The sequence below is a fragment of the Erinaceus europaeus genome, chromosome 2 (assembly GCF_950295315.1).
Source record: "Erinaceus europaeus chromosome 2, mEriEur2.1, whole genome shotgun sequence".
NCBI lineage: Eukaryota > Metazoa > Chordata > Mammalia > Eulipotyphla > Erinaceidae > Erinaceus > Erinaceus europaeus.
The window spans coordinates 159,596,369-159,884,726 of record NC_080163.1 but is presented as its reverse complement, the minus strand read 5'-3'; the positions used below and the strand labels follow the sequence as shown (position 1 = coordinate 159,884,726).

The window sequence follows — 288,358 nt, the reverse complement described above, 5'->3', positions numbered from 1 at the left end:
GAGTTGCGCAGCTGGGAGAAGAAGCAGCGAGCCCCCCTCAGGTATCATGATGGGCCTGGGTGGGAGGGAGCAGCCCATGATGCCTGAGCTTGGATACCTGCATCAGAGGAATTCTGAGCAGGAAGCTCCAGTCTATGCTATCTACAGGGGACAGTGATGGCAGAGGGCAAGGTCAAAGATCCTAATCTCCAAAAACTTACAATAAAAAAAAAAAGTGCAAAGCTCAAGGAGTTAGAGCACCTGCCCACAGTGGACACACAGGATTTGAAGTCTGACTTTAGGCCCATCTTCCCCCCCACCTTTTGTTGCCCTTGTTTTTTTTTTTAATATATATTGTTGTTATAGTTATTACTGTGTTGTTATTTGATGTCATCATTGTTGGATGGGACAGAGAGAAATGAGAGATGGGGAAAACAGAGAGGGGGAGAGAAAGATAAATACCTATAGATCTGCTTCTCTGCTTGTGAAGGGAACCCCCCACCCCCCCACCCACCCCGCAGGTGAGGAGCTGGGGGCTTAAACTGAAAGCCTTATGCTGGTCCTTGCACTTCGCACCATGTGCTTAACCCACTGAGCTACTGCCCGACCCCTGAGGCCCATCTTTAAGTTTTAACATGTCCTATGGGTGTGTTCAAAGAACCATCACCATCTGGTCCTCCCATGTCGGTCCAGGCTGAGCTAGCTTCGTGGTTGGGAGACAGAGATGACCAGCGACTCATGGCTGAGTGGATAGCAGTATTTCTTTATTGATGAGTGGAGATGCAGTACAACAAACTAATCTCTTCTTATCACAACGCAATTCTGTCCTGCCTCTCTCTCCTCCTGTGGAACAGTCAGGAACCAAGGAAAAATACGTAGGATGGGGGCGGGGAGAAGAAAGATACTTGAACCAGAGATGACTAAACCAAATGTGGGGGGGGGACCAAACCAATATCCCAGAGGCAGAGGGTGCCCAGCCAACAGTGGATGTGCAAATAGAACACATAGCAAGCAACACAAGCAAATCCAATGTGATGATAAAAAACAGAAGGCTTCACAAGCAGAATCCAGAAGCATACCAACACTCTCAGAAGGACTTACAGAGGCTGACAGGGGACAAGACTGAGACACCACTCCCTGCCATGACTCAGAAGATTCACCAGTGGTCCAGGGCTTCCTTACTCACCTGCTTCTCCATTGTAGGTTCCAGGGTGACAGCCGCCTGGAGCAGTCAGGCTGCTACCACCACTGTGTGGATGAGAACATCGAGAGGAGAAACCACTACTTAGACCTCGCTGGGATAGAGAACTACACATCCCAGTTTGGGCCTGGTAAGGAAGCTCCTGCCTCTGGAACAGGGGAGTGTGTGTGTGTTTGTGTGTGTGTATGTGTGTGTGTGTGTGTGTATGTGGACACACACACACTAGGAGGCAAGGCAGGCTGGAAATACAGGCCAGGCAGGAGATAATCTCTGTACCCCCCAGGCTGGAGAAGGTAGAGCTCTTACTGGTCAGACTAAAAACATTTTTAGTAGGCCTTCAAAATAGCTCACCTGGATAATGCACCTGCTTTGCCACGTACAGGACCCAGGCTTTAGACTGGCCTCCACTACATTGGAGAAAACTTTGATACTGCTGTGTCTTCTCTCTCTTCTACTAAATCCGTCTCTCTCTGTCTTTATCTCTCTTTCTATCTATCCAAAGAAGTCATCTTGTAGTGCTGAAGTCCCAGCAATGACAATAGTATTAATGAAAATAAATCTAAAGTAATATGTGTACAAAGTTGAACAAAACCAAATTGTACCCACGGGACTGAAATACAATGAAAACCCAAGCCCCAGATGCTCTTTTTCTGTCGTCTCTCCATCTAGCAAAATGCTGCTGTCTGTATCGGCTCTTGACATTTTGACTGAGATAAATGAAGACGCAGCTCATGTGATTTCATTCCCTCCAGCATCCTGCTCCCTTACTCCCTCCTACACCTCATTCCTCGGTGGGTTGCCTCTTTAACTTAGGGGATAACAGAGGCCCCTCTATTGCCCCTTTGACCTCAGTTATAAGTGTCTTTGTCTCTTTGTGCTCTCCCTCTTTCTCGACATTATTAGAGACCTAGCAGAGACATAGTTCTTTCCAGTTGGCAGGTGGCAGAGTTGCATTCCAGAGAGGGTTCCTCCAAGACAGTGTTTGTGTATGTGTGTGTTCCTCCAAGACAGTGTGTGTGTGTTGTTAAAATTTCGTAGGCTCTTGCCAGCCGGGCTAGCTTCACGGGCGGGTAACAGAGACGACCAGACACACGGCTGGGCAGGGAAGCTGTATTTCTTTATTCAGGAACAACGATTCATAAACTAAGACAAACTAATCACCAAACAGAACTCTGCTGTCTCTTTGCGGCGGCACAAGCACTCTCTCTTACTCTCAAACTCAGGAACCCTCCAACTCTGGGACTCTCTAACTCTGTCACTCTCCAACTCTCGAACTCAGGAACTCTCTCTCTCTTACTCTGTAACTCTGGAACTCTGGCGGGGTTCCTTCTGGGCGGGGCCAAGCAGGCCCGCGAAACTAACTGGACTGATCTAATTCTCTTGGCGGGGGAGAACTAGAACCCAATGTAAAGCATACAACATGTGTGTGTGTGTTCCTCCAAGACAGTGTGTGTGTGTGTGTGTGTGTGTGTGTGTGTGTGTGTGTGTGTGTGTGTTCCTCTAAGACAGTGTGTGTGTGTGTGTGTGTTGGGAGGTGGGATAGATTTCTGGGCCCCCTGGCAACACCAGCTCGCTGCCAGTACTCAATTCAGCATGTTATTCCTAGGCTCCCCGTCGTTGGTGGCCCAGAAGTCGGAACTGCCCCCTCGCCCCTGCAACCCGACTCGGTCCCGCTCCCACGAGCCGGAAGCCATGCATGCCCCACACCGAAAGTCGCAAGGCGCAGAGCCCGGCTCCTTCCACCCCGACCCCGCGTTCGCCAAGGTCTCCTCGGAGGTCCAGCAGCACCTCCGGGGCACTCAGGAGGGGAGCAAGCACTTTGTGAGGTCTCCCAAGGCCCATGGCAAGGGCGTGCCCCACATGTCCAGGGGGGCGAGAGGCAAAGCCCCCGGGGGTGCCGCCGTGTCCCCCTCGGGCCACATGGCAGCCAGCCCAGCCCTGCTCCCCACACTGGCGCCCCTCGGCCACAAGAAGCACAAGCACCGCGCCAAGGAGAGCTCACAGGGCTGCCGGGGGCTGCAGGCGCGCCTGGCCGTGGGCGCCGCCTTGCTGGGGCGGGACCACGTGAGGGAGCTTCCCGCCGTGGTGGTGTACGAGAGCCAGGCCGGCCAGGCGGTCCAGAGACACGAGCACCACCACCACCATGAACACCACCACCATTACCACCACTTCTACCAAACCTAGAGTCCCACCCTACCCAGAGAACCCCCCCCCCACTCCCAGGCCCAGCCATATGAAGGACACCCCCCCACTGCCTCACACCTCCCCTCTCTACCCAAGGCATTATTATTCTATTAATTATTGTTATTATGATGATTATTGTTATTAATAATTATTGTTACTCCACTAATATTCAGCTAGCCTCCATGTAGAAGATATATGGAAACACAGAACTAAACTTTTATTTATATGTTGTGGGAACTGCGTAACTTCACCCAAGAAATGACTCTGGGTTGGGAAGTGGCCTGGAGCCAGCAGAGACTCCCTTCCTTGGGTTCCCTGCCCCGCCCCTCACCCCTCCGGGCTGTGATCTTGTGATCTTGGCTTCTCTGGGGAGCCCCTGCCCAGAACTCTGCCCATTCCCACCCCCCTTCCTGGAGAATCCCCTTTACCTGGCTCAGCTTCCAAAAACCCTCGAAAATCTCCGAGAAGATAAACAGCTGCTACCTCTTAGTATTATTCTGATTTTATTTCACCCTCCACTGATGGTCATAACGTGCTCCAAGGGATTTCTGCAGACTGCAGATGTTCAATCTTCCTGGCTGTTGTGTTTTTTCTGTCCCAACTTAGAAACCTGACTCAGCTCTCCTTTCTAGAGTTATCTTTCTACACCTTTTCCAGTGCAATCACGTCCCTGCCCCAAACCAAGCCCATCTTTTCTTCTGTGCCCAACAAGCAAATGCACTTCTCCTCTCCCCTCCCCTCTCTTCTTTAGAAAGACACATATACACACATATTTAAAGGCAGCCCCTGAAACCAGCCTTCTGATCTGGGAAACCTCTGGAGAGGGAACTAACCATATAAACAAGCATGGTTTCCCAGCTCAGGCAATTGTGTGGTGTTGGTTGCAACCGAAGATGTGGAAACCTCATGTTCTCCCATCAGCAAATAGACTCATACCTATGTGCTTCTTTAACAAAGCTTTCTGTATCTATAGCTAGATGCCATCTGTCTCTTTCTATATATCTTTCTATAAATATACGCTCTCAGGTACCTTTTCTGGTGTGCAGAAATTAATGGATTGCTTCTTTAGATGTTTCTGAACCCACATGTGACCCGTTGTGCCACCCATTGGGAACACAGGTGCCAGTAGCCACTGGCCTCTTGTCAGGGTCCTTTCTTTGGGGGAGAGGGGTCTGAAAGAAGCAGGAGAAAGACCACTGTTAACTGCTGGGGGAACCCTGGTAAAAAACACGACATGTTCAGATCAGAGACTTGGAGGGGAGCTTGATAAAGAGGGTGCTGGGGAGTAGGGCGGTAACACAGCGGGTTAAGCAAGGGTCCCCGTTCGAGCCCCCAGCTCTCCACCTGCAGGAGACTCGCTTCACAAGCGGTAAAGCAGGTCTGCAGGTGTCTTTCTCTCCCCCTCTCTGTCTTCCCCTCCTCTCTCCATTTCTCTCTGTCCTATCCAACAACAACGACATCAATAATAGCTACAACAATAAAACAACAAGGGCAACAATAAATTTTTTTTTAAAAAAAAAGGGTGCTAAAGAGGTGGCTTGGCAGGAAGAGCCCTTGCTTTGTGTGTGTGAGGTCAGGGCTCCGTCCCTGTCACCATGTATAACTGAGCAGTGCTCCGGCCTCTCACAAGCTAAATTATTTTTCCCCTTTGTCACTGGGATTATTGCCAGAGCTCAGTGCTTACATGTGAACTACTGCTCCTAACCACACTTTTTTGGGGGGGTCGGAGGGAGGGGGAAAGACAGACCTGCAGCACTGCTTCACTACTCAAGAAACTTCCCTGCAGGTGGGAACTGGGGGCTTGAGCCTGGATCCTGCAAACTGTGCACTCCACAGGATATACTAGTCCCCTAGATCTATTTTATTAATTTCATATGAGACCAAAAGAGAATTTCCCATGAGAAAGTGAGGGAAGCTGGAGCACCACTGTCGAACATGCAGCACTGGGAATCAGCCCCAAAACCTCAGCTATGCAAGTCTTTTTTCCTATTGAACTGGTTTCCTTTTTTTAAAAAAATATTTTATTTTTTTATTAATGAGAAAGATAGGAGGAGAGAGAGAAAGAACCAGACATCACTCTGGTACATGTGCTGCTGGGGATAGAACTCAGAACCTCATGCTTGAGAATCCAGTGCTTTATCCACTGAGCCACCTCCCGGACCACTGAACTGTTTTCCTTGCTGCTTAAAAAAAGTCACTTTTTTAAAAGAGTGGGTGCGTGGGGGGGGGGGAGAGGAGCATAGTAATGGTTCACTCTTGCTGTGCATGAGATCCTGAGCTTGAAGCCTGCATGACATGGTGACACCTGGGGAAAACTCCATGGATGGTGAAGTGCTCTGCTGGCTTTCTCCCCAATCCCTCAACCAGCCCTGTCTATTTCACTCTCCCCTCTCAATTTCCTCAATTTCTCTCCGTCCTAACAGCCCTTTTTTTGGTTTTGTTTTCTTTAAAAAGGGAAAAAATGGCTCTCAGGAGTGGTAGATTCATCATGCAGACACCGAACTCCAGAAATAACCCTGGTGGCAATAAAAGTTGTTGGGGCTAGGGAAGCCACTTAGCAGGATTATGCATGTGCAGGGCTCTGGGTTCTCACAGGAGCACCACACAGCAACAGAAAGGGAGGGGGACCGATACCTAAAAGTGTGGGCAATGTCTCTAGGAGTGGGGACTCCAAGGTTAACTCTGGTGTGAATAGGAGAGTTGTCGCCCTCAGCACAAGGGACGGGGCAGCACACCAGAAAAAGCCTTGACCCTGACTGGAAACATACAGCCAGCTTATGAGGAATGGCCAGCCCAGGAATATTCAGATCCTGCCCTTGCTGGATCTTATTGAGCCCCCACTGGCTGAAGCCACTAGGAGTTATGTGGCCTGAAGAGTCTCACAGGCTTTCTTCCAGGGCAGAGAAAACAGAGTGCGAATCTGAAGGGACACGAGAAGACTGTGACCAGCTGGCTGCCTCCACTGCTGCTTGCTCTCTCAGCTGGCATCTTCTTTTCTAGGGCCTCTCGTTTGGGTTTTATGTGGTTTGGGGTTGTTGTCACCATATTATTAATTTTATTAGTTACCGGTGTGTTGGGGCTGGGTTCATACAGTTCATCTTCACCGCAATCCAATGAGTAGAAATCCAAGGAGCACATCAAACTCAGAGAGGTTAAGTAACTCACTTGAGACCACACAGCAGGTGGCAGAGTTGGGGTGAGCCTGTCCCACGATCCCTTACCCACTGGGTTTGGACTTCCCTTGTTTTGGTTTGTGGGCTGCTTCTGCCAGTCAGGATCCAACCTAAACTGACAGGAACATAACCAAACCAGGGAAGGCAGGAGTTGGCTTTACAATGACAGGATCGGGCATGTGAATGAAGCTGAGATTCACTGGTTCTCAACTTGCACTCTCTGGATTTTTTAAAAATATTTATTTATTTATTTTCCCTTTTGTTGCCCTTGTTGTTTAACATTGTTGTGGTTATTGATGTCGTTGTTGTTGGATAGGCCAGAGAGACATGGAGAGAGGAGGGGAAGACAGAGAGGGGGAGAGAAAGATAGACACCTGCAGACCTGCTTCACCACCTGTAAAGTGATTCCCCTGCAGGTGGGGATTTTTTTTTTTTTTTATTTTTAAGGAGAGGCAGAGAGAAAGAAAGAATCCACAGCACTGAAGCTTGCATCAATGCAATGGAGGCTGGGCTTGAACCTGGATTGTGCACATGGCAGACCCTTTGTGGATTCTATCCTTACATCCAGATATGCTGTCATGACCTGAGAACTCCAGGCTGCCACAATCTGGGCTCCATGACCAGATGCCAAAGAACCTTCTGAGAAGGAGCAACTCAGGAAAGAATTCTGATTGGCTGAGCTTGGATCTGCTGCCCAGATTTGAATGAATCATCATGACCCACCTGAGATCCAACCAGTGGCCAGGTGCAGAGCAGACAGGAAGTATGGGGGCCCAGCACAGGAGTGTGGCAACCTTGGAAACCAGGGAGTTGGCCCACACAAGAGTTATTCTGTGGCCTTGTTTTTCAGCATTTCTCAGCCTTTGAGAAGGGGTCCTATGCCAACTCTCCAGCCCACACTGTCAGTATTCTGTTACTTTTTGGTAACTGAGTTAACTTTTAAAAATAGTAACCTGGGGGAGGGGGTTGCGTGGTAGTACAGCGGGTTAAGCACATGTGGTGCCAAGCACAAGTACCAGCAGAAGGATCCCAGTTCAAGCCCCTGGCTCTCCACCTGCAGGGGAGTCGCTTCACAAGTGGTGAAGCAGGTCTGCAGGTGTCTGTCTTTCTCTCCCCTCTCTGTCTTCCCCATCTCTCTCCATTTCTCTTTGTCCTATCCAGCAACGACTATATCAATAACAACTACAATGATAAAACAACAAGGGCAACAAAAGGGAATAAATAAAAGTTTAAAAAAAAAAATTAACCTGGGCAGAGGCAGAAAAAAAAATTCAAACAATACACCTGGGCAGAGGTAGAAAAAAACTCAAACAATACATGAACTATAAAATACACTTCACTCCAGTATTCCTGACACCAGCTCTCTAGGAGCCATCTTGGGTTCGTGTGTACTTCCTATGTGGTGTGATGGGAGTGAAAAAAGATGCTCCAATGACCTCAATTATGGTATCTCTTCTTTGGTGCCAGGCTGCCTGGCTTCAATTTACTTATTATTTTCTTCTTATTTGATAGGACAGAGAGATTGAGAGTGAAGGGGGAGACAGGGAAAGACAGACACCTATAACACTGCTTCATAGCTCATGAAGCTCCTCACTGAAGGTGAGGACCAGGGGCTTGAACCTGAGTCCTTGTGCATGTAGTAATGTATATACTCTACTGGGTATGCCGCCACTCAGCCCCAGGTTGTCTGGCTTCAGATCCCTACTACCTTCATTGCTCTGTGACTGCAAGTGAACTACCACACCTCTCAGTTCCTCCTTCAATTTTTATTTATTTCTTTACTTATTTATTTATTATTTTTAACCAGAGCACTGCTCAGCTCTGGCTTATGGTGGTGCATATTGAACCTGGGACTTTGAAGCCTGAGGCATGAGAGTCACTTTGTGTAACCGTTATGATATCTACCCCCACCCCAGTTTCCCCTTCATAAAGAGGGGCCAGTGAGAGATCTGCCTCTGAGGATGTCTGTGAGACTTCAGCAAGTTAAAATGTTGTCTGATGTTAGTTATCTTTTTTTTTAAAGAATAAATACGTTAATGTGTGTTCTTTTTCCTAATTTCTTTCTTTCTTTTTTTCTTTTTTCCCTCCAGGGTTATTGCTGGGCCTCGGTGCCTGAACTATGAATCCACTGCTCCTGGAGGCCATTTTTTCCATTTTGTTGCCCATGTTATTATTGTTATTGTTGTCATTGCTGCTGCTATTGTTGTTAGGTAGAACAGAGAGAAATTGAGAGAGGAGGGGAAGACAGAGAGGGGGAAAGATAGACATTTGCAGACCTACTTCACCGCCTGTGAAGCGACACCCTTTCAGGAGGGGAGCCAGGGCTCGAACCAGGATGCTTACACTGATCCTTGCGCTTTGAGTCAAATGTGCTTAACCCGCTGCGCAACCACCCAGCCCCACAATTTTTTTTCTTCCAAGATTATCACTGGGTTCAGTGGCAACACTATGAATCCATCACTTCTAGGAGTCATTTTTCCTTTTTTTTTTTCTGTTTTATTTGATAGGACAATGAGAAGTTGAGAGAAAAGGGAAGGGAGAGAGGAAGAGAAACACCTACAGACCTACTTCACTGCTCATGAAGCATCCCTACTGCAGGTGGGGAGCAGGGGACTTGAACTCGGGTCCTTGTGTGGGTCCTTGTACATAGTACTATGTGCACTTATCCAAGTGTGTCACTGCCAGACCCTAAAATTGCTTAATTTCTTTTAATTTTATTTTACTTTTCACAGCAGTTTTCAGTTTATAACAAAATTAAGAAGCAACTACAGAGATCTTCTATTGGCTCCTTATCCCCACACATACATTGCCTAACCTAACCGTGTGTGTGTGTGTGTGTGTGTGTGTGTGTGTGTGTGTGTTTACCAGGAATGAACCTATACTGAAACTAAGTCCACTGTTCACCTTAGAGTTCACTCTTGGTCAGCTGTATAGTGTGACACATCTGACGGTATCATGGTATCACGTGGAACATTTTTCACTGCTTCAAATTCCTCAGTGGTCTGCCTACTCACATCCTCCACCCAATCCTGTTCATTTAAAACATGTTTCAAAGAGCTCTGGTAACAATAACTGCAGATTCAACCACCCACGTTTCACAAACACGGGCCTTTGGCAAGATTTATTTCAGCTCTGTTTTTTAATGGAAGAAAACAGTGCAGTCGCTGCTTTAATCCCCTGCCCTCCCCACCCTTTTATTTTTACCCAAGGAGCAGCATAGTATTCATACTCAGGCCCTTGTTCTCTGTGACCTAATGTGTTGGAAGATCTTTCACCCAGGCTCATAGACTCTGCCCCTTCTCTCTAACAGCTGCTCAAGCTACTATTGCAAAGAGACCATGTAGCATGACTTTGCCCTGTCCCCAACGGCATGCCGGTCTGAGACAGAGCATTCATCCCTGGCCTTGGCAGGGCCCCTCTATTCAGCATCCTTGTATGAGGTGCTGCCCACCAACAGAGATGCTGGAGCCAACGTGGAGCTTTTGCATTCAAGAGTATATGTGACTTCCACCTTGATGTGATGCTAGATAACCTCTTGCATTGTACTGAGTAATTAGCAGTTGGAGGCAGGGAGCTGCAAAACAGTTCACTTGTGTAGTGCGTTGCTCTTCCATGTGCATGACCAAGTTCTAGCCAGGCCCCCACTGCATTGAAGGAAGTTTTTGTGCTATGGTCTCTCTGTGGTTTTATTAAGAAAGAGAAAGAGGGGGGCAAAAGAAAGGAATAAAGAGAAAGAAAGGGAGAAAGAGGGAAAAGCAAAAGGAAGGAGAAAGTGGGAAAAGCAAAAGAAAGGAAGGAAGGATATGGGGAGAGAAATACAAAGAAGACTAAGGGAGAGTAGGCAGGGAGGAACCAACCACATTCTTCTTGGCAAGACTTTGAACACATTTTCTGGTAGGCTCCTGAGCTGACTTTTGTCTCCTTTGCAAATCTGGCACTCCCTGCATAGAAACTGGTACTGCTTCCCGGGCCCCCGAGCTTTGAAGGCTGGGGCTCCTCTGGGCCTAGAGAAGTAAGGGAGATGGGACTCACGCACACATCTGTGCTGCTGCTGGACACTGGGGCCATCTGGTGTGCTTATGCTGATTACACAGGGGCCAGACCCAGCCTCATCTTCCACAGAGTTGGGAGAGAGGGAACCCCGGGCCTGTGTTCTTTATACTCAGCCGAGCCAGTTATGCTTTTTGGCAAAGGAGGCAGCCAGGAGCAGTCAAGTCTTTACAAATAAGAGGGAAGGCAGTCTCCTCAGAGGCTGCAGGGAGGGGAGGCTGCCACACTGGAGTGCATGTCTGTCACAGCCCAGCCTAATAATCTGATTCCTGGAAGGCCCTTCAGCGCTCTTTCGGGAGTGAAAGGAGGACCCCAAGATGTGCTTCGTGCCAGTGGATTCTGATATCCTCTGGCACCCTTGCCTCCTCATTAGAGGGGAGATGGCCTGCCTTTATCCTAGAGATGCCTGGAACAACAGGCCCCCAGCAGTCTTACTGTCATCCAGCATCACCCCCACCCCCAGAATCATGCTGTGTTCTACAAAGCGACTTTCCTGGCTGCTAACAGCTGGACCCAGAGCACCCCCTTCCCAGGTAGTAAAGCTTTACCATTTCCAGTAGCCATGCTCCTGGTCCAAGACTCTGATCTGCTTTGTGGCCTTGTCACCTTTTTCCAAACCAGCAGGTGTTTGAACCCAACTCTGTTCTCAGGGGCTCAGGTTCTTGAAGGGTTTTACAGATAATTTTGTTTCTCCCATGCCCCCCACCCCTCCTCCTCCTTCACCTCTTTCATTTCCTCCTCTTCTTTCTTCCCCTTCTTCTCCTTCTTCTTCTTCAGCCACCAGGGGTTAACACTGGAATTTAATGCCTACAAATCTCCCCCTTTCCCAGCAGCCCTCCCCCCCTTATTGTATGAAATAATTTTTAATTATTTATTATTGGATAGAGACAGAAATCGAGAAGGGAGGGAGAGATAGAGAAGGAAAGAGACAAACACATGCAGTCCTATTTCACTACTCATGAAGCTTTTCCCCTGCAGATGGGGATCAGGGGCTTGAACCCAAGTCCTTGTGTGCAATTAATCAGGTGCCCCTGTGTTCCCTCCCACTTTTTTGCATTTTAAAGCATATATATATATATATATATATATATATATCTTTATTTTCTTTTTTTATTTAAGATTTATTAATGAGAAAGTTAGGAGAAGAGAGAAAGAACCAGACATCACTCTGGTACTTGTGCTGCTGGGGATTGAACTCAGGATCTCACGCTTGAGAGTCCAGGGCTTACTGTACCACCTCCTAGACCACTGCTGTTTGATTTTCATATGCAAGCTCAGCCTTCCTTTTCCATTTTGCTCCAGCTGGGACAGCTGACTCATTGTTCTAAATATGCCAGACCCTTTGGTCAAAGGTCATCTCATAACCACATCAACTTAATTCTTTCTCCTTCGGAATTCAAATCTCACTCCCTACAGAAGACATTTCCTAGAAATGTCAGTTTCAGAAGTGAACTTGGTGGTTTCCAAACCTGGCTTAACATCAGAAGTAAGAGAACAGAGCTAGGCAGTGGTCAGCCTGATAGAACACACACTACAGTGTCATTACAGTGTGTGAGGACTGGAGTTCAAGCCCCTGGTCCGCATATGCGGGGCAGGACCTTCACTAACAGTGAAGCAGTGCTACAGGTGTCTTTCATTCTCTTTCCTCCCCCGCCTATTTCTCTGTCCCTATCAAAAAGGAAGGGGGAAAAGAAAAGAAAAGTAAAGTAAAGGGGGAAATGAGGTCACTGAGAGAGGTGCATTTGTTGTGCAGATACCCAGCCTTGGCTCACCCCCACAGAATATTCTCTGCATGTCTAGAGGTGGGAACAGGCAGCTGCGCTCCTAAGGAAATGGTGTGAGACCACAGTCTGCAAAGCTCAAGGACCTGGAGTTGGGCCAGAGAAGGATGGAACCCTAGATACTCTGTCTTCTGAAATATTAGCATTAAAGAGCGGGGGAGCAGTAATGCATGGAACTTGCATGTATGAGGTTCCAGGTTTGATCCTCAGAATTAGTATACCAGAGTTGTACCCTGGTCTGTCTGTCTGTCTGTCTCTCTCTCTGTCACACACACACACACACATAAATGAACAAATCCTTTTTAAAATGTTCTTTCCTCCTCTATATTTCCCCTTCCCCTCTCAATTTATCTGTCCAATAAAATAAATATAAAACCTTTACAAATAAAATGTATAAAAATTAAAAAAAAAAAGAGTGGGGGAGTAGACCTGAGAGGTGGCACAGCAGAAAAGGTGTTGGACTTTCAAATATGAGGGCCTGGGTTTGATCCCCGGCATAGCATGTGCCAGAGTGGTGCTCTGGTTCTTTCTCTCTTTTATGTTAATAAATACATAAATCTTTTATTTCCTTTTTTATATTTATTTATTCCCTTTTGTTACCTTTGTTGTATTATTTTCTTTTCTTTTGTGTCCCCACTCTTCCACCTCCCAATGATAACCACGATGGTTCTCACAAAGTCTTAGAAATAGTTTGGGGGGTCGGATGGTGGCGCAGCAGGTTAAGTACACGTGGTGCGAAGCGCAAGGACCAGTGTAAGGCTCCCGGTTCAAGCCCCCGGCTCCCCACCTGTAGAGGAGTCGCTTCATAAGCGGTGAAGCAGGTCTGCAGGTGTCTGTCTTTCTCTCCCCTCTCTGTCTTCCCCTCCTCTCTCCATTTCTCTCTATCCTATCCAACATCAAACAACAATAACAATAATAACCACAACAAGGCCACAGCAACAAGGGCAACAAAAGAGGGGGGAAAAAAGAAATAGTTTGCTTCTGTTTTTTTTTTTCCTTATGAGTTCATGTGTATGAGCTCTCTAGATTTCACATATGAGTGAAACCATCTGGTAGTTGTCGTTCATCTCTTTACTTGTTTCCCTATGCATAATCACTTCTAATTCCATACATATTGTCCCAAAGGACACAAAGTTGTCTTTTTGATTGAAGAATAGTATTCCATGAGGTATTCCATGCCACAACTTCTTTACTGCTCATTCAATGGGCACTCATGTTGCTTCTACTCTTTGGCTGTAAGGAAAAGTACAATTATGAGCATAGGGCTTCATATGCCCCTTCAAGTTAGTATTTTAGTATCTTTGGGAATTAGATAAATCTTTGGGGGAAAAGGAGGGTCGTGGCACAACTGGTAAAGCACACAGGTTACCACGTTGGAGAGCCTGGCTTCAAGGACGTCCTCACCTGCAGGGGGGATAATTCATGAGTGGTGGAGCAGTACTGCAGCTATCTCTCATTCACTCTCTCTTTCTCCCCCCCCCATACTACTTCTCTCTATCTCTATATTAAGAACAATAAAAATAAATGTTAAAAATGAGAGGTTGGGCAGTAGCGCAGCGGGTTAAATGCACATGATGCAAAGCACAAGGACTGGCATAAAGATCCATGGAGACCCTGGCTCCCCACCTGCAGGGGAGCCGCTTCACAAGCAGTGAAGCAGATCTGCAGGTGTCTATCTTTCTCTCCCCCTCTTTGTCTCCCCTCCTTTCTCAATTTATCTCTTACCTATCCAACAACAACAACATCAATGACAACAACAAGGGCAACAAAATGGGGGGAAAATGGCCTCCAGGAGTGGTAGATTCATAGTGCAAGCACCAGCACGGAGCCCCAGCAATAACCCTGGAGGTTAAAAAAAAAAAAAAAAGGAAAAAATGGTTACCAGGAGCAGTGAGTTCATCATACAGGCACTGAGCCCCAGTAACAACACAACAACCCTAGTGGCAATAAAAATTGAAATAAAAAAAAAAAAGCCAGGGGAAGCAAAGAGAGCTTCCCTCACCCTTGCTCCCCAGGGGACCTCCTGAGGGCAGACTGGGGAAGTCAGTCACAGCCCTCTGTACTGAGGCTGAATTCTTTCCTAACTACCCTGCCATCTGGACCCCAGTGCTTCCCCTCCCACCTTTCATCTGAAAACTCCAGGCACCCAAAGAGAGCCAGATGGAGTGAGACTGGAGGCCTGCTCTGTGCTGGGGACAGAACAACAGTGACCCCTGCTGTGTGGACCACACACCCTCATTCCTCCCAGTCTCCTTAGGACCCTGGAGTAACTGCCTCCTCCTCTTCCCACTTGGCTTTGTAGCCCAAACTCCGTAGGGTTGATGTTTGTGCCCTCAGACAAGGCCAGGCCTGAGGAACAGAGGCATAGGGTCGTCACAGCTGTAGGGCGTGGCTGCCCCCACCGAGATTCAGGCTTTGTTCCCAAGCTTACAGGGTCCCTTCTCAACCCCTGACAGGGCATGCTTTTGAGGTCGCAGCTGGGTGACCTCTCTGAGGCCCTTCCCTAGCCCCTAGTTCTGGAGGGGAGAGGCTTCACAAGTGGTGAGGTTGCACTGCGATGTCTCTCAACCTTCTCTTTCTGTATGTCTCTCCCTCTCTGTCTTTCTCTGAAAGAAACAAGTTCACCAGGAGTAAGGGAAAGGTGCAGGTGTGCTGTCCCAGCAAAGTTCCGGCAGCCAACAATAAAAAGAAAATTAATTAGGTAACATAATGAATTTTAAAAACTGGACCAGGGAGGTGGTAGTGCAGTATTAAAACATACATGAGACTCCAAGCCTGATCTCTGGTACTGAATAAAAATTTGGGGAGAAGGCCAGTGAAATAGCTCACTGCTTTGCCATGTGAGCAACCCAGGTTCTAGCCCAGTCCTTATTGCATTGTGGAAGCTTTGATGCTCTTTTTTTCAATTCTCTCTGCTTCTGGCTAAAAAAACAATAAATAAATAAAAATTAAAAAAAAGTTTTTTGGGGGGAGGGCTAAGTGAAGAATTCAGCACAATAGCTCACTGGGATAGTATGCTGCTTTGCCATGTGTATGATCCAGGTTCAAGCTCCATTCACACCACCCCACCCCCCACCATCCCCACCTTCACTGCACTGAAGAAACTCCCGTGCTGTGGTCTCTCTTTCTCTCTCTGACTTTCTATTTGTTTGTCTCCATCTGAAAGAGTCAACTTGGAGCAGTGAAGCCTTGGAGATGACCAAAAGAGTAATTCTTGTTGTTTTTGTTGCTGTTCTGTTCTCTTTGTTAGGGGGAGGGAAGAATGACTTACAAGATAACTGCTCTCAGATGTGGACAGTTTCTTATCCTTCCTTGGTAGTTGTCTGCACACCACTCCCACCACCATTTGCTGTCTTTTCCCACCATCCTGCTAGGAGACCCCAGGGCTCTCTTAACTCCATTTAGAGTCCTTGGCTCTGCAGCAACAGATCACAACTAATCTGTGCTTCATTCTGCTTTTCTTTTCTTTTGTTGGTTTCTTTTTTATGTTAATGATATTTTATTTATTTACTAATGAGAGAGCTAGGAGGAATGAGAAATAAAGAGAACCAGAGCATCTCTCTGGCATATGTGCTTCCAGGGATTGAATTTGGGACCTCATGCTTGAAAATCCAATCCTTTACTCACTGCATCACCTCCTGGACCACTTGTCTTGGTTTCTTAAGTCTCACATATGAGTGAGGTCATCAACTGTTCCTCCTTCTCCTACTTAATTTTAAAAATTAAATTAAGAAAACCCCACCACCATAGGGGGCCAGGCGGTAGCGCAGCGGGTTAAGTGCACATGGTGCAAGGACCAGTGGAAGGATCCCGGTTCGAGCCCTCGGCTCTCCACCTGCAGGTGAGTCGCTTCACAGGCAGTGAAACAGGTCTGAAGGTGTCTATCTTTCTCTCCCCCTCTCTGTCTTCCCCTCCTCTCTCTATTTCTCTCTGTCCTATCCAAAAACAATGACAACAATCATAGTAACAACACCGGTAAACAACAAGGGCAACAAAAGGGGGAAAAAAAGAAAGAAAACCCCACCACTACACCACACACACGCCCTTGGAATCAGTTACATACTCACTGCAGTCATTTTTTTTTTCTTTGAGCTAGAGTACTGTTCAACACTGGATTAAGTTGGTGCTGGGGATTGAACCTGGGACCTCTGGGGCCTCAGGTATCACTGTGTTTATGACTATCTAAGGGCAGCAGGGCAGGAATTACTCTTCCCATTTCAAAGACAGGAGTATTGAGACTGACGGGTATAGCTCACACTGACACTTGCTAAGCGGAGCCCAGATGAGCCCTCAGTCCCTTGCTCCTGCCTGTGATCTTAGTGGGCCCTTCAAAGGGGCCTGCTGGAAGGTCCTCCTGGGAGGACATAGAGCACAGGCTGGCATTTATGGCACCTGGGAAGGGGGATGGTGTGCCCAGACCTAACCTCCCTGAGATGCTTCACTAAAGGTAGGCAGATAATTTTGAGCTGAGGTCAGTGAGGCCCCCAGAAGCTGAGCAGAAGCTGCAGCCCCTCCCTTAATTGGTGAAGCTGTCCATTCCCTTAATTACCTGGAAGAATGAAGATTGGGGGGTATTATCCAGATGGAAGATTAGCTGCAGAAATGACCTGCTATCTGGGAACACTGTCTGCACTGCAGAGTAAACATGAGTCACCCTCCTTCATCAGTGAGGCCTTTTTCCTCCCTCCTCAATGCCCCAGGCGCTTTCCTCAACCCTTAACTTAGGGGAGAAGTCTTCTCCAAGAAGAACCCAGAGAGTCAGCAGCCATGGTTGAGTGCACACATTACCTTGTGTAAGCCCCCATCCCTACCTGCAGGAAGGAAGTTTATTTATTTTTTTTAAGACTTCTTTTTAAAAATACTTTATTTATTTATTTAATATTTATTTATTTCCTTTTGTCACCCTTGTTTTATTGTTATAGTTATTATTGTTGTTGTTATTGATGTCATTGTTGTTGGATAGGATAGAGAGAAATGGAGAGAGGAAGGGAAGACAGAGACGGGGAGAGAAAGACAGACACCTGCAGATCTGCTTCACCACCTGTGAAGCGACTCCCCTGCAGGTGGGGAGCCGGGGCCTAGAACCGGGATCCTTATGTCGGTCCTTGTGCTTTGCACCAAAAATACTTTATTTATTTATTAATGAGGAATATAGGAGGAGAGAGAAAGAACCAGTCATCACTCTGGTACATGTGCTGCCTGGGATTGAACTCAAGACCTCATGCTTGAGAGTCTGATGCTTTATCCACTGTGCCACCTCCTGGACCACTAGGAGGGAAGTTTCATGAGAGGTGAAGCCATGCTGCAGATGTCTCTCTCTCTCTCCTGGTCTCTTCCTTCCCTCTTTATTTCTTCTCTTTGTCCTATCAACTAAAAGGGGAAAATGGCCACCAGAAGCAGTGGAATTGTCATGCCGACACCAACCATGCTCTGACTCCTGGAGCCAAACCCTGCATGGCCACCAACAAATCATGTTAGATTCATTTGGGATTGCAAACTTTTTAATGGATTTTCTCAATTTGAAGATTTCACTCAACAAATCTGACAAGGGGTAGGGGTGGGGACTTCTCTCATACAGATAAAATAAATGGGGTGGGGGGGTTCATCAGTGGTGCACCGGGTTAAGCGCACACAGTACAAAGCTTAAGAACCCTCTGGCTCCTCACCTGCAGGAGGGTCACTTCACAAGCAGTGAAGCAAGCCTGCAGGTGTCTGTCTTTCTCTCTCCCTCTCTATCTCCCCCCTCCTTTCTCAATTTCTCTCTATCCTGTCCAATAAAACAACAACAACAAAAAAAAATAAAACGAAAAAGGCCACCAGGAGCAGTGGATTCGTAGTGCAGGTACTGAGTCCCAGTAACAACCCTGGAGGGGGAATTAAAAAAAAAAAGAGTTCTAATGGCTTGCATTCCCACATGGCATCAATCCGTGGGAGCTGATGGTGGGGTCTCTCCAGCGACCCAGAGCATGCTGAATTCAGTCTTATGTACATGTGCCCTCCCCCACTGGGCCCCTCTGCTTCCCCAGATGTTCCAGCACCTGGCCTATGGTACCAGCCTGGATAATCACAGCCTGGGTGGAGTGTGAAAGAGAAAGACAAGGGGGTGGCATGTTTGGGGTATGGCAGGACGATCATTCCTTCCTTTTTGATAGAGGCAGAGAGGCAGACAAGAAGGAGGAGAAGGAGGAAAAGAAGGAGAATGAGGAGGAGAGAGAAGAGAGAGAGAGAATAAAGCAACAGCACCAAAGCTTCCTTTAATGTAGTGGGGGCTGGGCTTGAACTGGGTCACTCACATGGCAAAGCAGCTTACTATCCAAGTGAGCTATTTCACCACCTTTCCTGGGGAGATCTTTGGAGCCAGGTCTAGAGACCCTTTACCACATGTCCTCATTACCCCAACACCTGTCAGTGAGACAGGGCCATCTGTACACCACTGAACCTATAGGAATAGGCCCTGCCTAACACCCTAAGGAGGCAACATGGACAGAAAGGGCCCCAAGTCCAAGGACTCAGGCTAGGTTCCATCCAACCCTGCTTGTTGTGCTCTGCTGACCATAAGCCAGTGATGTCACCTCTCAGAGGCTCAGCTTACCTGTCTGTAAAGTAGGCCTAATTAGACCTATTTTGCTTGTGCTCCTGGGTCTTCTAGAGACCCTTCTACTATAAACCTCTGAGCTATGCCCACCCCTCCCCCCACCCCATTCTTTCAAGAGTGGAGCAGAGAGAAGAGGCTAGAGGGGATGTGTGATGGGGTTGGTGAGGGGACGGCATCTTCCTCTCTGGACCTGGCATAGCTATGACTCTCACCTCTTTGGACTGCCTTTCAGGTTAGAGTTTGATCCCCCTCCCACCTAGATCTGGGGGTGTGTGTCTCAGTTCTCTGGCCCTGAAGTCCTGAATTCTGCACATCTACCTTGACTGGTAGAGTTTGAGGAGGCAACAGGACCAAGAGGATGAACTCAGGGCTCAGTTAGGCAGAAAAGCATGTGGCTGAGAGCCTGGACTTTGGAGTCAGGCTAACTGAGCCCTGGCTGTCCAATCTCCAAGCTGTGTAACCTTGAGCAGGTAAGCTAGCCTCTCTGTGCCTCAGCTTCCTTCTCTGTAGGATAGGGCTATTCAGAGGAACCACCTGACTGGACTGTTGTGTAGGTCAAATGGAATGACCCAGCAGATGTGAAGTGTTGAGCTCAGAGCCTGGCACAAAGAAACCCTTCACAAAGAGAGGGGCTGTTATGAGGCATTGACCCCATGAGGCTCACAGAAGAGGAAGTGCAGGTCCCCAGATGCCTAGCTCTCAACCCAGCTGCAGGACCCTGAAAGCCAGAGGCAAGTCAGAGACCACTCCACCTGTCCCACTGTTTTCCCCTCCCACCTTCCATGTAGGGGCCTCACACCATTCTTTTCCAACCTTCCTTGCAGTGTGGACTTGGGCAAGACCTGCCCTTTAAGGGCAGCCTTAGATCCCAGGTTAGCATAATGAGGCAATTCTTGGTCCTGAAAAGCTGGGCCTTGGGTTGGCAGTTCTGTTCCCTAAAAGAAAGTAGCAGTTATCCCACTTCTGGCTATGTGTCCAAAGAATATGAAAACACTAATTCTATGAGACACATGCATTGCCAATTTGGGTGGTGTACTTGATGGAGTGTGAATAGATGTTGATTTGTAACGGGACAAGCTTGAAACCTATATAATATTATAGACAAATATTACTCTGATGAAACAATGAAGCTGACTTTATAAACTGGTCTTGTCTTCTGAAAAACAAAACAAAATAAAAACAAACAAACAAACAAAAATCCAGCCTAAAAGGTGTAGAACTAGCAGCCTAAAAATTGCATCTGGTTACCATTTTTCCTCTTCAGACCAGAAACAGTTCTTGGTTACCTTGGACTCTCCTTGTCTTCAAAGAAAGTAGCAGGAAGTATCAGGCAGAACCCAGTATATCCCTAGTGCCAGGAAGCAGAACCTGAGCCCCAGGGTTTCTGAGGCCCCTACCATTTACGGGGAAGCTACTATCTAATTGGTTTCCATTTGTTGGCCTCCTTAGAGCTGTAAGCAAACTGCATTACCGCCTACTCAGACAACTTAACCTAAGTCATAGCTAATACACAATGGGCTTATTTTTAAAATTGATTTATTATTTTTTTCATCACCAGGGCTTTACTGTTCCAAGTTGGCATTTTCAAATAGAAAGAGACAGAGAAAGAGTGTTAAAGTCATCATAGCACCAAAGATTCTTCCAAAGCTGGAGAGGCCAGGCTCAGACTTGGGCCTCACACATGGCAAAGCAGATGTACTACCCAGATGAAGATGTTTTGCTGGTCCTTATTTTGTTTATTTTATTTATTTATTTTGCAGAATCAGGGCTTCACTCATGTTCATGCATGCCTACTGTGTGAGGTTGCTTTTTTCATTCAGAGAGATAAGGACATAAAGATAAGGAGAGTCAAGGGAGTTAGGTGGTGGGACATATCTTCTTGAGCAAACATGTTATCATGTGCAAGTATCCAGGTTCAAAGCCCTGGTCCCCACCTGCATGGGACAAGTTCCAAGAGCACTGAAACAATTCTGCAGGTGTATCTCTTTCTCTACTTGTCTATCTCTTCCTTCTATCTTAATTTCTCTCTGTCCTATCAAAATAAACAACTAAATTAAAAGAGAGAGAGAAGGGGTGAAATCATAGCTATGGAGCTTCCATCAGTGTTGTAGCACCTCCCAGATGGTGCTGGTCCTGGAACCTGGGCCATGCATGTGGCAAGGCAGGCACCCTACCGAGTGAGGGATCTCCAGTCCATGTGATAGGTTGCACTTAAACATAACACCGTCTGTGGGAACAAGGTGTTGACTGCTTGACCCTCCTGCCCCAGGTCTGCAGGCAGTGATAAGATAAAGTCCTGTCCTCCCCACTCCTCGACACCAGTCCAGGCTGGGGAAGCATGAGAGAAGGGAGCTCTGGGTGGGGCACACTGGCCCAGCCTGAGTCCCCAGCTGCAGTGAGCAGCTGTCTAGGCTCCCAGGATGTCCTGCTCTTCCCCTTCATGCTTTAAAGTTGAGTCTCCTTACTTAGCCACAGGTGGATTTTTTTTTCCTTTTGATTAATTTTATTTTCTAGGACAGAGAGACATTGATAAAGCGGAAAGGAAGAGAGACAGAAAGACACCTATAGCCCTGCTTCACCACTCACAAAGCCTCTTCCCTGCTGGTGGGGAGCAGAAGCTTGAACCCAGGTCCTTGAACATGGTAACATGCACACTTAACCAGGTGCCTGGCCTCCACAGGTAAGTTCTACAAAGTCACTGCCAACATGTAATTAGCTGAGACGGAACCCCTGCTTGTTGAGTTCTGAGGACCTCTGCTCCCAACATTGTCCTCAGCCATCAGTACATGAGCTTGCTTTGTGTTTCTGTTACAAAACACACGATTCCCTCATATATACTAATATTTATTAGTGAGAGAGCAAGAGAGAGAGAGAGCCAGAGCATCACTTTGCATTGGTACATGCAATGCTGGGAAATCAAACTTAGGACATCAAACTTGAGAGTCTGATGCTTTCTTTATCCACTGCACCACCTCCTGGGCCACCACATATAACTTTCATTTATCAACATGCCTGAATGATGGGATTCATCTTGCATTTTATCCCTAAATGTACATCAGAGATTTCTGGCACTAAGGCATGCTCCAGCATTCACTTGGACCTTTTTATTTATCTATTTCTGATAAATAAATACAGATATATCTATCTGTATTTATAAATAAATATATACAGATATTTTGCTGGTCCTTATTTTGTTTATTTTATTTTATTTATTTATTTTGCAGAATCAGGGCTTCATTCATGTTCATGCAGATAAATAAATACAGATATATCTATCTGTATTTATTTTAGAAAAGAGAGAGACATCAAGTCCAGAGCAGCACTCCACCATCAGCAGCACCAGAGGTTGAAGTTGGGTGTCTCAAGCATGCAAGGAATGCTCTCAACCCTCTGAGCCACCTCCTCTGCTGCTGCTCGGGGACCATTCCCAACAACCAGTTCACCAACAGAAAGCACATGTGCATGTGCGTGTGTCCGTGCGTGCGCGCGCACACACACACACACACACACACACACACACACACACACACACGCAATTCAAAAAAGAAAGAAAGAGGAGAAAGTTAGTTAGTTTGGTGTACTGCACCAAAGTAAAAGACCCTGGGCTGGAGGGGGAATTCAGGTCCTAGAACATGATGGCAGAGGAGGACCTAGTAGGGTTTGAATTGGGTTTTTTTGTTTTTATTTTTTTGTTTATTTATTCCCTTTTGTTGCCCTTGTTGTTTTATTGTTGTAGTTACTATTGTTGTGGTTATTGATGTCATCATTGTTGGACAGGACAGAGAGAAATGGAGAGAGGAGGGGAAGACAGAGAGGGGGAGAGAAAGATAGACACCTGCAGACCTGTTTGACTGCCAATGAAGCGACTCCCCTGAGGGTGGGGAGCCAGGGGCTTGAACCAGGATCCTTACACCAGTCCTTGTGCTTTGTGCCACGTGCACTTAACCTGCTGCGCTACTGCCCGACTCCCGGAGTTTGAATTGTTATGTGGAAAATTGGGAAATGTTACACATATACAAACGATTGTATTTTACTGTCAACTGTAAACCATTAATCCCTCCAATAAAGAAATTTTAAAAAAAAGAAAGAAAAGAATGAATGAATGAGAGAGAGGGAGAGAGAGATAAAGAAAAGGCATGTCACTAGACCAGGGGAAAATATAAAAGGACACGTGTATGAGACAGGAGCTGAGGCAGAAAGGCAGCATTGACTCGTTTGACCTCAGTCAAATGGCCCATTTCCCCCTCTCTGTTCTGCGCAAGAGTCAACATAACAGTGAAAGAGCAGTGAGGATTGATAGGGTTTGGTGGTAGAAGGGCAGTGACAGGCCAAGTTTAGTGAGGATGCGAAATGGTGAATTCATAAAAATCCATGAACAATCCAGAGCATTGGTGGATGCTGGTTATACCTCTGGTTGCTTGGTTAGCATGTTTCCACCAAAGCACCATAAGCTTGTCCACCAAAGACTGCTTTGTTGTCATTACTGTTGATTTTTACTATCAGAGCACTGCTTAGCTCTGATTTATGGTGCTGTGGATTGAATCTGGGACCTCAGAGCTTCAGGCATGAACGTTTCTTGCATAATCATTATGATGTCTCCCCAGCCCCAAAGACTGCTTTGTAATCCCAGAGGTCCAGCTAAGAGAGGTGCTGAGCCAGTAAAGAATAGTGTGCCCCACCCCCCAAACACACACACACATACACACACACACACACACAAACACACACACATATATACACAAACACAAACACACACACACATATACACACACACACAAACACACACACACATATACACACAAACACACACACACACACACGGCCCCAAGCCAGGCTCAGCATCTGGTTGGCTCTGGGTACTTCTCAGGGTTCTGATGACGGGGGTTTATAAACACAAACAAGCAGAGAGAGTCCTCTTCCCCCTGTTAATTCTGCCACCAGGGAGGGGTGGCAACATTTGGCCAGACTGAATGCCAGAATTCAGGGGGATAGCTGGGTGGGAGTGGTGGTGTGGTGCTCTGGTGTTGTGGAGAAGAGACAGAAGCAGCATGGCTGGGTCGGGTCTATCTAGGACCCCCACAGATTAGAACCATAGGGCCTGGGTGACTCTGCTTGGCTTAGGTCCCCTGACCAGACCCACTCCAGATGGAGAGGGCTCCTTTAGCTGAGGTCACCTGATTCCATTTCCTCTGACTCGGCTCCTCAAAAAAGCAGCATCTGATTGTGATTTAGCTCTGAAATTCCTAGCCAGAAAACTAGTGTAGTTCAAGCAACTCTCCCCACCTCCACCCTTCCTTCTTTCCCTTCCTCCCACCCCCATACTGGAGAGAGGATTTGGCAGTCAAGTGCTGCCCTGCACCTAGCTGTGCAGTTCATTCATTCCCAGCCATTCTCTCTCAGCTGAATCCTGGTGATGAAGCTGCCGGGACTGAGCTTGGTCAAGGCTTGAACGGAGGCCAATGTGTTTCAAACCCGGTCCTTCCTGCTCAGAGAGACCTTCCTCCCCAACGTCAAACTCAGCCCCTGCTTGAGCTTATATCCAGTTTCCTTCACCTTTTCAGGTACTCACTGATCAACTACTAGGTATCATTCAATAACAATACATCAGATTCCCTGCCTCCCTTCCTTACAGAGTACCCAGTCCAGGGGAGGTGGGTTAGGAGTGGAGGAACAGCTACCTCACAAAAATTGAGTTGTTGGGGGCTGGGCTGTGGCTGACCTGGTTAAGTGCACCTGTTACTATGCACAAGGACCCAGGTTCAAGCCCCCAGTCCCACTGGTAGATGGAAAGCTTCACAAGTGGTGAAACAATGCTGCAGGTGTCCCTCTGTCTTTCTCTCCATCTCTCTCCCTTCTCCTCAATTCTATAAAATTAAATGAAGTTTAAAAAATCTTTAAAAAACAAAAATTAAGACCCCACTAATGTGCCCTGGAACTCCGCTTCCCCAGAGACCCACCCTACTAGGGAAAGAGAGAGGCAGACTGGGAGTATGGACTGACCAGTCAACATCCATGTTCATGGGGAAGCAATTACAGAAGCCAGGCTTTCCACCTTCTGCAACCCACAATGACCCTGGGTCCATGCTCCCAGAGGGATAGAGAATGGGAAAGCTATCAGGGGAGGGGGATGGGACATGGAGATTTGGTGGTGGGAATTGTGTGGAGTTGTATCCCTCCTACCCTATGGATTTGTTAATTTATCCTTTCTTAAATAAAAAATAAATTTAAAAAATTACATTGTTGTCAACCTTTGATACGTCTTTGGTGCCATGAGAGGGAATAAGAGAGACTAAGATTGGGGATCAGAAATATACTATCTTGAGAAAGCTACATCTAAATCCAGAGATGAAGAGGACTCAGTCAGGTGGATAGTTAAAGGAGGTGGCTCATACAAAGGTCTTGAGGTAGGTGAGAGGGTGTGCTGTTGGGTGATCTGACAGAGGCCAGTGAGCTTAAGCATAGACAACAAGGGGGAGACCTGGGGTGGGCAGAGACCTAGTGGGGACTCTACCCTGAGAACACATTAAGTAGAAGGGTCAGTAGAGTAAGAGCTGGTGGGATAGGAAATGAGCCTCTGACCACATCATGGAAAAGGTCTCAGGGGACTGGGTAGTGGTGCATCTGGTTAAGCACACAGGTTACAATGCACAAGGACCCAGGTTCAAGCCCCTGGTCCCCATCTGTAGGGGGAAGTTTTGTGAATGATGAAAAAAGGTTTCAGATCTCTTTCTCTCTCTCTGTCTCTCTCTCTCTCTGTCTGTCTCTCTCTCTCTCTCCTTCCTCTCAATTTCTGGTTGTCTCTATCCAATAAACAAAGAGAAATTATCTTATTCTTCTTCTAGCGTTTGCCCTTCTTCCGTAGCCAGTCAACAGCGTCAGGTTGAGCCTGATGTAAAGTTTCGAGACCTCCTTTGAATCTGGAGAGGTGGCAGTCGTTGACTATGTGGGTCATAGTCTGCCTGTAGCCGCAGGGGCAGTTCGGGTCATCTCTGGCTCCCCAGCGATGGAACATAGCGGCGCACCGGCCATGGCCTGTTCGATAGCGATTGAGGAGGGCCCAATCATAACGTGCTAGGTCAAAGCCGGGTTGATGCTTGCAGGGGTCTGTGATGAGGTGTTTGTTCTTGACCTCAGCTGACTGCCAACTCTGTTTCCAAGAGACTGGAACAGAGAAGTTCAGTGTAGGCATAGGGGACCAGATTGGGTGACGAGACGTCAAGCGTTGGACAGGGTGGGCGAAGATATCCGCGTATATTGGCAGGTCCGGTCGAGCGTAGACGTGGGAAATGAACTTAGATGATGCCGCATCCCGACGAATATCTGGCGGGGCGATGTTGCTAAGAACTGGCAACCGGGGTGGAATGGATGGTTCCAGAAATTATCCTCATGGAGGAATATAATTTGGAATTGACCAAGTGGACATGGGGGCTACGGAACCATACTGGGGCACAGTATTCTGCAGTGGAATAGCATAATGCCAGAGATGATGATCGTAGTGTGGAAGCGCTCGCGCCCCATGAGGAGCTGGCTAGTCTTGCAATGATGTTATTCCTCGTGCCCTCCTTTGCTGCAGTTTTTATGAGATGTTCGTGAAATGACAGAGTGCGATCGAGAGTAACGCCAAGATAGACTGGCTGGGCTTCATGCCGGATTCTCGTATCGCCAAGCTGCACATTAAGCTCACTCGAGGCCGAGGCATGGTGTAGATGGAAAACAGATGATACCGTTTTTGCAGTGCTAGGGATTAGTCGCCATTTTTTACAGTAATCAGATATCAGAGACATGTCTTTCGTGAGTGTTTCCTCGAGGATGTCGAACTTGGATGCCTGAGTTGCACAGCAGATGTCATCGGCGTAGATGAACTTCCTTGAAGAAGTTTCTGGGAGGTCACTGATGTAAATATTAAATAGCGTAGGAGCCAGAACAGAGCCCTGGGGGAGGCCACTTGAAACAAGTCTCCATCTGCTAGACTTGTCACCCAGATGCACCCGGAATCTTCTGTTTTGGAGAAGAAACGATATAGTGTTGGCCACCCATGGGGAGATCTTGACTAGGAGACCACAGTGCCAGACCATGTCATAGGCTGCTGTGAGATCAACAAAGACAGCACCCGTCTTTAAATTCTTCTGGAATCCATTTTCAATGTAAGTTGAGAGGGCCAGGGCTTGTTCGCAGGTAGATCTTCCTGGGCGGAAACCAGCTTGGGCGGGTGATAGGAATTTCTCTGTAAGATGAGAAATACGTGACAGAAGCAGCCTTTCAAGGAGTTTGTAACACACGGAGAGGAGAGAAATTGGTCTATAGCTGGTGGCCAGTGTTGGGTCTTTCTTTGGTTTCAAAACTGCTATAATCTTCCCATGACACCAAACTTTGGACATAGACTCAGATTCCAAGATGTGGGACAGGAATGAAGCGAGCCACTTCTTTGCCACGGGGCCCAGGTTAAGAATGAGTTCTGGGGTGATGTTATCATAGCCAGCAGCTGTTCCCGGTTTAACCCTCTTCAAAGCGTCTTCCAGTTCAGACAGTGTAAAGGGAGAGATTTTTGGAGATGGACAAGATAACCGGAAGTGGGATGACCACTCATGAGAAATTTCTCTTTTCCAGACTGGAAATTCTCTTTTCCAGAAATTATCTTTAAAAAAGTATTAGAGACAGGAACCTGGAGAGGGGGCTCTTTCCATAAGACACAGAGGTAGCCTGATGAACTAAAGCTCCTTATGACTTGTGAAAGTCTTTTTTTTTTCCTTTCCCCAAATGACTTTATAGGGAAAATAATGACTTACAGAACAGTTGTTGACGCATGAGTGCAGTGTCTTATTTCCCCATGATAGGTGTCTGCATACCACCTCCTCTACACACCCAGATCCCTCTTTACTGTCATGTCCTGGGTACCCAACTCCCTCTCCTCCCGCCCATCTCCTCCAGTCCAGAGTCCTTTACTTTGCTGTAACACACCTCATCCATTCCAAGTTTTGCCTTGTGTTTCCCTTTCCTTGCCTTGCTTCTTAAGTGCCACCTATATGTGAGATCATCTAGCATTTGTTCTTCTCCTTCTGGCTTATGTTACCTAACACAATTCCTTCACATTTCATAAAAAAAAAAAAAAAAAAAAAAAAACAGGCCAAGGGAAGGACCCCATCATTTTTTACAGCTGAGTAGTATTCCACTGTGTAGAAATGCCACAACTGTCTTAGCCACTCACCTGTCATTGGTCATCTGAGTTGTATCCAGATTTGGGTTACCCCCCCAACTGTATTGCTATGAACATGGGTGCACATAGGTCTACTTGGGTAGGTGTCTTTGTGTTATTTGGACAGATCCCCCAAAGATAAAGTGCTGGATCATAGGGCAAGACCATTTCCAATGTTCTGAGAGAACTCCTGACTGGTTTCCACAGAGACTGAACCAATTTGCATTCCCATCAATGGTGTATTAATGTTTCTCTTTCCAGAATTTGCCAGAATTTGTTGTTTCTCTCTTTTCTTCTTTTCTTTTTCTTTTTGCCTCCAGGGTTATTGCTGGGGCTCGGTGCCTGCACTACGAATCCACTGCTCCTGGGAGTTGTTTTTTCCCCTTTTGTTTCCCTTGTTGTTGTCATTATTGTTATACTTACCATTGATGTTGTTGTTCATGGATAGGACAGAGAGAAACCGAGAGAGGAGGGGAGACAGAGAGGGGAAGAAAAAGATAGACACCTGCAGACATGCTTCACTGCTCGTGAAACAACCTCACCTGTAGATGGGTAGCTGGGGACTTGAACCAGGATCTTTATGCTAGTCCTTGCGCTTTGCACCATGTGCACTTAACCCGCTGTGCTACTGCCTGCTTGGCCCCCATGTAAATTGGGATCTCATTATTGTCTGATTTGCATTTCTCTGATGATCAGTAACCTTAAACATTTTTTCATATGTATGTGTCTGTTGATCTTGTGGATCTCTTCTTTAGTAAAAATTCTAGTCATGTTTTCTCCCCATTTTTTGGCTGAGTTTTGTATGTTCTTAATATATCTTGATTATTAGTCTGGTGTCAGATACATGGCATGTAAAGAGTACCAAGGAATAACTTATTTCTTTGCCTGAAGTGAGCAGTCTCTTGGCATCTACTGAGTATCATCATCTAATGTGAAGGAGGAAGAAGTAGCAAAGTTGGAGAGATTGAAAGAGGCAAAGATAGACAGTGAGAGAGAGAGAGAGAGAGAAAGAGAGAGAGAAAGAGCACAGTCTCCATTTCCCCCCCTCTGGTAATTGCTGAATTGGCACTCTCGTGAAGGCAGAAAAGGAATGGCTGACTTCTGTCCCTCTGCCGGGCGAGGGGGAAGAAGGAAGGCATGATATTGACTTAAACGTAGGGGATTTAAAAGGCCCCTATGTTCCCACTTTGTGCTTCGCTTCTAACAGACAGCCTGAGACCTTTGAAGTCGGTCTGGCCCAGTGGGGAGCGGGCTTCTGTGGAGACAAGATGCTAACAGGGGCGGGGGGAAGGGGGCCAGGGGGCGGCCGAAACTCTATTAGGCATGCTCTAGCAAAAAGAAAGGCAAATCCAATGATAATGTACATCTGTTTCAGGGAATTTATAAGCTTTGAACATTTTTTATGGGCAGATAAGTGGGTCCTTTTCTTACCATAACTTAGAACTTCAAAGCTGAGTGTGTGGATAATGCAAATTGCTGAAATATGAGATTTTCCCTACAAAGAGGTTTCCAGAAAAAGATGAGGAAGAAAAAGAGAGGGGAGGGGGGAGGCGAGAGAGAACGAAGGCTAATTGATGCCACAGTCTTTTATGTACACAGCAAAAACGGGACAGAAATTGATTTTGATGAAATAAGAAATTGATGGGGGTGATGGGGGTGGGGGTGAGGGTACTAAGAGGCAGGTGTGGGGGGGCTGGGACTGGAGCTCTCCAGGCCAGCCCAGCCTGTGTGTCAGCTCTGGGGATATGACCCCCCCCCTTCCCACTAGAAGCCCTCATTCATTTTTTTAACATTTAAAAAAAATATTTATTTATTCCCTTTTGTTGGCCCTTGTTGTCTTTTTTTTTATTGTTGTTATTGATGTCGTCATTGTTAGATAGGACAGAGAGAAATGGAGAGAGGAGGGCAAGGCAGAGGGGGAGAGAAAGACAGGCACCTGCAGACCTGCTTCACTGCTTGTGAAGCGACTCCCCTACAGGTGGGGGAGCCGGGGCTCGAAATGGGATCCTTTCGCCAGTCCTTGGTGCTTTGCACCACCTGCACTTAACCCGCTGTGCTAACCCCCCCCCCCCCCCCCCCCGAAGCCCTCATACTTAACAGGAAAGACAAACAAAAGGACAGAAGGACACTTCAGAGCCAGGCAGGGTCAGCTCGTGATCACCATCCAAGGTCCAAAGGGGGTTTGTGACAAGTCTCCCCAAGCTTCCTGGGAAAACCAGGATCTCTTTTGGAGTAACACTATGGGGCAGGCATGACCCTGAGAGGCAGGGGAGCATTGCAGACAGCAAAGGAACTCAATCAGGGGGTCCCATGCCTCTTCCACCAACCCCAGCACACTCAGTTCTGTGTGCTTTTCTTTTCTTTTTTTTTTTTTGATTTGTGGTTTTCTAATTTATCTTACTTATTTATTTTGGACAGAACAGAGAGAAACTGAGAGGCGAGGAGGAGATAGAGTGGGTGTGGGGGTGGGGACACTTGCAGCACTGCTTCACTACTCATGAAGTTTCTCTCCCTGAAGGTAGGGATGGAAGAATTGAACCTAGATCCTTATGCATGGTCAGGTGTATACTCAATTGGGTGCATGACCACCCTGCCCCCTTCTCTGTGTTTTTCTTTTTTATTATTTCTTTTTAATTAAAAAATTTATATTTATTTATTCCCTTTTGTTGCCCTTGTTGTTTTTTATTGTTGTAGTTATTATTGTTGTCATCATTGTTGGATAGGACAGAGAGAAATGGAGAGAGGAGGGTAAGACAGAGAGGGGGGAGAGAAAGATAGACACCTGCAGACCTGCTTCACCACTTGTGAAGCGACTCCCCTACAGGTGGGGAGCCAGGGGCTCAAACCGGTATCCTTATGCCGGTCCTTGCACTTGCTTTTTAATTTTTTTATTGTTGTTATAGTTGTTATTGATGCTGTCATTGTTGGATAGGACAGAGAGAAATGGAGAGAGGAGGAGAAGACAGAGAGGGGGAGAGAAAGACATCTGCAGACTTGCTTCACCACCTGTGAAGCAACTCCCCTGCAGATGGGGAGCCAGGGGTTCAAATCAGGATCCTTATGCTGGTCCTTCCGCTTTGCTCCACGTGTGCTTAACCCACTGCGCTACCACCTGACTCCCGCTTTTTAATTTTTTATTGATGGAGTTAATGCTCTACAGTGCAATAATTGACACATGCACATTATTTCATTATATAATAGGGCCCCAGAGTTTCCTTTCTATCCTCCCTCTACCTTTCTCCCTAAAGTCCTTTGCTTTGGTGTATTACACCATCTGTATGTTTTTCTTTTCTCCCGCACCGCTGTCCCCAGCAAATAGCCTGTGAGCTCCTTGAATGCAAGGACATTATAAATCTTCAACATATGCTTGTTGAGTGAATGAATGAGTGGATGGTAAGACACAGCTGCATGTTCTCACTATTTCACTTTCTACACAGAAGATTCATTCTGAAAAGGAAGATGGTCACTGTTCGGAGTTTGTGGTTGACCTCGACATCCTTTCTGCTCTTACGAGATTAATCTAAGCCAGTCCCTCACATTTGTTTTGTTTCTTGTTTTACTTACCAGTTTCAGTCTTGATAGTCACAACAGAGCAAACTGGAAACTGGGACTTATAAAGTTGTTCCCCTGGCACTATATGTTTGATTTTTCTTCTTCTCCTACTCCTCTTCCTCCCTCTCCTACTCCTCTTACTCCTTCTCTTCTCCTTCAACTAATTTACAGAAGTAGAAGGGGCCTAGGTGGTGGCGCACTCAATTAAGCGCTCATAGTACTATGTGCAAGGACCTGATCAAGGACCCAGGTTGAAGCCCCCATTCCCCACCTGCACCAGGGGTGCTTCACGAGCTGTGAAGCAAGTCTGCAGGTGTCTATTTTTCTCTCTCCCTATCTCCCCCTCTCTTCTCAATTTCTCTTTTGTCCCATTGAGTAAAGTGGAAAAGAAAACAAACAAACAAAACACAAGGGATAAAATGGCCACCAGTAGTGGTGGATTCATAGTGCCTGCACTGGAGCACCTGCAATAACCCTGGAGGCAAAAAAAAAAAAAAAAAAAAAAAAAAGAGGAGGAGACTCATGGAAGTTCCTCTTAGAGAAGGCATCTACTTTTCCTGTGATTGGCCAGGAAGTGACATGTGACCCTGCTCTGGAACATAGGTTGAGGTCCTTGTTAGAGTCTTGGTGGAGGCAGCCCATAGAGCCCATTGTGCAGCCCACGGAGCACAATCTTGGAGAGAACCTGGGTCCCAAGGAATGTGACTGAGCTCCCACAGTATCTCAGCAGTTGCTCAATATTTCGGCTCCAGCCATTTGATTTCTCTCAGGAGGAGATCTTGAGATGAGAGTGGGAATGCAAGTTATTTATTTCAAAACCCTCCCAGGAAATCTTGGTAGGGCAGTGAAGAAATTAGGAGATGCAAGTCCAAGAGATGAGTAGAGCTTAGTACTGCACAGAAGGCCAGGAGCACTCCCCCCAACCCCTGTTCAAAGTCACCTGTTGCAGAAGGAGGGAACTAAAGTATTTATCCTCCCTCTTCCTCTTTGAAGGATCTCAGGTGCTCAGGTGTATTCCTTGGTGTTGCTGTTGCAGGTGATCTGGGGAAAAGACAAGAGGCATGTATGTTTTCCTGAAACCCATGGTTTAGGGCAGGTGTCATAGTGAACACAAGAACATTTGAGAATTGGAATGGTGTTGTAGGTGCCTGGGTTACTCTCTGAAAACTCAACAGCTGCTTCCGCCTGGCATCCTGCCAGCATCCCCCGGGAGGCAGGGGCGGGGGGCATTTCTGCACCCATTCTCATTCTCCATTTTTTGTTACCTGACCCTCCTCCCAAAAATCTCCTTTATGTTCTCTGTTTCTGTCAATCCCTCTTACATGTCTTTTTTCCTTCTCACTTCGTTGGGTGGGTTATTGGTTTACTGTACAACTGCTGACACATGGGTACAATTTCTCATCTTGTGATAGTGTTTTCAAAGCACTCTTACCCCCAACCTAAATCCTCTTCCACCATCAAGCACCGGGACCCCAAGCACAGGGCCTGCCCCCTATGCAGTCTTTCCTTCTAAGGCCTTTGTTTTGGTGCAATACACCAAATCCAGTCCAAGTTTCATTGTGTTTTCAATCCCATTGCAAACCCTGAAATGGTCCAACTCAGAGACCACAAAAACTGTCACCTCCCTCTGTCTTGCTTCTTCCCAGCACATCAGTTCTTTGACACCCTCACTGCCACTTCCAGTTTGCTCTACAGAGACCCATGGTCTGGATTCCCACCACTCTCTGGATGACATCTGTTCTTCTGCCCCACACCACCTGACAAAAAACCAGTTCTGGGAAAAGCAGAGCTCAGGATCCAGAGCCCTGGAGTCAGGTGGGCAACTATTTAGATAATGATCAACTTGCCAATGACTTGGTTGTGCCTAAATCAAATGGGAGTTTCAGTGGCTAATTTCTGAACTTCCTGACTATATTTCATGACAGTAATAACACTTTTCCTTTCAGAATACCCTCTGCCCTTGGATCCTTCACAAGTTGCTTGTCAGTCTCCTATGCTCATCCTCCATTTCTTCCTCACAGAATCTCAGGTTTCAAGTTCATGAATAAAGACCATAGTTGTTGGTTTTCTTTTCCCTTCTTCTCTCTCTCTCTCTCTCTCTCTCTCTCTCTCTCTCTTCTTTTTCTCTTCTTTTTACCAGAGCACTGCTCAGCTCTGTTTTATGGTGAACCTGGGGCCTTGGAGCCTCAGGCATGACAGACAGTCTCTTTGCATAACTATTATGCTTTCTACCTGCTCCCAGACCACAGTTCTTAGAATCTTCTGCAACTAAAATGTATAACTGAGTTCTTGTCAATGGAAAGTGTCATGGGGCAGCTGCTGGGAATTTTCTCTTTTTGGAGGATAGCTTTTGTTCTTATGGTCCCTTTCCTTCTCCATCACTTTTTCTATTCTACTGCTTGGAAAAAAAATGTGATGGCTGGAATTCTTTTTTTTTGGGGGGGGGGGGGGTTTAAAATGTCAACCTTTTATTTAACTAAGCGTGGCCCTTCATTTTGAAGGAGATGATACAAATTCAAATCAGAACTTCCTTCTCAAGAAGCGGTACAAGAACGTAACATGGATCTAACTAACATACAATCTTCAGTGAAAATAAGGCTTATGTAATCCATTGGTAAGTGAAAGTGTGGAATTTGTCATGTTAGTGAATGTCATTCTCCTGGTGTCTTAAGTATTAAGCTTGAAATAAAATGTAGTGGCAAGTTAAATAAGCCAGTCAGTCCTATAGTCACCCTGATTCAAAAATTATTTTTCACAAGTAAAATGCAACTGCAAATAAATCCATTCAATGTCCATGATCACACCAGATTTCACTCTGATTTATAAAAATGGTTAAACAATCACATTATATCAAGAGTCTTCAACACAGTGAATCCCATTTTGTTAAGAAAAAAATGGAAAAGTAGTAGTCCTTAATTTTTCTTCAGTCTTCATAGCATTTGCTGTATAAAATTAAAGTTCTGCTTCCAAATATATGTTTCCATGTAGTTGGGATGTTGTCTAGATGTTTTTAGGGCCAGAAGCACCAAAGACAGGAGTTCAACCACTGAAAGATTCTTCATAAAAACTAAACATTTCCTTAAATGTCTGGAATAGTCTTCTGCTAGGCATTTTAGTGCTACAAAGTCATTTTAAATTAAAATATGGAGCCAAAGGTACAAAAAGTATGAGTACTTTCAATACAATAAGTTGTGTAGCTGAAGTTGTGAGGGCCTTTACCATAAACAGGCTGTTTTGATAAAGTATCTGCTCAAGTAAGAAAATAGAATTTGCCTGACTCCGCGTAGTATACGTGCCGGCCAGGTGCCCTGCTTTCCTCTGCTAGAGCTTCAGGAACTTTGGAATCGATATTTCTCTCCTTCAAAAAGCATGTGTGATTCACAGTACAAAACAGTTGTAAAGTCTTAGTCCTAAGGAGAAGAAAGCAATTCAATATACTTTTTTTTTTGAAGCGCCAGATGTAATTTACCCACAACATTGCCATCCTGAGGAAGACGATGGCTGAAATTCTAGGTATCATTTTGGACTATGAGGATCAGATACACTTTAAAGATGGTGGGGTTTCTGAAAGAAAAACATCTATGTCCTTGAGGGCTGAAAAGGCTTTGGGGCTGATATACTGGTGGTATACTGGTGGTATACTGGGTTGAGTGTACATATCACTAAGTACAAAGACCCAGGCTCAAGTCCCTGGACTCCACTTTCAGGGAGGAAGTTTCATGAATAACGAAACCATGCTGCAGGTGTCTCTTTATCTTTCCTTCTTTCCCCTCTCGATTTGTCTCTATCTTATCAAATAAAAGATAAATAATAAACTCTTTAAAAATTGTTTTTAAAAATATATTTATTGGGGCCAGGTGGTGGTGCACTTGGTTAAGTGTACACATTACAGTGTAAAAGGACCTGGGTTCAAGCCCCTGGTCCCCATCTGCAGGGCAGAAACTTCATGAGTGGTGATCACACAGGGCTGCAGGTATCTCTCTGTCTCTCTCCGTCTCTATACCCCACTCTCCTCTCAATTTCTCTCTATCTCTATCCACTAGTATATATATTCAAGTCACTCTTTCAAAGGCTAATCTGATATATATATATATGATAGAGACAGAGAGAAATTGAGAGGGGAAGGAGAGTTAGAAAGAGGGAGAGAGACAGAGACACAACTGCAGCCCTGCTTCACCAATCGTGAATCTTTCCCTTTGCAGGTAGGGACTAGGGGCTTGAACCCAGGTCTTTGTACACTTTAATGTGTGCACTTAACCAGTTGTGCCACCACCTGGTCCCAAAGGAAAGGCATTCCAAAAGAAAAGAAGAGGGCTTTTATTCCAAACCTGGAAACCTACATTGAAACTGTTAAACAAGGAAGAAATCAACTTCTCACTTGCTTAAATCTCTCTCACTTACAGCCAAATTAAATCTTAAGTGAAACTACTTTCTTACCATATCCTGCACAACCACAATCACAATCATGGTGCTAGCCTCAGATTTGCTCCAAGCTCAGTCAATGGCAAGATAATCCACCAAGTAGTTCAAACCAGAACTCCAGGTGCCCTTAATCCCCTCCTCCCCAATCCAGTTACTGAGAACTTTGGGCTCTGCTTCCTACAGAGATCTCCCCTCTACCACCAGTCTCTCTGTGATTCTGGTGGAGAGCCTATCAGCTGTCCTCTGGAAGGCTCCGCTCCCCCCTCCTTTTGCCACCAGGATTATCACTGGGGCTTAGTGCATGCACAATGCCATCACTCTCAGTGTCTATTTTATTATTTTAAAGATAGAGGTTAAGAGACAGATAGAGAGGGAGAGAGAGGCACCAAGAAGGAGAGACATTGCAGCACTGCTCCACTGCTTGTGAGACTTCCTCCTGGCTAGTGCTCCTGTGTGGTGGCTTGGGGCCTAAACCCAAGTCCTCATGTATGGTAATGTATGCACTCTACCAGGTGAGCTGCCTCCTGGCCCCTCTTCTCCTTTTCTAGCATTGCTACCTTGTATCAGTCATCACACTACAGGCAGAAGTTACCCTTTCTTCTTTTCTTTCTTTATATATTTTTTAAATGCTACCAGGGTTATTCCTGGGGTTCAGTGCCAGCATGATGGATCTACCACTTCCAGTGGCCAATTATTCCTTTATACATTTATTTATTTATTTATTTATTTATTCATTCATTCATTCATTCATTCATTCATTCATTTATTCTTTTTATTTGATAGGACAGAGAGAAATTGTGAGGGGCCGGGGAGAGAGAGAAAGACACCTGCAGCCCTACTTCATCACTAGCAAAGCTTCCCCCAGCAGGTGGGAACTGGGGGCTTGAACCCAGGTCGTTGAACATGGTAATGTGTGTACTCAGCTGGGCACCCACCTCCCAGAAGTCACTTTTTCAAAGGCTAATCTGATGGTGCCTCTTTCCTGCCACAAACCCTATCCCTTCCCCTCAGGATGAGGGCTAACCTCCCAACTAAGCAGACCTGGCTCTCAGTGAGCTGCCCCTGTCACTTCCTGCTTCCCCTCCTGGCCCTCCTGACCTCTCTCTGCTTTCTCTTCCTGGTGACCTTGAACAACACATACCTTTCTTTTCCCTTCTGTCCCAGACCACACTGCTCCTGCCCTCTGCAGTGCTGATTCTTGTACCTGATCTTTTTTTTTTAAATATTTATTTACTTTTCCCTTTTGTTGCCCTTGTTGTTTTTCATTGTTATTGTAGTTGTTGTTATTGATGTCATTGTTAGATACGACAGAGAGAAATGGAGAGAGGAGGGGAAGACAGAGAGGGGGAGAGAAAGATAGACACCTACAGACCTGCTTCTCCACCTGTGAAGTGACTCCCCTGCAGGTGGGGAGCTGGGGGCTAGAACCAGGATCCTTATGCCGGTCCTTGTGCTTTGTGCCATGTGCGCTTAACCTACGCTGACATCCGACTCCCTCCTATGCCTGATCTTAACTTGGTTTGTCCAAGGTGGAGCCTGAGGCCAGAATGGCATGTTCTTGGAGTGATGGCTGGATGAAGAGTGAGGGAGTGGAGCACAGAGGTGACCAATTGGCACAAGGCATGCTGCCAAGGTAGCCATTGGAAGCAGTGAACCTCTGGGGTGTGACAAGGTGCTCTGACAAGATCTACCTGCAGGCAGCCAGTGTTACAAGAGTGCTCTTCCAGGGATGCTGAGGTTCCATCATGTCGTCTGAGCTGTGGGTAAGCAAGCAACCCAAGGAGCTAGAGAGGACACCGGGAATTCAAAAAAGAATAAGACATGAGGGAGGCCAGTCTGTGGGGCAAGGTGCATCTATGCCTACAGGGTGACCCTGACAGCCACAGCCGAAACTATAGGCAGCTGCAGGCCTGTGGTGCATTTGCCCCATTCCACTTTTGAGAGCCACCTCCCCGGAAAGCTCTCCCTGACCTCAAACTCAGGTCAGATGCCTCTGTTTGAGCTGTCTGTATACTCCAACCCTTACCCTCTACCCATATCCCAACTGCTGGTCTGTCTCCCCAGTTCATCTGTAAGCAACTTTAAGGCATAAATGAGATGAGGTGGTGGGGCTTCTAATAAGATTGTGGGTGACAGCTAAGCTGGAGCACAGGAACAAGAGCTGTAGAGATACTTTAAGTTTATGGTAGTTAAGCTCCAATGTGGAAAGTTTTCCCAGAGTCTGAACTGACTCATACAGTCGTGAACTCAGAGGCTGTGAGCCCTCTGAGATGCAATAATGCCAACATCCCAAAAAGACAAAGTCCCCGTTAAGCAAAATATGTTTATTGAGTGCTCATTCAGCTTCCTGTCACATCCATTTTGCAGATGGAGAAAGTCATGCTGAGAGAGCATATTATTTCTCTAAGATATTTGACCAAATCAGGTTCCAAAACTCAGGCCCAGTGGGCTTTATTCCTTCCTTCCTCCCCAAGTATCAGATCACCCTTGAAACATGTTGTGTGGTGGGCATCATGTCTGTTCCACAGGGCCAAGTTCAAGGCAGGGCAACAGAGAGTCATACACATTGATGGGGGAAGAAATCCACTGGAGGGGCTGGGAGATAGTTCACTTGGTAAAGAGCACACTTTATCATGCTCAAGGACCTGAGTTTAAGGCACCACCCACTACAGGGGAGCACCTTACAAAGGGGAAACTTCATGATTATTGGAGCAGTGCTATGGTGTCTGCCTCTTCCTCTCTATCACTATCTGTCTTAGAAAAAAAAAAAAACAGTCAGGGGCCAGTGATGGTGCACCTGGTTGAGTGCACATGTTACAGTGCACAAGAACCCAGGTTTGGGGCTGGGTGGTGGCACACCTGGTTGAGCGCACATGCACATGTTACAATGCACAAGGACCCAGGTTTGAGTACCCGCTCTCCACCTGCAGGGGAAAGCTTCACAAGTGGTAAAGCAGTGCTGCAGGTGTCTCTCTGTCTCTCTTCCTCTCTATCCCCCCTTCCCCTCTTGATTTCTGGCTGTCTCTATCTAATAAATAAATAAAGATAATAAAAAAAAATTTTAAAAAGGACCCAGGTTCAAGCCCCCAGTCCCTACCTGCTGAGGGAAAGCTTTGTGAGTGGTGAAGCAGGGCTGCAGGTGTCTCTTTGTCTCTCTCCTTCCCTGTCACCCCCTTCCCTCTTGATTTCTGGTTGTCTCTATCCAATAAATAAATAAAGTTTTTTTTTAAAAAAAAAAAGAGTTCGCCAAGAGTGGTGGAATCTTGTAAGCATGAAGTGCTAGTGATAACCCTGGTCACAAAGGAAAGAAGGAGGAAAGAAAGGAGGAAAGAAAAGGAGGGAGGGAGGAAGGAAGTATAAGTTCTACCAGACACCAATATTCTGTCACACAGGCAGACTCAGGCAGACCCACTCCTGGGGAGTTAACACTGTGTTCTGCAGCTTCAAGGAACCTCAACTGCTCCTTTGCAGGTCTCAGTTTCCCCATCTATGCAATGGGGTTAGCAACACTGGAAGTTTTGTTTTAAATAGAAAGCCAGAGAGACGGACAGCAGAGGACCAAAGCTTCCTTCAGTGTGGTAAAAGCTGGACTCAAGCCTGGGTCATGCACATGCCAAAGCAGCATACTCTCCAAGTGAACTATTTCTTTGGCCAAACGCTGGAAGTGGGGTGGCTGCCAATGGCAGGAGAGTGCCATGCACAGTTGAGAGTGACATGGAAGGAAGTGGAGGGTGTGGAAGCTTCCTCACTACCCTACCACCAACCCTGACTTAGACCCTGTTCCACTGGACCTAGGGTCTGGCTTGATCAGGTGTCTGGGGGCGGGGACAGCCTGCCCAGCTTTCCTCCCACCCCCAGCTGCTAGACCTCATATCTGCTCAGAGGGCTCTGCAGATTCTAGGGTCACTCCTCCCTGAATGTGACAGTGGAAGGTAGGCAGGCCAAGCCTGGTTAGTCTACCTGGAGGCAGCCCCACAGAACATTCTGGAAAACCTCGGTGGTGACTTCCCATCTTACAGTGGAGAATGGGGTAGGAGTGAGGAAGGGGAGTGGGGTGTCATGTGACACCCCCCCCCAACCAACGGGTGGTTTTAGATGCTGGGATTACAAACAGAAAGAATACAATTTCCTGATAAAATCGAAGCGGCGATTAAGTTAATGAAGGCTCATTTTGAGGGCCTGAAGACTATCATTAATAAGCATTAATTGTACATTTTCAAGTGGAGCGTGGCGTGGACCCTGGGGCCCCAGCGTCCAGCACAATGACACGGGCAAGGGCTGCCTAATAAAGACGGGGCCCAGATGGGCCTCTGAGCCCCTAACAAGAGCCTGGCGAGGGGCAGCCGGGAGGATGAAAGATGCCACTTGCTGTTCTGCTCTTCCTTTACCGACATCCTTTTCTGAGATGATGCTTATCATTTGGACTTTCATCTCCAGTTAAATAGCATATGGCCCCGGCTGATTAAAACCCCCTCCTGGTTTTAATCAGCAGCTCCGGATCAGGTTTCTAATGGCAGCAGCAGTGGCCTTGCCAGGCCTGGGGTAAGCTTTTTCAACCACATCTGAATCTGCAGAAAGGCCAGTGGGGGGTGAGGGGCTGTGAGCTGGTCTTGTCTGTGGCCCCAGGGCGGGGCGGGGAGGGGGTGCTGCACAGTCCCTCCCAGAGCAGCCTGGATCCCATGCAGGAGCCCCATTTGGCTCCAAGCCAAGCTTACCCAAGGTTAGCTGGACTCTCAGGTCTCCTGCTTCTCACAGGAAGTTTGAAAGGTTGAGGACAGTTCTGCTGCAGCCATAAACCCAGGGCAAGTGAGGAAGAGACACCCAGAGACTGGAGCCAGGGAATCAGCCTGTGGCTGTGAGACCGCACCCTGTCAGTGAGTCATTATATCCTCATTGGATAGACCAGAAAACAGACTCATTCAAGAGAAGATTAAAAAAAAAAAAAAAGTGGAGAGTTGACTGAACTTATCTGGTGAAAGAAGGTGGCTGGTGATCCTGTAGTAAAAGGGGATACACAGAAGTAGGGGTCTGGGGAACTTCTGAGGAGAGGGCATCTTGACTTTTTATCTCTTCTCAATCTTCTCCCAGATCCTTTAAGGTCTGGGACCATGACCTTCCCGTTCACAGAGGCAGACTTAACACTCAGTGCTAAATCAGTCCTCAGTGGTGTTTGGGAAGGCAAAGCGTGATCCCATGAAAGGTGGTGGATCAGATTGCAATTGGGAGGTATTTAATAAGTAGACAGCAGAGACTTATTTATTAAATGGAAATATTGACAAGAACATACAATAAGAGGGGTACAATTCTACACAGTTCCCACCACCAGAACTCTATATCCCACCCCACCCCCCATAGTTTTCCTATTATTTATCCCTTTGGGAGTATGGACCCAGGGTTATTATGGGGTGCAGAAGGTGGAAGGTCTGGCTTCTGTAATTGCTTCCCTGCTGACCATGGATATTGGCAGGTTGATTTACACTCCCAGCTTATCTCTCTCTTTCCCTAGTGGGGAAGAGCTCTGGGGAAGCAGGCTCCAGGACACACTGGTGGGGTCATCAGCCCAGGGAAGTCAGGTTGGCATCATGGTAGCATCTGAAACCTAGTGGCTGAAGAAGAGTTAAGATATAAAGCAGAACAAATTGTTGACTAATTATGAACTTAAAGACAAGAATCTTGCAGATGAAGATTTGGGGTCTTCATTTTGGAAAAAGCTAGTAGGTCTATTTTAGGTATATTCTAAGGGGCCCATGAATTCACTAGTTTTTCCCTGAATCAGACATCTAGTATGCAGGTGGACCCAAGGTATTGTCTGGGGAGATGGTGTCATAGTTGGAAAAAGGTCTAGAAAGCTGAATCAGGGAAGAGAGTAGCTCCCAAATTTTAAATTCAATTTTATTTATTATTGGATAGAAATAGAGAAGTTGAGAGGGGAAGGGAAGATAGAGAGGGAGAGAGACAGAGAGACACCTGCAGCTCTACTTCACCACTCATGAAGCTTTCTCCTTGCAGGTGGGAACCAGGGGCTTAAACCAGGGTCCTTGTGCACTGTAGTGTGTGTGCTTAGCTAGGTGCACCACTGCCTGCACCTCCCCCAACACCCCAGCAGAGATTTCAGCTAGCCGCTCACTTCTCCATATGCCTTCCTCATGGCCCAGCCCCCTCACAGCTCGAGGCCAGTTCTGGTCAGTGAACTGCAGGTGGAGGTGACTGCGTGGAAGTGGTTAAGAGCCAGGCCTATCCTTCCAGTTCTCTCTGCCTCTGAAGTTTCAGATGGAGATGGCAGAGCTACAGGAACAAAGCAGCTTGGTCTGCTGAGATGCTACATGAAAGAAAAATGTCCAGGAAGGTTTGTCAAATTACTCTGCACTTGGTGAGAGCCAGAAAGTAACATGAGATGTGCAGGGAGGTTGTGGGGATGTGGTGGAATCTGGCAGGGCTTGACCTGAGAGGTGAGTTCACCTGGTAAGTCTCTCTCTCTATGGAGGGATTGAGCAAAAAGGGGGACACATAAACCTCATAAGGTTGGCGGCCATGTAAGTCTTCCCTCCCCGACAAAAACATCCTGCATCTTCCCCCACTGGAGCCTGGCATTCCTTAAAGACATTAAGCCTGCTCCACCCTACATTCCCTGATACTATGGCCCATTCCTTTGGTGTCTACATATCAGTCTTCTGCTTTGTCTTACAAATGACTAAAGGTTTCCTTCCTAATGCCCAGCAGGGTATTGCTAATTCTGCCAGTTGAACCCCAGTTGCTAAGGAAGTCCCTACCTTTCCAGCCCCTTCCATTTTTCTCCTCCCCTTTCCTAACCACGTATGGTATTGTCAAGCCACTTCCATTTCTGTTTTGTTTTTTTTCCATGTCCCAACCTGGGGGAGGGCGGACATGCAGACAGAGAGGCTGAAGCCAGCCATTGTGGTTGGCGCCATGTGGCTTAACCAGGTGTGCTAGCGCCCGACTCTGGGGCACACGAATGAATAAAGATTTGTATTGCTTTGCTGCCACGAGCTTAGTTCCTGGGTCATCTCTCCCTCTCACGACGCTAGCCTGACAGAGATGCACAAAACCCACAAATATGCTGGATTCGTTTGTTACTGCCCTGTGATTCTGGTTTATCCTGACCACTCCAAATAGGGTAACTGAACTGAAATAGTAACAGATGGAAGATGGTGATCAGAGATCTGGCTAACGTGGTCTTGGCGTGCCAAACTACAGGCCATCTGGTCAACCCCTGCTCAGAGTGTGAACATCAGAGCCCAAGGTAGATGAACTTGGGGTGTCTCTGTGGTGGTGGCCACACTCTTTCCAACCATCTAGTTGGGTCATTTAGAAGAGAGATTGGGGTATGTGTCACTGTAACAGACTTTTATTATTATTATTTTTTAAAAAATTACAAAATTACATATCAACAGGGGTCTAACTCCACACCATTCCCACCATCAGTATTTTGAATCTTCAGTCTTCCCACTGCAATCCACCTCAGTTCCCCTAAGGTTGTGGACATGGGCCAGTCATCATCTCTGCAAATATCTGTCTATGTTTATACATGATTGCCCCCCCTTTTTTCTGATTCAACCCTCTCTTCCCCTCCAAGCCACTCATGACAACATTACTACCTCCATACGTCCCTATCTTTTTCCTTCTGTCTCTCTGGGTGCTGATGGAGCTGGAGTTCAGAGCCGTCTTATTTCCCCCAGTGGGAGTATGACTCTAGGTTATTTGGGGGGGGGGGGTGCAGAAGGTAGGAGTTCTGGCTTCTGTAATTGCTTCTCCCCTGAACATATGGGTGTTGGCAGGTTGATCCATACTCCCAGCCTACTGTACCAGCCTTTACAGCTACTGAGGGTTCCCAGGACTGAGCAGGAAATCTCAATCTCTGGGCTCTGGCCTCTGGGTTCCACACCTTTCTTCTCATTAGTGAGTACCTTGCCCTCTTCACTAGGGTATGTTGAATTTACTTAGATGTCTAAACCAACAGTGCTTGAGTTTTATTAACATCAGATTGACTTGGAAAGCTTGTCAAAACATGGATTTTTGAGCCCCACATTTTGTGTCTGATTCAGCAGAGTAAAAGTAGGGCCTGAGAACTTGGATTTCTAACAAGTTACAGCTTGACTTGCTGATCCAGGGGCCACACTTTGAGAAACACTGGCTTGAAGTTTCAGTGGCTCCCAGCTTTGGAAGGTCTGTTTGTCCCCCAAAGGCACCTAACCCTGGCATTTGTGCCCATTCTATACCTCCTTGTGTTATCCATGTCCCCAAGCCATAAGTCTTTCCTCCACCTAGAGAACTGGGAAGATTCATGAGCTACCCAAGCTTCCTGGGACAGGACTTCTTCCCAACCTCGATTGGATATAGCTGGCTGTTCCTTGGTCCCATGGCACACAGTCCCTCAAAGACTGGAAGATCACTGTACAAACAGGACTCTTTGGGGACCAGGTGGTGGTGCTTTGGGTTAAGTGCACATGGTACAAAGAGCTAAGACCAGCATAAGGATCCCAGTTTGAGCCCATGGCTCCCCACCTGCATTGAGAGTCACTTTACAATGGTGAAGCAGGTCTGCAGATGTCTATCCATCTTTCTCCCTATCTCCTCCTCCTTCTCTCTCAATTTCTCTCTGTCCTATCTAATAAAATGGGGAAAAAATGGCCTTCAGGAGCAGTGGATTCATATTGCTGGGCACTGAGCCCCAGTGATAACCCTAGAGGGAAAAAACAAAACAAGCAAACAAACCAACAAAAAACATAAGGGGAAACATAAAGAAGTTGGACTGGACTTCGTTTATTGCACCAATGTGATAGATTCGGGTGGCAGGCAGGCTTCAGGTCCTGGAACATGATGGTGGCAGAGGAGAACCTAGAGGGGGTTGAACTGTTATGTGGAAACTGAGAAATGTTACATATACACAAACTACTATATTTTACTGTTAACTATAAACTATTAATCCCCCCAATAAAGAAGAAAATTAAAGGGGGCCAGGTGGTTGAGCGCACATGTTAAAGTGCGAGAGGATCCAGGTTCAAGCCCCTGGTCCCCACCTGCAGGGGGAAAGCTTCACAAGTGGTGAAGGAAGTCTTCAGGTGTCTCTGTCTTTCTTGCTCTCTATCACCCCCTTTTCTCTTGATTTCTGAATGTCTCTATCCAATAAATAAAGATAATAAAAAAATTTAAAAAAAGAAAAAATGTCCATGATTGTTTAACAATTTGTTTGGTTTTGTATGTGAACTCTCTTTTAAGCCACCAGGTTCCAGATGCTACCATGATGCCAACCAGACTTCCCTGGACAGACAACCCCATCAATGTGTCCTGGAGCTCTGCTTCCCCAGAGCCCCACCCTACTAGGAAAAGAGAGAGGCAGGTTGGGAGTATGGATGGACCAGCCAACGCCCATGTTCAGCGGGGAAGCAATTACAGAAACCAGACCTTCCACCTTCTGCATTCCACAATGACCTTGGGTCCATACTCCCAGAGGGATCTTCTTCTTCTTCTAGCGTTTGCCCTTCTTCCGTAGCCAGTCAACAGCAAAGCTGTCAGGAGCTGCTTGTTGCTGGCTTTGAAAGTGACTGGGATCCATGTGGATTCAGTTGGCTAGGAAGGATCGTCAGTTTCCCCAATGAATGGGTACTCACGGGATGCACCACGAGAAGGTCGATGAGGGATAAAGAATAGGAAAGCTATCAGGGAGGAGGGGGAGGGGATGGGATATGGAGATCTGGTGGTGGGAACTGTGTGGAGTTGTACCCTTCTTATCTTACGGTTTTGTTAATGTCTCCTTTTTATAAATAAAGAAAAAAAATTTAAAAAATTCTTGAAAGATCTCAACAATGGATATAGGGCCTTCAGGCATGACTGGATCTAGGAGCACAATCAGTGGTGTCAGTGGTCAGTCTTCCCCTCTTCCAGAAGCAAGGTGGGGTGTTAAGTGCTGAGTGTGTGTCAAGATAAATGGATCAAAATGGGTGTATCAGAGGTTCCTTGTCGCTGTTGCCTCAGTCCTGGAACTTGCCAAAAGGGGCTGTCAAGTTCGAGAAGCCTGATGTGAGTTGCTAGAGTTAGAAGACTATGAGGACTTCTACTCCATCCCTCTGGACTGTCTCTTAGGTGGGGAGATAGTCACATAGAGACAATATGAGAGATTTGGCTCATTGCAGGAGTTCTTGATATGATGTCCCACTTGAGCCAGCTTCAGTTTCCCCATCTGGATCTATATCCTGTGACAGAGATTTTTCCAATGTTGATGTGTGGAAGGGGTTGAAACTATATCTCCTAAAGCAAATGGAGGCAAATGTTCACTGTAGGGAGAGAGGTATCTGAAAACACACACTGAAGTGATTTAAAAATAAAAAAGTGACCATGAAATGTCTTTTGTCATAATAAAGGGGTAAGAACCCTCCAACTTCACAGGCTAAGCCTCTATCTGGCTTCAGGTACAGTTTGATCTAAATGTTTAAGATCACCAGGGCTTAGTACCTGTCTAGTTCTCTCTCTCTCTCTCTCTCTGTCTCTCTCTCTCTCTCTCTCTCTGTCTCCCCATGTTGAGCTCTGTTTCCTTATTCCCTCTTGGACAAGCTCCCCAGCTGCTCCAAGACAGGCATCCCTTTAGGGGAGCTATCCTCTCAGCTAGCCATCAGTCCAACTGGAACTATGGGATTGCTTCTCTGTGATTCCAGTAAGTTCACAGGACCAGAAGAGAACAGGGTCCCGCCTGACGGGGCCTACATCACACACACACACACACACACACACACACACACCTACTTGTAATGGGGGCTGAAGTCAGCCTCCTGAAACAAAGGTAGAGGAAGGGTGGTCACCACAAAGCAAAACTGGATCCCCTAGCCCTGAAGTAGGTGAATGCATGCTGGGAGGCCCAACCAATCCATGTCAGCCCCTGGCATCAGGGTATCAACCTGCCTCTTCTACCTGGACCTGTAGCTCCTACTCTTTTCTCTGTACTTGTCCCTCCCTCCCAAGTCTAACTCCCCCCCCCCCCCCCCGCCCCATCTCCACCCCATCCTAAGGGCCACCCAACCTAAGAAAACTCACAAGGATTAGAGTTCCTCCAGGAGAAAGGAAGGGGGAGGTGACCACATTCTCTCCTTAGTCTCTGGCATCTTTTGTCACCTATCAGGGGAACAAGCACTTGCTTTGATCACAGCAAAAGGAGGGTGAGTATTTAAAACACAGCCTGTGAAGATGTGTAGAGCTGAAGGTGGGACAGGCAGCCAGTGGCAGTTTTCAGAGAGGAAGCAGGATTCCCAGGCTCCACACTCCCCTGATTTAGAGTCTTATTAAAGATGAGCTGTCTGCAGCTCGGGGTGAGTTAAACAGGACAAGAGATCCTGAGGTCTGGTAGGGGGGACTCCCAAAGGGTCTAGAGGAAGGGGTTTTCTGGAAAGGACTATGGCAGCCCAGCTGTGGATCAGCCTAAATGAAGTGCAGGCTGTGAAACTGGGCTGTCAGCCTCAGGAGAGCACTGGGTGGTGAGTCCAGCAAACAGGTATTGCCACGGGGCTTGTGGGCACTGTGTCAGGGCCTGAGCTGGAGTTCAAAAGTTCCTTCGCTCCTCTCCTTGTGATGGTCTGCCATACCATCTAGCCTTGTTGCTGGCTTTGAAAGTGACTGGGATCCATGTGGATTCAGTCGGCTAGGAAGGATCGTCAGTTTCCCCAATGAATGGGTACTCACGAGATGCACCACGGGAAGGTCGATCCAATGCATCCCTGGAAGCTTCTTCACAGACTGGGTGCCGGTAGCCAACCTCCTCCCGTCTCCCATCCTCCCGTATCTCCAAACTCAGTGGCCAGTCACCTAACTCAAGTTGGACGTGCTAAGATCGACCCAGTCTGGAAAAGAGAAATTTCCCATGAGTGGTCATCCCACTTCCGGTAATCTTGTCCATCTCCAAAACTCTCTCCCTTTACACTGTCTGAACTGGAAGACGCTTTGAAGAGGGTTAAACCGGGAACAGCTGCTGGCTATGATAACATCACCCCAGAACTCATTCTTAACCTGGGCCCCGTGGCAAAGAAGTGGCTCGCTTCATTCCTGTCCCACATCTTGGAATCTGAGTCTATGCCCAAAGTTTGGCGTCGTGCGAAGATTATAGCGGTTTTGAAACCAAAGAAAGACCCAACACTGGCCGCCAGCTATAGACCAATTTCTCTCCCCTCCGTGTGTTACAAACTCCTTGAGAGGCTGCTTCTGTCACGTATTTCTCATCTTACAGAGAAATTCCTATCACCCGCCCAGGCTGGTTTCCGCCCAGGAAGATCTACCTGCGAACAAGCCCTGGCCCTCTCAACTTACATTGAAAATGGATTCCAGAAGAATTTAAAGACGGGTGCTGTCTTTGTTGATCTCACAGCAGCCTATGACACGGTCTGGCACCATGGTCTCCTAGTCAAGATCTCAAGATGCCTGCCTCCATGGGTGGCCAACACTATATCGTTTCTTCTCCAAAACAGAAGATTCCGGGTACATCTGGGTGACAAGTCTAGCAGATGGAGACTTGTCTCAAGTGGCCTCCCCCAGGGCTCTGTTCTGGCTCCTACGCTATTTAATATTTACATCAATGACCTCCCAGAAACTTCTTCAAGGAAGTTCATCTACGCCGATGACATCTGCTGTGCAACTCAGGCATCCAAGTTCAACATCCTCGAGGAAACACTCACGAAAGACATGTCTCTGATATCTGATTACTGTAAAAAATGGCGACTAATCCCTAGCACTGCAAAAACGGTATCATCTGTTTTCCATCTACACCATGCCTCGGCCTCGAGTGAGCTTAATGTGCAGCTTGGCGATATGAGAATCCGGCATGAAGCCCAGCCAGTCTATCTTGGCGTTACTCTCGATCGCACTCTGTCATTTCACGAACATCTCATAAAAACTGCAGCAAAGGTGGGCGCGAGGAATAACATCATTGCAAGACTGGCCAGCTCCTCATGGGGCGCGAGTGCTTCCACACTACAATCATCATCTCTGGCATTATGCTATTCCACTGCAGAATACTGTACGGTATGGTTCCGTAGCCCCCATGCCCACTTGGTCGATTCCAAATTATATTCCTCCATGAGGATAATTTCTGGAACCATCCGTTCCACCCCGGTTCCATGGCTGCCAGTTCTTAGCAACATCGCCCCGCCAGATATTCGTCGGGATGCGGCATCATCTAAGTTCATTTCCCACGTCTACGCTCTACCGGACCTGCCAATATACGCGGATATCTTCGCCCACCCTGTTCAACGCTTGACGTCTCGTCACCCAGTCTGGTCCCCTATGCCTACACTGAACTTCTCTGTTCCAGTCTCTTGGAAACAGAGCTGGCAGTCAGCTGAGGTCAAGTACAAACACCTCATCATAGACCCCTGCAAGCGTCAACCCGGCTTTGACCTAGCACGTTATGATTGGGTCCTCCTCAATCGCTATCGAACAGGCCATGGCCGGTGCGCCGCTATGTTCCATCGCTGGGGAGCCAGAGACGACCCAAACTGCCCCTGCGGCTCCAGACAGACTATGACCCACATAGTCAACGACTGCCACCTCTCCAGATTCAAAGGAGGTCTCGAAACTTTACATCAGGCTCAACCTGACGCTGTTGACTGGCTACGGAAGAAGGGCAAACGCTAGAAGAACCATCTAGCCATTTTTCACAAAGACTTCCTTTCCTTTTTTACATGCATTTGATCTAGTCTAGTGATGGGAGGTGTGTTGTTCAAGTCTTGGCATTTCCACTCAAGCATCAGTGACCTTTAGATTTCTTTCATATCAGCAAAAAGGAAATGGAGTTACCAGAGTGGTTCTCATATGACACTCTCCAGAACCCTAGGGGTGCTACTATTAGGCCCAAGGCTGTGATCCCTGGCTTCCCAAACTAAAAAGCTAGGCTTTAATCTCACTCATGTCTTAGGATTCTATATTCAGTTTCATCTGAAGAACACTCTGTGGTTAAAGCAGAAAAGGGCCAAGGGGAGGGGGAGATAGCATTATGACTATACAAAGACCCTCTTGCTTGAGACTTTAAGATCCTAGGTTCAGTCCCCCACACCACCATAAGCCAGAGCTAAGCAATGTTCTGGTAAAATGAAAAAAAAAAAAATCCAAAGATTTTTGTGTTGGATTAGCGCCATTAAACCCCACACCCCTGCCAATAACCAGAATAGCCCAAGAGTTTCTTTTAGAATGACAAACTGTTACAATATAGTTCTACCTGTTTAGAAGTCACTGCTGGGGCTGGGTGGTGGTGCATCCTGCAGAGCGCACATTACAAATGTACAAGGGCCTAGGTTTAAGCCCCTGGTCCACATCTGCAGAGAAAAAGCTTCATGTATTGTGTAGTAGAGCTGCAGGTGTCTTTTCTTCTCTCTCCACTATCCCTCTCTATTTCTCTCTGTCAGAAAAGAAAGAAGAAGAAGGAAGAGGAGGAGAGGGAGAAGAAGAAGCAGAAAAAGAAGCATGAGGAGGAAGAGGGGAGGAGAAAAAGTCACTAGGAACAATGGAGTGTAGGCACCAAGCCCCAGTGATAACCCTGGTGACAAATTTAAGGAAAGGAAGTTGCTACAAAGCATTCTTTATATGCAGACTCTTTCCTATATAGTGACTTCTTATTTATCCACAGAAACAACTATTTTTTCTGGACTGTGATTGTGAAGGCTCCATCTTTGTGCTAAGAAGCAGGTGGCTCTAAGGGGAAATAGGAGTCAATGGGTGGGAAAGGAGGGCTTCTTTTGAGAGCTCCTAAATTTAGGAAAGATGTCCCTGGGAACTGGCTGGGATGGCACTAGTGAGCAAAGCCTACGCTCTCAAGTCAGATTCTAGCTCCAGCTCTTACAGTCCTGGGGATTTGTTTCCTCAGAGCCTCTTGCCCTTAGTCTCCATGTCTCCGAATGGGTGTGGTGGTGGTGCCTGCCCACCATGTGGGCTGTTGAAAGGTTAAGTGGCGCAAGTGTCAGCCAGGCACCAGCCCCAAGGCCTGGTATTTTTGATGATTCAGAAAGCTGTCCTGGAGTCGGTGGTAGTACAGCAGTTAAGCACACATGGCACAAAGGGCAAGGACCAGCATAAGGATCCCAGTTCGAGCCCCCGGCTCCCCACTTGCAGAGGAGTCGCTTCACAAGTGGTGAAGTAGGTCCGCAGGTGTCAAAAAAAAAAAAAAAAAAGAAAAGAAAGAAAGTAAGAAAGAAAGCTGTCCTGTCAGCACGAATGTTGACGTAGGCGCTCTTGGAGCTTTTAAAGGGTGAGTGGAGGGCATGCAGGGAAGGGACGCTGGACAGGTGCTCTGACCACTTCTGGCCTGGCATCTCATTTCAGGAACTTCTTCCAATAGCTTCCCCAGACGCCACAGATGTGTGAAATTAGCAGTTTCTCTATAACAAACATCCCTTCCAAGTCAAGTGACTTAAAACAACAGTAATGGTTTGGGGAGACAGTCCCAGGGGTAGCTGCTCACCTGATTCCATGCCTGAGGCCCTGGAGGTTTCAGGTTTAATCCCTGAACTGCACAGTGTTCTGATCTGTCTCATGAAAATAAGTAAGTGGGAGTTGGGCGGTAGCACAGCAGGTTAAGTGCACCTGGCGCGAGTTGCAAGGACCGGCATAAGGATCCTGGTTTGAGCCCCCAGCTCACCACCTGCAGGGGAGTCACTTCATAGGCGGTGAAGCAAGTCTGCAGGTGTCTATCTTTCTCTCCCCTTCTCTGTCTTCCCCTCCTCTCTCCATTTCTTTCCTATCCAACAACAACAACTTCAATAACAACAACAATAATAACTAAAACAACAGCAAAAAACAACAAGGGCAACAAAAGGGAAAATAAAAAAATTAAATAAATAAATAAAGAAAATAAGTTAGTAAGGGCTTGCAAAATAGTTCACCTGCCCCTAATTTGTCATGTAAGTGGCCCAAGTTTGAGCACGGCCCCTTAGGGAAGTTTCAGTACTGTAATCTATTTGTCTATCTATCTAATCTATCATTATCTATTCATCTATCGGGGGCAAATAAAACTAGATTAGAGTGTTGATGTTTCAGTGAAGAAAGAAAAAGAAAGAAAGAGAGGACAATTTCACTCAACAGTATTAGACACACTCCATAACACATGTAGTCTTGCTCTGAAATTCCAGATTGTGTCTTTGGGCAAAGGAGCTCACATAGTCATCTCTACAGCATGATTCCCCAAGACACGACTTACTAGTACTCAGTGTAGTGTGTTTTGAAGCTTCCTTAAAGGTGATAGATGGATTTCTGTAGTGCTTTCGCCGATTTGTGCTCTAGTAGGAAGACTTTTCCCCTCCTTTCTCTCTCTAACCTCTTTCTTCTTTCTGATTACTTATTCACCTTGGAGTTTACCAAAGATTTCTGGCCTGGACCCTGGCTATCTAAAGGGGGGAAAAGCAGTCAAGTGTGGGCCAGTGAAATAGCTCACTTGGGTAGTGTACTATTTTGCCATGTGCATGACCCAGATTTGAGCCCATCCAGTCCCCACTGCACTGAAGGAAGAGAGGTATTTATTGCATATCTCTCTCTCCCTCTTCCTCTCTAATTCTGTCTTAAAGAAGAAGAAGGGGAGTCAGGCGGTAGCGCAGCAGGATAAGCGCACATGGCACAAAGCGCAAGGACCGGTGGAAGGATCCCGGTTTGAACCCCCAGCTCCTCACCTGCAGGGGAGTCACTTCACAGGCAGTGAAGCACGTCTGCAGGTGTCTGTCTTTCACTCCCCCACTCTGTCTTCCCCTCCTCTCTCCATTTCTATCCTATCCAGCAACAATGACATCAATAACAGCAAACATAAAAAAGGGCAACAAAAGGGAATAAATAAATAAGTAGAAGAAGGAAGAGGAGAAGAAGATGGTGATGATGATGATGAAGATGCCAGGTGTGTACCTTCCCTCTCTCCCAATTCAATAGCACCATCTAGATCCTTAAAAGGTTGGTGGTGGGGTCATTGGACACTGAAAGGGTCTGGTGGGTCTCAGGAGGTGTGTGCTTGCCCTCCCATAAGGATAAAGGGGTGCTCCACTAGCCCCCATATTCAGGGAGACAATCTAGCACCAGTTTCTGTTGCTTCTGCATGCTGCTGTCTCCTTCCTTCCTTCCTTTCTCTTTCTATTTATTGGATAGAGACAGTAATCCAGAGAAGGGGAAGAAGAGAAAGAGAGACACCTGCAGTACTGCTTCACTGTTCATGAAGCTTATCTTCTGTAGGTGGGGGCCAGGGGCTTGAACTGGGCCCTTGTGCCTGGTAATATTTTTTTAAATTTATATTTATTTTCCTTTTGTTGCTTTGTTTTTTATTGTTGTTGTTATTGATGTCATCGTTGTTAGACAGAACAGAGAGAATTGGAGAGAGGAGAGGAAGACAGAGAGCGACTCCCCTGCAGGTGGGGAGGTGGAGGCTCGAACTGGGTGTTATTTTTATTTCTTTATTGGTGGATTAGTGTTTTACAGTCGATAGCAAATACAATAGTTTGTACATGCATAGCATTTCCCAGTTTTCCACATGACAATACAACCCCACTGGGGTTGTATTGCCATCATGTTCCAGGATCTGAACACCTCCCCACCTCCACCCCCACCCCAGAGTCTTTTACTTTGGTGCAATACACCAACTCTAGTCCAAGAGTTTTTTTTTTTCCTGTCCCCAAAGCCTTCTCTCTCTCTTTTTCAGAGAAAAGCTCACCTGCTTTAGAGAAAAGCTCACAATTCCTGCTCACCAGCCAGACATTCAGAGCCGCCAGTGCAGCATCGCCATCTGCTGGCCACTTTATATTATGGGATTGGAGCCTCCCACCCTTCTGCCTCCAGTAGTGCCTGGCTAGTGGAGAGGGGAAACGTTTTTATAACCCTGAGTACAACAACAACAACAACAACAAAATGATCAATAAGTCTGTCACAAAGGCTCGTGCTCACTAGGAAAAAATAAATTCACATTAAATATGGTGTTTTGCACTAACCTAAAAGACTCTGGGATGGGTGGGGGAGAGTTCAGGTCCTGGAACATGATAGCAGAGGACCTAGTAGGGTTGTATTGTTATGTGGAAAACTGAGAAATGTTATGCATGTACAAATTGTTTCATTTATTGTCAATTGTAAAAATATTAATCATCCAGTAAATAAATTTTAAAAAATCACAGTAAATCAGGGCTACCACTTCTCATCTCTCTCACCGGAGAACAGTTGAAAAACCCTTACATGATGTCCTATGGGAAGTTCACGCCCAATTTATCTGGAGAAGAAGTAGGTCACATTTTCAAAATAATTAAATGTTTATGATTACTAACCACCCCTGTAATCACTTTAAGAATGCATATATTAAAAAAAAAACATCTAGGTCAAGGCATTTGCTGTGATGGGTACAATAGTAAGAAGAACAGAGTTGGGGTAGAGGCTGGGGAGAAAGCATAATGGTCATATAAAAGACTCCCATGCCTGAGGCTCCAAGGGCCCAGGTTCAATCCCCAGCACCACCATAAGCCGTAGCTGAACAGTGCTCATAAAAAATATTTTTTTTAAATGGGGTAAGATGGTTAAGTGGACAAGGCAGTAGCTCAACTGTACTTGCACATGAAACCTTGACTTCTATATCAGATATGTGCTCTCTTTTGCTCATGAAATTATTCTTTTAAAAATATTTATTTAGGGCTGGATGGTGGCGCATTACCATGTGCAAGGACCTGGGTGGGGGGTGGGGGGGCTGTGCTTGGGGTGGGAGGAAACACAGGAAATAGCTTTACCTTCCAACCCAATTTTTTTTTGCCTCCAGGGTTATTGCTGGGGCTTGGTGCCTGCACCATGAATCCACTGCTCCTGGAGGCCATTTTTTCCCCTTTTGTTGCCCTTAGTTGTTTTTATCATTGTTGTGGTTATCAGTATTGTTGTTGCTGTCGTTGTTGGATAGGACAGAGAGAAATGGAGAGAGGAGGGGAGACAGAGAGGGGGAGAGAAAGATAGACACCTGCAGACGCGCTTCACCACCTGTGAAGCGACTCTCCTGCAGGTGGGGAGCCGGAGTCTTGAACCAGGATCCTTATGCTGGTCCTTGCGCTTTGCGCCACATACTGCCACATGCGCTTAACCTACCGTGCTACCACCAGACTCTCCCAACTCAATTTTACTGTGAACTTAAATCTGCTCACAAGAGAAAAGGTCTGTTAAAAAATAAAAACATGGGGCCCGGTTTTGGTGTACCTGGTTAAGTGCACAAATTAAAGTGCACGAGGACCCTGATTTAAGTCCCTGGTCCCCACCTACAGGAGGGAAGCTTTACAAGTTGTAAAGCAGGGCTGCAGGAGTCTCTTTCCCTACCACCCCCCTTCCCTCTCAATTTCTCTCTGTCTCTATCCAATATAATGAAAGTAAAAAACAATTTAAAAAAAACATGATATATTTTAAGAGAAGTAAAAATACATTATAAAATAATATGCTAAAACTTATTTCTGTTGTCACATGGTGGACTCTCCAGGAAGGAATGTATGGTGCTTCTTACATATCCCATGAAGGAGACGTTCACATGAACCCTGGGGAAAAGGAAGGCTGACTCTCCGGTCGCTGAGAAGGAAGCACTGAACTGGAACTGCTGCAGCCTTCTTGTCACCTTAGGGGAGAGAAAAGAAGCCAAGCAGAACAAAAGTAGAACCAAGAGTTGGAGAAAGCGAAAGTGAAAAACACCAGATGACAAAGTCTTCAAGTCTGACTCAGTTTAAAGCTAGTCCCACCTAGGTCTCTCCGATAGTAGATTCCTCCTTTGTCAGAGGAGACTGGATTCTCAACTTTTGTAAGCAGAAAAAGCCATCTCTTTGGCCTCTCCTCAGTTCCCTTAAACACCGTTTCTCCTGAGCAACCTTCCCTGAACACCTGGCTGATTGAGACTATTCTACCTCAGCTCCCCTCTGCTCTGTGAGTGACCCTCCTCTGACATGTCACCTCCATGAGAGCAGGAACTGTGTCTGTCCTGGTCACTGATGTGTCCCCCAGCACTTCTCAAGCCCAGCACATAGTGGGGACCTCATTACCAATGTTTGCTGAGAAAATATGAACCTATGAACCTGCTTAGATGGATCAATGAGGTTAATGAGAGGGTCTTTCTGGGGGCTGGCAAGGAGGATGGGGCTTTGGGGGTGTGGCTTCTCACTCAGGGAAGGGCACAGAGACACCAAATGGAGACCATACTGCTCACTCTGGTTCAGTCCTTTTAAGGGAGCCAGAAAAACTCACTTCCTGTACTGTAGCTGTGGTGTCAATCTGTCCTGATGGGGCGCTGATGCAGGGTTCTGGGGAATCAGAGCTCCAGGACACATTGGTGGGGTTGAACTTAGACACTTCTAGTTGATGTAATGACTTGAAAAATTCGCATGATCAGGCCAGCAAGATGGCTCAGCAGGAGAGTGCACAGGTTTGTGAGGACGCTGTGCTGTGATGTCTTTTCCTCTTTAATCTCTCTGTCTCTCTCTTTCTATCTGAAAAAGCCATCTCACAGCAGTTAAGCCCTGGCAATAATAGCAGCAGCAACAACAAGAAAGTATTCATGATCTTTTATACCAATATAAAGAGAATCAAGCTCCATTTGTCACTTTAATTTTCCATAAGGTCAAAACTTTGTAAGAAGTCTGCTATCTCCCACCTCAGGTGCTCTTCTCCCACAGAAAACTGAGAGACCTGAAGGCTTTCTGTATCCCAAGATGCCAGTTGCTTCTAATCTCCAGGACAGAGCTGGATGGAGCCAGGTGTTGTCACAGGGTGTCGCCATTGAACACCACTTGGTGCCATTCAGTGAAGTCTTGTCGTCTATCATTCCTTGTGAGCCCTTTGCTGAGGCTCACAGTGTGCCCTGCATTAAGGTCCCCATGTGAAAGCTTTTTTTTTTTAATTGCCACCAGGGTTATTGCTTGGGTTCTGTGCCTGAATAATGAATCCACTGCTCACAGTAGCCATTTTTCCCTTTTTTTATTTTTCATTTCACTTGATAGAACAGAGAAATTGAGAGGGGTGGGACGGAGAGAGAGGGAGAGACACTTGTAGACCTGCTTCACTGCTTATGAATCTGCAGATAGGGACCAGGGGTTTAAAACCAGATCCCTTCACATGGTAAGATGTGCACTCAACCAGGTGTGCCACCACCCAGACCCATGTTACATCTTCTTTGGTTCAGACTGCTGGGCTAGGCCAGGTGGATCAAATCTTCAGGGACTTCCAGCCTCCAGCACGCAGCGAGTGACCTGTGGTACAGAACCAGCTCCTCAGTTGAACCCAGGTCATTGATGCAGACTCCCTTCTGCTCCAAGCCCACGGTGTCTTCTGCTGGCAGCAGACTCCAGACAAGGACACGCCAGTTCATCAGTGAGGTTCTAAGAACACTGCCACTAAAATGGGGAAGTGCTGAGAATTCAATATCTTTTCAACCTGGCAGGCCCATTCAGTATCTTCTCCCATCCTTGGTTAGTCAAGGAATATCAAGGTTAGTCAAGTGAATATCCACCCTTCAGGGGCATTACATCATCTTAACCAGAGACAAGTTGGCAACTTCCCTTGCGAAAAATGCTTCCCATCACAGAATCTGATGACATGACTGCATTCTAGTCTAGTCATCCCTCCCCTACAATGGATGGCAAACAGCTAACCCCTGGGGCAAAGCAGGCACAGGACTGGGGGCAGAAGGCAAGCTTTTGCTTTGTGAATTGGGTTCACACATATGGAAGAAAGAGCTAGGATATTGAGACCTGTAGGTTAGAACATTTGCAAGCAGGTACAGAGATGGGCTGGAGAGGGGTTTCTATGAGGAAATGGACTAGGCTTTATAGGAAACCTCCTTTCCAGCTACCTACAATCCTGTTGGTGGGATGACATTGCTCTCCAGGATTTGGGGGGCCAGATTTCTTATTTGGAGATGAAGCAGGTCTTGTATCCATCCCGAGGGACAGAAAATAGCCATCAAAGCTTCCAGCAATGTCTGGAAGTGCTTCTGTTTGGCTCAGTTGTGGAACTTCTCAACTGAACAGAAAAGTCACAAGGAAGGCTAATTCCAGAGCTCCTGCGTGCCAGGCAGCCATCCAGGGGTATCTCACGACAGATACTCCCTGACGGTGAGTTCCTTCAGGGTTAAGGAACTGGGCTTCTGCAGCTGGCTCTCCTCCAGCCTCTCCTGCAGGACCACGAAGTCCTTGCCCAGCGCGTAGGCCAGGCCGATCATGGCATCCAGCAGCGGCGCGTAGTAGCGGTGGCTCTCCCGCGCATGCAAACACTGCAGGGCCCGCTCTCCGGCCGCAAAGGCCTCCAGGGGGCGCTCGAGGTCGCGGTGGCACAGCAGCACGGCGCACAGGGCGGGAACCTGCAGCAGCGGGCAGTGCGCGGTCAGTTTCTCCTGCAGCGGCACCACGCGCAGCAGGATGTCCAGGGCCTTGGCGTACTGGCCCGCGCGCAGGCACCCAAAGGCCTCCCGCAGCTCCGGCCGCGTGAGGAAGTCGATGAACTGGCGGGAGCGGCGCACGCAGCGGATGGAGTAGAGCAGGCCCAGGTACTCCTTGAAGGCCAACTTGCGCTCGGAGATCATCTCCTCTGTGAAGTTGCCCAGCAGGTGTTTCTTGGGGAAGACGATGTCTTCGATCTCTTCAGGGAAAGCCTTCAGGAGGTTCTTCTGCAGCGTCTCAAAATCCGAGTAGCGCCTTTCCAGGATGGCTTTGTTGCTGTCAAAACTCCCTGTCTGGATGACGACGATTTGGTACATCTGTGGTGCGGAGAGAAGAGAGGGAATCTTTGACTGCATGCTAGCAAGAGGTTTTGTTTGTTTTTTTAAACTGACACAGAGAGAGTCCCGGCGCATAAAAATAATGATGGTCACAATTTACAGCAACTTTCTTGAAAATGGGCTATGCTTCTATGCAATTCTGCTTTAAATTGTCTTTCTCTTCGGCTGAACTCTGAATGCAAACCATAACAAGAGACAACCCAGAATAACAAGCACAACCATGCCTAGAGGCACCGCAGGGAAAGAGCACAGTGGGGGGACGGGGCCAGTGAGGGAAGGGGCTGGGCTTGTTTTTGGTTTCTCAGCCTCCAAATTGGACCTCAGTGTCCCCAAATGGGAAGATGTCAGGGATCTGTTTTTCCAGCATGGTTGTATGCTAGCTAGTAAAGAAAAGTATTACCGTTTGTGTCTCTTTCAAGAAAAGACCCATCAAGGACACAAATTGCCTGAGTGGTTATTTCAGTTCCACCAGCGGCTAGCTGTGTGGTCTTCCCCAGGACATTTAACCTCTCTGGGCTTCCATTTTCTCTGTCATGAAAGGAAGGTAATAGTACCTGCCATAAAAAGTACTCATACGGGCCAGGCGGTGGCAAACCTGGTTAAGTGCTTACACTACAGTGCGCAAGGACCCAGGTTTAAACCCCTCGTCCCCACCAGCAAGGGGAAAGCTTCATGAGTGGTGAAGCAGGGCTGCAGGTGTCTCTCTGTCACTTTTCACTCCGTACCACTCCCCCGTCAGTTTCTTTCTTTCTTTTTTTAAATTTTTATTTAAGAAAGGATAAATTAACAAAACCATAGGGTAGGAGTCCCCCGTCAGTTCCTATTTCTATAAAAAAAAAAATAGGGGAGTTGGGCGGTAGTGCAGAGGGTTAAGCCCATTTAGAGCAAAGCGCAAGGACCAGCGTAAGGATACAGGTTTGAATCCCCAGCTCTCCACCTGCAGGGGAGTCGCTTCACAAGCAGTGATCCACCTGCAGGGGAGTCGCTTCACAAGCAGTGAAGCAGGTCTGCACGTGTCTACTTTTCTCTCCCCCTCTCTGTCTTCCCCTCCTCTCTTTGTTTCCCTCTGTCCTATCCAACAACGAAAAAAAAAAGAGCCCCCCCTTGAAGATTCTTTGGGGCCATGTGGTGGCACACCTGTTTGAGCACACATGTTATGATGCAAAAGGACCCAGGCTTGAGTCCCCCGTCCCCACATGCATGGGGAAAACTCTGCGAGTGGTGAAGCAGTGTTGTAGGTGTCTCTCTGTCTCTCTCCCTATCATCCCTTCCCTCTCTATTTCTGACTGTATCCAATAAATAAATAAAGATAATACAAAAAAATGCATACAATCAACACTCAGAGCCAGCCAGGATTATTCTAGTTTCATTTAAAGGGACAAGGGGAGGGGAAAAGTGAGTGTGACTCTGCCCTAGTCATTAGCATCTCCCCAACACAGGCTGCAAGCACCTCCATTCTAACAGAGAAGGGAGCGTCCATCTAGAAGTCAGTAGCAGTGCTGTTTTTCACTGCATTTAGTTTAGTTAGTTAGTTTGTTCTTTGTCATCAAGGGTTATCTCTGGGACTTGGTGCCTGCACAACTCCACTATTTCCAGTAGCCATTTCCCTCCCCTTTCTTTCCTTTAAGTAGAGGGTGAGAGACATAGTGAGATAGAGAAGGAGGGACACTGCAGCACTGCTCCACCACTCAGAAGCTTTCTCCACCTGCAGGTGCTCCCATGTGGTTGCTCAGGGCTCCAACCCAGGTCCTCACATGCAGTAACTTGTGTACTCTACTGCCAGCCTCTGCATGTATTTCTTTTTCTTTATTTCTTTATTGAGGGATTAATGGTTTATAGTTGACAGTAAAATACAATAGTTTGTGCATGCTCATAACATTTCTCAGTTCTCACTAGGTCCTCCTCTGCCATCATGTTCCAGGACCTGAACCCTCCGCCACACCCCAGACTCTTTTACTTTGGTGCAATACACCAACTCCAGTCGTGTATTTACTTTTCTTATAGAGATAGAAACCCCAGGACAAAAACTTCCTTTAATGCTGTGGGCTCTGGGCTTACACCTGGCTCACACACATGGCAAAACATTGCACTATCCAAGTGAGCTATTTCACTGACCCATGTATTTACTTTTATAATTGTCCTTCCTAGATGCCAAGCAATCCTGGTGTTGCATGTAAGTTGATTCCTTTTGAAATACCTGTAGTGTTTTAAAAGTGTAATCTATTAACTTAAAAAGAAAGTTTGAATGAAGGATGTGGTAAGAATGTAAGGAAGGAGGATCTGGGTGGTGACACACCTAGTTGAGCACACATGTCTCAATGTGCAAGGACCTGGGTTCAAGTTCTGCAAGGGGAAAGCTTCAGGAGCAGTGAAATAGTGTTGTGGTTGTCGCTCTTTCTCTATCTCTCCCTCACCTCTTGATTCCTCTCTGTCTCTGTCCAATAAATATTTTTTAAATGAAGTCTTTTAATAAAAAGAAATAAAAGAGGGTGTTGGGTGGTAGCGCACTGGGTTAAGCACACATGATGCAAGTGCAAGGACAGGCTCAAGGATCCCGGTTAGAGCCCCCGGCTTCCCACCTGTAGGAGGGTTGCTTCACAGGCTGTGAAGCAGGTCTGCAGGTGTCTATCTTTCTCTCCCTCTCTCTGTCTTCCCCTCCTCTCTCAATTTCTCTCTGTTCTATCCAACAACAACAATAATAACAGTAACATCAACAACAACCATAGGAAAAAGATGAGTGCTAGGAGCAGTGGATTCATAGTGCAGGCACTGAGCCCCAGCAATAACCCTGGAGGCAAAAATAAATAAAGAAATGAAAAAGGATGGTGGCCCAGGAGGTTGTGCAGTGGATAAAACAATGGACTTTTGAGCACGAGGTCCTATGTTCAACCCCAGAGGGCATTTGACTGACTACTATTATTAACAGATGGAATTAAATGAGACAGCCCTATTTCCTTCCTAAGATCAAGGACCACAAGTCACATGTGTGGCTTTTCCTCACAGTGTCTGGTGTGAAATCTTGTCTTCTGGCTGTTTGCTGCAGGATAATTCTTTGCACTAAAGTGTATTGGCCCATCTCATGGTGGGGTAAACTGAGATTCCCAAGGCTGACCAGAAGGAGGTTACTGATGGAAGGGGCTCCTGTCAGTTCCTGCTCCCGCCTCACCACAAACTTGGAGACATGTCTCTCCTCAATGCGGGCTGAAGCGATCTCAAAGAGCAGCTTGACATGCTTCCAGTAGCACTTCTCGCCCCGCCAGTACTCCTGCAGCTCCCGTGTGGTCATGCTGGAGTTGGGGCAGGGGCTGCCACCAGCACCTGCGAGAACAGCACCTGATGTCATTTTCCAAGTTTCATGCTTTTATTTTATAGGACAGAGAAATTGAGAGGACAAAGAGAGATTGAGAGGGAGAGAGAGAGAGACCTGAGCAGTATTGAACATTTGTTTTCAATTGGGTGCACTACTGCCTGCTCCCCTTTTTATGGGGGGCACATGTCTCTTAGTCTACTTTAAATGCAGTCTTCTTCTTTCCCTGTTTGAAAATAAATACAATTTTCTTTCTTTTTTTTTCTCTCTCTTTCTCTCTTTCTTTCTTTCTCTCTTTCTTTCTTTCTTTCTTTCTTTCTTTCTTTCTTTCTTTCTTTCTTTCTATTTGGAGTGGCTTCACTACTCCAAGCTGACTTCCAGAAAGAGATGGTCTCTTTTTTAAAAATCTTCGATATAACAGTTACTAGTTTTCCAAGCATGACATAAATGGAAAAATATGTATATTAGAAAAAGAACAATCTATGTTAATTTCCACAATTTGTGATTTTTCTGTGAGCAGTGCCTGATTCTATTAATAGATCTAAGTTGTCTTATGCTTGAGGGAAAAAAAACCTGAGACTAATTTACAAAGTATACAAGAATAGAATCTTATAATAATTTTTTCCAGTGTTCGTCATAACTGTATTACATGAAATGTTTCCCTTCACAGAAACTCAGGAGGCTAGCTTAAAAAACAACAAAAACGAACAAACAAAAAAAACCCCAACTTATTTCTGTGTTCATCTCTGGCAAACAATGAACAAATACAACTTGCTCAGGAAGGATTGAAAAGTGCCAGATCAGGGGTATAAAGAACCACTGACGGGGGTTGGGTGGTAGTGCAGCGGGTTAAGTGCATGTGGCATGAAGCACAAGGACCAGCATAAGGATCCCGGTTCGAGCCCCCAGCTCCCCACCTGCAGGGAGGTCACTTCACAAGTGGTGAAGCAGATGTCTATCTTTTTCTCCACCTCTCTGTCTTCCCCTCCTCTCTCCATTTCTCTCTGTCCTAGCCAACAACGATGACATCAATGACAACAATAACTACAACAACAATGAAAGCAATAAGGGCAACAAAAGGGAAACTATATATATAAAAAGAGAACCACTGACAAGCTATATGAATGAGTCTTGGTTAGTTCCTACTCTCTGGCACATTCTCCTCTCACATTACTGAACCCATCTCGTGCAAAGCCTAAAAAAAACCTGAAGTCACTGCAGAAGTGAAACCCAACATGCTCCACTAAGATAGATCTAAGGTAACCATTCTAGAGTAAAATTGGAAGTCATATCTCTTATCAAAAAAACAAAATAACCCACAAACAAACAACAAGAGCTGCTGTTCATCAAATGAACTTACAGAGGTAAAAAATAAAAAATGTGACAAAAGCAATAGTTTAAGTAGTATATGTGAAAATTTAAACATGCCATTTTCATGTTAAGACAAAAATGAAGGGAAGCTGTGATATTTATATCAGTGAAAGTAGTTAGGAGTTATCACCAAATGTTAATTCATTTTAGTCATCAGTGAGACTATCGTATATATTTTTGCACCTTGCATTTGCAAAAGCAGATAAAATGGTTAATGTGTAATTCACAATGTATTTTACCAGCTGAGCATACAGGATGTATATAGATTATATCAAAGTAGTAGATAGTTAGGGGCCTGTGCAAACCCTGCAAAAACAGTACTTCAGGTATCTGCTAATTAAAAAACAAGAAGGAAGGCTGGATGGTGGCGCACTTGGTTGAGCACACATGTTACAGTGCACAAGGATCCAGGTTTGAGCCCCCAATCCTCACCTGCAGGGGGAAAGCTTTGCAAGTGGTGAAGCAGTGTTGCAGGTGTCTCTCTGTCTCTCTCCCTCTCTGTCTCCCCTTCCCCTGTTGATTTCTGGCTATCTCTATCCAATAAATAAATAAAAATAATTAAAACAAAAACAAAAACAGGTTGGTGTTTAGAAGTGATACAATTAAAACTACTACAAAATACAAAGGGCTACAAAAATGTATACCATTCTAACAACGTATATGTTATTAAATAAAGATTTTATTTTAAAGAATGTAAATGAAGTCTTTAAGTAGGTCTTTTCTACATGCATTATTGTTCCTTATTAAAGAAAAATATGTAAAAAAAAAAAGCCACTGGTAATTACTCTGTTAACATTTGTAGAGCATGTCAATTCTCTGGTCACAGACTTCACTAAGTTTAGCACTTAAGGTCTCCACAGTGTTATGAATGTAATTTAAATTACTGTTAATCTGTAATTCCATCAGTAAAGTAAGGTGGCTTAGAGAATTCAGTGGGTGGAGTGTTGGACTTTTAAGCATGAGGTCTTGAGTTTGATCCCAGTATTCCATGGGCCAAAGTGATGCTCTGGTTCTCTCTTGTATCATTAATAAGTACATCTTTAAAGGATAGAGGGGGAGAGAGGAAGTACAGGCCTGGGAAGTGGCACAGTGGTTATAGCTTTGGGCTTAAATGTATGAAGTCTTAAATTTGATCTGTGTTATTGCATGAGCCAGAGGGTTCTCTCTCTCTCTCTCTCTCTCTTTCTCTCTCTGAGATTAATAAATTAAATTCTGAGTGATAGAGAGAGAGAGAGAGAGAGAGAGAGGGAGAGAGATGGGGAGACACTATAGCACCGAAGCTTCCTCCAGTAGTGGGGGCCAGGCTTGAACCTGGGTTGCATGAATGCCAAAGCAGTCAGACTATCCAGGTGAGCTATTTTTGCCAGCCCAACACAGTGTTTCTTTAAACCTCATTTGTGTTTTAGGCCATTCTGAGACTCTGGAAGATTATAATCCTTTCCCATACTAACACACATATTTCAGGGAACATGGACCCAAGGAGCCCTTTTTACACCTGTCCATCAAGACCCAGCTCACATATTATTTCAACTGCCCCTTGTCTTTTTTTTTTTTTTTTTTAAGAGCCAATCACTGTGGCCTTATGGTCATTTTCAACTGCATCTTTCTTTCTTTTTAAATTCTCATTTATAAAATGGAAATATTGGCAAGAACATACGATAAGGGGGGGGGGTCTTTCTTTCTTTCTCTTCTTTCTTCCTTCCTTTCTTTTCTTTCCAGCACAGTTATTGCTAGGACTTAGTGCCTGGAGGATGAATCCATCACTCCCAGAAGCTTTCTTTTCTTCTCTTTTTCATTTGATAGAAAAGATAAAAATTAAGCCAGATGGTGGTGCACGTGGTTAAACACACACAATACAGTGTGCAAGGACCCAGGTTCAATCCCCTGGTCCCCACCTGTAGGAGGAGAGCTTCACGAGTGGTGAAGCAGTGCTGCAGGTTTTTCTCTCCCTCTCTCCCTCTGTAGCTCCACCTCTCCTCTCAATTTCTTTCTGTCTCTATCCAATAATAAATAAGCAAAAATACTAAAAAAAAAAATATTAAAAGAAAAGATAAAACTCGAGAGAGGAGGGGAGATAGAAAGAGAGACACCAGCAACCACTCATGAAGCTTCCATCCTATAAGTGGGGACCAGAGAAGCCTGAACACAGGTTCTTATGCATGGTAACTTGTGCCCACAACCAAGTGCACCACCACTCAGCCACTCTATTTTTCACACATCCACTCCCTGCTTGAGAACCCACCTGGCTTTGGATTGGTTCCTGTTTCCCTAGAGCCAGGGTTAGAGCCGGAGTTAATGGACAGTTGCAGGAATGAGCAGGTGAAGATTTTCCCCAGGAGGTGGCGCAGTTCTGACAATTGCTCTGACTTTATGCCTCTGTCCCCAAGGGCTTTCCCTGTCCCAGTAGCAAACTCTGAAGCATCCCTCAGCCCCGTGGAGGACGGGACTGATAGATAATAGCCAGGTTTCCTCACCTCTCTGAGAACAGTTCTGTATACACTCCCTGGACTCTACTGCAGCTGACCCCCCACCCAGTTGCCCCTAGCAACCACCTCCACTGACTTCCTTCTTCCTTCCTTGCTTCCCTGCTCTCCTGTTTTGCTTCCCAGCATCAACAACTAGACAAATCATTTATCTCAAATCCTTTTCTTTTGGGGGTGCTACCTTGAGATAGTTCAAGTTAACAGGGAAGGTTCACTCTCCTGCATCCAAGTGTTCACGTTTGTGCAGCAAATGCCTTCAAGCATATGTCCCCCAGACATGCCCCCAGCCTCAAACTCACCTGCATGCTCATCTGGTCCTGGTCTCCAGACCTCAGGGTCCGTGACTACTTCCTGATTGGTTACTGCACTGCCCTGGGATCCAGGTCCCCTCCATTCAGGGCTCCCAAGGTGCTCAGGACTTGCCATGTTCCAACGCTGTCAGAGATACCAGACAGCAGTGAGTGCCCAGTTATGTGGGGGTGCCTGGTGGATCCCAGGGTGCCCAGGATCCATAGTCCTCCACTTCTGAGATGTCCACAGTCCAGCTAGCTGCTCATTCCTCTGCTAGATGCTCAGCCTGTCAGGTGGTGGCTTTGCTGAGCTGCTCCTGCAATGTCAAGCAGACCCTTCTCAAGCAGACAGTGCTCATGTCATCAAGTTCCTCTGCATGTAAAGTGAGATGAGTGGGAGGAAATGCAATGTCTCTAGTGATTTTTTGGGAGGAAGAGGCTGCTGTTCTGATAATACATTTTGTGTCACATATGTGAATAAAATCTGTGTCCAAAGCGGGGACATTGGTGTGTAGATTTCCTCTGGCTATTAGTTAACGGTAATCAATCCATTCATGTATGTATGTATGTATGTATGTATGTATGTATCTATCTATCTATCTATCTATCTATCTATCAGCAATTGTTTGCTAGTGCATTGTTGGTTCTTCACAGCCACTCTCTTATTTAACATCCAAAGAAATCTGTTGTGACTCCTAATCATAGGTGAACCAGCTGAGGCTAAGCCCAAGTTCATGTGGCTGCACTTGTGACAAGCAAGGCTGTGAACTCTGCGCTAGACCATGTACTTTCATTCAGCCTCACTCCTGGCACAGTAGGAACTGGTTTCTTTTTCTTATTTTAATCATTTAAAATATATTTTTAAAAATGTTTATTTATTTATTCCCTTTTGTTGACCTTGTTTTCTTGTTGTTGTTATTGATGTCATTGTTGGATAGAACAGAGAGAAATGGAGAGAGGAGGGGAAGACAGAGAGGGAGAGAGAAAGATAGACACCTGCAGACCTGCTTCACCGCCTGTGAAGTGACTCCCCTGCAGGTGGGGAGCTGGGGGCTCTAACTGGGATCCTCATGCTGGTCCTTGTGCTTTGTGCCACCTGCGCTTAACTTGCTGCGCTACCGCCTGACTCCCCATTTAAAATATATTATATTATATTTTAAAGTTTGTTTATTTAGTCTTATTGCCACCAGGTTTATCTCTGGGGTTCAGGGCCTTCATAATAAAGCCACAGCTCCCAGCAGTCCTCCCCCACCTCTCCCCTCCCCTTTTAAAAATTTTTGATAGACACCGGGAAAAAAAAAAAAAAGACAGGATGGAGGAGATAGAGAGGCAAAGAGAGACATCTTCAGCTTCACTGCTCATAAGGCATACCCCCGGCAGGTGGGGCCTGGGGGTGGAGTGGCTTCAACCCAGATCTTTGTGCATGGTAACATGTGCTCAACCAATTGTACCACCCAGACCCCCAGGACTGTTTTTATTTTCTTCTTTTAAAGCACTGACTCAGGACTCAGGGGCACAAGCCACATAGCACAGGACCTGAACTCCTAAGCTGGAGGGTTTTTAAAATATATTATTTTATTTCTGCCCACTGGGATTGTTTGTGCCTATGTGATTTCACAACTCTTTCCCCAGTTTTAAATTTCAGATAAGAGACCAAAAGGGAGAGAGAGAGGGAGAGAGAGAGAGAGAGAGAGAGAGAGATGCCACAGCATTGCTCCAGTGTTCACAAAGTTTTCCCTGCTGCAAGTGCTCCTATGTGGTGTCAGGAGCTCACACGGGGTCCTCACACACGGAAAATTGTGTGCTTTACAAGGTAAGCATTTATGTCCCTTTAGTGATAAAGGATGCAGGATTTCAGAGTTGTCTTTAAAGGGGCTGTGTGGCAGTGCACCCAGTACAGTGCACAAACCACCATGTGCAAGGACCCAGGTTCAAGCCTTCCATCCTCACTTGCAGGGGGGAGCTGATGAGCAGTGAAGCAGGTCTACAGGTCTATCTCTCTACTTCTCTATCTTTAACTCCCCCTTTTCCCTCAGTTTCTCTCTGTCTCTATCATAAAGGAAAACAGTTGGGGGGGGGAGTGAATGGTCACTGGGTTAGAGGGTTTGTGGTTCAGATACTGAGCCCCAGTGGTGTCAATTAAAAAAAAAAAAAAAAGAGTTGCCCATGATCAAGAGTGAGTAAGTGGACAAGACATGGAGCAACAAGCCCCCTCCCCTCTGCTCATGGATAAGCAAGGCAGGCAGGCTCCAGGAATCCTGGGGCTCAGTTTATGCAGTAACCATCTGTGACCCAGATAAGCAAAAGAGACGAGTCAGTACCCGGCAAGCTACGGGACTTACCCACGCCTCTGATAGGGGCACAGTAATCAAGTTCACCTTCACGAGGCTGGCATGAGGGTTAAGTCAGGCAGACTGTGTGGAATGACAGCCTTGGGCCCCACACTGTGTCACAGTCCTGAGCTTTTAGTATCTGACAGGCGATGGATGCTTTGAGAAATAGATGAGTCTAAAATAAGGTGCAGTTGAAATAGACATTGAAATGTCTGAGACATGCACACAATCTGAACTATTTAAAGCATGAGCCCAGATGGACTGAGTAGCCAGAACAAATCTTACACAGGAATTCAAAATAAGAAGGGGGCCCGGGAGGTGGTGCAGTGGCTAGAGGATTGGACCTGAAAACACGAGGTCCTGAATTCAAGCCTTAGCATCACACATGACACACAGAGTGATGCTTTGGGTTTTGCTCCCTCCCTTCTCTATCATGTTAATAAATCTTAAAAAAAAAAAAGGTGGTGGTGGTAGAGCGTGATTGAGCACACATTTTCCCACATACAAGGACCTGGGTTAAATCCCTCTGGTCCCCATCTGTGAGGGGGAAGCTTCACAAGCAGTGAAGCAGTGCTGCAGATGTCTCTCTTTTTTCTCTCCCTCTCTCTTCCCCTTCCTCCTCAATTTCTGTCTTTATAGTTTTATTTTTAAATGGAGGGGGGCTAGTGAATGGTCACTGAGAGCAGCAGGTTCATGGTGTAGGCACTTAACCCCAGTGGTGTCAATTTAAAAAATAAGGAGTTGCCCATGATTAAGGGCAAGTAAGTAGGCAAAACATAGGGCAACGAGCCTTCCCCACTCTGCTCAGGGGTAAGCAAATGTACACATGACCCCCCAATACACACACACACACACACACACACACACACACACACACATACACACACCTTCACAGGATCCAAGGGAGCTAAAAGTAGAGCATAGGAGAGGGACTGGAACTTAAACTCTGCTCTATTAGGTTCTGGGCCTTGGCTCTAACTCTGCTTACTATGTCCTAAAGGGAAATAGGCCCACTTTTGCTTTATTAGCCTAACTATGGCCTATGGGGGGGGGGGGGCTGAGGGCCTCCTAGAGTGAGTCTGGCTAGGCAGGAGTGAGCACAGAGGGGCCCATGCTCCAGGAAGCAGCTCCTGTGAGAGGAAGAAGGGATGCTGGGCCATTCTCCAGGCAGCTCTGTGCAAGCATCTATGACGGCTCTCAGGGACCCTCCACCTGAGGTTCAACACAAGGGCATGGCTGGCCAGAGAATGTTCTAGCTCACATCCCTCCTTTGTCTACTGCCCCCTTCAGGAAGCAAGTCTTCCTCTCTGTCAAGCTGCAGGCCCACAGCCAGCCTGGCTAGTATCCTGGGCCTCGGTTTCCTCCTGAGGAGTGTGGCCACAGGCTGTGCCCACTAATAAGGTGATAGATGGCTAGGAATGGGTTCTCTATCTTCTGGTTGGTAGGGCCTCAGTTTCCTTCTGAGGAGCGTGGCCACAGGCTGTGCCCACTGATAAGGTGATGGATGGCTAGGAATGGGTTCTCTATCTTCTGGTTGGTAGGTTCCCAGGCAAGATGCAAGTGACTCACAAGCTTTTTTAATTATTATTATTAATTATTATTATTAGTAGTATTTTTGCTACCATGATAATCTCTGGGTAAGTGCATGGTCCTACTGTTTCCAGCAATAATTTTTCTCTTTTTTTCTTTCCTTCTCTTTCTTTCCTTTCTCTCTCTCTTGCCTTCCATCTTTTTTGATAGAGGTGAGAACAGAGATAGGGAGTGAGAGACTAAGATGAGAGATACCTGCAGCATTGCTTCACCACTCATGAAGCTTCCCCCCTAGAGGCAGGGATGAGGGCTTGAACCAGTGCCCTTGTACAAGGTAATATGTGCGTTCTATTGGGTATGCCACTACCCAGCCCCCCAACATGCTCTTTTGTCTAGTGATTCTTGGTGGTTCTGGTTCTTGGAAGCCCAGTATTTCCCAGTGACACCCCTATGTCCCCCCCTCAGTTTGTTTGTAACATGAAGGTAAAGGGAGCACTGGTCTCAGTTCCCCCCAGTCTCCAACACTGCTGTCCTGATCAGACAGCAGATGCTAGTTATTCCATAAAGACCTGGGAAAGCTGAGCCTGTACCCTGGGCACAAAAGCTGGATAAGAACAAGAGACTAGGGAGTCGGGCTGTAGCACAGCGGGTTAAGCGCAGGTGGCGCAAAGCACAAGGACCAGCATAAGGATCCCGGTTCGAACCCCGGCTCCCCACCTGCAGGGGAGTCGCTTCACAGGCGGTGAAGCAGGTCTGCAGGTGTCTATCTTTCTCTCTCCCTCTCTGTCTTCCCCTCCTCTCTCCATTTCTCTCTGTCCTATCCAACAACGACAACAACAATAATAACTACAACAATAAAACAACAAGGGCAACAAAAGGGAATAAATAAATAAAATAAATATTAAAAAAAAAGAACAAGAGACTAGTATACTTTAGTGATGGCCTCTTTGGTCACTACCAGGCCACCCCATCATCTGGGGCTCTAGTCAGGGAATCCTTGGATTCTCACATAGATATAATAGGCTGAGACCTCTAACAGATCCTTCTCTTCACCATCAGTGGTCAGTTCCATCAGGAATATCATCATAAGCACTCTTATGGGCCTCTACAGGACCTTGCCCTCAATGTAGAACAGCAATGGTAGAGACTGCCCCACTCTCTGAAGGGAGACTGCCACTTGAGGAAGACTGGTCCTGAAATGAGTGCAGCCTAGAATGTTCCTAGCTGTGACCATGGACTGAGAGATCAGACTGACAGGGACCTGGAGGTTACACAGATTCCTGTGATAAATTTGAATAGGTATGGGCCCTAGGTTGGATCCATGGGGTTTATAGTTAATAGTATTTATATACTTTCTTCATATTTGGAAACTGCTCTCTGCCCTTGAAAAAGCCCTTGAAGCGCCCTTGAAAACCGAGGGGAACCTTCAGAACAGTGACAGGTGAAGGAATCATTGCAAGTGCACCCCCTGCTGGGGAAGGAAGAAAAAGAAAGAAGGGAGGCAGGGATGCATGGGGCCACTGACCCTCATCCAACTTTCTAGTCCTAATCTCAACTCTGACAGTCTTCCCAGACAATACTTTTAGCTCACCTGCACATTAGCCATTGGGCTCAGGCAAAAATTTCTGAGGTCATGGGCCTCTTGGAACATACCTAAAATAGACTTTCTAGCTTCTTCTCACATGATGATCCCTAGTTCCATCTACTCTATTCTTACCTTAAGGTTCCTGATTATTAAACAATTTGTCCAGCTTTATATCTTACCACCTTTCATCCAGAAAGTTGCAGATGCTACCATGATGCTAACCTAACTTCCCTGGGCAAAGCGACCTCACCAATGTGTCCTGGAACCTCAACACCACCACCCCAAGAGCTCTACCCCACTTAGGGAAAGATAGACACAGGCTGGGGGTATGGAGCGATCTGTCAATGCCCATGTCTAGCAGAAAGGAGTTTACAGAAGCCAGACCTCCCACCTTCTGCACTTCATAAAGCTCTTTGGCCCATACACCGGTGGTGGGAACTGTATGGAATTGTACACCTCTTACCCCTCAATCCTGATAATCATTATTAAATCACTAATGAAAAAAAGGGGGGACATCTGGCAGCCAAAGCCAGTTTTCTCCAGTGGGATGAGCTGGAAGTGACCTTTAAGAAGATGAGTGTAAGAGCATTGGTACATCTGGGGAGACCTGGGCAGGCCTCCTGGGCACATTCCTTTCTGGGCCTTAGTTTCCTCCTTTGTGAAGTGGAAGGAGCAGTCCTCCACTCTAAAAATTTGTTGGAGGGGCCGGGCAGTAGCACAGCTATTGCACACGTGACTCAAAGCTCCAGGACAGGTGCAAGGATCCTGGTTCGAGCTCCCGGCTCCCCCACCTGCAGGGGGGGTCACTTCATGGGCGGTGAAGCAGGTCTGCAGGTGTCTATCTTTCTCTCCCCCTCTCTCCCTTCCCCTCCTCTCTCAATTTCTCTCTGTCCTATCCAACAACAACAGCAATGGCAACAATAACAATAATAACAAGGGCAACAAAATGGGAAAAATGGCCTCCAGGAGTAGTGGATTCATAGTGCAGGCACACAGCCCCAGTGATAGCACTGGAGGCAAAAAAATTTTTTTTAAATAAATAAAATAAATATTTGCTGGGTTTTGTGGGTACTTCCCTTTCTCTAGACTCTGCAGAGCACAGGTCTCTAGGCAAGTGTTGGTGTTACCACACACAGCCCCAGATCTGAACAGCTCTCTGGCCTGTTCATAACTCACTTGCTCGGCTCCTTCCCTCCTAGGTTCTCCCGCCCCCACTCCTTCCTTCCAGGGTTCCTGCCTTGTCCAGCCTGCCTTTTTTCCTTTCTCCTCTCTCTCTCTCTCTCTCTCTCTCTCTCTCTCTCTCTCTTTCTCTCTCCCTCCCTCCCTCCCTCCCCCTCTTTGTCTCCCTCTCCCTCTCCCTCTCCCTCTCCCTCTCCCTCTCCCTCTCCCTCTCCCTCTCCCTCTCCCTCTCCCTCTCCCTCTCCCTCTCTTTCTCCTTCTCCCCCTTCTTTGAAATGTGTTTATTTGGCAGGTCAGAGAAACAGAGAGGGGAAGGGGAGAGAGAAAGAGACACCTACACCACTGCTTCACCACTTGTGAAGCTTCCCTCCTGCAGGTTGGGAGACCGGAGCTTGAAATCAGGTCCTTGTGCAGTGTAACATGTACACTCAACCAGGTGCAGATAGTCCAGTTCCCCCTTTCTTTCTTATTTCTTTTGATTTATTTTACAAAAAGAGAACAAGAGCATCATTCTCGCACATGCGATGCCAAGTATCAAACTTGAGACCTCCCTCTAACAAGTCCGGAATTCTATCACTGTACCATGCATGTAAGTCTTTCTAATAGACACACAGAGCCCATGCTACCTTTCTGAGGGGGCTGTGGAGGATTTTCTAGTCTGGCTAAAGCCCCGGCTTCATAAGGGGAAGCATACTAGCCCAACTCAGGAGCACCTGTCCCTAGGAGCTGGGGTGGGGGTGGGAGATAAGTCCCAAAGATGAGTATACCTTAGTATCCTCCAGGGGTGCAGTGCCAGGGGGTTATTATAAACAGATTTTCTAGCTCCCAACACCAACCTAGCAGGTCTGGGCTGAAGCCTGGATTCTGCATTTCTCTGTGCTTCCCTGGCACCACCTCTGAGAGACAGAGTAGGGAGTTGGGTATTGACACACCTGGTTGAGCGCACATGTTACCATGCTCAAGGACCCTGGTTCAAGGCTCTAATCCCCACCTGCAAGGGGTGATGTTTCATGAGCAGTGAAGCAGGCCTATAGATGTCTTTCTCCTTCTCTCTCTAACTCCCCCTTCTCAATTTCTCTCTGTCCCTATCCAAACTCAATAAAAAGCAAAAGTAAATAAAGAAAAAAATGGAAGAAAGAAAGAGTAGAGATTTATTCTCCCAAGGAGGGTTGTAGAAGTGGTTGGCATTTCAAAAGTGGGGTAACAGGAGTGCCAGAAAGCTTCTCCTGACCCTTCTCCTGAGAAAAGCACCCCCCCCCCCACACACACACCATGTTACCAGCCCTGCTCCATCCTACCCTGTCCCCGCCTCCAACAGTTACTGAACAAGTTTCAGGAGATGGGGCCACTCTAGCAGAGGCCACCACACTGAGGACCCAACACTGACCTGAGGCCTCTGGCCCAGTGTGTGTCCGAGGGTACAGACAGGGTGTCACATAACCCCCTTCAGCTCTCCTTTCCCAACTTCAATGAGCCCTTGAGCGGCAGTCGTTTTGCTAAGTTCCCCATTCGCAAACAGGAAATAACTTCTGCTAAGTTCCTTATTTGCAAGCAGGAGCTCTGTGACCTGCTCCTGGAGGCCCCACCCATTGACTGCTTGTAGATGGGGTACATAGAAGCCAATTGGGAGTCAGGCAGTAGTGCAGCAGGTTAAGCGCAGGTGGCACAAAGCACAAGGACCTGTATAAGGATCAAAGTTTGAGCCCCGAGGTCCCCACCTGCAGGGGAGTCGCTTCACAGGCGGTGAAGCAGGTCTTCAGGTGTCTATCTTTCTCTCCTCCTCTCTCCATTTCTCTCTGCCCTATCCAACAACAACGACATCAATAATAACTACAACAATAAAACGACAAGGACAACAAAAGGGAATAAATAAATAAATAAATAAGATTTTTTTAAAAAAGCCAATTGACAGGAGCTGGAGCACCAGGTAGAGGGCACATGCTACCATGCTTAAGGAACTGGGTTTCAAGTCCCCAGCTCCCACCTGCAGGAGGAAATCTTCATGAGAAATGAAGCAGAGTTTCGTCTCTCTCTACCTCCCCCTTCCCTTTCTATTTCTCTCTGTCTCTATCCAATAAATAAACAAAATATTTAAAAAGAGAGATATAGGAAAGGTTAGAAATAATCCTAGTATTCTCATTCCTTAGTGATTTCCTTCTTTTTTTAAAAAAAGAAAAAGAAATCCAGTGTTTTCTAATCTCAGGTTTAGATGTAAAATAAAAAAAAAAAACCCTATAGTATTAAATAGAGAACACTTTTTTAAAGCATCCAAACAGGTGCTGGAGTAATTGGTGAAGTATGGTTAATACAGTGATTGATGCATTTAATGCTAGATGCAACTAGGCAGCTGATGAAGTCCCTCTGGGATGTTTTCTCACCACCGGTTTAATTTTTTTTTTTTTTTTGCCTCCAGGGTTATTGCTGGGACTCAGTGCCTGCACCATGAATCCACTGCTCCTGGAGGTCATTTTTCCCCTTTTGTTTTTTGTTGCTCTTGTTGTTGTAGCCTTGTTGTGGTTATTATTGTTGTTGTTTATGTCGTTCGTTGTTGGATAGGACAGAGAGAAATGGAGAGAGGAGGGGAAGACAGAGAGGGGGAGAGAAAGATAGACACCTGCAGACCTGCTTCACTGCCTGTGAAGGGACTCCCCTGCAGGTGGGGAGCCGGGGGCTCGAACCCGAATCCTTTCGCCAGTCCTTGGGCTTTGCGCCACTTGCGCTTAACCCATTGCGCTACCGCCCGACCTCCCCACCACGGGTTTAAAAGATACACTCAGTACTGTTCCCCTCCAACACCCCACCCCACTACCCAGAGTGGAAGCCAGAAAAACTTGCTTGAGAGCCCTTGAAAACCGAGGGGAACCTTCAGAACAGTGACAGGTGCACCTCCTGCTGGGGAAGGAAGAAAAAGAAAGAAGGGAGGGAGGAAAGAAAGAAGGAAGGGAGGAAGGGAGGAAGGAAAAAAGGAAGGAAGGAAGGAAGGAAGGAAGGAAGGAAGGAAGGAAGGAAGTAGGGAAGGAAGGAAGGAAGGAAGGAAGGAAGGATGGAAGGAGAGAGGAAAGAAGGGAGGGAGGAAGGGAGGAAGAAAGGAGACAGACTGTCTGGGCCAGCCCCATAAGGATGTATGGGGCCTCATCCACTGCCAGTCCTGCAGCAGCCTGGCCCTCAAAGTCCCGGACAATCTCTATGTCCAGACATGAACTCCCCAAACTCTTGGCCATTATTATATACACTAACAGGGAAGCTGAGGCACAGAGCACCGAGTTGCTGAGGTGCAGAAGAACCAGAGCCTGACATGGAAGGACAGAGAATAGACCTATAGTTCAATTTGCTGCCTTTCTCTGAGCAATGCTGAGTTCAATCCTCTCAAGAGAAATGTCTAAGGAGGACAGACCTCTAGGCAGTGATGGAATTCATGGTCACTGCTATCTGACACCTTGAGGGCAAGGGGCTGGGACAGGGAAAAAAACTGGAATCTTGAGGGGCCTGGGAGGTAGCACAGCAGGTAGAGTGAAGGTTTTGTCATATGCTGGGTCCTAGGTTTGATTTCCAGCATCATGTGGGTACATTGTTGACAACACCAAGGGAGCCCCATGGATGGTGGAGCAGTGTTTGAGTGTTTCTCCTCTTTTCCTCTCTCTCAAAAAGAGCAGATAAAAATTTGAACTGAGAAGTGGTGTACTGGTATTATGTATTTACAATACTCTGTGTTTAATCCCCAGTGTTGCATAGGATATATATATGTGTATATATTCCTAAACAATAGAGTTTCATATATATAACTGTGTGTGTACTTAATGACTTATTTCATTCAACAGTGATATAAATAAGACTCATCAGTGGGTAAGTGGCATGTTTTTTTTTCTTTTTTATTATATTCCTATACCACTTGACTATGCCATTGTTTGTCCTTTTTATTGTCTATTGATGCCTATTTGTACAGTTTGTAGTTAGGTTAATATTGCAGGGAATATCCTATGTATTTATCCCACTGCCCATGTCTGCATTGCAACTGCTGGGCCTCAGAGGATGAGTGGCTTCAAACTGATGAGATGAGAGCAAAGGAGTTTCTGGAGAGACCTTGTCATTTTGCATATCTGATGGCAGCATGAGAGCTCTGTGTTTTCCCCCATCACTTGCCATTGATGTAGTCAGAATTTGATGTTTCGGGCATTCTAATGGGTACAGTGATGCATCATTATGATTTTCACTTGGAGTTCCTAGTGACTAGAGATGGTGAACATCTTTCCATTGGCTAGTTCGCTGTCCTTACTGCCTCTTTAGATAAGTGTCTGGTCATGTCCTTTGATCCTTTTTTCAATGTCACTAAATTTTATTTATTATTATGCTTTTATTGGAGATTAATGGTTTACAACCAAGAGTGAAATACAGTAGTTTGTACATGCATAACATTTCCACACAACAATACAATCCCCACTAGGCCCTCTGCCATCATGTTACAGGACCTGAACCCTTCCCCACACCCCAGGGTCTTTTACTTTGGAGCAATACACTAATTCCAGTCCAAGTTCTGCTTAGTGTTTTCCCTTCTGATCTTGTTTTTGGGTTTGAACCCAGGTCCTGTGTATGATAATGTGTGCACTCAACCAGGTGTATCATCACCCACCCACCCCCTTTGTTATTCTCTATTGTTGTTTCTACAACAAATTCCTAGGCCACTGTGGGACTGGAGGGGAATTAAGATGTGCTAAGCCATTAGGCAGTGCTGGTACATAAAACTGTACATGTACTGGCAATTCTTCTGAAAATTTGCCTTCACTTATCTAGGGCTGTGGAATGCACTTAGAGAATTGTGTATGCATATGGTGTGAAGTAGGGGGTCCAATGCTATTTTCTTTGTTAATCTAATGGGCATGTTCATTGGGATGCTTGTTTGTTGGTGCTGCTGGACAGTGCCACTGCTGCTATAAAGAATAAGCTACTTATGGGGGCTGGGTGGTGGCTCACCTGGTTGAGCACACATGTTACAATGCTCAAGGACCTGGATTTGAGCCCCCATTTCCCACCTGCATGGGGAAAGCTTTGTGAGTGGTGAAGCAGTGCTGCAGGTGTCTCTCTGTCTCTCTCCTTCTTTATCACCCCCATTCCCTCTCAATTTTCTGGCTGTGTTTATCCAATAAATAAAGATAATTTAAAAATATTTTAACGAATAGCAGGAGTTGGGAGGTAATACAGCGGATTAAGCACAGGTGGTACAAAGCACAAGGACTGATTTAAGGATCTCTGTTTGAGCCCTTGGCTCCCCACCTGCAGGGGAGTCACTTCACAGGTGGTGGAGCAGGTCTGCAGGTGTCTATCTTTCTCTCCCCCTCTCTATCTTCCCCTCCTCTCTCAATTTCTCTCTGTCCTATCCAACAACAATGACATCAAAAGCAATAACAGTAATTACTACAACAATAAAACAAGGGCAACAAAAGTGAATAAATAAATAAATATTTTTTTAAAAAAAAGAATAGCTACTTATAGTAGTGTAGCTTGAGGAGAGGTCCCTGGTGTCTCCAACTCCTTAGCTCCCTGAATGCAGAGGCCCTATCTCATTCATCTTTTCCTGGTACTGTCCTGCAGAAAGTTTCCCAAGGCATGAAGACGTGGGCTCTGTATGGAGAAGGCTCAACAAGACCCTGCCCTACTGCTTTCCAATTTCCTCCTCCCCCTTTCTGCTTGAGCCCAGAATCTTCCAGCCAGAACAGAGACTCTGAGTCCTTCTCTGCAGGCTTAGAAGCTTCTCACCCAGCAGACAACAAGTACAGGGTAGGGTGTGTGAATGTCACCATTTCCTCTTGGGAGCGTGGGAGTGAGAGACACTTTCTGGAAACCCCCCAGACACTCATAGGCTATGTAGGGAGGACAGAGATGAACCAAAGTGCCCTGGGGATTGGCTGCCTGCCAAGGTGGGCAGCACAGATCTCTATGTGGTAGAGAAGAGGTGACAGAAAGCAAGGCTCTGGCATGGTGAGGTGGGAGCAGGGTGGGGACACAGAAATGGGTGGACATGGAACTCAAATGGGAGGAGCACCCACACATCCTGGGGCTTTTCAGAACCCAGAATCTCTTCTAGAATCCTAAAGCAGACACGTCTTTGGACCATTTGGTGGTTCCCACCATGCATCCTAAATCCAGACACCCCTCTAAGGCCCCTGGGATACACTGCTTGGCCCCTTCCTGACCTTCTATTGTGCCACTCCCACCCAGCCTCACTCTCCACCCAGCTTTTGGTTCCTCAGCAGATGCAGGGTCATGGTCCTTACAGTTATATTTTTCCCCTTTTAATTTACATATATATTTAATTTTTATTTATAAAAAGGAAACACGGGTGGGAGTATAGCATAGTGGTTATGCAAAGAGTCTTTCATGCCTGAGACTCTCAAGTCCCAGGTTCAGTCCCCCACACCGCCATAAGCCAGAACTGATTAGTGCTCTGGTTAAAAAAAAAAAAAAAGGAAACACTAACAAAAATCATAGGATAAGAGGGGTACAGCTCCACACAGTTCCCACCACCAGAACTCTGTATCCCATCCCCTCCCCTGATAGCTTTCCTATTCTTTATCCCTCTGGGAGTATGGATCCGGGGTCACTATGGGGTGCAGAAGGTGGAAGGTCTAGCTTCTGTGATTGCTTCCCCACGGAACATGAGTGTTGGCAGGTTGATCCATACTCCCAGCCTACCTCTCTTGTTCCTTAGTGGGGCAGGGTTCTAGGGAAGCAGGGCTCCAGGACATATTGGTGGAGTTGTCTGCCCAGGGAAGTCTGGTTGGCATCATGTTAGCATCTGGAACCTGGTGGCTGAAAAAAGAGTCAACATATAGAGCCAAACAAATTGTTGACTAACCGTGAACGTGAAGACTGGAACAGTTTATATGAAGAGTTGGGGGGGGGGGTCCTCCATTTTGTAGATAGTTAGTAGGCCTATTTTGGTTATATTTCAAAGAGTTCCTGACTATACTAGTTTTTTTTCTCTCTCTCTCTGAGCCTGACATCTGATATGCAGGTGGGTCCAAGTTGTTGTCTGGGGAGATGATGTCATGGCTGGAAAAAGGACCAGAAAGCTGGATCGGGGAAGAGCATAGCACCTAAATATGGGAAAGGTGTATAAATATTGTTGACTGTAATTTATATATTTTTTTAAGTTAACACCAGGGTTATTGCTGGGGTTCAGTGCTGATACTACAAATCCTGACAGATATCCCTCTTTTCTTTCTATTTTATTTGATAGAAAAAAGAAGAATTGAGAAGGGAAGATATAGAAGGAAAGAGAAAGAGAGACACCATCAGACCTGCTTCACTGCTCATGAAGTGTCCCCTCTGTAGGTGGGGAGAGGGTAGCTCAAACCTGGGTCCTTGCACAACCAGGTGTACTCAACCAGGTGTGTGCCTGTACTCATTGGATTTTAGTGAGAAAAAGGAGAGCTACAGAAAGAAACACTGCCTTCAGACAGCTTCTCTCCACAATTGGCTTCTTCTCATCCTTGGGTTATGGCTTGACTGCCTCCAATCCCCCCCCCCCCCATGTGTGTATGAGAAAGAGAGAAAGAGAGAGGGAGAGAAAGAGAGAGGTAGAGAAAGAGAGAAGGAGAGAAAGAAAGAGGGAGAGAAAGAGAGAGGGAGAGAGAGAAATAGAGGGAGAGAGAGAGACTGAAGCTTTGCTCTAGTCTACACAGGGGCAGGGATCAAACCAGGGGACACTTGCATGCAAGCCCTGCATTCTACCTAACCCAACCCACCCACCCCACCACTGCTGTCTCTTTATCTGTCTTGAAGACCACTACATACTGCCTGTCTTAAACACCACAACAAAGGGGAGTGGTGATGAGGCTGCGGCTCTGGCTCAGCCCTGACTCACTGTGTGACTGGGCAGGCCGCCGCCCCTGTCAGAATTTCAGTTTCCCTCATTGCAACATGAGATCCAGTGAAGGCTCCTCCTATTAGGCTCCACGCTGGGTCAACGACCTGATAGCATGAAGCCACAGCTCAGTGATACACTGTGGGGACAAACAGTTTGGTGCTCAGCCTGGGGATGCACAAACACTGATCAGTTTGCAGGTTACACAGAACCATGTCGTAGGTGGGTGGACACATATAGGCCTTGCAGCAATCTCAGAGGTTCCTAATGCTTTAGGATCAAAAGAGCGGGTCACAGGCAGAGTGTGAAGCAGGGTAAAAGTTTAGGGGTGGTCCAAGGATGGGGGTAAAACCCAGAAGTCACCCTTTTCCAAGCTGACATCTGAGTACCTACAGATCAGGGTGGGATTTTAATTAGAAAAGTTGTCTAAGGGCCAGGGGGATAAATCCTAGTCTCATGAAAAGATCTAAGAATTATCATAACTATCAGGGAAACTGAGGCCAAAGTTAAATATCTGACTCATGGAATATGGAATACATAACACATGACATAGTCTGGGATTCAAATCCAGACTGGTTTGATTCCAAAGTCATATTTTGACTATTATGGATAGCACACTGTGAATATTTGTGCACAGGTTTTTATACGCACACATACTCAATTTCCTTGAATATATACCTAGGAGTGGAATTACTTGGCCATATGGAGAGTCTATGTTTAGCTTTTTGGAGAGCCACCAAACTGTTTTCACATCAGCACACCATTTTACTATCTTACTAGCAATGTGTGAGGGTTCCAACTTCCCCACGTGCTTGCCAACACTTGTTTTACATCTTTTTTGATTACAGTCACCTCTGTGGGTGTGAAAAGCTATCTCATTGTGGCTTGATTTGCATTTCCCTAATGACTAGTGATATTAAGCATCTTAACATGTGTTTATTGTCATTTGGATACCCTCCTTGGAAGTGTCTATTCAAGTCTTTTGCTCAATTAAAAATGCATTAGTCTTTTTATTATTGAGTTTGAGGAATGCTTTGTCTATCATAAATATAATTTTCAAATATTTTTCCTACTATCATAGTTGTCTTATTTTAATTAATTTTTTTGATAGAGACAGAGAAAAATTGAGAGGAGAAGAGGAGATAGAGAGGAAAAGAGAAAGAAAGACACCTGCCGTGCCGCTTCACTTCTTGTGAAATATGTTTCCTGCAGGTGGATTCAGGTCCTTGAACCTGAGTCCTTGCACACTGTAACATGTATGAGCTACTGGATGCACCACTGCCCAGCCCTCCTCTTGGTTGTCTTTTTAAATTTCACGATAGAATAAAAGTTTATGATTCTAATCAGTTTCAATTTATTTATGTTTTATTGGTTGAGTGTACTTTAGACACATTGGAAAATCAAGTGTATCGCCCAATGTCACAAAGATTTATATCAATTTTTATGTCTAAAAATTTGATCTGATATTTTAGGTCTTGTGTTTAGGCCTCTGATTCCTTTTAAATTCATCTTTGTATGCAGCATGAGGGGAGTGCATTCTTTTACATACGATTATCTAATATCCTCAGTCCCACCTGTTGAAAAGACTTTACCACCTATTTATATTTGTGGTCATACACATTTTTACTGCTCCAGGTTGCTTTTTCATTCAAATAGATAAACATAGATGCACACACACACACATACACACATACACACACACACGCACACGCACACGCACACACACACAGAGAGAGAGAGAGACAATAGCACTAGGGATTCTTCCATTAGAATAACACCTCCAATGTGGTTCTGGGGCTTGAACCTGGGCTGCATTAATGGCAATCACACCCCTACCTGGTGAGCTACTTCTCCAGACCAAGACTTTTCTCCTAAATTATATTGTAACTCTTGCTGAAAAAGCAGTTTACTTAAGAAAAATTAGCCTTCTATTATAAGTATCTGGTAATACTAATACCTTTATTGCATCTTGCAAAGAATAAATGTATAGGGTTGGGGCCAAGATAGCCAGATAGAAGGATCTGATTTCCTACATCCTTGAAATAATAATAATGCTACACTGTGCATAATAAACATTATGGGAAGGGAGAAAATCTCAGCATTCAGATGTTGAGGACACAGAGAGATGCCCTGGACAAAGGTGGAAAGCCACTCCACTCAATAATGAATCAGAGTTGAGAAAAGACCTGCAAAATGTAGTACTTTAATCTGCTGTATAAGGGATAGGATAAAACCAAATCCCAACCATCTAGTTCTAGTTTAGTATTGTGCCTATAACTTTAGAATGACATAAAACTAGAAGTAAAAGCTATAGATTTCATGGATGTTGCACTAGTAGCCTTTACAACTTCATTGATAGCTTACTGAGAGGAGCTCTGTTAAGTACAGCCATATTGGAATTCAGTTTCCATAGTAACAGATCAGAACAATAGTCAGGGTGAAGTGTTCCATTGTTGATGCACAATTTGCCAGAGTTTGTTCTTTCACCAGCCTGTGGAATACCTACAACCTCTGATCATGACACAGGCCCATTTAAGAAAGAATTTTGGACTCCGGTTCTCATGGGGCATCAAAAACGAGAAGACAGAGACAGGAAATCACTCACAATAATGGGCCCAAGTACTAGCCTGATAAAACAAACAAGCTAACAAAAAAAGCCTCTTCAACAGAGCTATATATACTTTCTAAAGAAGACTTTACTATGGTTTTAAGGTTGCTCAAAGAAATGAACAATTTAGTTCAACAACAGAGAGAAAGTATGAAAGAAGTCACAAGAGATTCAAATATAAAGAATACAGTAGTTGGATCAGAAAAATAATTCACTTGGATAGTACACTACTTTTTCATGTGTGGGATCTAGGTTTGAACCTAGACTCTACCATAATGGCAGAAACTTCAGTGCTGTGATTCTTTCCCTCTCTTTATATTTCTGAAAAAAGCCATCTCAGAGCAGCAAAACCTTTGGGGGGGGGGGTGACAAAAGTAACACAGTAACTGAAAATCATAGCAGAGGGGAACATCAACAGAATGATAGACACCAGAAGTTAAAGTGGTAAGTTAGATGATAGGTTAGAGGAAGCCATTAAACTGGGCTTAAAAAGAGGAAAAAGGAACTAAAACAAATGAAGATAATATAAGAGTTATGGGATCACTTCAAGAGGGACAATATTTATATCATAAGAGTTCCAGAGGAGAAGAGAAAGAGAAAGGGACTGGGGCTGGGTGATGGCAAACCTGGTTGATCACACATGTCACAAAGCACAAGGACCTAGGTTTGAGCCCCCCCCCCCCGCCTCCACCTGCAGGTGAAAAGCTTTGTGAGTGGTGAAGCAGTGCTGAGGTATCTCTTTGTCTCTCTTTCTCTCTTTTTCCTTTTCTCTCTTGATTTCTGACTGTCTCTATCCAATAAATAAAGATTAAAAAAAAGAGAAAGGGACAGGGTTAATCCCTTTGTCTTTCTTCTCCCCCCACTTTTATTTTTTTGCAACCAGTGTTATCTCTAGGGCTCTGCTCCTGCACAATTAACCTGGTACATTACCTCCTGCCCCTGCCCCATCAGTTTCTTAAACAATCTCCTAACATTGGGCATGTAAGATTCTTAGAGGTTTCCATGGTTATAGATGAGACAGTGGTGAACATCCTTGTAAGTAGATCCATATCTCAATCAGAACAATTTCCCTGGAGTGGAGTCAACCCTCCAAACACAGTTTTGCCCAGCTCCAACTGACTGAGGTACTATGTGAGAACAATATGGGATGATGAGTAGAACATGACCTTTGGTAATAGGTTTGGGGGTGGGGCACAAATCTTGCCTCTGCTATTAGTTGACTTTCCTGTGCCTGAGTGTCTACAATTGAGAGAACAGTGATGGTCAAAATCCTGTAGATGAACTGAGTTCATGTAGGTGAAGCCTGACATATAGTGTACACTATAGAAAAGTCAGTTACTGTTCTTTACATTGGATACGTATATACAACAATCCCAATACAGGTATTTTTTATTAGTGATTTAATAGTGGTTTATAAGATCACACAGTTATAGAGATATAGTTTCACAATGCACCTGTCATCATAATAATGTGCCACTCTCTCCTCCTTTCCCTCCTTACAAACCCTCCTCCCTCAGGAAAACCAACATAGTTTTCACAAAGTCCTATAGGTGGTTTGGCTACTTTTATTGATTCTTTGCTATTACAAGTTCATGTTTTTCCATTATTATTATTATTATTTTGCATTTCTTATATTGCACATATGAGTGAAACCATCTTGTAGCTGTCTTTCAGAGAAATGCAGATCATTTGGCAATAGATATGAACTATAGCAATAAGAGTCCTCGAACTGAAGGACATAACTCTTTGACTTTACCTCTGTTGTGTGTGTGTGTGTGTGTTTGTGTGTGTGTATGTGAATATATATATATTTATATAACAGAGCTAGGGGGTAACAATCATTATGGAAAAGATTTTTTTTTAATTTAAGAAAGGATTAATTAACAAAACCATAGGGTAGGAGGGGTACAACTCCACACAATTCCCACTACCCAATCTCCATATCCCACCCCCTCCCCTGATAGCTTTCCCATTCTCTGTCCCTCTGGGAGCATGGACCCAGGGTCATTGTGGGTTGCAGAAGGTAGAAGGTCTGGCTTCTGTAATTGCTTCCCCGCTGAACATGGGCGTTGACTGGTCGGTCCATACTCCCAGTCTGCCTCTCTCTTTCCCTAGTAGGGTGTGTCTCTGGGGAAGCTGAGCTCCAGGACACATTGGTGGGGTCTTCAATCCAGGGAAGCCTGGCCAGCATCCTGGTGGCATCTGGAACCTGGTGACTGAAAAGAGAAGCTAAACAAATTGTTGAGCAATCATGGACCCAAAGCTTGGAATAGTGGAGAGGAAGTGTTAGGGAGGTACTCACTGCAAACTCTAGTGTACTTCTGCTTTCAGCTATATATTTTGCAGTAGTTTATGGATACGTGTGAACATAAGCTCTCTCCACAGAAACTGGTGTATATCTAGGTTTTGGGACTTTGTTAGAAAGTGAACCACCTGAGATGAAATTAGAGTATACTATGAAAGGAAAGGTCTCACCCGAGTAATGAAGCTGAAGGAAGGGTTGTCATTCCACACGTGAAGTCTCTGGACACAGTCTGAAGTGAAGCATGTTGAGGTGGCAATCGTTGCGTTGGTTAGGTTGTGATCGGCGGATGCAATATTATTTGGTATGGATTGGGAGAGGCATACTGGAAAGTGGGCCCTATCCAAGGGTTCCAGGACTGGGGGAAGTAGAGGCTCTATAGTGGAGATGTGAGGTTCCTGCTGTCTTAGGGTTCAAAAAGACAATTGATAGTTAATGTTATCATCACATTATTTGGTAATTGGGTTAACTTTGAAAAGTCCTTTTGTTATGGTTTGCTGTACAGTACACAGTATCTTGTATATAGCTGTGCTATATTGGATGCTTCTGATCTACTTGGTCTAGGCTTTTGAGAGAGTCCGCATATCAAATACACAGCCTATATATTAAAAAGATTCAGTTTGTGTTTTGAAAAACTTTGAGACATACAATTGATTTTCCCCCTCTCATATTAATTAACTAGTGATTTATATGTCTACATTTTGCTAGGAGTGTACATAAACACCATTCCCACCACCAAAAGACTGTGACCCATCCCTCCCACCCACTCCCACCCCCCACTGGCCCAGGAAGCTGCATGTCTACCCCTCACCACTGGGTTTTTACTTTGGTGCCCTACTTACTTTTCATTCATCACCCTCCAGAGTTTCAAGTTCAATACCAGGCACCGCAGTAAGCCAAACTAAAAAGTGCTCTGGTGAAAAGAAGAAAAACAAAAATTAAAAAAGAGAGAAAGAAAAAAGAAAAGGAAAGAAGGAAAGAATGATTCAGGATAAACTCATGGCCTTTTGTATACAAGATACCACTAGGTTGTCTCATGGACCCCATTTTCTTTCTCTCTCATGTGGCGCACCTGGTTTAGCACATATGTTACAATGCACAAGAATCCAGGTTCAGGGTCCCAGTTCCCACCTGCAAGGGGAAAGCATCATGAGTGGTGGAGCAGTGCTGCAGGTGTCTCTCTGTCTCTCTCCCTCTCTTTATCCCCTTTGCTCTCAATTTCTAGCTATCTTTAATCAATAAGTAAAGGTAATTAAATTAAATTAAATTAAAAAGTAAAAAGGGGAAAAGAGAGAGGGGTAAGGGACAGAGACACCAAAACACTACTCCATCATCCATGGTGTTTCTCTGATGCTTTCCATGGTGTTCCCTTGTATGGCCAGGGCATAAACCCAATACAGGTATTTTTAAAAAGTGACATGAATTTTAACAAGATCAGTGGAAAACTAGTGCCCTTGCTCAGCAGATTAGGAAACCAGAATGTAAAATGAAACGACTTGCATGGCAACGAAGCATAACAGCTAAAATCCAGTCAGATGTTGTGACTGAACTAAATGGGCATTCTCATTGGTACTGAGACTGCTCTCCTCTGAAACAGAAATATTGGAAGGAAAAGGCAAAGAGAGGACATTTATTTATTTATTTATTTATAAATATGTTTTAATCACTTTATTTATTACTGGATAGAGACAGAGAGAAATTGAGGGGGGAGAAGGAAATATAGGGGAAGAGACAGAGAGAAACACCTGCAGCCTTGCTTTATCACTCCTGTGGCAGGCGAGAATTCTACCACTGTACCAGCAATGCTTCACTCATAAAGCTTTCCCCTGCAGGTGGGGACCAGGGGCTTGAACCTGCGTCCTTGCACACTGTAATTTATGCACTTAACCAGGCATAAAAAGAGGCCCCCAAAGAGGAAATTAATTAATTAATTTAAATTATTTATGGCAGAGTCTTGTTCATTTGTGATTTCATTGTTCCCAGGATTTTTTTTTTAAATCTAGATAGAGACACACAGAGAGAAATAGAGACGGGGAAAGAAATGGGGGAGGGCCACCATATCACCTCCCTCCCTCCCTCCTCCATGGTACCTTCCATGTGGTGTTGAGTTCAAACCTGGGCCCCCACCATAGGGCAAGAAAAGAGGTACTTGCTATCTCCATTCTTGGCTAAAGAGAAAGGAGACAGACCTCTCTTCTCCTGATGTCTGGATTTTGCTGTCAAAATCATAATTAGATAATCATAATTAGATAATGTAGAAGTGTCACTCACAGAGGTGGTACCAGGAAGATGTGATCTTGAGAAGATAGACTCTGGGAAAGACTAGAAAAGTAAGGACAGGAGTAAAGGCCAATAGGGCTATCATGTTAGACAGACCACACCAAGGACAATCGTGCATTTCCATGAAAAGAGATCAAGTGGGCTAATGAAATAGCTCACTTGGATAGTTCTGCTTTGCCATGAGCATGACCCAAGGTTTGAGTGCAGCCTCTACCACATTTCGGGAAGCTTCAGTGCTATGGTCTCTTTCACTCTCTGTCTCTATCAAATGGGGGGGGGTCTCAAGTATATGAATCATGCTTATGTGTGTCCAGAGTCCAAGGCCACGTGATTTCTTCAAACATACTCATTCTTTGATAGCAAATGAAAGTCATCACGGTCATATTATACGTAGTCACTCAAAACTATTTTGAAAACAGAATTGAGGACTGGTGAAATAGCTCACTTGGGTAGTGTGCTATGTGTGGGACTCTAGGTTTGAGCCCTGTCCCCACTGCATTGAAGGAGGTTTTGGTGCTAAGGTTTCTTTCACTCTCTCTCTCTGTCTCTCTCTCCCTTGCTGTCTCTATCAAAAAGTGGAATTGGATTGAATGTGAATTCAATTATTTCTGAATACCAAGCATTAAAAAAAAAAAAACGTAAATGGTGGCTCATTTAGTTGAGAGCCATGCCAAGGACTGAGGTTGGAGCCCCAGGTCCCCAACCCCTTGGGGGATAGGGTGGGGAAAGTTTCACAAACAGTGAAATTGTGCTGCAAATGTCTTTCTGCCTCTCTACCTCCCCCTCCATCTCAGTTTTTCTGTCTCTATCCAATAAATGAGTAAATAAAAAAGTATTTTAAAAGAACAGGGGAAGTGAAATCTTAAAAAAAAAGAAAAGAAAAGAAAAGAAAAAGAAATGAGGATGGAAAAGAGGAGGGAAGTGAGAAGAGGGAGGAGGGGAAGAAGGGGAGGAGATAGCTGACATCGTCACTTGTCAAAAGGTTTTTCGTTCCCCAGTACATGTGCGCACGCATGTGTGTATGTTCTGCGGCCACAGGACCGTCCGGCCCTATGGCCTGCTCCCACTTTTCATCTGGTCCAGTCCCAGGTGAACACCAGCCTGGGGTGGAATTGGGCGACGCGGGTGTGTGGCCTCCGAATAGGGCGTGGTCTCCGGATGGGGGCGTGGCTGGAGGAGGGCGGGCGACAGGGCGCCCGGGCTGCGGGGCGGACCCGCGCGGAGCAGCCAGAGTCCCAGGAGCTTCCTGGCTGCTGGGTGGTGAGTACTCTCAGTGCCCCGCGAGGGGGTCCGCGCAGAGACTGCGCGCCCTAGGTTCTCCACTCCAACTCGGACCTGGGACTCCTTGCTTCCTGACCATCGAGGATTGAGGGAGGAGCTGCCTCGATTTCCCCTGGGGGGAAAGACGGAAGGTGGAAGCACTAAAAGGGGCGCCAGGCATTGGGGAGCCCCCTGGCTGGTTGCAGCCACCGAGGAGAGGAGGGTTTGCGGGCAGTGGCCAGAACTTCGGGGCCTAGGAGCCTTTGAATCTGATTTGGGGCAAGACCTGCGGCAGGGGCTGTCCTTGGAGCGAGGAAGCCAGAGTTCCCGTCTCAGTCCAGGCTCCTCTGAGAGTTGAGTGTCTTCCTCTCTCCTGGCCACAGTTTTCCTATCTTCACCGTGGTGGTTGTGAATGGGTGGAAGTCAATATAGTGAAAGAATACCTGGACGACTGAGCCAGAGCACACCCTCCCTGTGGCATTGTCTGCCTTCCGCAAAAATTTATGACAGAGAAAGGTGTGTGTGTGGGGGGGGGGGGGAGGGACGTGGGAAGAGAGGTGAATACAGAGGGAGAAAAGAGACAGAGAACACCAGAACATCACTTTAGCACATGTGATGCTAGGGATCAAACTGTAGACCTCGTGCTTGAGAGTTGAATGCAGAGGCCTCGTGGGTGCAGAGACTGTGTGGGTTCCTCACTCCCTGCCCAGACACCCCCACTCCAGGCTCTGCCCAGGTGGGCTCACCCTCTCCTTTCCACCTCATGTCAGTGGGTTAACCAGGACCACTTCCTTGCTTTCCAGAAAACTAACCCCCTTCTACCCCCAGACCTCTTAAGGGGAACTTAGTACAGCTACAGCCCTGACTCAGTCTGCCCCTGCTTCAGTCCTCTTTGAGCTCTTAGGCCCTTCCTTCTGTCACCTAGGCCTCCCATAGCATGTCCCCAGGCTGAACAGGATCCTTGTTTCCAGAGGGTAGAAGCCTGCCTTGCTATCCATTCTCAGATCCTGTGCCGATAAGTGGGGGGACATTCCCTGTACCTCTGCTCTTCTGCCTCAGTTACTTGTCCCCAAAGTCTCCCTCAGATCTCCTGAGACACTCAGCACACTGGGATTTGAGGCTGGAGGGGGCCTTACCTGGCCCACCTTCTGCCCACTGGTGGCTGCAAGCTCCTAACTGGCAAGGGGGCTGCTGAGTGCTCAGCAGTGGGCACTTCACTGAGCTCAGAGCTGTGGCTTTGGTGGCCTGGGAGGTGGTGCATGGATAAAGAAAGTGTTGGGCCCTTAAGCATGGGTTTGAATTCTAACAGCACATGTGCCTGACTGATGCTTTGATTCTCTTGCTCTCATTCTTATTAATAAAATTTGAAAAACCTTACAACGAAACCAATAGTCTGTGGCTTTGGCTGGCACCCTTGTTTCTACTCCTTGGCTCTCCTGGAACCCTCTGTCCTCATAGAGTTTATAATCTAGACAGGAGTCAGACCACAGTCAAATAAGTAAAAGCATGATATATCTGTCATTTGGTGAGAAGTACTGTGGAAACAGAGTGTGAAAGGGAACAAGGTTGGGGTCTGCTACGGCAACTTTTTTTTTCAACACCAGGATTTACGCACATGCAATTCCATGGCTCCAGGCCTAATATTTATTTTATTCTTTTTTTAAAGTATTGTATTTATTTTATTTTTGAAATAGATGCAGAGAGAAAGGACCGGCGTAAGGATCCCGGTTTGAGCCCCCGGCTCCCCAGATGCAGGGGGGTCGCTTCACAGGCGGTGAAGCAGGTCTGCAGATGTCTGTCTTTCTCTCCCCCTTTGTCTTCCCCTCCTCTCTCCATTTCTCTCTGTCCTATCCAACAGCAATGATATCAAAAACTACAACAATAATAAAACAAGGGCAACAAAAGGGAATAAATATTAGAGAGAGAGAGAGAGATGCAGAGAGAGAAAGACACAGAGAGAAACACCAGAGCACTGCTCAGCTCTGGCTTTTGGTGGTGTGGAGGATTGAACTTGGGACTTCGGAGCCTCAGGCATGAGAGTCTCTTTGCACAACCATTATGCTATCTACCCCCGCCCTATTTATTTTATTCTAACTAGAGTACTGTTCTGATCTGGCTTATGAAGATGCCAAGAATGGAGCCTGGGGCCTCAGAGCCCCAGACATGAAAACCTTTTTTTTTTGCACAACCACAATGCATAACCCTGCTGTTTTGTGTAGCATAGTCAGGGAAGGATGCTGATGGCTGAGCAAAGCCTGGAAGGAGGTGAGGGCTGAACTAACTGAGTATGTGGGGGGTGGGGGTGGTACACCTGCAGAGAGGGAAGGGCATCATGTAGGAAGCCCACTGACAGAAGCATGACTGACGGGAGCAGGTCTGGCTTGTTCTGGGTACAAGGAGGGACAGTGTACCTGGGGCAGAGTGAGTGAAGAGCAGGTGGGGGTAGCAGTTTGAGCAAATGAGTGTAGAGAGGCAGGGGTGGGGGGGGTCTATGCACTGCTGATGGTCACTATGAGGGCTTTGGTGTAGACTGTGAATGTGATGCGAACCATGTGAGGGCTGAGAGCAGAGGCATCACTGCTCTAACTTAGGGGTTAGTAGCTTCATCTGCTGCAAGGGAGTGAGAGCAGAAGGAGGAGACCAATAAGCAACCACTACTGTCATTTTGGGGAGAGGCCATGGGGACTTGCATTCACAGTATAGAAGGTGTGAAAAAAGCATCCTGTCTGGGGTTTGGGGTGGGAGAGAAATGGAGTCGGGGTGCCTTGGAGGGTTGTGCTCTCAGTATCTAGGAGTTTGTAGCTGTTGCACCCTACTGACAAGGGAGATGCTTAGGAGAAAACCCTGGAGGTTGGTTTTGTGCCTATCAAGTGGGAGGTGTCCAGGAGAAGATGTCCAGTAGGCAGCTGGGGAAAGTCTAACAGGGAGGGTAGAAATGAAATTTTAAACAGTACTGCCAGATAGCTGGTATCTAAAGGCCTATGGATAGCTGAGTTCATTTAGGGAGGGGGGTGATGGTCAGGAGGTGGGCCACCCAGTGAGACCCTTCCATTGGGAACCAGCCAACAAGGAGACAGAGCTATTTCTTCCTTCCTTCCTTTTTTTCTTTCTTCCTTCCTTCCTCCCTACCTTTCTCAGAGGGAGAGGGAAAGGGAAAGAGAGAGAGAGATGAGAGAGAGAGAGAGAGAGAGAGGGAAATGAGAGAGAGGGAGAGAGGAAAAGCAGCATGAAGCTTCCTTCGATGCAGTGAGGTTCAGTCTAGAACCTGGGTTATGCACTTGGTGAAACAATGCACCAATAAGTGAGCTACTTCCATAGAGTTATCTGGGTAGCAAGGAGGACAGTGCTTTGTGGAGGAGGAAGGGGGTGATTCTGATACCTTCCTTTGACCAACAGGCAGGGTGAGGGCTGAGGATTGAGCAAGGTTAAGATCAGCAGTAACCATGACATACAGAGAACAGAATCCTGCCTTGAAGGGCAGTGTATGTGTGTGTGTGTGTGTGTGTGTGTGGCGGGAGGAGGTGGTGGTGGTGGTATGTAGGGCTGGAGCCCACTTTTAGGATAGAGAAATTGCTATCCGTGTATATCCTGGGGGATGGGGAGAAGCTAGGTGGAAGGGGTGGAGAGTGGGTACAGGAGGTGAGGAGGGGAAAGGCTTAGGCTTTAGAAGCTGGGTCTGAGGGGCAGGGTGGTAGCCCCCCTGATTGAGTGCACATGTTACAATGCACAAGGACCTGGATTCAAGCCCCCGGTCCCCACCTGCAGGGGGGGAAGCTTCACCAGTGATGAAGCAGTGCTGACAGGTGTCTCTCTGTCTGTCTCCCTCTCTATCAACTCCTTCCCTTTCAGTTTCTTTCTGACTATCCAATAATAATAAAGATTAAAAAAAAAAGAAGAAAGAAACTAAAAAAAAAAATCCAGGTCTACAGAGAGACCCCTTCTCTCTTCTGTAGATCTAGACTTCAGCACTTAGACAAGTGCACTGGCTCAGGGCTCAGAGAAATCAGGTTGGTCAGGGGTTTGGGGAGGAAGATGTGAGTACTGGGCCTGGGGGTCAGTCTGGAGGATGCACGTCAATTGGCCCTTCCTCTGAGCCCTCTGTTTCAACGCGGAGTGCTCCCCTTTGCCACAGGAATCATCTCTTCCTGGAGGGAAGATGACTCAGACTCCAGAGTAGCTGTAACTGAAGTAGAGAAGAACAGGCAACGGTGCTGGGATGACTGAGTTAGCCTGAAGAGGGAAGTCTGGTAAAGGCAGGGTTTTAGCAGCAGCATTTATCAACTAAATGATGAGTGGACATCTTTTATTTCTTCATTCTCTCAATCTAAATAGAAGTAGGAGAAACTTAAATGACATAGAAGGGGCTGCTGGAACTGGGCAGGAGGTTGGGGGCTTCGATGAGAATAGACAGATGTGTTCTGGGGAGAGAGCTTAATGGTTATGCAAATGGAATCCATACCTGAGGCTCTGAACTCCCTGGTACAAACCCCAGCTCCATTGTCAGCCAGAGCAGAGCAGTGCTCTGATAAAAATAAAAATAGGCAGTGCCTGCTCAGGGACAAAGGGCTGGCAAGATTGGTCCTGAGGTATTTTCTTTGCTTTCTGGAAGGAGACCAGGAATGAGGTGGGACTTTCCTGCTATTGGTGGTGGGAGGATGGAATGCCAGAAGCTGAGGCCCTGGCCTGCCTCTCCCTGCTGATTGGCGCTCATGAGTCTTGGCATCAGGAGTCTGGGTGTGTATGTGGCTGGAGCTTTCCCTGTGCTGCCTAAGGCCCCCGGGTGTTTGGAAATGGCTCCTCTTTGCTCACTTGTAGCAAGTCCTTGTGCAGATGAGCACACTTGTGGGTATGTCCCCTGTCCCTGGAGGGGGACACTCCTGCTGGGAATGGAAGGCTGGTTGGCCAGCGCTGACTTCCTGCTCTTGTGTTTGGGGTTTTCCCCTGGGAGGTGGGGTCTCAGGGCACATTTTTTAATAAGATATATATTTCTTTTTAAAAAATATTTTATTTACTTATTAATGAGAAACATAGGAGGAGAGAGAAAGAACCAAACATCACTCTGGTACATGTGCTGCTGGGGGTTGAACTCAGGACCTCATGCTTAAGAGTCCGATGCTTTATCCACTGCGCCACTTCCTGGACCTCTCAGGGCACATCTTTCCTGCTTGGCCTGTGCTGTTTGTTTTGCCTTCCAACTCAAGGCCTCCTGCAGACAACATGGCCATACCCCCACCAAACCTTCTTGTTCTCTCTGGCTCTCTCCTTTGGCTCCTCTGCTTGACAGCAGGCACAAGAAGGACTATAGACTGGTGAAATAGCTCTCTTGGCCCCAGGTTCACACCCAGCCCCCACAGCTGTGGTCTCTTTCACTCTCTTTCAGTCTTTCTGTCTCTAAAGTGTAAGTGTGTGAGAGAGAGGGGGCAGGGGGAGAGGGAAAGGGAAAGGGAGCTCTTCATAGCCAGAGAGAGCTTTTACTGTATTTGGACCTAAGTACTTCTTACTTCTGGTGGTGTGGGGGATCCAGTCTGGATCCTTCAAGCCTTAGGCCTGTTGTACAAACTGCTGTGCTATCTCCTCACCCCCAAAGAGAACTATCAGATTCCTAGTGCAGAGGCCTCTGGGTTGGGGATGCCTTTTCTGCCTCAGTTTCCCCATCTGGCCTATAGAAGGTCTCTAGACTAACTGTTGTTGGCATTCCGAATTAGAGATCTCCGTTTCTCTTACCTTGGCTGGGGTTTAGGAACAGGCACAGAATGTCCAGCCCCCTCCCTCCCCCCACCCCCGGCAGATTTTTGGATTCATAAACATTCCCATTATGGTCCCCTCTCCACCCCTTGAGCCTGCTCTGTGCCAAGTTCAGAGCTGCCAGGGTAGATCAGACTCAGACTTCAACTTGGGCCAGGAAGGGAAGTGAAATATATGAACAACCAGTAAGAAAAGTGCAAAGGATCCCCAGGCCCCTTGGCATGTGCTCTATGGGAGTGCTTTGGAATGCCCCTAGAGAAAATAAAAGTCTTTCTTCTTCTTTTTCCATGCCCACGCCCTTTCACTTTCATTTTCTCTGGGTACTCACTGCACCAATTGAGAGGCAATTGCAGAATGGCCCCTGCTAAGAGATTGTCTCTGCTGCTCAGGGAGCCTCCCAGGGCTTGGAGTGCCAATAGATGGCTTCTTAGAAGATCCCAGCACACAGAGTCTGTGTGTCCAGCCCATGGGTGTTGGTGAGTTAGTGCAGGGAAGGTGAGGTCTGGGGGAAGCTGGGGGAAGCTGGGGTCAGTGGGAATGGGGTTGTAGGCATCCCTTAGCTTGGGAACTCAACTGTTGGCATCATGACTTCTCTTCACCTGGGTTGGGATCTTGGAGCAATGTTCTGGGAATGCACCTTGGGGTAGATTTGAGTTACCTGCAGGTATGAGTTTGAGGCCCCTGTGGGAAACCCAGATAAGAGAACTAGCAGCACGCATCTGCAGTCACACTGAAACCCTCCCACCTGCTCTAGTGTCTGGGAGGGTGATCACAGGAGGTGCCTGACCCTTGGGTCTGCTCAGTAGATACTAAGTAAGCATTAGCTGTTACTGGAGGGGCGGCCCAGGTGGCCTGAGTCCCATCAGTATGGAAAAACCCTTTCACACTATTTGCAAGAGGATTCATTCCTGAATCTCTCAAGAGACGTTTTGACATTAGTTCAGGTCTAGTAAGTCCAGCTCACTTGGATAGTGCGCTGCTTTACCATGTGTAAGACCCAGGTTCGTGCCTGGCCCCAACCACATTGGAAGAATGTTGTGTTCGTTTTTCACTCTTTCTCACTACCTCTTTGTTTCTGTCTCTATCTGAAAAACAAAAATAAATAAAAAGTCATTCCAGAGCAGTAAAACCCTGGCAATGATGATGATATATGTGTATTAGTTCAAGTCTTTTATAATTTATGATTTTTAATACTTTGTTCAGCCTGGATGTGGGGTCCAGCGTCTTGATTTAACTTCTGGTTGTTTCTGACTCTCTCTGGGGCCTTGGGTCCTGGTATTCTCTAGACCTCAGATTGTATGTGTGTACAGTGCAGAGCTTGGATTGAACCGGGCCTGAGGATAGGAACATGTTTACATAGACTTGCCCACTTGCCCAAGTCAGTTTGGACTTGCCCACTTCTCTGCCCTGCCTGCTTGGCTACTGAGACATTCCTGCCCTGACCTCTCTCTCCTCCCCAGGTCGTGAAATGTGCACCCAGGAGGCCTTCCAGGCACAAAGGAGCGAGCTCCTGGGGCTGCTGGTCTCTGGGTCACTGGAGGGCTTTGAGAGTGTCCTGGACTGGCTGCTGTCCTGGGGAGTGCTCTCCTGGGAGGACTATGAGGGTCTCAGCCTCCTTGGCCAGCCCCTCTCTCGCTCAGCCAGGCATCTCTTAGACACCGTCTGGAGTAAGGGTGCCTGGGGCTGTGAGCGCCTTATCGCAGCTGTGAATGAGGCCCAGGCTGATAGTCAGGTCCTGGAACTGCCTTCGTGCTGGAACCCCCACTCTTCCCACCCGGCTCGTGACTTGCAGAGCCACCGACCAGCTGTCATCAGGAGACTCTACAGCCGTGTGGAGGGTGTGCTGGAGCAGGCACGTCAGCAGGGCTTCATCAGCCGCTATGAGTGTGATGAAATCAGGCTGCCCATCTTCACTGCATCCCAGCGGGTAAGGCACTTCCGTCTTGGGCAATCAGAATTCACAGGAAAGGGGGAGTCACTGAAATTGATGAAGTCAGTCCTAGTGGGAGGCATGGACCATGGAACCCCAGAACTCTCCGAAGAAGAGCTAGGTTACCTTGCTCAGGATATTTGATGAGAGGAAGGGAAAGAGAAAGAACCAGAGTAGTCCTCTTGGAGAGGAAAGGAATTTAGATTCTGGAGTTTAAGGGATATAGGGTCTCTCTCGGAAACCTTTCATCTTGACTCAGCTCCCTCATCTGTCAAGCATTAGTAAGGGTTCTTGGGAAGAGTCACTGCTCTGATTTGTGTAACACTGAGACCTGTGTCTGGGGTAGGAATGACACCATTGGCTGCTGTCATTCCTATTATTAGTGACATTCTGGCTTTTTTTTTTTTTTTTTTATGACCACCAGGAATGGTGGAATATTTTTTTTCTTCTTTACCAGAGCACCGATAAGCTCTGGCTCCTGGTGGTGTGGGGGATTGAACTTGAAACTTTGGAGCCTCAGATATGAGAGTCTATTTGCATAACCATTATGCTAGCTACCCCCTTGACATTCTGTCTTTACACACTTTCATTACTGTTTTAAAATGGTGCCTCAGGAAATCAAAATCTGTTACATTAATTCTGTATTTAATATTTAATCTAGCTGTGAATTAATTAATAATATAGTCAGTAATTTCTTTTTTTATACTTATTTATTTTCTTTTGTTGCCCCTGTTGTTTTATTGTTGTAGTTATTATTGTTATTGTTATTGATGTCATCATTGTTGGATAGGACAAAGAGAGAAATGGAGAGAGGACAGGAAGACAGAGAGGGGGAGAGAAAGACAGAAACCTACAGACCTGCTTCACCGCCTGTGAAGCGACTCCCCTACAGGTGGGGAGCCTGGGGCTCGAACTGGGATCTTTACACCGGTATTTGTGCTTTGCACCATGTGCACTTAACCCGCTGTGCTACCGCCCGACTCCCAGTAATTTCTTTTTTTTTTTTTTTTAAGAAAAAGTATTATTTTATTTAAATAAATAAAGACATGTTTAGATGTCAACCATGGTGACAGTTACGAGTTCCCCCAAGTTTTTCTCTTTTTTTTTAAGGTTTAATAATGTATAATTTATCTGTTGGCTTTTTACTTCATAACTGCATCAGTTTTTCTGACCTTTTCTCCAACAGTTATCATTGCTAGAAGATTTGTCATCCATAGTCTCGTTTTTTTATGTCTCTCAAGTCACTTTCACAAACAAACATACTTGGAGTAAATGTCTTAAGAACAAATGAAGGACAGTGATTTAAGTTATCTATGTTCCAGGCATCAGGGTCAGGAACCTGATTGGCAGCATTAGTAGGCTGTTCATTTGCTTCTGAGCTTGTAGAAGTAGACTTTGGGAGGTTCTGTTGACACAATTAGCCTCGTGTTCTTTGAGTCTTGATTGGAACCACGTGACAAGCATTGTATTTGCAGTTAGCCATCCTTTTAGCTATCTTTGGATTTTTCTTTTTACATGGTGCCCGGTGGTATTGCAATCTGCTGGCTGGTATCCTGTGGGTCATAAGGACATATTCCTAAAACTTCTACATCCCTGAGGTCTTATTCTTCAATAATATCTCTCAGGAGTCCAAAGGGAATTGTCATGTGACGAGGAAGACAGTCTGTAAGGATACAGATACCGCTCAGCTTCCTCTCCATTTTTTTTTTAAATTCCTTTTCAAATGAATGTTTCTGATTGTAACTTGTACCTATAGGTTATATATGTATTATTGACAAATGGTGGAAATTCAATTCAAGTCTGAATTGCAAAAATTGTACTTTTTTTTCTTAATAATATAGATAATAATATAATAATTAAAATAGCTCCCTTAAACACAGTACTGCTTTGCCATGTTCTTCATCCAGGTTCAAGCTCAGCCCCTACCACATTGACAGAAGCTTCTGTGCTGTGGTCTCTCTCTCTTTGCCTATCTCTACCTAATATATATATATATATATATATATATATATATACCATTATATGTTAATGTTGTTTAGATGTTCACATGGGGTTTCCAATATGAAATCATACCAGATCATACCCCTTTTGAGTTTGGAGTAGAATCACTCCTGCAATGATTCAGCAGAGACCACAAGTATAGGAAAGAGTCTATTGGGCATATATTTTTAGAACTCTCTTTTATTTTTCCCCCAAACAGGGACACCCCCTCCCTCCCTGCCAGGTTTCCTGTGATGTAGATAGAATGGTCGGTTAACATCCCTGTATTGTGATCAGGAAGTTGAGGCCCTAGGAATGTGGTTTAAATAACCACATTCACAGTAGTTGATGAGAGAGCCATTACTGGATCTAGTGTCTTTTTTTTTTGCCTTTAAAATTTTTTTATTTATAAAATGGAAATATTGACAATACCATAGGGTAAGAGGGATAAAATTCCCACCAACAGAACTCTGTATTCAGTCCCCTCCCTTGATAGCTTTGCTATTCTTTATCCCTCTGAGAGCATGGACCCATGTTCATTATGGGGTGTAGAAGGTAGAAGGTCTGGCTTCACCTGAATTAGTGGGGGGTAGGGGTGGGGTGGGGAAGAAGAAAATAGGAAAACTTCTTGTTTAAACAAGAAATCATAAAGCAGATAAGAACATATGTAGAACTAGACAATAAGGACTTATAAAATTGAATGAGATGCAGGACATAGAGGAAAATCTGTAATCTGAAGTCTTGTATGAGGAAATGAGAAAAGTTGTATTTTGGTGAACTGAAAATACATCTGAAGAAAAGGCTAGGTAGGCTAACCACCAAAAAAAAAAAAAAATCACTTAAGTGCTGGGACCAGGTGACAAAGAGTAGGGACAAGAGAGTTGAATTTTATAATAGTTTACAAAGAAACTGAACTGCCTGAGGCTTAATTTGTTTTAGAATTCAACTTTTCAACTTTCTCTGAGCACTCTTTGAGCTTTCTGATTCTCTTCCTTGGTGACTGCATTTTGAGTCAATGTGGCAGTGTAAGTACAGTGTTCCCTCCAGTTCAGGATTTGTGTACTTTCATAGCTGACCATAACATTTCCTGTAGAGATCACATGGTGCCATGAACAAGGACCCAGGTTCAAGCCCCTAGTCCCCATTTGCAGGGGGGAATGCTTCCTGAGCCATGAAGCAGTACTGCAGTTGTCTTTCTTTCTCTACCCTTTTGCTCTCGATTTTTCTCTGTCTCTACTCAACAAAGAAAGGAAGAGAGGGAGGGGGGAAGGGAGAGAAAATGTGTTCAAACGAACAAAGTGCAGTTGACAAAACTAAATCCTTAACCTACGAAAGTTGTTTGTGACTTGCTTGCTTGAGGCCTGGTTGAGCACATATGTTACAATGTGCAAGGACCTGGGTTTGAGCCTCTGGTTCCCACTTGCAGGGGGAAAGCTTAGCAAGTGGTGAAGCAGTGCTGCAAGTGTCTCTCTGTCTCTCTCCCTCTCTATCTCTTTCCTACTCTCTTGGTTTCTGGCTGTCTCTATCCAATAACAAAAGTTAAAAAATAAATAAATAAAAAGAACTAAATTTTTTTTTAAAAAAAACTTTATTTATTTTCCCTTTTGTTGCCCTTGTTTTTTGTTGTTGTTGTAGTTATTGTTGTTGTTATTGATGTCATCGTTGCTGGATAGGACAGAGAGAAATGGAGAGAGGAGGGGAAGACAGAGAGGGGGAGAGAAAGACACTTGCAGACCTGTTTCACCACTTGTGAAGCAACCCCACCTGCAGGTGGGGAGCTGGGAGCTCGAACCAGGATCCTTACGCCAGTCCTTGCGCTTTGCACCATGTGTGCTTAACCCACTGTGCTACTGCCCGACTCCCAACTAAATTATTAAAACAGTGATTTCTACTATCTACTGATTAAGTACCTACTGTCTGCCAAACATTTTGCTAATCCCTTTATATTTACTAATTCATTTTAAGTCACTCTTACTATTTTTTTTTCAGAGTCCAAGCCTTGCCTGTGTACAGTTTCATTGCTCCAGGTTGCTGAGAGAGAGAGAATATATAAATAAATGAAAGAGAGAAAAGGTAGAAACACCAAACCATTGGAGCTTCCTCCAATCCATAGCGCCTCCTGTGTGGTTCCAGGCCTCTAACCTGGGCCATGCACATAGTAAGGCATCTGCCCTACCTGCTGTCTTTCCAGCCCTCTCTATTACATGTCAAGGGTTCAGTGCAGCTACACTAATTTTCAAATCACCATCTGAGAAGTGACCCAGATAGAATTTGTCTCCCAAAGCTTGTACTGTTCTCCTGTGTCATGCAAAACAGGGATGGGGCAGGGGTAGGGAGATTCAGATGAAAAACTTGGTTGGGTATCACATCTGTTAGCAAACCTGAGACTGGAATATTGGCTGTGATCCAGGTGTCCAGCTTCCACATACAGCTGCTCAAGTTGATAGAGCCAGAGTGTCAGGCCGAATTGCAAAGCTTCTTTACAGTAGTAGCTTAGACATAGTTAACTTGGGAAATGTACCATGTCTGCAGAAAGTATAGTTTCATAGTTTGTGGTATACACATGTGCCCATCACCCAGGTGAAGTAATAGAATGTTACTAATAACTCTATGAATTGCAGCCATAAATAGTAAACACTAGCTTAATCTTTACATTTATTTGAATTTCTTTATGGTATTAACACCTTGTACAATCTCTAAACAAAATATTGTTTTCTTTTTAAAGGGAAAATAACAAGCAGAAACCTATCTTTGTGAGAAAAGAGCAATATTATCTGCCTGCCTTTTTTCTTTCTGTTTCTGTTTCTCTTTTTTTTTTTTCCTCCAGGGTTATTGCTGGAGCTCAGTGCCTGCACTATGATTCCACTGCTCCTGGAGGCTAATTTTTCCTCTTTGTTGCCCTTGTTGTTTATCGTCGTTATTGTTATAATTGTTGTTGCTGTCATTGTTGGACAGGAAAGAGAGAAATGGAGAGAGGAGGAGAAGACAGAGGGGGAGAGAAAGATAGATACCTGTAGACCTGCTTCACCATCTGTGAAGTGACCCCCCCCTGCAGGTGGGGGGCCCGGGGGCTCAAACCATGATCTCTGTGCTGCTGGTCCTTGTATTTTGCACCATGTGCGCTTAACCCACTGCGCTACCACCTGACCCCCTTTCTTTCTTTTTAAAACAGAAATAAGCAAACAGTGTTTTTAATATTTTAATTTATTTATTCATTTATTGGATAGATACAGAGAGTAATTGAGAGGGAAGGGGGAGATAGACAGACAGACAGACAGACAGATAGACAGACAGCAGCACACTGGGTTAAACGCACATAGTACAAAGCATAGGGACCTGTGCAAGTATCCTGGTTCAAGGCCCTGGCTCTCCATCTGCAAGGGCAGTCGCTTCACAAGCAGTGAAGTAGGTCTGCAGGTGTCTGTCTTTCTCCCCCCACTGTATCTTCCTCTCCTCTCTCAATTTCTCTTTGTCTGTCCAACAACAACAACAAAAATGGAGAAAATGGCCACCAGGAGCAGTGGATTCATAGTGCAGGCACTGAGTCCCAGTAATAACCCTGGAGACGAGAGAGAGAGAGAGAGAGAGAGTTTCAGACCTGCTTCAACACTCATGAAGCTTTCCCCCTGCAGGGGCTTGAACCTAGAGCATGTGAACTGTAATGTGTGCACTTAACCAAATGCACCAACCACCACCTGGCCAGCTTGTCTTTTTTTTTTTTTCTTTCTCTCTCTCTCCCTCTCCCTCTCCCTCTTGTTGTTTTCGCCGGGCTGACTTCACGGGCGGGTAACAGACGACCAGAGACTCATGGTTGAGCTGTACGCAGTATCTCTTTATTCATGCAGGACGCAGCGCAATCTATACCAAGCTAAGCTAAAACTAACACTACAAACAATCTTATCCTTATAAATATACTAGCCCAGTAGGGTGGGAACAGGATGCGACGCAGAGAGGGTGGAGAGAAAAGTGACTGGTGGAAATCAGGGTATGACAAGGAGAGGGGGCGGAGCAGGCAAGAATTCTACCACTGAACCACCAATGCCCTGGAGGGAGGGTGGTGCTTGTTAACAGCGGTTATGTAAATAAAATACAGTGGTTATGTAAATAGAATGCAGTGTTAAGCAGGGGTGATTTAAACCAAATGAAACAGAAGGGGTTTTTAGAAGCATACCAACACCTCTCCCTCTCCCTCTCCCTCTCCCTCTCCCTCTCCCTCTCCCTCTCCCTCTCCCTCTCCCTCTCCCTCTCTGTCTTCCTCTTTTGGTCATTAGCAGAGCTTCACCTCTCTTAGTCAACTTTTTCAGACAGAAGGAAAGAAACAAACAGACAGAGAGAGGGAAAGACACCACAGCACCAAAACTTCCTGCAATGCATTGGGGCTGTGCTTAAGCCTGTGTCCTGAGTACAGTAAAGCTAGCACAATATCCAGATGAGCTGTCTTGCTGGCTCTGCCTTTGGATCTTGGATGAAAGCTCCATCAGGGAAGTTGGACAGGGGATAAGTGATAAGGTCTGACTTTTTCTTCCATAGGAAATCATTAGGGTTCATGCTGGCATCTCTATTGGCAAGGTCATGAACAAGTCTTGAAAAAATAATAGAACTCTCACCCTGGGAGGTGGCACAGTGGATAAAACATTGGAATTTCAAGCTTGAGGTCCCAAGTTCAATCTTTGGTATTGCATTTCCCAGAGTTCTCCACCCCCTCTGCCTCTCCCTCCCCCCCCCCATAGATAAGATGTGTGTGTTTGAATAACAGGGTTCAGAAAAAGGACAAATACCAGATGATCTCACTTATAGGTGCAACTTAAGAAACAAGGAAAGGGGGAGTCGGGGGAGTAGTGCAGCGGATTAAGGGCACATGGCGCAAAGCGCAAGGACCAGTGTAAGGATCCCAGTTCGAGCCCCCGGCTCCCCACCTGCAGGGGAGTCACTTCACAGGCGGTGAAGCAGGTCTGCAGATGTCTATCTTTCTCTCTCCATCTCTGTCTTCCCCCTTCTCTTTATTTCTCTCTGTCCTATCCAACAACTATAACAACAATAATAATTACAACAATAAAACAACAAGGGCAACAAAAGGGAATAAATAAACATAAATATTTAAAAAAGAAAGAAGCAGAGGGTGAAAACTTGAACTAGGTATGATGCTGATGTAGTGCAGCAAAGCAAAGGACTTTAGAGGAGAAGGAGATTGGAGGGAGTTAAGAGTGCATTAGGGATCCGGTGCATGATGGTGGAGGAGGAATTAAGTTGATGGTAGGAGTGGTGTTCAGACATGTATCACAGGGAGAGAAGAAATTGGATGTGTCAACAAATGTCCTGTAAACCATTATTCCCCCCCCCCATCCCCAACAAAATGAGTTGGAAGAAAAAAATAACAGGGATCACTGCAGCTGGAGGATCTGGTTGGTTCAGTGTGAGTCAGGGTCTAAGAGTCTAGTGGAATATGGCCACAGGAAGAGGGCTGCTTTTTCAGTTGTTGGAAGCTTATAAAAGACACTTCTATCCCTCAGGGATAGGGCAAGGGTGAGATACTTTGTGAGGTGAAATGTATGTCCTCAGCTAACCCAAGAAGCAGTGGTTTAGAGGATTAGTGACATTAGGGTGTGGTTAGAACAAGCCAGACATGATAAGGCTGAGATGCAGGCATGTCTGGATAGCTGACCGATAGCTGTTTTTAGCAGCTCTGCATCTCGAGTCACACAGCTTCAATCTCTCTCGACTGGTGGTCCTCCTCCCATAGTATGGATTTGTCATCCTCAAATTTTCTTTGTAGCCTTCCTGCATAAATTCTCCAGCACCCTGAATTCCTTCTCTCCCTTCCCGCCCCCCCCCCAGTATATTCTATTTCGATAGATTGTATCTTCCAATCTGTTCTTTTTTATTTATTTATTTTAATTGCCACCAGGGTTATCCCTATGACTCAGTGCCTGTACAGTGAATTCTCTGCTCCCAGTAGCCTGCTTTTCTCTCTCTCTCTCTCTCTAATTTTTTTTTATTATCTTTATTTTATTTATTGGATAGAGGCAGCCAGAAATCTAGAGGGGGAGACAGAGAGACACCTGCAGCATTGCGTCACCACTCGCAAAGTTTTCCTCCTGCAGGTGGGGACTGGGGGCTCAACCTGGGTCCTTGCACATTGTAACATGTGCACTCAATCAGCTGCACCACCACCCAGTCCCACTCTCTCTCTCTTTCTTAGAGACAGAGAAATTGAGAGGGAATGGGGATATAGAGAAGGAGACACTGAATCACTGCTCCACCACTTTGGGGGCTCCTCCCTCCCCCTGCTCTGCCCCACCCAGATGGGTACCAGCGCCTTAAACCAGGTCCTTGCTTTGTGTGTGCTCTACCAGGTGCACCACCAGCTGCCTCCCCTTCAATCTATGATTTAGAATGAGTGCATGGGACTTAGAGTGTCTGACCTCTTACATGTCTAAAAGTTCATTCATATTTGATAGTTTGACTGGATATAAAATTCTGAGCTGATGATTTTCCATTGAATTTTGGAAGGACTACTCCTGTATCTTCTCTCATCTAAGATGAATTGCTAAATAATTACTACTCTTTCAGGAAGCATGTAAAAAATCCCTTTGGACCCTAACATCCTGAAAATTTACCGTTATGTAACTATAAAGTTTATATCATGGAAAATTTTCTTGATTACTTTATTGATAATTTCCTCCTATTTTCTCACCCTACGGAATGGCTATTATTTGAATTTTAGCACTGCTGAAGTGAACTTTTATTTTTTTTCTTAAAACAATTTTTTTTTTAGTATCTTTACTTATTTGATAGAGACAGCCAGAAATTGAGAGGGAAAGGGAGATAGAGAGCAACAGAGAGACACCTGAAGCCAGCCCTGCTTCACCACTTGTGAAGCTTTCCTCCTGCAAGGGGGAACTGGGGGCTTGAATTCAGGTCCTTGCTCATTATAACTTGTGCGCTCAATCAGGTGCACCACCACCTGGCACCTCTTTTAATTTTTTTCTGCACCCAGCTCTTGCTGTTTGATATCCTCATATTTATTTTTAAACTATTGAATTTTTCATTTTGCTAGCATTCTTTTAATTTACAAGTGTGGTATCTTTTTTTTTTGCTGTATTTTCTGTATGCTATCCTCAACTCTATCTTTAAACCTTTGAATTTTTCATGTTTGCTACCATTCTTTTAATTTCTAAGCACTCCCCCCCTCATGTTCTATATTTTACCATATGGTTCTCATGCTATGGATTCAATATCTTCTCTTACTTAAGGATTGCAATGATTTTTCTTTGTTTTTACTTTTATTGCCCTGCACAACCTTTCTTATCCTGTGAGTTATTTTTCTCTCTCCCACTTACTTGGCTTACATTTCTCATATCATATTCTTTCTATGGGTGTATGATAAATCTTGGTTGCCTCCTCATGACTGAGTAGAGCACGTGGAAAAATCAGAGCATGTGGGCGAAACTTGTCTAACCTGAATTTTGCTGTAGACTTTTTAGGGAATGGCAGTGCTTGTTTCTTTAGACCCATCTTCCGGGTTAGTTAGCTTTCTAGTATAGATTTCACAGACCTCCTGCCTGGTGGTACACTGCCAGAATTGTGGGAGCACACTTATTGAGATGTCTGGGTGGTGAGAGAGTGTGTATGTTGGGGATGGTGGTGGGGAGAAGTCAACATTCAGTACTCATGTTGTATCTGATCACTTAAACCCTGTCTTGGATATATTAGAGACTCACCTCCTTGACTGTTTCCCATGCCCAGGGACCCTGTTCTTATCTTCCTAAGATAGAAATCTTCACACTTTGCCATGACAGGGCAGGGTTCTGTTTCATAAATGCCTTTGACTCCACCCTCCCTTATTAATTTCTATCCATTCCAGAAGCACCTGCTCTTAATCTCAACTGCCTTTACCAATTTAGAGATGTACATGGTTTGCTTTTCAGTTTTCCATGGCTGGCTGAGCTCTGGGCTTTCTGAACTTTTCTGATTTTGTTAGTCTCTGTTTAATTTGGCAAGTGCTTGAATGTTTCCTCTGTACCAGGCAGTCTTCCAGGCATTGAGGTTACATCAATAAATAAAAATGGGGAGCTGGGCGGCAGTGGCGCAGCAGGTTAAGCACAGGTGGTGCAAAGCGCAAGGACCAGACTAAGGATCCTGGTTCAAGCCCCTGGCTCTCCATCTGTAGGGGGGTCGCTTCACAGGCGGTGAAGCAGGTCTTCTTCCCCTCTGTCTTCCCCTCTTCTCTCTATTTCTCTCTGTCCTGTCCAAGGACAATGACAGCAATAATGATAACAAATGATAAACAACAAGGGCAACAAAAGGGAAAAAATAGCCTCCAGGAGCAATGGTTTCATAGTACAGGCACCAAGTCCCAGTGATAACCCTGAAGGCAAAATAAATAAATAAATAAATAAATAAATAAATAAATAAATAAATAAATAAAATGGCTGGACTGGGTAGATAGCAAAATGGCTTTGCAAAAGACTCTCATGCCTGAGGCTCTGAGGTTACAGGTTCAATCCCCATCACCACTATAAGCCACAGCTGAGCAGTGTTCTGGCCTCTATTTCTCTCTCTCTCTCTCTTATTAAAATAAAATATTTTTAAAAAATAAAACAAACCGGGAGTTGGGCAATAGCACAGCAGGTTAAGCACAGGTGGCACAAAGTGTAAGGACCAGCATAAGGATCCCAGTTCGAGCTCCTGGCTCCCCACCTGCAGGGGAGTTGCTTCACAAGTGGTAAAGCAGGTCTGCAGGTGTCTATCTTTCTCTTCCCCTCTCTGTCTTTCCCTCCTCTCTCCATTTCTCTCTGTCCTATCCGACAACAATGACATCAATAACAACAATAACTACAACAAAGGCAACAAAAGGGAATTAAATAAATAAAATAAAACAAAACAACAACAAAAAAACAAACTCTCTTGTCCTGGAGATATTTACATCCCAGTGAAGGGACATAGATATAAGCAATAGGAAGTAAATGACAGAGTATGTTTGAAGGTACTTTGTCTGTGGCCTGGGAGGTGGTGCAGTGATAAAGCTTTGGACTCTCAAGCATGAGGTCCCAAGTATGATCCCCGGCAGCATATATGCCAGAGTGATGTCTGGTTCTCTCTCTCTTCCTATCTTTCTTGTAAATAAATAAAATATTTTAAAAAAAAAGAAAAGAAGGTACTTGGTGCTGTTGAAAATCAGCAGAGTAAGTTTGGGAGTTGAGAGTTCTAGGGAGAGGGGTTGAGTGATTGTAATTTTAAGCTGAATGGTCAGGGGTTTCTCACTAAGAAGGTGAAATGTAAGCAAAGACTTGAAGGTGCTGAGACTATTAGTTCTGTGGCTCTCTGGAGGATGGGCCTTCCAGGCAGAGGGAACAGCCAGACCCAAACAAAGCCCAGAGGTGGCTGCATGCTTGATACTGTCAGAAAATAGGGGCCAGCATAAGCCCAGGGAAGAAGAGGCGAAGGTGAAGTCAGAGAAACAACTGAGGTCCAGGTGGCTACAAATGGAATGTCAGCCATTCTGGGGCCTTGTAGTTTCCCATTTGACTTGGGATTTTACTCTAAGCAAATTAGGAAGCTGTCAGGATCTTAGCAACAGGAGTGGTGTGATCTATCTTTGTTTTTTTAAAAAAATTATTTATTTATTTATTTATTTATTTATTTATTTATTTATTCAGACACCTGCAGACTTGTTTCACCGCTTGTGAAGTGACTCCCCTACAGGTGGGGAGCCAGGGGCTTGAACTGGGATCATTCAGCCAATCCTTGTGCTTTGCAGCACCTGCGCTTAACCCAATGCACTACCGCCTGACTCCCTATTTATTTATTTTCCGTTTTGTTGCCCTTATTGTATTTTTATTGTTGTTGTAGTTATTATTGTTGTTGTTATTAATTTCACTGTTGAATAGGACAGAAAGAAATGGAGAGGGGAGGGGAAGACAAAGAGGGGGAGAGAAAGATAGACACCTGCAGACCTGCTTCACCACCTGTGAAGTGACGCCCCTGCAGGTGGGGAGCCGGGGGCTCGAACCGGGATCCTTATGCTGGTTCTTGTGCTTTGTGCCACATGCACTTAACCTACTGAGCTACCACCTGACTCCCTCTAGCTTTGATTTTTAAAGATTGACTCTCTAGTGTTAATGTTGAAAGTAGATCTTGGAGTTAGGGCTAGAAATATTTAAAAAACAAAATATTTTAAAAAGAAAAAATTTTAAATAAAAAAACCCCCATGTTTTGTAATTCTGCCTAACCTTAATTTCTATTAGCTGACATTGTTCTGGGTATACTTTGCAAGTGGGATAATTGTGATTTATTGGTGGTATTATGTAAAGGATTGAGACTTCAAGCACGACCCAGAACTTTGGGATTGAGTAACTGGGACAATGTCAACTGAGGTTAACATTGAGACCAGAAAGGCTGTAGTTGTGGCCTTTGTATGCGTGAGTGTACATACTTCAGTGTGCATGTGAGTACATCAGAGAGAGAGAGAGAGAGAGAGAGAACAGAAGTACTCACTGGCTTAGTTTCAGATATGTTAAGTTAGAGTTGCTTATGAGACATCTTAAGTCCCTAACACTTGGCAAGTAGGCTGAGGGATGCTTCAGAGGAACAGTGCTTTCTGGAACAAACTATTTATCCATTCATCTGCAACTGGTTGTTTGCCAGTCTTTCTGGAAAGTGATGCCTTTTACTATCTCCCCCAGGCCAGAAGGCTTCTTGATCTCGCCACAGTGAAGGCAAATGGGTTGGCAGCCTTCCTTCTGCAGCATGTTCAGGAGCTGCCAGTGCTGTTGGCCCCACCTTTTGAAGGTATGGACATGTTCCTCTCACTCTGTCAGAAAGGGGAAGCAGGGCTGCATACATCCACAGTTGGGAGCAAAACCTCCAGAGTGAGATACATCCGCTAGAATACTGTCTCAGTTTCAGTTCCCTTCCTTCATTGCAGAAATAATGCTCATCTTCCCCCCGCCCCCTGTTGTTGGGAAGTGTGGAAGAAGGAGCATGTGTGATGTGAATGATTACCTTGGATGACATCCTGCACTGCTGAGCCGTCAGTCAAACTGCGACAGGTGTTCCTGACTACCCAGTTCTTAATAACTACACCTCAAAGATGTGGACACAGTTTTGGAGATAGGGCTGGTATCTCTGGATTGCTCTGGTTTTGCTACCCATTATCAGAAACTCCAGAACCAAATTGCTTTAGGTAATGTGCTACCTACCTCGCATTCCACGGGGTCACTGGCCCAGCTCAGGAGCAGGGGACTAGAATCGGGCAGCCACAGGAAGGCACTTTGTCTATGCAGATCTGTAGGTGTTTTCCCTACTTTATAGGTAGGGGAACTGGAGCTGGGAGGTTGAGTACAAAGGTGGGAGGAGATGGACCTGGCCATGAAAAGATAGTGTTATGAAAAGATAGTCACTTTTGGGAGGCGGTGGTGGCATACACGTTACTATACACAAGGGTCTGGATTTGAGCCCTGCTTTACAAGTGATGAAGCAGGTCTGCAGGCATCTCTCTTTCTCTCTATCTCCTCCTCCCCTCTCAATTTCTATCTGTCCCATCCAATAAAAAGTAGAAAGGAAAAGAAAGGGGTAGATAGCATAATGGTTATGCAAAGAGACTCTCACGCCTGAGGCCACTGTACCACCATAAGCCAGAGCTGTACAGTGTGCTGGTAAAAAAAAAAAAAAAAAAAAAAGAGGCAGGGGTAGATAGCATAATGGTTATGCAAACAGACTGTCAAGCCTGAGGCTCCAAAGTCCCAGGTTCAATCCCCTGTACCACCATAAGCCAGAGCTCAATAGTGCACTGGTTAAAAAAAAAAGAAAGAAAGAAAGAAAAGAAAGAAACCCCCTCATAAATCCCCCCAATAGAAAGGCTTATATAAAGGAAAAAATGGCCACTGGGAATAGTGGATTCAAAGTGCTGGCATAGATCCCCAGTGATAACCTTGGTTGGTTACAGAAAAAAAATAGTTTCAAAGAGAGAGTGCAGGCCTCCTGGTCTTTTTTCCACATCCCTGTAGAGAAAGCCCAACAGCAGGGAAGACTTGGTGCTAGTAGGTAGACTGACTCCCCTAACCCCCCTGGGGCAGTGGACATACCTGTGGAAGAGGAGGCTGGAAGCCTCTACTTGGCATCTGAGCCTCAAGCACAGATGTGAAGGCATGGCAGGGGCTGCACAGCAAAGAGAATAAGGCTTGCCTGCTTGTTGGTGTCATTCAGCAGAGCAGACTGCTCATGCGCTATATTTAATTAATTAGTTTATTCATACCTGAGTACTGCTCAACTCTGGCTTAAAGTGATGCTGGAAATTGAACCTAGGACCTTGGGTGCCATGAGAGTCTTTTTGCATCATTGTTATCTTCCCGGTCCTATTCACGCATTTTAATACCATGTCAAGACAACAAGATTTCCCCACAGTGCCCTTTCTGAATGGCTGCCAATGAACATGTATGTGTTACTTTTTAAAATGATGACATCCCTTTTGGAAGACTTTTTTTTTTTTTTTTGCATTATTGGTGGAGATGGTTATTAGACTGGAAAACGTCATTGGAGATCAGAGAGGAAAGGAAAAAATATATATTTCAGTGCCTTCATTCAGTGCCCCCGGTATATCTAAAGAATGTTAAGAGGGTAAATAATCATCATCTCTGGAACAGAAGAGGACACAATCACAGGACATCTCCTTTGTTCTCTTGGAATTATAGCTGTGAGGTGCTAAGAGCACTATGTGCAAATTACGTCTTAGACTTTGGGTTGAGGACAAATAGGCCAGAACTTGGTTAGAGGCAGTGAGTCTGTGATGAGGGGCTCAGTACTCCGAGTTATGTCTACCCTCCTAGGACTCTGAGACATCCCCCTTTCTTAAAGAGAAACTAATAGTGGCCTGAGATTTAGCACAGTCGGTAAAGTATTGGATTATTGGACATGAAATTCCAAGTTGCATCCCTGACATCGCATATGCCAAAGAGATGCTCTGGTTCTTTTTACTCCTCACTCCCATAAATAAATAAATATGAAGAAAAGGGGGGGGGAGGCAGTAGCCCCTGACACAAGAAGTAGCTTGTTCCTGTCAGCATTAGGATGATAAGGCAAAGCAGCCCTATGAATGCACCTTCCAGCTGAGAAGACTCACACTGAGGGAGGCCGAAGGAGAAAGGATTCTTGCTCAGGGAGAAAGGATTCTTGCTCAGGGAAGTGTCTGACCTGGGTACCCTGAGAGATCTGAGGGCTATTGTGCTTATCCAGGCAATCTCCTTATCTCAAGACCTTTATTTTATTATTTTTTCCTTTTTTTAATGAGTGATTTAAATGTCTTACAAAGTTATAAGTTTTTTCAGATCCCCACATGATGTGTTTAAGTTAACACAATTTCCACCACAATTCTGTGCCCTCCACACCACCCCCATAGTAACCAGACCTATAAAGTTTAAAAGAGATTTTGATTACCTTTCTCTCTTTTTTATTTCTTTATTGGAGGATAAATGGGATACAGTTGATAGTAAAATACAGTAGTTTGTACATGTGTAACATTTCCCAGTTTTCCACATAACAGTTCAACCCCCACTAGGTCCTCCTGTGCCATCATGTTCCAGGACCAGAGGTCCCCACCACCAGCCCCCGCCTCTGCCTTCCCTCCCCACCACACACACACACACACACACACATACACACACACACCACAGTCTTTTACTTTGATGCAATAGACCATTTTTTTTTTTTGTAAATTCATTTGTTTAGGGTTGGGAGATATAGCATAATATGCAAAAGACTTTCATGCCTGAGGCTCTGAGGTCCCAGTTTCAATCCCCAGCACCACCATAAGCCAGAGCTGAGTAGGGTTTTGGTCTCTCCCTCTGTATCTTTCTCTCTGTATCTTTCTTTCACCAAAATGTAAAAGTTCATTTGTTTTACTTGTCTATATTCCACATATCAGTGAAACCATCTGGTAGTTATCCCTCACTTCTTATTTCACTTAGCACAATCAAGTCTATTCCCATCCATTTGGTTCTAAATGATATAAATCTCATCTTTTAATATATATATATTAAATATATATTTATATTGAATATATTGAATATATATACCACACGATTTCTTCACCAGTCATTTGCCGTAGGACATTTAATTTCCTTTCATATATTGACTATTGTCAGTAATGTGGTTATGAATATAGAAAGGTACATATCATTTCCAAGTAGTGCTTCCATGTCCTTTGGATATATACAGCCTTTAGTTTCATCATATCTGTCTAGTTCCTTTTCTTTTAAAATATTTATTTGTTTACTTGCTTATTACATAGAGGCAAAGAGAGAGAGAAAGAAAGAGATCATAGCACCAAAACTTCCTTCAGTGTAGTATGGGCCAGACTCAAACCTAGGTAGCACATATGGCAAGGCAGTGTACTATTCAAATGAGTTATTTTGCTGGCCCTGTCTACTTCCTTTTGTAAGTTAGGTAATACCTGTTTGCACAGATTCTAGGGCTGAGAGTATGGATGTTTTGGGGGGTCCACTGTGATGACTACCACACTTCCTAAAGGTAGATACTGTTTTTGAGAGCTTGGTACTTTAGGCATTCTTCTCAACTCTTATTTCATTTCTTCCTTTATCTCAATACCTCCTTTTGGGGTGTGAATTGTCTCCATCTTTACAGATAAAACTAGTCAGAAAACAAAGGCTAAGCAAGTGGCTTGCCTAAGCTGATGGTGGACACAAATTACAAACTTACATTGGCCTGATCTCAGAAACTGGGCTGTAAGCCCTTAAACCTTCCATTTCCCTTCAGAGAGAGACACCCAAAGCCGAGTGGTGAAGGGCCATGTGGTGAACATGACAGACAGGTATCAGTAGGTGAGTTTTCAGACTCCAGCCCAGGAATCCTATTTTTTGTTTGTTTGTTTTGTTTTTAATTAAAAAGGTTATTTATTTATTTTATTGCCACCAAGCTTATCACTAGGGCTCTGTGCCTACCCAATGGATTTACTTTTGGTGGTCATTTTTTTCTTTCTATCCTTTTCTCCCTCCTTTTCCTCTTCTTCCTCCTACTTTTCTAATACCTGTTGCATGATTTCACCTCTCGTAAAGCTTTTTGCCTGCAGGTGGGAGCCAGGGTCTTGGACCCAGGTTCTTGCACATACGTGTGCCTAACCCGGTGGGCCACCACCTGGCCCCCGTGAGTTCCTTCTAATCTTCTTTAGCTCTTCCTAGGGGCGACAGTGAGACCACTTGAATACATTCATTGGGTACTCACTGGAGGGTGTAGGGGCTGTGCGGTGGTGCACCTGATTGAACACATGTGTTACAAAGTGCAGGAGCCCGGGTTCAAGAGGTACTCACTGTGAGTTAGATACTTAGGGTATAGGGGCCAGGCGGTGGTGCACCTGGCTGAACACACGTGTTACAATGTGCAAGAACCCAGGTTCAAGCTCCTGGTCCCTACCTGCAGGGGGAAAGCTTCTTCAGTGGTGAAGCAGGGCTGTAGGTCTCTGTCTCTGTCCCCCTTCCCTCTTGATTTCAAGCTGTCTCTAGCCAATAAATAAAGATAAGAAATAAAAAAAATTTAATGTTGACTCATTTAGATACCCAGGGTAGATTAAGTTAATTGACCCATATATAGATCCTCCAAGTTAGGGCCACTGTTTCTTTTTTTTAAAAAATATTTATTTATAAAATGGAAATACTGATAAGACCGTAGGATAAGAGGGGTACAATTCCCACCACCAGAGCTCCATATCCCATTCCCTCCCCTGATAGTTTTCCTATTCTTTAACCCTGTGGGAGTATGGGCCCAGGGTCATTACGGGGTGCAGAAGGTGGAAGGTCTGGCTTCTGTAATTGCTTCCCTACTGAACATGGGTGTTGACAGGCCGATCCATACTCCCAGCCTGTCTCTCTCTTTCCCTAGTGGGGCAGGGCTCTGGGGAAGCGGAACTCCAGGACACATTGGTGGGGTTCTCTGTCCAGGGAAGTCTGGTCAGCATCATGCTGGCATCTGGTGGCTGAAAAAAAGTTAACATATAGAGCCTTATAAATTGCTGATTAATCATGAACATAAAGGCTGGAATATTGCAGATGAAGATTTGGGGTATCTATTGTGGAAATAGCTAGTAGATCTATTTTAGGTATATGCCAAAGGGCCTATGACTTTATTAGTTTTTGCCTAAGCTTGACATCTGATATATAGGTGGACCCAAGTTATTGTCTGGGGAGATGGTGTCATCATTGGAAAAAGGGTTAGAAAGCTGGATCAGGGAAGAGAGTAGTTCCCAAATATGGGAGAAGTGTATAAATATTGTTGACTGTAAACCCCATCGATTTGCTCTGGGGCCCATATTCAGCATAGGAGCCTATGTAACCTCTGCATCCCTGTAGGTCCGAACTTGCATTCTGTGGTCATGAGTAGGGACATTCCGAGTTGCATCAATTTCAGGACCCATCTTCTTCCGGTGGTGGAGTGTGTTATCCAACTTCCCTTCAGAGGATGGAATATTCTCTACCATTGTTGATCCACATTGAGGGCAAGGTCCTATGTGGGCCCCCAAAGGGGTCCATTATATTGTTCCTGATGGAGATAACTAGTGATAATGGAGAGGGATCTGTTCGAGGTCTAGGCTCATTGTGTTTGTGTGGGAATCCCAGGACTCCCTGACTAGGGCCCCAGCTAATGGGGTGGGGGACACTGTTTCTACCCCTTCCCGGGAGGAGAAACTGAGGCTCAGGAAGGATGGCTTACAAGACCACCCTCAAAGGATGTAAGTGGGGAGTGAGGACCGGAGTCCACCAGTTGTCTGCTCACCCCCCTCACCCACATCCATCCCTGCTTTGAAGCCCACTGTTTGTCCAGCCCACAGCCTGCTCCTACCTTACTTGCCTCTTCTTCTGTCCAGACGCCGCCTGTAAGAAGTTCACATCTAAGCTGCGAAGCACCCTATCTGCTCAGTCCCGCTTCCTTAGCACCTATGATGGGTCAGAGAACCTCTGCCTGGAGGAAATCTACACGGAGAATGTTTTGGAGATCCGTACAGAGGTGGGCCTGGCTGGGTCCCCACAGAAGAGCCCTGCCATCCTGGGTCTGGAGGACCTCTTCAGCACCCGGGGCCAGCTCAATGCTGACGCAGACACAGTGCTCGTGATGGGTGAGGCAGGCAGTGGCAAGAGCACGCTCCTGCAGCGGCTGCACCTGCTCTGGGCCACGGGCCGGGACTTCCAGGAATTCCTCTTCGTCTTCCCATTCAGCTGCCGCCAGCTGCAGTGCGTGGCTGGGCCGCTCTCCATGCAGACACTGCTCTTCCAGCACTGCTGCTGGCCCGACCTGGGCCAACAGGATGTCTTCCAGTTCCTCCTTGACCACCCAGACCGAGTCCTCTTGACCTTCGATGGCTTTGATGAGTTCAGGTTCAGGTTCTCAGATCAAGAACGTCACTGCTCCCCAACTGACCCCACGTCAGTCCAGAACCTGCTCTTCAACCTTCTGCAAGGCAACCTGCTCAAGAACGCCTGCAAGGTGCTCACCAGCCGGCCGGCTGCAGTGTCGTCGCTTCTCAGAAAGTATGTCCGTCTGGAACTCCAGCTCAAGGGTTTCTCAGAAGAAGGCATCAAAGTGTACCTGAGGAAGTGCCATAGACAGCCTGGCGTGGCCGAACGCCTCATCGGCCTGCTCAGAGCCACCTCGGCCTTGCATGGCCTGTGCCACCTCCCAGTCTTCTCCTGGATGGTTTCTAAATGCCACCAGGAGCTGCTGCTGCAGGGTGGGGGCTCCCCTAAGACCACCACAGACATGTACCTGCTGATCCTTCAGCACTTTCTGCTGCATGCCTGTCAGCCCGACTTGGTTGCCCACAGTGTGGGGCCCTGCCTGCTAAAAGCCAGGCTCGCCACCCTCCTGCATCTTGGGCGCCTGGCTCTCTGGGGCCTGGGTCACTGCTGCTATGTGTTCTCTGCTGGGCAGCTGCAGGCTGCACATGTGGATGCTGAGGACATTGCCCTTGGCTTCCTGGTACGTGCCAGGAGGGTTGTGCCGGGGAGCCTGGCACCCCTGGAATTCCTGCACATTACATTCCAGTGTTTCTTTGCTGCCTTCTACCTCGTGCTCAGCACAGATGCACCGCCATCCTTGCTCAGACAGGTGTTCAGCTGTCGAAGGCCAGGCAGCCCACTGGTGGCCAGGCTGCTGCCAGCGCTGTGCGTGCCAGGGCCAGGCCACAGAGAGGGCAGCGTGGCTGCTCTGCTGCAGGAGGCTGAGCCCCACAACTTGCAGATCACAGCAGCCTTCGTGGCAGGTCTATTAGCCCAGGAACACCAGGGCCTTCTGGCAGAGTGCCAGGCATCTGAGAAGGCCCTGCTCCGGCGCCAGGCCTGTGCCCGGTGGTGCCTGGCCCGCAGCCTCCAAAGGCACTTTCACTCCATTCCACCTGCGGTGCCAGGTGAGGCCAAGAGCATGCATGCCATGCCCGGCTTCCTCTGGCTCATCCGGAGTCTGTATGAGCTGCAAGAGGAGCGGCTGGCGAGGGAGGCTGTGCGTGGGCTGGACGTGGGGCACCTCAAGTTGACCTTTTGTGGCGTGGGTCCTGTCGAGTGTGCCGCCCTGGCCTTCGTGCTGCGTCACCTTCGGCGACCCGTGGCCCTGCAGCTCGACCACAACTCCGTGGGTGACATTGGTGTGGAGCAGCTGCTGCCATGTCTCCGTGTCTGCAAGGCTCTGTAGTGAGTACTCCTGGCTGGGCCAGCATCGGGTGCAGGAGCAGGAGGAGCAAACTAGGATATAGGATTTGGAGACCCCACCCACCCCAACACTGCCACCTCTCCTCTGCAGTCTGCAACCCCAGCTGGTGCCTTCCCCAGTTAGAGCAGGTTCCTCTTTGTGTTCTCAGCTAAGCAGCTCCGGGCACTGTGGCTAGATACCTCACCTGGATAGTGCATCTGCTTTGTCACCCAGGTTTGAGCCTAGCCCCCAGTGCACTGAGGGGAGCTGTGGTACTGTGGATATTGAGGATATTTGCCTGGGCTGCTGGCTGCACAGCTGGGAGAATGGCCTTGGCTGCACTGTTTGATATCAAAAGCTTGAATCTGTTGACAAGCTTTTATGTTGGATACTGGGCTCCACATGCCCCAGAATTACTTCCTTTCATCTCTACAACTCCCTGCATTGTCACAAGGACATGCTTATCCTCATTATCCTTGATTCTATGCTCAGAGAAGTGAGGTGATTTATCTTGGGCCACCACAGGAAGTGGCAGGTATAGGGTTCACACATCACTTCTATTTATTTGTCTGTTTATTTATTTCTGGGCTTTCCCCAATTTTGGGCTGATTTTTTTTTTTTCAGATAGACCACAGAATCAAAGCTTCTTTCATTGTGGTGGGGGGGGACAAGTTAGAAGCTGATACAAAGCACATTAAAAAAAAAATTCCTTTATTGAGAAAATGCTGATTATTGCCACAGGGGTATTGTTTCACACCTCCACAAGATAGATGTTAACAGCTTCCACCTCCTCCCACTAGCAAATGGGGAGCAGAGGCTTGAATCTCGGTCCTGTGCACTCTTCCCAGTGAGCCATCGCCTTCCCCCTGTCTGCTCCCATCCTCAACTTTGATTTTTTTTTTTTTAAATCCCACTTACAAGTCAGGTCCACTGCCTTTTTTCTCCTGACTTCACAAATATTATCTGTCTGGTGGCAGGTTTCCTGAGCTCCCCAAGTCCAGCTGTCTTTCAGTGGGGCTTTGAGGCTTAGTGACAACCTTGTGGCTCTTTGTAAACTTTATTCATCATGTGTCTGTAACTGCCTCAAATCAGAGGTGACTCAGAGGTGGCTTGAACTCCATCAGAAATATTTAGGATCCAGTGAGATGGGAGCTGCTCAGCCCAACAGGGAGGGAGAGGGTGAGGGTGAGAGTAAGGGAGAGGGTAAGTGAAAGGGAGAGGGAGAGAGGGAGAGGCAGGCTGATTGCAGTTTCACCTGCCCGTTAACTCTATCCCTACTGTGTCCAAGGAGGGGCCCATTTTTGGCTTTGGGTTAGATCAGGTCACCTGGGGTAGATCAAAGGCTTTGGGAGGCAGGGATGCAGTTCTAAGTTGAAGTTGGGACTTCCGCTTTCCTTGTGATTATAAATAAGGAGCAGGATATCCCCTTTCAGAGCTGGAGGGGAAGTCAGGGAGTCTGTGGCATCTGAACACACCCTCTACCCTGCCCTGGCCCAGGACCTGGAGAAACGCCCATGGGCCAGGAAAGCCCCAAATGGGGAACTCACACCTCCAGACAGGGTGGCTGAAAGCAGTCTTTCATGTCAAAATATCATAAGGACGTCACCCAGCTCTAAAGGGAATTAAAGGGCAGGTGACACTGCAGTCAGCCTGCCTCAGTCTCTGTCTCTGTCTGTCTGTCTCCACTCTCTCTCTCAGAAGGACTCAGGTTCAAGCCCCTGATCCCCACCTGTAGGAGGAAAGCTTCATGACCAGTGAAGTAGGGCTGCAGCTGTCTCTCCTTCTTTCTTCCTGTCTCCTCCTTCCTGCTCAATTATTCTCTGTCTCTATCCAAAATTAATTAATGAGTTAATTAATTAATTAATTAACTAATAAATCTTTAATGAGAGCCAGGTGATAGCATATGTGGTGGAGCATACATATTGTCATGCACAATGGCACAAAAGGACCCAGGTTCAAGTCCTCAGGCCCCACCTGCATGGGAGAAGCTTCATGAGTAGTATAGCAGGACTCTTTTACTTTCCCTGTCTCCCTTGTCCTTTCAGTGTCTGTCTCTCTTATTGTTTTTAAAGTAGGGGGAAAGGGCAGCAGAATAGTGAACTTATTAGGCAGGCACCAAGTCCCAGTGATTACCTTGGTGGCAATGAAAATACAAAAAAAAAAAAAAGGTTTGAATGAGAAGAAGAGATTAGGAAGAGCAAACAAAGAGATGGTTGTAGGTCTTGGGCTGGTGACAGTGGGGGTAGGGACAAGCCTGAGGGTCAGTGGGAAACAGTTGTGAACCAAAAGCAAGGTATGGGGTGAGGTGGGGTGGGGTGGAGTGGGGTGGGCTGGGCTGCCTGCTGGGAACTGAGGCTTCAGCATCCCGGAGAGCCTGGGGGTAGACCCTGACCTTATTCTCTCACCCACCTTTGCCTTCTGTCTCTCCCTGTGGCCAGCTAAACCTAAGGGGGGGTGAGGGGGCATAGCAGAGCATGCTGTCTACTGATGGTCTCAGCCCCCCCAGGACTGAGAGCTGGCAGGGAAGAGAGTAGCTCTGGCAGAACTATAGCCAGAGAAGGAGAAATCAGGGTACTCTGACCTCTGTCTGTAGGAGCAACTTGCCTGATAGAAACATGACTACATTTTCCTGACTATTGGACCCATAGCTCCTTCTGTCTTCCTTCCTTCTTTCCTTTCTTCCTTCTTTCCTTCCTTCCTTCCTTCCTTCCTTCCTTCCTTCCTTCCTTCCTTTTTTCCTCCCTTCCCTCCTTCATTCCTTTCTTCCTTCCTTTATCACCCCCCCTCAAATTGTGAATTCCTAGCTGAGAATGAAGAGTTGTGGAACAATAAGACTTGCTTTAAAAATACTTTAAAAATCATTTTATTGAAGGTGTTGATGGCATACAATATAGTTGCTAACACACAGGCATAATTTCTCATCTCCCCATGATAGGTGTCTGTAAAATACTCTCAATCCCAACTTGAGTCCCTTTCCACCAGCACTCAAATGTCCTCTTCAACTCCTCTCTCCACTCCTTCCCCAGAGTTCTTTGCTTTGGTGCAGTACACCTCACCCAGTCCAAGTTTCATTTTGTGTTCTCCCATTTTGAAGTTCCACCTATAAGTGAGATACCTAGTGTTTATCCTTCTCTTTTTGGCTTATCTTACTTAACATGTCTCCTTTATGTGCCATCCAAGATGAGGCAAAGGAAAGGACTGTATCGTTTTAACAGCTGAGTAGTATTCCATTGTGTATATATACATAGCTTTCTTAGCCACTTGTCTGTCATTGAACATTTGATTTGTTTCTGAGTTCAGATAGGCATTTGAGACCCATAGTTATTAACTTGTCTCTCATAGTAGGTGCCTGTGAGCCCCAAGAGATCAGGACCCATGGACCTTGGAAGATCCCCAGAGGCCAGACTGTCCATAGGCTGAATGGAGCCTCTCCCCTGTGCTGGGATGCCTGTAAGACTCCCACAGGAGACAGGGCTGAGCAGAGGCTGCAGGGCAAGGGGAGCATGGTCTGGTTCTTATGCTCATACTACACTGGTGTCTAGAAGGGGCCTGTGGAAATGCAAGTTCTTGGGGGCCAGAGAGTGGTTCAACAAGTTACCATGTGTAAAGACCCAGGTTCAAGCCCCCACTCCCCATTTGCAGTGGGGGAACACCTCACAAGCAGTGAAGCAAGTTTGTAAGTGTCTCTCTTTTTATCTCTATATCTCTCCTTTTGCCTCTCAATTTCTTTCTGTTCTGTCAAAATAAAATAGGAGGGGGGAAAACGGCCATTAGGATCATTGTAGTCACTGTTGCAGATACTGAGCCCTAGTGATAACTCTGGTGGCAAAAACAAACAAACAAACAAACAAACAAAAACAAACCGCAGCTTCTTGAGGTGGGGGCCTAGGAATCTATGTTTCTAACAGACTCCCCATCATAATTCTGATCCACATAGTACAGAGCACATCACAAACAGCTTGTGGGAGTCTCTGTGATTTTGTTTTCAATTGCCACCACAGCTATTGCTGGGGACAGGTGTCTGCGCTATGCATTCACTGCTCCCACTGGCTGGTTTGCTTCCTTTCATTTCTCCTCTCTCTCTCTCTCTCTGTTAAGACAGAAACTGACAGGGAAAGGGAGAGAGAGAGAGAGAGAGAGAGAGAGAGAGACCTGCAGTACTGCTTACTCATGAAATTTCTTTTCTGTAGGAGAGAATCAGGGGCTTAAACCCAGGTCCTTGTGCATAGTATTGTGTATGCTCTACCAGGTGTGCCACAACCTAGCCCAACCCCCAGTCACTGTTATTTTCCATCAGCAGTCAAAGAACTGGAGCTAACACACAACTGCTTTTTACCCTGCACACGCATAGTGTGGAGGCTGCCAGCTCTGTGGAGGAGGGAGAAATCACCATGGGAGTGCTGCATGTCTGTTTTCAGTGTGTGTGTGAGAGAGAGAGAAGGGCGGGGGTGGGGAGGCTAGCCCACCATGTAATTAAATTGCATCGTTCCCTCTGATGTGTTTCCATGCCAACTGAGATCCTCAGCCTCCAGGAAGCCCTGGACACCAAGTGCCCCAGTCTAGGTTCCTTGAGGCGCTGGCTCTGGATCTGGAGTGCTGACTTTTCAAGCTACTTGACCTCAGAGAGGGGGAGGGGGCATACACAAACCATAAACAACAACTCCATAAAATGATGTTCCTTCCTTAAGTGGAAGCACATTCTGTCTTGCTATTCTAAACCTTCATAATTGCTTGGTGACCTTCCCAGTGGGATGTGGCCCACAGGCTGAAAAAGCAAGATTGTGAGAGCCCAGTGAAGGTGGGAAAGGAGAGGCTGGATGAGTGGAGAGTGGGCTTTGGGATCAGACTGCCTGGGCCCAACTCCTGTATGCACTTTGCAACCATGGCAGAGTCACGTCAAATGTCTGCAACTCCGTTTCCTTCTGTCTGCCTCTTTCATGAGCTACATGGATTGAATACTGTTTACAGTTGCTTTGGGTAGCACCAGCATGGCAAACTCTCATGTACATGGGTTGTTGTTGTTTTTTTTTTATGGTTATTCTTTTTTTTTTTTTTTTTTTTACTGTCAGCTGGGTTATCACTAGGGCTTGGTGCCTGCACAACAAATCTAATACTTCTGATAGCCATTCCTTTATCTTTTTTTCATTTTGGTGGAGACATAAAGAAATTGTGAGGGATGGAGGAAATAGGGTGAGAGAAAGGGAAATAGGGAGAGGGAGAGGGAGGGAGAGAGGGAAAGAGAGAGAGAGAGAGAAACCTGTAGCACCACTTTATCTCTCATGAAGCTTCCCAATTGTGGGCAGGAACTGGGGGGTTCAACTTTGGTCCAACTGCATGCACTCCACCAGGTACCCCACTGCCTGGCCCCAGTACTTACTTTAATGGAAGGAGAGAACCAGATCTGGCACATTTTATGCCTCCATACTTATGCTCGAGACCCCGTGCTTGAGAATCTGTCTAATGCTTTATCCACTGCTGTACCTCCAGGATGTGCACTGTCTGTTTGACTCTTTCCCTGGGCTCCCTGCTTATAGATGGAGAGACCAGCAAGTAGCAAGTTAAGTAGCTTCTTGGGGATCAGAGCTTCCACAGAATGGTTCCAGACTCTGAACTCTTAATCTAGAGTCCAGTACTTGCGATCTTAACCAGTAGGATAGTACCTCTCGAGTCTGCCTGGAGATTAAAAAAAAAATGCATACCATGGTCAGGGAGGAGGCGCAGTGGTAAAGCTTTGGACTCTCAAGCACGAGTTTGATCCCCAGCAGCACATGTGCCAGAGTGATGTCTGGTTCTTTCTCCTCCTATCTTTCTCGTAAATAAAATCTTAAAAAAAAAAAAAAAAGAAGAAAAGAAAAGAAAAACATGCACATGACTATTAAATACACAGATCCCTAGGCCCCTCCTCACACAGAGTGAAAATCTCACACTCCATGGCAGGGGACTAGGCATCTGTATTTAGGGGTCTTTGTAAATACTGCCTCAAAAGACATGTCAGAGGGAGCTTGTAGGGCTGGATATGACCCATAGAAGTGATGGCACTGGGGAGAAGGGAATCTCACGTTAACCTACATACTTGTTCCCCAGAGCTTGGACCTCTCTTGGCTGACCTCTGGGCTCTGTGCTCACTGTGATCTCTGTGACCCCAGGGGTAGCCTGCCTAGCTTTCTGCCCAGTGTCAACTCTTCTACATATTGGAACCTTCTGGAAAGTTAGTTGGTTCACTTTCACAGAGCTGGAAACAGTGGCTCAGAGTAGGTCAGTGATACCAGGGGATTCCAGTGTTCTTGACTAGGGACTCCTGGGTCCCCACTTCCTGAGCTGCCTTTCATGTAGTAAGTGGCATTGCAAGTGATGTCAGCACTGTGATGGAGAATGTAAGTGAGTTTCTTTCCTCTTTTCTGGGGTGCTCAGTCCTCAAGGCATATCTCTAAAGCACAGAGAGTGGCAGTTTGGGGATGAGTAAAAGTTTGTTTGGGGGTAGGGGATTTGTTGATTGCTCATTACCTCCATTTTCAAATGTATGTGTTTGGACTTCTTAGCCTGCGAAATAACAACATCTCCGACCGAGGTGTCTGCAAGCTCGTGGAGCACGCTCTGCACTGTGAGCAGCTGCAGAAGTTAGCGTGAGTGACCTGGGCTGTGGGTATTGGCCCCTGGGACTGCAGTCTTATCCCAGGCCCTGCTGTCTGGGCTGAGGCAGCTAACCAGTGATGGGTTGAGGGTAGTTGGCATGGCTAGAGGGAACAGATAGGGATCCCCTGGTGCTGGGTGGCCATTGTGCCATGTACCTTGTCTCCACATCTCCTCTTTCTTGGAATTTTCCAGTCTGTTCAACAACAAACTAACTGACGGCTGTACACACGCCATGGCCAGACTCCTCACATGCAGACAGAACTTCTTGTCATTACGGTGAGTTGCGCATTTCCCTATTTGCTGAAATTGTCCCACCCACACCCCACCCCTGCCACCCATAACTGAATCATTCTGGTCTGGTTTCTGGCAAAGCTGAAGGCCTTGGGGTCTCTCACACTCACATTCACTGGGCTTATGGTCTCCTGGCTGAATGCAGAGGTAGAGTCTCCCTTTGAGCAGGATATGGCTAAGGCCTTGGCCCCTCCAAGCTAGTGCTGAAACAGCTCTGCAGAGAGCCTCTTGCCTTTTTACCTCTAAGTCCCCAAGGCTGAAAGGAGCTTCCAGACTATTTTCTCCCTGTATCTGAGCACCACAGCTATTTGGGCTCACCTGATTTCCTGAAATACGCTGATTGGCACCACAGTGGGGGCTGGAACATTATAGTTAGTGCAAGTAAGTCAGGTAAGTTCTCAGCACATTTATGCCATTTCCCTGGAGTCCCCAAGAAGAGAATAAGTGTGCTACATGCCAGCGGGGTCCTGAGGAATGGAGGTGGAGGAGGTTGGAAGAGACCAGAGACGACTGTAAGGCAGGTCTAGCCCTGCATGGGGAGAGAGGGAGGCTGGTGATCGGACAGGAGGTATTTTTGACTTAAGTGCACGAGAGGCTGTTGGGGAGTTCTCAGCTGAATTAGCCAGGTAGACAGGTGTCATGTTGCCCTGTCTCTGGCTGGGCATAGCCCTCGTGGAGTGAGTGTCCTTGCTCTAGAGGTGCCCCGGGATTCCCCAACTTGGCAGCTGGGTATACACTCCCCACATCTGAGAATCGGAGGCCGTTGCGCCTTCTCAGGTGGCAACATATTACCTGCCCTAAAGGATCGTGGTGTACAAAAGTGTCCTGAAAAATAAAAAGGAGGTGTACTGTTATTCCAGAAAGCCAGGGGTTGTCTGTGGGTGAGAGTCTGGCAGCAGCTCTAAGACTCTCAGGCATTTGGATTTGGCCCCAACCCCTCCCCAAGTCCTGTCTGGGCACTCAGTCGGATCCTCTCCCCCAGCTGCCTGGGCCAGCTCTGTCTCTTGAGCTCAGTGAGAATTGGCAATGGCAGTGGATCTGGGAAGACTGCAGGGCTGGGCTGGAGCCTGGTGCCCACAGATGGCTGAGGCAGGAGGAAAAGGTGTAACCGTGAATCCACAGTTCTTCCCTGGGGAAACCACCTTCCAGTCACCTAGCGTAACACCTGCCCATACCTGTCACCCTCCTATGCATGTCTGGTCTCTCCACCCCTTGCTTTTCACTGGTGGAAAGGTGGCAGGAGGCACTGAGTCTGTCTCCTGTGCCCTCCATGTCTGCTGAGAAGTTCTGAAAGCTTCCACCCATGTTGTTCTATCTAGGCCAAATATCCATGCTCCATGGGGGTGTTAGAGGTCTCCTTACCCCCCACTTTCTAAGCATCCATCCTTTGTCTTCCAGGCTGGGCAATAACAACATCACAGCTGCAGGAGCTGAGGTGCTGGCGGGTGGGCTCAGAGCCAATGCCTCCCTGCAGTTCCTGGGGTAAGTTGGACTGGGGCAGGGTGAGGGTTGCAGATTCAGGAGCAGTGAAATCTTTCCCACCATGATCTGGATACCCCAGATCATGGTGGGAAGGTAGAGTGTGGGTTTCCATGGCTACCTCAGCACATGTATCTTCATTGGATAAACAGGAAGTTGATGGTGTCAGTTTGGGGAGGACAATGGCCATTATCTAGTGGTAGGACACCCTCTGGTCCTCACCAGGGCTTTGCTTCTTACCTGTGTCTGCACACAGAACTCCTTGGGCATTTCAAAAAGAATGTCACTGCTAGAGGGAACAAATGAAATATCTGGGTGCAGGGTCGGGGAGATAGCATAATGCTTCTTATGCAAAGAGACTCTCATGCCTGAGGCTCCACAATCCCAGGTTCAACTCCCTGCACCAACAAAAGACAAAGCTGAGCAGTGCTCTGTGAAAAATAAATAATAAGTCGTTTTGGTTTTAATAAAGAGAAATATCTGGGTGCAAGGCCCAGGAAGTAGTCACTTAAAACTAAACGATTCGCCAAGGATTAAAGAAAGAGTTATGCAAAAAGACTTTCATGTCTGAGGCACCAAAGGTTCCAAGTTCAATCCCTAGTACCGCCAGAAGCCAGAAGTGAGTGGTGCTCTGGCAATAAATAATAGAGTGTGAACCTTACCATGTGCAAGGCCCACTGAGCCCAATGTTCAAGGCTTAGTACCACAGAGGAGCACTGTGAACTGCTCTGGAGAAGCACCACAGATACTGAAATGGTGCTTCTGCAGTGTCTCTTTTCTCTCTCTCTCTCTCTCTCTCTCTCTCTGTGTGTGTTTCTCTCTCTGTCTTTCTGTTTCTCTCTGTCTCTCTCTGTCTCTGTCTGTCTCTCTGTCTCTCTCTCCCTCCCTCCCTCCCACCCTCCTACCTACTTAATATGAAGAGAACCCAGGTTCAAGCCATGGGTCCCCACTTTCAGGAGGAAAGCTTTACTAGTGGTGGAGCAGTACTGCATTTCCTCTCTCTCTCTCTCTCTCTCTCTCTCTCACACACACACACACACACACACACACACATTCCATTTTTTAAAAAATGACCACTAGGAATAGTGGAATCTCATGGGCATCAAGTTCTGGTGGCAATAAATATATAAATAAATAAAATTAAAAGAATGAAGCCCAATCTCCCACTGCACTAGGGGAAGCTTCAGTGTCATGATGTGTTTCTTTCTTCCCCCCTTTCTGTCTGTCTCTATCTGGAAAAGTTGGCCTAGAGCAAGGAAGCCACACTATCAACAACAACAACAAAAAAGAAAGAAAGAAAGAAAGAAAGAAAAAAACTTGGACTTAGGAGACTATTCACAGTAACATGTATATGTGAGGCCCTGGGTTTATTCCCACTTAAATAAAATATAAAATACAAAACACAACATATGACAGCATTTCATGTAGCATAACTCCTATCACATCACGCCCTCATTCCCCAGAGAAGGCGAAGCAAGGAAAGAAAAGGAAGTGGGGAAGGAAGGAGGGTCAAGGTGGTGTCTCCAGGTCTTTCAGAGCTGTTGCTGTCAGACTTTGTCATGGCCTGTCAAGAAGGGCAGAGGAATCCCATAAACCCTGGAGCCCTGAAGTGGGGCTTCCTCTGTTTCCTGGGCAGAGTGAGTTTCCCTATAGCCCCCTTTCCTGCCCTGGAAGGAACTGACATTCATTTGATAAGAACTGAAGGTTTCAGAACCCAAGACTTACTATTAACCTAATCTGAGAATCCAGATTTAGTCCATTCATGTCTCTTGGGTACCAGGCGATGGCAGGTGGGGCTCTATCCCACTGTGTTGGCTTGTTGAGAGTCTTTTCTTTTTTATTTATAAAATGGAAATATTGATAAGACTATAGGATAAGAGGGGTACATTTCTACACAGTGCCCACCCCCAAAGCTCCATATCCAATCCCCTCCCTTGATATTTTCCCTGTTCTTTCTTTCTTTCTTTCTTTCTTTCTTTCTTTCTTTCTTTCTTTCTTTCTTTCTTTCTTTCTTTCTTTCTTTTTTTTGACACCTGCAGACCTGCCTGTGAAGTGACTCCCCTGCAGGTGGGGAGCCAGGGCTTGAACCGGGATCCTTACGCCAGTCCTTGCGCTTTGCACCATGTGCGCTTAACTGCTGCACTACTGTCCGACTCCCACTTTCCCTATTCTTTATCCCTCTGGGAGTATGGACCCAGGATCATTGTGGTGTGCAGAAGGTAGAAGATCTGGCTTCTGTAATTGCTTCTCTGCTGAACATGGGTGTTAGCAGGTCAATCCCTACTCCCAGCCTGCCTCTCACTTTCCCTAGTGGGGCAGGGATCTGGGGACACCACACATGGTGGGGTCATCTGCCCAGGGAAGTCAGGTTGGCATCATGGTATCAGAGAGTTTTATGAACATCACTATGTGGGTAGGCGGTGACATATCCAGTTGTGTGGGAAAGGAGAATAACTTTTGAGTTTGGAACTTTCGACCCCATCTTACAGACAGCCAGGTTGCTCAGAAGCTCAGTCAGAGCCCAAAGCAAGAGTATCTCCTTGGGAGATCAGTCTCTTTTTCAGGAAGCACAGAGTTAAAAAGCAAGAGCTCTGCTGATGAACTCTTTCCTAACTGATAGCTCATCTGACAAGTCTGGAGTGGAGGGGGAGGATTTCTGTTGCAACATGTATTTATTAAGGTGTCTATCTGAGGCAGGTACTATGCTTGGGACCCCCAAACACATATGGCATATGATGCAAATTATTCTGTCTCTTTCATTTGTTGTCCTGAACAATGTAGTGTATGCATCTTTTTCTGTCATATAAGTTTACTTAGATTTCATTTGAGAAGACTTTGTTTTTATTTTTACTATACACATACATGCAGAAAGAGAGAGAGGGCTGGGGAGATAGCATAATGTTTATGTAAAGGACTTTAGTGCTTGAAGCTCCAAGCTCCTAGGTTCAATCCCCAGTATCACTATAAGCCAGAGCTGAGCAATCTTCTCATGTTTCTCTATCTCTCCCACTAAAACAAAATAAAAATTTAAAAAAGAAAGAAATGAGTGGTTTGGGAGGTGGTGCAGTGGATAAAGCTTTAGACTCTCAAGCATGAGGTCCTAAGTTCCATCCCCAGCAGCACATGTATCAGAGTGATGTCTAGTTCTTTCTCTCTCTCTCTCTCCTCCTACCTTTCCAATAAATAAATAAATGGAAAGAGAGGGTGGGGAAGAGAGAGGAGGGGAGAGAAAGAAGAATAGCAAGAATAGTGCTCAGCTTTGCTTTACGGCAGTGGTTGGGATTGAACTTGGAAATTTTGATGCCTCAGGCATGCAAGTTTCTTTCTTCTTTTTTGTTGTTGTTGTTATTGATGTCGTTGTTAGATAGGACAGAGAGAAATGGAGTGAGGAGGGGAAGACAGAAATGGGGAAAGAAAGATAGACACCTGCAGACCTGCTTCACTGCCTGTGAAGCGACTCTCCCTGCAGGTGAGGAGCCGGGGGCTCGAACCGGGATCCTTAAGCCGGTCCTCGTGCTTTGTGCCACCTGCACTTAACCCGTTGCACTACCTACCGCCCAACTCCCAGGCATGCAAGTTTCCACTCTAACAAAACACAGTTGTCCCAGCCCTCAAGAGAATAGATGTTCAGTATTCCATTGACTGGACTCCTGTAGTCTGCCAAGCGTGTTTCATGAGTGCTGATGCACACTTAGGCTGCACTTTTTTTTTAGAATTGAACCCAGGGCTTCAGGCAAATGAGGCAGGTGAACTACTTTTGAGTCATCTCCCTTGTTCAGTTTCCAAGTGTCTTACTATTCCATTGTTACATTCCCCAGGGCACAGAGCACTGTTGACACACAGCCAGAGCTCAGACAGGAGTTATCTAGTGAATGCAAGTTCAGTGAGCATTACTGGCTGGCCCTCTTCACTCACTCATGCACATACATTGCAGACTTATGTCCCACATGTAACATAGTTGGCTCCCAAGCTATGAGGTGGTCTCCATTTTGGAAAAGAGATGTTTTCAAGTTACCATGGGTCTGTGGTAGATCACTCAGGAGGGGAAGGGAAATGGAGATGTTTGGAGAGATCGAGGGAGAAAGAGCTGGTTGATGAAATAAGAGATGTGACATACAGCATGATGACTATAGTTACCACTGCTATGTGGTACTAAGTAACATAGTACCATGAAAGCTACTAAGAGTTCTCACATAGAAAAAGAGTTTGTGGGAGTTAGGCAGTAGCACAGTGGGATAAGCAAGGTGGTGCAAAGCACAAGTACCGGCATAATGATGCCGGTTCAAGCCCACAGCTCCCCACCTGCAGGGGAGTCGCTTCACAGACAGTGAAGCAGGTCCGCAGGTGTCTGTCTTTCTCTCCCCCACCTCTGTCTTCCTCTCCTCTCTCCATTTCTCTCTGTCCTATCCAACAGTGATGATGACAATAATAATTACAACAATAAAACAACAAGGACAACAAAAGGGAATAAATAAATATTTAAAAAAGAAAAAGAAAAAAGAGTTTATAACTATGTAAAGAGATAAATCTTAACTAAACTTATTATGACAATTTTGTCATGCACATATATTAAATAATTCTTCATTACACCTTAAATTTATACAAGTGTGTGCCGATTATCCCAATAAAAGTAGAGGAAAAAGTGTTAGGTGGCTTCTGGGTTGTCCCACATCATAGTGAAAGAAGCAGATCTGGCCTAATTGTCAGAAAATGCCCCATCCATGTGAACTGAACTGTCATTGAGGGTATGTCCCTAGCCCTGGAGATCCGGACTGCATGGGCTGTTGCTGTTCTGAAAGTCTAATTTAAAGCTGCTGAAAAATCTAAGTGAACTTTGACTATCCCACTGGGAAAAAAAATGGAGGCAAGTCCACTTGACTGCAACCTACATGCCCCATGGACACCATTCTGGGGTTGGGCCTGCCCCTCCATCTGGAACCTTAGAGAGGAACTCTGTTAGTGAGTACATGCCTGGAACCCATAGGAGGGCCTCACCAATAGCCAAGGCCTAGCCACAAAATTAATTCTGTGTATACATTCGTGGGTTGTTTCTTTGGCTTTTTCAGGTTCTGGGGCAACAAGGTGGGGGACAAAGGAGCCCAGGCCTTGGCTGAAGCCTTGGGTGACCACACAAACTTGAAGTGGCTCAGGTAAGCTTCAGGCTCTATCTTGTCACTATCATGGTGGATGGAACCAGTAGGAAAGTGGAACTTGGATTAGTTTTGGAGGTCTTTGAACTTCTTTTTTTTTTTTCTTCTTCCCTTTATTGGATGAATGGTTTACAGTTGACAGTAAAATATAGTAGTTTGGACATGTGTCACATTTATTAGTTTTCCACATAGTGATCCAACCCCCACTAGGTCCTCTTCTGCCATCATGTTCCAGGACCTGAACTCTACCCCCAACCCCAGAGTCTTTTACTTTGGTGCAATACACCAAACCCAGTCCAAGTTCTGCTTAGTGTTTTCCCTGCTGTTCTTATTTTTCAACTTCTATGAGTGGGATTATCCCATGTTCATCTTTCTCTTTCTGGCTGATCTCACTTAACATGACTCTTTCAAGCTCCATCCAAGTGAAATTCATTTTCATCTTTCTGTCTTAGACAATAGGATTAGGTTTGGACTTAGGACTTTTGAGTCTTTGTGGGCGACTTTTGAGTGACCCTTCTCTGCTCAAGCATCTTAATCCACCATCTAAAATTAAAACTCTTGGACTGGATCACATTCATGTGATTTCAAGGACCAGCTCCAACCTGTTAGTAGTGATTGCCCAGTACACCATGTTGGGAGGGGGTTCTAAGACTAGCTCTGGGCTTAATTAATTAATAATAATAATAATAATAACTCTTGAATTAATTAGTCATGTCTAAAATGGAGCAGACAGGGAAAGTACAGCTTTGCGTGCTATGCATTTTTCCTCCTCACCAGTTAGCTGTTTTTCTGAGGTCCTCACTGCTCTGACATGTTCTTATTCCCTGATGATCTAGCCTGGTAGGAAACAACATCGGCAGTGTGGGTGCTCAAGCCTTAGCAGTGATGTTGGAAAAGAATGCAGTGTTGGAAGAACTCTGGTGAGTTTGGAGGATGCCTTGCTTGGGGAGGGACATATGGTCTTCCGTTTAGAAATTTTAATTAGTAGTTTGTTTTTGAGGTAGCTTTTTTGTTTACAAGACTACAAGCATTTCAGAAGTACAGTTGTCCACTGCATGTTATACCTGACCTTTCACCAAAGCACCAAAATCTCTCCACCAAAGTCTATTGAATCCCCTCTACCCTTCCCAACCCACCCTTCTTAACCCCAGCCTTCTAGCTAGCCCCACTTCTGCCTTCCAACACCAAAGGCTTGTCTCCTTTTGACTTTGCTTATTCCTTTGCTTTGTTACTTTACTCACCCCATATGAGAGAGAGAGAGAGAGAGAGCATTCTGTATTTTCCTGTGGATCTAAGTCCCTTTAGTATTCCTTGCAGGAATGGTTTCATGGTAGGGAATTCCTTTAACTCTTGCTTATCTGAAAAGCTCTTCACTGCTCCTTCAGACTTGATTAATAGCCTAGCTAGAGACAGTCTTCTTGGGTGGACATCTTTTCTTTTTAATTTTTTTTCCTTTATTGGCTATTTTTAATTTTTATTTTTACCAGAGCACTGCTTATCTCTGGCTTATGGTGGTTCAGGTGATTGAATCTGGGTCTTTGAAGCCTCAGGTATGAGCATCTCCTTGAATAACCATTATGCGGTCTTCCCAGCCCCTGGGTGGACATTTTTTTTTTCCATTCAAACTTTGAATATGTCCTACCAGTCCTTTCTAGCCTTTAACATTTCTATATGGACTTCCTTCCTCTCCTGGTCTTATCTATGGATTAGTCTGAATAAAGAGGGTGATCAAATGATTTTTGTATTTGTCCTGAAGGCATGCAGCTTGTAGAATCTGGCTTGTAGATGTCAATTTATTTATTTGTTTGGTTTTTGTTTGTTTATTTATTTATTTTTGCCTCCAGGGTTATCACTGAGGCTTGGTGCCACCACTACGTATCCTGGCAGCCATTTTTTTCCATTTTATTGAATAGGACAGAGAAAAATCAAGAGAGGAGGAGAAGACAGATGAGGAGAGAAAGATAGACACATACAGGCTTGCTTTACCACTTGTGACATGATCCCTGCAGGTGGGGAGCCTATGGCTCAAACCAGAATCCTTACGCTGGTCCTTGTACTTTGTACTATGTGTGCTTAACCCAGTGCACTACTGCCCAGCCCCCTGTTTGTTTGTTTATACTAAGTGACCTATGACCTGTTGCTGTGCTCGTGGCCTCCATGTGGCCTATGGTTAGGTCCACGCTCTGATCTCATGCAAATCACATAGCAGTCTCTGAATCTCAGATTTCTTACCTATAAAGCAAGGATAGGAATGCTTCTTTTTTAAAAAATATTTATTTTATTTATTTATTCCCTTTTGTTGCCCTTGTTGTTTTATTGTTGTAGTTATTATTGTTGTTGTCATTGTTGTTGGATAGGACAGAGAGAAATGGAGAGAGGAGGGGAAGACAGAGAGGAGGAGAGAAAGATAGACACCTGCAGACCTGCTTGACCACCTGTAAAGCAACTCCCCTGCAGGTGGGGAGCCGGGGTTCGAACCGGGAACCTTATGCCGAGGAATGCTTCTAAGTATGAAATAGTGTGTAAGAACTGGATGATATCATACCTGTTAGAGCTCAGCGCAGCTTCTGCCAAGCATGTGAAGCTGTCACAGTGGGATTCTCACTGCTGCAGTTGCTGGTGCTCCTGTGACTATAAGTACTCTGACTGCTCCCGCTCCTCTTTTACTCCCTCAAAGTGAATCTCAGAGCCCCACCCAGAACACTGAATATTAGCATCAGCTTCACCTTAGGTGGTGGGATGAAGCTTGGGGGGGAAGTGAAAAGATGAACTATGAATCATAATTACACTGTTGACTTGAAACTGAGGCTCACTTTTCCACCCTGCAGATATAGCTCAGATAGTTTTCTTATGACCTGTTTTGAACAGTTTTAGATTACATCAGGGAGATAAAAATGCTGAATGCATACTGTTTTTTTTTCAGGAAGCAGATAGACCCTAAAACCTATGAATGTATACACAGAATGAATTTTGTGGCTGGGCCTTGGCTATTTATTGGTGGAGCTCACTAGCATTGCCAATGTGCCATTGAGTATCCTTTGACTAGATATGCCACCTAGGCTTTCAGTTTATTTATTTTTATTTTTTAATTATCTTTACTTATTGGATTGAGACAGCCAGAAATCAAAAGGGAAGGGGGTGGTAGAGAGGGAGAGAGACAGAGAGACGCCTGCATCATTGCTTTACCACTTGCAAAGCTCTCCCCCTGCAGGTGGGGACCAGGGGCTTGAACCCGGGTCCTTGCACATTGTAATACGTATGTTCAACCAGTTGTGCCACCACCCAGCCCTGGCTTTCAATTTACTTTGTTGTATTAGAGATAATTTGAGAGGGAATGGTAGGTATACAGCAGGAGAGAGAGATACTTACAGTACTACTTCACCACTAGTGAAGCTTATCTCTTGCAGATGGGTGCTGGGGGCTTGAACCCAGGTCCTTGCACATTGTAATATGTGCAGTCTACCAGTTGTACCACTGCCCAGCCCCACCACCTAGGATTTCTTTTTAGAAGAGTGTCTCATTGTAACTGTATCTTTTATGACTATGTTAGACCACAAGTGACAGAAAAGTTCCACCTATATTTTTCTTTTTTGCCTCTAGGGTTATTTATTACTGGGGCTCGGTGCCTGCACCACTGCTCCTGGAGGCTATTTTTTCCCTTTGTTGCCCTTATTGTTTTATCATTGTTGTGGCTATTATTGTTGTTGATGTCACTGATGTTGGATAGGACAGAGAGGAATCTAGAGGAGAGGGGAAGACAGAGAGGGAGAGAGAAAGATAGACACCTGCAGACCTGATTCACCACCTGTGAAGTGACCCCCCTGCAGGTGGGGAGCCAGGGGCTCGAACTGAGATCCTTAAGCTGGTCCTTGCACTTTGTGCCATGTGCACTTAACCCGCTGCGCTACCGCCTGACCCCTGAGGGTTTATTTTTCATTAACCAGCTGATGAAGACCAACAAGGCTTCATCTTCATGTTTGGTTAAATCAGGGCCACAAGATGACTGTCCTTCTGATCTCCAATATGCAGTCTGTGTATACAAAAAGGGCAAAAGACACAGGACAATAGTTCTTTAAAGGGCACTCCTAGAAGTCCCATTCTATCCATATCCCCTTCTGAGTTGACTGATGGCCATGCAAATGTCACTTGGCCATTGCTGATTGCTGTGGAAAGTGGAAATGTCATCTTTCACCAAGCACATGTCTGCCCCCAAAGGAAGCTAGGCTTCCATTGTTTTTTATTTTTATTTATTTATTACTGGATAGAGACAGAGAGAAATTGAGAGAGGAGGGGGAAGGAGAGAGAAAGAGACAGAGAGACACCTCTAGCCCTGCTTCACCACTCGCGAAGCTTTCCTCTTGCAGGTGGGGACCAGGGGCTTGAATTCATGTTCTTGCACACTGTAATGTGTGTGCTTAACCAGGTGCACCACCACCCAGCCCCCATAGTCTTCCATTACTAAAGGAGAAAGAGACAGTGAATATTGGGTAACTGGGACATCTGGGATGAATTGTCTTCCAAATCTGCTCCTGGAGGTAAGGACCAACATAGCTGATTTGATCTCTTTCTCTCCCTCCCCCTCCCTGTTTTGCAAATGTAGATTTTCAGATGTTGGGTTTTCTAAATGGAGAGTATGTGGGATAATCCTTATTGACACCATCTTCCATAATAAACGTTACCATATCAACCAAGTTCTCTCTCTTCTTGCCAGCCTGGAAGAGAACCATCTCCAAGATGAAGGTGTGTGCTCTCTCACTGACGGACTTCAGAGAAATGCGAGTCTGAAAATCCTGAAGTAAGAACTTGTAAACAGGAGCTGGGATAGGAGCAACTGGATGTGGGAGGGGGCATTTCTGAGTCAGAGATGGGAGCAGCTTTCTGCCTGGCTGACTCCGGAGGTAGTCTGCCAGCAGGCAATTGTTCTTGTCTGAGTTCTCCTAGATGCAGATAAGGATTCTAGTGCAGGCTGTTTACTTGGGAGGTGACTAGAAAAAACACTGAGGAGAGAGGAATGAAGTGAGATGAGGCAAAAGAACATACCAATAAAGGAAGTCTTACCAAGGCTACAAAGGACTCAGCACTGCTGGGGAGCTCTAGGAGGCCCTGCCCCACTAAGGTGTATATATATCTGCCAGCTGCCTATCCTCATGTGTTCACTTTCCCCCTGCCCTGTACATGCTCCTCAGTAAAAAGCTTTCAGGCAGAGGGTGGACAGTCCCAGTAAGAGACCCTCAGAGTTAGAGGTAGAAACTGAGGGGTTGTTGAAAGCGTGGCTTCTGGAAAATGTGCCTTTTCCAGAACCATCTCTCATCTTCCCTTGTTTTCTTGAGTTATATGGGCAGATATGCATTTGTGTGTGCATTTATTCCTTTGTGCATCTATTTGTCAAGCATCCATACCTCGATTTAGGTACTGAGACAGGACATAGCAGGTCACTGCTCACTGAGCTCTGAAATTATAATGGGATGAAGGGGAAACAGATAATGGACTATGAAATATGCAAGGTCATTTCCAATAGTCTAAGTGCTCTAAAGAGAATGTAAGAGAGATGTGTTATAGGGAGTGACTATATGCAGGAAGGGCCAAGGTAATTGTTGCTCTGGGAAGGCCTCTCTGAGAAGGTGGCATTGAATTGAAACCAGAATAACAAGAAGTTTTCTGTCAAGATGAGGTCCCAGGGAAGCATGTTCCAGATGGGCACAGTACTGCCAAGGTCCTTGGCAGAAGCAAGCTTGGTGGTCTTAAGAACAGAAGGGCCTGTGTAAACACACAGTATGTGTGTGTGTGTGTGTGTGTGTGTGTGTGTGTGTGTACCATATGGAGGAAGATTTGGGGGTCTTATGCTAAGGGCCTTGAGAAACCTTCAGAAGGGTTGTTTTGTTTTGTTTTTATTTTTTAATATATTGAGCTATTAGAAAAGCCATGACTCATTGTTTCATAGAAAAACATAGAAAAATAATCCATGGCTTTTCTGACAACCCAATATATTTTGTTTTTGTTGTCACCAGGACTTCACCACTCTTAATCAATACTTTTCAGACAAATATATAGGTAGTTAGACAGATAGACCATAGCACCAAAGCTTCCTTTAGTGCAGTAGAGACCGGGTTTGAACCTGTGTTGTGTGTATGCCAAAGTACACTATCCCAATGAGCTATCCTGCTTGTCCCCTACAGAGGGTTTGCTCAGAGCACTGCTCAATCTGGTTCATACCATACAAAGACCACCCTTGTGGGGTCGGGTGGTGGTGAACTGTTTGAGTGTATGTTACAGTGCACAAGGATCTGGGTTCAAGCCCCTGGTCCCTACCTGTAGGGGAAAGCTTCGCAAGTGGTGAAGTAGGGCTGCAGGTGTCTCTCTGCTTCTCTCCCTCCCTCTCTCCCCCTTCCTCTCAATTTCTGGCTGTCTCTATCAAATAAATAAAGATGACTTTAAAAAAAAAATTGTCAAAAACCACCCTTGCTGCTCTGTGGAAGAAGATGGGAAGGTGGGGAGATGGGAGCAAGCAGACCAGACCAGTGAGGAGACCCATGTAATCTCCCAGGTAAAAAATGGAGAGGTCACTGGAGTTAAAATGGTGATAGTGGGATCTCTGATAAAAGGTCAGAGGTACCCTGGGGGCCTAGGAGCTGACAGACAGACAGTGGCACTCTTGGTGGATAAGTGATCTGGACCATCAAAGGGAGCAGGTAGTCACAGCCCTAGGAGAAGGCGGCTTGGTGTTTGCTGGCTCCCTGGTGGTGACTGGCACAGGCTGTGTGGCTGCTCTACCAGGCAGGCACTGCTTCCTGCCATGTTAGCACAGGCCTTGCTTCAGGGGGGATGCCAGAGCATCATCAGATGGCTCCTGCTGCTGGAAGAGGTTGGCACCTGCCCTGGCAAATGGAATGCAAAGAAAGACCTTGCCAGCAGAGACAGGCAGGCAGCTGCTGCTGGGAGCTCGCTAGGGCCTTGCTGCCAGCCTGCTGTCTACTCTGGCAGCACTAGTCTATGCTCCTCTGCAGGGGCCAATACACTGCCAAATGTTTGGGGCAAACACTTCCGCTTGTCACTTGGGTGAAGTCTGGATCCATCTGAGCTGGAGCACCCGCTTCTGCACACATGAGCCCTGCAGCCATACCTGGTCAATAACAGACCAGGTATGGAGGTGGCAGGTTCGTCTTCCATGGGGACCCAGACTTAGTCCACTTAGGTTCCTCAGTGCCTGGTGATGGCAGGTGGGGCTGTGTCACACTGTGTTGTCTTACTGAGAGTTGTATAATTCAGCAGCACCAAGGGGCTGGACAGTAGCAGACCCAGTTGAGTGCACACCATGCACAAGGTCCTGGATTCAAGACCCTGGCCCCCTCCTGCAGTGGGGAAGCTTTACAAGTGGTGAAACAGATCTGCAGGTGTCTCTCTTTCTCTCTCTAGTTCCCCTCCTCTTTTAAATTTCTCTCTGTCCTATTAAAGAAAATAGAAAAAAAAAATGGAATGAAAAAGCCTCCAATAACAGTGGATTCATAGCACAGGCACAGAGACCCAGCGGAATGTATGTATATGTGTATGTATATATATATATATATATATATATATATATATATATATATATATATATATATTTCAGCATCATTAAGCTATGTCACCCGCCTCCTTTGTTGGCTCTTTAACAGAGAGAGAGAGAGAGAGAGAGAGAGAGAGAGAGTATGTTGTTGTTATTGTTGTTTTAAAGAAAAAGAAAGGGGGCGGTGGTGGCGCACCTGGCTGAGCTCAGTTGTTACAGTGTGCAAAGACCCAGATAAGAGCCCCCAGTCCCCATCTGCACAGGGGAAAGCTTCACAAGTGGTGAAGCAAGGCTGCAGGCATTTCTCTGTCTCTCTCCCTATCTCCCCATTCCTCTCAATTTCTGGCTGTCTCTATCCAATAAAAATAAAGATAATAAAAATTTTATTTTTAAAAAAGAAAAAGACCAGCATCCTTCTTTTTCAATATTTATTGATTGATGGGACAAAGAAACTGAGAGGGAAAAGGGAGATAGGAAGAGAGAAAGATTTGTAGCACTGTCTAACCACTTGTGAAGTTTTCCCTCTGTAGATGGGGGTTGAGGGCTTGAATCCTGGTCTTGGGCATTGTAACAGTTATGCTCTACCAATTATACCACCACCCAGCCCCTTTTTGTTATATCAAGGCTTAGCACTGCCAAACAAGTATGTGAGCTCTAGAGCCTGGCAGCCAAGGATAGGGGCCTACTGTTGCCATTTATTTCTGTACAAATGGTAGTGTGTCAAGTGTGTGCACAGGAGGAGCTCAGCAAGTGGGACCTGTTACTACAGCATTGCCTTAGAGTCAGCTTCTAGAAGGTCCTGTTGATGTGGAGGAGACAGAAGACAAGCCCTCGGCATCATCTAGAATTTGGAGCAACGAGCTAAGGAGCCACATTGGTGCACTTGGCAGCTCTTGCTCCAGCGCCCCTGACAGTCTGGTACCATCTCCCCACCCCCATTTTCTCTACTTTCTGTTCCTGTCCCAACCAGGCCCCCAGAGGAAAATCTTTGTTAGATTCGTTGATTATTCAGCATGGTGCTCGGTGCTTTAGTAAGTAACATGTGCATTCTACTGGGTGAGCCACTGTCCAGTCCCACTTGGTGCTTTAGGTTATGCCATTTTCTGCCACATAAGGTGACTGCTCTTTTGGACCTACTTTACAGATGGGATTGGGAAGAATTTACTTGTAATCCAAAAAAAAAAAAAAAAAGGCAGTGGTAGACATTGGATTCAAACCCCTAGCACTAAAATACAGGTACTGAAGGGAGGAGCTACCAAGTAAAGGAATCTGGTGACTGGAAGAGAGAAGGGTGCATTTCACATGAAACACGGAATGGTAGTGGAAGCCCTCACTGAGAATCTCAGACTTGAAAGGGACTCACAGGCTTCAGTGGCAACTCCCAATGCCTCCTTCAGTGGGACAGAACCAGGAGAACTGGGCATCCCTGAAGCTTGCCACTCTGTCTTCCTCTCTAGGCTGTCCAATAATGGCATCACCGACCTGGGGGCAGAGGCCCTCCTGCAGGCCCTCGAAAGAAATAACACCATCCAGGAAGTCTGGTAAGGCCCCAATCAGGCCTCCTCCCTCCTCCTGACTCCCAGAGCCTCAGTTCCCCTTTCTATAAAATGGGCTTAAAGCAGAGAACATGAGGATACCTTAGGGCTATTTTTGTTTGTTTGTTTGTTTGTTTGTTTTGTTACCTGGGTAAGGTCTGTTTCTCTAAGCTAAAGGGTGGGAATGGGAAGTATGATTGAAGAAAGAGACTGTGCCCCCCCCCCAACCCCACCCCTCAGCTTCCTGTCTGTCTTCACAAGGCCAGGGCTTTGGATTAGTCTTGTGTCTCTGTGGTTGCAAGTGGACTAGACGTGTTGCACAGTGCATCCAGTTCTGCATCACTCTGGAGCCCTAGTCCTTCGTATATTTGAAAGGAGCATTGAGGCCTAACTTTAAAGTTCCTTGCTTCTAGGGATCTATTTATCATTTGGATAAGAAATTGAAAGGTTTCCCTGAGTATAACATGATGTGAGTGATTGCTACTGTGTGTCATGCACTGGGCTGGGAACCAATATTTTAAAAATAAGGGATTCCCTATAAGAAAAATCCATATTTCAGGGTTTTCTCAAAAAACAACCTAGGGTGGTCTGGGAGGTGGCATAGTGGATAAAGCATTGGACTCTCAAGCATGAGGTCCTGAGTTCAATCCCTGGAAGCACATGTACTAGAGTGATGTCTGGTTCTTTCCCTCTCTCCTCCTTTCTCATTAATTAAAAAAAAACAAAAACAAAAAACCTAAGAACTATGGCCCACTGTGGAATGTCAGTAAGTACTTAAGCAGAACAGAGGAAGGGCTAACTAACTGCACCCCCTCCTCTTATCTTGAGCCCCTTTGTTATGTTACCTGCCTCATTCCTGGAACCCTATGGCCTTCACTCTAAATGTGTAGGTTTATCCACCTATCAGAAAGCATCTCAAGGGGGCCAGGCAGTAACACAGCAGGTTAAGCACACCTGGCGCAAAGCACAAGGACTGGATAAGGAACTGGGTTCGAGCCCCTGGCTGCCCACCTGCAGGGAGGTCACTTCATAAGCAGTGAAGCAGGTCTGCAGGTATCTATCTTTCTCTCCCCCTCTCTGCCTTCCCCTCCTCTCTAGATTTTTCTTTGTCCTATCCAACAACTACGACAGCAACAACCACAACAATAATAACAATGATAAAACAAAAAGAGCAACAAGGGGAAAAATAGCCTCCAGGAGCAGTGGATTTGTCATGTAGGCATTGAGCCTCAGCAATAACCCTGGAGGCAAAAAAAAAATAAAGTATATATATCATCTCAAAGCAGCAGCAACTGTAGATAACTGTGATGAAGTGAGAATGGGGGAAGATAGCATAATGTTTATGCAAAGACCCTCATGCCTGAGGCTTCAAAGTCCCAGGTTCAATCATCCACACACCATAAACCAGAGCTGGTCAGTGCTCTGGTTAAAAAAAAAAAAGTGGGCCGGGAGATGGCACAGTGGTCTCTCAAGCATTGGTCTCAAGGCATTGGTCTCTCAAGCATGAGGTCCTGAGCTCAATACCTGGCAGCACATGTACTAGAATGATGTCTGGTTCTTTCTCTCTCTCCTATCATTTCTCATGAATAAATAAATAAAATCTTTAAAAAAAAAAAAAAGAGGGATGGGGGAGTAGATAGCATAATGGTTATGCAAAGAGACTCTCATACCTGAGGCTCCAAAGTCCCAGGTTCAATCACCCACACCACCATAAGCCAGAGCTGGGCAGTGCTCTGATGTTTCTCTCTCTCTCTCTCTCTCTCTCTCTCTCTCTCTCTCTCTGTCTCTGTCTCTCTGCATCTCTATCAAAAATAAATAAAATATTTTTTAAAATGATGATGATGATGAAGTGAAAAATAAAGACGTATAGATGACTTGAGAATGTTGGACTCTCAAGCATAAGGTCCCAAGTTTGATCCGTGGCATCACATGGTTACTCCCCCCCCTTATTTATAAATTTCAATTAAAAATAATAAAAGTAAAGTCTTCTACAAATCTGTACCATGATAGAGAAGTTTTCTTCTGCATAGCTGTATAATCAGTTCCTGGAGCCTCTGAGGCTCATTGCTGCTGGGTCAACCATGAGTTTCTTTTTAAAACCATTGCAAAGACCTAAGAAATGTCACATTCTGCATCCCCGGGGGAGCTAGCCCGCATCAGCTTGATATTTTAAGAGCTCTGATGTTTCTCACTTCTTGCTATGGGAGCTCCAGCTAGCCTGGGCACTTGGTCACTGCATTCTTGACAGATTCTGCTGTTGCTGTAAAAAGATCTGTCTGCCTTTGGGAGTCAGGGCTGGCTGGGTCAGTCGTGTAGGCTCTCTGCAGAGTCCTGGTGGCTGCTTTCATCAGATGCAATGATTCACGAGTGATGGGTGATGACTGAGGGTCAGACCAGCTCACACTTTTCCTCCCATGGTGGCTTGCCGTGGGACCAGAGGGCCAGGCCTACAGGGAGGGCATGGACTTACAAAGCAGCAGTTCCCAAGGGCATGTGCGTGCTTTGCTGTCTCTGGCCTCCCTCAGACCTCTCTTCACTTCCTCCCCTGCAGGCTCCGAGGAAATTCTTTCTCTCCAGAGGAAATGGAGAAGCTTAGCCACAGAGATGCCAGACTCTTACTCTGACTGTCTCCTCTCCGAGGCCACCGTTCCGTTCTCCTTTTGTGAGGAGGCTATTGACTTGGATCCCAGGAGCCAGGTCAACTCTGGCAGCAAATCCTGGCCTGCCCTCTGGACTCACCCCATCTACCTTAAAGACAGATGTCTCCATTACCTGCTCTGGCCTCAGATCTCTTCTCAAGATTCAGTCCATGGCATGTGGACAGGACCAGCCACTAGCTGAACTGACATGGGTCAGCAGTGCAAAATCCCCTTCCCACTCCTTTCCAGACAAAAAGGGGTGTTCAGAAAGCAGCCTTCAGCTGTGTCATGTCTCAAGCCATCCTTGCTATTCCCCACATGTGGTTCCACGCCTCACCCAGGCCTCACCTCTTCTACGGCACTGGCCTTGAAGTTGAGAATTCAAAGTCCTCAGCTTTGCTAGTCCCCTCCTAACCACCTCAACCCTCTTACCCCCCAGACCCTACAGCCGGGGGGGGGGGGGGGCTTCAGATTACCCTGCTCACCTGTCTGATATTTAAGACATAATTGAAAAGGGACACAACTAATTAAAAAGGGACACAAACTAGATCTGCAAGAAAAATATGACCACACAACAGCTACTGGACCTTTATTTCCAGAGACCTCAGGGACACTTCAGTTAAGCCTTTGGAAATTCAAGCTGTAAGTGAAGCTTTTAGAAAGGAACCTGGGGGCTGGTATAACAACATAATGGTTATGCAAAAAGACTTTATTGCCTGAGGCACCAAGGATCTCAGGTACAATCCTCACCACCACCATAAACCAGAGATGAGCAGTGCTCTGGTTTAAAAAAGAAAAAGAAAAAAAGGAACCTGGAACTTGGGCTTTTGAATGGGCTCCACTAGCATCTTGGTTGATGCCTGTGAACTGAACTCTGACAGTAGTGGACTTGCCAAATCTACTCACAAAAAAAGAAGACGAAGAAAAGAAAAAAAAATCACCAGAAACCAAGTTTATTTGCCTTTGGAGTCTAAATTACTGGATCAAGAGTTGATACGGACAAAATCAAAAGCCCTTCCTTATAAAGCAGTATTTTTTTTTTTGTTTTGCTTTTTTTTTCATAGTTTTCAAAGTGATACATGTTGAATCCCTTGTATGCTTTCAGGTGGGAGTGTTAATTATTTTAAATGTTATTATTTGTAAAGACTGGCAAACATTTATAAACCACTTTGTTCTGTTCTCCCAAGTTTGTATTTGTATGGAGAACACAACTATGGGCTTTATGCTGTAAATAACCACAGTGGAGAAAATTATCTCCAGTGCTGTCTTCATGGTGACCCGGCACTGAAAACATATTCTTGAAAGTTGTCAAATAAAAAAAAAAAAAAACCAAAATGTTCCACTTGAAGGAGGAAAATGGTATTTTTGGCTCAGTGATTTATTGCCCAAAGGTAACAGCATTTCTCAGAAATAACCTTGTAATCAAAATCCGAAACTTTTGACTTCAGATTAGAAGAAGTCTAAGCCAGCTTGATGTTTGAAGATGTTGAAGGAGCCTCCTGATGCCCCAAATGAAAGACTGTGACAAATGTGAACATTGCCTGGGGCCAGGAGTCCTGTCCTGGTGACTCTAGGAGGCTTGAATAGCAGAGGGGTAAAGGGGGCTATAGCTCAGCAGTAAAGCTTTGACTGCAGAGGGGTGGAGAAGGTGGTGGTGGGTCGTGGGAGTGGGGGGTGGGAGGGACACATTGCTCCCCAGTGAGCTGTCTCCAGGGCAGCCCTTGTTGAAGTCACTCTTAGCTGCATCAAATGAGCACAGGCGCCTGCTCAGCACAGTGCTGTGGCTTCTCCTTGCACTCCTGTGTGAACCTGCCTGTGGGTTCTCTTCGTCAGTGGTGTTGGCTTCTATTCAGACCATTGTTCCTGATAAAGGAGATCAAAAGGAAGATGGAGGGGCTGGGCAGTGGCACACCTGGTAAGAGCACACGTTACCATGCTTAAGGAACTGGGTTCCAGCCCCTAGTCCCCGTCTGTAAGGGGAGGAAACTTTGCAAGTGGTGAAGCTGCTACAAGTGTCTCTCTTACACTCTCCCTTAATCCCCCCTCCCCTCCCCACTTCTCTCTGTCTCTATCAAAAAAGAAAGAAAGAAAGAGAGAAAGAAAGAAAGAAAGAAAGAAAGAAAGGAAGGAAGGAAGGAAGAAAGGAAGAAAGAAATAAATAAAGAAAGAAAGTGTTGTTGAGGTGGTCTGGTGTCGGGCTGCACCGTGGAGAAGAGAGCAGACGTCCAGAGCAAAGGGGTACACAAATCTTTATTATAGGATGGGGGGGGGAGGTTTGGTTCAGACCACGTGGAGCCAGCCAGCAATGGCCGACCACAGGGGGCGAGCAGGGAGCGAGACCTCAGAGAGGGAGAGCCGAGAGCCCAGAGAGAGAGAGAGAGGAGGGGTGAAGGGGCTTTTTATTGGGCGACAACCAGGGGTGACGTGTAGGGCCAGGATTGGTTGAAAGGGGGCACTCTAGGATTTAGCGGGGCATAGAAAAACCTGGGGGCGGAGACTGCATCAGAATAAGTCCTCAGCAACATCTCCTCCTATCCCTTTATATCTAAATGGACACAGTAAAGAAAAATGGAGCATGCTTAAATGTTTTAGAGGAATGCCATGCTCAGGTGGGAAGATGTAGGACTTTCTGTGGAGGAGGGAAGGCTTAAATGGCTGCCAACCTTGTGAGATTTAAACGTCCTCCTGTGCTCAACCCCTCTTTAGAGAGAGAGACTTACCTGGAGAGACTCATCTCATAGGTTTAAGCGCAGCCTGCTCAACCATCTTTTCACAGTATCTCTACATCTTTTCTATCTTTCTATCTAGTAATTGCATAAGATGTACAAAGTCTATAAAAGACTATCATGGGGCAGAAACCTTTTGGGCATAAGCCTAAATGACATAACAAAATAGGAAGGGACACGAAGGGGAGAAGTAAAAGTCAGTGTGGTGTGAAGGGAAGGATTGGTGTGTAAAGGAACATTCCCTGTTTGGGTGGGGAAAAGGGCAAGGGTACATAATGAGGGGGAGGCGGGAGGCATGACCCACCAAACAGAGGGGCTATTTGGCATTGTATAGTCCTCAAGGCAACAGTCTGTAAAGTCTATGAATTACTCAGGATCAGTCTATGAAAACCCAGCAGCGTGAAGGGAAATAAGCTGCTTCAAAATTGTGTAAAATGTATATAGGGTATGTCAGAAAGTCCGATACAAGTCTCAGTCCGAAGTAGATGGCTAGGGGAGGAATTGGCAGGGGATGCAACGCTGCATGAGGGAGATCAGCCGCTGGAATGTTGCTCTTTTGTAGATAGCTAGCTGGAACTGCCAACACGTAACAAGCAGGTCAGGAGCAGGAACGGTAACCAGGCATGAAGAAAGTTCTGTCCTTGGAATTTGTGTATCAGGTTCTTCAGATCACGTTAAGTGACATCTAGGGTTTCGGGGGGTGTGCCACGGTAGTCGTGCCATCTAGTGAGTGACGTCAGGGTGTGCAGGGGTTCAGATGGTTTTTCCGGGATTCCTGTGAAAGAAACACAAACAATCTGCTTCTCATGGTTAATTTGAACTGGTAACAAGTTATAGGTTTGTTATAGTTGATACCTCGATGATTATAATTGGTTTAGAATCTCTTTATGATTTATTAAAAGGTCATCTAATGTTACCTCCTGTAGCAGCCTCTACTGCAGGATCTTGAGACCAATTTTAGCTAAAATATGTATTTTAAACAGACTCAAATTGCTTAGAGAGTTAACGCATATTCGTGACAATGATTTTAACGTTTACAGTGCCAGATTGATGCCAGATCTGTTGTGGATTAATTTCCACAAGATAGTTTACAGGGCACCTTTGGGGGCCCTTCAAAGGTGTCCTGTATATAAAATTTATATAGTTTAGTTTTGGGAATGAATAGTCACGTTGAACATTTAGACTTTTACCTAAATAGTAAGTTACCTTAACAATTAATTTTTACCTTGTCTGGTAAAAGTGTAGCTGTAGGGTTACACTTCTGACTGTTAAGTTAGTGTTACCAAACTTGAGACATACCCATAAACATTTAGTTATAACAAACTGGAGGAAAAAGAACTTTTGTTATAAAAACACATTATTTAAAAACAATTTTAAATCTGTCATTAGTCACACAGTTTAAGACTAAACACTTACATATATACCAAAACTATATATAAAATTCAAAAGAGGGAGAAAGAAAAAAAATTTTGGAATGTTTCTGGACGTCTCCAGAAACTTTGACTGCGTCCAGCATTTTTATATAAGGCCAATAACCTTTTAGAGTACTCCAAGCAGATGGGTCATGCAAAAAAAAGAAAAAAAAAATTTTGTCATTTAACACACTCACTCACAAAAACAACTGGCCAGTTATAAGACATACAGGGAAAGGGTAGGAGAGAGGTCTCTGTGAGCCAGACTTTGCAGGTTCTGCCATGTCGTATTATGGGTCCTGGGATGTATCCTGCATCTGGTCCTCTTGTAGTATTTCTTGTTCTTCAGGAATAACAGCGCCATCCTGCGGGTATTGTCAGACATGGCGGGCAGGAACCCAGACAGGTTTAGAGAAATTTTGAGGGAAAATGCATGCGAAACCCCTTCCCATGGTCAATAATGGGTCAGGCCCTTTCCAAACTTTATCGAGTGGGTCTCTCCATTTCACCTTAATAGATGGGAGGGTAGATGGTGTTTGCCAGTGAAGAATAATAGGGGGTAAGGCTGAGTTATTGTAAATATTAAAGAGATTTAACGTAGTTAAGGCTTTTGCTAGCTGGATATTGGGGGGATATGTTCCTCCTTTATCTTTATTTAGTTGAGCCTTCAGTGTTTGATGGGCCCTCTCGACAATGCCTTGTCCCTGTGGATTGTAGGGAATGCCCGTGGTATGAGTAATATTCCAGAGGGAACAAAAATCTTTAAATTGTTTGCTTGAAAACATAGGTGTATTGTCTGTTTTCAAAAGTAATGGGACCCCCATAACGGCAAAACAAGAGAGCATATGGCTTACAAGCTTTTTAGCACTTTCTCCTGTCTGAGCTGTAGCCCACATAAATTTAGAAAAGGTATCAATTGAGACAAACACATATTTTTGTTTGCCAAAGTTTGGTATGTGGGTGACATCAATTTGCCAAATAGCATTAGCTTTTAAACCTCGGGGGTTAACCCCAAGGGTCTGGATAGCAGGTGTCTTTATGAGATTTGCACAAGAAGAGCATGTAGCAAGGATATGTTTTAACTGTGGTACAGGAACATCAGGGAATCGAGCTTGAAGGCCTTTAAGATTAACATGGGTTAGAGAGTGAAAATTAGCAGGATCAGAGACAGAGACTGGGAAAGTTCCTGTGGAGGCAAGGCGGTCAACTGCGGCATTCCCTTCGGACAGGGAACCAGGAAGAGGGCTGTGGGAACGAAGGTGTTGAATATACAGTGGTTGGGTTCGAGAACAGAGCATAGAGGCGATTTGAATCAAGAGAGGGGAAAGTGGGTTGTCATCAATTTTCACATACAAATGAGCAAGCCATGGAAGTAAGTTAACAGTATACACACTGTCAGAAAAAAGGTTGAAGGATTCTGGTACAGCTTTTAGTGCAAGAAAAACAGCATAAAGTTCTTTGTACTGAGGGGAATTATCAGGAAGCTCAGTAAAGAGAGGTTTAGGAGATTGTTTGTCTGGGTAATATATAAGGGCAGCAGCTCCCCTTTTTCCGCCATCAGTAAAGATTGTAGGAGCATAGGGAATGGGATCCCGAGAGAAAAGTTTAGGTGCTAGTAGAGGCAGAAGAGGTAAAGAAGCTATCAATTTATTAGAAGGAAAATGGTTATCTATTTGTCCTGGAAACCCCACGAAGCTTATGGCAAAGCGGGAATGATGACGTATAAGCCACTCTGTATCTGTGAGAGAAAAGGGCAGAATGATTAAATCCGGTTCTTTCCCTAAGACCTGCACAGACCTATTTCTCCCTTGGCGAACCATGAATGTTAACGTATCTATCTCAGTGAGGAGTCTTGGAGCTCCTCCTACTGGCATGTGAAGCCATTCGAGAACCCCATGGTCTTGCCACAGTGCCCCTACTACTGTGGGGGTGGAGTTGAAGATTAGAAGGTTTACCGGAGAGGAGGGGGAGAATCGAACAAGGTGCATGTCCTGGAGAGCCTGGTTAACCCTTTCCAGTGCCAAGGAGGCCTCAGGAGTTAACTTACATTTTGAAGAGGGCTGTTTGTTTCCTTTCAACAGGTCAAACAGTGGTTGGAGGCAGCTTGTGGGCAGATAGAGATACTGCCTAAGCCAATTTAAATTTCCTAGAAAACTTTGTAAAGAAGCAAGAGTAAGGTTAGAAGGGAAGGTAACATTAGGTTTTAAGGGACGAATTTGCGTTAGAGAAATCTCTGAACCTAGGAAGGATATTGGAGGGATTAGCTGTATCTTCTCAGGGGCTACATTAAGGCCGCTTTTCTTTAATGCAGGAATGAGAAAATCACGTAAGGCATAGAGATCTGTATCTGATTTTCCCCATATTAAAATATCATCTGTATAATGAAAAATATTAAGGCCCTTATGAATATATGGGACAAGGGCAGATTTAACAGCCTCCTGACAAATTGTAGGACTATTGGCCATACCCTGGGGCAGCACCACCCATTCAAATCTATCAGCGGGGCTGGCATTATTAATAGACGGAACAGAGAAGGCAAAACGTTTACAATCTCGCGGATGCAAGGGGATAGAGAAAAAACAATCTTGTATATCAATAGCTATGATTGGAATTCCCGTGGGAATTGCAGAAGCAAGAGGCAAACCCCTTTGGGGGAGCCCCAGACCTGCATGGTTTTATTTACTGCACGGAGATCTTGAAGGAGGCGCCATTTTCCCGAGCGCTTTTTAATCACAAAGACAGGAGTATTCCATGGGCTTCGAGAATGACGAATGTGTCCCAAGGACAACTGCTCTCGGACGAGCTCTTTTAAAATTTTTAGCTTATCCCTAGGTAAAGGCCACTGTTCCACCCAGACAGGCTCATTAGAAAGCCAGCTTAAGCGGGGTGTTTGGCTACGAACAGTGGCATTTAGTATTGGGGGTGCTGAATAGACCTGGTATCGCGGAAATGAGTTTTACGCTCTGCAGAGGCGTCTGTGGATATCCTAACATTAAGACATTCCAGAAGATCCCTGCCCAGTAAGTTGGTGCTAATATTAGCTACCAAAGGGCGGAAGTGTCCGGTAGAACCTTCTGGGTCTTCCCACATAAGCGAGTCTCGTGTGCAAAATGCTCTTGTCATCCCTCCTATTCCATGTAAACTGGGTCCAGGGATGAGTTCCCAATCTTGGGGAACCTCTTCTTGCCTTAAAATCGTCTTTGCTGCCCCCGTGTCAATCAAAAATTTAAAAGGAATATTGCCAATCTTTACTGTCATAGAAGGGTGACCTTGTTCTAAAACAGGAGTGGTCCACAAAATCTCAGGCCCCGAATTTGTACTATTCAGGGGCGAACCATCTTTATGAAATTGGGACCAACAATCTCTCTTCCAATGAAACCCCTTACAACATTTTGGACAAACAGTACGTGATCTCTGGCTCCCTGACTGAAAGCGGGGTTGCTCTGGCTGGAGGCGTGGTTTCCCTGACTGGAGGCGTGGTCGCAACTTATCAGGACATTGGTTACGCCAATGTCCTTGGCGACCGCACTGAAAGCAGGCCCCGTTTTGCTTACGTGGGGCAACTGCATAGACCTGCGTCGTAGCGGGTGTCCCATAATTGCCTGATGTAAGTTCCTGTGTCGCTAGAATCCAATTATCTGGGTGTAGGTGTTTAAGATTAAGGCATACCTGACGGAATTGTGGTGTCATGCCTTCCCAGACAATAGAGCGCAGGAGTAGTGTGCGGACATCAGGATTATAAACCTTTCTCTCTAAGCTTCTCTTCACCCTTGAGATGAAGCTCGCCAATGACTCATCAGAGCCTTGGTGAAAAGAGTTAATGGGAGCTGATGGATCTACATCAGGTGTGGTCACCCTTTCCCATGCTTGTGTTGCACAGATACATACCTGTTCAAAATAACCAGTTGGAAACCTGGCTTCTGCCTGCTGAGCTCCAGATTCATAAGCTCCTGCTCCAAACAAAGCATCAGAATTCCATTCTATCTGTTTGTTACTATTTTCCTGCGATTGCCTAGAGCACTCATCGCGGAAACATGCCTGCCACTGAAGATAGAGTGGGTCTGGGAGTGCAGCACGAGCCAGTTCTTTCCAGTCTTGTGGTGTATTTAAATGCTGGTAAAAGCTTCTCAAAACGGACTTGGTCCATGGAGAGTGCATACCGTCCTCCCTGACTGCTTGCCTGAGCGTTTCAAGTTCTTTCGAGGAATATGGCTGCCACGGCTGAGGGTTTTGTTTAGAAGGGGCCAAGTTTACTGGGAATGTGTGGATTTGGTCCGGTGGCGCGGGAGAGGGAGCTACAGAAGTGGAAAGTTCAGTAGAAACTGCTGTAGTGGCTGCAGGGGAGACTAAACGCATATCTACGGGGACGGAGCTCCCAGGGTGGACTGCACATGGTTTAAAATCCTTAAATGGTGAAAAAATATCCTTTAGCTCTCGTATCTCAGCCACTAGGTCCCTTAATGGTGATGTATCAGCAGGGGGCGGGGTCAGGGATGAGGAAGCCTCAGGCGGAGCTGAAACCGCGGCAGCAGGGGCCAGGGGCGGGGTCAGGAAAACGGAAGCTGCAGGCGGAGCTGAAACCGGGACGGCAGGGGCAGGGGCAGGGTTCAGGAACGCAGAAGCCTCAGGCGGAGCTGAAACGGAAGCTGAAACCGGGACGGAAGGGGCGGGGTTCAGGAACGCAGGCGGAGCTGAAACCGGAATGGAGGAAGGGGGTGGGGTCAGAGGAGGAGCGTCCGAACACGTGTGCGTGTCTGTGGGAACGGAATTCTTGGGTTTAGCCGCTGATCGCTTAGGATGTCTAAGTCTTAAGCACATGTGATTTAACTCTCGTACCTCAGCCTCAAGGTCACTTATCCTTATGGCATACCACGTTTTACATATCTTGAAAGTGGCGACCACAGTTAAAAAAATCCAAGGGGTAGCGAAAATTAAACCTTTTATGACAGCGGGAATCTGTCCCAGGTCAAGAGATAATGACTGAGACACCTCCTCATAAAACGAGAAATTTCCCATGGTGGAGGGAAACGCGGGGCCACAGAAGTGGGCGGATGCCACTTACCTGTGTCTGGGCGGTTTCGGAGACCTCAGGCCGGGCGTGGTGTGGGTACGGAACACGATGGGCGCCAGATGTTGTTGAGGTGGTCTGGTGTCGGGCTGCACCGTGGAGAAGAGAGCGGACGTCCAGAGCAAAGGGGTACACAAATCTTTATTATAGGATGGGGGGGGAGGTTTGGTTCAGACCACGTGGAGCCAGCCAGCAATGGCCGACCGCGGGGGGAGAGCAGGGAGCGAGACCTCAGAGAGGGAGAGCCGAGAGCCCAGAGAGAGAGAGAGGAGGGGTGAGGGGGCTTTTTATTGGGCGACAACCAGGGGTGACGTGTAGGGCCAGGATTGGTTGAAAGGGGGCACTCTAGGATTTAGCGGGGCATAGAAAAACCTGGGGGCGGAGACTGCATCAGAATAAGTCCTCAGCAACAAGAAAGAAAGAAAGAAAGAAAGAAAGAAAGAAAGAAAGAAAGAAAGAAAGAAAGAAGTTAAGGGGAAGTGGTGGGGAAAGGTAACTGGCAGCAATGGATTTGTTAGACATTGAGCCCCAGTGATAACCCTGTTGGCAATTAAAGAAGGAGGAGGGGAGGTGGAGGGAGAAGGAAGATGAGATGGAGGTGTATGGTGTATTTCTGGGGAGTAAATGCAGCAGCAGCAGCTTGGAGCACGGATCCACCTTCTTCATATGTCACTGTCCCCATGGGACTTATGTTGAGAGGGGAAGGAGAGGCAGCCAAAGAAGTAAACTGACCCGGGGTGGTGAGGTGGGGGGGTTGGTGTGTGCAGTGGGGTATGAAGTGTAGTCAGTCCTATTGTTCAGGGAAGGAGGAAAAAGCCTTTTGCAGACTTAGAGTAGATTCTGAGGGGGTGGTAATAGGGAAGTCCCAAGAAAGAGAAGGGGATGAGTTAGTGGAGAGCACCCCAGATATTGGGAACAAGGTATACAGTGGCCCTGTCATAGGCAATGACTTGGTATATGTGACAAGATGAATAGAGGCTCCAAAGGTAGCCCAGTGCTCTTGAACATGACCCAGGTTTGAACTCAACCCCCAATGCATTGAAAGAAGTGTTTGTGCTGTGGTTTCTTCCTCTCTCTCTCTCTTTGTAAAATTTTATTTATTTTTATTATTGGCTGGAGACAGAAATTGAGAGGGGAGGGGAAGACAGAGAAGGAGAGAGATCACCTGCAGCCCTGCTTCACCACTTGTGAAGCTTACCCCCTGCAGGTGGAGGCTGGGGGATTGAACTAGGTCCTTGCACACTGTTGTGTATGTGCTTAACCATTGCCTGGTCCCATCTCTTTCACTCTTTATCTCTGTCACTTTGTCTTTATTTGAAAAAGAGGAGGTGAAGGAGGATAAGATAGTCCAGTGATAATCTCTGGCCTGTAAGTTTTACCTTCTATGACAAAATAAACTTTAAAAATGAGATTGCAAGGGGCCGGCCGGGCAGTAGCGTACAAGGTTAAACACATGGGGTGCGAAACGCAAGATCCGGCAGAAGGATCCTAGTTCGACCCTCCAGTTCTCCACCTGCAGGGAGGTCACTTTACAAGTGGTGAATCAGATCTGCAGGTGTCTATCTTTCTCTCCCTGTCCCAGTCTCCCCCTCCTCCCTCCATTTCTCTCTGTCCTATCCAACAACAGCAATGGCAACAACAATAACAACGTCAACAACATTTAAAAAAAAAAAAAAGGTCTCCAGGACCAGTGAATTTATAGTGCAGGCACCAAGCCCCAGTGATAGCCCTGGAGACAAAAAAAAAAAAAAAAGAGGTTGCAGCTCTTGAAGTGGGAAGATTATCTGACCTCCAGTGTCAGTAGAAGAGAATAACAGAGGGAAATTTTGACCTAGAAGTATATACTGTGAGGTTGGCAAGATAGCTCACCTGGAAGGGTGGCCCTGGTTTGAGCCTGGCCCCATGGCATAAGGGGAGGGGGGAGGGGATGGGCTTCTGTGACTTGTCTTCTCCTCCTGTCTTCAAAAAGTCAGCCTGGAGTGGTGTGAAGTCCGAGTGACAATAACAAAATAAAAAGAACTAGACACTGGTACTACTGAAGTTGTGGTGCTACTGGCTTTGAACATTGCAGGTGGAGGAAAGGTCTAAGGAATGCATGTCTAGAAACTGGAGGAAGGGAGTGGAGAGATTGCATAATGGTTATGTAAAAGGCTTTTATGCCTGAGGCTCTGTGGTTACAGGTTCAATCCCCAGCACCATCATAAGCTAGAGCTGAGCATTAGTCTGTTTCTATCTTGCCCTCCCTTCCCGCACCCCTCCCCCCTACCTCATTATTAAATAATAAAGGTGCATGAAGTGAAGAAGAGAAGGAGGAAGGACTGGCAGCATAGTTCACTCAGATAGTGTGCTGCACTGTCAGGCCTTAAGCTAGCCCCCCCCCCCCACTCTGCTCCATCGTCCTTTGCTGATACTATGGTCTATTTACATAATCATTGTTTTGCCTGAGACCCAATCTGCCTGCAGGGTATTAATTAATCCCACCGGTTAAAACTTTTGCAACAGTTTTTCTGCCATTAGCCTGCTCTTTTCTTTTATCCATCCCCTTTCCTAGCCATTTTCTTTTCTGACTTGCCACTTCTGGTTTTCTAAGATATAAAAGCATTGTCTCTCATCAATAAAGACCCATTATGTTCTTGCTTCGCCATGAGTTCCTGGTTCCTCTCCCGTGTCACTGAGTAAGAAGCAGCCCAGGCTGGCTCTGGTCGAGTTCTCTCCAACCCAGAGAGCACGTGCCTGGGAAGAAACACCCTCACGCTAGCCCAGCACTGCACTATCGTGTGTGACTCAGGTTCAAGGCCTGGTCCGACTGCATTGAAAGAAGCTTCAGTGCTGTGAAGCACAGAAGCACTGTGCTTCTCTGGCTGTATCTTGAAAGAAGTAAAGAATAGGGGTGGGGGAAATAGCATAATGACTATACAAAAAGACTCTTTAAGCCTGAGGCTCCTCATAATCCTGGGTTCAATCCCCCAAACTACTGTAAGACAGAATTGAGTAATGCTCTGATAAACAAATAACAACAACAACAACCAAAAAGAGAGAGATAAAGAGAAAAGATTAAAGAGATTAAGTGGGACCTGGTGGTGGGCACCTCTGGTAGAGCACATATGCTATAATGAGCAAGGACCCTCCCCTCCTGTTAAGGTGAAAGCTTCATAAGCAGCAGTGTAGTGCTGTAGGTGTATTTCTCTCCCAATCCCACCACTCCTTCTCATTCAATTTCTCTCTGACTCTATCCAAAACAAACAAATATATTTTAAAAATAGTATCTTAGAAAGAAAACAGAGAAGCTGGAGGAAGTGCACTCCTGCTGTTACCTTGGTTCTAGCCCAAGCTGGATTTCTGGCCTCTGGATGGGCAGAGCACCAAAGTGTGTCATTTCAAGCTGCCTACCTTGTGGCAGTGTGTTCCAGCAGCCACAGGAAATGCCCATGGCCTGTCTGAGATAGGGTGAAGGGAGCATGTCACCTTGCAGGTTTGCAGAAACAGGCAGGGTCACTCATGGTTAAGGGAGGCGTAACCATGGCATGGCTGGTCATGGTCAAGTTCATAGTCATGGTCTTGGTCTTAAAATAACTATGAGCTGCTGAGAGTTCAGAGCAGGAGAGAGACAAGTCACTTCTGTTTAAAGAAGATTTCTTTCGCAAATGGGTGGAAAAAGGATTGGAACACATAAAGGGATGAGATTGCAGGTGAGAGGCCTTTGGCCACTTGAAGTCTGTATCTTCCTCTCCCCTCTCAATTTCTCTCTGTCCTATCCAATACAGTGGGGGAAAAATGGCTGCCATGAGCAATGGATTCAAAGTGTAGGAACCAAACCCCAGTGATAACCCTAGAGGCAAAAAAAAAAAAAAAAAAAAAAAAAAGAAGTCAGCAGAAATGGAGAGAAGAGGGTGGATGGGTTCCAGAAACTTTCTAGTGGTAAATTACCAGGATTGACATGTGAATTGGATGAGAGGGATGAGGGAAAGTGAAAAATTAAGGATCTCTCTCAGATTACTCCCCCATACCCCAGCTGAGCGCTCCTTGCAGGTGCACTGTCTCATTGCTCAAGGCTGCTTTTTTATTCATGTAGACAGAGAGACAGAGGGAGATAAAGAGATATCACAGCACCAAAGCCTCTCTCTGTGCCATAGCATTATCCACATGGTAACAGGGTTCAAACCTGGACTATGTCCTTGGTAATTATCCAGTGAGTTATCTCTTTACTCTTTTGCCTAGATTTTTTACTTCAGCCATTGCAGGATAGGGAGAGTAATGGAAGACAAGTAGAAACAAGCTTGGATATGGTGGGACTTCTATATTGGATTGTCAAGTCTGAGAAACCTAAGTGGAGAGGTTGAATGGAGACATCAGGAGCTGTGTGTCTGGAGCCTGTGCTAACCCAGGTGGGGAATGAGAGGGAAGACTCTCAGCCTGGATGATATAATACACCAGGAAATGGTGGAGCTAGAAGTGGTATAGGAGGTGGTGTAGTGGATAAAGCATTGGACTCTCAAGCAAGAGGTCTCAAATTCAATCCCTGGCAGCACATGAGTAACATCTGGTTCTTTGTCTCTCTCCTATCTTTCTCATTAATAAATAAACAAAAATCTTGAAAGAGAGAGAGAAGAATAAGGAGGAGGAGGAGTATGAGGAGGAGAAGGAGGAGAAGAAGAAGAAGTAAGAGAAAAAGAAGTACTAAGATTTCCATAAACAGTCAGTCAGATCTCAGAGTCCAAGCTTCCTAACTTTGGAAAGTTCAGCATATCCACACAAAGCATTGTAAATCTGTACAAGTGACTAATGAACTTGGGGACTCTGAGTCCTGAAGTTCTCTGATAGGAAGGTCAACGGAAAGGAATATGCTCAGAGCTAATGGCTTATCTAAGAGGAGAAGATTTGTGGCTAATATATAATTCTTGTGTACAGAAAGGAATGTATCAGAGCAGTATTAATTAATTAATTTTAAGATAGAGACAGAGGAGGCCAGGCAATGACTCATTTGATTAAACACATACTACCATGCGCAAGGATCTGGGTTTAAGCCCCTGCTCCCCACTTGCGGGGGGGGGGGGGGGAGAGAAGATTCACAAGCAGTGAAGCAGGTCTGTAAATGCATCTCTTTCTTTCTCCCTCTCCCTTTCCCTCTCTTCTTAGTTTATCTCTGTCCTATCAAAATTAAAAAAAAAAAAAAAAAAAAACTCCAGAGACAAAGGCAGAGAGAGTGAAAGAGACCACAGAATCAAAGCTTCCTTCAATGCAGTGGGGACTAGTCCTGAACTACTTGGGTCATGCATATGGCAAAGCAGTACACTATCCAAAATAGCTATTTTGCTGGCCTGGGTTTGTTTGTTTCCTTTAGCACCGGATTACCCCTGGGGCTCAGAGCCTGCATGACTCCACCATGCCTGGTAGCCATTGTTTTGCATAGTTGTTATGCTATTTTCTCTGCCCTTAGCAGCCATTGTTTTCTTTCTCTCCTTTTCTCTTTCTTTTCTCTTTCTCTTTCTTTTCTTTCCTTTTCTTCCTTCCTTCCTTTCTTTCTTTTTTGATAGAGAGAGAAAGAGGAAGACCTGCAACACAGCTCTGCTACTTGTGGAGTTCCCTTATACAGGTGGGAGTTGGGGGTTGCACCTGGATCCTTGTTGATAGTCCACTCTCCCTGGTGAATCACTTCCCATCTTCCCCCAATGCCCTACACATACACACTTGACTTTTGCGTGACAGATGGGAAGCCCTGGTGAATTTAGATGGAACAGTGGATGAGCTGACTTAGATGAAGGCACTCACTCCACAAGAAGACAAGAGATGGAGATCAGAGAGACAGGAATTAATTACTTAATTTTAAGGTAGAGATAGAGGAGGCCAGGCAATGAATCATCTGATTAAGCATATACTACCATGCACAAGGACTGGAAGGGACAGATAGAGACAGAAGAAGGGAAAACACTTGCAAACCTGCTCCACCACTTGCAAATCTTCCCCCAGACAAGGAAATGTTTTAAAGAGCCTGAGATTTTAATAACAGTCACGAAGAAGAAGAAGAAGGAGGAGGAGGAGGAGGAGGAGGAGGAGGAGGAGGAGAAGAAGGAGAAGGAGAAGAAGAAGAAGAAGAAGAAGAAGAAGAAGAAGAAGAAGAAGAAGAAGAAGAAGAAGAAGAAGGAGAAGAAGAAGAAGAAAATACCAAAAAAAAAAAAAAAAGAAGAAAATACCAGCCTGAGTGCTCCCCCCCCCGCCACCATAGTGCCAAAACATGATGCTAGAATGAACACAGCCCACAGAAATGTGGGAGGTGGAATTACATCCCAAGCTGGCTGAGTTTAGACTGCAGCAGCATCACACTATTGTGCCAACACTTCCTCACTCACACCTCCCTCCTCACTGGGGCTTGGTGCAGGTGGAGAGAAGCTGGACAAGCCCTGGGGCCCAGGAGGGAACTCATAGCCTTGGTGCTGACAGCATGTTCCAGGTGAATGATAAGGTCAAGAAAGGCACCCAGAACAACCTGAGAAGTTTCCCGTAGAGAACTAAATGAGGAGAGACTTTAGCTGTGCAAGATCTTTGGATTTCCCTAGATCCAGAACAATCTTTAAACCCAGTTTCCCAAGCCCCAATCCCTTGAACATCTTGTATTCCTTTTGGCTTGGAACAGTTCTTACTTAATATCTTCCCTTCCACACTCCCTTCTTCCTCACCCACTCTTCTCACCCTGGAAACAAGGGACTCCTTGGGGGCCTCACTTTTGTCTGAGTACAACCATTGGCCTCCTTGTTTCTGTCCTTGACTTGTGGAGTGAGTGCCTTCATCTAAGTCAGCTCATCCACTGTTCCATCTAAACGCACCAGGGCTTCCCATCTGTCACGCAAAAGTCAAGTGTGTATGTGTAGGGCATTGGGGGAAGATGGGAAGTGATTCACCAGGGAGAGTGGACTATCAACAAGGATCCAGGTTCAACCCCTAACTCCCACCTGTATAAGGGAACTCCACAAGTAGCAGAGCTGTGTTGCAGGTCTTCCTCTTTCTCTCTCTCTATAAAAAAAAAAAAAAGAAAGAAAGAAAGAAAGAAAGAAAGAAAGAAAGAAAGAAAACAATGGCTGCTGAGGGCAGAGAAAATAGCATAAAAGTTATGCAAAAACCTCATGCCTAAGGATCTTAAATCCCAGGTTCAGTTCCCAGCAACACCATAAGCTAGAGCAGAACCATGTTCTGGTGTGTGTGACTGTGTGTGTCTTGCGTTCTCTCTCTCTCTCTTTCTTTTTTTTTAAAGAGCATTATTTTTTAAGATTTTATTTTTTTATTGATAAAGATAGAAGAGAAAGAACCAAACATCATTCTGGTACATGTGTTGCCAGGGATTGAACTTGGGAACTCATACTTGAGAGACCAATGCTTTATCTACTGCACCACCTCCTGGAACACGACTGTGTGTCCTATAAAATAAAATAAAAATAAGTAAAATAAAATAATCACCAGGCAGGGTGGATTTGTAGTACAGGCACTGAACCCCAGCAATACATACATACACAAGTGGGGGAGACAACATAATGTTTATAAAAAGAGACTTTTATATCTTAAGTTCCGAAGCTCCAGGTTCAATTTCCCATACCACCAGAAGCCAGAGCTTAATGGTTCTCTGCTAAAAATAAAATAAAATAAAATAAAATAAAATAAAATAAAATATCAAAGGGGTGGGCAGTAAGGAGCTGAGAGGAAGTTGGGGACCCAGTGGTGAAGGAAGGTTTAATTGGTGGTGGGAGTGGTGTGCAGACACCTATCATGGGCTGGGGGTAGCACAGTGAGTTAAGAGCACATGGCCTAAAGCGCTAGGGCCAGCGTAAGGATCCCGGTTCAAGCCCCTGGTTTGAGCCCCTGGCTCCCCACCTGGAGGGAAGTTACTTCACAAGTGGTGAACAGGTCTGCAGGTATCTTTTTCTCCCCCTCTCTACCTCCTCTTCTCTCTCTCCATTTCTCTGTCCTATCCAACAACTATACTAATAACAACAACAGCGATAAAAGGCAAGGGCAGGAGTCCAGCAGTAGCGCAGTGGGTTTAGTGCATGTGGTGCAAAGCGCAAGGACCAGCACAAAGATCCGGGTTCTAGTCCCTGGCTCCCCACCGGGAGGGGAGTTGCTTTACAAGCGGTGAAGCAAGACTGCAGATGTTTTTCTTCTCTCCCTCTCTATCTTCCCCTCCTCTCTCCATCTCTCTCTGTCCTATCCAACAACGACATCAATAACAACAATAATACCAAAAAACAACAAGGGCAATATAAGGGAATAAATAAATTTTATTTTAAAAGGCAACAAAAGGGGAAAAAATGACCACTAGGAACAGTGGATTCGTAGTGCAGTCACTGAGCCCCAGCAGTAACCCTGGAGGCAAAAGAAAGAAGTTAGAACCATATAATATCAACTGGTGTGTGTGTGTGTGTGTGTGTGTGTGTGTGTGTGTCTGTCTGTGTGTGTGTGTGTGTGTATGTGTATGAGTTTATCAGACAGCAACCGTCTTGTAAATCATTATTTCTCACAATAAAATTAAAATTTTTTTTTTAATTTAAGAAAGGATTAATTAACAAAGACATAGGGTAGGAGGGGTACAACTCCACACAGTTCCCACCACCCAATCTCCATATCCCACCCCCTCCCCCGATAGCTTTCCCATTCTCTATCCCTCTGGGAGCATGGACCCAGGGTCATTGTGGGTTGCAGAAGGTAGAAGGTCTGGCTTCTGTAATTGCTTCCCCGCTGAACATGGGCGTTGACTGGTGGGTCCATGCTCCCAGTCTGCCTCTCTCTTTCTCTAGTAGTGTGTGTCTCTGGGGAAGCTGAGCTCCAGGACACATTGGTGGGGTCTTCAATCCAGGGAAGCCTGGCCAGCATCCTGGTGGCATCTGGAACCTGGTGACTGAAAAGAGAGTTAACATACAAAGCCAAACAAATTGTTGAGCAATCATGGGCCCAGAGCTTGGAATAGTGGAGAGGAAGTGTTAGGGAGGTACTCACTGCAAACTCTAGTGTACTTCTGCTTTTATATATATAAAATATATATAAATATATATATATATTATATATATATTTTGTAGTAGTTTATGGATACGTGTGAACATAAGCTCTCTCTCACAGAAACTGGTGTATATCTAGGTTTTGGGACTTTGTTAGAAAGTGAACCACCTGAGATGAAATTAGAGTGTACTATAAAAGGAAAGGTCTCACCTGAGTAATGAAGCTGAAGGGTTGTCATTCCACATGTGTAGTCTCTGGACACAGTATGAGGTGAAGCATGTTGAGGTGGCAATCGTTGCGTTGGTTAGGTTGTGATCGGCGGATGCAATATTATTTGATATGGATTGGGAGAGGCATACGGGAAAGTGGGCCCTATCCAAGGGTTCCAGGACTGGGGGAAGTAGGGGCTCTATAGTGGAGATGTGAGGTTCCTGCTGTCTTAGGGTTCAAAAAGACAATGGATAGTTAATGTTATCATCACATTATTTGGTAATTGGGTTAACTTTGAAAAGTCCTTTTGTTATGGTTTGCTGTACAGTACACAGTATCTTGTATATAGCTGTGCTATTGGATGCTTCTAATCTACTTGGTCTAGGCTTTTGAGAGAGTCCGCATATCAAATACACAGCCTATATGTTAAAAAGATTCAGTTTGTGTTTTGAAAAACTTTGAGACATACAATTGATTTTCCCCCTCTCATATTAATTAACTAGTGATTTATATGTCTACATTTTGCTAGGAGTGTACATAAACACCATTCCCACCACCAAAAGACTGTGACCCATCCCTCCCACTGGCCCAGGAAGCTGCATGTCTACCCCTCACCACAGGGCTTTTACTTTGGTGCTCTACTTACAATTTGGTCAGGTCCTTCTTTTAGTTTCCCTTTCAGATCTTCTTAGTCAACTTCTGTTGGTGAGTGAGATCATCCCATACTCATCTTTATCTTTCTGACTTAGCTCACTTAACATAATTCCTTCTAGCTCTGTCCAAGATGGGTCAGAGAAGGTGGGTTCATTGTTCTTGATAGCTGCATAGTACAATTAAAAAAAATTTTTTTTTTTTTAACTAGAGAACTGTTCAGCTCTGGCTTATGGTGGTGTGGGGGATTGATGCTGGGACTTTGGAGTTTCAGGTGTGTTTATAAGGCCATTATACTGTGTACCCTCCACCCTAAATCATTATTTCTCTAACAAAACAAATTGCTAAAAGTCAGGGTTTCCTGCTAGTCTGGACTACCCCACCTCCCATTTCTTCTGGCTTCACCTTAACTGTCCCCACCCTATTCACTCAGTGCTGCACTTTGTCACTGCTCTTCCTTGACAATGCTGCTTCCAGACCTTTCTTTGCATGTGCCTATTTCCTTCTCCCTACAAGGCATGACTGGCTTCCTCATTTCCTTCAGATCTTTGTTCCAGTGTCACCTAGTCCAGGGACTCTGAGCAATCAACTAAAAATAGCAATCCCCCAACTATTTGTTTCTCCCCTGCCCTGCCTGATATTGTCTTCTCAGCATGCACTGTCTCTTCTGAAATGTCAGCCCTGCAACCTCTTCATGTTCCAGAACAGTGTCTAGAGCCTAGCTGGTGTTCAATTGCTTGGTAAATGAATGGAGAATTCATGTTACTGACTGTCATGGTTGTGTGTGTGAGTGTGTGTGTGTGTGTGTGTGTGTGTGTGTGTGTGTGTGTGTAGAAAACAGAAATTGGGGTCAAACTATAAGCATGATTCACTTTCCCCTGACAGCATTCAGGTCTCCTAAATTGAGGTAGGTTTCCTGTGACATGAGATGATTCTTAATGCATCTACTGCTCCAAATGGGATTTTCAGTTCTAGCACAAAGATTTCGAGAAAGAGCATTAAATCCCTTTTCCCTTTTCTGCATTTTGTAAATCACACAGAAGTCATTTGTCACTGATAACAGCAAATAACTCCAAATGGAGAGTGCAGATTTATCCTTCAGCTGGATTAGTTTAAAGATGACTGAGGTAATCCCTTTTTATCTTATCAAAAAGAGCTTTTTAAGTGACCAGAGGAAAAGCTCTCAGGGAGAATGTTCACTTGCTTTTGGAGTTTCCCTTCACTCAGAGATAAGAACATTCCTGAGACTGTGGGCACTAAACTCAGCCACTGATGGAAACACTGCTCTGAACTATATGGAAGAAGCATTATAGGGAATCCTTGCTTGTGGTGATGCTTCGCGCATTTAGCCCAGTGGCTTTATTCTCCTCACAAAAATTTGTTTATTTAATGGCATGTAGGTTACTAGAGCACTCACTGCTTTGGTATGCTCAGTGTTAGAGATTAAACCCAGCACCACCCATGCAAGTATAGCACTGTGTCTGTTGGGCTATCTCCCTAGACACTGCCTCAGTGGCTCAGTTTCATGGGTCCTAATCACAGGAAGTGGATAGACAACCAGAAGTCACCATTTATTGAGCTGGGGAAGACAGAAGGATTGAGTGGGAGTGGAGACTATCAGTTCACCGTGGGCTGTGTGGAGTGAAGAGGCTGACTAGGCAAAAGAAGAAAATCAACACTGACTCTGGGGAAGTTGGAGGGAGTAAGCAGACTGTGGTCACCATCTGGGAAGCTTGAGGAGTGTCTGATAAGGGCAGGGCAGAGGTGCATCTAATTGAGCGCACTCATTACCATGCTCAAGGATCCAGGTTAAAGTCCCTGGTCCCTGTTTGCAGGAGAAAGCTTCTTGAGTGGTGGAGTCGCACTGCAGGTGTCTATTTCTACTTATGCCCTCTCAATTTCTATCTTTTACACACACACACACACACACACACACACACACACACACACACACACACACACACACACACACACTGCTAGAGTGGTGGATTCTTCTACCAAGTCTCAGCAATAAGCCTAGTGGCAGTAGAAAACAAGCAAACTGGTTGGATGGACATACACAAGGACTGAGGTTCCTATCCCTGCTTCCCCACCTGCAGGAAAGAAGCTTTCTGTGTGGTGGAGTAGTACTGCAGGTTTCACTCTGTTTTTCTTTCTTTCTTTTATTTCTTTTTTTAAAAAAATTTTATTTGTTTATGAGAAAGACAGGAGGAGAGAGAAAGAACCAGACATCACTCTGGCTCATGTGCTTCAGGGGATTGAACTTGGGACCTCATGCTTGAGAGTCCAAAGCTTTATCACTGCGCCACCTCCCGGACCACAGGTTTCAGTCGTTCTCTCTCCTTTCCTCTCAATTTTCATCTTATCAAATAAAAAAGCAAGCCAGCAAACAAAAAAATATGAGAAAGCAGTGTTCATAAAAAGTCTTAATTGGAAAAACGTAAAGAAAAGGCTTCACTGAACATTGACTAGGTGTTTCTCTTTTTAAAAATTAAATTAAATTAAATAGAGAGGTACATTGGGAAAGAAAGACAGACAGACCAGAGCTTTGGCTTATGGAGGTGCAGGGGATTGAACCTAGGACCTCAGAGTCTCAAGTATTAAAGTCTTTTGCATAACCATTACGCTGTCTTTCCTGTCCTAGGTGTCACTCTTAAGTCATGGCTGTCAGGACATTACTTGCTTCCTGGTGAGGAAATTCCATTTACTTCAAGGACATTATGTAGGGACTCTGTTGTACATAATAAAGGAAGTACACCAGATAGTGACCACAGTTAACTACCCTACTCAAAATCCTTCAATAGTGTTTTTGTGTTCTTGGAATAAAGGCTCAGACCTGATCCTGGCTCTAAAGAACCTGTACGACTATGTTTTGTCCCCACACATTCTGTGTTCTGCCTCTGTCAGTTTCTTTAACATGTCACTTACACCCCATCCCCCTTGCCTAAAGTGTGGTCAGAGAAATCCTTTTTCTGAGGCTGCCTCTAGCTTTACTGACTATGTGTACAGTATACCTTCTTGGCCTGAAGATAAGGGTGACATCTCTCTTTTATGCTGCTAGGTTTCTGGACACCTACGTCATAACTCAGGTTACCATGTGTGAATCTAGGACTAAGCTGAATTGAAGTGGTGGAGTAGACAGAGGTGATCAGTGGATTCTGGAGCTTACTCTTAGAAGGGAGTGGACTGTGGGCTTTAAACCAAGGAAGGAATTATAAGACAGAGAGGATGGAGGCCTTGGCTGGAGAACCCATTTTTACTGATTTGAAGACCACTGGTTTGGAATCAGTGTCTTCACTGCTTTGGTAACTGGGAAACATAGGTTTCCCTTCACTTGACCTTACTTTCCCATCTGAATATACTGAAAGCTTCAAGTCTAAATATACTGAAAGCTTCAGAACTATTTTCCATGCCCTGGTTTAGGCAGTCATTACTGGTTGATGGGAGATGGTAACTGAGATAAGCCCTGTGTAGCAAGTCAGGGTTTAACAGACTTATTTCTTGGGTGGGGTTATGCCCTGACACTGCTTTATTCTGGGGTTGTGTCAGAAAGATTGCTTATCATAGCTAGTGGGGATGAAGGACTGAAGCAGAGGGCTCAGCAGCTGTCATTATCAGAAAGTTCGTGGTCAGGGATAGATAGAATAATGGTTATGCAAACAGGCTCTCATGCCTGAGGCTCCGAAGTCCTGGGTTCAATCCCCCCCACACCATCATAAGCCAGAGCTGAACAGTGCTGTGGTGTTTTTCTCTGTGTCTTTCTCTCTCTCCATTGAACTAAAAAATAAAATTAAAATAATTTAAAAAAAAGAAAAGAAAGTTCTTGAAGATGTTCCAGTCTGGCATTGGTGAAGTCTCCTGCCTATAGGGGCCAGTAGATGAGATAAATGAGAAGGGAACTTAGTAGTAGTGGGGAATGGCGAGGAGTGTGGCAAACTGGAGGAAAGTAGAGTACTTGTTCTCTCTGAAAGGATTCACAATATTTCTATCCCACTTTACTTTTCCATCTCCACCATCCCCCTTATTGTATGGGTAGAGGGGGAAATTGTCTTTAAACAAAATTTATTTTAAAATTTTCTTTTTATTATCTTTATTTATTGAATAGAGACAACCAGAAATCTAGAGGCTAAGGGAGACAGAGAGGGAAAGAAAAAGAGAGACCTACAGCCCTGCTTCACCACTTGCAAAGCTTTCCCTCTGCATGTAAGGACCAGGGGCTTGAAGCCGGGTCCTTGAGCGCTGTAACATGTAAGCTCAACCAGGTGCACTACCACCCAGTCCCTAGATGAAATTTCTACCCCAGACAGTCAGATTGAGATCTTTGAGTCCTTCTAGTATTCTTGGAGAATCTAGATAGTAATAATGCTTCCTAAGGACACACTGCAAGCCAGGCATGTTGGTTTCCATAGCATTAATTTCTCCTGTGTTGTGGTTTTGATTCAGAGAAGCAGGATAAGAATAAGGATAAGGAGAGACAAGAGTGGATTGAAGCTTAGGTTTTCAAATGATGTTTATTTCATTCTAGGTTTTTATGGGAAGGGAGAAGGGAGATAGGTGCTAATCCTAGTACTAGTAAATCCATGCTAATACTTGTTCATAACCCCTCATGTGATTTCTTTCATGTATTCATTGGTTTAAATTCCCCAGATCTTCAAAAATATGTTACTTCCCACTGGGGAAAATTTCCTCTTGTGATTAAACACACACACACACACACACACACACACACACACACACACCTCTTTCTTTCTCAATATTAATCACCTTCTCATATAATTGGTACTTAAAATGTCAAAGGAGAAGGAATTCATTAACAAGAGTACCCAGTGCAGGGAGGCATGCTGCAAGGCTCTGGGACTGATTATAAAAAGCACTTCCTTAAATACTTTGGGCACTTTTGGGAATCAGAAGCCTCCCTTCTAATTGAAAGAGCCTTAACTACATCCTGAGGTCTGGCTGGCGGCCAAGGGTATAGAGCTGTGTGAGACTGCTTGTGGAAATCCCTTCTCGACCACCCTTGAGAGAATCCCTTCCAAATTGTGATAGTTATCAATAAAAGTTCAGAAATAGGTCGGTACCGAAAGAGAAAAATTATTTAGCATTTACTGAGGTCTATCTGTGTCTAGGAGCTCTACATAAGGCATTTCACACAAGAAACCTGTAAGACAGGTGAAAAGATTGTCTCCATTTTACAGATGAGGAAATTGAGGCTCAGGGTGGTTTTGCTTTCCTGATGTGGATCGCTGCTACTAATTCAAAGCGCAAAAGATTCACATGTGGGTCTGATTGTAAAGCTTTGCTTTCATGGAATCCTGAAATCCTACTTTTGGTCCTGATCTGGGTGATCTTCAAAGAAGTCCCAAACCCTCAAGTCTACTCGAGTTTTGACAGCTGAACCTACAGCCAAAACCCTGCAGGGGAGGGGGAGGGCAGAAGAGCGCCCCGCCCTAGTTGCAACTTCAGCCAATGGTGACGCGGAACCCGCAGCCTTTCGTCCAATCATCTTAGAGCTCCCCGCCCCCATGCCGCGCTCCTCCTCCCATCCCCTCCTTTCCCTTTGGCTCCACCGAGCTTGACGGAGCGGAAAGTCCCTTCTGGCTGCTCTGGGCCGACAGCCATTGGAGGAAGGTCTGTCACAAGGCTATCCAATCAGAACGCGCGCAGGAATGCATCTCGGGCTGTGATTGGTCAGTGCGGAGGCGGCCCCCTTCACCCCCTCGCCCTCTCTCCCCTTGGGGCAGTTCGGAGGCGGGGCAGGTGGGGGCGGGCCCAGGTAGCAGGTTCGGCTGCGCGGGGGCCGCGCGTCGGAGGTAAATACTAGGGCGGTGGGTGTGGGGCGCCTGGGGCTGGGGCGCCAGGCAGGGGACCAGGCGACACCCGGGGTCCCAGGTGAGTGAGCGGACGGCCGAGCCGGGCAGCAGGAGGTAGCCGGGTCTCCCCAGTCACCCCTCCCCGCCCCTGGGCCCCTGGAGCGGCCACCGCCGCAGCTGTCTTGCCCTCGGCTCTGGCCCGTTAGCTGCACGGCCGGGGGGTGCCGAGCCCACTGACGTCAGCTTGGGCCCCCCCCCACCCCGGTCCCAGGAAGCCCACCTTCCTGGGCCCTTCTGAGGGGGCTCCCGGGTCAGGGGAGCGCGGTCGCCGCCGCGACACCTCCTGGGGAGCGAGGACTCCGGGTGGGAGCAGCTCAGGAAACCGCCTCCAGCTGCAGCCCTGGTTGACAGATGGGGAAACTGAGGCAGAGGCCATAGGGTCGCAGCTCCTGGACGCCAGGCTTGGCACCCGCAGCCCTGGGCAGAGATTGGACTCGCGGCCCGTCGGTTTTCGGTGGTGTCTGGCTCCGGTCCAGGAAGAGCAGTCGGGGTTCTGGCCTCGTTAATGGCGTGTTCTGCTTTTTTTCTTTTTCTTTCAGTTTTCCTTTTTGTAGGGCGAGGACGGTTTTGCACAGCAACCCCCGATCCCTGTAGTTGAGAGGTGTGCTCTGTTGGAACAAGGTATCTTCCCCCCCCCCCCCCCATTCTTCACTGGTATTAAAGATCGGCGGGCAGGGTGGAGACCTTGGAGTCTGGAAAAGGAGGTGAGGGTACTGAGTTTGGTGCTCAGCTGGGTCAGCTGCCGGGTTATTCATGTCATTGACATCTTTTCCCCGGTCACTCACTCTTTGACATCTGCATGTTTCAGAGTGGTTTTCATCTTCCAGCCACCGAGCCTCTGGGTCTCCCACTCCGCATCATCATTCCTGCTCCAACTCTCTGGAGAGTGAGTTTGAGCCTGAGATCAGCTAAGAAGCACTTGCCACCCCTTGCTTTTGCAATTCGGGCTAGTTGGGATCTCAATAGAACTGTTCCTTTTGTCATTATTGACACCCGGAGCAAATTCCAGGCCTTGACAAAGGGTGTTCATTCAAATATTGGGTTTCTGTACACCCCCTCATACTCCAAGTAGACTGAATGGCCCTAGGAATGTCGCTTGCCAGTTTCCCACTGAGTAGTGGGTGGCTTTGAACTGTATCGAACCAGACTAGGAGAATATGATTTGCTGGAAAAATTCTGGTGGAAATTCATGTACTGCGAAGCTTGACAACATTCCCTAATGTTCTTTAATATTTGGCAACGGTTTCTTTCTTTTTTAAAAATACTCTTGCAATGAAGTCTTCCTTTGGGTGACAGATTTTATGAAAAGCTGATAAGACCAGAACATTAGTTATATGAAGCAACACACACCCAACAGCATGAACTTCTTGTGGTTTAGCAAGACTAAACTGATTTTTGTTTAAGGTCTCTAATGCAAGAAGGAGAACACACTATTATTCTGTTCACTACAATAATTATTTTTTTCTTTCTTTCTTTTTCATTTTCACACTGTGATCTTAAATTTTATTGAAGTATTTTATTTGGTTTTGCAGAATTTCCAGGCACTGGGTATGATTATATGAATCTCAAAACAAATTTTCTCAGTTGAGAAATTCTCATTTGTTTCTCCTCCTACGTTTAAGAATAAAGTGTGTAAAAACCAATCTTGACTTCATTTATCCAGAGAATTAATAAGATTTTAAATGAAAAATACTCAAAACTCATAAGTTTTTCTTTTTTTCTCTGCTTTTTCCTTGGAAGAAGTTTTTCATTACTTAAGCAGTTAGGATAAAGAAATTGAATTGTGGGGGCTGGGAGGTGGCACACCTGGTTGAGTACACATGCTACAATGCACAAGAACCCACCCAGGTTCAAGGACCCACCCAGGTTCGAGCCCCCAGTCCCCACCTGCAGGGGGAAAACTTTTCAAGTGAAGAATTGTTGCAGGTGTCTCTCTCCATTTCTATCACCCTCTTCCTTCTCAATTTCTGGCTATCTCTATTCAATTAATAAATAAAGATAATAACAACATTTTAAAATATATATAAAAAGAAATCAAATTTTGACTTTCACTGTTAGCAGAATTAACTAACTTAACCATTTATTTCAAACCAGGAACTGCTTTGAGGATATGAAATAAAAAAGGTGAAGGACTTGGGGAATGCATACTTTGAAGATGTAGTAGTTAGATTTAACTTCAGTGAGACAGTAGAGTTCTTTGTCCTTCTGACATGACTATGCAGAAGTGATATATATATCCTTATGGATTCCTTTTGTTTTTGGGACTGAATTACTTGTGTTTACAGGTTAATCTATGAAGAAAATTAAAACTCTCTTTCTGGCCATGGAATCCCTGTATTTCTGGCCTCCAGAAATATAATAGCTATTTAAGAATAGAGCAACTTGTCCTTTTGGTGAGAGAGAGTTCATTCTTAAAATGGTAATTGTCCCAAGTCCTGTGTGTGTCTTCTTTGGTATTCACATAGGCCTTTCCTACATCTTTGCCATTTATAACTATGGGAAGTATTTTAGGGCAGTATAATCAGGGCAAATATTTGTCATTTTTAATTTTTACTTGGTCCCTGGTGTTTTTTTTTTTTTTTTTTTTTTTTTTTAGAACAACTCAGGCTGTATCTCAGGAGATGTAAAACCTTCTTCATCAATATCTGTCTTTATTATCTTTGGTAAACTTTTTTGAATATTATCTAACCTGTCACTTGAGAGTCAAAATGCCATTATATCCTCTAGTTATGTTAACCTTTGTCAATTTAAGGATGCAGATGTTATTTCATTTTACTACACATTGTTCAGAATGTGGTAATTCTGATCTGTAACATTTTTGCATAAAATTTATTTTATGATCATCTTCATTGCATTGCCAGGAAATTGAGAAATACTGTGACTTTCAACACTCATCTTGGTTCAATGACTTTATATTAATACAAATAAATTCTCCACTCTTCGAATTTAGACTGTTAATAAGCGCAGACAGCCAGGTATGTTTTCAAGTTTTTGTAACTCTGGTCTGTTCTGAATAGAAGGTCTGTCAAAAGAAAGACCTTCTATTCATTTAATGTCAATTCAGTGTTAAGTGTTATATTCTTGCTGTGGTAATATATATCTGTACTTAACTGTAATCATCAGGATACTCATAATCACCCAGTTTTCCAGCTTGAAATAAGTACAGAAGTGTTTAGCTGAATCAGTGGTGATATATTACACTGAAAGCAAAGTATGCTATTAGAGATGATTTTTTAAACAAATAGCCCTGTAGTAACTAGTACAGAGTAGTAAGTAGTACAGTACGTAGAGAGAACACAAATGAAGGCAGCCATCATATCATAAATCTTTAGTAATTTTCAGCTTCTATTCCTATGCTAAGTGCATAAAACTTTTTTTTAGACTGATCTCTTTATTCAAATGATAATTTAATGGTATTATAATTCAAATTAAAAAGTTACATCAGGGATCTCTGTATTTTAGGATCAGGGTATTAACTGACTATAGATAAGTATCAGTCCGCATCTGGCACCAATCACTCAGCTGTTTTCTTGCTAATGAATTGACCATTATATCTCCAAAGTTCTGAAATGGCCAACAGACCAGAGAAAGATTTTTTTTTTTTTAGACTCTTGCTTGAAACCAACAGCTTCAATGAGAAGTTTGCTCTTTCTTTCTTTCTTCCTTTCTTCCCTTCTTTCTTTCTTTTTCTTTTTAAAGATTTTATTTATTTATTGATGAGAAAGATAGGAGGAGGAGAGAGAAAGAACCAGACATCACACTAGTACATGTGCTGCCAGGGCTTGAACTCAGGACCTCACGCTTGAGAATCAAGCGCTTTATCCACTGCGCCACCTCCTGGACCACAAAACTAACTTTCTTAATTCATATATTTGATTTAAATATTTTCCTTATAGTCTTGAGTCAGTTTCTGCTGCTTGGGTATTATGACTTAATTTGATGTCCCATTGAGAAGAATGTTGGCAATTTACTCAATCCTACAGTGGGCGGAGAGTTTCCTTATAAATAAATTTTGCAGTAATGCCAATCTATAGAGATCTTAATGATCATTAAAGTTTTGTCTTATATGCATCTGGATCGGAGTCACAGATCCATCCAACTTTATCAGTTACAATAAGTCAGTTTTTCCTATGATAGTCATAAACCTATTCTTTCTAAAAGAGAAAAACATCCTTTTTAATTTTCATAGAGTGTTTCTTAAATTGTGACTTTTATTTTGGCTGTTCTGCCTGTCTGACATGATCCATCATGTTACTGAATGCAAGTTCACTCTCACTGTGCTGATGCAAGTTAGAGAAAAGTTAAATGTTCCTTGCGTAGTTGACTTGGAACACAGTTCTTGAAAACTCTTGCTAAAATGCTGCTTTATGAAGCAAAGTACTTCAATGAAATTTTACTGTAGACTGCTTCTTAGATTATTTACAAAAAGCCCTTTTGTACTTGAATGCATTTCAAATACATTGCCCTAGTGCATAATGGACGTTGATTTTATCTTGGCACTGTGGTTCATTAGCACTGTGGTTTTATTTTTAGTTGTGATTTAACTGTTAAGTTAAAGAAGCAGTGCATAGGCATTGTTGACATGTAATTATGAAGGTTCAAGAAAGTTATTAATTATACTAAATGATAGAGTAGTTTTTAAGAGTAAAAAAAAAAAAGAACCTCCTACCCAAAATGGAATTTCCTTTCTTCATCCCTTCCTTCTTTCCTGGCTTTCTTCTTTCCTTCTTTCCCTTTCCCCAAAATACTTAACTTTTATTTTGTTATTTATTTAGGTGTTGCTGGGACCTTGCACATGTACAGTTTCACCACTCTGGGCCAACTTTTTCAGTCAGGGAGAGAGCTTCCTCCTGGTCTCTGGGACATACAAGTCAGGCCCCCTACCAGATTATCTTATCTCTCCACCCACCCCCACCCCACTACATTTTAAAGAGCAAAAAATAAAAGCAACTAAGTTTTTGAAGTTACTCATTCTTGATCATCTCAAAATTCAGAGAGCAACAAAAATAGTGTCTATGGCGGGGGTGGGGGGGGGAGGGCTGGGCAGTGGTGCACCAGGTTAAGTGCAAAGACCCACACAAGGATCCTGGTTTGAGCCCCCAGCTCTGCACCTACAGGGGATCGCTTCACAAGTGGTGAAGCAGGTCTGCAGGCATCTTTCTCTCCTTCTGTGTACCCTCCCTTCTCAATTCTCTCTGTCCTATAAAAAAAAAAAAACTAGAAAAAAAAGTTTCTAGGCAGTGAAGCAAGCACTTTACTCCTAAAAGACCTGTTTAGAAATTTTGGGATTATTTATTTATTTATTTATTTACTTTTTTTTTTTCTTTTTACCAGAGCACTGCTCAGCTTTGGTTTAGGGTGGTGCAGGCGATTGAAACTAGGATTTAGGAGCCTTAGGCATGAGAATCTCTTTGTATATCCATTATGCTGTCTACCCCGCCCCTGTTTAGAAATTTTGCATTTCTTTTTGATGTTATTGTTTCACATGTTTTTTTTAACACACCCATATCTCATTACCTGGGTTCTCAGAACTGATTAGAAGCAGTACATTGGAAAGCAATGAGGCCGGAAAAATAGTCAAATGCATACCGCAGGAAACCACAGAAAACGGCTGATTGCAAGGGAAAAACCATAGATTGTCAATCTGTAGACAACCAGACAGAACCAAGAAAGCAGAATATAAAGAAAACTTTTTAATAAAGCAATGACAATCTTTGCCAGTTGAGAATGATACATAATAATTTAGCTCCATACAGATAAAAAAAAAGGGATATGGCTGTTTTCCTGGTTGAAAAGGTTAACATCTTAAAAGAATTTTAGTAAAAAAAAAATAACAAATACTCTTTTTAAAAGAAATATTTATTTATTACTTATTTCCTTTTGTTGTTTTATTGTAGTTATTATTGATGTCGTTGTTGTTGGATAGGATAGAGAGAAATGGAGAGAGGAGGGGAAGGCAGAGGGGGAAAGAAAGATAGACACCTGCAGATCTGCTTCACCACTTGTGAAGTGACCCCCTGCAGGTGTTTGTGAAGCGACTCCCCTGTAGGGGGGAGCCACCAGGATCCTTACTCAAGTCCTTGCGCTTGCGCCGCGTGCGCTTAACCCACTGCGCTACCACCTGACTTCCACAACTCTATTTTAAAGTGTTTTTAACTTTAGTACTTTAAAGAGAGGGTCGATTAAGGGCTTGGGTAACCATCAGAAAGGTGGTGTTAAGATAGGGGTTTCTGCAGGTGTCTTACAGCAGTGGTAACTGTTACTTGATCTTGTTCCTGTTGAAGTAGACAGTGCTCTCAAGTGGAATTAAGATAATGTGTGTGGGGAGTCAGGCGGTATTGCAACGGGGTAAGTGCACATGGCGCAAAGAGCAAGGACCGGCATAAAGAACCCGGTTCGAGCCCCAGCTCCTCACCTCAGGTGGGTCACTTCACAGGTGGGGAAGCAGGCCTGAAGGTGTCTATCTTTCCCCTCTCTGTCTTCCCCTCCTCTCTCCATTTCTCTCTGTCTTATCTAACAGTGATAACATCAATAACAACAACAATAATAACTACAACAACAATAAAAAAAGATAATGTGTGTATATGTGTGTGAGAGAGAGATGGGAGAGAGGGAGAGAGAGAGTGAGGGCAAGTCACTTGGTAGTTTGACCTTTTACTTTCAATAAATGTTACACAGATATTTTAGTAATGTTGGTTTGAAATTGGGCCATACTCTTTTTTTTTTTTTTTTTAAAAGATTTTATTTATTTATGAGAAAGATAGGAGGAGAGAGAAAGAACCAGACATCACTCTGGTACATGTGCTGCCAGGGATCAAACTCCGGACCTCATGCTTGAGAGTCCAAAGCTTTAGCACTGCGCCACCCCCTGGACCAGTGAGCCACACTTTTTATCTTATCATGGGCAACTTTTATGTCTGTTCTCTCTTGTGAAGTGAAAGTCTTTGAACAGCTTTACCAGTGTAGAAAACCTCATTATTGAACAGAGCTTTTAAAAGAAATGTTAATTCTATATGGTAAAGATTTGCCAAGTGATTAAGCTAAATGATTAAACTTATTTAACTTAAAACTAGTTTTTTTTTTTTTGTTTTTTTTTTAGTTTTAGGAATATGTTTTTTAATTCCCAAAATAAGATAGATAAATATGATGGTACCCTTAGTGCTTTTTTTTTTTTTTCTTATGCAGAACAGTGGAAATAGATAACTCTTCGAGGATGGAATAAATATCTTATTTAGAAATCAAAAACCAATTCTTAAAGAATAAAGACGTAAATTAAAATGATGTGTTGCAGTTATAATTTGAATTAATAAAGTTGCATAGTTTTTGACCATCTGTTAAAGTAGGGTTAAGAAGACTACTTTAATGTAAAAGATAAGTGAAAATTTTCAATGGGATAATTTTCATGAGATAGCTCCCTTACCCCAAGACCTAGATTTGAACCCCCAGCCACCACATAGGAGCACCAGGCACAGGAGAAGCTTCAAGAATAGAACAGTGCTGTGTTCTCTCTCATCCTCTACCAAAAGTTATTTATATGTGTCTCAAATCATCTTTTTGTGTATTACTCTCTAGTATACATAGTTAAAATAATATCACACTGGAGTGTTTTAATACTTAATACTTAACTTTATTACTTAATACTTACTGCAATTATATTTCCTTCTTCTGGAGATCAGGATTTGATGGCTACACAATTGATTTTTTTTTTACAACACTAATTTTTAAAGATATCTTTGCTGTAGACAGATTTACAATGTCTGCTATTTGTGATCATTTAAAATTCAACTATAGTTATGATTAATATGAAAAACATTTGCACATTTAAGGACAGATTGTACAAGATTAAAGAAGTGAAACTGACTCAAAAATATCCTGTTAACAAAATATGGAATGTAGATAAATGAATTGTGGTTAAAATATTAAAATGTGATTTTTTAATGGTATTTTATTGCTAAAAATGCTCACCTTAATACATATGAAGATAACTTTTTTCTTAAACTGCATACAAAGATAATAACCTTTTTATTTATGTGTTTTATCCAAATACAGCCTCTTATCCACTTGAATTAGGCAAGCTCTATTAAAAATGTTGCCTTTTAAAGTTCACAAATGTCAGGATATGCATATGAGGTTATTTTTGTACTAGAACTTTAACTTTATATACTACAGTGCCTTGGAAACAAACATTTTATTTATTAGTTTATTTATTGGATAGAACCAGCCTGAAATCAAGAGGGAATGGGGAGAGAGAGAGACACCTGCAACACTGCTTCACCACTTGCAAATCTTTCCCCTTGCAGTTGGGAACCAGGGTCTCGAACCCAAGCCCTTGTGCACTGTAATGCGTGCACTCAATCAGGTGCACCACTGCTGGCCCCCAGAAACAAACATTATTGCATGCATTGTCTTTGAGGATATTTGTAATGAATCTTCTAATGAGATATGCAGAAACTACTGTAGATACTACTAATATCTGTTACTTAATCTTTTAAAATACTTTTGGAAAATATTTCATCTGTGTGTGTGATTTGAAAAGTCTTTAACCTTGTTTTAGCTCATGTAGACTGAAATGTAAAGTCTCTTTTTGCTTGTCCCCAGGCATTTTGATTTGCTGTCTTTTTGCAGCATGGACACCAAATTGCTAAAATCATGTTTTGGGACTGCCAGTGAATTTATCTCTTGCGGTTTTACAACAAACCTAGTAGTTCCCTTTTTTTTGAGTTAATATTTTGGCGCTCATATCACAATGAGTTCAGGCCTATGGAGCCAAGACAAAGTTACTTCACCCTACTGGGAAGAGCGGATTTTTTATTTGCTTCTTCAAGAAAGCAGTGTGACAGACAAACAAACTCAAAAGCTCCTTAAAGTCCCCAAGGGGAGTATAGGCCAGTATATCCAGGATCGTTCTGTGGGGCATTCGAGGATTCCTTCTGCAAAAGGCAAGAAAAATCAAATTGGATTAAAAATCCTAGAACAACCACATGCCGTTCTCTTTGTTGATGAAAAGGATGTGGTAGAAATAAATGAAAAGTTCACAGAATTACTCTTGGCAATTACCAATTGTGAAGAGAGGTTCAGCCTGTTTAAAAACAGAAACAGACTAAGTAAAGGCCTCCAAATAGATGTGGGCTGCCCTGTGAAAGTACAGCTGAGATCTGGGGAAGAAAAATTTCCTGGAGTTGTGCGCTTCCGAGGACCTTTATTAGCAGAGAGGACAGTGTCGGGAATATTCTTTGGAGTAGAATTACTGGTAAGTCTGGTAAGCCATTTAGCAGGCTCTGTGTGCCTTTGTGTTTTTGTGTCATGTGAAACTGTGTTTATCTTTCCACTTCAAATAAAAAATAAAATTTCCCCAGAAGTCTTATAATTTTTAGTACTCAGAGTCCCTAGGATTTACTTTGTAATGATACCGAGAAGATGTTGAAAAACAAACAACAACAACAAAAACCCTACCTACTCTACTCTGTAGATCACATGACTATTGAAGACTTTCACATCTTGGCAATTTTAATATTGTCTCTATTAAAAATGAATGCTACCAATTACAGACTAATTACTTCTCAGACTTGTTGATTATTTTGTGTCTCAGTTTTTTTGAAGTTTTTTTTTAAACTTTATTTTATTTGATAGAATAGAGAGAAATTGAGAGGGAAGGAAGATAGAGAGAGAAAAAGAGAGACAGAGACAAAGAGACATCTGCAGCACTGCTTTACCACTCATGAAGCTTTCTCAGTGCAGGTGGGGATCAGGGCATTGAACTTGGGTCCTTGTGCATGGTAATATATGCACTTAACCAGGTGTACCACTACCCAGCCCCAAATGTCTTGGCTTTTCTTTATTTGTGCTATCATGTAATGCTAGTTTGGATTAAAATTTTTTAAATAAATTGTAGTTTCAAATTACTGTGAGTTGTCCCCTCATTAAATATGCTCTCTTGGATTTTATTTCTATGAAAAATGGACCCAAGAACCCAGTCACTTGTTTCCAGAATTAATGCTAATTCTTTAGAATTTAGGTATCAGATTCATAAATAGAATTTTTTGCCTTGCTTACTTTTTTTTTTTTTTTTTGCCTCCAGGCTTATAGCTGGGGCTCAGTGCCTGCACGACCATCCACTGCTCCTGGAGGCCATTTTTCCCATTTTGTTTCCTTTGTTGTTGACCTTGTTATTGTTACTGTTGCCATTGCTGTTGTTGTTAGGTAAGACAGATATTGAGAGAGGAGGGGAAGAGAGAGGGGGAGAGAAAGATAACTTGCAGATTTGCTTCACCACCCGTGAAGTAACCCCCCTGCAGGTGGGGAGCTGGGGACTCCACTAGGATTGTTCACCAGGATCATTATGCTGGTCCTTGGGCTTCATGCCATGTGCACTTAAGCTTAACTCTGAGTTACCCACTGCCCCCCACCTTGTTTACTTCTTCATTTAATTTTTAAAGCAGTGATTTTAAAACATTTGGAGATTTGTATCTTTACTATGCTACTCATCAGCTGAGCCAAACTATTTAATTTCTCTAAACTTGCTTCCCCATCTAAAAGTAATGATACTAGTATACAGCTTGTAGCATTTTTTGTTCTTTCTTGACTCAGTTCATCATAGTGACTGGCACATTTTAAGTGCTCAACAAATGGCAGTAATATTACTGGTATTTTAAAGTAAAAAAAATTTTTTTTTAAGATTTTATTTGTTAATGAGAAAAACAGGAGGAGAGAGAGAAAGAACCAGATATCACTCTGGAACATGTGCGGTTTGGGATTGAACTCAGGACCTCATGCTTGAGAGTCCAATACTTTATCCACTGTGCCACCTCCCGGACCATTAAAAAATTTTTTTTATTAAGGGGGATTGATAATTCATAGTCAACAGTAAATATACTTGTTGGCACATGGTAAAATTTCTCAGTTTTCTGCAAAACATTCTAACCCTCCACATTGATCCTCCTCCACCATTGTGCACCAGGACTTGACCCCCCCCAAATTCTTTTTATGACAAAATTATTGCTAAAATCACAGCATAGAACCTAGCCCAACATTCTCATCATATAATTACATCTTGAAATTGCAAGTAGCTTTTTATCTCAGTTTCTTTATTATTGTTTTTGCACCCTAAGCCCAACAATAAGTGCTAATAATTGTAGGTCTGTATGTGGTAGTCTGATTTTTTTTTTTTTCTGGTAGTTCCCATGAAATCTCCAGAGTGGACCCTTTTATTTGAGGATCATCTCTGTATAGCTGTCTCTTTCATTATTTTTTTCTTTCCCTTCAAAACTAGGAAGAAGGTCGGGGCCAAGGTTTCACAGATGGAATATACCAAGGGAAACAGCTCTTTCAGTGTGAGGAAGATTGTGGAGTGTTTGTTGCATTGGACAAGCTAGAACTCATAGAAGATGATGACAATGGCTTGGAAAGTGATTATTCAGGTCCAGTGGATACAATGCATGTTGAACTTCCCCCTCTGGAAATAAATTCTAGAGTTTCTTTGAAGCTTGGAGAAACTGTAGAATCTGGAACGGTTATATTCTGTGATGTTTTGCCAGGCAAAGAAAGCTTAGGATATTTTGTTGGTGTGGATATGGTAAGAAACTTTTGGGTTATATTATCTTTGTTAATATCTCTATTTGCTTTTTGACCAGTTTAGTATGCATTAAACATTTAAAAATATTTATTTATTTAAAGCTTTTATTTATTTATCAATGAGAGAGAGAGTGAGAAAGAGCAGAGCATTACTCTGCCACATATGATGTTAAGGATTGAACCTGGGACGTCATACATGCAAGTCCAGCACTCTACCCACTGTGCAGTCTTGCAGGCTGTATTTTTTTTTTTTTTTAATATTTAACAAGGACTAACTTGAAGTATTTTTAAGAGTGTTTTAATTTGAGGGCAGAGGGTAGATAGCATAATAGTTATTTAAATAGTCTCTCATGCCTGGAGAAATAAAGAATATTTTAATTTATCTTTGGTAAAGGAACAATGATTTGGTATAGGAATCTAAAGAATTGCAAGTACTCTTCTTCCCAGTTTGAATAAACTCTAATAATATATTCAAGTTTGAAAATTGCCAGATTACAACTTCCCAAAAGACAGAAAAATCTAAAAATGCTGGTAATATTTCACTCTTTTTGGAAGTATATTTCTTTTTCTACAATATTTTGCAGTATTTTATTGACTGATCAGATGTTAATTCATAATATAAAAATAATTTGTGAAAAATGCCTAGAGGGAAAACATTTTTATTTATTATTATTATTTTTTTACTGTTCCCTGGGTATCACTGGTATTTGGTGCTGGCACTATGAATCCACTGTTCTTAGCAGTCTTTTTTTTTTTTTTCCTTTCTATTTTATTTGATAGGACAGAGAGAAATTGAGAGGGGAAAGGGAGGTAGGATGAGAGAGAGATACATTCAGACCTTCTTCACCACTTGTGAAGTGTCTTCCTTACAGGTGAGGAGAGGGGCTCCAACTCAGGTCCTTGCATATGGGAATGTGTGTGCCCAGCTGGGTGCGCCACCGCTTTGCCCCCAAAACACATAGTTTTCAAGGAAAGGACAATTCCAATATTAAAAGAATATTTATTTATAGATTATTGGATAGAGACAGAGAGAAACAGAAAGGGATGAGGGAAAGGGAGAGGGGAAGAGACTGAGAGAAACCTGCAGCCCTGCTTCACCACTCGTGAAACTGACCCCTGCAGTTGGGGAAAGGGGGCCTGAACCTGGGTCCTTGTGCACTGTAATGAGTGTGCTTAACCAGAGGCACCTCTTCCTGGCCTGCAGAATATTTTAAAAAAATTTTTATTTAAAAATGGAAATATTGACAAGACTGTAGAATAAGAGGGGTTACATTTCCACACAGTGACCACCCCCAGACCTTCATATCCAATCCCCTCCCTTGATAGCTTCCCTATTCTTTATCCCTAGAATATTTTTTTATGATGTAACTCCTACCAACTTTTTTTTATTGTGGTAAAATACAGCATGTTTTTTCTATTGTAGCATAAAATCAATCGTATTAACCATTTTAAAATTACTAGTTTGGTTACATTAATGATACTGTCCTATGACCATCACCCCTACCCATCACCAGAACTATTGAGTATTTTCCTCATCCCAAACTGAGTCTCAGTCTCTAGTAAACATAACTTCATTCTTTACTTGCTTCACCCCATAGTCTACTGAAAATTAGTGTTCTCCTTTGTGTCTTCCTGAAGTTCCTGGTGTTAAATACCTCATCTGAATGCCATACTGTATTTGTTTGTATCAGTCATTTTGTGTGTGTGTGTCACTCATTTTAAACGTTACCTTACATTCCTATTTGTTGACAATGGATGCATTCTAGTATGACTAGTTGAGTCATTAAGGGGAAGAGAAGTAACATGCTAAGAACATTTTATTATGATTGAGAATGTAGATAAGAATTTGTTAGGTATAAAGAAGGAAATTCACACAGAATTATTAAACACTAGAATGAGTTAGGAGAGAATATGAAAAAAAATAGGATGGCTGTGCTTTAGATTTTTTTTATGATTTAAAAAATCTATTTGAATTTTTTGTTGTTGTTGATAGCATATGAATGTTCTGACATATGTTTCTGTTATCTTGTGCTTGGAAATTCTATTTGCTACCCATTAGTTAGATACACATTGTATTGTTTAGGTGAGTTTTTTTGCCATGTGAAAAGTTAGAACCAGAATAAAACATGGGGGTCCCTTAGGATAACTCACAATAAAACATGCTAAACTATTATTCTTTGAATATTCAGTATTTATTTAGAGGCCAGATTGTGGGCTGGCTGGAGTGAAAGTTGGAGAAAAGAGGTCCTTAGCCATTAACATTTAGTTTCCCCTTGCTTCAGGTTACTTGCACCTTAAACTTGGGAAAAGCTGTTTGGCCTGTCCCTCCTTAAATGACTAGCCTAGGGATCATCTTGTTTAGGCCCGGCGCATAAAAGGTTTGTCAACCAGATTCCTATTTGCCTTTGTCATCTGGTTGGCTTCATAAGCATTCACCCTCTAGTGAGGATTCATTCACACCTCAGAAGGAACGTTCTGGCCAACACAATATTATTCATCTTTCTTTATTTTATATATTATTTTAATGAGAGAGATACAGAGATAGAGAAGGACAGAAACAGAGAGAGACCAGAGCACTTCTCAGCTCTGGTTTATGGTGGGGCTGGGGACAGAACCTAGGACCTCAGAGCCTCAGGCATGAGAGTCTTTTGCAGAAACACTACATTGTCTCCCCATCCCTTATTCTTCATCATTCATTTCTGATGCTACATGACTGTTCAGAGTAGACTGGCCCATTTTTTTATTCTAACTTCACAAAACTAGTACTATTTGGTGTTGCACTGTATAGAAATAATTCAATTTATAAATCTTCATTTTGAAGGAAATTCTTGCATACCTCTAAAATGACAAATGAACAATTGAAAAATACTGTACAAAATAACTTGTAGAATTTCAATTTGAATGTTTAAGTGCTCAGGAAATGTAAAGGTGTTATTAGAGTAAGCTATGAGTAGGGACAGGTTTCTGGGCAAAACAAAGTATTAATAAATCTTCTGCAGATGGAGGCTACTGTATAGACTAGTATTTCTTGTCTAGTCAAGTCTGATAAATATTTTTGATCCCTGACTCATTCATGGATTTGCTATAACTTATTCTCGGACCTCTCCAAGAACAAAAACACAAGTAAACAAACAAACAAAAAAACCATTGTTTTTCTGGCAATTATTTCCAATATATTCTTTTTTTCTTTTCAGGAAAATTAGTAAAAATCTGTCATGTAAAATGTTTTGGAGGACTGTTTATGTAAAATATAGACTTCCATATTTCTATTTTATTTAAGAGGTTTATAGTTTATTCTATTACTTCCTTTTTTAATTAGTGATTTAATATTGATTTATATATTATTTAATTTCTAGGATAATCCTATTGGCAACTGGGATGGAAGATTTGATGGAGTACAACTTTGTAGTTTTGCAAGTGTTGAAAGTACAATTCTTTTGCATATCAATGATATCATCCCAGGTATGTTTTTTTCATGTCTTCATACATACATACCTACATACCTTTATATCTAAATATGCAGGTTTTAAGTTCTACTTTGTTATGAGTCTGTAGATAAAAATTTAAAGACAGTTTGTTAGAACATATATGTTCAGAACTGTAAATACATAGAATTATCTTTTATTTATTTATTTATATTTATTTAAGAAAGGATAAATTAACAAAACCATAGGGTAGGAGGGGTACAACTCCACACAATTCCCACCACCCAATCTCCATATCCCCCCCCCCTCCCTTGATAGCTTTCCCACTCTCTATCCCTCTGGGAGCATGGACCCAGGGTCATTATGGGTTGTAGAAGGTGGAAGGTCTGGCTTCTGTAATTGCTTCCCCGCTGAACATGGGCGTTGACTGGTTGGTCCATGCTCCCAGTCTGCCTCTCTCTTTCCCTAGTAGGGTGTGTCTCTGGGGAAGCGGAGCTCCAGGGCACATTGGTGGGGTCTTCAGTCTAGGGAAGCCTGGCCAGCATCCTGATGGCATCTGGAACCTGGTGACTGAAAAGAGAGTTAACATACAAAGCCAAACAATTTGTTGAGCAATCATGGACCCAAAGCTTGGAATAGTGGAGAGGAAGTGTTAGGGAGGTACTCACTGCAAACTCTAGTGTACTTCTGCTTTCAGGTATATATTTTGCAGTAGTTTATGGATACGTGTGAACATAAGCTCTCTCTCACAGAAACTGGTGTATATCTAGGTTTTGGGACTTTGTTAGAAAGTGAACCACCTGAGATGGAATTAGAGTGTACTATGAAAGGAAAGGTGAGAATTATCTTTCTTACCCTTCCAAATGAAGACAATAATTAACAATTTTTTAAATCATTTTGTTATGGGAAGTAGCTTAAATCCATTTTGAGATGGGGAAATAGCCCTTTCTGATAATGACAAGCGTCATAAATGCTAAACTTTTTGAGTGAGACCCTGATTTAAACCTAGTTTTAAGCAGAAGTTGGTCATCGGATGTAGTCTGATATACTTTGGAGATGATTCTTTCAACTTTGTATCTTCAATACTTGAGTAGTCTTGTATTCTGCCTCAAGCAAATAACACCTAATGGTTGATTTTCCTATTGATAGAAACATCAACAAAGCATTCCACCTGCTCTTAGTAGAATTCTTAACTATAGACTGGTCAGTGGACAGTATGTGGGTCATAAAACTTGCAGTCAGGGGTTGGGTGGTAGTGCAGTGGGTTAAGCGCACATGGCACAAAGTGCAAGGACCGGTGGCATAAGGATCCTTTGAGCCTTGGCTCCCCACCTGCAGGGTGGTTGCCTCACAAGTGGTAAAGCAGGTTTGCAGGTATCATTCTCTCCCACTTCTCTAGTCCTATCGAACAACAACAGCAGTACCAGCAATAATAACAACAAGGACAACAACAACAACAACAACAAAAAAAGGGAAAAATGGCTTCCAGGAACAGTGGACTCCTAGTACAGGCACGGAGTCCCAGCAATAACCCTGGAGGGAAAAAACAAACAACAAAACAACAAAAACAAAACAAAACAAAAAAACCCTTGTAATCAGAGGTAACTTCTCCCTCCCTCCCTCCCTTCTTTTCTTTCTTCCTTTTCTCTTTTCTCTTTCACAGAGGGAAATTGAGAGAGAAGGGGGATAGAGAAGGAAAGAGATTGAACTCCTTGTCTCCACCTGCAGGGGGAAAGCTTTGCAAGTGTTGAAGTGATTTTGCAGGTATCTCTCTGTCTCTCTCCCTTTCTACCATCCCCTCCCCCTTTGATTTCTGTCTATCCAATAAATAAAGATAATAAAAATTAAAAAAGAGAGAGGGGAAGAGAGAGACACCTACAGCACTGTTTCATCATTCATGAATCTTCCCTACTCCCCCTACAGGTGGGAACTGGAGGGCTTGAACCTGGGTCCTTGAAGATGGTAATGTGTGTACTCTATTGGGTATGCCACAACCCAGCCCCAGAGCCTTAGTGACGACTGCCATTGAGCATTATGCAACTATAAATAAAATGTCAGAAATATTGCATTCTGTAGTCATGAACATATGAATTCCTGTACTAGATTACTTGTACTTTTCTTTATCCTTGATGATTTTCATTTTGCTCACAGAAATCTGGTACTTATTAGAACTAAGATGAACTTGGGTCAAGTAAGTAGTAAAGCAAGGAGCAAATTCATACTTGTCTGATTATAAAACTGTGTTCTTTTTTATCTTTTGGCACCAAATCCTATGTGTATGCTTAAAATACGAAGACCTGCATAGAAAAACATCCTTTCCAGCCCCACGTGTATGCTTGGGAATATGTTTCCATGGAGATGTCTCTTGTCTCAAATTCTTCTTTTTTTCTTTGTTGGGAAAATTGATGGTTTTGAATCAACAGTAAAATACAGTGGTTGGTACATGTGTAACATTTCTGTTTTCCACAGAACCACTCTAACCCTGTAACTAGGTTGTCCTCTGAGTCCCCCAACCCCTGCCCCAGAGTCCTTTACTTTGGTGCCATACACCATTGTCTTTAATTCTATAAGAGCTGAATTTTACTATCGTAAGACTCACAACTAAATAAGATGATTTTTTTTCTCTTTCAGTATTTTCCTGTTATTACTAATTTTGACACTGAGCATTTTTTGAGTTCATTTCAGGTCCTCGGTTTCTTTTTGTGTCATAATGAAGGAACTGATTGATACTAGATGGTCTCTGAGATCTCTTTTAGCCTGTACTGTTTACCCTTCCTGTTTCCCTGTTGACTTCTTTTGATGAATTGGGAAATGTTTTATGCTCAAGCTCTTTACTTTTGTGGCAAGGGTACATTCATTTAGTTGGAGGTCTGAGGTTAAAGTAATAGCTTTGTTCGGTTTTGTTTTGCAATCATTTGACCTACTTTGCTTCTCTTGACTTCTTTAAAAAATCTATTTTTAATTTCTTACAAATTAGATTCCTTTGGAAATAAATGGTTTACATTCATCAGAAAGCACAACATGTGCTTGATGTTTTATCAAATGCTATTTAGTTTACCCTGTCATGCCTGTTGTGGAAATACCACATTTCATAAATCAAAATACTTTCTAATCTTACAGTAAATGCTACCATTAAAAGGAAATTTTGTGAAAGGTCATTCCTTCATTTAAATGTTTAAACCCTAACTTCACCTTCGTCTAGGTTTTGAGTGCATAGTGAAGAAAGCAGATAAAATTCATCTAGAGGATAGAGAGAAAATAAATAAGACAAAAAAAGGAGGAGGAGGAGATAGGAGGAGCAAGAGACTGCTTAGTGACTAAAGAATTAGTTAGAGAAAGGAGTGTTGAATTGGAAGGGGCAGGAATTTTCTACTTTATGTAGGGTTGTTCCAGTCTTTCTTCTTCTTTTTAAAAAATATTTATTTATTCCTTTTTGTTGCCCTTGTTGATTTATTGTTATAGTTATTATTGTTGTTATTGATGTCATCGTTGCTGGATAGGACAAAGAGAAATGGAGAGAGGAGGGGAGGACAAAGAGGGGTTGAGAAAGATACTTGCAAACCTGCTTCACCACCAGTGAAGTGACTACCCTACAGGTGGGGGGTGAGGGGGAGTGCTCAAACTGGGATCCTTATGCCTGTCCTTGAGCTTGGTGCCATGTGCGCTTAACCTCCTGTGCTACCACCAACTTCTGTGATTTGATTTTCTTCTTTCTCTCTCTCTCCGTTCCCCTTCCCTTCCCTTCCCTTCCCTTCCCTCCCCTCCCCTCCCCTCCCCTCCCCTCCCCTCCCCTCCCCTCCCCTCCCCTCCCCTCCCCTCCCCTCCCCTCCCCTTCCCTTCCCTTCTTTCCACCTGGGACTTCAGAGCCTCAGGCATGAAAGTCCTTTGCATAACCATTATGCTGTCTCCCCTGCCCCCAGTGCATCTTTCTATTGTGGTGACACTTGAGTCTTTGATATGGAAGACATTTGGGAAGGAGTTACATGAATTCTGAAGAAGGCCCTAAGGCTGCAGCTAGACTGATTGGTTTGAAAAATAACAGTGAGTTCACTGTGGCTGAGTGAGGGACCAAAAGGACTGGATTCTTGACTTTTACTCCAACAGATGGAGAGCTTGGGCTGGGTTTTGAATCAAGGACAATTTACCCTAATATATATATAATTTATTTTCCCTTTTGTTGCCCTTTTTTTCTTTTATTGTTGTAGTTATTGTTATTATTGATGTCGTTGTTGGACAGGACAGAGAGAAATAGAGAGAGGAGGGGAAGACAGAGAGGGGAGAGAAAGATAGACACTTGCAGACCTGCTTCACCACCTGTGAAGCGACTTCCCTGCAGGTGGGGAGCCGGGGGCTCAAACCGGGATTCTTATGTGGGTCCTTGCATTTTGCGCCGCATGCCTTTAACCCGCTGTACCCCTGCCCGACTCCCAGTTTTCTTGAATTTTAAATTATACTCATAGTATATTTATTTATTTATTTTAATATTTATTCCTTTTTGTTGCCCTTGTTTTATTGTTGTAGTTAGTCTTATTGTTATTGATGTCATTGTTGTTAGATAGGACAGAGAGAAATGGAGAGAGGAGGAGAAGATAGGGGGGAGAAAAAGATAGACACCTGCAGACCCGCTTCACTGGCTGTGAAGTGACTCCCCTGCAGGTGGGGAGCTGGGGGCTCGGACCTGGATCCTTAAGCTGGTCCTTGTGTGCCATGTGCGCTTAGCTTAACCTGCTGCACTAAAGCCCGACTCCCCCTGACTTATATTTTACAATGATCACTTTCACTGCTAGTTAGAGGGCAGACATAGGGAGACCAGGAAAGAGACTGTTGAAGTCATATTTGTGAAAAATGATGGTGGCTTGGATTGGAGTGGAATATATTGTTCAGTTTAACCAGTATTTACATTTAATAGAATTGCAAGCACACCAACTGTATCCTTTAGTTACTTGGATCGTTTTGAGTATTTTCCTCTGAGACTGAGGCTATTAATAGGATATTCACTTTCACTGCTATGAAAAAATATAATCATCTCATTTTAGGTTTTGCCCTCACCACTTCGAAGATGACTTTTTCAGGTAGAGACAAATAAGAAACTACAGCACTTAAAGCTTCTTTTAATGTGGTAGAGGCTGAGCTTGAACCTGGGATGCTCATATAGTAAATTTAGTTTATTTTATTATGTGAACATCTTGTGATTTAATAATCTTTTGTAATGCTAATGAATGTTTGGGTTTTGAGTTATTTCCACAACCTTTTAAAATACTTGGCAAGAGATTGGAATTTTTACCAATTTGATGTCTGAGAAGTGGTATCTATTGGTGTTTTTAATTTGTATTTCTCTGGTTATGAATAGGGTTGAATCACTTCTAATGTGTTTATGGACTATTTCGGTCTTCTATTATGTATTGGTTTGAGATTTTGCTCATTTTTTGTCTGTTGAGTTGTGTATTTATTGCTTCATGAGTTTACCACTTTAAGACAGTATATTTTTCAACACTCTAATTTTAAATATTCAAACACTCAGAAAAGTTATCTTTCATATTGAATATCCATATTCCACAACCTTAACTTACTAACATTTTAAACATATTTATTTATTGGATAGAGATAGAGAAATTGGGACGGAAGGGGGAGAATAGAGAGAGAGGGAGGGGACCAGGGTGGTGGTGGTATACCCAGTTGAGTGCACACGCTACAATGAACAAGGATCCAGGTTCGAGCCCCCAGTCCTCACATGCAGGGTGAAAGCTTTGCGAGTGGTAAAGCAGGGCTGCAGGTGTCTCTCTGTCTCTCTCCCTCTCTATCACCCCTTTCCTCTCGACTTCTGGCTGTCTCTACCTAATAAATAAAGATAATAAAAATTAAAAAAATATTTAAAAAAATAGAGGGAGGGAGAAGAGAGATACCTATAACACTGCTTCACTGCTATTGAAACTTTCCATCTGTAGGTTGGGACCTTGAACCTAGGTCCTTGTACATTATATTGATGACATATGTGGTCAACCAGCTATGCTATACCAGGCCCCAGCAATTAACATTTTATGGTGCTTGCTTTATCATATTTCTTTTTTTATTAGTGATTTAATAATTATCAACAAGATTGTGGGATAAGAGGGGTATAATTCCGTACAGTTCCCACCACCAGAGTTCCATATACCATCCCCTCCAGTGGAAGCTTCCCTGTTCTACATCCTTCTGGGAATATAGACTAACAATCTTTTTTTTTTTTTAATTTCTTTATTGAGGGATTAATGGTTTATAGTTGATGGTAAAATACAATAGTTTGTACATGCAGAACATTTTTCAGTTTTCCACATAACAGTTCAACCCCCACTAATCTAACTAAACCACTAATCTCCCCACAATTAAAAAAAAATCATCTTGACTTGGCAGAATAGCTCACCTGGTTAGTGTGGTTGCTTTGCCATGCATACAATCCAGGCTCATCTTTTTTCTATTTATGATTCCATTTTCATCATAATAAACCCTCAACTGTCCTTCAGAATGTACCTGAATTGAACTGTTTTGTCTGTCTACTCATGCTTCAGTATTTACAAAAACCCTACTTTTGATGATCCTTATGTTTTAATAGTAACACGAGTACCGTCTCACTGCTCTTCTGAGTTTCCCTGTCATTCTACATCATCTTTTAAAAGCTCCATAGTTTTTTTTTTTTTAATATTTTTTATTTTATTTATTTATTCCCTTTTGTTGCTTTTGTTGTTTTATTGTTGTAGTTATTATTGTTGTTGTCGTCGTTGTTGGATAGGACAGAGAGAAATGGAGAGAGGAGGGGAAGACAGAGAGGGGGAGAGAAAGACAGACACCTGCAGACCTGCTTCACCACCTGTGAAACGACTCCCCTGCAGGTGGGGAGCCGGGGCTCGAACCGGGATCCTTATGCCGGTCCTTGTGCTTTGCGCCACCTGCGCTTAGTCTGCTGCGCTACAGCCCGACTCCCTAAAAGCTCCATAGTTTTTCATTTCATATTTCAGTCTATAATCTATCCAGAGTTGATGTTGATAGGGTATGAGAGACCCTTCATCAGTATAATCCACAGTATTGTGCATTTATCAGTTATGTCTCAATGTAAATATAGAAGAATCTTTTCTGGGCAGTATTCTTCCCCAGCACTAAGATCTCTAGAATTTTATTGACATAACTTCTTTTTTGGTGGGGTCATGGCTTTATATGTCAGTAGTTTCACCGTTCCAGGCTGCTTTTTGGTTCAGTTAGAGACACATAAAAAGAGCAGAAAGTGCGAGAAACACCATAGTTCTGAATCTTCCTTCTTTGCCATAGTACTTCTCATGTGACTGGGGTTAGAACTTGGGCTCCTAGGCAGTAGCGCAGTGGGTTAAACGCACGTGTCACAAAGCGAAAGGACCAGCTTAAGGATCCTGGTTCGAGCCCCCGGCTCCCCACCGGCAGGGGGTTCACTTCACAGGTGGTAAAGCAGGTCTGCAGGTGTCTTTCTCTTCCCCTCCTCTCCATTTTTCTCTGTCCTGTCCAGCAACGATGACATCAATAACAACAATAATAACTACAACAATAAAACAAGGGAAAATAAATAAATAAATTAATTAATTAAAAAAAATAACTTGAGCTCCTTCTAACACCATATGTCTGTTCACTTATTTAATCTCTTTTTAGAAAAATCTTATTTTTTACTCATTTCTTCTGGGCATTCTGATATAAACTATCTTCTAGCAGTTTTTTTTTTTGTGACACATAGAAATATAGTTGACCTTTTAAAATCTTATAGCTATCTTGAGATTAACTCACATACCAAATATGTCACTCATTTAAACTGTACATTTCAGTGTATTTTTGTGTGCCTGCAGATATGTACAATCAATCACTGCAGTTATAAGACATTTTCATCACCCCAGGCTGAGTCTATAGCTCTGTGATAGAATATATGCTTCACATGTATAGAGCCCTGGGTTTAACCTTGACACTGCCATACCCATAAAAAAAAAATAAATAAATAATAAAATTCTTTTTTTTTTTAATAGTATTTTTAAAAATTTATTTATTTCCCTTTTTGTTGCCCTTGCTGTTTTTAATTGTTGTAGTAGTTATTATTGTTGTTGTTATTGATGTCGTTGTTAGATAGGACAGAGAGAAATGGAGAGAGGAGGGGAAGACAAAGAGGGGGAGAGAAAGATAGACACCTGCAGACCTGCTTCACTGCCTGTGAAGCAACACCTCTGCAGGTGGGGAGCCAGGGGCTCGAACCGGGATCCTTATGCTGGTCATTGCACTTTGTGCCATGTGCACTTAACCCGCTGCGCTACCGCCCAACTCCCAGGAAGAAAATTCTGTACCTTTTAAGCTGTCACTCCACTACTTCTTCATGCTCTTTAGTGTTTGTTTGTTTGTTTGTTTGTTTTTAACCAGAGTACTGCGCTGCTTTGGTTTATGCTGGGGCTGGGAATTGAACCTGGGACCACAGTGCCTCAGTCATGAGAGTCTCTTTGCTTAGTCATTATGCTATCTACCCCCAACCAATAAGCCTTAGTTCCAAGCAACCACAAATCTACTTTCTGTTAGTGTATGTGAGCCAGTTATGGGTATTTCATATTTATATAGAAATTTACTTTTTTTTTTCTTTTGTGATTGACTTCTTTCACTTAGCACAGTACCCTTGGATTTATCCATGCTGTAGCAGGTTGTAACTTTTTATGACTGAATATTTCATTGTACTCAAATAACACACATTTTGTTTATTCATTTGTTGATGGATACTTGGGTTCGTTTCATCTTTTGGCTATTATGGATGCTGCTGTTGTAAGCATTGTGTATTTTTTTGCATAGAGCATGTTTCTTTTTTTTTTTTAAATCATTTTATTGGGTATATTAATGTGCACAGTAGAGTTAGTGAGATATGAATATGATTTCTCATCTCCTCAGGATAGATATCTCCAAAACACTGTCACTCCCAATACTTAAAGCCTTTCCCACCATCAGGCAGCAGGACCTCAAAACCCCTCTCAGTTCCAGCCCTCCCCCTCTCTTCCCAGAGATCTTTGCTTTGGTGTAATAGACCAGCCTAGAATATCTATTGCTATCTTTTAATTTTTTCAGTTGGTCTATGTCTTTGGATCTAAAGTACATCTCTTTTTGTCCAAAGTGAATCTTTAATATATAGCTATAGTTGTGGCATATGTTTTTACCCATTCTGTGAATCTTGTCTTTAGACTCAAGAGCAAAATATGTTCACATTGATTTTCTTTTTGTAGCGAAATGCCTAAATTTCTTTCTTATTCCTTTGTCTGTGTCTTCCATAGCTATTTTGTTTGTGTGTTTTCATGAGGATTACAGCTAACAGCCAGAGGTTTTAACACTCTGGTTTGAGTTTAATTTCAGTAGTGGGCGGGGGTAGATAAACATAATGTTTATGCAAACAGACTCTCATGCCTGAGGCTCCAAAGTTCCAGGTTCAATCCCCCGCACCACCATAAGCCAAAAAAGAAACAAAAAAATTCAGTAGTATACAAAAGCTCTGCCTTGTGCTTTGCCTTGTTTGGTGGATGGTAAGAGATACTGACACCTGTCTTGGGGAAGCATGGAATTGTATCTTCATGATAACAACTCTGTAAATCATCATTCCTTTAATAAGTAACACTGAAGTTGGAAGAAAGAAAGTTTTGTTATTTTTGTTACTTTTCCATATAACCTCTGCTGGAATAATATTGCTGTCAAAAGTCCTCCTGCTATTTTATAGATTTGTTATATAATATTTTCTGACTTAAGTTTAAATACTTATTAATTTTTGACTTCTGTTGAAAAGCAACTAAGGTTATAGATTCTAGGCACCAACCTGCTTCTATTCCATAAAATTTGACAAGTAGTTATCTTGTTATCACTAAATTTAAAGTATTTCATAATTTCCATCATGACTTCTTTTTATGTAACCCATGCATGAGATATTTTAAAATGTAATTTTTAACACTTCAGGAGTCTAGCATTTTTTTTTTTTGCCCTCAATAGTTTATAAAATTCAGCTGAATAATGGCAAGAGAATATGATACAGGTCCTTTGGGTCCTTGACATTTGCTGAGCCAACCTAACTTTATAGCCTAGTGCATGATCGGTTTTCAGAAATAGTCTGTGTATACTTGAAAATAATATGTTTTTTTTAGTTGTAGTTGCATGCATATTTTATATGTCTTTTAGGCCAGGCTAATTTATTATGCTATTCAAATTTTTTGTCTTTCTATTTTATTTGATAAGAGAGAAATTGAGAGGGGAGGGGGAAATAGGAAGAAAGACAGATACTTGCAGACCTGCTTCACTGTTTGTGAAACATTCCTCCTGCAGCTGGGGAGTGGGGGGCTCAAACATGTGTATGGTAACATGTGTACTTAATGAGGTGAGTCACTTCCTGACCCCCCTGAAGCTTGTTTTTATCCATACATCCATTGATGGCATTTAGATTATTTCTATATCTGAGGGATTGTGAGTAATGCCATGATAACACGAAGGTGCAGCTATCTCATTGTTTGTTTGTTTGTTTACACTAGAACACTGCTCAGCTCTGGCTTGTCTATTCAAACAGTTTTCGTCCTTACTGGGTTTAAATTGTTCTACCAGTTACTGAGTACGATATGTTAAATCCTCCTACTATGGTGACACATTTATTAATTTCTCCTTAAACATGTTTTTATTTTGAAGTTGGCATTTGTTTCATATAAGCTTAGAATTTTTAGGTACTTAAGTTTGGAGTCATTATGCCTTCCATGAACATTTCCATTTCTAGTATTTATATATTTACCTCAAATTCTGTCTTGTGTGTATAGATTGCTTTTCAGCATTTTCTCTTTTTTGATCATTTATGTTTTTTTTTAAATTCTTTATTGGGGGATTAATGTTTTACAGTTGACAGTAAATACAATAGTTTTTGCATGCATAACATTTCCCAGTTTTCCACATAACAATACAACCCATACTAGGTCCTCTGCCATCCTAGTCCAGGACATGAGCCCCCACCCTCACCCCAAAGTCTTTTTAAAAAATTTCTTTATTGGGGTATTAATATTTTATATTCAACAGTAAAGACAAAGTTTGTACATGCATAACATTTCTCAGTTTTCCACATAACAATACAACCCCCACTAGGTCCTCTGTCATCCTTTTTGGACCTGTATTCTCTCCCCCCACCCACTCACCCCAGAGTCTTTTACTTTGGTGCAATACACCAGCTCCAGTCCAAGTTCTGCTTAGGGTTTTCTCTTCTGATCTTGTTCATTTATGTTTTGATTATTTTTTTCCTTTGGCTTTTTCTAGATGTACCGTATCCTTTCTAACTCTAAGTTTGAATGCTTAGCTTATTAGTTTTTAGTTTCTTATATAATGCATCTAAGGCTATAGACCCTATGTGGACACGTGCCTTCATGCATTCTGTGTACTCTGCCTACCTCTATACTGTCTCTTATAACAGCTGGTAATTGGCATCCCACATTTTATTAATCTGGTTTGGTAATTTTTATATTTTAACTGAAGATTCTAATCTCTATATATCCTTACTGATCATTTGATTATTTATTTCTATCATCTCACTGTTTTTTAAAAATATTTATTATTTATTTATTATTGGATAGAAACAGAGAGAAATTGAGAGAGGGCACCTGCAGCCTTGCTTTACCACTTGTGAAGTTTCCCTCATGCAGATGGGAACCAGGGGCTTGAACCTGGGTCCTTGCACACACTGTAATATGAGCACTTAACCAGGTGCGCCACCACCTGGCCCTTCTCACTGTGTTTCCTATTTGACCAACTCATTCAGCCCTGTCCCCAATGCATTTAATTAATTAATTTTATAATATCTTTTATTATTAATTTTTTATTGAGTCAGTCATTGACTTACAAAGCTGTGTACATTTGGAAGTACAGTGTAACGCCTCTTCAGCCACCAAGTTCCTGCACCAAAATCCACTAAGTGTCATTTACTTAATTCATTCAATCCCATTCCCCAGTAGTACTTCAGTTCTTCACTTGTAATCTACAAGTATATTTTTCACTTGACATTGTTCTCCTGCTTTGTTTCTTTACATACCACATATCAGTGAGATTTGTTTCTTTAGTTTTTATTTATAAAATGAAAATATTGACAAGACCATAGGATAAGAGTGCATTTCCACACAATGCCTACCACCAGAACTCTGTATCCCATCCCCTCCCTTGATTGCTTTCCTTTTTAAAAAAATATTTATTTATTTCCTTTTGTTGCCCTTGTTGTTGTTGTTATTATTGTTGTTAGTGATGTCATTGTTGTTGGATAGGACAAAGAGAAATGGAGAGCAGAGGGGAAGACAGAGGGGCAGAGAAAGACACCTGCAGACCTGCTTCACTGCTTGTGAAGCGATTCCTCGCTTGTGAAGTGATTCCCCTGCAGGTGGGGAGCTGAGGGCTTGAACTGGGATCTTTACACTTTGCACCACCTGTGCTTAACCTGCTGCACTACTGCCCAGGCCCCTGCTTTCCTATTATTTATCCCTCTGGGAGTATGAACCCAGGATCATTATGGGGTGCAGAAGGTAGAATGTCTGGCTTCTGTAATTGCTTCCTTGCTAAACATGGACATTGGCAGGTTGATCCATACTCCCATCCCAGCCTGTCTCTCTTTTTCCCTAGTGGGGCAGGGCTCTGGAGAAGTGGGGCAAGAGGACACACTGGTGGGGTCGTCTGCCCAGGGAAGTCCGGTTGGTATTATGGTAACATCTGGAACCTGGTGGCTGAAAGAGTTAAGATATAAAACAGAACAAATTGTTGACTAATCATGAACCTAAAGGCTGGAATATTGCAGATGAGGATTTGGGGTCTCCATTTTGGAAATATCTAGTAGGTCTATTTTAGATATATTCCAAGGGCCCCAGGTCTTTATTAGTTTTTGCTTGTGCCTAATGTCTAATATGTGGGTGGACCCAGGTTATTGTCTGGGGAGATGGTGTCATTGTTGGAAAAAAGGGCTAGAAAGGTGAATCAGGAAAGAGTAGTTTCCAAATATGGGGAAAGCATATAAATATTATTAACTGTAAACCCTATCGATTTGATCTGGGGCCCATATTAGCACAGGAGCCTATGTAACCTCTGCATCCCAGTAGGTCTGAGCTGGCATTCTGTGGTCACAGCTAGGAACATTCCAGGCTGCACTAATTTCAGGATCCATCTTCCTCAGGTGGTAGAGTATGTTATCCAACCTCCCTTTGGAAAAGGAACATTCCCTACCATTGAGGGCAAGGTACTATAGGGGCTCACAAAGGGGCCCATTATGTTGTTCCTGATGGAGATGACCAGTAACATTGGCAAGAGGGATCTGTCAGAGTTCTAGGCCTATCATGTCTGTGTGGGGATCCTAGGACATCCTGACTAGGGCTCCAGGTGATGGGGTGGCCTGGTAGTTACTAAATAGAAATTCCTCTTGTATTTCTTGTAGAACTGGTTTATTGTTGGTGAATTCCTTTAACTGTTGTTTATATGCAAAGTTCTTTATCACTCTTTCATATCTGAATGTTAACCTAACTGGGTGGAGGTTTATTTATTTATTTTAATCTTTATTTATTTGTTGGAGAGAGACAGCCAGAAATTGAGAAGGAAGGGGGAGATAGAGAGGGAGAGAGACAGAGAGACACCTGTAGCACTGCTTCACCACTCACAAAGCTTTCCTCTGCAGGTGGGGACTGGGGGCTTGAAATTGGGTCCTTGTACATTGTAACATGTGTGCTCAACCAGGTGTACCACCACCTGGCCCCGGAGTTCTTTTTTTTTTTTTAATTAATTAATTTATTTTCCCTTTTGTTGCCCTTGTTGTTTAACATTGTTGTGGTTATTGATGTCATTGTTGTTGGATAGGACAGAGAGAAATGGAGAGAGGAGGGGAAGACAGAGAAGGGGAGAGAAAGATAGACACTTGCAGACCTGCTTCACTGCCTGTGAAGTGATTCCCCTACAGGTGGGGAGCTGGGCCTCGAACCGGGATCCTTATGCCAGTCCTTGCACTTTGCGCCACGTGTGCTTAACCCACTGCGCCACTGCCCGACTCCTGGCTCTGGAGCTCTTTTCTGTTCAACACTTTGACTATCTCATGCCTTTTAGAGTTTCTGTTGAGATATCTTATCATCATTTTATATGAGTTACCTTATATCTGGCTTTTTTTTTTTTTTTTCCCCCACTAGAGCACTGTTTAGCTCAGGCTTAAGGTGCTGTGGGAGATTGAACCTGGGACTTTGGAGCCTTAAACATGAGAATCTCTTTACATAACCATTATGCTATCTACCCCTGACCACTTTGCCTTTTTTTTTTTAATACTGCTTTTACAACTATATATTTTTGATCCTTGCCATTTTAATTATAATGTTTTTTGGTGTGTATTTGTGTGGATTTATTTTGATTGGAAATCTATCAACTTCCTGGATCTTGGTTTATTTCCCTACTCATTTGGAGAAAGTTCTAGGCCATTATTTCTCCCCTTCTCAATATCTGGTAGCCTTATGATGTGAACATTGTTTTTTCTTGATGTCCAACAATTCTTATATTATATTCATTTGTTTTCTTTCTGCTAGTTTCATCTGTCCTGTCCTCAAGGTCACTGATTATACTTTTGACCACTGTTGAGCCCCTGTACTCACTATGTGTGCCTGTGCATGCATGTGTATGTGCATGTGTGTGCTTGTGTGTGTGTCACTTATGCTCAACTACTGTATTCTTTAGCTTTTAGGACTTTGCTCATGCTATTTTATACTTTCTTACATTTTTTTTCAGTCAACATCCTTAGTACCATTGCTCTGATTTAGATTTATAAAGTTTATTTGCTATACTGTGTTTTGTTTGCTGATTCTTCCGCATCTTCATCTTGATCCATCAGTGTGTATGATTTCCTCTGTCTTTTCACTATGTTTGGTGTGCCCTAAGGAACTTGGATAGGGTTCCATGCTTGACCAGGCCTGGGTAGCAACCAGAAATTTGAGGTCGCAAGTGCCTAGAAGCGCTTATGTATTGAGTTTGAGTTGACCTGGGTGAGAACAGGGTTTTGAGATAACAAGTGCCTGACAGTCACTAACACGGACATGGGTCTGATAGGAGACAGGCATCTTAGTCCCGGGTGGTGATGAGTTATACACCATGGGACCAATGGAAGAGTCTGAGAGAGGATGTGGACCAGAATGGGTGCATATCAGGCAATGGAAGGTGTCCCAGCTATGCTTCGGGAAGTTCTGGGGGTGAATGCTGAATGTAAGAATGTGGCTTGCTGTGAGTATAGCGGTAGCACAGCAGGTTAAGCGCACATGGCGCAAAGCACAAGGACTGGCATAAGGATCCTGGTTCGAGTCCCTGGCTCCCCACCTGCAGGGGAGTCGCTTCACAGGCAGTGAAGCAGGTCTGCAGGTGTCTATCTTTCTCTTACCCTCTCTGTCTTCACCTCCACTCTCCATTTCTCTATGCCCTATCCAACAACGACGACATCAATAGCAACAACAGTAAAACAAGGGCAACAAAAGGGAATAAATAAACAAATATTTAAAAAAAAGAACGTGACTTGCTTATTAGCAGTAATGTTTGGGATAGATGGGGTAGTATGTCTCTGCATGACAGGAATTAGCACTTCTGATAATGTCTCTTAGCCCCCACTTAGATCAGCTACTTGCTCTAGGGACAGGTAGACCACATCTACTAGAGTTTGCCCTCAGGGAATGTTACCCTGGAGATTGAATTACGGTATTGTTACCAGTACTGCTCTCAGCAAGTTTGGAAAGGTCTTCAGGATAATACACCTGTAAGTGACTTACACCTAATATATAGCTTGTAGTTTCATCCCCTTCCAGTGTAATAAATTTGAGATAGAGTGTCTGGGGTTTGGCGCACGCTTCCTTTCTGCTTCCCAGAGTAAAATTTTACAGAAATCCTTAGAGATCTCTTCTTCGTTGCATAAGGAATGGAGAAATTCCTAGAAACATTCAACATAACAAGACTAAACCATAAAGAAATTGAAAACGGGGTCGGGGGGGGTCAGGTGGTAGAGCAGGGGCTTAAGTGCACATGTTGCAAAGCGCAAGGACTGGTGTAAGGATGGCGGTTCGAGCCCCTGGCTCTCCATCTGCAGGGGAGTCGCTTCACAGGCAGTGAAGCAGGTCTGCAGGTGTCTATCTTTCTCTCCCCCTCTCTGTCTTCCCCTCCCCTCTCCATTTCTCTCTGTCTTATCCAACAACAATGACATCAATGACAACAATAATAATAACCACAACAATGAAAAAACAAGGGCAACAAAAGCAAAAAAATAGCCTCCAGGAGCAGTGGATTCAATAACCCTGGAGGCAAAAAAAAAATAGAGAGAAAACAAAGGGGTTGGGCAGTGACACCCCTGGTAGAGTGCACATGCTACAAAGACCCCATTCAAGCCCCCTGTCCCCTCTTTCATGGGGGAAGCTTCATGAGTGGTAAAACGATGCTATAGGTGTCTTTCTCTCTGTGTCTCGCTTCCTTTCTCCATTTCTCTCTGTCTTGATCCAAAATACGTAAATAAATAAATAAAGTAGACGCATAAATACATTTTAAAAATAGAAAATATGAAAGGTCAGTTGAATGAATAATTAAAAGGTTCCTAACAAATATAACTCCAGGACCAGATGGTTTCACTGGTGAATTTTTCTAAATGTTTAAAGAAAAAAAAAATTAACCAGTTCTTCTCAAGCTCTCCCAAAAGTCGACTAGGAGATAATACTTGCTAGCTCATTTTAGGAGTCCACTAATATCATGATACTGGTAAGGACACTAAAAACGGAAATTATGGTCCAATGTTCCTGATGAATAGAGAAGTAAAAATCATCAACAAATGAAATTCAGCAATACATTTAAAAGATGATACACCATGATTAGGTAGGATTTATTTCAAGAATGTTCAGTAGCCACACATCAGAGTGTTCACAAGACAAGGGATAAAAATCATATGATTGTTGCAATGGATGCAGAAAAAAGCACTTCATAAAATTCAGCAAGGATTCATGATAAAAACTCTCAATAAGCTTGATGAACTGGGTGGAGGTAGAATGTAACTCAGCATGATAAAGGGCATTGGTAACATCAGAAACATGACAAGGATTCCCACTCTTGCCACTTTCAGTCAATTTCTGTGTTGACTGATTCCTGTTAACTCTTGGCAGATAAAAAAGCCACATAAGCTATGAATGGGTATTCTTAAATCTGTCTTTTGTGTCTGATGGTTCACAGTTCAAAATCATTTTCATAGACAGAGCAATTTATGTAGATAAAGGCTGCATCTTAAAACTGTCCAGTGCTGTTAGGAACATTTATGAAATATCTTATATGCTCTAGCATAACTGATCTACATATATAAGACTTAATAGCATTTCTATTTTTTTAAATTTTAAAAATTTTTTGCCTCCAAGGTTATTGCTGGGGCTTGGTGCTTACACCCTTTTGTTGCCCTTGTTGTTTATCGTTGTTGTTCTTATTGCTGTCATTGTTATTGGATAGGACAGAGAGAAATGGAGAGAGGAGGGGAAGACAGTGAAGGGAGAGAAAGACACCTGTAGACCTGCTTCACTGCTTATAAAGCACCCCCCCCACAGGTGGGGAGCTGAGGGCTCCAGCCAGGATCTTTATGCTGGTCCTTGCACTTTGAGCCATGTACGCTTAACCCAGTGTGCTGCCACCCAGCTCCTATTTCTATTTCTTTATGGTTTAGTCTTGTTATGTTGTATGTTTCTAGGAATTTATCAACTCCTTCTGCAACCAAGGAGAGGTCTCTAAGGACCTCAGTGAAATATCTCTGGGGAGCAGAAAGGAAGTGTGTGCTTTACATGGTAAAGCAAATGCTCTACTGGGTATGGTGTCTCCTACCCAGCCTCTCAGGTCATTGTTAGAATAGTTTGCCCTAGAAAAACGTATCACTCAAATGCAAAAGTTGGATATGTTAACACTCAGACAAGGTACTAAGTATTATAAGATAGCTAGTTATAATCTCCAGCCTATGAAGTAAATGTACTCCTTTTCAACCTTTTAAGATACATTTTGGGAAAATTTTACGAATTACATGTTAATTGACCTCTTGATGATTAAGGTATATTTCACTGTAATACTGATTTTCACTGGTTTTTCCAAGAATCACAATAGCTATCATATTTCAGCCTAGTAAGAGTTAAGACTCTGCCACTTTATGTGAAATGTAGGTGGCTTGCCAGCATTGACTTAAAGTTTCTTCTTTCCCATCCTTTATGCTCTTACCATGTACATTGCTTCTGTGTATGATAAACATACACAGGTCAATGTTTGATGTTTTGCTGAAATAGTCACATGTATTTTAATGAAATGAAAAGGTTTGGGTGCCCATCTGTTATCCTTTCCTTTAATTCTGTAAAACCCATGCTGCTTAACTGAAGTGCAGGTCTTTTAGAAATGAATTTTTAAATTTTCTTTTATGTAACCTGACAAGAAATTATTTTTAGTAGTATTTAGCTGTAAAACATTCAAAATTATATTTAAATTTTCTTGAAAGCAGACTAAAATATCAAGCATTCATTAAAAGACCTTTTTGAGACTCTCCTGTCAGGCCTACTTGTATCGTCCATTGTCCTAATTATTCCTGGCTCTCAGGGCAGTAATGGAGAAGGAAAAAAAAAAAAAAGCTCTTTTCCCTTTTTGATGTTTGATTTTTCACAAAGCCTGAATAGAAAATAATTCAGAAGGATACCAGCTTTTATAACATAATCCACAAATTGTACTTCTTTGCCAATGAAATAAAGCTCACAAATAGACGTTAAGCCAGTTAAGTATTTTAAGTGGAAGTTAATCTAGCTTATTTGCATAGGTTTTCATCTCTATTTTATATCATCATTAGCACTCCTTTTCTTGAGAGAGAGTTACAGTGTCTCTTTTAGTTGTTTCTTTTCTTGTCCAATTATATTTATTTGTAGGATAAAATTAATATTCCACCATTTGACATTCTTCTTTTTTAAAAAAAAGCAGAGCACTTTTCAGCTCTTTCTCATGGTGATGCTGGGGATTAAACTTGGAATCTTGAAGCCTGAGACATGAAGGGAGGTCTTTTGCATAACCTCTATAGGAAAAAAAAAAAGAAGTAATTAAAAATATAAGCAATCGGTCAGCTGGCAAGTTTAGGAACTAATTCATCTCAGTCAGTTGCTTGTTATAGTAGATTTCTGAAGATTTGCGTGTCACTAAAGATGGTGTTGGGGCCAGGTGGTGGTGCACCTAGTATAGTGCAGATGTTACAGTGTGCAGGGACCTGGGTTCAAGCCTCCAATCCCCACCTGCAGAGGGGGAAGCTTCCCAATTGGTAAAGCAGTGCTGCAGATGTCTGCCTCTCCTTTCTCTCCCCCCTCTATCCCTTTTCCCCTCTAAATTCCTCTTTGTCTCTATCAAAAAAATAAATAGATAATATTTTAAAATGGGAGGGTGGATGGTGGCACATCCAGTTGAATGCACACATTACCATGTGCAAGGGCTGCAGGTAGATTCCCTGGTCCCCACCTGTGGGGGAAGGAAGAGCTTTATGGTCTATTAAGCAGCACTGCAGGTGTGTTTCTTTCCTACTCTCAATTTCTCTGTTTCCTATTACTACTATATTAAAAAGAAGGAGGAGGAGAAGAGAAGAAAAGGGGGAGGGGGAAGGGGAGGTGGAAGAGGAAGGGAATGGCCATCTGGAGTATGGATCCATAAGGGTGGGGGGGCAGTCTTTAGCCTGGTATAGGACTTTTCCTCTCTTCATTTCTATTCTAAGTGTTTGAAAACTGTAGCATAGCAAATTTGACATTATGATCCAGTTCTTTTTTTTTTAATTTTCAAAAAATCTTTCTTTTTTGTTGCCCTTGTTTTTATTGTTGTTGTAGTTGTTATTGTTCTTGTTCTTGATGTCATTGTAGTTGGATAGGACAGAGAGAAATGGAGAGAGGAGGGGAAAACAGAGAGGGGGAGAGAAAGATAGACACCTGCAGACCTGCTTCACCGCCAGTGAAGCGACTCCCCTGAAGGTGGAGAGCCGGGGTCTCGAACTGGATTCTTTGCGCCGGTCCTTGTGCTTCGCACCACGTGCGCTTAACCCGCTCCCTATGTTCCAGTTCTTAAAGTGGTTATTAAGAAGTATCTATTATTTAATGCTATTCCTAAGTTATTTGTTTCTGCTTTTCCATGTTCAATTTGTGTTTTCTTTGTTAGCATATTTTGTTTTTTGGACACTGTAGTGCCTTTACATTTGCATGCAATTTGAGAAGGTTATCTGAGAAGTTTCCCTCTTCACATTGACCCCCCTCCATGTACCTAATTTCCTTTTGTATACTTGAGGTTTTCTTTGTTTACAGTGCTTGCATCATTTGCACCTTGCTTTTAAAATGTTGTTTTACTAAGATTTTCCTGACATCCAGTGGACTACACATAAAGTATGCATTTTGATATCTTTTTTTCATATTTCATTTAAAAAATTTGTTTATAAAATAGAAACACTGACAAAACCATAGGATAAGAGGGGTACAATTCCCACCACTGGAACTCCATATCCCATCCCCCACCTCATAGCTTTCCTATCTTTTATCTCTCTGGGAGTATGGACCCAGGATCATTATGGGGTGCAGAAGGTGGAAAGTCTGGCTCCTGTAATTGAACATGGGCATTGACAGGTTGATCCATACTCCCAGCCTGTCTCTCTCTTTCCCTAGTGGGGCAGGGCTTTGGGGAAGCGGAGCACCAGGACACATCGGTGGGTTGTCTGCCCAGGGAAGTCCAGTTGTCATCATGGTGGCATCTGGAACCTGGTGGTTGGAAAAGAGTTAACATATAAAGTCTTATAAATTGTTGACTAATCACGAACCTAAAGGCTGAAATATTGCAGATGAAGATTTGGGGTGTCTGTTTTGGAAGTAGCTAGTAGGTCATTCTTAATAGTTGAGTAGTATTCTGTTATATATATATCTCACAGCTTTGTGTGCCACTCATCTGTTGTTGGACACCTAGTTTGCTTTCAAGTTTTGACTTTTCCAAATTGTGCTGTTATAAACATAGGTTCACACATATCCTTTTGGATGGGTATGTTTGGTCCCTTAGGATATATCTCCCAGAGAGGAATTAGTGGTTCATAGGGTAGGTCCATTTCTAGCCTTCAGAGAGTATGCCTTTTTTTTTTTTTTTAAATTGCCATAAGGATTATTGCTGGGTCTCAGTGCCTGCCTCGCTGGGGAGCCAGAGACGACCCGAACTGCCCCTGCGGCTACAGACAGACTATGACCCACATAGTCAACGACTGCCACCTCTCCAGATTCAAAGGAGGTCTCGAAACTTTACATCAGGCTCAACCTGACGCTGTTGACTGGCTACGGAAGAAGGGCAAACGCCAGAAGAAGAAGAAGTGCCTGCATGAAGATTCCACTGCTCTTAATGCCCATTTTTTCCTTTTTTTTTTTTTCTTTATTAGACAGAAATTGAGAGGGGCAAGGGAGGTAGAGAGGGAGAAAGAGAAACACCTGCAGCATAGCTTCACCATTCATGAAGCTTCCTCCTGCAGATAGGCACCGGGGACTCCCACTTAGGCCACTGCACAAGGTAACCTGTACACTTGACTGGTTGTGTCACTGCTGGGTGAGCCTCTACCATTTTTTTAAAAAACTGTGTTTAATATTGAGTTTTGAGATTTTTTAAAAATAAGTTTTGACTATAATTCTCTTATCAGACTAAGATTAAAATTTTTTATTGGGAGGTTATTGATTTACAGTACAGTTGCTGGCACATGGGTACAATTTTTTATCTCATCAAGATAGGTATCTGCAAAATACTCTGATCCTCAAATAGGATCCATCATCATGTACTAGGACCTGAAAGCCTCCCCTCCCTTCACCCTTCTTCCTTCCTGTCCTCCTTCCCCAGAGTCCATTGCTTTGGTACAATACATCCAGCTAACACAAATTTTACTTTGTATTTCATTTTTCTGTTCTTTTTTCTTAAGTTATGTCATAAATGGGATCATCCCATATTCATCCTTCTCTTTCTGGCTTATCTCACTTAACATGATTCCTTCAAGCTCCATCCAAGATGAGGTATAGGAGGTAACTTCATCATTCTTTTTTTTTAATCCTTTTTTTTAATTTTATTTATTTATTCCCTTTTGTTGCCTTTGTTGTTTTATTGTTGTAGTTATTATTGTTGTTGTCATTGTTGGATAGGACAGAGAGAAATGGAGAGAGGAGGGGAAGACAGAGAGGAGGAGAGAAAGACACCTGCAGACCTGCTTCACCGCCTGTGAAGCGACTCCCCTGCAGGTGGGGAGCCGGGGTTCGAACCGGGATCCTTATGCCGGTCCTTGTGCTTTGCGCCACCTGCGCTTAACCCGCTGCACTACAGCCCATCATTCTTAATAGCTGAATAGTATTCCATTTTGTATATGTACAAATTGGAATTTCTTAGACACTCATCTGTTTTGGAAAACTAGATTGCTTCCTGGTTTGGACTATTATAAATTGTGCAGAGTATGGTTTGAAAATGAGACTCCTATAGATATGTATGCAGCTGTAAGAAATAATACACTGAGATTCTGTCTACTCTGTTTTGTTTTTTCCGAATGATAAGCTCTTATAAAATTAAAGTACATGACATCTGGTGTATTGACACTGATACAGTTAACATCCAGAGCATTTCTTTTACCATGAAGAACCCCTACTGCTTATTATTATTATTATTATTATTATTACCTATATTCCTTCTCTCCTACCCACATATCTTCCTCAACCTCTGACAACCACTAATAGGTGATGCAGTTTTATATTTCTGTCATTTCAAGATGTTATATAAGTGAAATTGTCCAAGATGTAGCCTTTTGAGATGGGCTTAACAATGATCAACATGATTTTCTGAAGTTTACCCGTGTTGTATTTGTAGCAGTGGTTTGTTTGTTTCCTGAATAACAAACAGTTCATGTTATGGATGTTACGGAATGGCTAAACTCTTTGTTTTTAACAAAACTGAAAATTTGAAAATCCTGTTTCCAGGTTGAGGAGATTTCACAATGTTAGCACACTGAGAAGATTTCACAATGTTAGCACACAGGGCTTGAATGCAAGAGGTCCCAGGTTCCAACACCTGTATTTTGCTGCATTGTAGCCCAGAGCTGAGCGGTGCTTTAGAAAAAAAAAAAATCTTTGCAGTTTCGATGATTATAAATAGTACTTTTATAACTATTCATGTGCAGTGAACCCAAATATCTATTTCATTGGCATAAATGTCCTGATGTATAATTGCTGATTTTATGGGATTTGCATGTCTAATTTTTTTAAATTCATACTCAACCACCTTACTTGGTGTGGAGTATTATGATTTTAAACATTTATTTATTTTCCCTTTTGTTGCCCTTGTTGTTGTTGTTTTTGATGTCATCATTGTTGGATAGGACAGAGAGGAATGGAGAGAGGAGGGGAAGACAGAGAGGGGGAGAGAAAGATAGACACCTGCAGACCTGATTCACTGCTTGTGAAGCCACTCCCCTGCAGGTGGGGAGCCGATGGCTCGAACCTGGATCCTTATGCCAGTCATAGCGCTTTGCGCTACGTGCCCTTAACCCGCTGTGCTACTACCCGTCTCCTTGCATGTCTTATTTTTAAAGAAATTACTAAATTATGCTATAGAATAACTTTATCATTGTATATTACCATTGAGTGATCCATTTTCTTACCTTTTTATCAGCATTTAGTATTACTATTGTTTTAAATTTCTTTATTGGGGAATTAATGTTTTACATTTGATAGTAAATACAATAGTTTGTACATGCATTACATCCCCCAGTTTTCAATATAACAATACAACCCCCACTAGGTCCTCTGTCATCTCTTTCGGACCTGAATTTTCCCCCCTACCCATCCCAAAGTCTTTTACTTTGGTGCAAGTATTACTTTTTTTTTTTTTAAATTGTAGTTTTTTTGAGATGCGTTTAGTGATATTTCCTTTTTTAATGCATGATTTCACTGTTCCTGGGCTCACTTTTTCATTCTTCTTGCTTCAGATAGAGAAAGAAGGGTGGAGAGAGAAAGAGGGAGGAAGAGGGGAGAGAAAGAGAGGGAGGGAGGGAGAGAGAGAGAGAGAGAGAGAGAGAGAGAACTTCCCCAGTGCTATGACATTCCATGTTGTACAGGACCAGTGTCTGAACCTGGGCTGTGTGCGAGGGAAGGTATGATGCACCCTACCAAGTAAGCTATCCTTTGGCTCCTGCTAGTGATAAGTCACTGTGGTTTGATTTGAAATTTCCTCTATAATAGTGAACATCCTTTCATGTGATTAGTGTCACCTGTATATTCTCTTTAGTGAAATGTCCCTTCATTTTCTTTCTTTTAGGTAGATTTTTTTCATATTCTTGGAGGGGATCATCCTTTACAGTACAGGAGTACAGGTGTTGGTTGACACATAGCTACAGCTTTCATCTCCCCACGACGGATGTCTGTGAAACATTTTTACCCCCAACTAAGGTCCTTTCCCTCCATCATGTTGACTTTTTAAAAGTGTTGATCTTTTGAGAAATATATATTCTCTACTAGTATTGTTTGGGTGGATGGCAGATATTTTCTCCCAGTATGTAGCTTTTCTTTTTTTTTTTTAATATTGATTTTATTTATTCCCTTTTGTTGCCCTTGTTGTTTTATTGTTGTCGTTGTTGGATAGGACAGAGAGAAATGGAGAAAGGAGGGGGAGAGAAAGATAGACACTTGCAGACCTGCTTCACCACTTGTGAAGTGACTCCCCTGCAGGGGGGAGCCAGGGCTCCAACCGGGATATTTTTGCAGGTCCTTGTGCTTTGTGCCACCTGCGCTTAACCCGCTGCACTACAGCCCGACTCCCCGAGTATGTAGCTTTTCTTTTCATCTTCTTAACAAGCTATTTCCAGAGCAAAAGACTGATTATTATGAAGGCCAATATATAAATTTATCTTTTGTGGACTATGCTTTTGGTGTCAGGTCTAGCAGTTTTTGCTGAGCTCTAGATAGTGAAGATTTTCTCCTAAGTTTTAAAAATTGAGATTGGGGCCAGGTGGTGGCACACCTGGTTAAGTGCATACATTACAGTGCCCAGGGACCCAGGTTCAAGCCCCCAGTCCCCACCTGCAGGGTGAAAGCTCCACAAGTGGTAAAGCAGGGCTACAGGTGTCTCTCTGTCTCCTTCCCACTCTTACCTCTCCCTCCTCTCTCGATTTCTCTCTCTCTCTTTTTAAATTTATTTATTATTAGATAGAGACAGAGAAATTGAGAGGGAAGGAGGAGATAGAGATGGAGGGAGATGCCCATAGTCCTGCTTCACCACTCATGAAGCTTTCCCCCTGCTGGTGGGGACCAGCAGCTTGAGCCCAGGTCCTTGCACACTGTAACGTGTGTGCTTAACCAGGTGCACTACCACCTGGCCCTGACATATCTTTGTCTCTATCAAATAATAAGTATTTAAAATTGAGGTTTAATTTTTTTTTTACCTGATGCTCAGGTACTGGGCCCTGAACATGTGCAGTTTCAGCACTGCAGGCTTCTTATTCACAGAGTGACAGGGATAGGGAGAAATACCACACCACAAGAGTTTCCTCTGGTGCTGTAGTATTGATCATGTGGTTCCGGGGTTCAAATCTTGGCTGAATACATAGCAAGGCAGGTACCCTACCTGGTGAGCTATCTCTCTGGCTCAGTTCATGTTTTTTTTGAGAAGTGTGTAGTTTCATATCCAGGTGTTTGAAGACTTTCCAATTATCTCTCTGATTTCTAGTCTGACCTCATTGTGATCAGGAACTACATTGTATTTGATCTCAAATATTTACAGTTTGTTTTCTGACCCAGACTAGGGCCAGCTGACCCAGATCTGACTGGGTGTATATGCCATGCAGACTTGAAAAGAATGTATGTACCACTGGTTTTTTTTTTTTTTTTTTGTAGATAGCTCTATAAATGCTATTATATGAGTTCTTCTGTTGCCTTGCTGGGTTTTTTTTTTTTGTTTGTTTACTTATTCTGTCAGTTGTTGAGACTGCTATTGAAATATTCTACTATAAGTCTAGTATTATCTTAGCAACATAGTCTGCTGCGGCTTCTAGTTCTCTCAGTCTTTACCTCATATGTTTTGCAGCTTTTTAGTATCCCTGATGTTTCGCTGGGGTAGGGTAACTGTTGTCTACAAGTTTCCTTACTGTGTTTCCTTTTTTTTTTTTTTTTTTAATCATACTTTGACTAGAGAGAGCAGGGAACTTGGTTTTGTCTGAGTCCCCTGGCATTTTCAGACTGCTGATTTCCTCCAGCTGCAGGAGTAGAATATCTGAGGCAAAGGGAAAACCCAGGGAAATGTCTACTGTGTCAGACTCCAGGTATTGAGGTCCCTGTCTTATCCTCTCTGTGCTCCAGAGTCTTTATTTATATATTGTTTATTTATTTTTACTTTCAGGGTTATCCCTGGGATTCAGTGCCTGCACTACCAATCCACTGCTCCTGCGGCCACTTTTCTTTTATTTTTTTTAGTTGGATATGACAGAGAGAAATTCAGAAGGAGGGGGTGATAGAAAATAGACACCTGCAGACCTGCTTCACCATTTGTGAGGCAACCCCCGTGCATGTGGGGAGCTAGGGGCTCGAACCAGTATCCTTGAGTGGGTCTTTGCTCTTCATACCATGTGTGCTTAACTGGTGCTCTACCACCTGCGCCCATCCTCCTCCCCCCAAGTCTTCTAGTGTTTGTTTCCACATTATTCTGAGTTTTCAGTTGTACTTATCAGAAAGATTAGGGGGAAATATGTCTTCTCACCTGAGAAATGCAAATAGCACCTTTTAAAGACAAGTTAAAAATAGAACTTAAGGATTATTTTGCATTAATATAGAAACTGTCCTTAACCTTTTTCTTATATGATTACGTTATGCTTTATTTGGTGAATGTCCATGATTTTTTTTTTAACCTGTTCCCTGTTGATGAGGTTGTAGGTTGTTTTCTGTCTCTTATTATAAGTAGTTAGTGAATAATTGACTCCATGTGTCAGTTTGCATGTGTGCCAGTAGAGGTGAAAGACGATCTGTTGTATTATTCATATCTTCTGGAGCTGCAGTCTCTTGCTAGAAGAGTCACTATCTCAGGGCTGGGTGGTGGTGTATTCAGTAGAATGCACACACCACCATGCATGAAGACCCAGGTTCTGCTTGGTTCCCAACAGTAGTGGGGAAGTTTCAAGAGCGATTAATCATTGCTGTGGCTGTCTCTCTTTCCCCACTTTCTCTTCCTCCCTTTTTATTTTTATGTCTCCATGAAAAGAAGGAAGAAAAAAAAAAAGCCACTGAAAGTAGTGGACTCATGGTGCAGGAACCAAGCCCCCAGAGATAACCCTAGTGATAAAAGTCACTATGTTATAAAATAAATGTGAAAATTTCATTTTAGAGAGATAGAATTGTACAAAGACACTGCTTGTATGATGAGTGCATACATTACCTGCCTGTAAAGTGATTCTCTTCTGAACCGGGGGCTGAAGAGAACAAATTCAGCCTCTCTTCATTACAATAACTCTAGATATTCAAAGGTGATTGTCTTTCACATCTGCATCTTCTGTTCTTCAATCGACAGACTTTGAGTTATTTTTAGCCATGGCATGATTTTTGAAATCCTGGATTGTAGTGTATAACTTTTACTAGGTGAAGATTGGGACCCGGAACTTTTGTAACCAGGAACCATTGTTTTCACTACTATCATTGAGAGGAACTAGAATTTGAAGAACACTGGAAGAGGAAGTCAGATCCTTTGTTTCCTTTACCTAGAGGGAAGAAAAAGGAACAGCACCGGAAGTAGTAGTATATGGAGGCGTGGCTTCGAAAGGGAGAAAAGGTGTGGTCAAAACCGTGGAGGTGAACCAGACACCATGGGGGAGAGATTCCTTGGTTTCTCAGATCCCATCATCAATTCTGGTATTATTAGTACTGCTTCTTAAACAATACCCCCCCCCATGCACAAACACACAAACGAAACTGTCTAGAATGTAAGGAACATGTTTTTATCAGTGATTTCACTCTATAGAACGTGTGGGATAGTAACTATGTGTAGCTTGTTTGGTGTTGGCTTTTAGGTTTTATCATTTGGATTATCATTCGGATCAGTGCCACTATTCCCAGTGGCCATATTTTCCTTCCTTCTTCCCTTGGGTGAGATACACAGAGAGAAAAGAAATAGATGAGAGACACCTGTAGCGCCTGCTTGTGAAGACCCCACCCACCCCCCGCACGGACCAGTGGCTTGAACCCAGGTCCTCAAACATGGTGATGTGCTCTCTACTGTTTGAGCCTCCACCCAGTTTTTTTTTTTTTCCCCTTTTTGATACCTCTTAGGGTTGTTTTAATCGCACATACATGACTGCCGAGTGTATTTCTGGTAAGGTATAAATTATAAGTATAAAGTAATCTGTAATTTCCTATACTCTTTTCATGAGATGATAATCTTTTAGAATGCATTTATGGTAGGAAGTTTTGGTTTTGGATCAGAAACATAATAGTGACAGAGAAGCAACCACTTAGTCTGTTATTAATGGAGAGTAGGTTGGATGTAGCATGTGAGTCTTTTTTTAATATATATTTATTTCCCTTTTGCTGCCCTTGTTGGTTTTTATTGTTGTTGTTGTTGTTGTTATTGATGTCATTGATGTCATCGTTGTTGGATAGGACAGAGAGAAATGGAGAGAGGAGGGGAAGACAAAGGGGGAAAAGATAGACACCTGCAGGCCTGCTTCACTGCCTATGAAGCGGTGGGGAGCTGGGGGCTCGAACTGGGAACCTTACTCTGGTCCTTGCGCTTTGCACCACGTGCGCTTTACTCGCTTCACTACCGCCCGACTCCCATAGCGAGTCTTTACCTGTATATAGTTCTACAGGAATGTCCTGTGCCTTAGTTAAGACTATTTGCTGCCTTTGTCATAATCCCCACTAACTTTATAACACACGTGAAGATCTTTTGAAAACTAGTTTTATATGCACTTAACTATAGCTAATAACGAAAATGATCAATATTAGGATGATGGGGCAGAGAGATATAGAGAGGAGAGACCCTAGGACTGCTGTACTACTTGTGAAGTTTCCCTCATGCAGGTGCACCTGTGTGGTAGTTGGCAACTTGAACCTGGGTTCTCACACATGGTCAAGCATCTGCTCTACAGAGTGAGCCGTTTCCTGGCTCCCTCTCTGTAGTCTAATTACGTGTTATAACTTGAGAAGTTTTGCAAGTGACTAAGAAATTCTAGCCCTCACAGATTGTTTTCCTATGTTATATTTGAATGGTGACACAATGAGAGTAATAGTAAATTGCTTTTCACTTACTCTGTCACTTGGTTTAAATCATGGTGATTAAGTATAGTTTTTGAAATATAATATTCTATCATATTCTGAGATGTTTAAGATATAGTTAATAATACAGCCCCCCTCTCCAGCCCTATCAAGCATGATTTGTATTTAATTAATTCACTGTTGTTTCCATTTCTTTTAAAAGTGGCCTTTTCCTTGTGTTTGAAATATAAATTTTTCCTATCTTTTTCTTTCTGTTCTCAAAAATCCAACTGTGGGTGATATTGTTTTTTGCTGCTCACAGCTTTATCAGGTATGATTACTAAGTGTCATGTTAGACTCCAACAGACTAGCTTGTTTACAACTGATTGATGGGTATTTGTATCAGAAGCAAGTTTACAAGTATATTGTACCTATATTTAAAAATTAAATCTGAGTATTTTATTCAAAAATTATAATTGAATTCTTTGGCTTCCTGCATCATTAACTTGTGCTAGCTCTGTATTTTCCCTCTATTTATTTTTATATGTTTTTCTCTACACATGGGTGTTACTCTTAGCATATCTGTTTTTTTTTTTAGAGAGATACCTATTCCTTTTTTAAAAAATAACTGAGAGGTTGAGCATATTTTAAATACTGTTTTATCTTATTTTATTTATTTTATCTTATTTATCAGAGCACTGCTCAACTTTGGCTTATGGTGGAGCAGGGGACTGAACCTGAAATCTTGGAGTCTCAGGCATGAAAGTGTCTTTGCATAACCATTATGCTATTTGCCACAACTATTTAATTATTTATAATAATAGATACAGAGAGAAAGAGGACAGGTAGGTAGATAGACAGACAGATAGACAAGACTAGACCACTGCTAAACTCTGGTTTTTAATGGTGCCGGGGATTGAACCTGGCACCTTAGAGTCTCAGGCATGAAAGTTTTTTGCATAACCATTATGCTGTCTCCCTTGTCAGCCCTAGATACATATATCTGACCAAGATTTTTTCCAAACCAGGTTCATAACATTCATAAATCTGAAATGCCCAATAGAGTGACACAAAAAGTATGATCAAACAGATTATCTGTATTCCTCTTTGAGAGATTCATAGAACATTAACATATCGAAGGTTCTGGTTTTTGTATTTGCTTACCCCGGTATCTTCTAGAAGCAGATGGGTGTGGAACACTTCATAATCCATAGGGGTATTCTGAGAGTATTGATTTGGGAAATCTTGCCAAAAAAAAAAAAAGTGTAAGGTTTCCTTTGTGTAATGTTTCAACACATTAGATGCAATTGCCTATAAATGATTGCATTTTCACGAAGTTAATAGCTGAGCACTGTTTGGGGTGTGTTTTCCTGTGGAAATTATATTTTGAAATACAGCATTGATTTTTTCTTTTTAATGTTATCTCACACCATTTTGATGACCTTTATATATTTATAAAAGTACTGTGAATAAAGTGCTGTGTTTTCTTATTATTGATTTAATAATGATCAAGTCTTTGTTGAAAAGAGGTTTTTTTTTTTTTCTGTTACTGACACTGCTTGTTTCTTTTCTACAAGATTTTGCTTCTATATTTAAAAACAAAACAAAACAAAACAAAACAAAACATTTTTACTGTTTCAGATAGCGTGGCACAGGAAAGGAGGCCTCCCAAACTTGCCTTTATGTCAAGAGGCAGTGGGGACAAAGGTTCATCCAGTCACAATAAACCAAAGGTTACAGGTATGGATTACTAGAATATAGTTCTTAGTTATTTATATAACATTTGATATGCCTGCATTGCAAACAGTTAAAAAGATATTTCTTTATACATAGATTTTTTTTTTCTTCTTTCAAACGTCTTTAATAGTTAACTGAAAAAAATTGTCGCTACTGTTGTCAAGGCCAAGATTTTTTTTTTTTTTATTAGGTGGGTGGGAGTTGTCATCCTTTTTTAGAAGATCAAATGCTTCCTATCAAGACTATGTCTTTTGCTGTATCATTTCAGTTGGTTACTGGAAGCCTCTCCTGTAATGCAAAATTCATTATGTCTGTATAATAGTCTATAGGATAAAATATCCTGGAGATTAATTATATGGATTTCATTAACTAAATATGGCACAAATTAAATTTCTCCTTGCTAAACAAAACAAAAACAAAAAAAATCTGATTCTCTTCCAGAAATTCCCTCACAATACATGTGGAGTTTTTAGCTCTTCTTTTTTTAAGCCTCTACGTTTTTCATAGACTTATAGGGTGTCAGTTACATAATTGAAGCAACTCATTTATAAAACTGTTAAGACTTTATTACTTCAGATGTGGGTTAGATGAAGTTTTCCTCTACTGCTTAGTGAACAAAACTAAGTTCAGCTCACTGAAAAGGAGTGTTCTTCAAAAAATATTTTATAGGGAGCCAGGCGGTGGTATACCTGGTTAAGCATACACATTACAGTGCACAAGGACTCAGGTTCAGGCCCTGGTCCCCACCTGTGAGGGGAAAGCTTCATGAGTGGTGAAGCAGTGCTGCAGGTGTCTCTCTGTCTATCTTTCTTTCTGTCTCCCTTGCCCCTCTTAATTTCTGTCTCTCTCTATCCAATAGTAAATAAGGAAAAATATATATATATATATTATATAGGGGCTGGATGGTGGTGCAAGCAGTAAAACATACAAGTTATCATGCCCAAGACTGGGTTTGAACCCCCAGTCTCCCCACACACCTGCAGGGGATGCTTTTTGTGCATGGAACAGACAGCAAGTGTCTCTATTTCTTTCCTGCTCTCTTGCCCTCCTTGTCTCTGTCATAATAAAAAATTAAAAAGTTATCTTAAGAAATATTTATGTGTCACTGAACCCAGGGAAACGTAGAAATAAATAGAGTGCACAGAAAGTAGGGTTTTTTGTTTTTTTTTTTGCCTCCAAGGTTATTGCTGGGGCCTGGTGCCTGCACTACAAATCCACTGCTCCTGGAGGTCATTTTTCCCATTTTGTTATCCTTGTTGTCATTATTGTTATTGTTGGCATTGATGTTGTTGTTGGATAGCACAGAGAGAAATGGAGAGAGGAGGGGAAGACAGAGGGGGAGAGAAAGATAGACACCTGCAGACCTGCTTCACTGCTTGTGAGGTGACCCCCCTGCAGGTGGGGAGCAGGGAGCTTGAACCAGGATCCTTATGCTGGTTCTTGGGCTCCACCATATGCGCTTAACTCACTACACTACTGCCTGACCCCAGGAAGTAGCACTTTATGCTGATCTATGTAGATTAGATGAGATAGTTCAGTCTTTTCTTTCTTTCTGTCCACTTGTTCCATGTATCTGGGTGATTCCACTGTTCTTGGTCAGTTTTTTTTTTCCCTTTTAATATCTGAAAGATTAGGGGAGAGGTGAGAAGCATAGAGAGGAGGAGAAACTCTACAACTTTGCTTCATGCTTCATGGAGCTCCCCACAGAACCATGTGTGGTAGCCCTATGTAATACCAGGGACTCGAAGCAGGGTCCTTGTCAATGGGAAAGTATGCACTCTACCAGCTGGGCCATTTCCTGACCTGTGAACTTGTTACTCTTGTAAATATGAATAGCTTATTCTTTTTAGGTGGCCCCGTAGAGTGGTGGAGGAGATAAAGCATGGGACTGTCAAACTTGAGGCCCTGAATTAGAGTCCTGGCACCTTAAATGTCCGAGTGATGTTCTGGTCTGGTTCTATCATTAGTAAATCTTTAAGAAAGGATTTTCTTTGAACTTGTGTGTTGCTTATTTTGTAGCAGATTATAGATTATAATTGTGTCGAGCTATCTGCTTTCTATTAAAAAGCCGTATTTTGTATGTGTTCTGGAGCTCCTTCTCTCAACCATGTTATGTTCTTTTGTACTGAGAAGGGATAATATTTTGGAGTATCTGACATAGCTACCCTCACTCCTTCTAAATCAGTCTAATATGTAAGAATACAGCCAGGAGTCGGGCTGTAGCGCAGCGGGTTAAGCGCAGGTGACGCTAAGCTCAAGGACCGGCGTCAGGATCCCGATTCGAGCCCCCGGCTCCCCACCTGCAGGCAGGTCCCTTCACAGGCGGTGAAGCAGGTCTGCAGGTGTCTGTCTTTTTCTCCCCCTCTCTGTCTTCCCCTCCTCTCTCCATTTCTCTCTGTCCTATCCCACAACAACGACATCAATAATAACTACAACAGTAAAACAACAAGGGCAACAAAAAGGAATGAATAAATAAAATAAAATTAAAAAAAAGAAATAATACAGCCTTCCATTTTGAAAATATGAAGAATTTACCAAGGACAATGATGACCAACAATTGTATAATATTTAAGTCTTAAATCTTGATTTATACATTTATTTGTATACAACATTTGAAAATGACCTTCTTTGACAAGGAGCTATTTCTAAATAGATAAAGTTGATAAGCCAGTGGGCTCATCAAATACTGTTGGGAATAAATTACTATATATGAAATACTTTTTTCTAAATAGTTCATTATAAAAATTTAAAAAAATAACACCAGGCTTTCTTTTAACTTCTGTCCCTCTTCCTGAATGGACTCCTGGGCTGAAAATTCTTTTTTTGGCTTTGCCTAAACAATGACCACATTTTTAAAAGCTGAAGACAACCAGAAGATCTGTTGTGTTCTATATGTTCTTTGTATAAATAATTGATAATTATTTGTCTAAATAATTGATAAATATGGTGTACATATTTCTCTAATAAAAGTTTTCATACCACATTAATTTTATTTTTAAAAGGAACTCTTCTTGTTTTATAGGATCTACCTCAGACCCTGGAAATAGAAACAGATCTGAAATATTTTACACCTTAAATGGGTCTTCTGTTGACTCACAACCACAACCCAAATCAAAAAATACATGGTACATTGATGAAGGTAAACTCCAACTCTAGTCTCCTTTGTTGTGATTCTTTTTAACTCAACAGAGAAAAATAACTTAGAAACAATATTTGTAGTTTTTAAAACATTTTTTATCTTTATTTATTTTTTGGATAGAGACAACCAGAAATTGAGAGGAAAGGGGAGATAGGGAGACAGAGAGATACCTGAAGCCCTCTTCACCACTTGTGAAGCTTTCTCCCTGCAATTGGGGACCGGGAGGACTTGAACTTGGGTCCTTGTGCACTGTAACATGTGTGCACAAACAGGTGCTCCACCACCTGACCCCCAATATTTGTAGTTTTTAGAAACAATTTTTATTAGTAGTACTGTTGAACTATTGCAGTTTAAGCTGTTAAGATTAATGGAACATTTTGAAAATGGAGTAGCAGCTTATTCTCTTCCTTTAACTGATCTTTATAGGGTAAGAGGTACCTAGAATCAGTTGAATAAAGACTTTTTAATTTATTTTATTTTCCCCTTTGTTGCCCTTGTTGTTTAACATTGTTGTGGTTATTGATGTTGTTGTTGTTGAATAGGACAGAGAGAAATGGAGAGAGGAGGGGAAGACAGAGATGGAGAGAGAAAGACAGACACCTCAGACCTGCTTCACCGCTTGTGAAGCGACTCCCCTGAGGTGGGGAGCCGAGGGCTCGAACTGGGATCCTTTCACTGGTCCTTGAACTATGCTCCCCGTGTGTTTAACCCGCTGCACCACCACCCAACCCCTGAATAAAGACTTTTCTATCTAGGTTGTTCTTGATCTCTTCAAAGAACTTCATTTTTAGAATGTTGCCTTCCCTTGGTTCTGTGACATCATTTTATTCTTTTCTTTGTTCATCATTCCAGAAATATTTATTGAGCGCTATGTGCCAGTCATTCTTCTAGGCACTGGGGTTACAGTGGTGAGAAAAAAAATAGACAGGGATCCTGTTTTGTTCTGAGTCTCTATCAAATTGTTGAAATAGACTTTAATCAGACAATCACAGCACAGATTACCGTCGGGATGAGTACAGTGAAGGCACGTGATACTGTGAGAGTGTTAAGGAATAATTTCCTTGGGGGCTAGGGGTATCTCTCTAAGGTTATGACGTGTGTGAGCTTCATTCACTAGAGGGGGAATAACTAATCAAGTTCATGGGATAGACGGACCTTATAGGCAGAAGGAATAGGTATGAGAAGACCTTGTGGAAAAAAAATGGAGCTTGGTGTTTTCCCGGGAGTAAAAAGAACCAGAGTAACTAGAATAGAAAGAGAGATTTATCTTTAACATTTATTGAGATGGGAATGCAAAGGCAAGCAGGTGGAACATTGAAAGGAAATAGCAGTGCCCAAGGATTTTCAGCAAGGGGCGACACGACCACGTTTACCTTCTGACGATCATTCTGGCCACAGGGAGAGCAATGGTTTGAAGCAGGAACCGTGTAGAAGCAAAGGTACTAATGAAGGTTGTTTGTTGCAGGGCCCAGCCATAGATTATAGATGCTAGGACTAGACTTGTTGAGAAAGAGAGATGGAGAGAAATGGGTATCTGTGAGTTACCTTGGAAGTTAATGGACAAGATTCATAGATTCAAAGTCAGAGGTGCAAGATGAAAGACACATCAGTGACGGCTCTTGGTTATTCTGGCTTGCATACTTTGTTGGTTGTGGAAAAGAGTGATGAGTTTAATTTTGAATAGGTTGAGCTTGACGGGCCTTATAAATTTCCTCTTGGTGAATTGTCAAGAAAACAGATATACAGGCCTGGAGCTTAGGAGAGAGGTAAGAGCTGAAGAAATATATGTAAATATGTGTTGGTTAAACATCTTGTAGATAATGTCACCTAGAAGGACAGAGTGGGGATGGAAGATGTGGGGTAAGATCAAGCCTTCAGGAACATAATGGTGAGTAGGAAGTGACTAACATTTCAAAGGAGACAGAAAAAATGACTAGAGTGATGCAGGGTCAAGAAACTAGAGGGGTTTTTTGTTGTTGTTCGTTTGTTTCTGGTGGATTGCTTTTATTGAGATTTGGTTCACATGTTAGCAAATTGTCAATTCTAAAAATTTTTCTAAAGAGTGCTGATACATCAAAGAGTTGACAAGGTGAATCATTCCTTTTGGGGGATTCAGAGACTTGATGTTCTCTCCATAGACACAGGCAGCATTGAGTCTGTTACAATTCAGTCACTCTCTTGCTTGTCAACACTAACAGGCTTAGTATTATTTTTTTTTCTATTTGTCGATGGCTTTATAAGCTTTTTAATAATCCAAGCAACATTCATTCTTTCAGATATATGCTATAATTATATCATTAATTCATTTAAAAAATGTTTTTATTTTTAAAATGGAAATATTGACAAGACCATAGGATAAGAGGGGTATAATTCCACACAGTTTCCATCACCAAAACTCCATATCCCATCCCCTCTCTTGAAAGCTTTCCTGTTTTGTTTTGTTTTTATTTCTTTATTGGGGAATTAATGTTTTACATTTGACAGTAAATACAATAGTTTCTACATGCATAACATTTGCCAATTTTCCATTTAACAATACACCCCCCAGTAGGTCCTCTGTCATTCTTTTTGGGCCTGTATTTCCCCCCCCCGCCCCGCCCAAACCCCAGTCTTTTACTTTGGTGCAATACGCCAATTCCAGTTCAGGTTCTACTGTGTTTTCTCTTCTGATCTTGTTTTTCAGCTTCTGTCTGAGAGTGAGATCATCCCATATTCATCCTTCTGTTTCTGACTTATTTCACTTAACATGAATTTTTCAAGGTCCATCCAAGATCGGCCGAAAACGGTGAAGTCACCATTTTTGATAGCTGAGTAGTATTCCTTTGTGTATATATACCACAACTTGCTCAGCCACTCATCTGTTGTTGGACACCTGGGTTGTTTCCAGGTTTTGGCTATTACAAATTGTGCTGCCAAGAACATATGTGTACACAGATCTTTTTGGATGGGTGTGCTGGGTTCCCAGGAGAGGAATTGCAGGATCATAGGGTAGGTCCATTTCTAGCCTTCATTCATTCATTTTTATTATCTTAAATTGCACTAGAGTTATCACTGAGGCTCTTTGTTGGCATTACAAATCCACTGCTCTTGGTGGCCATTTTTTACTTATTATGCTTCCAGTGTTATCGCTGGGGCTCAGTGCCTGCACTACAAATCCACTGCTCCTGCAGCCATTTTTTAAATATATATTTTTCATAGGACAGAGAGAAATTGAGAGAGGAGGGGAAGGTAGAGAGGGAGAGAGAAAGATAGACACCTGCAGACCTGCAACCCCTTGCAGGTGGGGAGCCAGGGGCTTGAACCAGGATCTTTGCACTTGTTTATTGTACTATGTGTGTTCAACTGGTGCACCACCACCTGGCCCAGTATTTGTTTTTTACCAGAACACTGCTCAGCTCTGTCTTATGATAATCGTGGTGGTGGTAGTGGTGGTGATCCTGGGAATTTAGAGCCTTAGGCATGAGAGTCTGTTTGTATAGCCATCTTCTTCTTCTTCTGTATAACCATTATACTATCTATCCTGCCTGTTTTTTTTTTCTTTTTCTTTTTATTAGATAGGATAAAGAGAAGTTGAGAGGGGGAGAAGAAAATAGAGATGGAGAGAGAAAAAAATACTTGCAGATCTATTTCACTGCTTTTGAAGCCTCTTCCCTGCAAGGGGGGAGTAGGAACTCAAACCCAGATCCATGTGTGTGGTTATGTTATGTGCTCAACTGGGTGTGCTACTCCCTGGCCCCTTATATCATTAATTTTAATGTGACTTCCTTATTGTAAACTATTCCAAACACCTTGACATTGTTAAAACATGTTCTGATCTTATACAGTAATTTCATAAAATAATTTTGGTTCTAGAAGATATAAATTGGGAAATACATAGTGATAAAACGTATATAGAGTAGGCTTTCTTCTTTTAATAAGAAAACAAAATTTAGTTATAAATGAACATTGACTCATTAATCTTTATCATATAAAAAGGTGGTGGTACACTTGGTTGATTGCACTTATTATTGTACTCAAGGGCCCAAATTCAAGCCCTGGTCCAAACCTGCCTGGGGAAAGCTTCAAGAGTGGTGAAGTCTCTCTCCCCCTCTCTGTCTCCCTCTGTACTCTCAATTCTCTATACAATAAATAAATAAAATATTAAAAATAATGAGCTCTATAATCCAGAAAGAGAAGGATATGGGGTGATATCACTCATAGACAGAAGTTGAAAAATAAGAACAGAAGGGAAAACACAAAGCAGGACTTGGACTGGAGTTAGTGAATTGCACCAAGGTAAAAGACTCTGGGGTGGGGGTGGGGAGTTCAGGTCCTGGAACATGATGGCAGAGGAGGACAGGGTAGGGGGGGTGTGGAAAACTGAGAAATGTTCTACATGTAATACATGTACAAACTACTGTATTTTACTGGAGATTCTAAACCATTAATCCCCTCAATAAAGAAAAAAAATAATTGTTAAGGATTAGTTTAATATGAAAGCAATCTTTAAAAAAATTTTAAAAAGCAGCTTTTCTCTACATGTAATTTTCAAAATTATTTTAAAAACAAATATTGAGCATTTTCTTGTGTTAATAGCTATACCAAGTGCAGTGGATTCAGTCAGCATGACATTTTTTTTTATTTGTTTAATAATGGTCGACAAGACCAGAGGATAAGAGGGGTATAATTTCACACAATTCCTTCCACCAGAGCTCCGTATCCCATCCCCTCTATTGGAAGCTTTCCTATTATTTATCCCTTTGGGGATATGGACCCAGGATCATTATAGGGTGCAGAAGGCAGGAGGTCTGGCTTCTGTATTTGCTTCTCCACTGGACATGGGCACTGGCAGGTAGATCCATACTCCCAGCTTGTTTCTATCTTTCCCTAGTGGGGCAGCACTCTGGGGAGGTGGGGTTCCAGGACCATTTGGTGAAGCCATCTGCCCAGGGAAGTCAGGTTGGCCAGCATGACAAATTCTTAACAAAATTACTGATTTTATGATGCTTATATTCTAAGTGGTGTGACAGACAATAAATGTAGTTAGTTTGCAACATATGCAATGAAGGAGATGAACGTGATAGTAATTGGTGGGAAGGCAGCTACTGTAAAAGGGTTTGGAAAAAAATTTCTTAGAAGGCAGGGTATTTGAGTTGAGATCTAAACACGAGAATGAACTAGCAAGGAAAGAGCTAGGGAAGAGTATTTCAGGCAGAGGAACTGTAAGGACAAAGACTGTGAGATGAGAAAGTATATTTGGAACAGGAAGCAGGTCACCATGACTATGGAATAGTAACGGAAAGCGAGGTATGTGAAGGAAATTTGAATAGATAAGTAGAAGCTAGGTCATCTAGGACCTTGCAAGTAAGTCTGGGTCAGACATTTAATATTCTAAAGATGCTGGAAAACCAGTGAACAGATTTATGTAGCTGAATGATATATGATCATATTCTTACATCTTAAATTGTTCTCAGTAATTAGTTGTTGTATGGTCAATAGATTGGAGAGGGTCAAGGAGGAGTCAGAGACCAGGTAAGAGACTAGGTACAGGGTGAGGATGACAGTGGCTTACTTAGATGAGGGAAATGAAAGCAGGCTTTAAGAGGAGTAGATACATTTAAAATTTTTTTTAAATTTATTATTTATTTATTTATTTTTCCTTTTGTTGCCCTTCCTGTTTTTTCATTGCTATAGTAGCTTTCATTACTGTTGTTGCTATTGATGTCGTCGTTGTTGGATAGGATAGAGAGAAATGGAGAGAGAAGGGGAAGAAAGAGAGGGGGAGAGAAAGACACATGCAGACCTGCTTCACCGCCTGTGAAGTGACACCCCTGCAGGTGGGGAGCCAGGGGCTCGAACAGCGATCCTCATGCCAGTCCTTGTGCTTTGCGCCACGTGTGCTTAACCTGCCACACTACTGCCCGACTTCCGAGTAGATACATTTTGCAAGTAGAAGCAATTTTTTTGTTGTTGTTGTTGCCTCCAGGGTTATCACTGGGACTCGGTGCCTACACTATGAATCTACTGCTCCTGGAGGCCATTTTTTTCTATTTTGTTATTGCTGCTGTTGTTGGATGGGACAGAAAGAAATCGAGAGAGGAGGGGAAGACAGAAAGGGAGAAAGATAGACACTTGCAGACCATCACCACTTGTAAAGTGGACACCCCCCCCCCCCCGCAGGTGGGGGACCTAGGGCTCAAACGGGGATCTTTGCGCCTATCCTAGCACTTTGCTCCATGCATGCTTAACCTGGTGCGCCACTGTCCATCCCCCAGAAGCAGTGAATTTGCCTTATGGATTTGGGTATTAGTCTTGGGAGTTGAGGACATGGGGAGAAACGGGATAACTTAAAAATCTTAGATTATGGGTGTCTGGCAGTAGTGCAACGGGCTAAGCGCATGTGGGACGAAGCGCGAGGGCCAGCTTAAGAATCCCGGTTCGAGCCCCCAGCTCCCCACCTGCAGGGGAGTCACTTCACAAGTGATGAAGCAGGTCTGCAGGTGTCTTATCTTTCTCTCCCACTCTCTGTCTTCCCCTCCTCTCTCCATTTCTCTCTGTCCTATCTAACAATGATGACATCAGTAACAACAATAATAACTACAACAACAATAAAAAAAAAAGGACAACAAAAGGGAAAATAAATAAATATAAAAAATCTTAGATTATCATTACTGAAGAATCTGGAATGGATAATATGGCATAACAAACAAGAAAATGTAAAGTACAACCAATACTCATATGGTCACTGTTCACTTTAAGAAAATTATCACTACCTTTGAAATCTCCGAGACTTTCACTTGTGCCAATATCTTTTCTGTTTCCCTCTGGGTTACCTGGGTTACCGTCCTCTTTATAGTGTTTATCATGCTCTTGGTTTTCATTCTAACTGGCTCTTTAAATATTTAAACATGTTGCTAGTTCTGCAGATCTTGAGCTTTATAAACAAGGAATCAGATTCTATAAATATTGCGTCAATTTCCTTACCTTAGAATTGTATTCATCTCCCTGGCTCCCCTTAACCAGAGCACTGCTCAGCTCTGGTAGTGGTGGAGTGAGGTATTGAACCTGGGACTTTGTAGCCTCAGGCATGAGAGTTTCCTTGCCATTAGGCTATCTACCTCTCCCCACCATTATGTCCCTAAGATTGATCTAACTTATATTATGGGATCATAGTGTGTTTATTTTCGTTGCTATATAGCATTCTACTTTATTTTCAGTGGAATATGTGAATATACCACAATGTAATGATTCATTCTACCACTAATAGGCTTTTACATTGTTATTATTTTCCTGGTAAAGAACCAGTTCTGCTGTTCATGTTCTGGCATATATAACTTGGAGTGAGATTACTAGGTCAATGGAATTGGCATATCTTTCCGTTATGAAACAAACTCAAAACACTCTTTAGAACAGCTATAGCAGTTCACACTACCATAAACATTGTGTAACATTTTTTTCCCTCTTCACCCGTCCAAACAGCTAATATTCTAAGAACTCTTAATTTTTGAAACATGTCATGTTGTTTTCTTTTTTACTTCTTTTTATCTATTTACTTGTGAGAGTAATAATCATTTTCACTGATTTCTTTTTTTTTTTTTGTATTGCCACCAGGGTTATTGTTGGGGCTTAGTGCTGGCACTGTGAATTCACTGTTCTAGGTGATCATTTTTTCTTTTTTTTTTCTTCCTCTTTCTAATTTTTTAAAAAGATTTTATTTATTTATGAAGAATATAGGAGGAGGGAGAGGGAGAAGAGGTGGGGGGAACCAGATATCACTCTGGTACATGTGCTGCCAGGGATTGAACTCAGGACTTCATGCTTGAGAGTCCAATGTGTTATCCACTGCGTCACCTCCTGGACCATACCTATTTCTAATTTTTATTAGATAGAACAAAGAGAAATTGAGAGAGAATGGGGGTCATAGAAAGAGGAAGAGAAAGATAGACACCTGCAGACCTGCTTCACTGGTTGTGAAAGGGACACCATGCAGATGCGAAGTAGGGTCTCAAACCCCCGTCCTTGTCCTTGCACTTGGTAATCTGTGCACTTAACTGGGTGTGCCACCACCCATCGCCCTTTACTGATTTCTTATCAGTGATTTTAACTTCTTCTAGAGTTGTCTTTTTTTTTTTTTTTTTGAGTCTTTATTCATCTAATTATTTTGGGTAGCCTTCTCATTGAATTATAAGCTATTTTCGAGTCGAGTGAGTCCTAATCTTTTGTTACATTATGTGTTCAATAAATATTTTCTCTATATTTATACCTCACATTTTCATACTGTCTGATGCCTATTAATATATAGCTCTTAATTTTCTTTTAGTTTTTTACTTATTTTAATAAGAGAGGTCCAGAGGAAAGATACAGAGAGACAAGAGCACTTCTCTAGCTGGTGGGGGTGCTGGGTGGGCATTTAACCCAGCAGGTCTCAGAGCCTCAGGCATGAAAGTATTTTTTGCATAACCATTATACCATGCACCTGGAATGATTTTTATATATAATGTAATATAGGAGTTCAGGTTAAACTTCAAGCAAAATATGGAAAACTGGGGGCCCAGGTGGTGGCACACCTGGTTGAGTGCACATGTTACGGTGCACAAGGACCCAGGTTCAGGCCTCCAGTCTCCACCTGCAGAGGGAAAGCTTTGCAAGTAGTGAAGCAGTGCTGCAAATGTCTCTGTTTCACTCCTTCTCTACATCCCCCTTCCTCTTGATTTCTTTTTTTAAAATTTATTTATTTATTTTATTTATTTATTCCCTTTTGTTGCCCTTGTTTTTTTATTGTTGTAGTTATTGTTGTTGTCGTTGGATAGGACAGAGAGAAATGGAGAGAGGAGGGGAAGACAGAGAGAAGGAGAGAAAGATAGACACCTGCAGACCTGCTTCACCGCCTGTGAAGCGACTCCCCTGCAGGTGGGGAGCCGGGGTTCGAACCGGGATCCTTATGCCGGTCCTTGTGCTTTGCGCCACCTGCGCTTAACCCGCTGCGCTACAGCCCGACTCCCCTTCCTCTTGATTTCTATCTGTCTCTAACAAATAAATTTTAAAAAGAATTATAAAAAAATACAGAAAACTAGTATCCTACGACCATTTATTCCTCACTGGTCTGCAGTGCCTGCCTGGCAGCTGTCTGAGCCATCTGAAGCCAAAGCTTTTGGTTTGGGCTCTCTTTTTCACGTTTGTTTTCTCCTAAATGTCTGTTTGCTTATTCTTTCCTCTTGACTATTTGAGGGGGCTTTTGTGTTCCTCATTAAAACCTCAGGTCATATGTTGAGCTTGTAAATACTACATTTTTTTCTGAAATTAGTTATTAAGTCTGCATGTCTCCTTTATAAGTATTATTTTGGTTGTGCTCTATAGTAGTTCTTATTTCTTTCTTTGTCATTCATTTCTCCTTTATTTTACACATTACATGATTACTTCTTTGATCCATTAGTTATTTATAAAGATCTTTGATATTTTTTGATATCTTTATATACTGGTTTGTAATTATGGATAAAAAATACAGCCTATATGCTACTGTCAATAATATGTGGCCTTTGCTTTGAACAGTTGGATACCATTTGCTCAGGTAGAAAAATTTGGAGGCTGGGAGGTGATTCTGTAGATAGAGTGCAGGACTTGCTAATGTGACGCCCTGGGTCCAGTCTCTAAAGCTGCATAAGTAGGAACAGAACTCTCTCTTTCCTCCCCCTCTCATAGTGAAATCTTATTTTCTCAAAGAAAAAGAGATGTGGAGAAGAATAGCAACATTTCTGAGATATGAAATGTGTGATGTTTCTGTAAGTCATACAAGAGAGGTCCAACAGAGTAGCTGTGTGTTACCAGTTTATAGAGATAGAAGATGTATGTTATCTTCTCAAATAATTTTCTCTAATTCCAAATATTTCTTATAGTTGCTGAAGACCCTGCAAAATCACTTACAGAGATTTCGCCAGAGTTTGGCGGTGCTTCACCACCACTACAGCCTCCTTCCATGAACTCATTGTCCAGTGAGAACAGATTTCACTCTTTACCATTCAGCCTGACAAAGATACCCAATACCAATGGAAGTATCGGCCACAGCCCACTCTCTCTTTCAGTCCAGTCTGTGATGGGAGAGCTGAACAACGCACCTGTCCAGGAGAGCCCACCCTTGGCTCTACCGCCGGGTAACTCACATGGTCTTGAAGTAGGCTCACTGGCCGAAGTGAAAGAGAATCCGCCTTTCTATGGGGTGATCCGTTGGATCGGTCAGCCACCAGGACTCAATGAAGTACTAGCTGGACTGGAACTGGTAATGTAGTTTTTTACCTCAAGCTGGAAGTTCTTTTCTCTCTGCAGTTTTGGTGAACTCTTCTCCCATTTTGTACTTTTTGATGAAATGTTCTATTTGTTACAAAAACCATCAATGGAGAAAAGTTTTTATCACCATTGCTTGACTTGCTTTCCCTCCCATTAAGCCTTTGCTCAACTTCTTCCTAATGTTAATTGCTCTGTGTTCAAGGAATGAAAATAGACTTTAGATTGATATGTTTAGGCTCATATACAGAATATAGCAAGAAAAGCAAGTCTTTTCTCAGCTTTTATTTTAAAAAATATTTTTAAAAACTATCTTATTTTTGGCTAGAGACAGAGAAATTGAAAGGGAAGAGGGGTGAGAGAGAGAGAGAGAGACAGTCAGTACTTCCTCACTGCTCGTGAAGCTTCCCACTCCTGGTGGGGACTGGGGGCTTGAACCCAGGTCCTTGTGCATGGTCACATGTTTGCTTTACTGGTGGTACCACTGCCCAGCCCTCTTCTTACCAGCTTTTATTTTTCTTCCTCAGCTTCGCTCCTCCAGTCAGTTTTAATTACTCATACAATTGACTTTTAAGTTTTTCATCTTTAGATATACTCTGACTTTTTGGAAGCAGCAAAAGATTTCCCTTTGGAGATTAGCAAAGTATATTGTTTGACATATCATAATGAGGAGAGGAGAGTACATTCAGCTCTAATTTAAATGTTTTTTTTTTCTCTGCTTGCATGTTAGTGGATACTACCCTTTTTGTTAAGATTAATACCACCCATACTGATTTTACTATCTGTGAACCGGCGTAGGAGTCAGTGAGTTTAGGAAGGTTAAATCAGTGATTTGTGCTTCATGCTAATCCAGGGAATTAATTTATCAAGTTGTTAGCTGTGGGTAGAAGGAAAAGTAGTTCTCCCCGTTTTTCAGATCGAGTTCTCAGTACAGGCGCGAAGAGGGAATTTGAGAAAGGGTAAAACTTGGAACAAGTCTTGGAAACCCTAGCTGACTGTCTACTACTTTCGCAAGGTGTAGAATAATGCATATCAAGGTCTTTCTTTTTCAGGAAGACGAATGTGCGGGCTGCACAGATGGGACCTTTCGGGGCACTCGGTATTTCACCTGTGCCATGAAGAAGGCCCTGTTTGTTAAACTGAAGAGCTGCAGGCCCGATTCTAGGTTTGCCTCCCTGCAGCCAGTCTCCAATCAGATCGAACGCTGTAACTCCTTAGGTATGGGAGTGCCTTTCATTTACTTAGCACTTGGGAATGACTCTAGTCCTAACCTCATGCCATTTTGGAATAGATGTCAGTGACAGTCTTTAAATATTTATATTGCCAGTGTTTGTCTTGCTTTCAAGTAAGAGAATATTGTTACTCGATTTAAAAGACATTTACAGGTATCCTGACTTATTTATTATTTACTTATTTATTACCACCGGGGTTATCACTGGAGCTCAGTGCTGCCATATGAATCCACTGGGCCCAGTGACCTTTTTTCTTCTTCACTCTATTTTATATGATAAAATAGAGAAATTGAGATGGGAGGGAGGAGGTAATGAGGGCAGGGAAAGATAGGTACCTGCAGCACCATATTGCTGCTCCTTAAGTGGGTGGGGAGCAGGGGTTTGAACCCAGGTCCTTAGGCATGGCAGTGTGTGCTCTCAACCAGTTGTGTCACCTCCCTCCTAGCCCCCTATCCTGACATTTAAAAAAAAAATACTATTCAGGAAAAGCAGTATTTGATACTTATCCAGGAAGAATGTGAGGTTTGCTTTTCCTGTGTATCTCAGGAATTTGACTTTCAACAACACAGGAGGTAGAAATTGAGACATGACCCTCTTTTTCAGCACTGACTTCCCTCTCAGTGCATTGCCCCAGTACATCAATGAGTGTTTCTTTCTTTTATATATATATATTTATTTATTCCCTTTTGTTGCCCTTGTTGTTTTTATGGTTGTAGTTATTGTTGTTATTGATGTTGTCGTTGTTGGGTAGGACAGAGAGAAATGGAGAGAGGAGGGGAAGACAGAGAGAGGGAGAGAAAGACACCTGCAGATCTGTTTTACTGCTTGTGAAGCGACTCCCCTGCAGGTGGGGAGCTGGGGCTCGAACTGGGATCCTTAAGCCGGTCCTTGTGCTTTGCGCCAGGTGTGCTTAACCCGCTGTGCTACTGCCTGACTCCCGAATGAGTGTTTCTTATCAGTATGTCAGCATGATCATATAAAGTCACTTTAGACTGATTGATGGAAGACAGATCTTCCCATAATTTCTACAAGTGATAGTTTCCAGAGGCTGTCCCTGGCCAGTTTTGGACTGTAGTGGTGATTCTTTTTTGGATTAGGTAGATCTAAGCTACATTTATTTTTTTAAAAAAATACAATTTTTTTGTTATGTTTGAAAGGGTTTTTACTCATTCTTAGCAGTCTTTTTTTTTAACTGGACAAAAAGTCCCTGTGAATAAAATCTATTTTTTAAAAAATTGTGGAGGAAGTGAGGTTGAGATTGACAAATAGTACTTTTTATAAGCCAAACTGAATAGTAATTAGTCATACCATACCTTGACTTAGTTCTGAGAGATATATTTTGTTTTCTTTCAAAATCATTTTGTTTTAATTTTTTTGTTTCATTATACTCTCATCAATGATTTAATAGTGACTTATAAGATTATAAGGTAATAGGGGACATATTTTGTGTCAAAATATAAAAAATGAAAAATATTATCTTTTTAGCGTTTGGAGGCTACTTAAGTGAAGTAGTAGAAGAAAATACTCCACCAAAAATGGAAAAAGAAGGCTTAGAGATAATGATTGGAAAGAAGAAAGGTATCCAGGGTCATTATAATTCTTGTTATTTAGACTCAACCTTGTTTTGGTAAGTTTAAACATAGTATAGTGGGTATAAATGTCGTCATGGGTTCAGTGGTTTTGTGTGTGTGTGTGTGTGTGTGTGTGTGTGTGTGTGTGGTGTGTCTGTAAGAAATTGCTAACTATCTCTGAAAAGAGACAATTACTGAGAGTTAGCAAAGAGGGAGATGGCATATCACTGTATGCTTCTCGGAAGCATTTGAATGGGATTTCTTGTGCTTCTATCAAACTTAATCTAGAAGAGTAATGCATGGTTGGCAAATAGCTCACCTGGATGGTACACCTGCGTTCATGTGTACAGACCAGGTTCAGGCCCAACTACCCCTACTCACTGAGGGTAGCCTTGATACAGTGAAGGCCTGATGATGAGAATAAAAAGCCTGATGATGGTGGGGAGGTGTAGGTAGGGAGAGAGAAAGAGAAAGAAGTAATGCAATTAACAAGGACTAAAAGGTAAATTATATAGTGTGAAAAGTGGAACAGGTTTTCTGGAGCTATTTGGGAAAGCATGTGACTTTAACAGAGTAAGTCTATCTGTCAATCAAATAATATGACTGGCAGTAAATCTTTGGTTGGTATTTGTATTTCTTTTACTAAATATAAGCACTCAAAACTAGTTTTTTTTTTCTTCTTTTTTACTTTTTTAACTTTAAGAAAGGATTTGTGGTGCTGAGTGTCAAACCCAGAGCCTCATGCATGTGAAGCAAGTACCCTACTACTGAGCTACATCCTCCCAAACTAATTTAAAAATCTTTTGCAATAGAATCAGGGTTGCTTTTGTATAAGTGGTTATTTCAGAGTGAAGTAGTTTAGATAACTTAAAAAAATTTTTTAATATTTATTTTTTCCTTTTTTGTTGCCCTTTTTAATTGTTGTAGTTATTATTGTTGTTGTTATTGATGTTATCATTGCTGGATAGGACAGAGAGAAATGGAGAGAGGAGGGGAAGACAGAGAGGGGGAGAGAAAGATAGACACCTGTAGACCTGCTTCACCACCTGTGAAGCAACACCTCTGCAGGTGGAGAGCCGGGGGCTCGAACCAGTACCCTTACGCCGGTCCTTGCTCTTGGCGCCATGCATGCCTAACCTGCTGCACTACTGCCCGACTCCCCAGAGTGAAGTAGTTTAATGTGGCAAGAAATTTTACACCCTGAAGATTGAAACAGTACTGCCAAGGAAATCCAGTGTAACCTGATGTCTATATGTAGGGTGAAGAATATCACGTTAATGCTAATTAACATTAGCATTATTGTTAAGGTAGAGAGAATGTTTGTGGTCTTTTTCTTCTATTCTCTTTTCCTCTCTTCTTCTTTTTTTTTTTTTTTTGCAAACTACTGTCAGTCTCTGATACGCTGACAGTAATAGGCTTTCCAGTATTGATACAATGTTCTCTAAATTTCTTGGTTAAAAATCTATTATTAACCAAATGTTCCTTTTCTTTGATGTTAACTACTTACCATTGTTTGTCACTCTTGAGTGGTTTTTGGCATGTGCTTATTTATATGGTAGAGAAAGAGGTGGCTGGGGAGACAGTATAATGATTTATACAAAAGATTTTTAAAAAATATTTATTCCCTTTTGTTGCCCTTGTTTTTTTATTGTTGTCATTGTCGTTAGATAGGACAGAGAGAAATGGAGAGAGGAGGGGAAGACAGAGAGGGGGAGAGAAAGACACCAGCAGACCTGCTTCACCACTTGTGAAGTGACTCCCCTGCAGGTGGGGAGCTGGGGGCTTGAACCAGGAGCCTTATGCCTGTTCTTGTACTTTGCGCCACCTGTGCTTAACCTGCTGCACTACCGCCCAACTCCCTACAAAAGATGTTTATATTTGAAGCTCTGAGGTCCCAGGTTTAGTCCCCAGTACACTGAGCAGTGCTCTTGTTTTAGAAAAAGAGAGAGAGGAGGAGGAGAGGCAGAGAGAGAGAATGCAAGAGATCACAGCGCTTGAAGCTTCCTTTAATGCAGTGGGGACCAGGCTTGCACCTGAGTCATATACATGACAAAGTAGTGCACTATCCAAGTGAGCTATTTTGTTGGCTCTGGTTTTGGCATTTGAAGAAAGCCAAAGGACTGTCAAGGAAAGAAAAGAATGATATTGACAGTGGGTTATACATTGGGGATAGTTTGGCTTGGCTGGTCTATTTGTCATTTGACTTAGACCTTTCATCATTTACCAAGAGGTTTTCTTAATAAACCGACATATATTTTTTATACTTTAACACTGTCAGTCTATAGTTTTGTTTACTTGACGTCTGCCTGTAAGAATCTCTAGGCCTTGATGATTGAACCACGAGAATCTTATCAGAGGTGTTGGATATTTGTGTTAATGAAAACCACTATTTTGTGTGTTACCTCTAGACTTCCCTTTTATTTACTTTGTATTCTCTTAACTAATTTTTTCAGAAAAACAATGTGATTACAGTATGATAAAAATCCATTTTTGTGTATTTTTCATTTCACAGCTTATTTGCTTTCAGTTCTGTTCTGGACACTGTGTTACTTAGACCCAAAGAAAAGAATGATGTAGAATATTATAGTGAAACTCAAGAACTACTAAGGACAGAAATTGTTAACCCTCTGAGAATGTAAGTCCAAGATATATTGCTGGTTTATAATTAACATTAATTTAAAAATCTAGCAAATATGTGTTTTCTTGTCCTCTGGGTATTGACTTAAAGAGTGGTAGTACAGGTTTTTAAGATATTTCTATTTGCATTTGCTTGAGGACTCTCCAGTCTGTTTTTCACAGGGGCTACACCAATTTGCATTTCTACCCATAGTTTCTCCATATTCTCTCCAGAAATTGCTGTTTTACATGGGATTATCTCCTTTTAAATATTTATGCAAATATTATTTTAATATTTTATTTAGTTTACTGAGAGATTCAGAGAGAGAGAGAAAGAGAAATTGAGAGATAATATGCACGTGTGCACTATACCACAGCACTGCTCAGTATTACTCAGCTTTGGTTTATGGGGGTCTTTGGGATTGAACCTAGAAATTCAGAGACTCAGGCATGAAAGACTTTTGCATAATCACTGTGATGCTTTCTTATCTTCTGAAACTGTTTATTCTAGTATAACTGTGACACTAAATATACTTAGTATGTCATATTCAGTGTATGTAGTTTGACTTCTTAAGAACTCAATTCTACCTGAAAGTTAGAATTCAGAGTTAACACTTTTGTATGAAAAACCATGGGCTATAGTGGTCCAGGAGGTGGCGCAGTGGATAAGGCATCGGACTCTCAAGCATGAGGTCCTGAGTTCAATCCCTGGCAGCACATGTACCAGAGTGATGGCTGGTTCTTTCTCTCTCCTCCTATCTTTCTCATTAATAAGTAAATAAAAGTCTCAGAAAATTTTTTTAAAGGGGATATGTTTTATTAATATGTGTTTTTTGTTAAAGAACTATATTTAGATTTCCCTTAGACAGGCCCCCACCACAGTGAAGGGTGTTTTGGTGCTGTGGGTTCTTCCTCTCTGTTTCTGTCTTCTTCTCTGCCTAGAGCAGTAAAGCCCCAGTGGCAGCATTAAGAAGGTGTTTGCTAAATGGTGACAGTGATGGTGATAACATTACATTATAAAATCTAAACTGTGAAGCATTAGGACCACAGATTACAAAACAAATATAGCCAGCCATTTTTATGAACATAAAGAACAGGGTATATATATATATAAATGTTTTTACTAAGGCAAATTAAAATTTTGTGACATTTTTCTTGTTTAATAACTAAAATTAAAAAAAAAAAAAAAGAATAGTTTGGGGACCAAGGGATGACTCATCTAGAAGAACACACACTTCTCCAGGTTCAAGTCCACATTCTGGACCCACTTGCAGTAGGGAAGCTTCTTGAGTAGTGGAGCCATACTGCAGGTATCTCTCCTGTCAGCCTTTCTGCTATTCAGCTTTAAAAAGAAAGAGAGAGAAGAAGAAAGGAAAAAAGAAAGAAAGAGGTAAAAAGAAAGGAAGAAAGAAAGGAGGCTGCTGTGGGTTGTGGAGCTCTAGAGATGTCTCAGGTAGCAAACACCAATAAATAAGCTTGATAAACGATTTTGGCCAAAATGCAGTTGTGAAATGTGCTGAACATTCAGAATAACCTACAATCTGACACAATTATGAAAGTTACAAGAAAGTAAGTTTCCTCACATTTTTTGTTTAAATTCTTAGTGATGGAGTTGGCAAGATAGCTTACATGGGAGAGAGCATATTTTGCTATGAATGTGACCCAGGTTCAAGCCCACCCCCCTCTGCTCTAGAGAAAGCTTTAGTGCTGTGTGTTCTTTTTATATTCTATCTCTCTCTCCCAATGTTTCTCTTAATCTTTATATTTAAAAAAAAATGAAAAGCTTATAGTATGGTAGCTTCTACTACATAATTCAGATCTTTGGAAAAGAAAAAAAAAGTGTTAGCCTAGAGCAATGAAGCACTTTGGAGGTGGATATAATGTGAAACTATACCTTGTAATCTCATAATCTTGCAAGCCATTATTAAATCACTAAGAAAAAAGAAACCCAGCCGGGATGGGGTGGGGTAGATAGCTCAATGGTTATGCAAACAGACTCTGATGCCTGAGGATCTGTCAAGTCCCAGGTTCACTCCCCCCCCCCCCATCCCCACCCTCCTTTTTCACACCACCATAAGCCAGAGCTGAGCAGTTCTCTGGTAAAAAGAAAAAAAGAAGAAGAAGAAGAAACCAAGATAACTAGATAAATAAATACATTCTTAATGGAAAAACGGCTTTATATTTTAATCTTGATTTTTTTTCTCCAATTGTTTTATCAGATGAGATTTTTAAAAATTATTTAATAGTGATTTACAAAATGATAAGATAATAGGGGTCTAATTTCACACCATTCCCACCACCAGAATTCTGTGTCTTGTTCCCCTCCTACAATAGTTTTCCCAAGATCCCAGATACAGGTTGACTGTATATCTAAATCTGTCTGTGTGTGTATATGTCCATTTCTTTCCCTTCTCTGACCCTCCACTTCCTTTCTAAGTCCACCTACACTTTCTACTACTTCCAAGTACCCGTCCATTTTCCTCTCCCCTCTCAGAGAAGCCAAACAGTGCCTCGGTGTTTTCCAGATTATCTTCTCTTTCATTGAGGTATAAAAACAAAGATTCCTGATGACAAACATTTTTGGTCCTAGTGGAATTGGGGTTCAGAGCCCTCTAGTCATCTTCCCCTAATATTTACCCCCTCTGGGAGTACAGACCAAAATTAAGGGGTCACATGCAATTTTTTCACTTACAATCTTCCCATGTAGTCGATGTCAGAACAAGAGAGTTGAAATACTCCTAATACCATAAATGTACATATTATTTAGATGATGTCGCCTAGCAAGTTAAAAATCATACTTACATAATATTTTGTTCCCTGCCAGAGGGAAAAAATTGTCAGATAACCTGTTGTAATCATGATTCCTTGTGTGTGGGTTAAAATCATATTTGTTTTTTGGCAACTATTTTTATTTTTAATTTTTTGGTCATCACTAGGACTTTACTACTTCAGATAGAAAAAGATATAGAGGGGAGTCAGGCAGTAGCACATTGGGTTAAGCTCACATGGTGCAAGATGCAAGGACCAGCTTAAGGATCCCGGTTTGAGCCCCCAGCTCCCCACCTACAGGGGAGTCGCTTCACAGGCGGTGAAGCAGGTCTGCAGGTGTCTCTCTTTCTCTCCCCCTCTCTGTCTTCCCCTCCTCTCACTGTCAACAACAGTGACATCAATAACAATAATAACCACAATGATAAAACAAGGGCAACAAAATGGAAAAATATACCCTCCAGGAGCAGTGGATTCATAGAGCCTCAGCAATAATCCTGGAGGCCAAAATAAAATTTTTTTAAAAAGATAGAGATAGTGGGGAGAAAAAAAAAAAAGGAAAGACACTATAGTGCCGAAGCTTTCCTCAGTGTGGTGGGTACTGAACTGGAACCTGGGTCATGCCTATAACAGAGAAGCCCACTATCCAACTGAGCTGTTTTGCTGACACTAGTTTTGTTTGAAATCTCTATTTCAATATCTTCAAAGGTCTTGACCTTGTGTTTTTCCTTTTTGAAATTTTTTATATTCTTTATTTGTTTATTTATTATTGGATAGAGACAGAGAGAAATTGAGAGGAGAGAGGGAGATAGAAAGGGAGAGACCCGCCCCAGTAGGAAAAGAGAGAAACAGGCTGGGAGTATGGATCAACCTGTCAATGCGCATGTTCAGCAGGGAAGCAATTACAGAAGCCAGACCTTCCACCTTCTGCAGCCCACAATGACTCTGGGTCCATACTTCCAGAGGGTTAAAGAATAGGAAATCTATCAGGGGAAGGGATGAGATATGAAGTTCTGGTGGTAGGAATTGTGTGGAGTTATACCCCTCTTATCCTATGGTTTTGTCATTGTTTCCTTTTTATAAATAAAAATTTAAAAAAAAAAAGAAAGAAAGGGAGAGAGATAGAGAGACACCTGCAGCACTGCTTCACCACTTGTGAAGCTTTCCCCCTGCAGGTGGGGACCAGGGGCTTGAACCTGGGTCCTTGTGCATTATAATGTGTGTGCTCAATCAGGTGTACCACCACCTGGCCCCTTAAGTCATTTTTAGAATCTGAATGCTCTTCAGGATTTATGGTTAACCTGTTCATTGTGTTTTGTATCTAGCAAAAATGAGGAAATGCCATACGTGAAACTATTGGGTTTGATGGCAGATTTTCAAGACTACTCAATTTCTTTTTCTTCCTTTATTGTTATTTTAATTTTTTTGTTTAAAACAGTTTTTAATTTTTGTTGTTGTTGTTGTTGTTACCAGGGTTATTGTTGGGGCTCAGTGCTGGCACTATGAATCCACTTCTCCTAGTAGCCATTTTCTATTATTATTATTATTACTATTATTATTATTATCAGGTTGGACAAAGAAATCTAGAGTGGTAGGGGGACAGAGAGAGGGAGAGAGAGGGGAAGATAGACACCTGCAGACTTGCTTCATCACTAGTGGAGCCTCCCCACTGAGGGTGGAGAGCAGGGACTCAAACCTGGGTCCTCAAGCGTAACGTGCGCAATAGGGCGCTCCACTGCCTGGCCCCTGTTGTTATCTTGTTCTCTAGTATTAAAAGGATTTGCTCTTAAATTTTCTTTTTTTAAAAAAGAAAAATATATATATATATATATTATTTTAATGCGATATACAGAGAGGACAAGAAAGGAAGAGAGAGAGACCAGAGCACTGCTTAGCTCTGGTTTATGGTGGTACAAGAGATGGAACCTGGGACTTTGGAGCTTCAGCCATGGAAGTTTTTTTTTTTCTCTATAATTGTTATGCTATCTCACCTGCTCCCTCAAAATTTCATTCTGTTTTTTACAGTACATCTTACAAACTTTACTCAAATGGAAAACATTCTCTTCTGAAATTAATATATGATAGCTGTTTTTATTGTTCAAGATAATTCTGCTTGTGGCTTTTAAATCTTGTAAACCTCAAATCTGTAAACTGTATATATTTTTTAAAAGAGTTGTCTGGCCTGTTGATTTAAGACTTACTGGAGTTCTATATTTGAAATGTATGGTTATAAAAATGTTTGACATGTATGCCAGTATTAATGAATTGTTTTTATTAATAAAGATATGGATATGTGTGTGCAACAAAGATTATGAAACTGAGGAAAATACTTGAAAAAGTTGAAGCTGCATCAGGATTTACCTCTGAAGAAAAAGGTGACTGTCTTCATTATAATATATGCATTAGAGGACCTGGTGGTGGCGCACATAGTACGAAACACAGGGACTGGAGCAAGGATCCCAGTTCAAGCCTCCAGCTCCCCAGCTTCAGGGGGGCCAATTCATAAACGGTGGGGCGGGTCTGCAGGTGTCTTCCCCTCCTCTCTCAATTTCTCTCTGTCCTATCCAGCAACAACAAGAACAACAACAAAAAGGAAAAAATGGCCGCGACGAGCGGTGGATTCGTAGTTCAGGCACCAAATGATAACCTTACTGGCAAATAACAACAACAACAACAACAACAATAATAACAATAACTAATAATAAATGCATTAAAAGTAACTTAAATTAATAGATAAATTATTGGTCAATTTGTTCATCTGTCTAGTTTGAGGGAGAGGTTGTTAATTTAGATATCCCTTTCCGTGAAACATACCATTTTCTTAATTTTGTAAATTCTTTCTCTGTCCTCCATGTGAATGATGACAGAAGATAGAGCCCCTTTTTGAAGCTATCTGGTTCTAGTAGGTTAAATGAAGAAAGTTTTCTCCTTCCCTTCCAGCAATGATATTTGGAATTTTCTACATTCAATGATAAAAGGTTGCATTAAACCATCCACATTTTCAAACATATATTTTCTCTTTATGAAGAGAGTTACAACAAAACAGAAAAAAAAAAAGGGAGGGGGGTACAGGGGTGAGTTACCAGGTGGAGATAGATAGAATACTGGTTATGTAAACAGACTCTCATGCCTGAGGCTCCAAAGTCCCAAGTTCAGTCCAACACCAACATAAGCCAGAGCTGAGCAGTGCTCTGGAAAATAAACCAACAAATAAATAAATAAGGAGTTATAAAATGACTGGCTAGAATTATATTTATGCTGAGGCAGTTTTTTTACTTTACTATCACTTTATTGAAATATTAATTTACAGGATTGTTATCACAGAAGTACAATTTCATAGTTCCTCAAGAATTTCCTATTTCCTCAAGTACAAGATCTGCTGGGATAGACCACTCAGTCCATTGAGACTTCACCCTGTATTGGTCCTTGCTTTGCTTCTTAGATCCCACCTGAGAATGATGTCATCCAGTGTCTGTCCTCCTCACTCTGGCTTACTTTACTCAGTAATGATCCCTTCTAGTTCCATGTATGTTTTAGCAAAAAGAGAAAACTTTATTATTTCTTATAGTTGTGTAGTATGCCATTGTGTACATATACCACAACTACCTAAACCACTCATCTATTGCTGGGTACTGGTAGTTTTCAACTTTTGCTGTTACAAATAGCACTGCTGTCACGTCCCCTGGTGTAGTGGTTATCACGTTCCTAACAAATAGCACTGCTGTGAATATAGGCATACACAGATCTCTTTGGATAGATGCCTAGGAGAAAAATTTTCTGATTATAAGGCAGGTCCATTTTTTTAAAAAAAAAATGTTTTGAGGATTTTCTAAACTATTTTTCAAAGAAACTGTGCCAACTTACATGCCCACCAGTGTAAAAGGGTTACTTTCTCTTCACATCCTCTCCCGTGCTTGTTTCTCCTTTTTGTTGTAGACCGTTCTTAAAGTGGTAAGCTGGTATCTCACTGTTGTCTTGATTTCCATTTCTCTGATAATGAGTGACTCTGTGCAGTGTTTTAACCTATTCATACTTGAACTTACTCAGATTCCACACCTGACTAGAAATGTATAAAAGCTTAATGTAATTGATGTTTTACATTCAATAGAAAATACAATAGTTTGTACATGCATAACATTCCCCAGTTTCCCATATAACAATACAACCCCCACTAGGTCCTCTGTCATCCTTCTTGGACCTGTATTCTACCCACCCAGCCACCCCCACCCCAGAGTCTTTTACTTTGGTGCATTTATTCTACTTTCTTAACTACCCCAAAAGAAATTAAAATTATCTGTGAACTATTATACTTTTTCAGTTCTAATAAAATTGTACCAAAATTAGAAAATAATTTTTTAAAATTTATTTTCCCTTTTGTTGCCCTTATTGTTGTAGATATTATTGTTGTTGTTGTTGGATAGGACAGAGAGAAATGGAGAAAGGAGGGGAAGACAGAGAGGGGGAGAGAAAGATAGACATCTGCAGGCCTGCTTCACCACCTGTGAAGTGACTCCCCTGCAGGTAGGGAGCCTGGGGCTCGAACAGGAATCCTTACGCTGGTCCTTGTACTTCGCACCATGTGTGCTTAACCCTCTATGCTACCGCCCGACTTCCTAGAAAATAATTTTACCATGCTTTTATATATCCTTTGTTTTCTGTATTAAAAATAACTTGATAATTCTGTTTCTTTTTAAAAATTTTTTTTAATATTTATTTTATTTATTCCCTTTTGTTGCCCTTGTTGTTTTATTGTTGTAGTTATTATTGTTGTTGTTGTTGGATAGGACAGAGAGAAATGGAGAGAGGGAGGGGAAGACAGAGAGGAGGAGAGAAAGACACCTGCAGACCTGCTTCACCGCCTGTGAAGCGACTCCCATGCAGGTGGGGAGCCGGGGTTCGAACCGGGATCCTTATGCCGGTCCTTGTGCTTTGCGCCACCTGCGCTTAGCCCGCTGCACTACAGCCCGACTCCCGATAATTCTGTTTCTTAAAGTAAAATTGGTTCTGAAATGTGAAATCATTATAGGAATATGACATAAATATTTTTCTTATTTATTTGATTTTTAATTTCCCACTAGATCCTGAAGAATTCTTGAATATCCTATTTCATCATATTTTAAGGGTAGAACCACTGTTAAAAATAAGGTAAGTTGTATATTGTTGTCACTGAGATTTCACTGCTCTGAAATGACCTTTTAAGATAGAGGGAAAGAGATGGAAGAAAAGAGCCCACAGCACTGAATCTTACTCCAGTGTAGTGGGGGCTGGGATGGGACCTGGATTGTTTGCATGGCAAGGCAGACACACTATTCAGATGAGCTATTTTGCAAGCCTGCAAGTAAGGTAATATTCACATTATTATGAAAGCATTGGAAAAAATAGAAAATCCTCACCTTACTGTTCCCATTCTGTAGAAATGATTTCCTTAGTGGCCACTCCGTATAGTATTTGTGTAGGAATTTTATTATGCTAAGTTACTAAACAGAAATTGATTTTAATCCTTGACCTATCCATAGTATCCTATTTTAACTTGAGTAATGAATCTAATATACATTTGTATTTTAAGTTGTTGACACCAGTAGCAATGCTATTGAGTATACTTTTCTTATAAAAAGAGCATATAAACAATTTTGTAATTTAAATGAATGTTTTAATTAATTTTTTATTTAAATTAAAAACCCTCAAAAGGTGGTCAGGGAGGTGGTGCAGGCATTGGACTCTCAAGCATGAGGGCCTGAGTTCAATCCCCGGCAGCACATGTACCAGAGTGATGTCTGGTTCTTTCTCTCCCTCTTTCTATCTTTTTCATTAATAAATAAATAAAAATCTTTTTAAAAAAAACCCTCAAAAGGGTCTTATTTTAACCTAGTCTGTGAGACAGAACCATATATATCATATAGAATAACACTGTTTTTGTCTACTGATCACTCAAGTAATTTTTTTTTTATTTCTTTATTGGGGAATTAATGTTTTACATTCAACAGTAAATACAATAGTTTGTACATGTGTAACATTTCCCAGTTTTCCATATAACAGCACACCTCCCCACTAGGTCCTCTGTCATTCTTTTTGGGCCTGTGTTCTCTACCCCACCCACCCACCCCCAGAGTCTTTTACTTTGGTGCAATACACCAATTCCAGTTCAGGTTCTACTTGTGTTTTCTTTTCTGATCTTGTTTTTCAACTTCTGCCTGAGAGTGAGATCATCCCATATTCATCCTTCTGTTTCTGACTTATTTCACTTAACATGAATTTTTCAAGGTCCATCCAAGATCAGCTGAAAATGGTGAAGTCACCATTTTTGATAGCTGAGTAGTATTCCATTGTGTATATATACCACAACTTGCTCAGCCACTCATCTGTTGTTGGACACCTGGGTTGCTTCCAGGTTTTGGCTATTACAAATTGTGCTGCCAAGAACATATGTGTACACAGATCTTTTTGGATGGGTGTTGGGTTCCTTAGGATATATCCCCAGGAGAGGAATTGCAGGATCATAGGGTAGGTCCATTTCTAGCTTTCTGAGAGTTCTCCAGACTGTTCTCCATAGAGGTTGGACCAATTGACATTCCCACCAGCAGTGCAGGAGGGTTCCTTTGATCCCACAACCTCTCCAGCATTTGTTGCTGCTACCTTTTCTGATGTATGGCATTCTCACTGGAGTGAAGTGGTATCTCGTCATATTTATTTGCATTTCTCTGACAATCAAAGACTTGGAGCATTTTTTTCATATGTTTCTCGGCCTTTTAGATCTCTTCTGTGGTGAATATTCTGTCCATGTCCTCTCTTCATTTTTGGATGGGGTTTTTCTTGTTGTTTAGTTTGGCAAACTTTTTATATATTTTGGTTATTAGCCTCTTTTTTTTCTATTTTTTAAATTTCTTTATTGGGGAATTAATGTTTTACATTCAACAATAAATATAATAGTTTTTACATACATAACATTTCCCAGTTTTCCATATAACAATACCCCCCCCCCAATAGGTCCTCTGTCATCCTTTTTGGGCCTGTATTCTCTCACCCACCCACCCCAGAGTGTTTTATTCCATTTTTGAATGGGGTTATTTGTTTTCTTGTTGTTCAGTTTGCCAAGCTCTTTATATATTTTGGTTATTAGCCTCTTGTCTGATGCATGGTATGTAAAGATCTTCTCCCATTCTGTGAGAGGTCTCTTGGTTTGGGTAGTGGTTTCTTGCTGTGAAGAAGCTTTTTAATTTTATGTAGTCCCAAAGGTTTATGCTTTCTTTAGTTTTCTTTGTAATTGGATTCATTTTATTGAAGATGTCTTTAAAATTTATGCAGAAAAGAGTTCTACCAATATTTTCCTCTAAGTATCTGATAGTTTCTGGTCTAACATTCAAGTCCTTGATCTACTTGGAATTTACTTTTGTATTTGGTGAAATATAGTGGTTCAGTTTCATTCTTTTGCATGTTTCAACCCATTTCTCCCAACACCATTTGTTGAAGAGACTCTGCTTTCCCCATTTAATAGTCTGGGCACCCTTGCCAAAGATAGATGTCCGTATGTGTGGGGGCTTACTTCTGGGCTCTCAATTCTATTCCACTGGTAAGTGTGTCTATTTGTGTTCCAGTACCAAGCAGTTTTGATTACAATGGCCCTATAATACAATTTGAGATATGGGAGTGTGATGCCTCTGGTTCTGTTCTTTCTTATCAAGATTGTTTTGGCAATTCTAGGTCTTTTCTGATCCCAGATAACCATTTGTAGCATTTGTTCTATTCTCCTAAAATATGTGGTTGGAATCTGATGGGGATAGCTTTAAATTTGTAGATGACTCTGGGTAGTATATTCATTTTGATGATGATAATTCTTCCAACCCATGAACATAAAATAGCTTTCCACTTCTTTGTGTCTTTTTCAGTTTCCTTGAGTAGTGACTCATAATTTTCAGTATACAAGTCTTTCACTTCTTTGGTTAGGTTTACTCCTATATATTTTATTGTTTTTGTTGCTATAGTAAAAGGAACTGATTTCTGGATTTCAACTTCTTCTAACTTAGTGTTTACATAGAGGAATGCCACTGACTTTTGAATGTTAATTTTGTAGCCTGACACCTTACTGTATTGCCTGATGATTTCCAAAAGCTTCTTGCTGGATTCCTTAGGTTTTTCTATGTATACTATCATGTCATCTACAAATAGGGAGAGTTTGACTTCTTCTCTTCCAATCTGTATCCCTTTACTTCCTTGCTCCTGCCTGATTGCTATGGCAAGAACTTCCAACACTGTGTTGAATAGTAATGGTGATAGTGGGCAGCCTTGTCTAGTACCTGATCTGAGGGGAAATGCTTCCAGTTTTTCACCATTGAGTATGATGTTGGCTGTAATTAATCTACTGTTAAACTAGCTCTTGTGCCAAGGTTTATGAGTTGGTTTCTTTTCTGTACTGTCTTGAATGAAAGCCATGAAGTGAATGTGGTAGTTCTTGTGAGATGCTCTAATTCACTGATCTTTCCAGATAGAGCATTCACAGTGTACATGATCCACCTTTTAATATTTTAAGTTTCTCTCTTGACAATATGCTAACATACTATTTACTCATTTTGTTTCTTAAGTGATGTTTGATGCTAGCATTAAATGTTAGATAACAGAAAAGGTGGACAATATTTAATTTATAGTTTGATACTTTTTTTAGAAATTGTGATAAGATATAATACATAAATATTTATTCAGGCATGGCATTAAGTATAAGTATACCTAGAAAATCTTAGAGAATTACTTAGAAACTACTGTAATTAACTAAAGAATTTATAACTTAGCCATGTAGAAATCTGTAGTCGTAGTAGTATCAGTTAAAATAGCATTACAGTTTTAGCATTTCAACAAATAAATGGTATTTTTTTATATTTCTAGATCAGCAGGTCAAAAGGTACAAGACTGTTACTTCTATCAAATTTTTATGGAAAAAAATGAGAAAGTTGGAGTTCCTACAATCCAGCAGCTTTTGGAATGGTCTTTTATCAACAGCAACCTGAAATTTGCAGAGGTTAGTGATAATTGGTTACTGTATTTTAAGTGAAAGTCCTTAGGAGTCTTGAGATAGTCAGTAGATTAAAAAATTGCTTTAAAATCCAATTGACCTCACCAATATGTCTTGGAACCCCACCTCCCCGGACCCCTGCCCCACTAGGGAAAGATAGGATCAGGCTGGGGCTATGGATCGACTTGTCAGTGCCCTTGTCCAGCAGAGAAGCAATTACAGAAGCCAGGCCTCCCACCTTCTGCTCCCCATGAAGATCTTTGGTCCATACTCCCAGAGCGATAAAGAATAGGGAAACATACAACAGAGGGGAGGGGATATGGCACTATGGTGGTGGGAATTGTGTGGAATTACACACTTTTAACCTACAGTCTTATCGGTCATTATTTAATCACTAATAATAATAAAGAAACATAAGGTCTTTATTGATGACAATTTCTTTATTATACCTGCATGAGAAGTTTCCTCCAAATCCTTATTAAATATAAACACAAAGTAGGGCACCACTTTTGATAGTCATCACACTATTTGAGACCAAGATTTGTCAAGCTGCTCGACCTTTGAGTGTCTGTGTCTGAGGGGCCTTGGCCTACTTGAAGTCTGTTGGTTTATTGGCGCCCTGTCTTTGCAGTCTACCTCCATGAGCAAATCTGTCAACCACTGTTTGGTTTGACAGCCATGACCATTTCAATTTTATAGGGAGAATTTATTTTTCAACACATAGATTTGGAAAATCTCTTTCTCTCTCTATTTTTTAGGCACCCTCCTGTCTGATTATTCAGATGCCTCGATTTGGAAAAGATTTTAAACTTTTCAAGAAAATTTTCCCATCTCTGGAATTAAATATAACAGATTTGCTTGAAGACAGTAAGTATCATATATATATTTTTTTCATTTTTGTTTATTATTCACAAATGGTCTGTCAAGGCATTCTCCCTGATTACAACACTTTTTAAAAAAGATTTTGTTCTACATTTTTTTAAATTTCCTCATTGGGGGATTAATGTTTTACAGTCGACAGTAAATACAATAGTTTGTACATGCATAACGTGTCCTAGTTTTCCATATAACAATACAACCCCCACTAGGTCCTCTCCCATCATGTTCTAGGACCTGAATCCCCCCACAGTTTAAATTTTTAATTTATTATTGGAGACATAAATTGAGAAGGGAGGGGGAGATAACAGAGGGATGTAGACAGAGACACACCTGTAGCACTGCTTCACCACTCATACAGATTTCCCTCTGCAGGTGGGGACCAGGGGCTTGAACTCGGGTCCTTGTGCACTGTAATGTATATGCTTACCCAGGAGCAGCACTGCCTGGCCCCCTCAATTATAACACTTCTGTGAGGCAGCTCAGTATGTGAAGAACCTGGAAATACAGAGCTAGTAATTTCAGTGAGAGAATAATTGCAGGTGTATATGCATATTTTATATGCAGGTATATTGAGTGTTACCAGCATAAGAAATTAGAAAGTAGGCTGGGGGTACATAGCATAATGGTTATGCAAAGAGACTCATGCCTGAGGCTCCAGAGGCCTAGATTCAGTTCTCTACACCACCATAAGTCAGAGCTTAGCAGTGCTCTGGTTATAAATAAATAAATAAAGGAAAGGAAGGAAGGAAGAAAGGAAGAAAAAGTGTTAGAAATTAAAAAGTAGAACAGTTGGACCCAGGAGGTGGCACACCCAGTAGAGCACATATTACCAAACACAGGGACCCAGGTTCAAGCTCATGGTCCCCACCTGCAGGGAGGATAACTTCATGAGTGTCGAAGCGGTGCTGTAGGTGTCTCTCTTTCTCCCTCTACCTCTCTTTTCCCCCTTTCAATTTCTCCTTGTCTTTATAAAAAAAAAAAAAAATCCCACCACTGGGATTGGTGGATTTATCATGCAGGCACTGAGCCCCCATTATAACCCCATTGGCAACTTAAAAAAAAAAAAGAATTATTAAATGAATTATGGTATAACAACAAAAGTGCTACCACTAAAACTCGTGTTTGGAAACCAGTATGTACGAATGTGGCCATAATATAATGTTAAATGAAAAGGTAAGTATATTGATGCTTCTTGTAAGGAAGACCACACACATAAGAATCATGTAAATATGCAGATACACAATTACTGGAGAAAATTCAGGATTCTGTTGACAGTGACTGGATCTATTGTGCTAACTGAGAGTGTGAGTGCTTTCAGATTTCTATTTCTTCCTTATGCTTTCTTTTATCCTTAAATTTTCATTAATGTAAGTTTTGTTTTTGAGTGAAAATAGTCTAGAATGTTATTTATAAGGGGCTGGGTGGTGGTGTGCCTGCTTGAGCACACATGTTACAATGCATAAGAACCCAATTTCATTTTTTAAAAAAAATTTTATTATATTTTCCCTTTTGTTGCCCTTGTTTTTATTGTTGTTGATGATGTCATTGTTGGATAGCACAGAGAGAAATGGGGAGAGGAGGGGAAGACAGAGATGGGGAGAGAAAGATAGACACCTGCAGACCTGCTTCACCGCTTGTGAAGCGACTCCCCTGCAGGTGGGGAGCCGGGGGCTCGAACCGGTATCCTTACTTTGCGCTTTGCGCCACGTGTGCTTAACCGCTGCGCTACTGCCCAGACTCCCCCAGTTTCATTTTTAAATGTCCTTTAAATGCTTCTTTCCACCCCACCCCCCACTTCAGCCCCTAGGCAGTGCCGGATATGTGGGGGCCTTGCAATGTATGAATGCAGAGAATGCTACGATGATCCAGACATCTCCGCTGGGAAAATCAAGCAGTTTTGTAAAACCTGCAACATCCAAGTAAGTCTCCTAAACATCACCTAATGTGGTAGCATGTTTTTGCTATATATGTAATTCTTGGCAGTTGAAAACAGACTTTCAAGCTTTGACGTTTAAAAAAAAATAGCATTAAATTAAAAAAAAGTGTATAATTAAGTGGTACAGTTTGTCTCTCTTCTAACTGTTTATTTGACATTCCATGAAATGCCTGGTTGCTCTTTGTAGAGAGATGTCCAGGGTCATTGGAGTCCACTAGAAGCACTGAGTTTGGCTCCTTAGTGATATTCTCTTCTTTTTTAAAAATATATATATATTATTTTATTATACATAACAGGCAACTTTGAGCATTACGTAAAAACTTTCACATTTAAAGGCTTAAAAAAAAAAAAAAAAGAACATTTAAAAATGTAGACACTGTAAGAGGCCCCAGGTGGAGAGTCTCACTACAGGAGTTTGAATATTTGTCAAGTGCTGTTTAGGAAAGACTCTGAGACGGGCAGGAAATCACTGAGCAGGGCCCTGCCGGGGCAGGCAAGAGGGGCTGGCATGGTGACCCTGGGCGGTCATGGGTCTGAGCTTCCGAACATTCCAGAGTGGTCCAGGAGTCGGGAAAGGGAGGACAGGGCTCCCGGAACAACATCAGCCTTCACGCTCCATGCGCCCACCTAGCCTCAGCTCACCAGGGAAGAGCAACACTTGATGATGGCATCCCTGGCATACGGGATGTAGGACAGGCTGTACCAACCAGATCATGGACAGGAACTGCATGATGCAGAAGAGCAGGGCCAGCCCCTTCTTGCCCCACCACAGGGTGGCGCACAGAGTCAGCACCAGGCACAGCAGCCTGGTGATGACTGGCCAGCAGCCGCGTGGTCTGGAACATCTTCCTCAGCTGCTTCATGGGCTCCCATGAGGAAGCAGGTGCTGAGGGCAGAGAGGAGCAGTGAGACGGGGGCCTGCCGCCTGGCAGCCGCAGCCTCTGTGGAGATGGTTGCGCAGATTATCTAGAAAAGCTGCTCCCCAAGCCGCCAGCCTCCTCGCTAAAGGAGTCTTGTTTATTATCAGTGGTTTAAAATTGGTTTCCAAAATGAGCTAACAGGGCTACAATTCCAACCCCCCCCTCCCCACCGCCAGAGCTGTGGAAACTGCAGTGGTTCCCCCTCCCAGTGCTTTTCTCTTCTTGTCTCACTTTAGGTTCATCTTCACCCCAAGAGACTGAATCATAAATATAACCCAGTGTCACTTCCCAAAGACTTACCTGACTGGGACTGGCGACACGGCTGCATCCCCTGCCAGAAAATGGAGTTATTTGCTGTGCTCTGCATAGAGACAAGCCACTATGTTGCTTTTGTGAAGTACGGGAAAGATGACTCTGCCTGGCTCTTCTTTGACAGTATGGCTGACCGAGATGGTAATGCTGGAAACCTCTTTCCCACATATCTGGTGTGTAGGAGGGCGGTTGCATGACCCATTCCAAGGTATCTTGTGAGCAGAGCCTTTCAGGAATGTCTTGGCAGCACAGGCTGAGGTCCTGAACTGTGTTAATAACCTTGCTACTACACCAAGGGCATAATATTGTGACATTTTGATAGACATGTGCTCTTTGTTTTAAAAAGAATTCCTAAAATTCATAAGACTGAGAATTTTTACTTTGAGCTTTGTCTTCTTTTCTTTTCCCTTCAATCTCCTCTGTTTTTCTGTTCAAACTATAGTAGCCACTTATGAAGTCCCTATGTGCCTAGCTGTGTGGGAAGCCCATTAAGTCATACCTAGGGCTGGGGAAACAGCATAGTGGTTATGCAAAAGACTTTCATGCCTGCCACTATGAGGTCCCAGGTTCAATCTTCAGTACCACCATAAGCTAGAGCTGAGCAGTGCTCTGGTCTCTGTCTCTCCTCTCTCTGTGTATCTCATTAAAAAAACATTACACCTACATCCTTGCAAAAATATAAAAAAGGTCATTATACTTATATCCTTGCAGCATAGAAATCATTCCTGTTTTTCAAGTTGAGGCTTAAGGTACTCAAGTCCATGTAGTATGTATTTAACTTAGTAGTTATGGCCTGAGTGATATGTATTTCTATACTGAACCATGTTGTATTCCAGATGACAAAGCTAGGAATAGAACTAAATAGCATCTTTGAGAAAACAAGCCAGCCAGTTCTGCACACAATATGTGTTCTTCTGAAATGAGAATGCATTGCACTTTCTAGGTCACTTTCTAGAATTCTTAGTGATTACTGAAGAAATACTGAGTGTGCATGAAGTGGTAAGGTTCTCTTGCAAGTTTCAGGATGATAAGATACATGTCAAAACCCCTATATGCCGGCCTGTATAGATTTACAGACTAGGATCTGCCCAGGCAAGGTTGTGAGTGTGACTGCCACCCTCCTTTCTTCTTCCAGCATCCCATTGTGTCCTCTAGCCCTTAAACTCCAGTTCTGGAAGACTGCAGGTGTTACCCTCTAATAACCCCCTTGGGCACCTTCTTGACCAGAAATCCAGTCTCCAGATGAATGGTCCTCTCTGATTTCTTAGCTCAGACACTCAGGGGCTATGGTACAGCCCTCACTGTGACAGTTAACAGCAGTCTAGTGCCAAAGCATTACTGGTTTCAGGTGCTTAGAAAAACCAGAAAAGCCATTCCTGTGACCCCTAAAACCACGTTCCATTGCATGTTCACACGGTCCAATGGGAATCACAGGATGATGTGAAACAGAACGTTGTCAGAGTGGCACAATGCATTTTTCAAATTTAGAGACACATGATAGTGTTTTTTTCTAAATGTGCTTTGAATCAGACGGTCTCATGGCAAAGAACAGAGCGGTGTTTGGTGCCTGAGAAAAAGAATCAGACACTGTGTTTATGTGTGTGTAATGACACTGTGCCTTAAATGAAGAGAGAAGTCTGGGATATTAAGATTTGGATTTTGCCCAGGGTATGTCCTTTTTACCAGTTTTATTCACTGTTAACCCATTGTGGTGTCAAGGGCAGAACTCAGGACCTCATGATTTTTAAAAATATATATTTTATTTTAGTGAGAGATACACAGAAAAAGACCAAGAGCACTATTCTGCTCTGGCTTATGGTTGTGCCAGTGATTGAATCTGGGACCTTAGGACTTCAAAGCATGAAAGTCTTTTTTTATTTTTTATAACCATTATACTGTCTCTGCAGCATCCCCACTCCATAATTTTTTCAGAAGTCATAAAAGGTGAAAATTCTAAACTTCCTGAAGTCAGAAGTAAAACAAGGTCCTTGGGAGCCCGAAAATTAGCCTTCACTAACAGCCGTAGGTTTGTAAAGTCACTTGGCACAACAAAAAGGTATAGAGAACATCACTGCCCTAAAAAAGACTTCTTGTTCTTCTCCACAGGTGGCCAGAATGGCTTCAACATTCCTCAGGTGACCCCCTGCCCAGAAGTAGGAGAGTACTTGAAGATGTCTCTGGAAGACCTGCATTCCTTGGACACCAGAAGAATCCAAGGCTGTGCACGAAGACTCCTTTGCGATGCATACATGTGCATGTACCAGAGTCCCACCATGAGCCTGTACAAGTGAAGGGGGTGGCCGGCACAGGTGCGGGACTGGACACAGCATTCTGACGCAGTGCACTCGAGCTGGCAGTTTCCCTCAGCATCCATTGCCGGCAGTGGATGTGTTTGTGGTGATGATCCTTCAGAAAAGGATTTTTGTGTTTCAAAAACAAATTGCTTTTGTGTTACCGAAGTATTTAATAAGAAGCATTTTGCACTCTAGAACATATGTTTTGTGTTGGTTTTTTTTTTTAAAGAAATCTCAAGTTATTAATACCTAAAAGCTTTAAGTTAAGTGCATTGATCATAATGATTATTTTTGGAAGCATCAAATTTTAATTGTGACAGTCTTAAATCCTCTTTCAGTCCATTGAGAATGTAAATAAATGTGTCTTCTTTATGGATATAAAATCAAGGATATAAAATCATTTTTCCTTTGTAGCTAATGATTGTAGCCTTGAGGAAGAAATATTTTGGTTTTACTCAGAGTCTACTTTCAATCCATTTATTAAAGTTATAATGAGTTTGATTTGTTAATTCTTTCCTGTATGGTACTGATTCCTGCATGTCTGCAATCTGCTGAGTTTTTGTGTTTCTGCAATAGCAGTCAGAAAAGTACTGACATTTCCTTCATGGTATTGTTTTTCATTTGTACTGGTTTTGAGATAAATGAGTGATTTTGTCATAAAATGTCCATTTTTGATGTAATTTCCCTGGGAGCCTAGAAGACCCAGCAGTTGAAACTCTTTACTCATAATTTTTGTCAGCTAACAGGTTTTTCTCGTTTGTTTATTTTTAGAACTCTATTTTATAGAATGAGGAATAGTACATTTTGAAATAAGAGGATTGGGATGATTAACATATAACCCATTGGAAAATTAATTTGGCATGCAGAATTATTCACTGAAATTTCCCTGGAGAGATGCAGCCAATATCTAAACTTTTGTTATTTTAAACAAGACTGTCAGAACTTAAGTTTGAGCAGTCACTACCCTCACTAAATTGTGTTTCATTTCATTCGAAATGATGACCGTGAAAAGTCTGGTATATATATATATATATTTTTTTTTTTTTTAAATGTGAGCCGCAGTTTCATCCTCCTCCTGATTAAATTTGCAGAGAATGGATGTTTTCCTAGCTGATATCATACTGTGTGTCTAGATCACAAATGGATGTTGTAGGCTAGAATTGTAGGTTCTAAATGTGCTGTGCCGTGTGTATTTTTCCAGGTGTTGTTTTGTGGTATTGTCGTTTTGAAATAACTTTTTAACCATGCAGAAAGACAGAAAATCTATCAGATGTCTGTATAGCATATGGCTTCATAAAAATCATGGAAAGAATTTTTACAAACCCTGCAGTTATTTTTCTGGAGGCATAATTACCTTTGGTTTTGTCACTCCATTTTGTTAGTATTTATTAACTTTATAAACTGTAATAAGGTACAGAAATGCTTTCCTCTTGTGTTGTTTTCCTGTGTAATTTTTTTGAGATGAAATTACATTTTGCACGAGGTTATTCTAGCTGCTTGGGTTGGGTGGTGAGATGGTGATTTGTGGGGCTAGGTGTGAGAAGCCTGGGGCTGTAGAACTGGTCTCTCCTCCCTCCCTGTGGATGGATGAGGTGGGGTTGGGGCCAAGAGACCAAAGGGCTCTTCTAGCTATAACCATCTCCAGATTCAACCATCACGTAGTAAGCATGCGTTGAATGACCAAATGCATGGATGAACTCAGCAGTGGGGCTTTAGAAGAATATCCAGAGGTATGAATAGGGATACCTAGCTAAGTAAGACCTCGGCAGTTTAAAAGAGAAGACAAGACAGTTCCTTCTCTGTGTAGTATTAAGACAAATATAACTGCCGGCCTCGCTTGCAAAAGACCGGGAGAAAAGACTGAGCATGCGTCCTTGCACATAGGAGGGGCCGGAGGCTCTTGCAGGCGGAGGGCCCTACCTTGTCTATAAATTATGTTTTAAGAACGTTTCCTTCAAGTAGAGCTTTACTTCCTTTCACTGTTTGTGTGGAGAAGGAGCAATCTGAGGAGATGCAGGGGCCCGCGTGGGCCCTGAGTGGTTCGTGGGCACAAGCAGGGCCGGGCAGGGTGGCACTGGCAGTCCATATGCCTGTTGACCTACTTCCCTTTTAGTCTTACATTTTTCTTTTTAAAAATGTTGTATTTATTTAGAATAGAAACAGAGACGTTGAGAGGAAAAAGGGTGATAGGGAACAAGAAAAAGAGACACCTGCAGCACTGCTTCAGTGCACCCGAAGCATCCACCTAGCGGTGGTGACTGGGGGCTTGAACCCAGGTCCTTGTGCACTGTAGCATGTGCTCTCTTACGTATGGCTCTATTACCTGGCCCCTAGCCTACATTTTCTTTAGCTTTTTCCTGTTGGCTTTTAAAATCTTCTTGTTATGCTTTTCTCTCCGTCATACCTATAATTAAGGTAGTAGAGTAGAATCCTCTTATTTAGAACATGGCTCCCGACACATAGCTACCACTAGAAAATATAACACATCACACCCTCCCCACCTCCAAATAAATGCTCGTGTGCCTGAGTGTTTGCATCCGTGTATCTCTGTGCATTTATGTGTATTTGTGGATGAAAAGGGAGAGCAGCCATGTCATAAATGTGTCCAGTACCTCACCATCAGCATCCATTCCATTCACAAAAGAATGTTTTCTAAGACTGAAAAAGCACACTTATTAAAAAACAAAATGAACAATGATACACACACACACAAATGTAGTTGCTATAATTGGTAATGATTAGCTCCCTAATATAGTGTGTATTCTTAGAATTCATATTTGCCAAATATTTTTGGTGAGTGACTTCTTCCTGTCTCTTGGATTCATTCATTCATTTATTCATCCCCCCCCCCCCAATCAGACAATTAAGGGACAAAGAGTAGACATAGTTATCAAGCATGTCATTCAGATTCACAAACCCAGGCATTGCTCTCCTCAGCTGGGTCTTGGTGTCCACTAAGATGACTTTGTATCTGTGTGAATAACTGGGCAAGTAGAGAATGGAGTACTGGGTCTCATCTGAGTGACTGCCAACCAACAAGTACTTACTGGGCATTTATTACCTGGGACTATGGCCCATAGAATATGAGCTATGGTCCTTCCCCTCAAACATCCTGTTCCTGACTTTTAGCGACAGAATGTCTACTGAAGTGCTGGGGTGTGGGGTGTGGCAGGTCCAGGGAGTTCTAGAGAGGCAGTGCTGTATAACTGGAACAGTTGTGGGAAGGAGACAGAGATCATCAGCTTCAGCCCTTTCTCTGCTACTTGGTATGTGGGCCTTAGCTGGCACCTTAGCTTTGGAGGAATGTTGAGATATCAGTATATCAGGGAAAAAAACAAACATCAAAGTGCTGGCTCAATGGTGAGTCCTGCTTCATTGGACTTTTCTCAATGGGCTAGGAACTATGCTAGTAAGAAGCCCCACTGGTGAACCCTGCCAGGTTCAAAAGGCGCTAAACTAGATCTCGTGAATATCTTTTCTTGAATGTGTATTCATATCATGGTATGTATGTCAGTTATTCTGTCAGTGCTTCTCAGTGTTTCTGCATGAACATAAGACGTGCATATCAGTATATATACCTCAGTCCACTGTTGCCCAGATGTTTAAGCAGTTTTGGAACATGAGTAAATCTTAAGAGGATATTTGATGTCATATATATGCATATATATGCATATATATATATATATCCTGGATATTTTATTTCTTTAGGGGTAAAAAAAATTTCCACACTAAGTTAAAGAAAAAGCTTACATTATTTCCTATTACCTGTTACTGTGTGATAAAAAATTTAAATGAGACATTTCTCCTCTGAGATTATAAGTTTTCCTATAAAGTGTAATGTCCTTAGAAAAGGAGATGGTCTAGGAGATCTATAATAAAAACTGTAAGATTTTTTTTTTTTTTTAGGGTTGAAAATGTTACCAAAGCCCACAACTGTCCTTCAATGAAGGTAACACTTGCACTTCCAAGATAAGGGATGTGTTGGAAGAGAACAGCATGTGGAAATGGAAACTAGTGTGCAGAAGAGGGTGGGTAGGGGTAGAAGGTGAGCTCCCTTACGTGGTGCATGGGACTCCTCAAAGGAGCTCTGTGTACTTCTGGGGACTGTGTTGCCTGGTGAGGCTTCCTATGGGGAGTTAGCACTAGACTTACCTATTCTCCTTCCAGAAGCTTCATTGTAGGGATATAAGAGAAAGACTCTTCATCTTACTCTAAATCCTGAGCAGCTAAGGAATCTCTCTGGGGTAGGGAAGCAGGGGGGAGACTAACCAACAAATATGACCAAGGAGAATGAGAAGGTGAAAAGAAAGCTATTCCTTCTTCCTGACCACAGTGAACATCAGTGAAGCCCCTTTGTGGGAGTTATCCAGTGCTGAATGTAAATTCTAGATTCTCTGTCTTGACGGTGACATCATCTTTATTTCATTGTCTGCTGGTTTTTCATTCTGTAAGGGAGTTCAGCGGACAGGGAAGTCACAGAGGGATCGTCCTTGGAGGCAGAATCTCTTCAGATAGAATTTTCTAATATTTTTAAACATGGTCCTTTTTACTTTTTACTTTTTCTGGAGAGGTTATACTAGAGTCTCAACAGTCCTTGGTTTTCTTTTTCTTTTTAAAGAACCTTTAGAGCTGTGGAGTTTTTAACTCCAGAAAGTCATAATATTCTGTCACAAACATCCATTAAAAAAATCCCTTTTGAATCTTCCCAGGGGAGTTGTGGTTATTATAAATTGATATAAAGGAGCAAATTTGTATTGCATTTTCCCCCATCTGGTATCCTGTTCAACTTTTTTTTCCCCCCTGAAGAACATCCTATATTTATGAACTTTCTTTAAAGTTATAACTCTACATAAAATATCCCTTTACTATCAGATTGCTCTGATTTTAGCCTTAATTTTGTTAAAAAATTTTTTTAGAGATGAACAAAGTGCTGCTGTGGAAAGAAATGTACTAAATGCTATTTCTGTATCATTAAAATGAAATTTTTATGGTCCTTTTTCCTTGATTTCTTTGGGAGGGGAGGAAAAGAGTGTTGACTCATGGGGAAACTGGAATTGGGTTCAACTTCTATGAAGGTTGCTGTGGTGTCAGGAAAGGAGATCCCATCAGGGTTGGGGTGGGGGTGTGGGACTATACCTGGGTACAGCTATTCCTTTTGTCATGCTACCACCAACATGACAGCTGTTCTAGAAAAATTCAGAATGGGGCCAGTAAGAGCTCACTTTTGGGTAGTATGCTTGCTTTTTCACGAGCTAGGTTGGCCTTCACCATACTGAAAATAAACTTAGGAATTGTGGTCTCTCCTTCCAAGCCTTTTCCCCTCCACCCCATCCTCCTTCCCCTTCTCCTACTTCCCCTTCCTCCTCCCATCTCTCTCTCTTTGTCTTTTTAGCTTTTCTAGTTGAAAAAAAGTTGGCCTGAAGCAGTGAAGATCACACACACACACACACACACACACACACACACACACACACACACACACACCCCAAACTCATTCAGCCTTGAGTATTCAAATAAATGAGACATCTGGTTTCCTCCTGACATTAGGATTCCATGTAGTTTCTTGAAGCAGCTTGGCATTTCCAAGCTCTGGTCTTGTTTAAGCTCAGTCCTGCTGTCTCTTGGCTACTCTAACATTCAAACAGTGGTTCCCTTGTGCCTCATTTCACCGTCTCCAAATGTGGACTCACAGCCGGTGTGATACTGACTAGCACATCCGGACCCCCATGGCTGCCAAGGAGGCAACAAGGCTTCACTTTCCTGTGCAACCCAAAGGAAGGATTACTGGATGTCAGATGGACAAATGTTTCTACTTTTCATCTTTGCTGGCACTCATGTGGTGTGCCTCCAACCAGAAGGTAAGCCACTGGCTTCTCCATCACAAGTTCTAGGGACTCTATGATACAGTAAGAATGCCAGGAGAGATCCTAGTATGAACCTCTAGTTTATTCAGGGTAAAACACAAGCCTTTATAGCAAACAGAACAAAGGATATTTTTCACATATGTCAGAAATTACAGGTTTTCTTAAAGGCCAGCTTACCCCTATGGTGGGGAGTGGTAGGAATGACAAGAGTTGAGGTGATACCAAAAGGTCAAGACAATTGTTTTCCATGCGGGCATCTTAATTATCCAAAGGTATTAAGAAAAACATAGTGGCTAAACCAGTAGAATGAGATGAAATAGAAAGAGGCAAGGCTTGATGTTAATCATAGATATCAAAGGTAAGGAAATAGATGTGGGGGTCTCACTGTCTAGGTACTGACAAGGCTTGTGATTGAATATGTTCTCTTATGTGATCAAAGGTGAACATACAGTGAACATGTGAACTTTGAATGACTATAGTGAACTTTGAGTGGACCCTCAAGCAGGCAGCCATTTGGCCTGCTAGCAGAGGAAACTAAGTGTGAGAGGGTGCAGGCTTTTGTGAGCTTGAGAGACTAACAAGGGGAAACGAGTCTGGGAGGCTTTCCCTCTTGGCTCATCCCCTATAAGGGAGAGGCTAATAAGTGGGGTGTCTTTCCGGACCTCCATCCAAGGATGGGAGAGCTCCCCTAAGCTCTATCAAGCTTTCACATAGTCCTACACATCTTCTCTTGGGTTCCTGCTAGAACATCTTCTTCAGAAGTCACATAAAGCTCAAGTCACTTACTATGCCAAAGCAGGCAAGATGGAATAGCCTGAGTTGGTCAAGACTGATTTTCATAGTGCATTCCGAAACTTCCCTTTCTTCAAAAATGCATGATGGAATAATGAGTCTTCATTGGTGGTAATGAACAGACAATGGCACTTTATTTTATTTATTTTTAGAGAAGGAGAGAGAGAGAAAGGGGGGGCTGAGACAGGGACAGAGACTGACCACAGCACTGAAGAAAGAGTGAAAGAGACCACAGCACTGGGCTTGAATGGGTCATACACACGGCAAAGCAACACACTATCTAAATGAGCTGCTATTTCACCAACCCAAACAATTCCACTTTGACATTCTCATTTCCTGTTTGTGTACTTTTCCACAGTTCTTTTCTGTGCATATTAGTGTGATAGTGACAGCTTGCATACATTTGTGCGCACCTGTTGATGTGGACAATCCAATGAAAATAAGCCCTCATCAGAGGCATCTCTGGCCTCTCCTGAGCCTCACTGAGGTGTGTTACCTATCAGTACCTGTCAACCTGAAGACTGGTGTGCTGTCTGGAACAGCAATATTCTCTCTCACTCTCTCTCTCTTTTTCTCTCTCTCTCTCTCTCCCCTCACTGTTCTGCCTCTACCCGAGTGTTTAGAGATTGAACATGAGTGATAGGATTGAAACAAGTCACCAAAGGATGTTAATGGTTTCTACTGTCCCCCAGGAGAGAGGAAGAACAGATTCCTCCCCTCTCCCCTTTCATCATTATATTGGGAGGCTATGAAAGTTGCAGTATATATATACAATGGAATACAGCTTGCCTGTTAAGAATAATGAATTCATTTTTGCTTCTTCCTGGATAGATCTTAAAGAATCCTGTTAAGTAAGGGAAACCAAAAAGAGAATGATGAGAACATTGGGTGATCTCACTGATAGGTGAAACTTAAGGAACATGGAACGCAGGAGATGGTAGAAGGTGAAGTGTGCTGACATCTGTCTTGGGGAGAGGTGGAAAAGTACCCAAGTGACAACAACAGTCCTGTAAATCCTTGATAAAATGATACTGAAGTGAAAAAAGAAAAAGAAAAAGAGAGCAGGAGTAGATAGCATAATGGTTATGCAAAAAGACTCATGCCTGAGGCTCCCAAGTCCCAGGTTCAATCCCCCACACCACCATAAGCCAGAGATAAATAGTGCTCTGGTTAAAACAAACAAACAAACAAAAAAACAGGGGAGTTCTTGGGAAGGGACTCCATTGTTTCGGCAGCTTTCACAGAAATGGGGGAATCAAATTTTTACGAATTGGCTATTTTAGAAGAGTTTGCAGTGCTGGGTTTTATTAGAGGGAGCTAATAGTTTTGAAGGCATATTTAAAGTAGTTAGGTGAACAAACACTGAACTGCACATCACAAAAAATTAAATAATTCCCAGCCTAGGAGGTAGTGCAGTAGCTGGGGCATTGAACCTAAAAACAAAACAAAAGTCACATGATTCCTGTCACTGCAAGTGTCAGAGTGATGCTCTGGTCCTCTTTCTCCCTTCTTTATCATGCTAATAAACACATCTTTTAATGAATAGAACAATGTGGGAGTTGGGTGGTAGTGCAGTGGGTTAAGCGCAGGTGGCACAAAACGCAAGGATCCCAGTTCGAACCCCCAGCTCCCCACCTGCAGGGGAGTCGCTTCACAGGCAGTGAAGCAGGTCTGCAGGTGTCCATCTTTCTCTTCCCCTCCTCTCTCCATTTCTCTCTGTCCTATCCAACAATGACGGCATCAATAACAACAACAATAATAAGTACAACAATAAAATAACGAGGGCAACAAAATGGAATAAATAAATATTTTTTTAAAAAAAGAATAGAACAATGTATCCACTTTCATCAAAAGAGTACTGCTGAAATGTGCAACTGGTGTTTTAGACCCTTCACCAACTGCTTTCCTAGGGTTTATGATACCCCTTACATTTTTTGCATCAAATTTACAGCTTACAAATCCTACAGGGCTGGGTAGTGGTGCACCTGGTTAAGTACACATGCTACCATGAACTAGAACCCAGGTTTGAGCCCCTTGTGGGGGTGGGAGGAGGGAAACTTCACGAGCCGTGAAGTAAGCACTGCCGGGTGTCTGTCTCTCTCCCTCCATATCTCTCCCTCCCATCTCAGTTTCTCTCTATCCCATCAGATAAAACCAAAATGGCTTCAGGGAATGATAGATTCCTTGTGCAGGCACTGAATGCTAACTATAACCCTGGAGGAAAAAAAAAAAAAGTCCCATCCAAGGCTCTTTAAAATACTGTTTGTTTCTGCAACGATTGCCACCTCAACATGCTTCACTTCAGACTGTGTCCAGAGACTTCATGTGTGGAATGACAACCCTTCAGCTTCATTATTCGGGTGAGACCTTTCCTTTCATAGTATACTCTAATTTCATCTCAGGTGGTTCACTTTCTAACAAAGTCCCAAAACCTAGATATACACCAGTTTCTGTGAGAGAGAGCATATGTTCACACGTATCCATAAACGACTGCAAAATATATACCTGAAAGCAGAAGTACACTAGAGTTTGCATCACCAGGTTCCAGATGCCATCAGGATGCTGGCCAGGCTTCCCTGGATTGAAGACCCCACCAATGTGTCCTGGAGCTCAGCTTCCCCAGAGACACACCCTACTAGGGAAAGAGAGAGGCAGACTGGGAGTATGGACCAACCAGTCAACGCCCATGTTCAGCGGGGAAGCAATTACAGAAGCCAGACCTTCTACCTTCTGCAACCCACAATGACCCTGGGTCCATGCTCCCAGAGGGACAGAGAATGGGAAAGCTATCGGGGGAGGGGGTGGGATATGGAGATTGGGTGGTGGGAATTGTGTGGAGTTGTACCACTCCTACCCTATGGTTTTGTTAATTAGTCCTTTCTTAAATTAAAAAAAAAAAAAAAACTGTTTGTTTCTAAATGGTGGTTGGAGGCTGCACCTGGGTTTGAGGCGTGGGTGTGAGAGCTGACTTTGTCAGGGAGTCTCTCTCCTCACTGTTGATACTCTGCAAGTGGTAGACTGCAACCACTGACCTCTAACCAGTCCTGTGGGGTAACTAGACCAGGCCTTGGGTCCCACTGCATGCCTGCTGTGGCTTCTCCTCCTCCTTCTCCTTCCTTCCTCCTCCTTTTCTTTTTCCTTTTCCTCCTCCCTTCTCCTCTTCTTCCTTCTCCTCCTTTCTGTCTCTAGGTTTCCTGCTGTGGCTTGGTGCCTGCTTGATGAATCCACTGCTCCTGGTGGCTCTCTCTCTCTCTCTCCCTTCCTTCCTTCTGTCCTTCCTTCCTTTTTTTTTTTTTTTTTTAAATAGAGACAAAGATAAATTGAGAGGGGAAGGAGGAGATAGAGACAGGCTGAAGTTTGCAAAGACCGAATGAAAGAGAGCAGCATACATTCACTGAAAAGAGATGTTATGTATTCCAATCACCCTGGCAGGCCACACTCCAGAGAGCAACTTTCAGCTACACAGAAAGCACAAGAGTCACGTGGCAAGGGGGCTGGGTAGTGTCCCACCTGGTGGAATGCACAGTACAAGGACCTGGATTCATGGCCCTGGTCCCTACCTGCAGGAGGGAATGTTCATGAACAGTGAAGCAGGCCTGCAAATGTCTCTCTTTGCCCCTCTCTATCTCCTCCACCTCTTAATTTCTTCCTTCCTACCTCCTTTCCTTTATTCCTTCCTTCCTTCCTTCCTTCCTTCCTTCCTTCCTTCTTTCTCCTCTTCCTTCCCCCCCCCCCCCCCTCCTTATTCTTTTACCAGAGCACTGATCAACTCTGGTTTATGGTGGTGCAGGGGGTGGGAGTGGGACCTTGAAGCCTCAGGCATGAAAGTGTCTTTGCATAACCATTATGCTATCTACCCCTACCCCCCCTCAGCTTCTAGCCATCCTATCAAATGAAGAAGAAGGAAATAGGAGAAGGAGAAGATGAAGAAGAAGAAAGAAGATAAAAGAAGGAAGGAAAGAAAGAAAGAAGAAAGAAAGAAGACAGAAAAAATAGCAGACGTGAGTGGTGCATTATCTGTGTGGGCACCAAACCCCAGTGATAATCCAGGGTAGAACGAATATATATATATTAAAGAAAGTCTAAGTGCAACTTCAGGTTTCTTTCCAAGGTCATTTCCTCAAAGAGACTCTCAAAGACCTTCAGAGTAACCAGCAGTGTGCCACCATTTATAGCACTCCCAGCTCCAGGCAGGGGAGCCAGTCCTGGCCAGTAAAGCACTTACTTGCCTCTGTGTAGTGCATATGCTCTCGCCAAGGCCAAGTGCAGGCTCCCAGGATCGGCACAGTAGATGAGGTTGGCTTGAAGGAATCATGTGAAGTGAGAGAAACCACAAAGAGAAGGATCAACACGGAATGATGTCACTCAGAGAAGTTGAAAAATAAGAACAGAAGGGAAAAACAGGAAGCAGAATTTGACTGGGTTTGGTGTGTTGCACCAAAGTCAAAGACTGGGGTGGGGGAGGGGAGGCTTCAGGTCCTGGAACATGATGGCAGAGGAGGACCTAGAGGGGGTTGGATTGTTATGTGGGAAACTTGAGAAACATTATACATGTCCAAACTACTGTATTTTAATCTCCCAATAAAGAAAAAAAAATGGGGTTGGGGAATGATTTTGATAGGATTAGTGCTCAAATCCTGTGCTTCTTCCCTAACAATAAGACTGATGTACAGAAACACAGACAAGGGGTGACAAACTATGTTACATGAATGAAACACAGTGCCCCACCTGTTTTCCCAGATAGCCCTTTATGGAGTTGTGGCCTTGCCCAGTCACACATCATACCTGTGGCTGTTGCTGCTTTTCAGCTGTAGAGCTAAATGGAACAGTTTTGCTAAGTAGTCACATCAGTCAATTAGGAAGTGACAAGAAGATTTTTGGTTAATTTCTTTTAGTTTTATTTTTTATTTATTGAGAGAGATAATGTGTGTGTGTGTGTGTGTGTGTGTGTGTGTGTGTGAGAGAGAGAGAGAGAGAGAAAGAGAGAGAAAGAAACATCACTCTGATACATGCAGTACTGGGGATTGAACCAGTGATCTCCAGCACAGAAATTTGACATAGTCACAGGAGTGATGAGTTTTGAGTGCACTGTATCTTTACTTTATTCATGACTTGTTTGTTTTGTCACCAAGACTTCACTGCTCTGAGCTGATTTTTTTTTTTTCTTTTTCCAGACAGATAAGAGATAGAAGGGGAAAGGGAAGGAGACCATGGCACTGGAGGTACCTCCAGTGTGCCTGGGACTGAGTTTAAAACTGGGTCAGGCACATGACAAGGCAGTTGCTCTAGTCAGGTACGCTATCTTATTGGCTCATTACTTAAAAAAATTTTTTGGGGGGGAGCCGGGTGGTAGCACAGCGGGTTAAGCGCAAGTGGCACAAAGCACAAGGACCTGCATTCGAGGATCCTGGTTCAAGCCCCTGGCTCTCCATCTGCAGGGGAGTCGCTTCACAAGCGGTGAAGCAGGTCTTCAGGTGTCTATCTTTCTCTCCCCCTCTCTGTCTTCTCCTCCTCTCTCCACTTCTCTCTGTCCTATGCAACAACGACATCAACAACAACAATAATAATAACAACCACAACAATGATAAAACAACAGGGCAAAAAAAGGGGGGGGGGAGTTTCCAGGATTCATGGTGCAGGCATCTAGCCCCAGCAATAACCCTGGATGCAAATAAATAAATAAATATTTTTCTTTTCTTTTGCCACCAGGGTTATCACTGGGACTCAATGCCTGCATAATGAAGCCACTGCTTCCAGTGGCCATTTTTGCCCTTTTAAAATTTCATTTCCTTCTTATTTTACAGGAGAGAAATTTAGAGGGAAGGGAGAGATAGATAGATAGACAGACACCTGTTACTCTGCTTCACTACTTGTGAAGGTTCCCCGCTTCAGATGGAGAAATAAGGGCTTGAACCCAGATTCTTGTGCATGGTAACATGTGTGTGCTCAACCTGGTATGTGTACCACCTGGTCCCATTGTCCCTGTTTTAAATGGGACTTATTTAATTGGGCTTAGATAATTTAATTTCAGCCATGAATGTACTTAAGAACAAACTTACAGGGGCCAGGTGTTGGTGCAACTGGTTAAGTGCACACATACAGTGCACAAGGACCCAAGTTCAAGCTCCACCTGGTCCCCACCTGCAGGGGGAAAGTTTCACAAGTGCTGAAGCAAGGCTGCAGGTGTCTGTCTCTCCCCCTCCCCTCTAAATTTCTGTCTCTATTCAACAATAAATAAATAAAACAAAAAAACTTTTTTTAAAAAGAACAAACTTACAAAACTCAGAACTTAGCTTGTGCGAGCTTCTTCTGGGGGCCAAGTGGAGTTAAGCATACACCTTCTCTAAAGATTCTTCCTCCAGGGCTCCTGCCTGAAGCTCAGGGCTACATTGTGGCTGTTTTTCTAAAGCTGGGACCTTTCCTGGCCCCTTCAGGTCTCTCTCCTTAGCACCTTGGACTTGGCTTGGCACCTCTGCAGAATGAAAGAAGAGACTGTCAGGCTTTTGTGCACAGAAGACAGCCCATTTACTATTGTTGGTGTGACAGAATTAGGTCACTGTTGCATTTCTCTGGAGAAAGTACAGACAGTCCCAGGCCCTGAGTCTCCATATCAATACATCTTCTCAGAAGTGGAGACATCACAGAACTTCCCTTATAAGACTGTGAACTTGAAGTAAAACTGTTACTGATATAGGGCTTGTCGCAGCGTGGCACTCAGAAACCCCTTACACACACACACACACACACACACACACACACACACACACACACACACACACACACACTAGTAAGGAGACCAGAGTGGCACACTTGATGAGCTCACACATTGCCATGCTCAGTGACACCCCCTCCCCACCTGCAGGAGGGAAGCTTTGCAAAGTGGTGTAGTAGAGCTGCAAATATCTTTCTTTCCTTTCCCTCTTAATTGCTTTCTGTCCTATCAACTAACCAAATAAAAATAAATAAATAAATAAATAAATAAACAAACAACAATCATGAACTCACGAGGCAGGTGGGACATTTAACCAGCACGTCTCTTTTCTGCTTTCATCTCTCTCCAGGATCTGAATTTTCAGGCTACACACTCAAATCTATGGAAATCTTTCGGAAAGATTAATTTCCCCTTTCTTAAAAACACCTTGTACTGAGTGCAGCAGTGCCATCTTGTGGTCGCATAAAGTCACGGCAATGTCCTAGATGTTGACTCAACCAGGTGTCAGCCCATCAAGAGCTCAGGTTTGGGAAACAGCAGGTGATTTCTGGAAGAAAACAAAACAACTAGGGCCACATGCCAGTTTGCAGGTCACATCCAGGAGGGCTTCTGCTTCTTCTGTGTCATTTCCGGAAGGCTGGTCAGTGCTGGACTTTTCTCTTTGGGACGGTCCTCTCTGTCTGACCTTGTCTGTCTGACCCCCGGTCCTTCCATCAAGCCGGTATCCAGGCTCCGCCTACAAACGGCATCGAAAACGAGCTAGCGCCATCTACTGGGCGAAAACCATAAGGCCGCGTGTGCGGATCTGGCCGCCTCCTGGGGATTGCGGAGGGATAAATGAACCACAGGAAGAAAGCAGCTAACTACTAGGATCCTGATGCTAAGCCTCCTACTCAGTGAGTATCTCCACTTCATTAGAATGGGGTGGGGAGAGAGGGTGAATGCCACCCTGCTGTTTGGCGCCCTAACTTCACTAAGGTCAGAAGCTGGGTATGAAAGACTGTCACCACTCTTTCCTAAAGTGTGGTCTATGGACACCTGCACTCCAGTCCTTGGGAAGGGGGTTTCAAAAGCAAGCTCAGGTCCCCCTCTTCCATTTACTCCTTCCACACAAAACAGATAGGATTGGGGCTAAGTGTGACACACCCAGTAGTGCACACTCATTACCATGCACAAGGACCCAGGTGCAAGTCCCCAATTCCTACCCACAGTGGGGGAAAACTCATGAGTGATGCAGCAATACTGCAGGTCTGCAGGTATCTCTCTCTCTCTGTCTCATCGTCTGTCAAAAGAAAAATGAAGGGAAAAAAAGGGGCCACTGAAACAGTGGAGTCATGCAGACACTGAGCTCCAGAGATAACCCTGATGGATGTGTGTGTGTGTGTTTGTGTGTGTGTAAATTAAATGTAAGGGTTGGGGAGACAGCATAGTGGTTATGCAATAACACTTTTATGCTTACGACTCTAAGGTTCCAGATTCAAATTCCCAGCACCACCAAAAGCCAGAGCTGAGCAGTACTCTGGGGAAATGTTTTTCAATTTGGTTTTTAAAAAAAATCCAATAAGACTTACTCAAACTCTCAGAGCAGAGCTATGGTGTCTCCACACACAGCATCTTATACACATGGAAGTTATTTTTTAAATTTTTTGCCTCCAGGGTTATTGCTTGGGGCTGGTGCCTCACTATGAACCCACTGCTCCTGGAGGCCTTTTTCCCCACTTTTTTTGTTGCCCTTGTTGTTGTCATTATTGTTATTGTTGCCATTGATGTTGTTGTTGTGGGATAGGACAGAGAGAAACTGAGAGAGGAGAGGAGATAGAGAGGGGGAGAGAAAGATAGACACCTTCAGTCCTGCTTCACCGTTTGTGAAGCGACTCCCCTGTGGGTGGGGAGCCAGGGCTTCAATCTAGATCCTTACACCTGGTCTTTGCACTTCGTACCATGTGCGCTTAACCTGCTGCAATGCTGCTCGACCCCTTACACATGGAAGTTTAAGAACTACCACCCTGGACTGTGTCCCCATGGAAATAACCTCCTTCCAGCAAGATCTAGGAAGAGGCAGTGTTTGGGTGAAGCTCAGGCTGCTGTCTTTGCATGTGAGAGCAGGAGTCCCTGGAGAGTCATAAAACCCACCTTCCCTGCTTCCTGTCATGGGCTAAGTGCTCCCAAACTCATGGTTCACCCCACCCTGCCTGCCCTGCAATAACCTCTTGTCTGCACTTCCAGGTCCAGCCTGCCCTGCCCACTTGGCCTGATACAAAAGTGAGTTATAATGGGTAGAGTCAGAGAGACAGAGCCTGCTAGGTGTCTTGCTGAAAAGAAGGTGTGATGGAAAGATTCTAGAACACAAGGTCATCAGTTCCCTGGTTAGCCTCACTCTGAACTTCAGTTCCCTCATTTCTAACATGAGTGGTGGCAATGTGCTGTCCACTGTTCCCTCCAATCAGAAACCTCCTTCTCTCCCCAGTTGCATTACCAATGATGTTGGGGCCTGGGGTGTGCACAGACCCGTCCTTGGACTATGGGCTTCTCTGCCTTTGGACCTGTCTCAGCCTTCATCCTAAATGAAGTCTTGAAGGGGTTTACAGCTGTGTGCTTGCTTTTCTTTTTTGAATTTAATTTTATCTTCTCACAAGTGTTAGCGCTGGGATTTGGTACCTGCACAGCATCACCATTTCTGACAGCTTTTTTTTTTTTTTTTTTTTTTAAATAAGGAGACAGAGAGAGAGAGTAGTAGGGAAAAAGAGAGGAAGCTTCCCCTCTGTAAGTGGAGACAGAGTGGAACCTGGGTCTTCATGCTTGGTGACATGTGTGCTATACTGGGTAAGACATGGCCCTGTTTCCTATGTGCTTGTTTTGTAAAAGCCTCGCAATTTACTTTTTTACTTTTTCTTAATTTTTATTTATAAAATGGAAACACTGACAAAACCATAGGATAAGAGGAGTACAATTCCCACCACCAGAACTCCACATCCCATCCCCTCCCCTGATAGCTTTCCTATTCTTTGACTCTCTGGGAGTATGGACCGAGGCTCATTATGGGATGCAGGAGGTGGGAGGTCTGGCTTCTGTAATTGCTTCCCTGATGAACATGGGCATTGACAGGTCGATCCATACTCCCAGCCTGTCTCTCTCTTTCCCTAGTGGGGCAGAGCTCTGGGGAAGTAGGGCTCCAGGACACATTGGTGGGGTTGTCTGCTCAGGGAAGTCTGGTTGGCATCATAGTAGCATCTGGAACCTGGTGGCTGAAAAAAGAGTTAAAATATAAAGCCAAACAAATTGATGACTAATCATGAACCTAAAGGCTGGAATAGTGCAGATGAAGATTTGGGGTCTCCGTTTCAGAAATAGCTAATAGGCCTATTTTAGGTCTATTCCAAAGGGCCCATGACTTTGTTAGTTTTTGCAAGCCTCACAGTTTTGTAGGCTTTTTGCACAGCAATTCAACCACTAGGAAGTTATTTCTCAGGAAAGGCAGTGCCTGAGATCAGCTGTGAGACCACAGGCAGTCACATTCAGCGCACTGAAATGGGCAGCACCTTGGTGGGCTTGTGCTAGAGTGAGGCTGCATAGTACTCCACAGCCCATGGAAATTCTTCTAGAACATTCTTTTATGAACATTGTGAGCAAAGACCCACAATATGGTCGACAAAAAAAAAAGAGTTATAACTGGTGGAGTTGGGAAGATAGTCCACTGGGTAGGGCACTGCCTTGTGCTGTGTGCAGTCCCAGTTGAGCCCCAGCACCACATGGATGGTGATCTGGCACTGGAGAAAACACAGGTGCTCTGGTGACTCTCCCTCTCTTCCCCACACTGCCTGTCTCTTAGCCTCTCTATCTGAATGAGAAGGCAGGGAAGGTGGCAACATGCTGTCCACTCAAGACCCAGCTATGAGGAATAAACAAAAAGAGAAGCTGGTGTAGCCTAAAGACCCAGTTTTGTTGATAGAGAGGTCTGTGGGAGTGTTTAAAGGCAGTTGTCAACTTTGCAGGCATGGCGGCTGCTTCTGACATATTTGGTGTCTTCCTGCTTGCTAGTATCATCCAGATTGAAATTAGATGGACTGCGGGCATTTCCGAAGTAACTTCAGATGTCCTTAAAAATGATGCCAATCCAGGGCCTTTCCAGCAGCTGGGGCCAGTGTGAGGGGGGCTCACCCCTTCCCTGGCAGTTCTGGGAAGAAATTCCTAGATCTGGAAGGAGGGAAGGAAGGCCCTTGAGAAAGATCAGTAGTTTCTTATGTCCAGGAAGCAGGGAGTTCAGTTAACACAGACGGGAGACAGTTAAGACTTGAACACATCAAGAGGTGGGGGGCAGGGGCTGGGGGCTGCCCATGCTGTACCAAAACACAAACCACCCTCTAGATCAGGAGGAGCACACAGGGGAAATTGAGGCAGCTGAGGTGGCATTGGGTTGTGGTGGTGAAAGAACAGAAGCTCCCTCACTCAGTGGGGTTTGCCATAATCAGATCCCACTTGGTCTTGGTCTCTCTCTGTGTATCTGTTATTGAGGTCCTCCTTCCTCAAAGCTGCCTTTGAGGCAGAATCCAACACTATCTATCCACTGTTCCTCCTGCCAGCCCCTTCTGATCTCACCAGGGCCTGTAGCTCCTGGGTTCTCACCTGGATGAAAGCAGGCAGCCCCTCCACCTTGCCACTTAGAATCTGCATTTCTCCTCCTGGGGCCTGTGGTAGCAGGATGGGAACGAACCCCTGAAGCCCATGGGGCTTGGGTGTTCTGTAGGCGTCTCACCCACCCTCTGCCCACCAGCTGTCACGGTCAGGCAGCAAGCTTTCGTTGTGCGATCATCTGCCTTTGGGGGTGCTGGAGCTGGCATATGAATTTTTGATCAGATTGCCTTTTGAATGAGTCGACTGTCATGAATAACAGGGCAAAGGGCGCCAGCATTGTGTCTTTAACTATAACTGTTCCAATTAATTATGGGTTTAATTAGCATACATCTCGAGCCGCCCTGGAAAATAATACTCCATGGGCTACAGATGCCCTGGCAGCTGCTCCGTGAAGTGTGATACCGGGAGGGGGCAGAGATAGTTATTAATAAATTACTCCCATTGTCACAGACCCTTATTTATACAAATTAGCAGGGGATACATAATCAACTTTAACTGTATAATTTATAATAATTGATTTCATTTTGACTGACCACTCGTCGTTTACCAAATACCCTCAGAAGAAAAATGGCCCTATTAGGGTAAGTTTAATCCTAAACATGGCTAATGAATCCTATTACTTTAAGGTCATATTTGAAGCTTTTGTTAATTGTCAGAACCATTTTAAATTGATTAGAGTTAAATTAAATCAATGTAATGTTTAGAAAAACAATATTTCTAATGGATGAGGCTGGGCTGACCTCGAATAAACATATTTATCAACCGATTCTTGGTGACGAGCAGGGAACAGCTGGGCCCATAACTCACATTTGTCTATAATATGGGACATGTCACCAGGCAATTAGTTATGTCAGGTAATGAATAGGGCGCATGGGGACTCCCCTCTGGCAGCTGGGTTGGATGAGGGTAGAATGTTCTGGACCATTTGTATGGCTGCTTACCTCCTGATGGCTTCCATAGCACAGAGCTTCCTGGGCTCCTTGTCTGTCTCTTCCCCAGAGCTGATCTCACCCCTGGAGGTGGGTATGGGTGGGCTCATCCCTCTCTGCCCCTCTGCTCTCCCAGGTACCACCCTGTCTTCCTCCAGGAGCTGCTCCTCTGCTCTGTGCCTACTTGCCCCTCCAAGTCTTGCTCCTGAGTCCCCACCTTCAGGAAAAGCCTTCCTCCTTCCTCCATCCAGTCCCCCAAATATGGACTCATGGGGCACCTCAGATGCCCACCCCAGTTGTCACTTATGTAACTCTGGATCCCTCTGACCCCTATACCAGGTTGTAGCCTCTGTGGGTGTCCCTGTCTCAGCCCTGGGCTCTCAAATTCTGACCCTGGAGGGGAGTTTCCTAAGGACTGGCTGAATGAAAGAAGGACGAAGGGCTACTGAATTGATGTCACGCTGCACTGCAAATTTGGGCTGGACAAAGAAGAGGGCCAGCTGCCACTTTCTGAGGAGCTTTGCAGACCTAGATGTGGCTGTCCATTCAGCTAACTAGTTCGTGTCATTGGAGCCTCCAGTGTGCAGAGCAGATAGTTCACCTCAGTAGCGGTGGAGGCAGAACTTAGCCTCAGGCCCCCCAAAATCTGGGTCCCTCTCTGGGGACTTCATCCAGCGAGGCTTCCTGTAAGAGGTGGTGTGTGAGTCCTGGAAGTAAGGTTGGATTTGGGCTGGCAGGATAGCTCACTTGGATATTGTGCTGCTTTGCCATGAGTGTGACCCAGGTTTAAGGTTGGCACATCCCACGTTGGAAGCAACTTCGGTGTTGTGGTCTCCCTCACTCTCTCCCTGCCTTTCTGCCTTCTCTGTTTCTATCTAAAAAAGATAAGGAAAAAAGAAAGGGGGGGGGGGTTGGGCAGTGTGCACTGGAGTGAGTACACAGTATCAAGCACGAGGACTGGTGCAAGGATCCTGGTTCAAGCCCCTGGCTCCCCATCTGAGGCGGTGGGGGGGGCACTTCACAAGCTGTGAAGTAGAGCTGCAGGTGTCTCTCTGTCTCTCTCTCTCTCTCTCCATCTCCCATTCCCCTATCAATTTCTCTGTCTTATCCAATAAAATGGGAGAAATTGGCTATCAGGAGCAGTGAAATTATAGTGTCAACACTGAGCCCCAGTGATATACGTGGAGGAAAAAAAAAAGAAAGAAAAAGAAAAGAAATAAAAAATTGGTTCTCCCAAGGGACCCTGAGCTTAGTACAAGAAGAGCAGGTGCAGAGAACTGGAAAGAGATGGTAGATTCTAGTTTCTTCTGCCTCTTTTTAGAACCCAGAAAGATAATACATGGAAAGGGGGTGGGGAGGAGGAGATTGTAGGCAGGGGTAAAGTCCTGGGAAGGTCTGAGGTGAGTCCTTTACTGGAATCTTATTTACTGTAGTGACTTGGAAGATTCACTCTAGCCTCAATTTCCCATCCCATATAATGGGCTCCCAGCCATTCATGGTTTAGGAAGAGAACATGAGCTCAGCCCAGCTTCCATCAATCTGGCCGGGCAGATGTGGATCATAGGACAAGTGAATTCAGGGTCAGAAATGGGGCTCTCAGGGTGCAGGAGGCAGTGCAGCGGGTTAAGCGCACATGGTGTGAAGCACAAGGATTGGCATAAAGATCCTGGTTTGAGCTCTCAGCTCCCCACCTGTAGGGGAGTCACTTCATAGGCGGTGAAGCCAGTCTGCTGGTGTCTCTCTTTCTCTCTCCCTTTCTGTCTTCCCCTCCTCTCTCCATTTCTCTCTGTCCTATCTAACAATGATGACATCAGTAACAACAACAATAATAACTAGAACAATATTACAAGGGTAAAAAAAGATAAAATAAATATATATTCCAAAAAAAAATGGGGCTCTCTCTCTTGATTCAGGTCCTGAGTGGTACCTTGGGGCTGAGGAAAGGAGGCAGATGTGCTGGAGTCTTTCCCTGCCTGCGAAGGCCTGAAAGCAAACTTTCTGAACAGACAACAGCCATCCAGTCTCCTGGCCTGGGAGCAAGCTTCAAGAAAGAGCCAGTTGTACCTGGAAGTGGCTGCTCTCAGAACCCTGACTTGTTTGTTTCCAAGAAGAGTTGAACAGACCCTTTGTTCTCCTCATAGAGGGGAGACCTTAGGTTCAGGGGGGACACAGCCTGCTCAGGACAGCTGTGGACACTGCCAGAAGTATGATGTGCCCACTCTTTCACCTTTCTGACTCTGCCAGCTTGATCTCTTCCAGGTTGTGGGGGACCCTCCATCCACCATCTACTTTTGCTGGTGATCAGAACTGATGGGGAAGTGGTTGTGCAGAAACCCTAAACCTTCCCAGCTCCTGGCAGGCCATGATGATTTTCCCCTCAACACACACACACACACACACACACACACACACACACACACACACACACACACACACACACACACACTGTGCCAGTGACAACCATGACTGACAGAGATCGCCTTGTACCAACTGGCAGGTGCTCTCCATGCCCTGCAGATACTGTCCGATTTTATTCCCATAAAATCTTGGAGGGAGTGGGCCAGAGAGATAGCACCACAAGTAGACCTGTGTCTTGCCCCTGCCATGCTCACAGCCCAGGTTCGAGACCTGACTCCATATGGAAGGGACCATAGCAAAGGAGGAAGCTTGGGTGCTGTGATCCACCCATCTATCTGTCTGTCTGTCTGTTTATCTATCTATCTATCTATCTATCTATCTATCTATCTATCTATCTATCTACCTACCTACCTACCTGTCTCTGTCTGTCTGTCTATCTATATATCTATCTATCTATCTCTATCAATCTATCTATCTATATATCTATCTAACTTTTTTTTGCCTCCAGATTTACCACTGGGGCTCGGTGCTGGGCCTATGAATCCACTGCTCCTAATGGCCATCTTTTCCAAGATAAGACAGAGAGAAACTGAAAGGGGAGGGAGAGTGAGAGAGGGAGAGAAAAAGAGACACCTGCAGACTGCTTTGCTGCTTGTGAAGCACCTCCCCTGCAGGTAGGGAGGTGGGGGCTTGAACTAAGATCCTTGCACTTAGTACTATGTGCCCTTAACCAGGTGCACTACCACTCAGCCTCTCTCTCTCTCTCTCTCTCTTTCTCTCTCTCTCTATCTATCATAATCATCTATTTCTCTACCTGAATGAAAAAGTGTTCTCAGAGTTGTGAAGTCATATATGCATGAGGTCCTGGCTCAACATATCAATCAATTAATCAATCAGTCAATCAACCAATTAATTGGAGGCAGGAAGTATGATTATCACACTGTAATTTATTATTTATGACTATTCATCATAATCTCCCCATTTTGTATCTTGTTTTTTAAAAATATTTTTATTGGGAGTTGGGTGGTAATGCAGCAGGTAAAGCGCACATGGCACGAAGTGCAAGGACAGGTGTAAGGATCCTGGTTTGAGCCCTGTCTCCTCACCTGCATCAGGGAGTTGCTTCAAGAGCGGTGAATCATGTCTGCAAGTGTTTGTCTTTCTCTCCCCCTCTCTGTCTTCCCGTCCTCTCTCCATTTCTGTCTGTCTTATCCAACAACAACAGCAATAACAATAATAATAACAACCACAACAATGATAAAACAACAAGGGCAACAAAAGGGGGAAAATAGGCTCCAGGAGCTGTGGATTCTTAGTGCAGGCACTGAGCCCCAGTAATAACCCTAGAGGCAAAAAAAAAAGAATTAAAAAATTTATTTATTATTATTGAATAGAGACAGAAATTTAGAGGGGAGGAGAGATGGAGAGAGGGAGAGAGACAGAGAAACACCTGCAGACCTGCTTCACCGTTCATGAAGCTTTCCCCCTGCAGGTGGGGACCATGGGCTTGAACATGCATCCTTGTACACTGTAATGTGTGAGCTCAACCAGCTGTTTCAACTACTTCCTGGCTACCCATTTTGTAGTTCGTAAAAATAAAAAGAAAGGCAGAAAGAGGGAGAGAGGATAAGAAGGAGGGAGGGAGGGAGATAGGAAGGGAGAGAGAGAGAGAGAGAGATCATAGCACCAAAGATTCCTCCAGTGCTGTGGGGACTGGTCTCAAACCTGGGTTGCACACATGATAAAGCAGCGCATGAATCAAGTGAGCTATTTTACCATCTTTTCATGGCTGTTTCAACTGAGGCGCTAAAAATCTAACACCTGCTCATGGCCACGCAGATTGGAAGAGGCCAAGCTGGGATGTGACAGGCACCTCAACCCTGGACTTGGACTAGTCAGTACCCCCGTCACCTTCTCCTTGGCTATAAAGACTGGGGCCAGGGGATAATTTCTGATAATCTCAAGCAGCCCTGTTCCTTATCACAGGAATCCTTACATGGCTATAAGATTCTATCATTTAAAACCATTTAAAGAGAAAGAGAATGAATGCTGAAATGATCCAAACGACAAGGAAATAGCTGCGGTATCAGATTGGAACCCACAGGATCAAATAAATTCCCATTCCCATGAGTCCATGCTGATATTGCTAATGGCTGAGTGCCCACATACAAATAGTAAGGAAGGGACAGAACCCTGTTTGTGTGTTTGATTACTTAATTTAGAGACAGAAATTGAGAAGGAAGGGGGAGAGAGAGAGATATATATACATCTGCATCTCTGCTATACCATTTGTGAAGCTCCCCCCCCCACAGGTGGAAACTGAAGACTTGAACCCCAGCCCTTGTGTATGATAATGGTGTGTTCAACCAGGTGCACCATTGTCTGCCTCCCCCCGCTCCGCTCCATCCCCCCCCATATCTGATGAAGATCACCAGTAACATGTGGAAATTCTTTGAGTCTGGGAGGTAAGCTGGCCCTTCCATAGGGAAGAAGAACAGAGTGTACACAGCAGCGGCCACCAGTACCGGGGAGAGCAACTGGAAGGGCAGCAATGACTCAGGGAGGACACCTCCACTTTTTCTTCAGTGACTCCTGTGTGTGAGAGGCCCTACCAACCCTGGATCAGCTTGTATCTCCAGCAAAGAAAGGATGCTTTGATCAAACACTCCAGCAGGAGAAAAAGGATAGTTCTGCCATTTCCTTGCTTAGAAGGGAGGGTGCAGGGAGGGGTGGTGGTCTCCATAAAGAGGTGCTGGAGGTAACTCTGGAGGGTGTGCAGTGGGGCCGAGCTGGCCTTTCCTCATTTCTGCAAGCCCCCACACCCCACTCTGTTCAGGGAAGGCATGAAGGCTGTGACCACTTAGAAGCCACAAACTTGGGAGTCGGGTCGTAGTGCAGCGGGTTAAGCGCACATGGCGCAAAGCTCAAGGACTGGCATAAGGATTCCGGTTCGAGCCCCTGGCTCCCCACCTGCAGGGGAGTCACTTTACAGGTGGTGAAGCAGGTCTGCAGGTGTCTGTCTTTCTCTCCCCCTCTCTGTCTTCCCCTCCTCTCTCCATTTCTCTCTGTCCTATCCAACAACAATGACATCAACAATAATAACTACAACAACAATAAAAACAAGAGCAACAAAAAGGCAATAAGTAAATATTAACAAAAAAAGAAGTCAGAAACTTAAAATCTTCACAATGTTAAAAAAGAGAGAGAGACAGAGACAGAGAGAGAAGGATAATTACTGAATATTCTTACTTATAGGTGGAACTTAAGACACAAGACAGGGGATAGCATAATGGTTACACAAACAGACTCTCATGCCTGAGGCTCCATAGTCTCACATTCAATCTCCTGCTCTTCCATAAGCCAGAGCTGAGCATTGTTCTGATCTTTCTCTCTGTATCTTTCTTATTAAAAGAAAATGGGAGTCAAGCCGTAGCACAGCGGGTTAAGTGCATGTGGCGCAAAGCGCAAGGACTGGCCCAAGCATCCCAGTTCGAGCCCCCGGCTCCCCACCTGCAGAGGAGTCCTTTCAAAGGTGTTGAAGCAGGTCTGCAGGTGTATATCTTTCTCTCCCCCTCTCTGTCTTCCCCTCCTCTCTCCATTTTTCTGTGTCCTATCCAACAACAATAAAAACAACAAGGACAACAAAAAGGAAATAAATATTTAAAAATAAAAATAAAGTAAATAAAATGTTCATTAATAAACCGAGAGAGCTGTCATGTTGGGGGCCTGCTTTCTGGGACCCCAGCAAGGGACTGAGCTGCTTAGCAGAGGGACCCGTGACAAGCACTTGTGCTCTGCCCTCTACTGCCCCCTTCTGGCCACACACACCAAGCCTGAACACTAGAGATAACTACTGAGCTTGCAGTCCAGGTGCAGAATCTGCATAGCTCTAGGGCCCATATGCCCATGTCAAGAGGAAGGTTTAAATCAGGTGTTAGGAATGGGATACAGTCACTGAGTGAGGATTCCTGGAGGGTGGCTGTAATAGAGTACTGCCAGCTGGGTGAAATAAGTTCCAGAGACCCATTGTCTTATAACTCTGGAGAAATTGATATTCCTTGTCATCAGCACTGGCTTCTGAGGGTGCTGAGGGTGGTGAGGGTGGGTTCTCTCTCCTGAGCTCCTAGATGCTATCTTTCTCCTGTGCCACTTAAAAGATTTTCCTTCTATACATGTTTGTACTTATAGTCAGATCTTTTAAATCAGGACAATCAGGACCTACCTCAACAACTCATTTTAATTTGATGTCCTCTGTGAGGATTTCATCTCCAAATGTGGTAACATTCTTTTTTTTGTATGTTTATAGTTATATTTGTGTTTGGTTTAATCTAAAAACACACCTGCCAATTGACCATACCTACAATACAGAATACAAATTATTAGCAACAGTAGTATATACCTCACATCACTTTATAATTTAAAATTTTATTTATTTATTTATATTATTTTTTTATTTATTTAAGAATGGAGACATTAAAAAAACCATAGGATAAGAGGGGTACAGCTCCACACAATTCCCACCACCCGATCTCCATGATATTCCCCCTTCCCTGATAGCCTTCCCATTCTCTATCCCTCTGGGAGTATGGACCCAGGGTCGTTGTGGGTTGCAGAAGGTGGAAGGTCTGGCTTCTATAATTGCTTCCCCGCTGAACATGGGTGTTGACCGGTTGATCCATACTCCCAGTCTGCCTCTTTCTTTTCCTAGTAGGATGGGTCTCTGGAGAAGCGGAACTCCAGCAGGACACATCAGTCCAGGGAAGTCTGGTCGGCATCATGCTGGCATCCGGAACCTGGTGGCTGAAAAGAGAGTTAACATACAAAGCCAAACAAATTGTTGAACAATCATGAACCTAAAGGCTGGAATAGTGCAGATGAAGTGTGTGTGGAGGGGTACTCTCTGCAGACTTTGTGTACTTCTGCTTTCAGGTATATATTTTTCCCTGGTTTTTGGGCACGTGTGAACATATGCTGTATCTCAGGGGACCTGGACTATATCTAGGTTTGGGGACTTTATTAGGGAGCGGACCACCTGGAATGGAATTAGAGAATACTAATGAAAGGAAAGGTCTCACCCGAGTAATGAGGGTGAAGGGTTTTCATTCCACACCTGAAGTCTCTGGACACAGTCTGAAGTGAAGCATGCTGAGGTGGTACTCATTGCGTTGATCAGGTTGTGATCCGCGGATGCAATATTATTTGATTTGAATTGAGAGAAGCATGCAGGAAAGTGGGCCCCAGCCTAAGGTTCCAGGACTGGGGGAAATATAGGCTTTATAGTGGAAATGTGAGGTTCCTGCTGTCTCAGGGTTCAAGAAGACAATGGATAGTTATTGTTATCATCACATTATTTGGTAATTGGATTAACTTTGAAAAGTCCCTTTGTTAGGGTTTGCTGTATAATACCCAGCATCTTGTATATAGTTGTGCTACATGGTTGCTTCTGTTCTCCCTGGTCTAGCCTTTTGAGAGAGTCAATATATCAAAGACGCAACCTATGCATTAAAAAGACTCAGACTGTTTTAAAAAATTCTAGACATATGATCAATTTTTCCCCTCTCATATTAATTAGTGGTTTATATGACTACAAATTAATAGGAGTGTACATAAACACCATTCCCACCACCAAAAGACTGTGTCCCATTCCCCCCCCTGCCCTGGGAAGCCGAATGTCTACCCTCCCCCTCACCACAGGGTTTTTACTTTGGTGCCCTACTCTATGTGGTCACATTCTATGGTCTTGGGGATTGAGATTCCAAAACAATTTTATTTATTTATTTATTTATTTATTTATTTATTTATACCAGAGCACTATTCCGTTGTGGCTTATGATGGTGTTAGGGGTTGAACCGGGGACTTTTGCTGTCTCAGGCATAAAAGTCAGTTTGTGGTCCAGGACCTTATCCTTAGTACTATAAGCTAATTCTTTAAGTATTTGTATAACTGGGAAAACAAAAGGAGTAAGTAAAAAAATATTTATTGGGGGAGTTGGGCAGTCGCGCAGCAGGTTAAGCGCACATGGCGCAAAGCGCAAGGACGGGTAAGGATCCAGGTTCACGCCCCCGGCTACCCACCTGCAGGGGAGTCTCTTCACAGGTGGTGAAGCAGGTCTGCAGGTGTCTTTCTCTCCCCCTCTCTGTCTTCCCCTCCTCTCTCCATCTGTCCTATTTAACAACAACAACAATAATAACGACAACAATAATAAAAAACAAGGACAACAAAAGGGAAAATAAATAAATAAATAAATATAAAAAACCTAAAAAAATTTATTGGATAGAGACAGAAATGGAAAGGAAGGGGAGAGAGACACCTGCAGTACACCTACACTTCATAGGAAGATTTCCCCGGGTCTGGGTGGTGGTGCATCTGGTTGAGCACACATGTTACAAAACACAAGGACCCAGGTTCGACCTACCTAGTCCCCATCTGCAGGGGGGATGTTTCATGAGTGTTGAAGCAGGGCTGCCGGTGTCTCTCTGTCTCTTTCCCTATCTTCCCCTTCCCTCTCAATATCTGGCTGTTTCTATCCAATGAACAAAGATTTTTTAAAATTCACAATAAAAACAAAAAAGATTTCCCCCTGCAGGTGGGGCCAGGGGCTTGAACCTGGATCTTTGAGCATTGTAACATGTGCATTCAGCCAGGTGTACCTGGCCCGTAAGTCTAAAAGCTCTAGGTCTTCCAAACACTACTCATTTCTTGGCACCAGCCATGTATGCTAATGAAAGCAAATGCCTTATTGAAATTTAAAAAAATTTATTTATAAAAGGGAAATACTGGGAGTTGTGCGGTAACACAGTGGGTTAAGTGCAGATGGTGCAAAGTGCAACGACCGGTGTAAAGATCCAGGTTCGAGCCCCCAGCTGTAGGTGGGGACCTGTAGGGGAATCGCTTCACAAGTGGTAAAGCAGGTCTGCAGATGTGTGTCTTTCTCTCTCCCTCTCTGTCTTCTCTATCCATTTCTCTCTGTCCTATCCAACAACAATGACATCAATAACAACAACAATAATAACTACAATAATAAAACAAGGGCAACAAAAGGGAATAAATAAATATTAAAAACAAAAAAGGAAACACTGACAAAAACCATAGGATAAGAGGGGTACAGTACAACTCCACAAAATTCCTACCACCACATCTCCGTATCCCATCCCCTCCCCTGATAGCTTTCCTAGTCTTTATCCCTTTGGGAGTATGGACCCAGGGTCATTATCAGGTGCACAAGGTAGAAGGTCTGGCTTCTGTAATTGCTTCCCCGCTGAACATGGGCACTGACAGGTTGATTCATACTCCCAGCATGTCTCTCTCATTCCCTAGTGGGGTGAAGTTCTGGGGAAGCAGGGCTCCAGGACACATTGATGGGGTCGTCTGGCCAGTTGGCATCATGTTAGAATCTGGAACCTGGTGGCTGAAAAAGAGTTAACATATAGAGCCAAACAAATTGTTGACTAATCATGAGCCTAAAGGCTGGAAAAGCTCATATGAAGAGTTGGGGGATCTCTGTTTTGTAGATAGTTAATAGTCCTATTTTAGTTGTTTTCCAAAGACCCCATGACGATACTAGTGTTTTTTCTTCTTTTTTTTCCCCTGAGCCTGACATCTGATATGCAGGTGGATCCAAGTTATTGTCTGGGAATTTTTAGTGTGTTGTTGGAGTTCCAGTGATTAAACCTTCAGTTAAGAAAATTATCACTTAGAGCAACTGGGTGGTGGTGCACCTGGTTGAGCACACATGTGACAATGCGAAAGGACCCAGGTTTGAGCCCACAGTCCCCACCTGCGGGAGGAAAGCTTTGTGAGTGGTGAAGCAATCTTGCAGGTGTCTCTCTGTCTCTCCCTCTCTATCACCCCCTTCCCTCTAGATTTCTGGCTGTCTCTATCCAATAAATAAAGATAATAAAAAAAGTCACTTTGTGTACCCATTATGCTATCTCTCCAGCTCCAAATATTAATATTTTATTTTATTTTTTTAAATCTTTACTTATTTATTGGGTAGACACAGCCAGAAATTGAGAGGGAAAGGGTGATAGACAGGGAGAGAGACAGAGGGACACCTGCAGCACTGTTTCACCACTCTTGAACCTTTTCCCCTTCAGGTGGGGACTGGGGACTTGAACTTGGGTCCTTGCGCACTGTAACATGTATACTCAGTCAGGTGCACCACCACCTGGCCCCCTAAATATTAATAATTTAAAAGAGTTATCACTCTGGCATATGGAGTGCCAGGAATAAAGCTTGAGACCTCATGCTTGCAAGCCCAGTATGCTACCCACAGTGCCATCTCTTGGTTGACAAATAAATTTTTGAGGACATACTTCAACTTATGACAGGTGGCCAAATGAGCTGCCATTAGCTTGCTTTCTCTTTGGATACTTCTGACTGGTGCACGGCTGTCCCCCAATTCTGCTTCCATAGCAGACATGATTAATTCATCACGGAACTTGTTTTTTTTTTTTTAATTGATCCTGGCGATGGTCCCTGTGCTTATGGTTTCTAAACACAGATATCCCGGTACCTATTTTTCATCAGCTTAGCATGTCTGACCTAGGCTTTTATTTTGCTTGATTCAATCCATTCCTTCTGCTTTAAAGGCCTTGAAAGCACAGTTTAGGGATTGACTCCGCTTTCTGTAAAGCTCTCCCTGCTTATCCAAGCAAAGAAGATACCTGTTCTTTCATATGACCTAACAGCATTGGGTCTGGGATTTTCTTTGTAGGAAGGCTCCTCATTGAAAGGAAGTGGGTGGGGGATGCATTTGCACAAATGTTGTCTAGAAATCAGAGAAGTTCATAGTTTACCTCTGAGTGAGGGTGACGGACTGACTGATGGGGATATATATGCTCAGGGTGGGCCAGTGCTCCTTTGGGACCTCTGTGCTCGGCATTTGGTGCTCACCTGGCTGATTCAACTCACTCAATGCAGCCTGATGATGTTTTACTTACCTGTGGGCATGATGACTTCTTTTTCTTTGAATTTTTTTTTTATTTTTTAATTATTTTTATTTATTGGATAGAGACAGCCAGAAATAAAAAAGGAAGAGGGTAATATAGAGGGAGAGTCAGAGAAACACCTGCAGTACTGTTTAACCACTTCCAAAGCTTCCCCCCCACAGGTGGGAACCGGGGGTTCGAACCTGGGTCTGTGCACAGTGACATGTGCACTCAACCAGGTGCACTGCCAACCAGACCCCCAAGATGCTAACTTCTGTTAGCCAAAAAAAAAAAAAAAAAAATTCACAAGGCAGGCTGTTTCCCCTTTGCAGATATCTGTGGTCTGTTTTCCGTGCTTTCAGAAAAAGGTGGCATTTCCTTTCTCATCTTCTTCAAGTTTTGGAGATACAGTAGTGATATTTTTAAAGATTAGAATGTCCTTGTTCTTAAGGAATAGGGTAGGGGGAGGGAAAGGGCTCAGTTATTGACTTAATAGTGATTTGGGCTTATTTTTTTAAAAAAGATTTTATTTATTCATTAATGAGAAAGATAGGAGGAGATAGAAAATCAGATATCAATCTGGTACATGTGTTGCCAGGGACTGAACTCAGAACCTTGTGATTGAGAGTCCAATGCTTAATATACTATACCACCTCCCAGGCCATACTTCCCCCCTCCGCCCATCAGAGTACTGTGACACTCTGGTGATCAAACTTGCTTGTGTCTCACTACTTGTGCATCACTACTATGCTATATCCCCAATCCTAACATTAAAAAAAACCTTTTATTTATTTATTTTTTATTTTTATGCAGAACACAGTTCATTAAACAGCATTGATGGTGGTACTGGGGATTAAACTTGGGACCTTGGAGTCTCAGACATGAAAGTCTTTTTGCATAACTGTTATACTATTTCCCCAGCCTCAAAAAATTTCTGCTCCCTATAACGACCCTGGGTCCATGCTCCCGGAGAGTGAAAGAATAAGAAAGCTCTCAGGGGAGGGAATGGGATATGGAGTTCTGGTGGTAGGAATTGTGTGGAGTTGTACTCTTCTTATCCTAGGGTCTTGTTCATGTTTTCATTTTATAAATAAAAATTAAAAAAAAAATTCTCAGATAAGGTATTTCCTGAATGGCTCTGACAGTCATGGGGTGGGGGTTATAGGAGGGACAGACTGGCCTTTCGAGGCTCACTCACTAGATGCAGTGTCTGGGCATGGTAGGTTGGGTAGTGGCGCCCCCACCCCATCAATATATGTACCCTGAAATGCAGAATGAGACTTTACTTGAGAAAGGGTCATTATCAATATAACTAAGGTAGGGGATTCATGAGGTTGTACCTCAGACTCAGGTACAACCTAATCTAATGAGTGTCCTTACTGGAGGCAAAAAGGGGAGAAGGTTCAGCACAGAGGCAGAAACTGGACTGATGAGTTCACAAGCCAAAGAATGCTGGCAACTGCCAGAAGCTGGTAGAGTCAGGAAGGATTCTCCCTCAGAGCTCTGGAGGGAGTATGATCATGCTGACGCCTGGCTTTTAGACTTCTACTGTGAGGGGAGACATCTGTGTTGTACTAAATCGGAGGTGGCTTGTGTTCTGTTTGTCCTGCTTTGTTATGGCAACGCTAGGAAACAGTTACTGTGGGCACAGCTTTGTATTCACAGATGCTAGTCAGACTATGTTGGAAAGGTAGCAGGGGAGACAAGACCATGAAAGTCACAGCAAACATCTACAACAGGGGATATTTTGTGTGTTCTTCACATCTTCCTTAGACCTGGGCCCAGCTCCTGCCAAACCTTAGCTGGGTTTGCTGCCCATAAATCCAGATCCTAGTGACCTGAGGCTCAGGGATGTCATGAGGTAATGTAGGGGAGAATATACCTTTTGTGGGAGACTTATGGGTGGGACGCAGTGTGGGGAGTTGGTGGTGTAGGGTCAGCCTCCCCTATACACATACTCAGGTCTTTTTCATGGTGTCCAGAGTGGGCATTTCTTTCTCTCTTTTTTAAAATCTTTATTTATTTATTGTATCTCAGAGACAGCCAGAAATTGAGAGGGTAGGGGGTTACAGAGAGGGAAAGAGACAGAGAGAGACACCTGCAGCCCTGCTTTACCACTCATCACTCTTTCCCCCTGTAGGTGGGGACCAGGGGCTTGAACCTGGGTCCTTGTGCTCTGTGTGCTCAAGCAGGTGCACAACCATCCAGCCCCAGAGTGGGCATTTCTAATACATGTCCCTTTGGCACATGGAACTAAGCCAAATAAATGCTGAAGCTCTCAAGAGAAATTGTGAAGAGTACTCAGATTTAGAGGCATCTCCAAAGATACCATTTTTATTGAAATCTCTCTGAAGGCAGGAATGATATTCAGATGCTGGGTTTCATTATATGCTGCCAATCTTCCTGATTGTGCCCCCCTCTCTCCACCTCTCTCATTCATACTGTTGTTGTTGTTGCTCATTACTGGGATTTCAACTCTGGACTCAACTTATTCAGAGGAGGAAAGAAGAAGAAGGAGGAGGAGGAGAAGGAGAAGAAAAAGAAAGAGGAGGAGGAGAAGGAGGAGGGGAAGGAGAAAAAGGAGGAGGAGGAGGAAGAGAAGAAGAAGAAGAAGAAGAAGGAGAAGGAGAAGGAGAAGAAGGAGAAGAAGAATGTGTCGTCAGGCAGTAGGTAAAGTGCAGGGGTTAAGTGGGTTAAGTGCAGGTGGTGCAAAGTGTAAGGATCCCGGTTCCAGCCCCTGGCTCCCCACCTGTAGGGGAGTCGCTTCACAGGTGGTGAAGCAGGTCTGCAGGTGTCTAACTTTCTCTCCCCCTCTATGTCTTTCTCTCCTCTCTCCATTTCTCCCTGTCTTATCCAACAACGACAACATCAATAACAACAATAATAGCTACAACAATAAAACAACAAAGGCAACAAAAGAGAATAAATAAAACATATATATTAAAAAAAAGAGGGAGTCGGGCGGTAGCACAGCAGGTTAAGTGCAGGTGGCACAAAGCACGAGGACCCTCATAAGGATCCCTGTTCGAGCCCCAGATCCCCACCTGCAGGGGAGTTGCTTCACAAGCGGTGAAGCAGGTCTGCAGGTGTCTATCTTTCTCTCCCCTTCTCTGTCTTCCCCTCCTCTCTCCATTTCTCTCTGTCCTATCCAAAAACAATGACATCAATAATAACTACAACAATAAAACAACAAAGGACAACAAAAGGGGATAAATAAATATTTACAAAAGAAGAAGTAGAAGGAGACGGAGGAGACATGGGGAGAGAAAGAGAGAGAAAGAGAGGAGGAAAGAGAATGGGATGGAGGAGAGGAGTTCAGTCTTAGAACCAAGCAAGAGATGTCACTGAGTGTAAACTTCACAAGACAATGTCTGCTTACCCCTTAAACAGCTTTCATATTTTTCTATCACCAGGATTATCTCTGAGGCTCAATGCCTATGTTAAGAATCTACTGCTTTTAGCAGCCTTATTTATTCATTTATTTATTTATTTATTTATTTTCACTAGGTTGGACAGAAAAAAATGGAAAGAGGTGGGGGAGTTAGAGAGGAAGAAAGAGAGACACATGCAGCTCTGCTTCTCTGCTTATGAAGTTTCCCCTCCAACACACTGCAAGTTTGGACCTGGGGCTTGAACTTGGGTCCTTATACATAGTAATCTGTGACTCAGTTGGATGTGTTGTAGTCTGGTCCATGAGTTCCTTAATTTTTAAGTGCTATAGACCAAGCAGTGGTGCACCTGATTAAGTGTTCACATTACAGTGTACAGGCTCCAGGTTTAAGCCTTTCTCTCCCCCTCTCTGTCTTCCCTCCTCTCTCCATTTCTCTCTGTCCTATCCAACAACAATGACATCAATAACCATAACAATGCTAAACAACAAGGTCAACAAAAGGGAAAATAAATAAATAACTATATAAAAAAAGCTGAAAGAAAAAAATGAAGATCAAGATAATAAATTAAGAAAAGAAAATGAACTTTAAATCTTATGTTGTACCATATACAGGTAGGGATAAAATAAAATCATAATCCTAAATGTAAGGACAAAAAATATCGAAGTTATAGAAAAAAACCCAGAATGTATCTGATCTGGATTTAGACAAATAAGTCAAAATAGAAAACAAAATACTTAAGCCATGAACTATCAACAAATAGTTGAATTTCACTTAAGCAAATAAACAAAAACAACAATTCTGTTCTTCAGAAAATACTGTTAAGAAAAAAGACAGCCCGGGGAGTCAGGCGGTAGCGCAGTGGGTTAAGTGCACGTGGCGCAAAGCCCAAGGATCAGCTTAAGGATCCAGGTTCGAGTCCCGGCCTTCCACCTGTAGGGGAGTCGCTTCACAGGCAGTGAAGCAGGTCTGCAGGTGTCTATCTTTCTCTCCCCCCCTCTGTCTTTCCCTCCTCTCTCCATTTCTCTCTGTCCTTTCCAACGACATCAACAACAATGACATCAATAACAACAACAATAATAACTACAAGAAGGGCAACAAAAGGAAATAAATAAATAAATATTAAAGAAGAGAAAAGGAAATAAAAGAGAACAAGAAGAAAAGAAAAGAAAAAAAGACAGCCCACAGAGTGGAAGCACATATTTGTCAAATATACTGTGATTAAGTTCTTGGTAATTGTGGGATTATGTGAAATCATGGTAGACCATAGGGGAACTCCCCCCCCATCCTTGAGATGGAGGTCTGAAAGGAATTCCCACCTGTCAGTCTCTCCCTTTCAGGGATAGAGCTTGGTGCTTTTCCTGACTGAGTTCCCTTTTGTCAGTCTCCCAGGCTTCACAGAGACCTGCAACTTCTAACACTTAGCTCATTCCCCTGCTACAAACCAAATGGTTGCCTGCTCGAATACTCTGTCACACTGCCTTGCCAGTAACATAACAATGAGACCCCCACACACCTCTTCCCGGTTCTTTGATCATCATGACTTACATCAATACTCTGCCATTCTCTGCTTTATCTCACTCTGCTGGTTTAACAACCATGTTTCTCTTAACACCTTTAGATAATTAACATTTCTTGCCTCATGGAAATAATTGTTTTGACCTTTTTGTATCTCATCAATTCCGGTCATTCCTTAGTCCTCCCCACCATAGGGGTACTGACCTTTTGAAAACCTGTGATTACTGACATATGTGAAAAATATTCTTTGTTCCACTGTGCTATATAATATTTGTTGTCCTCCAAATAAATTGGGAGTTCATACCTGAGTTTCTCCTGGAGTTTCTTTCTGCATCATGTGATCACTAGAATCGGTGACGGGAAAGCCAGTGGCTTACCTCTGTGGCGAGGCCACCCACATGAGCACCAGCAGGTAAGGGCACTGTCATCCTCAGTCATCATAGACCTTTATATAAAGCAGTGAATCTTCCAGCTATTTCCTGTTATGGAGGGAAGGAAGGACAGGAGAGCCTTAACATCTGTGCTACTATTGTCTAACACAGATGATTCCCCACCACCCATAAGGCACCTCTGTTTCTCTCTTTTAATTTTTGTTTATTTTATTTATTGGACAAAGACGGAGAGAAATCAAGAGGGAAAACAGATAAGGAGAGAGACACCTGCAGTAAGTACTATTCCAGTGCTCACGAAGCTTCTCCCCTGCAGGTGGTGCTTGGAGGTTTGAACCCAGGTCCTTGAATACATGTGCTCAGTTGTGTGCACTACCACTGAGTACTGTTATTTCTAGCCAGCCCAGCAACATCTGAATCCCATCCTTTGAGCCTACTTTGTAGGACCACTCCCTATACTATTAGTTCAATTTCCTCTGAAGCAGAGCCTGAGACAAGTATCCAAAAGCACAAAATTGACTGAGAGGATTCTTTCCAGAAGACACCTGTAAAGGAAGGAGAGTCTCAGGATTCTAGAGGAGAAAGAGTAGGGTAAGGAGGTGACCTCAAGTCTTGGTGAGAGTCCTAGTCATGGTAAAAGGCTCTGAAGTGTGGTTACATTGTAGCTGTCTTCTCTGGAGTTCAGAGCATCTACTAGTCACTGGATGTTGGCTAGGTTTAATTAGCAGGGCAAAATGAGTCCCATCACCTGAGGACAGTTCTCCAAATTGAGGCAGCTGGGGCTGTTACAGTCTGACTCATAGTAGGTGGGAGGGAAGAGCAGCCTCCAGAAGACCCATGTGAATTGCCTCCTTAGCGCAGTAGGCAGTGCGTCAGTCTCAGCAGAAGACCCATGTGATTCAAAGCCATAAATCAAGCATGATTCAAGGGTAATTTCCTATGTGGTGGTCTATGTTGAGTTCTTAAAACACACAAACTCTATAATGAGAGTTCATACTTTTTTTTTTTAGCAGTTTATGGTATTTTTCCTTTATTGGGCAATTAATAGTTTACAGCTGACAATAATATACAGTAGTTTGTACATATGCAACATTTTTCAGTTTTCCATGTAACAGTCTAACGTAACCCATCCCCCCTCCTCTTCTAACATTAAGCTCCAGGACCTGAACACTGCCCCCCACCACCCCAGAGTCTTTTACTGTGGTGCAACTCACCAAAGCTTCTGATATTTTAACTGACTGTACATTCTTAAATTAATAGCACATCATGGTGCTTGGTTTTATTCAAAATAATTATATTTCTTTCATTCAAACATTTAAATAAATGTTACTCCATTAAAAGCTTTAAATACTCAGGCAGAAGTTGAAAAAAAAAGATCAGAAGAGAAAACACAAGTAGAACCTGAACTGGAATTGGTGTATTGCACCAAAGTAAAAGACTCTGGAGTGGGGGGGGGGGAGAGTACAGGTCCAAGAAGGATGACAGAGGACCTAGTGGGGGTTGTATTGTTATATGGGAAACTGAGAAATGTTATGCATGTACAAACTATTGTATATACTGTCGAATGTAAAACATTAATTCACCAATAAAGAAATTCAAAAATCAAAATCAAAATAAAAAAGCTTTAAATAAAATTTTTTAATTAAATGAAAGAGAGACAGAGACACAGAAAGAACCACAGCATGACTCTGGCACATTTGATACATGGGAATTGAACTCGAGACCTCATGATTGAGAGTCGAGTGCTTTATCCCTTGCACGACCTCCCAGACCATTCCCCCTCCATCATCTAGCCCAGAGTCATTGGTATTTGGGGGTGTGTGTAGGTGTGTTAGCACAAACTCTAATACCTCTACTGTACTTTAGTAAATGATTGGATAATGTTGTTAGAATATATTTTGAATCATAAGAACAATTAGTGCTAATGGTAATGTGTATTATTCTCCAAATTTATTGTCATAAGTCATAGGGGAGGAGGACTCAATTGCACTGTGACATAGTAATTGCAAAGGAAGGTGGGTTCTTTTGTTTAACAGTTAAAATGGTATTACCACATTGCACAAATACACATGTAGCCACAGCTCACTTGGCTGACTGACTTTGACATAACACAGTTCCTTTCTTTTTCCAGCCGATATGA

At 43.6% G+C, this 288,358-nt stretch overlaps 4 protein-coding genes, 1 long non-coding RNA gene and 1 other non-coding gene across 22 annotated transcripts in view; 3 read left to right on the top strand and 3 right to left on the bottom strand.

The window, feature by feature from the left end:
• The window catches only part of NKD1 (NKD inhibitor of WNT signaling pathway 1), a 104,938-nt gene extending 100,545 nt beyond the window's left edge, over window positions 1–4,393 (top strand). The window contains exons 8-10 of the mRNA XM_007538418.3: window positions 1–41; window positions 1,183–1,310; window positions 2,787–4,393. The exon at window positions 1–41 is cut by the window's left edge and continues 44 nt beyond it. Coding sequence (XP_007538480.1) covers window positions 1–41; window positions 1,183–1,310; window positions 2,787–3,364 — 747 coding nt within the window. The 3' untranslated portion in view covers window positions 3,365–4,393. The remainder of the gene's footprint in view (window positions 42–1,182; window positions 1,311–2,786) is intronic.
• A 30,107-nt stretch (window positions 4,394–34,500) lies between these two features.
• On the bottom strand, window positions 34,501–40,949 carry LOC132536994 (uncharacterized). Its single transcript, XR_009548506.1, has 3 exons — window positions 40,846–40,949; window positions 37,822–37,914; window positions 34,501–35,118 (listed from the first exon to the last, which is right to left on the bottom strand). It is a non-coding gene; the product is annotated as an uncharacterized LOC132536994 (long non-coding RNA).
• Window positions 40,950–57,052: 16,103 nt separating this feature from the next.
• On the bottom strand, window positions 57,053–74,462 carry SNX20 (sorting nexin 20). 2 transcript variants are annotated; one of them, XM_060185575.1, is made up of 4 exons: window positions 74,331–74,462; window positions 66,326–66,461; window positions 62,032–62,183; window positions 57,053–58,844 (listed from the first exon to the last, which is right to left on the bottom strand). In XM_060185575.1, exons 2-4 carry the CDS (start codon window positions 66,450–66,452, stop codon window positions 58,182–58,184), a joined length of 942 nt encoding a protein of 313 aa, XP_060041558.1. In that variant the 5' UTR covers window positions 66,453–66,461; window positions 74,331–74,462; the 3' UTR covers window positions 57,053–58,181. The 2 variants fall into 2 exon arrangements, with proteins under 2 accessions (XP_060041558.1, XP_060041559.1); XM_060185576.1 differs by lacking the exon at window positions 66,326–66,461 and having other exon boundaries at window positions 74,331–74,421.
• A 14,723-nt stretch (window positions 74,463–89,185) lies between these two features.
• Window positions 89,186–144,226, top strand: NOD2 (nucleotide binding oligomerization domain containing 2). Of its 6 annotated transcripts, none has more exons than XM_060185569.1 (12): window positions 89,186–89,254; window positions 96,460–96,926; window positions 109,595–109,700; window positions 115,783–117,598; window positions 124,136–124,219; window positions 124,422–124,505; window positions 125,919–126,002; window positions 131,066–131,149; window positions 131,986–132,069; window positions 135,861–135,944; window positions 140,150–140,233; window positions 142,779–144,226. In XM_060185569.1, exons 2-12 carry the CDS (start codon window positions 96,468–96,470, stop codon window positions 142,849–142,851), a joined length of 3,042 nt encoding a protein of 1,013 aa, XP_060041552.1. In that variant the 5' UTR covers window positions 89,186–89,254; window positions 96,460–96,467; the 3' UTR covers window positions 142,852–144,226. The 6 variants fall into 6 exon arrangements, with proteins under 6 accessions (XP_060041552.1, XP_060041557.1, XP_060041553.1 ...); XM_060185574.1 differs by lacking the exon at window positions 89,186–89,254 and adding an exon at window positions 89,286–89,406; XM_060185570.1 differs by lacking the exon at window positions 89,186–89,254 and adding an exon at window positions 94,004–94,065.
• A 23,415-nt stretch (window positions 144,227–167,641) lies between these two features.
• Window positions 167,642–255,698, top strand: CYLD (CYLD lysine 63 deubiquitinase). Of its 11 annotated transcripts, XM_060185562.1 has the most exons (19): window positions 167,643–167,725; window positions 168,325–168,406; window positions 176,384–177,035; window positions 179,055–179,357; window positions 182,713–182,818; window positions 213,687–213,785; window positions 216,805–216,921; window positions 226,794–226,889; window positions 226,980–227,173; window positions 228,231–228,396; window positions 229,896–230,037; window positions 232,494–232,616; window positions 237,647–237,738; window positions 240,442–240,508; window positions 244,238–244,370; window positions 245,123–245,231; window positions 247,044–247,162; window positions 248,336–248,552; window positions 250,518–255,698. In XM_060185562.1, exons 3-19 carry the CDS (start codon window positions 176,532–176,534, stop codon window positions 250,700–250,702), a joined length of 2,772 nt encoding a protein of 923 aa, XP_060041545.1. In that variant the 5' UTR covers window positions 167,643–167,725; window positions 168,325–168,406; window positions 176,384–176,531; the 3' UTR covers window positions 250,703–255,698. The 11 variants fall into 11 exon arrangements, with proteins under 11 accessions (XP_060041547.1, XP_060041545.1, XP_060041540.1 ...); XM_060185557.1 differs by having other exon boundaries at window positions 226,794–227,173; XM_060185558.1 differs by lacking the exon at window positions 167,643–167,725 and adding an exon at window positions 167,763–167,804 and having other exon boundaries at window positions 226,794–227,173.
• Window positions 171,307–171,447, bottom strand: LOC132537386 (small nucleolar RNA SNORA2/SNORA34 family). The gene has a single exon (XR_009548824.1). It is a non-coding gene; the product is annotated as a small nucleolar RNA SNORA2/SNORA34 family (small nucleolar RNA).
• Window positions 255,699–288,358: the final 32,660 nt, after the last annotated feature.

What these genes read in the sequence shown, in the direction of transcription:
- NOD2 (XM_007538394.3), top strand. An exon ending in TCTTCACTGCATCCCAGCGG is followed by an intron (nt 96,927 to 109,594) that starts GTAAGGCACTTC and finishes TATCTCCCCCAG; the next exon opens with GCCAGAAGGCTTCTTGATCT. An exon ending in GAGCAGCTGCAGAAGTTAGC is followed by an intron (nt 124,220 to 124,421) that starts GTGAGTGACCTG and finishes GGAATTTTCCAG; the next exon opens with TCTGTTCAACAACAAACTAA.
- SNX20 (XM_060185575.1), bottom strand. Translation starts at nt 66,452, where the DNA reads ATGGCAAGTCCTGAGCACCTTGGGAGCCCTGAATGGAGGGGACCTGGA. An exon ending in AGGACCAGATGAGCATGCAG is followed by an intron (nt 62,184 to 66,325) that starts GTGAGTTTGAGG and finishes CTGTTCTCGCAG; the next exon opens with GTGCTGGTGGCAGCCCCTGC. An exon ending in GACATGTCTCCAAGTTTGTG is followed by an intron (nt 58,845 to 62,031) that starts GTGAGGCGGGAG and finishes TCCGCACCACAG; the next exon opens with ATGTACCAAATCGTCGTCAT.
- CYLD (XM_060185557.1), top strand. Translation starts at nt 176,532, where the DNA reads ATGAGTTCAGGCCTATGGAGCCAAGACAAAGTTACTTCACCCTACTGG. An exon ending in CAATAAACCAAAGGTTACAG is followed by an intron (nt 213,786 to 216,804) that starts GTATGGATTACT and finishes CTTGTTTTATAG; the next exon opens with GATCTACCTCAGACCCTGGA. An exon ending in GTAAAACCTGCAACATCCAA is followed by an intron (nt 247,163 to 248,335) that starts GTAAGTCTCCTA and finishes GTCTCACTTTAG; the next exon opens with GTTCATCTTCACCCCAAGAG.